The 271929-nt window shown below is 40.3% G+C and overlaps 1 protein-coding gene across 14 annotated transcripts; it reads left to right on the top strand.

Moving 5' to 3' along the window:
* Window positions 1-2747: 2747 nt before the first annotated feature.
* LCLAT1 (lysocardiolipin acyltransferase 1) lies at window positions 2748-194159 on the top strand. Of its 14 annotated transcripts, none has more exons than XM_068564821.1 (8): window positions 43896-44015; window positions 63373-63541; window positions 80209-80407; window positions 106319-106465; window positions 111109-111225; window positions 141878-141993; window positions 146085-146201; window positions 190135-190222. In XM_068564821.1, exons 1-7 carry the CDS (start codon window positions 43972-43974, stop codon window positions 146172-146174), a joined length of 882 nt encoding a protein of 293 aa, XP_068420922.1. In that variant the 5' UTR covers window positions 43896-43971; the 3' UTR covers window positions 146175-146201; window positions 190135-190222. The 14 variants fall into 14 exon arrangements, 13 of the variants coding, with proteins under 13 accessions (XP_068420919.1, XP_068420916.1, XP_068420915.1 ...); XM_068564820.1 differs by lacking the exon at window positions 190135-190222 and adding an exon at window positions 151264-151881; XM_068564819.1 differs by lacking the exon at window positions 190135-190222 and adding an exon at window positions 150520-151219.
* The last annotated feature ends 77770 nt before the right edge of the window (window positions 194160-271929 follow it).

Below are 271929 nucleotides of genomic sequence, written 5' to 3' on the forward strand. Positions count from 1 at the left end.
GTCAGTGATTTAATCAATCATGCCTAGGTAATGAAATCTCCATAAAAAACACTGACAACAGGGTTCTGAGAGTTTCCTGGTTGGTGTAATCAGCGAGATGCTGGGAGGGTGACACACCCAGAAGGGGAATGAAAGCTCTGAGTACCCTCTCCGCAACCCATACCTTGCCCTACGTACGTATCTCTTCCATTTGACTGTTCCTGAGTTGTTTCCTTTATAATAAACCAGTAAATGTAAGTAAAGCGTTCTCCTGAGTTCTGTGATCTGTTCTAGCAAATTGGACCCTGAGCAGGGCATTGTGGGATGCCCCGATTTACAGCCAGTTTGTCAGAAGTACCCAAGGCCCAGACTTTCTCTCTTTTTTTTCTTTTTTTGGCCACACCGCGCAGCATGTGGGATCTTGCTTCCCCGACCAGGGATCGAACCCGCGCACCCTGCGGTGGAAGTGTGGAGTCTTAACCACTGGACCACCAGGGAAGTCCTGAGACCCAGACTTTCTATTGGTGTCTGAAGTGGGGAGCAGTTTTGTGGAACTAAGCCCTTAACCTGTGGGGTCTGCATTAATTCCAAGCAGTTAGTGTCAAAACTGAATTACATTGCAGGACACCTAGTTGGTGTCCACAGAGAACTGGAAAACTGCTTGGTGTGGAGAAGCCACACATGTGGTGGGTGTCAGAAGTAGTTTGGGTAAAAAAGAGCTAATACCTTCAGACTCCATAGTTTTGACCCTTTCCTTCAGGTTCTACCATACCACTCCACCCTCCAAAAAAGCCTAAGGCTAGGAAAGTGAAACAGAGAAGAAACCAGGATGATTCATCAAGTCAGTTAAACTTTATTCAACATCTGCTGTGTTCAAATGTGTCGTGTTCTCTTCCTCAGTTGGCACTGTTTGTTTTAGGAGTTGCAGAGATGCAAAGATAAACTATTATATAATCCCTTCTTTCAAAACCCGTCTCCAATGCCTTCAGGGTTTTCCCACTGGCCTCTGACATCAAGAAAGTTAAAAACTTGTAGGGGTTGGGGGGGGGGAAGAAAAGAATTTAGAGAACTTTTATATTAGTGATCTTACTTTACAGATAAAAAACGAGGCCTAAGGTCACAGGGGTAATTGACAGAGTTGGCTTTTGTATTGGTGTTTCCTTCTGTTGTTTATCTTCATTTTCTAACACAATTTCAGCATATCTTAAAATATTTCAATATTTCTGAACAAAATTGGGGAGTCTGTGAAGCTGATTTAGAAAAAGAACAAGGGAACTTTTGATTCACAGAGAGCTCTGGAGTATATATATATATATATATATGTATATATATATATGTGTGTATATATATATATGTATATATGTGTGTGTATATATATATATATATATATTTTTTTTTTTTTTTTTTTTTTTTGGCTGCGACGCATGGCTTTCAGGACCTTCGTTCCCTGACCAGGGATTGAACCCAGGCCCAGGCAGTGAGTGTGCCAAGTCCTAAACACTGGACCACCAGGGAATGCCCATGGAATATAATTTAGCTCTACTGAAGCTATGCATCCCAAACCTAGATGTTCATTATTGTTACACTACAAATATATGAGGACAGAAATCTTGTACTTTGAAAAAAAATTCATCCCCTTCTGTGCCTTGCTGAATAAATGAATAAAACACATAAACATACGTAAAGTGGCTAAGTGTGTGATGGGTGGCTATGTTTATTCTTTTTAGGATTTTAATTCAGTGAATCTTTGTTGAAGACTCGCAGGAGGAAGGCATCGTGCAGGAAATGAAAAAAGGTTTAATCACAGCCCCACCATTATGGAGCTTTAGAGTTTAGTAGGTTAGGGGACAGACGTCCCACAGTAGAAAGTGCTGAACGCCTTTTATGAAAAGGGTTATCATGAAAGTACTGCGGATGCTCAGAGGAGGGAAAGTTTCCCTAGGACTGGGGAAGCTGCATGCTAGGGAGAGCTTGGGGCTGCGCGTCCGGAACCTGAGTTCTAGAACTGGTTCTACTACTGATTTGCCCCTGTAGGTTAGGCTTTGTGGACAAAGAATATCACCAGCCATTTCAATAAACACAGGATGTTGTGGCCATCAAGCCATCAGCCAACACAGTTGCCGCCCCTCCCCCGCACTGTGCACCCTGAGGGAGTTCAGGATGGAAAAAAAACAGGATACTGGCCCTAGACAGTTAAGGTGCATTTCAAAGGAATGATTTTGATGAGCCCAGACTCTTGCATCTTCCCATAGGTAGAAAAGTGCTAACTTCATTAACTTGAGATGTCTGGTTTTTAATGAACAGTAACCTTTTAAAGTTCCGACTACCTGGTTTTTGTTGCAAAAGCTCCTAAATATCCTGGCTCCTTCCTTACCTCTTCAGCATAGTCCCTCAGAGCGATCTGAGAGGCTGCCTTTTAGGCTTAAGTCCTCAGTATGTTCGTCCAGTAAAACATAATTCTCAATTTTTAGGTTGTGCATTTCTTGTCAGTCCACAGTTTGTAAATCAAACTCCCCAGATTTCTATTGTCACTTTGAAACTCCAGGGGTTAGAGGGACCATTAGGTTCCCTGGGACAATGCTCTCCGGCATTCCCCATTTCTTATTGCTACTCGCCCCGACACCCCCTCGCTCTGTGGGTCCCTCCTCTCCTGGAGGCGGGCCAGAAATGAGCGTGGTCACTTTAAGGGAAACCTCAGTGTCGCGCACCCGGGGAGCCCCAGGCGGGGGAGCAGGGGCGGGGCTCCGGGGACCCAGGCTTCTCACGCAGCCGGGGACGCCGCTGCCTCAAGGCGCTCGCAGCCAATCAGGATGGAGCCTGCCGGGACGCATTACAAGGGCGACTGGCCCGAAGCCTCCCGCTTCGGGATGAATTAGCGGCGGGTTCTGCACGGAGGTTGTGACCCCCAGGGATTCCCCAGTTCGCCCACGCGCTCCCCACGGCGTCGCGCGTGGTCCTCTGCTGGTCACAGGTGAGAGGCTGGAACCGTCAGGTGGGGTTTACGGCACGGGGAAAATGGCGGCGGCGGCCGGGGGATCCTGGGTCGGCGGAGGGGGAGCAGCCCCATGGGCTCTTCCACCCGAGCCGCGGGCCTCCCTGGGCTGCGGCCCCCTGTAATGGTTACTTGACGGGGAATTGGGGTCACCACGCGGGTGGCGGCGCCGCCGGCTCAGGTGAGAGGAGGCGCGGGGAAGCTACTCCCGGAGGCTGGCGGAGGCGTCGGGGGCCGCGGGGCGGCTTGGGCCGGGGCGGCGTGGCCGCGGGAGGAGGAGGGCCAGGTATCTGATAGGTGTTTACAGAAGAGCACCAAGACCTTCCTGCTCCAGACCGGGGCGGGTCCGGGAGCTGCACCGCTGCGAACACAGTCCAGGCTCCTGCCACTGTTAAATCAGATGTGCCAAAGGTCCCAAGTGGCCGCCACGTGCGAGGCTTGGACATGAGCTGTGGAGGGAAAGGGCTGGATCTGGCTTATTTGTGTATCCTCCAGGCGCCTGCCTGTAGGTGCCAGAGTGGCAGTGCCACGAAAGGAAAGGTAGGCCCTAGCCAGGGGCTGATGTCAAGTCCGATCATCAAGGTGAATCTGAGCTCCTAGTTGTCCATTTGAAGAGAAGAAATAAAAAGTTCGGGCGCTTAGCTGTTGGAGAGACGTTTTGCTTCCTTGTATTTCCTTGGTTCCGGTGGGTTCCCCGGGAGCATTGCCTCTGCCTTCGAGGTTCATTAACTCTATTCCATGTGCACTTGGCTGCATGTTAAGACCGAGGATTGACATTCAGTTGAAGCCCAGGAATGTAATGAAGATAAGTATAGGTGAAGGTGTTAACAGTAATGAAATTTTGTCCATTCATGTAGGTCCCTTATTTGAGCAAAGACCTGTCATGAAATATAACTAGTTGGGTTAGTTTTCAAAAAACTGTCTTGATGAAAGCCCTTTTTGCAAAACTGTTACGTTTTTGAGAGTAAAAGAAAAAGATTCATTTAAATTTTTTTTTCCTTTTTTTTTTTTTAAGTTCCTATTGCTACATTGTACTTTGATGTGACAGATAGGTGAATTAAGTGACTTTTGTTTTTGGTAGCAATCTTAATTTTGTGGAGTGCCTTGTTCTGTTATTGAGAAAGCACAGTGGCACTTTTGTTTGTTATCAGTAGTTGTCTTTGGACTGCCTGCTATGCATCAGGCACTGTGAAAATGAGGCTTCTCTTACCTTTTAATTTGAGCAAGTGGTGGTCCATTTCTTCCCACCAGGTGCTTAGTCTGGCTGTTGCTGACAACCAAGGGTAAACAATGGGGAAAACCCAAAAGAATCTTTCTTCCACACTGCATCTGTGGAGATTTAGTCAGTTTAGTCTGGGGCTGGGGTTAGGTGTAGTTTCTAGTTCTTGCTCTGCCACTTAAAATATCTTAGGGAAATCATATGATCTCTCTTATCAGTACTTTATCTCTGAAATGGACAAAGTGATTTCTCCAAGCAATCTCACTGTGCTGTTGTGAAAAAAAAAAAAGTATATGTAAAAGGGCTTAAAAAAGTTAAAAGCACTGTGTTGACAGTTGACATTTATTACTATGCATTTACTCCTCAGGCACTGTTCCAAGAGCCTTATAAGGGCTCACTCACCCAGCAACATTGTTTATCATCTTTGTTTTACACTTGAGGAAGCTGAGGCACATTGAAGTTTTAAGTTATTTTCCCCAAATTGCAAGACTAGCATTATGATGCCAGACTATGTTCTTAACCACCATGCATACCATTTTCCTGTATCATGCAGATGTGTTATGTGTAAAGGTGATATATATGAACAGACTTTCAATGAAGTTATTTTGTTTGTGGTCTTTTAGTTGTATAAATAATAACTGTGATTCATTCCCTTGGCATCCAGTAGTGATTTATATGGTGATGACTACAGTTACTTTGGTTAAGTGGTATATTCATCCCACCTTTGACGCCCATTATTTTTAAAGTATTTTTTTAAAATTAATTTATTTAATTAATTTATTTTTGGCTGCGTTGGGTCTGTTGCTGTGCGTGGGCTTTCTCTAGTTGTGGTGAGGGGGGGCTACTCTACGTTGCAGTGTGTGGGCTTCTCATTGTGGTGGCTTCTCTTGTTGCGGAGCACAGGCTCTAGGCGCACGGCCTTCAGTAGTTGTGGCATGCAGGCTCTAGAGTGCAGGCTCAGTAGTTGTGGCTCACGGGCTTAGTTGCTCCTCGGCGTGTGGGATCTTCCCGGACCAGGGAGCGAACCCATGTCCCCTGCATTGGCAGGCGGATTCTTAACCACTGTGCCACCAGGGAAGTCCCTAAAAGTATTTTAAAGCAAAGAGTCGTTACTAATTTCTAACAGGAAGCACAAATCTATAATTGAGGAAGGTTTTAGTTTTTTATTAAACTCTTTAAAAGAATACTTTGCTGGGTGACTTTTAAAAGACAACTTGTGTTAGGTTCATTGTTTTGACATATTTGTACTAATTTTTCTAGTGTCTATTTATAGAAAGAAGGTGACATGAATAAAAGTGTCTGGGACATTCATTCTTTCATTGAACCTTCATGGAATTGCCCTGCCAAGTCCTTGGGATGTAAAGATTAATTCCTGATCCTGAGTGAGAAAATCAAATAAGTGATTCACTAATGCAGGTGATAAGGACTCAAGTATAGTTGTGGTGGGTACAGAGAGCTGCAGGAACACATACTAGGGAACAGTTGCTTCTGCTGGGGTCGTCCTGTGCAAGAAAGGAAGGAGCTGATTGCAGGATAAAGGGAGAAGGGACTTCTAGCCAAAGGAGGAAGCAGTGCAAAATTAGGATGAGTAAGAGGGCATGGGTGCCCAGGTGTCAGGCCAGAATTTTGCAGGAGTTGCTAAGAAAGAAGCCAGGAAAGGTTAGGGCCAGATTGTGAATTCTCAACTAAGAGAGTGACTTTATCCTGTGGGCAGTGGGACCTATAGAAGGATCTTAATCAGATGAGTAACATGATCAACGTTGTGTTCTGGAGAGGGGACTTTGTTGGTGACAGGGTCAAAGACAAAATGTAAGGAAGAGACCAGTCAAGGGCAGTTCCATACTCCAGACCAGAGATGGTGAGGGAGTGAAGCAGGGCATTAACTGTGACAGCAAAGTTCAGAGTCCACCACACATTTGGAAGGCAGAATGGAAGATTGGCTGGGTGTGAAGAATAACTGGCTGGGGGAGGGGAGCACCTGCTGAGCTAGTAAAGAGAAGACTAAGCTGTTATATTTGTTCGTTTTGGTTTTTTGGTAACTATGGTTGGAGAAAGGAGATGCTGCTAATTAATTTAGGAAAAAGGATGGAGCAAGGAGTTCTTTGTTACTGGTTTTCTGGAGAATTGTAAACCCTCTGAGGTTGTTGGGTCAAATAAGGTGTAATAGAACCTGGCTTAACAGAAGCCTCTAGGCTTCTGATTTCTGAGACTACAGAACACTTAATTATATCATCAAAGTCTGTAGGGTCTAGTATAAAGTGGCCCATTGGAGGAAAGTCCCTCAAAGGGAGTGGGAAGAATCATCTAAGGTATGTTTGGGGTAAAATGTTAGAATAACAGGTGTTAGAGGGTTTTTCTCACTTTTTTAACATTATGTTTTTAATGTATTTGTATAGAAGTCATTATAATATGGAAGTAGTCACAGATGAATCCTCTAGTTGTAAAACTGATTTCTGCTCAAACATTCATAACACTAAAGTTGTCTATCACCAACAACATAACATGAATGCATTTCAAATCGACTGCAAGGTGAAATTGTAAACCTTACAAACATGCAGGAATTCATGAATTCAGAGCAAGGTCGAGAACCATTCAACCCATAAGCACAAATCAAAGAACTACTGAGTAGAGTAGGCACAGATTTCTTAAAAAAGACTTAAAGCAATGACTGTAACAATGATTGATAAATTTGACTTCGTTAAAATTGAGAATTTCTCTCCACCTAAAGACACCATGAAGAGAATGAAGGGCAAAATACAGACTGGAAGAAGAAATTCTCAATTCATCTCTCTGACCAAGGACTCACATCCAGAATGTATGTGTATTGTGTAAAATTAATAAGAAAAAGACAATTTAATTTAAAAATGCACAAAAGTTTTGAATTGGCACTTTCTAAAAGAGGATCTCTGTATGGCCAGTACGCATATAGAAAGGTGTTCAATGTTATTAGTCAATGGAGAGTCACAGGCTCTAGAGTGCAGGCTCAGTAGTTGTGGCGCACGGGCTTAGTTGCTCCGTGGCATGTGGGATCTTCCCAGGCCAGGGATCGAACCCATGTCCCCTGCATTGGCAGGCGGATTCTTAACCACTGCGCCACCAGGGAAGCCCTGTGGTAAGTTTTGAAAACAGGAAGTATGAGTCCTCCTACTTTGTTCTTCTTTTTCAAAATTGGGTTGTCTGTTCTGGGTCCCTTGTAAGTCTTTATGAATTTTAGAATCAGCTTGTCAGTTTCAAGAAAGAAGTCAGCTGTGGATCTGGTAGTCAGTGATTTTCAATACTATATTCATTGAGTTGTACAACCATTACCACAATTAATTTTAGAACATTTTTATCACCTCAAAAAGAAACCCTGTATCCATTAACAGTGACACCTCATGTCCCTTCATCCTCCCACCTTTGACTTAGGCAAGTACCAATCTACTTTCTGCCTGTTCTGGACATTTCCTTTAAGTAGAATCATATAATATGTGGTGTTTTGTGACTGGCTTCTTTCTTTCATTCATAGCATAATGTTTTAAATGTTTATCCCTGTTGTAGCATGTAACAGTACTTAATTCCTTTTTATGGCCGAATAATACTCCATTGTGTGGATGTGCCACATTTTATTTATCTACTCATCAGTTGATGGACATTCATGTACAAGTTTTTTGTGCAGATGTATGTTGTAATTTTTTTTTTTTTTTTTTTGGGTATATAACTAGGAGTTGAATTTCTGGGTAATATGGTATAATTTTTTGAGGAACCATCAGACTATTCCAGGCTGTACCATTTTACAATCTCATCGCAGCATATGGGGGTTCCCATATTTCTCCATCTTCCCCCAACACTTGTTATTATCTTTTTGATTATAGCCATTCTAGAGAAGTTATAATAAAACATTCTCCTGAGTGTAAGGTGATATTGTGGTTTTGATTTGCATTTCCCTGATGGCAGATGATGCATCTTTTCATGTGGTTATCAGGCATTAGTATATTTTCTTTGGAGAAATGTCTATTCAGATCCATTGTCCATTTTTTAATTGGGTTATTTACCTTTTTACTACTGAGTTATAGAAGTTCTGTATATATTCTTGTTATAAGCCCCTTATCATATATATGATTTGCAGAAGTTTTCTTCTATTGCGTAGGTTGTCTTTTCCATTGAAATGCAGTTTGCAGTTGCTTTTTTTCTTTGGTGTATTTATCTTGTATCTGCACCCTTACTGAACTCACATATTAGGAGGGTCTAGGAGGTTTCTGGATAGGTTTCTTGGGATTGTCTATGGAAACCATCATGTCATTTGCAAATAGGGACAGGTTTATTTCTTCTTTCTGTATGGCTTTTATTTCCTTTTCTTGCCTTCTTGCATTGACTAGAATTTTCAGTACTATGTTGTATAAGAGTGGTGAGAGCGGACATTGTTGTTCTCAATAATAGGGGCAATGCATTGTTCATTTTTTCTTTTAGCATTAGGTGTAATGATGTTAGCTGTATGTTTTTTTTACAGTTGCTTGTTATCTAATTGAGGAAGTTCCCCTGTATTCCCTTTTTTTTTTTCCTGAGAGTTTTACTCATGAACAGGATTGCTTTTTATCAGATAATTTTTTCTGTATAGATTGGTATGATCGTGTGAATATGTATTTTATCAGTTTGTTAATATTGTGGGTTACATTGATTCTTGAATATTCAACTAAGGATTTTTGTGCCTACATTCATCTATTGGTCTATAGTTTTTTTCTTTTGTACTGTCTTTTCCTGGTTTTTGCATCAGGGAAGTACTAGCTTCATAAAGTAAATTGGGAAATACTCCTTATTCTTGTGTTTTCCAGAAGAGATTGTGTTCATTTTTCTTTAAACATTTGGTAGAATTCTCTCATGAAACAATCTTAGCCAGGAGATTTCTTTTTCATGAGGTTTTAAATTACGAGTTTAATTTCCTTAATAGTCACAGGGCTATTCAAATTATCTGTTTCATTTTGGGTGAGTTGTGTGCTTTCGAGGAATTGGTCCATTGACACACGAAGCAGGGCTCCTCACTGCTGCTGGGCAGAGGTGGAAGTTTCAGCTCCTCTCTAGGCCTTCACTGATACTACTATGCCTTCTTGCTGTTCTCCACATGGCCTGTACTGACACCACTGGGAGGGGATGGCCTTCTTACCCCTGGAGGGCAGAGAAAGTCCTGACTCTCTACTAGGCGTTGTCTCATACCATCCTGGTGGAGATGAGAAGGGGAGCCTCGTTACTGTCATGGCAGTAGAAGTCCAGGCTCTCCAGGTGGTCTTCATAGACACTGAGGCAGGGCAAGGGGGAGTCCTACACCTACCTGGCAAGGGAAGAAAGTTCTGCCTTTGATATCATCCCTGCAGGAGTGAGGGTGGGGGGTAAGGGGAGGGAGTAAGGGGGGGTAACCTGTAATGTTGAGGCACAACAGGACAGCCTGGTGAGAGGGAAAGTTCAGGCTCCCTACTTGGCTTATCTTGTTGTGGGTGGGGATGAGCCACAGTTTTTTCTGTGGTTTTTGGCTGGAGTGCCAGTGGTTATTGTCTGCAAGTCTTCTGTTTTGCTCTGCTGCTCTTTTCTTGGTTTTCTGAAAGAGCAGGAACTTTTTTGTCAGCCCCCATTGGCATTTCTGGATTACTGGCTGCTTCAGCTCTGTGTCCACATGATATATATGAGGCAAAAGGAAAACCCAGAGAACTCACTACCATGTTGTTCGGCGGGTCCCAAGGTGCCTCCCTAGCTAGTGTGCCTTCTCTCCATGCTCAGAGTCTTTTTTTTTTTTTTAAATTATTTATTTGGCTGCTCGGGTCTTAGTTGTGGCACGCGGGATCTTTGATCTTCGTTGCGGCAGGCGGGTTTTTCAGTTGCGGCATGTGGGATCTTTAGTTGCGGCATGTGAACTCTTTGTTGTGGCATGCATGTGGGATCTAGTTCCCTGACCAGGAATCGAACCCAGGCCCCGTACATTGGGAGTGTGGAGCCTTAGCTGCTGGACCGCCGGGGAAGTCCCACCTTCAGAGTCTTTTGTTTGTTTCATATATGATGTCCAGGGTTTTTAGCTGCACTTAGCTGGAGCAGTAGGAGCAGTACATCTACTTGATTTTACTGGAATGGTAGTTGGACTGGGATTGATTTCTTTTATGGAAGAAAATATAGGGTGGAAATTAAGTTGCGTATATTGGCCAGTTAGACACTTAAGTTAATTTTGGGTCAGTTACTTGGAAGTGACAATTTAACTATGTCTTTTTTCCTCCAGAGAGTAATTCTCCTTGTCATTGTTCAGTAAAACCAAACCCTCGTTAGTTTTAGGTCTCTTAAGAAGCTTGACAACCCAATGAATTAATTTATTTCTGCATTTATATATAAATGCATAATAATTCTAAATTTCTGGTTTAGTATGTGAAGAAAACAATTTATTGTAGTGAAAGATTAGTTTTATGGAGGGGACTAACTCAGTTTTTCTAATGGTCGTCAGAGATCTTGAAGCTGTGGATTTTTTTTCTAAAAGAAGAAGAAGGCAATGTGCATGGTGGTTAAGAACTATGTAAGGAAAATTTGTGAAAGTCTTGAAGTGTACAAAAAGGATCATGGGGTGTCTTCATTGGAAACTAGGTGGTCTAAAGCACGTTTCCTGGAGATCTAATCTATGGGATCTACAGCTTTTATTATTTTTTGATTTATTTTATAATGTTGTGAGTTGTGAATAACTCACAGCAGTGCAAATTACTCTTGTCCTTAGACATGCAAATGAATTTTGTTGGTTGGAGGTACTGTTGATTTCTTTTCCTCTTTTGTGGGGGAAGCAGGTTTTGGATCTATTCAGCAAATGCATTTCACCATTCCTGATTGCCTGTATGTTTGTGTTCTTTGGATTCACTTTTGAACCAGATGAAACATCTTATTTAGTCCATAATTAATTAATGAGTTACATAAAATCATAGACAGGTGTTCATTTTATATTTGTATGGGAGACACAGTGTTATCTTTTTGTTTGTTTGAATTATCCTTTTAACAGCTTGAACTGTGATGTGCTTGAATCCCACTGTAGCATTTACTGTCATTGTGATTTTCTGTAATACTTAACTACAGCTAGGTAGGTTCTGGTTTTCTCATCCTTGTTTTATAGATAAAGAAAAGGAAGCTTTTGAGAAGTCATATAACTTGCCAAGAGCTGGAGGTGTTAGAGAACCCAGTGCTTTCTGACTTTTAACCCTTTATGCTCAGCCGACTTCCTTCCTTGCTTTAGATGTTACTGTCTCCCCCAAATCTGGCAACTGTGGACTAAGGAGTACTTTTGCTAGAACATGCTTTTATCACATCATTTTGGAGCTTAAGAACGTTCAACTCTAGGTTATTGCAGGATAAAACGCACACTTCTTAGGCAGCCATTCAAGGCTCACCACAGTACGTCAAGCCCAAGCTAATAATAATACTGTCCCAATCTTTATATAGAAGCAAAGCAAACAAACACCTATTGTGTTTCTTGGATTGGCCACCACTCAATGTGTATCTCCAGTGAACTGCACTGGAGATGGAAGACATACCTTCCAGTTCCTTATAAACTATAATTGGGAAGTCAGAATATATTAAAAGACTGTTGGTATAAAAATAGCACATGCTGATCAATGAGCAGTATAGATATTGAAATGTTTTTGGAGTTCAAAAAAGCAGCAGCTTCATGGAGCAGATGTATTTGGAGCTTGGTCTTACCAAGATGGTAGGGTTTTGATAATTGTCACATCTGGGGAGAGGACCCTTGTAGTGAGGAAGCTCATGAGTGAAAGGAATGGAGGAGGTTGTTGGACATGTATGGAAAGGTGGTGTTGATGGCAGTGAATAGTTTATGTGGAGGGAACCTTTTCCGAAGGCCAGGGTCTATTCCCTGTCTCAAAACATGTCTTCAAAAGCTGCAGCATAATGTTTTAACTAACTGCATTGGTGATAGGTCTCTGTTCTTTGAAACTAGAGTTGTTTGAAATGACCCCAAAACTATTTTAGGACCTACCTAGGTGATAAGGTTGGGTGATCATGTTGGTTAACATTACTTTTAGTAATGCAACATCAGAATAAATATAGTATTTCAAGTAATCAGTCTGAAGGAGATAGCATTCTTTATATTGGGCAAGTTTTGGTAAATATGTATTTTTAAAGGTCTTCTTTTGTACCTGAACTCACTATGTCATTTTATACTCAGTCTCCTGTATTCTGTAGGGTTTGAATCATTCCTGACTCGCTAAAGTATAACAGTTTTTTGGTCATCTGGGCTCCCATTTAAAAACAAAACAAGGGACTTTCCTGGTGGTCCAATGGTTAAGACTCTGTGCTCCCAATGCAGGGGGCCTGGGTTCGATCTCTGGTCAGGGAACTAGATCCTGCGTGCCTCAACTAAGAGCCCGCATGCCGCAACGAAGATCCGGAGTGCCGCAACTAAGACCTGGCACAGCCAAATAAGTAAATAAATATTAAAAAAAAAAAAAAAAAGAACATTACATCAATGAATTAAAAAAAATAAAAACGAAACAAAACTTTAATTTTTATTGTGATTTTGTAAATAACATGCATTTTGGAAAATAAAAAATGTATAAAGAACAGATCAAAATCACGTTACTCAGGTAATCAGTGACCCTTGTTTATTAATATTGCACTGCTTTTGTTTATATAGTTGCATATACAATTTTGTAGTTCTACTCTTTTCAGTTAATTTTATAAGGATTTTCCCACGTCATAAGATTTTTTGGAAAATATAGCTTCTATTAATATGTAAACCTATTACAATATATATGTTTGTTATTTTTTTTCCCTTTAGTAAAAACAGAATAATTTACTTATTTTATTTTAAGTGCTTTTTTCACTTAATGCATCATGGCTAGCTTTCTAAATGACAGCTTATATTGTTGTATTTCATTTTTCACCGGCTACATTGAATTCCATTGTAGACATATACCATCATTTAGCTATTTCTCTATTGATGGGCATTTATACTATTTATAATTTTCACATACAAGTAGAACTTCAGTGAGCATGTAAATATTTATTTATTTAATTGAAATATCATTGGTTTACAGTATTAGTTTCAGATGTACAACATAGTGATTCAATACTTTTATAGATTATATGCCATTTAAAGTTGCTATAGGGACTTCCCTGGTGGTCCAGTAGTCAAGACTCTGCGCTTCCACTGCAGGGGGCACGGGTTCGATCCCTGGTCAGGGAACTAAGATCCTACATGCCGTGCAGCGTGGCCAAAAATAAATGAAGAAAGAAAGGAAGGGAGGGAAGGAAGTAGATAGGCGGGAGGGAGGGAGGAAGGAAGGAAGTTAGGAAGTTATTATAAAATATTGGCTCTATTCCCTGTGCTGTACAATATATCCTTGTAGCTTATTTATTTTATACACAATAATTTATATCTCTTAATCCCCTACCCCTATCTTGCCCCACCTCCCTTCCCTCTCCCCATTGGTAATCAGTGGTGTGTTCTCTACATCTGTAAGTTTGTTTTGTTATATTCATTCGTTTCACTTTTTAGATTCCACATGTAAGTGATAACATACAGTATTTATCTTTCTCTGACTTATTTCACTAAGCATAATACTCTCCAGGTCCATCCATGTTGTTGCAAATGGCAAAATTTCATTCTTTTTTAGGGCTGAGCAATACTCCATTATATATTATTTTATATATATATGTGTGTGTGTGTGTGTGTGTGTATATATATATATATATATATATATATAATACACACCACATCTTCCTTATCCATTCGTCTGTTGATGGACACTTAGATTGCTTCTATATCTTAGCTATTGTGTATAATACTGCAGTAAACATAGGGGTGCATATATCTATTCAAATTAGTGGTTTTGGTTTTTTTTTCTTGGGTAGATACCCAGGAGTGCAATTTCTGGATTATATTGTATTTCTACTTTTCGTTTTTTGAGGAACCTCCATACTGTTTCCTATAGTGGCTGCACTAGTTTGCATTCCCACTAGCAGTGTACTGTGCTTCTGTTTTCTCTGCATCCTTGCCAACATTTGTTATTTGTGTTCTTTTTGATGATAGTCATTCTGACAGGTGTGACGTGATAGCTCATTGTGGTTTTGACTTGCATTTCTCTGATGATTAACCATGTTGAGTACCTTTTCAGGTGCTTGTTGGCCATCTGTATGTCTTTGGAAAAATGTCTGTTTAGGTCTTCTGCCCATTTTTTAATCGGGTTGTTTGTTTTTTGATATTGAGTTTTATGAGCTGTTTATGTATTTGGATATTAACCCCTTATCAGTCTTATCACTTGCAAATGTTTTCTCCCATTCAGTAGGTTGTCTTTTTGTTTTGTTGGTGGTTTTCTTTGTGCAAAAGGTTTTAAGTTTAATTAGGTCCCTTTTGTTTATTTTTGCTTTTGTTTTCTTTGCCTGAGGAGACAGATCCAAAAAAATGTTGCTATGATTTAGGTCAGAGAGTGTTCTGCCTATGTTTTCTTCTAGGCATTTTATGGTTTCCAGTCTTAACGTTTAGTTTTTTAATCCATTTTGAGTTTATTTTTGTATATGGTGTGAGAAAATGTAATTTCATTCTTTTACATGTAGCTATCCAGTTTTCTGAGCATCACTTATTGAAGAGACTGTCTCTTCCCCATTGTATAGTCTTGCTTCCTTTGTTGTAGATTAATTGACTGTAATTTTTTGAGTTTATTTCTGGGCTTTCTATTCTGTTCCGTTGATCTATATTTCTGTTTTTGTGCCAGTACCATACTGTTTTGATTACTGTAGCTTTGTAGTATAGTCTGAAGTCAGGGCGCTTGATTCCTCCAGTTCTGTTTTTCTTTCTCAAGATTGCTTTGGCCAGTGGGCATTTTTTTTTTTTTTACTTTTTTTTTTGTTTGTTTGTTTGTTTATTTATTTATTTATGGCTGTGTTGGGTCTTCGTCTCTGTGCAAGGGCTTTCTCTAGTTGCGCCAAGCGGGGGCCACTCTTCATCGCGGTGCGCGGGCCTCTCATTATCGCGGCCTCTCTTGTTGTGGAGCACAGGCTCCAGACGCGCAGGCTCAGTAATTGTGGCTCACGGGCCTAGCCGCTCCGTGGCATGTGGGATCTTCCCAGACCAGGGCTCGAACCCGCGTGCCCTGCATTGGCAGGCAGATTCTCAACCACTGCGCCACCAGGGAAGCCCAAGGCCAGTGGGCATTTTTATACATAAATTTTTTTTGTCACTTTGATGAGTATTTTTGTAGGATAGATGATTAGAAGAAGAATTATTGGGTAAAAATCTATTTGCCTTTTAAATCTTGCCAGCTATGCTGAATTGCTTTTTAAAAGGTCTCTATCAGTTTATATTCTCAGTAATAGTATGTTTAAGAGTCCCTGTGTCCCCATACCCTCACTTTTGCTAGGTATTGGGGTGGCCAAAAACTTCGTTTGGGTTTTTCCATAAGATGTTACAGAATAACCCAAACGAACTTTTTGGCCAACCCAATATTATCCTTGTCAAATATGGAAGGGTAGTAGTTGGAAACATGACATTACATTGCTTTAATTTGATTTCTTTGTTTTTTTAGTGTTTCATATGTGACTGTTTTCTTTGCTCATTTTTTCTATTGCTATATTTTATTCTAATTCTTAATGCTTTCATATTTTACATATAACTCTTTAATTCATTTGGAGTTTTGATTTTATGGAATGAAAACTGCTTGATTCTGAAGGAGTTCAAGGGCTGGTGGGCCTTGAAATTATGTGTTGGAAAAATTTAGACAATAAAAGTAAATTTTGCTGCTTTTGGAAAGTAGTCCATTTCAAATTCATTTAAAAACTTAGTCTATTATTACCCAATTCTATAAAGTTTGTTGGGGAAATAAGAAAATCCTGCCAACAAAAAGACCCCTCTTTACCAATGTAGAAGGGAGAAAAAACTCGATATATTGGGTATGCATGTGAGATAACATGCATGTAGATAGTTCAGGAGAGACTACAAAATTTGAGTAGAATTTCATTCATCTTTACAGTAAAATAGAGATTTAATGTTTCTTTTATATTTTTGAGAGACAAATGGATGTCCCCTGTGATAGTCTCCTGTACATCTGGTGATAGATTCCTGAGTTAATTTCAGAGGTATGTGTTTATCGTTATGAGAGTCAGAAGACCTATGACTTTGCATTGTGAAATCTGGAGACTAAGATTACCTAATTCCTGACTAAAGGGTTTGGTGTATGTTTTTAAGGAGACACACTGTGGTAGGCTGAAAATAGCTTTCCAAAAGAGATCCAAGTCCTGATCTCTGGTAACCTAATATGGCCAAAAGGGTCTTTGCAGATGTGATTAAATTGGAGGTCTTGAGCTGGGGCAGTTACCCTGGATTATCTGGTTGTATCCTAAATGCAATCAAATATACCCTTTTAAGAGGGAGGCAGAGGAGATGGTACACACAGAGAAGAGGAGGAGGCAAGGTGACCCACCATGGAGGCAGAGATTAGAGTGATGTGGCCACAAGTCAAGGAATTCTGGCACCATCAGAAGCTGGAGGAGGCAAAGAATGGATTCTCCCCTAAAGCCTCTGAAGGGAGTGTGGCTTGACACCTTGATTTCAGTATTGGCCTACTAATACTGATTTCAGACTTTTTGCCTCTAGAACTGTGAAAGAATAAATTTATTACAGTGTTCTAGGCCACCAAGTAATCTGTTATAGCAGCCACAGGGGGGGAAATATGTCACCTAAGGAGAGGAGAGCATTAGCTGTCTCCCCTTTATTAAACTAAGAACATTTCATTTTATTTACCCTTATATTAATTATTGGTAATAACACATGGCTCTTGGCTTCTCTTTGTTAATGACCGTTATTTATTTGTTCCCATGATTGAGTAACAGAGGTTAAAGTTAAATAGGCTACAAAGTGACTGTAAAATAAAAAAGAAAATTTAACCTCAGTGGTATTTGTAAAGTTGATGGTGATGTATTTTGACTATGTTTTTTTTTAAACCTGAAAAGTAGAATAATTTAGAATCGTTTATATCATGAAGTTCTTTTCAGATTTGCTTTTGGATTGCAGAGAATAAAGTCTGTTTCTCTTACTAGTGAAGCTGTGTGATAGTTACTGGGTACTAATTAACCAGTTTGAATGTTTGATACAATTTTTTTTTTTCTGCACTGGAAAGAATTTCAAGTTCATAGCATTTTGTTAAAATTTTCCTCACTTTACAAGTTCTAATTTTTTTTCAACCAAGTAGCAGATTATAACTAATGCCATAATTGAACTTATGACTTTTTCATTGACAAGTAATTTCTTATATTTTTGATGAACTAACCATGTGTAGATTTAGTTATTAGAAAATCTATTTTTCTAGAGTTTTCTGAAAAATTTATTTTCCTTGTTTTATGTTTTTATGGTTTTTTTTTTTTTAAAGAAGATGATTAATCTCTTTTCCCAATTCTATGTTTGTCTCTTTGAGAATTTTTTGTTTTGTTAGAAGTTTCAGGACTCTAACCACACTCATTTTAAAGTTCTGCTTTTTTAGTTTCCTAATCATGTAGTTTTATTTTCATTCATATTTCTGTTTTCCTGTTTTCTTTAATAATACCTTTATTTTAAAATCTTAAATTGGCTGCTTAGTTTATGTTCTCTTAAGTATTATTATTTTAGACAGTGTATATGACTACAGCTTTGTATGAATTCCATATTTTTTTTTAAAATATTTCAGCTTCCTTTTTTTTTTTTTAAACTTTGGGTTTATTTATTTATTTATTTATGGCTGTGTTGGGTCTTCATTTCTGTGCGAGGTCTTTCTCTAGTTGTGGCAAGTGGGGGCCACTCTTCATCGCGGTGCGCGGGCCTCTCATTATCGCGGCCTCTCTTGTTGTGGAGCACAGGCTCCAGACGCGCAGGCTCAGTAATTGTGGCTCACGGGCCTAGTTGCTCCGCGGCATGTGGGATCTTCCCAGACCAGGGCTCGAACCCGTGTCCCCTGCATTGGCAGGCAGATTCTCAACCACTGCGCCACCAGGGAAGCCCCCATAGCTTTTGATATGCATGCAACATCTTTAAATTTTTTCCTTAATATTCTGTTACTGTTTTTAAACTTTGGTGGAGGGCTTATTAAAAGTATCAATGCTCTAACTCCACTCTTGACCTATTAAATGAGAATCTCTGGGTGTAGGGCTTAAGCTTCTGTATTTTAAACAAGCTCTCCACGTAATCTGAGTGCACACCAAATTTGAGAACTACAAGTCTTGTTTATCCTTTAATTTTTTTTTTTAAATTTTTTAAAATTAATTAGTTTATTTATTTTTGGCTGTCTTGGGTCTTCGTTTCTGTGTGCGGGCTTTCTCCAGTTGTGGCGAGCGGGGGCCCCTCTTCACCGCGGTGCGCTGGCCTCTCACTGTCGCGGCCTCTCCCGTTGCGGAGCACAGGCTCCAGACGCGCAGGCTCAGTAGTTGTGGCTCCCGGGCTTAGTTGCTCCACGGCATGTGGGATCTTCCCAGACCAGGGCTCGAACCCGTGTCCCCTGCATTGGCAGGCAGATTCTTAACCACTGCGCCACCAGGGAAGCCCTATCCTTTAATTTTTAAAAAATTAATGCAACATTATTTAAGAGTTTAAAAATTTACAGTATTAGGATTCTTTGTTTTGAATTCATTAATTATTGGTTTTGTTGTGTTATAATCAGAAAATATGCCCTGTAAATTAATTGAGATTGCCACTGTGGCTTAACAGACAACTGATTTTTGTAAATAATTTCCACTATGGATACTTGAAAAAGAGTTAGGCTATGACATTTGGTTTCTATCTATTTTTAAAAAATTGAGATGAAATTCACAAATCATAAAATTAACCATTTTAAAGTGAACAAATCAGTGGCATTTAGTACATTCACATTGTTGTGCCACTACTTCCTCTGTCTAGTTCCAAAACACTTCATCACCCCAAAAGGAAACCCTGTTACTACCTTTTTCTCCCCAGTCCCTGGCAACCACCAATCAGCTTTCTGTCTCTATGAGTTACCTTTTCTGGATATTTTATATAAATATGTATATAAATATATATATAAATATGTGACCTTTTGTGTCTTGCTTCTTTTACTTAGCATACTGTTATCAAGGTTCATCCATGTTGTAGCATGTATCAGTACGTCATTCCTTTTTTAAAAAAATTTATTTATTTATTTATTTATTTTTGGCTGTGTTGGGTCTTCGTTTCTGTGCGAGGGCTTTCTCTAGTTGCGGCAAGCGGGGGCTACTCTTCATCGCGGTATGCTGGCTTCTCATTGTCGTGGCTTCTCTTGTTGCAGAGCACCGGCTCTAGATGCGCAGGCTCAGTAGTTGTGGCTCACGGGCTCTAGACACGCAGGCCCAGTAGTTGTGGCTCACGGGCTTAGTTGGTCTGCGGCATGTGGAATCTTCCCGGACCAGGGCTCGAACCCGTGTCCCCTGCATTGGCAGGCAGATTCTTAACCACTGTGCCACCAGGGAAGCCCCCCCCCTTTTTTTTCTTCATTCCTTTTTAAGGCTGAGTAATATTCCCTTGTATGTAGGTATAATACTACACAGTTTGTTTACCCATTCATCCATTGAAGGGCATTTAGGTAGTTTCTACCTTTTGGCTATGGTAAATAGTGCTGTTATAAACATTAGTGAACAAGTATTTGAGTACCTAGCTCCAGTTCTTCTGGGTATATACCTAGGAGTGAAAATGCTGGATAGTAAAGTAAATCTATGTTTAACTCTTTGAGGAATTGCCAACCTGTTTTCCCACATCAGCTGCACCATATTACATTCTCATCAGCAGTGTATGAGGCGTCCAGATTTTCTGCATCTTCACCAATACTTGTTATTTTCCATTTTTAAAATTATAGCCATTCTTCTTGGGTATGTAGTGGTATCTCATTGTGGCATTGATTTGTGTTTCCCTAATGATAATGACATTGAGCATTTTTTCACGTGCTTATTGACTGTCTGTATATCTTCTTTGGAGAAATGTCTGTTTAAGTCCTTTGCTCACTTAAAAAAGTTGTCATTTTGTTGTTGAGTTGTAAGAGTTCTTTAATATTCTGGATAATAGACCCTTGATTTGCAAAAGTTTTCTCCCATTATGTGGGTTGTTTTTTCACTTTCTTGATAGTGTTCTTTGATGTACAGAAGTTTTAAATTTTGATCTAGTCCAACTCATTTTGTTTTTTGTCTTTTGTTGTGGTTTAGTGTCATATCTAAGAATCCATTGCCAAATCTAAGGTTGTGAAGATTTACCCATATGTTTTCTTCTAAGAGTTTTATAGTTTCAGCTCTTACATTTAGGTCATTGATCCTTTTTGAGTTAATTTTTGTCTGTGGTATAATACAGAGGTCAGTTCATTCTTTTGCATATGGATATCCAGCTGTTCTAGTACCATTTGTTTCAGACTGTTCTTTCCCCATTGAATGGTCTTGGCACCCTTGTCAAAAATCAGTTGGCCATAGATGTATGGGTATATTTCTGGACTCTCACTTTTATTCCATTGATCTGCATGTCTTTTCTTATGCCAGTACCATACTGTTTTGATTACTGTAAACTTTGTGGTAAGTTTTGAAGTTGGGAAGTGTGAGTCTTCCAACTTTGTTCTTTTTTATCACTGTTTGACTACTTGGGACTCCTTGCAATTCCATATGAATCTGAGAATCAGCTTTTCCATTTCTGCAAAACAGGCTATTGGAATTTCAAAAGAGATTGCATTAAATCTGTAGTTTATCTTAGGGGGACAACTTTCATTCTTTCACCATTGAGTATGATGTTAGCTGTAGGTTTTTTTTTAAATGCCCTTATTTTTCTTTTAAATCTTTAAAATTTTTCTAAATGGAGTTAAAATTGCTCAATTTTAAATAGGCTAATTTAAAATTTTTTGCCAGTTTATGGGAAGTTGTCTCAAAATTGAGAACAGAAGAAATTTTTGCACGGTAATAATTTGGTCCTTACGTGGTCAGGAATATACAGAAAGCATTTATGGAAAAGGGGAGAAAAGGACACAGGACCTTCAGAGCTTATTGAATACAGGGTTTTACTCCCTGAACTGTTGTAGTTGACAATTGCATCAACTTCTAAGGCTTCACTTTTTAATATTGGCTTGCAGGAAAACAAACTTTCCCCAGATTGAGCCTTTTAAAATTAAAAATGCTTTTTAATGTGTTAATTTCTTTCTTGGTTTGTAATAAATGTTTATAAATATCAGTAACTTTCTTTTTCTGAGGCCTTCTCTGAGGAGGAAAGAACCATGGACCAATGGCTGCATCAGAAGTTGCTCAGAAAAATGGAAACTCATTTTCTTAACAAAAATGGAAATGCCCCCAGAGTCAGAATGCACACTAATCTTGCATTTGGTAAACTGTCTTATTACTTGTCTTCCTTATAGTTATTTTAGTGGCAGATATGCAAAATATTTTTGATGGACCAGGTCTTAGAAATATATTGCAGACAGACAGGAGGTGATTACCTTTCCTACTCATTTAAGTTATTTTCAGTTTTCCTAAACATTTTTGGGAAAAATATCCAAGAGCCCTATTAGAATAATTTTGCTTCTTTGCTTCTTTGAGTCTTGCCAGCATTCCTCCCTCCCCCCAACCTTGCCCCCCATATTGTAACGGAATCTTTTGTGCCATGTTTAGCTAATGCATTGAGACTTTTAAGTCACAGTGGTAAGGAAAAGATTAGCTGTGGATCAGTGTGTTGCCTAAAACTTTTTGCATTAAACAAACCATAATTATGCCTTTCTCTCCATCCTCTCCGGAGTTTAAAAAATAGTGTAACGATTTGTTGTCTCTGAATATAGTTGAAATTTGTGTACAGTATATCTGTGGCCTCACCAGTCAATGGAGAGCAGATGTTTTCTCTTGGAAAATAGTTTTCCTGGAATAGATATTTCTGATTGCTAATTTGTTATATATATGTATACATATGTTTGTTTATTTCTGAGACAGTCCTGAACAAGGGCAGGATGTGTGTGTGTGTGTGTGTATGTGTGTATGAGTCAGCGTTCTCCAGAGAAAGAGAACCAGTAGGAGATAGAGATATTTATACATACCTCTACCTTAAATATTAAAAATTTAAGTTTATTTAAAATTTATATATGTTTCTTTTTAATACATTCATATATATATATGTATCTATATGTTTAATATATAACATATTTAGTATACATTACATAATATTCAGTTCAAATGCTAATCTTATCCTGAAACACCCTCACAGACACATCCAGAAATAATGTTTAATCTGGGTACTCCATGGCCAGTCAATTTGACATATAAAATTAGCCATCACAGTGTGCCTTTTAGTAGTAAAAGGAATTGAAGTCTATTATGATCCTTTTTATTTTAGTTAGTGTCTTTGGGATAAGGAGAGTGGGTAGATGGAGAAGAAGCTTAGAAGCTACCTAGTTCTCCTGATGTGGGTCTCTTGCATCTGGAACATCTTCTTTGACTCTGTTATCAGTATGTTTCTCATCCTTTACTTCTCCTTATAATTCTCCATGATTATACTCTTGATAATTTATGAAGCTGAACAAAGACTTCTGTATTGATTTCTTCTAAAATGAGATAAAAATATATACCTACTTTTATGGATGGGAGGTGAACATGGATACATGCAAAGGGATGGCAAAATTTGAGAACCTTTTATAGAACAGACTACCAAACTTATTTTTTCATCTTCTGCCATGAATTCTGCCATTGAATTGGCCATTATCCTTAGTTGTTTGGACTTCTTAAAGGGGGTCACTGAATGGATAGTGGAGATGAGTGGCAACAGCTTGTTGTGGCTGCTATTCCTTGGCTTCACCGTTATCCACAGTCTGAATATGGGCTTTGCGGTTCTGAAACCTGATTTTCTTGCTTCATCCGGTGCTCATGACTTCATTCATGCCAACACAATTCACCAGGATTGATTTTTCAGAAGCCAAAGTTCTGTTTATTAATATACATGGGGAGATGGACCTTTCCAGTCTGATTCATACTCACTGTTGGAGTGTCGTTTTGTGTTGATAATCTAAGTGCTGAACAACGTCTAAGTACTGAATGGTGTCTTATCAATGGTAAGAGAGTTGACTAGTGCATTAAACGATAATATAATGACTTACAGAAATATAAAAATAAATGTGTTAAGGATTTTATTTAATTCATAATCAATGAGAGAACCAGGCAAATGGTATATAACTGGTTCAAAGGAAAGTGAAAAAAAGTCCCACAAATTTGTATGGAGTAAAGGAATGTTGAAATGGATTGCAAACGGAGACAAAAGCGGTCTGTGGGGGAGGGGGAGCTGATGAGCAGTGAGCGAAGTCTGATGAACCCTCTTCCTGACACGATGACTCTGCATGTCTCTCAGTTACCTACAGTTTATAGATTTGTAAAATTTCACATAGCGGTGGAGTATGATGAGGTGGAAGGGTGTGCTATAAACAGTGCCTAGTTTTCCATGTTTTTTTCCTCTACGTGAGTGGGAGTTAGAGGATATTCCAGGACTGTTCTTCTGGATCCTCTTGGAGCCTGGTAAACCTTTACAGTGGTACCATCACTCTGTTAATTAATGTGGACATATTAAAATAATTTGGTTTTGTAGTGGGAAGCAGCTGCATAGCACAGGGAGATCAGCTCGGTGCTTTGTGACCACCTAGAGGGGTGAGATAGGGAGGACAGGAGGGGAGACGCAAGAGGGAGGAGATATGGGGATATATGTATACGTATAGCTGATTCACTTTGTTATACAGCAGAAACTAACACACCATTGTAAAGCAATTATACTCCAATAAAGATGTTAAAAAAATAATTTGGTTTTGGATCATTTAAATAATTAGTTATATACAGATCCAGGTTTGAACTTTTTTATAGAAGTTGCTAATTTTCTCTCAGGCACTGGGTCTTTTTCTGGAAAGCTGGAGGTAACTTGGAGTATGGCTGCAAGGAGCAATAATAAATCATGCTGGTTTTGTATGCTTCTCTCTTATAAACATATAAATATTGAAATTGCTTAAAAATTTTGGGAGCCCTTATTGTGGGGTTGGAAAGAGCCTAAGATTTATAATAATCTGAATTACTTACCATATATATATACAAGGATGTGTAAATTATGATTTTATAATTAACTTCCTTTTAATTCCTTCTGAACATTTTAAAGTATGTTTAAACAGAATAATTTTTAAATGAACATACATGTTTTATACAGTTGGGTGTAGTATTTCTCACTTAGCCGGAATAAATGTTGAGCGATTCTTTCCTTTTCATGACAGATGACTTTTCCTAATATTGTGATGCCCTCTAGTGAATTCAGTCTTTCAGATAAGAAGTTATGAGAGGCAGTAATCAGTACAATGAAATCTTCAGAGGGAACATTCTAGTAATTAGAACTGTTTTTATATGTCTTGTTGAGAAGGCAAGTTTCTGTTCTAGGAAGTGTTTAAGCAAAGATTTGATAATCTCCCACGAGTCTTATTGTTGAATTAAGTGAAATTGTTCCAGATGACTTCTAAAATCTCCTTCAGCGTCAAGGTTCTAGATTTCATGAGTTACTAGTTTTCAGTTACTGAATACTGAGCATCCACAGTGTTTAGCACTGTCCTGAGGGTTGTGAAGGTTTCAAAGGTAGTGTTAGGGCATGGATGTGACTTCAAGTAACTTTTGTCTGCATCAGTTTGGAGAAAACAATAGTAACTAACCTTTGTTGAACACTTACTCTGTTTCTGAAGCTGCTCAGAACAATTTACCTTATGTCTTTTAATCCTCACGATAATCATGAGGTAGGTACCATCTTTAGTTCTGTTTTACGAGTGTAGAGACTGAGACCCAGAGAGGTTAAATAATTTGTTCAAACTCATACAGTAAGTGGTGGAACCAGGACCAGCTTGTATAAAATAATAGTGAATAGGTGAAGGTAATTTTTAATTGTTTATAGGTCGACAGGTTGTCTATTGGTTGTCTATTTCAAGCTAGCTCAGATTACTTTTGGATACATTATGTTTTCATTGCTACACTTAAGTGTGTGGTTTCATATTCATTTCATTCAGAAAGTGGTAGTTTACTAATTTGGACCTAAATATTTCAGTCCATTAACAATTTTTGGTCCATAAGATACTTTCGCTTTGTTTCTTTAAAGATTTTTTTATTATTTATTTATTTATTTTTGGCTGTGTCAGGTCTTAGTTGTGGCACGAGGGATCTTGTTGCAGTGTGCGGGCTTCTCTCTAGTTGTGTGTGAGTTTTCTCCTTTCAAGTTGTGGCTCACAGGCTCCAGGATGTGTGGGCTCTGTAGTTGTGGCGCGTGGGTTCCAGAGCACGTGGGCTCTGTAGTTTGCAGCACGCGGGCTCTAGCTGAGGCACGAGCTCAGTAGCTGTGGCGCGTGGACTTAGTTGCCCCACGGCATGTGAAATCTTAGTTCCCTGACCAGGGATCGAACCCGCATCCCCTGCATTGGCAGGTGGATTCTTTACCACTGGACCACCAAGGAAGTCCCCGTAAGATACTTATTTCAGAGACTTATTTGACAGACAGAATGATGCAGTCTTACCTTCCTAGTTTACTTTCTGTAAAACATCTATTCTTTAAAGTTTAGAGAATCCGCTGCTCACTCCTATGCTTAAGAATTTATTTATGACTTTTGGCTTTCTTTTGGCTTTCAGAGTCATTTACCGTCTTCTTCATTGGATCTTAATGCTAGTGTAGCTCTGTCCATTTGGTTTTCATTATCTACCAAGTAGAAATTGATTTCTCCATTTGTTGGTAAATTAATTTCATCAGATTGGGAGTGTTGGCTTTTTGATACCCTGGATTTTACCTATTTGTGGTGTACTCAGGTCAGTGTTAGTCATACAGAGACAGTATAGGATTCATCTTTGATGTGATTGTTGGAAAGAGAAGGTGAGCCATAGAACATATTATGTTGAGATATATAAGGTAGATTTTTCATGTTTCTGGAAACTTGCCTGGTGTCCATTTATGAAACTCTTTCTTTGCTCCAAATCATTTGTTCCTAATTTGTATTTAATAAGTTACAGATTAATGGTGACCTTAATGGCCTGACTACTCTTTAGGCTCCACCTCTCCCTTACTTCGGTTCTGTGTTTACCTAAAGACTTGTTATCAATGTGTCTCTTTCTTTATTTTTCCATTTAGGGTTCTAAGTGAGAAATAAGAGAGAATGTGAGAAGGAACAAAATAGCAGCTTTCCTAATGGAATGGGAGATAAAGTACCCAGCCTAGGATTTTAAAAAGTCTAGAAGGATTGAGCTGGGCTCTAGAGAAGACTATTTCAATGAAAGTAGGAGCTTAGAAAAATCCCATGCGACTCTATGTGCCTTTTGGCACATCGTAAAAATAGAATAATTACTTTTTAGGGTTTCTTGAGATTTTGTGATTCTCCCCCACCCCGCCAATTTGTTTTTCCTGTTTCTCTTTGTCTTTCTCCTCCCAGAGTTTTTTCTAGCAGTGAAAATCTCAAAGAGTTATATCAGGGATGGGAATTATGGGATAAGTTGTGGTCTTGCATTCTGTGTGGCCCAGAATCTGGGAACATAAAGTGAAGCGTTTTGGTGAGAGATTAAAAAAATAGGTATAAGCTGGTCACATTTGGAAGACAGGGAGGTAGGAGACGGTCTCCTACAGTTTATAAGAGTTAATACAAGAGATTGGGGTATTAAAATACAGTTTTACAAATCATTGTTCCAAGTTAGGTGTTTATTCATAGTGGTTAAAGACTGTGTTGTTATTAGTGCTATTTTTCAGGCATGTATGAGTGAAGCTGGCTTTTTGTAGGCTGACCTGAAAACCTGATCACTTACGTATCATATAATTTCTGTGAGAAAATGCATTGTGAATTCCAGACAGCTGACTTACTGCAAGGTTTTGGCATGCTACCTGCTCATAATTTGGGACTCTTGTCTCTGTCCATATTTTGATAGAATTCCCACCTTGGGGCATTTCTAATCTGTGAACCAAAATTTTATTTGACTGTAAATTAGATAAACCTCTGTGGCATAGAGATATGTATGAAGATAGATTACTTTTACCCCAAACATCTTAATCTTATTGAATGCCATAAGTTAAGGAAAATTACATTCATTTAAAAAGTTTATAATGAAGTAACTTTGGTAATTAGAGACTACAATAATATTTGGCAATGCAAAGTGATGGAAAGTAGTAGATTTAGGATATATTTTGGAAGTAACAGTTGACAGGTCTCTTGCTAATTTTATTGGATTTGGGGGTTAGGGAAAGGAAAGAATGAAAGATGACTCCTAGGTTTCTTGGTAGAGAATCTTGGTGGTTGCTGATACCATTTACAGAGATGGAGAAAAACAAGGGCTGAGTGGCAAGTAGAGGAATGGGGAAGAATAATCATGACATTTATTCTGAATGTGTTCAGTTTGATAGAACTGTTAGACACCCAGTGTCAGGTAATCAGCTGAATCTGTGAATTGAGCTCAGAGGAGAGGATTGTGTTGGAGATATATTTTGGAAAGGTCAGCATGAGGATAATGTTGACGAAGTGGGGAGGAGGAAAAAGATAGAGAGAAGACAACCAATATCTGAGTGATAGGAAGCCCCAGCATTTAGAGGTCTAGTAGAGGAGGAGGAGCCACAAGGAGACCCTGAGACAGGGAGCAGTGAGGTCAGAAGAAAACCTGGAAAAGTGGTGTCACAAAAGCCAAGAGAGGCAAGCATTTCAAGGAGGAAGTGGCCATTCATGTGGAATGCTGCCAAGAGGTGGAGAAAAGTGAGGACAGAGGAGTGGCCATTGGATTTGGCAGTGTGAAAATGGACTTTTTTGCTGACGTGGTTTCAGTGGAGTGTTAGAGGCAACAAGCCAGACTGTAGTTGACTGAAGAGGGAGTGGGAAGTGAGGGACTGTGTGTCACTATGATGCATTTCTCTATCGGGCAGATGTTCACTTAATGTTCAAAACCCATTCAGTAAGCTTAGAGGTTTGCATTATCCATAAATGGCTGTAGGAAGTTAGCATTGGCCTTTGCCTCCCAGTAATTTTTCTTTGGTTAGCATTTGATTGTTAATTTAAAAGGTTCTGAATTTCATAGGTGGCTTCCATTTTAGAGTAAATTTGGATGTTCAATCTGTGTTAACTTCTAGAGTTAATATTATATTAAGTTAAAACTTAGAGTATTTACCTTTTCAGGAAAGTAATTATAAAGACTTGAAAATTATGCCAGGACTATTTCATCTTGAAACACTTAGAAATTCATTTTGGTTTTTTGTAATTACAGTGTTTCAGTAAGCAACATCTAAACAGGGATTGCATTTGGCAGTTATGTACATGTTCTTGTTCTAAACTAAGCACTGTTTCTGTGGTTTAGACTTTTCCTTTATAAATAGAATTTTAATCAGTGTAGCTTAAATTTTTTCCAGACATGTTATAATTAGCACTGGCTACAACTTAACCCTAAAATGTGCGTAATAAATTTAATAATATTTTATAAGTACTCCTGCTATTAAATGAAAGTAAACAGGAATTATTTGAATATTTAGAAAATTCTCTGGTTTATGTTTTTCTGTTACAGTGTGTAAAGCAAGTATGGCTACTTAAAAAGAAGTTGATACATTACCTGCTTGGTCTATATCACTGGGAATGATGTTACTTACATTTTGGAGTCAAATTATATTTTGGCGTCACATGGTCTTATATACCATGATAGCTCATTCATATATTCTTCTGAGTATACTATGTATTAATGCAGTTACTGGCAAAAAAAGTATTATTGTAGGACGTACTTTCCAAGTGTGATTGGTCTGCCAGTTCAGGCCCACTGCACTAACCAACACATGGACCTCTTAAAAATTCTAACGACAAGCAATTTGGTTTATAGGAAATTGTTTGGAGAGTCATTAAGAAGCACATCTGGGTCTCAGTTTTTTAATTTCCTAGGTTATCACAAACAAGTCTGAAAAAATGATACCGCTAAGAGGACTTAGGCGACATGATGACCTAAATGTAATATGGTATCCTGGAATAGAAGGACATTAGATAAACACTAAGGAAATTTAAATATAGACTGTAGTTACTAAAAATGTGTCAATATTTGGTTTATTAATTGTGACAAATGTACTATACCAATGTAAGATGTTAATACTAGGGGAAACTGGGTGTGGGGTATATGGGAATTCTATACTGTCAACACAATTTTTCTGCAAGTTTAAAACTTCTGAAATAAAAGTTTATTATGGAAAAAAAAAAGAACATGTGGGATAGGAGATACTTTTGTAGCCATCATTGGAAAATACAGTCTGCCACACTCTATGACTCTGGTTATGTAAGCTTTGTGGATCTGAGTTTCCTTATCTTTAAAATAGGGATATAATAGTGCCTCCCTCCATAGAGCTGTTCTGAGAAGTAAATGAGGTAATGCAAGTGCCTAGCATACTGTCTGACATTGTAAGTGTTCAATAAATGCTATTAAACAGTATAATGACAACTCATTAAAAAATTTTTTTTAAATGTCTGCATAAGAAAAAACGCATATTTGTACATTTTGATTGAGTTGTAAGAAGTGTGGCCTTGCCAAACTGGACCTAATTTAGGGCCTAACCTCTTTGAACCTGAACTACTATATCATCCATCCTAAGTTGATTTTTCTACAGTTTTCTGCAGTCCCTGCCTATAGCAGTTGGAACTGACATCTCTAAAAGTGTGTGTTTTAAAATCAAATTGCATATTCTTAGAGAATTTGGGGATTCTCAGTTGTCTTAACTTGAATTTAAAACTAAAACCCTTAATGAATTTTCTTTATTTTATGTTTTTTTAAAAATAACATTTATGAGTTAGAAGGGACTTTTACTGTAATCTTTTTAAATATTTATTTATTTATTTTTGGCTGCGTTGGGTCTTAGTTGCAGCACGCAGGATCTTTGTTGCAGCACGTAGGCTCGGTAATTGCGGCATGTGGGTTCCAGAGCATGCGGGCTCAGTAGTTGCGGTGCGTGGGCTTAGTCGCCCTGCAGTATGTGGGGACCGCCACTTAACCACTGGACCGCCAGGGAAGTCCCGTACATCTCATTTTTGACCTAATATATATTACTCTGCTTCTGCTTGATGATCCATCATATTCTCTATCGCAGGCCTGTGTGACTCCTTATTTGGTTTAAAAACTCAAATACCGTTTCCAGGTTTGCAGATTCATTAAGGCTAATCAATAGAACATGCTAAAGGTTCTGCAGAGATTTCCCAAAAAGGAATTCTAAAAATATTATAAGCACTGACAGCATGTTGGAGTAAGTAGTGTCGCTTCCCAAGCCAGTCTTTTTGAAGTGTACACATCTCATTTGGAAATAATGACTCTAGTATTTCTTTTTAACTTGAGTTACTTTATGGGACTTCCCATTTTAAATTTCTATAACTCTTAGCTTTCCCATTAACCAAAATTATTGTCATTTTAAGATAGTAGCGCTAGAGGAGTATTGTAGGCAAGAGCTGTGTTGTGCAGAATAAAATCCCTAGTGCAGATCTAGTGTCTGTTTCTTTGTCCATAGCTTAGGGGAAAGCTACAGCTTGTCCATACATGTAACAAATCATAGCCATCAAATTTTAATATGATTCACACTGATACGATCAATATGTATAAGTATGTGAATGTTTAAGTGTGTAACATGTAGTAACATATCTACCAGACATTTTTTAAAAAGTGATTTCATTTTAAAATAATTAAATTGAACAGTTTATCAAATACTGTTTCATTTTTCCAAATATATGGTAAATTGAGTTTCAGCGAGCTGAAACTCTTTTTATTTGTATAAATAACTTTTCAGATCTTTTATCATGGTAATGGTGTGTGTGTGTTACAGTTTTAAAAAACAGTAACTCTCAGTTAAGCAGAAAATTCTTTAGAACCTGACTAATTAAATTATCCAAACATTACCAGACTGCTATATGGTAAAAATAGTTTTTGATAATTCCACTTTAGGCAGATCTTTCACCAATGAATACTTGAACATTTTCCATGGAAAGCATTATGATGAGAGATACGTACTACTATTGGCAACTATTAACTTTAGAAATTATCAGCAGATGTTTTCCTTGCATGGTTGACTTGGTCACCCCTGAGCTGAATAATTCTAAACTGCCTGGAAAGATGCGTGGCTCACATTTACATGGTGTCTGGAACTTATTGAAACATACATCAGGTTTCCAATAAGCGGAATTTGCACCATTTTTACTTCTCTGACAGCTTTTTTCTCTCTGTTTTTAAGAAGGCATGCTGTGCTGTGTCATCATTTCAAGCCTTGCCATTAGTGGTATATAGGAGAAAAGGTAGAAAAAGTGATTTTTATAGAGCTTTGGTTCTTTTAGAGCCTTGGAATTAGCTTTCTGTCTTTGATAAGCACATATTTCCATTGGTTATAAGGAGTTCCTAAGTGTTCATTTTCTTTAGTGTTTAAATTTAACACTGCTTTATTCCAAATAAAATTCTTATTTTTTATCTCAGTGTTGAATGATGGACGTTTGAATTTCTCTAGTGAAAAGAGCATTTTACTTTTTATTGCTATTTTTAATGGTAACTAACATTTCCCACTCTAGCTCAACCCGTAGTAAATAATTAGAAAATTAGTATATTATGCCATTTTTAGATTAAAGGTAGTTATTTTAGGAGAGAAAGTTTTGGGTTAATGCTATAGCAGATTGTTTTTTAGTTTGCTAATTTACTGCTTTCTTAAACTCCCTTTTTGAGTTTAATATTTGTCTTATATGTTATATGTTTATATAAAAGTTTGAAATTCAGTCCAGAAGAGTCAACTATTTTGTTTCAATCTTTAGGGCATTGTATTTTCAGTATAGTTTATAAATGTAACACATTTTGCTCACTCTTAGGTAACTCTTGTTTTTAATATTTAAATCCTAATGACTAGAATAAATTGTTTTAATTTCCAAAGCAATACAGGTTTGTTAGAAAATATTAAATAATTAAAATTATATAATAAATTGGAAAGTGACAGTAAATCCCCATTGCCTACAGGACATAGACTGAATCTGTTATAGTCAGGAAAGGGCATTGTCTTAGAAAGAACTGTTGATAGCTTTAATTGCTATGTTGAAAATTAAACAATGTAATTTTAATTTTATGATATCACATTGTATGTAAGTCATAGGAAATTGAACTACAAGTATATAACAATAAAATTAATTTAGCATTATTACCAAGTTATCGACTTGTACTTATTTTTCTCACTTCATTGTAGACTGGTAGAAATTTTGATATATATTGGGATTGGTCTTTAGTTTACATTTGGGAACCATTGACCTAGCCAACCTCATCTTCTTTCACTGCTTTTCAGAATACAGCCAGACTTGTCCTCTTTCTTGGCGTACTGCTTAGTTATGACTTGCTTGTTTTTGTTCATGTGGTTCCTTCATTCTTGGTTACATTCCACTGATCCTTCAGGGTTCATTTCAAATCCTACATGTGGCAGAGACTACTAGCTGTGTACCAAAATTTGTTCTTCTCCTACCTGAGCCTGGAGCTAGCTCTTCTTTTTCATGTGACTACATTCTAGCCACTGAATGTGAGTAGAAATGATACGCTACAGCTCTCTGTGTTTTTTTCTCTTTTGCTGGCCAGACACATACCATAAGGTGGGACTAGGGGGATGCTGAGCCGCAATGGAAGCAACTTGGATCCCTGAGTAACTGTATGGAGGAGAGTTATCCACCAACCTGAACTTTCCCCTGTTACCCTGCTACTATTACATATGCAAGAAATAAACTATATGTTAAGCCATTACATGTTTGGTTCTGTTTGTTACCTCAGTTTCATCTATAATAACACTACTTCCTCTAGGAGGCAGTTTCTGACTATTCCAGTTCACTTAGATTACCATTTTTTTCTCCCCCAATTCTTTGGTACTTATTAGGTATTTGCTAATCTTTAAAATAAAGCATAGATATTGCATCTGCAATGGTGCTAAATTTAGTTAACTTCTTTTATTTTAGTTTTCTCTGGTTAGACTTTCATTCTAAAGGAGAAAAATATTATAAAAATCCTGTAATTTAATAAATTAGAACAAAGATCTCACAAGCTAGTGAAATTTGTAGTAGTGAAGTCACTTCCTTTTCTCTCTTCTCCCTCCCCCTTTCCCTTCTACAAACATGAAACATTTACAACAGTGTCCTGTTCTAGGCTCTGGGGGTACAGCAGTAAATAGATAAAAATTGTGCCCTCTTGGAGTTTACAGACAATCAACATGTAAAACATTTAGAATGCTAAATGTGATCAGTATCTGGGAAAAAAAAAAGTGTGTTTGTCGGGGGGGTGAGGGTGGGGGTGACAGGTGATATGATGTGCGAAGTGTGTGCTGCATGGGGTGGTGTAACAGGTGTAAATTGGGCGGTTAGGGAAGGCCTCTCTGCGAAAGTGACCTTTGGGCTATGACCTGAACCGGGTGAGTAGAAACCATGTGCCATAACTGGAAAAAGAGCTATTAAATAGAGAAGACCACAAGTGCTCTTCAGCCTGAGGTGAGCGTAATGAAAATGTTCTAAAATCAGTTGTGGTGCTTGTCACACTACTCTGTGAATATACTAAAAACCACTGAAAAGTACACTTTAAATGCGTGTATTTTATGGTATGTGAATTATATCTCAGTAAAGCTGTTGAAAACCATCAAGCTTTAGAGATTTTCAGCTTCACCCCAGGGAAATCCCTTACTTCTCTCTTTAGAAATGTTCAGGTTTGTAGTAGTTGTCATTGCTGTGAATCACATGAATTATGTTCCAGTTAGACCGGATACTGGGAAACACAGTAATCATTACGAATATTAGTGAATTCATATCAGGTTGCTTTGGCTGTAAATTTTTAAAAATTCCAACACTAAAATCCTGTCATGTATATGCAGTCTTCACAGCTTGCTGCTAAAGTAACAGTAGATTATTGTGCATTTATAACTTGGGAGAGAAAAGGTGATGCTGGCTTCATGCTCAGTAATGACTGATTTGGGATGGAGACTGCGCTGGCTTTGCAGCCACGTCCCTCAGCAACATGGCAGTTGCCTGAGAGCGTTGCCCTTAGATCATGCTTGCTTCTTGTTTCCTTTTAATGGTTGATATTCAAAACATCTTGGCTGTCTTAGGCTGCCTCCCTGGAACTTGCTTTTTCAGATTCTGGCTCTGAGATACTACGTTCCATATTTTTCTCTGGAAGTAATTTTTAGCACTCAATAAGTGTTTCCTTTGTACCACAAGTCCACCTAGATCCCACCTACCTAGGCAGCATGGATTTAGATCTGTCTTCCTAGATACTTAAAATTTTAGAGCTAGGTAGAATCTAGAGTTCAGAGTTATATAAGTAATCTCTGCAAAGCTTGTGTTAGATTCTCAATAATCCTGAATTCCATCATGTGTCTTTTTCCAGTACCATTACTATATTTCCGTAAGGAATAAATAATGCTCATAAAGGCAGCTTCCCATTGACTCTAAGGAGATTCTTTAGACTCTATTACAGTGTTTAAAGGTATTGACTCTAAATTTGTATTTTATTAAATATAGCATCAAATCATTTTGTCTCAATATGTAGTTACTCTTTGTCACAGGACCCGCTTTCTCTTGTACTGGAAGTTATCAAAGTTATCAAATGACTTCATTGTAGTTTGGAGTTGAACAGTTTACTTCCACTGTGATTCTAGGCCTGGCTCTGCCACTGACTCACTCTGTGACTTTGGCAAGTAGCTTAATCTGATTAAAGACAGATTTTGTATTTCAGAGGTAGGTTTTATAAGCAGGATTTTCCCCCTCCAAGAGAATGGATTTTATGCAGAGATTACAACTCAAAAGGTGTGAGTAAAAGAAAAGCCAATGTAATGTTACCTTTTTTACTTTCCTAGACCTCGTGGAAAGGAAAGGAAGGGGTTTCCACTCCACAAAGAAGTGGAGCTTCACAGCTTCTTACCACACAGGCAAGATGCAGTGGGGAACGAACCCAGCTCTGTGTCATGTGGTCAAGGAAGAAAGGGTGATTCTGCCTGCAGGTCTTTTGTAAGACGGGTCAGGGAGTGCACTGTGGCCTCGGCCTGGCCTGAAGAGAGCCAGTCAGGGCTCTGAGGGCTGCTTGTGTGCAAGAAACCCGCCGTTACTCTTAGAACATTAGAAAAAGTTGGTCACACTCTTAACTTTCAGATGAAGCATTTGTATCTTAATTCAAACAGGTGCAACTTAATCTAGCTACATCAGCCTGCTTAGTAAATAATAAATATTTACTAAGTATGTACTGTGCACCAATTGCAGCTCCAACCACTTTCCATGTATTAACTCATCAAATTTTCACAACAGCTCCTTTACCTGCTATTGACCTGACTTGGTACTGCTATTACCCCTATTTTTAAAATTGAGGAAGTTACAGGTCGGAAGTTCACAATTATTAAGTGGCAGAGCTGGGATTCAAACCCATAGCCTGTCTGAGCACAGGCTTCGGTTTGATTAGGGACAAGCCTGATGTTAAAAGGAGTAAGTTTCATTGTAGAGGTCTAGGACTCAAAAAGGAGACTTTCCTGGGTGCCCCTACAGATACCAGTGAATTACTTCTCTGAGTTTCTTTATCTGTAAAATAAAGAGTTTTAAGAAATTAGGCCTTTGAAGTGCTTCCTGTTGGAGAAATCTTAAGATTTTGAACACACAAATTATAATACCTAAATACTTCTTTTCAGTAAATTTAGTACAGCATGAAGATTTTGTTATAGATTTAATCTTACCTTGTAGTCATCAATATGTAGTATATACTAAACGCATGGCATTGGGCATTTGCCATGTGTCTAGTGTGAATTGAGATGTGCTGTAGTGTTAAAATACACAGCAGATATCACAAATTTATTATGAAAAAATGCATGTAAAGTATCTTATTAGTAATCTGTTTAAATTTGATTACATATTGAAATAGTATTTTATATAAGGTTAAATCTATTAAAATTAATTTTATCTATTTTTCTTTATTTTTTAATGTGGCTGCTAGAAGATTTCAAATTACATATGTGGCTCATATTATATTTCTATTGGACAGTACTGTTGTAGAGAGTCCTAAGTAAGAAAAAGATGGTATTTTTCCTATGGGTAGGAAACTAATTTAGTGAAGTAGGCAGGAAAACTATACATATCTGGTAAATCTAAGTGCATCAATGTTGTCCCCTACTTGGCCTTGGAGGAATAATATGTATTTGTTATAATAACTTGAATATGTTTGATAAATTAATTGAAAGAATAGATATATTTGCACCATGTATAAGTCAGCAGTATATTTATAGAGCACTTATCATATACCAGGCACTCATCTAAGCACTTTACATGTATTGTTAACTCTCTTAATACTAATAGTAACACTATTAGGCAGGTACTGAAGGGGGTGCAGTAAGGTTAAGCTAAGGCCACATAGTATAGTGAGTAATAGAGTTCAAGTGTATACAATTTGGTTTCAGAGCCTACACTCTTTTTTTTTTTTTTAATTTTTTATTTATTTATTTTTATATTTCTGGCTGTGTTGGGTCTTCGTTTCTGTGCGAGGGCTTTCTCCAGTTGCGGCAAGTGGGGGCCACTCTTCATCCCAGTGCGTGGGCCTCTCACTGTCGTGGCCTCTCTTGTTGCGGAGCACAGGCTCCAGACCCGCAGGCTCAGTAGTGGTGGCTCACGGGCCCAGTCGCTCCGCGGCATGTGGGATCCTCCCAGACCAGGGCTCGAACCCGTGTCTGCTGCATTGGCAGGCAGACTCTCAACCACTGCGCCACCAGGGAAGCCCTCTACACTCTTAACTATTCTTTTGTATTGTCTCTTAAAACTACATGGCCTTATGATTTGTTATATTTTTGAATTTTATGATTTAGTATGGTAGTATGTGCATGGCTATAACCCATGGGATTTTTTTTTTTTAAAGCTTGGCAGGTGTCCTTAGTGTTGGCTTGTATTTATATTTTATTTGTAGATTTATTTTTAATTTCCTAAGAGTGAATAATTTTTGTTTAGCTTCCACTTGAAAGGCTGGTTGTTAATGCCTTAATTTTAGCCTGTTAACTGCATTTGTGGTATTATTCCATAAATTTTGTATATTATAAAAGTTCTGCCTGGACTTTCAGTGAGAAATGTATATGACCAAATGATAACCAATAAACTTTATAATTTAAATGAGTGGTATCAAGAGGAAATATAGGAATTTGCCATTGGGTTTTCTCTGCTTAGAAGCTATCATTTAGGCATTTAGCCTTAGGAAAGATAACACATTTTTTTTTTTTTAAATTTTTTTGCAATTTTATTTACTTATTTTTTTAAACGTATTTATTTACTTATTTTTGGCTGCGTTGGGTCTCTGTTGCTGCGCACTGGCTTTCTCTAGATTCGGGGAGTGGGGGCTGCTCTTTGTTGCAGTGCACGGGCTTCTCACCGTGGCGGCCTCTCCTGTTGCGGAGCATGGACTCTAGGCGTGCGGGCTTCAGTAGTTGTGGCACTCGGGCTCAGTAGTTGTGGCTCACAGGCTCTAGAGCGCAGGCTCAGTAGTTGTGGCACACGGGCCTAGTTGCTCCGCAGCATGTGGGATCTTCCCGGACCTGGGCTCGAACCCATGTCCCCTGCATTGGCAGGCAGATTATTAACCACTGCGCCACCAGGGAAGTCCGATAACACATGTTTTAAATGTTTTTATTCTCAATGGGAAACTAATACTGTGTCTAGGTTGAGCATACATTAGATATTTATATCACATGTATCACATAAATATATTTAAGTACAATTCTAAAATTAAAAAAAATTTTTTTTCTTTTCTGGCTGCCAAATAGGTGTGAGATGCTGTAGATCAGTGGTCCCCAACCTTTTTGGCATCAGGGACCGGTTTCTTGGAAGACAGTCTTTCCATGGATGGGGGTGGGGTGGGGGGGATGGTTTCGGGTTGATTCAAGCGCATTACGTTTATTGTGCACTTTATTTCTATTATTATCACATTGTAATATATAAATTATACAACTCACCATAATGCAGAATCAGTGGGAGCCCTGAGCTTGTTTTCACTTGCCACTCACTGATAGGGGTTTTTTGTTGTTGTTGTTGTTATTTATCTATTTATTTATTTATTTTTGGCTGCGCGTGGGCTTTCTTTAGTTGCGGTGAGCAGGGGCTACTCTTCATTGCGGTGTGCAGGCTTCTCATTGTTTTTGTTTTTTGTTTTTTTTTTAATGTCTTTATTTATTTATTTATTGGCTGCCTTGGGTCTTCACTGCAGTGCGCAGGCCTCTCATTGCGGTGGCTTCTCTTGTTGCAGAGCATGGGCTCTAGGCACGCGGGCTTCAGTAGTTGTGGCACGCGGGCTCAGTAGTTGTGGCTCATGGGCTCTAGAGTGCAGGCTCAGTAGTTGTGGCGCATGGGCTCAGTTGCTCTGCGGCATGTGGGATCTTCCTAGACCAGGGCTCGAACCTGTGTCCCCTGCATTGGCAGGCAGATTCTTAACCACTGTGCCACCAGGGAAGTCCCACTGATAGGGTTTTGATATGAGTCTGCAAGCAGTTGATCTATTATGGTCTCTGTGCAGTCAAACCTCTCTGCTAATGATAATCTGTATTTGCAGCCGCTGCCCAGCGCTAGCATCACCGCCTCAGCTCCACCTCAGATCATCAGGCATTAGATTCTCCTAAGAAGTGTACAACCTAGATCCCTTGCATGTGCACTTCACAGTAGGGTTCGCGCTCCTGTGAGAATCTAATGCTGCTGCTGATCTGACAGGAGGTGGAGCTCAGGCGGTAATGCAAGTGATGGGGAGCAGCTGTAAATACAGATGAAGTTTCACTTGCTTGCCCACTGCTCACCTCCTGCTGTGTGGCCTGGTTTCTAACAGGCCACGGTACTGGTCCGTGGCCTGGGGGTTGGGGACCCCTGCTGTAGATGATACAAGAATAGATGTCACAGATCTCTGTCCTATAGAAATAAGACACACGTGAAAAAATGAAATAAATACCAGTTCAGTACAATAACACTGTGTACATCATGAATGGACAAATAAGTCTTATAGGAATTCTGAGAAAAGGAGGAAACTTTTCAACTAGTAGTTTGGGAAGGGTTATTGGGAGAGGAGAGAACTGAGCTGGTCTTACAGGATAGGTTGAATTTCTTTAAGTGGAGTGAAGAGGGTATGTGAACAAAAGCTTAGACATGAGGAGGGACACATTGAGCTTAGGGAACAGGAAGAATTCAGCCATGGCTAGAGTAGAGTGTTAGGAAGATGAAGATTTAGAGAAATTTTCAAAAATTAATTTGGACCAGACTGTAGAAGACCTTGAATTCCAGGAGTAGGAATTTGGATTTCTTAAGAAGTTTGGAGTTGAGGGGAGAAAAAATGCTTTGGGTATATGATACTTAATTCTTGAGTTACTGCTTATGTGATGGACATCACCTAATAAGTTATATTCTTGACTTAAAATGCTAGATATTTTTAGTTGTTGGGAACAAGAAATACCGAAGAGCTTGCTTTCTTTGTTGTTAGTCAAATCCAGTGCTTAAAATTAGCTTGTTAGCATCATCTCAGACTTCCTGGTTGGAAGAAGTTTATATCACATAGCAAATACTTGACAGTTGTCTATTTTTAGAGATGGCAAACCAGGATTTTGCACTGATGGTTAATTTTGTTTATAAATTTCCACCTACTGTAAATTTATGCCCTTATTTACAGGCACACTAAAACTCGCTCTTGTTTTAAAGCTCTGGCTTATCTTGGCCCCACTATCGCATTAGCCCAGCAGCTGTGGGCTGCATTGTTTTAACCTGCTGAACTCCATGCTCTTTCTTTATAAAATTGGAAAACTGTCTCTCTCCCAGGGGTGGGGAGGTTGTTCAGTGAGATAAGACAGTTTAAAGAGAATGCCGTAATGTTTGGCACACTATGGAACTATATATTGAGTAAATTTTCTCTCCCTCCTTTCTGACTTTGGAATAGTTGTGAATAGAGGCTTATTGTTTCTTAATTTAAATATAGACTCATGTAACAAAACTTATAAAGAAGTTTGGAAGGCAGTAACTTTTGTAAAGTCTGACTTCATTGTATAATAACTTGAATTTTTAAAAATGTTGATATGCTAAGAGAACTTACTGACAGTTTAAAAAAGATAAATTTGCAGTTGTTTAATTAGAATCTACATAAAAAATCAGAACTATTAAAGGACTAAAGTGTTTCTCCCAGGTTATTTCATGAGCTGAAAGCATACTCAGACTGTGGCACTGAAAGGGAATGAAGTCCAGGAGAAATATTCTGAATCAACGATTTTCTGCATCATGTTGTTAAGGAAATGCAGTTAAACTTTTTTCTAACTTGACTTTCTTTTTTCTTTCGTTGTTCATCTATGAGTGTTAATGTATGTATGGATTTGTGTAACTCCCACCACAATCAGGAAGCAGAATAGTTCCATCACCCCTCAAAACTCCTTTGTGCTATCTGTTTCTTTAGAGTCACATTCTCTCCCTAACCCCTGGCAACCACTGGTCTGTTTTCCATTTCTTCCCTTACGGATGTATTAGTGAACACTGTCAAATGATAAATATCTTATCAAATATGATAAAATAGGAGAAATATCATGTAAGAGTGTATACGAAAGTGCTTGGCATATAGAGGCACCAGGACTTAATAAAAATCAGTTTCACGTGTAGTATTAGGTCAATAGGTAAAGCTTAACTGGACTCTTCTTTTGAGTTAACTTTGCATAATATTTGATAGCTTTTTTTCTCCTTACTCAGAGGCTTTTAGGCTTATTTTTGAAAGGCTTTTTGTTCCACATGGTCTTGATTGCTGGAAGTCTCCGAGTTACTTTTTAACCTCATGTTCCTCATAAGAAACAGTGGAAAATGGTATCGACCTTGAAGGGTTGTTACAGTGATTAAATGTGATGATATATATAAACATACATCTATAAATATAAATACAGTTTTACACCACATGCACACGTGTGTGTGTGTGTGTGTGTGTGTGTGTACATATCTATGTATGTGACCTGACCCACAGTAGGCGTTCTACCAATTAAAAATATATTTTATAAATAATATCGTTTACAGAACTTCGGAATAGCTTGGCAAAGGAATATCATGTCTTCTTGTTATCAGGATTCTCACCCACCCCTCCATCCTCCCAAAAGCTTCTGGAATGGGAAGGTTGGTCCTCAAAATATCACCTTTTTGTCTTAATAATTTTTTATAAGTTTTTTTCAGAAATTTATCACCAATTTCTCTGTTTTGCATTGGAGGGGAGAATACTAAGTCTGTTTAACTTTATCTTAATATTTCAGGGTTCATATCACATTATAGCCGTTTCATAAAATGTGAGTTTTGAAATTGATGATTGGGGCATATGGGCTGAATCTTTGCTAACCCCAGGGCTTCCTTTTGAACATGTATTCCTAAGCTTCCACTATAGTAGTGTTTTTTTCTGGCCATTTTAATCTTTTTCTTAAAAGTAAAGTACACAGTATTCGATATATATAATAACATCCTAGGCAGCGGGATATAATTGCTTTCCTACAACTTTAATTATTTAATCAAGTACAGAAGCAGATTTAGGATTTTTTGTTCTTGTCCACAAATCATCACCTACACGCTATCAGTGTGTTTTGTCTCATTATTAGTGTTCAACATATTAATAGAATCAGTAAGTTATAAGACTAGAAAGAACCTTTAAAATCTTCTAGTCAGTTAGTTCTTAATTCTATCTAACCCGAAGCCCCTTTTCATAATAAATATTTTGCAATGCTCTCTTTAGCGTCCAGAAGTGAAATTCATAGTTAATGAAAAATTTTACCTACTTAATTAAAATAAACCATTTAAATTACCTAACTGTAATATAAAGGAAAAATAAAAGGAAAATCATTGAAAATATGAGATATGATTATGCTAGAAGACAAAACCGCCCAAAACAAAGAACAACCCAACAGATTTCTAAAATGCTCCTAGTGGGTGGGCTGCCCCATGGACAGCCATGAGTTTTCTCATTTCATAAGTAAAGAAAGTAAGGGGTGGGTGTAAAAGGGCAGAAGAGGGTGTGTTGGGTGGGACTTGGTATTACTTTCTCAGAATTACACAAGCGTTGTTAGTAGTAGAGCTTGGACAGGAATTCCAGGTTTTGTGATCTGCCCTGCTGCTCTTGTATTTAGTGCTTCTGAAGCTACCCTGGATTCTGAAGGAATCCAATTGGCAATGAGTCCAGGGATGCTACTTTAAGTAATCAGTAGGTACAAAACTTTGCTTCTTGATTTTTCTGAACACCTGCCTGTGGGATGTCACACATTTTGCCCTCTCCCCAGCTACTGTCTCCATCTGCCTAGTCCCCATCTCCTCCTCTTCTATCCCTCAGTAAGCACACAAACAAAAAATCAAAACAAAACTTTTCTAGTTTAGCCCCACTACTATTACTAGTCAAGGAGGTCTTCTAGGAGAGCATAGAGCCCTTGTTAGATGCTTCCAAAGCTTTTATTACAGTATCACTCTTATTTGAATTTTTGATTTCCTTGCTTGATTGTAGGTTCCATGAGAATTTTGTAGTGTACCCTATGTGCTTGTGTTGAAGGTGAAAGTATTATTTCCAAAATATAGTAATACTGACACTCAGTGAAGATGTGCTGTGTTTATCTTCCAGTCTCAACCCTCTCTGATATTCTGGTGTTTCCAGAGGTGCTTGGAGTAGAACCCAATATGAAGCACCGCCAGCACTAGTCCAAGTTCCTTTTTACTTTCATCCCATTAACTCACTTAATTTCTTGGAGGAAACATTGTCCCCTGTAACTTTTAGACTTTTGCTTCTGAATTTTACCAGTTATGCAGAATTCTTTCTTAGCTTAACTTTTGATACTTTTGACTTTAGCCTTATACATTGAATTCTTTTTTTAATAATGATTCCAGGTAATCAAGATCAAAGATCAATTAATGAAGAACTAATACTTTTGTGGTGTTTTGTTGTTTAACAACAAATGTCTGAAAGACATTTTACTCTTTTGTAAATAGTTTTGTTTTAGGTAGAGTGTAATTTTACTCTTTTGCGGTAGCTGTCTGACTTTGTACTTTTTTCCTCTTGTATTTTTGGACTTTGTGTTTTTGCTTAAGTACAATTCCATTTCTCATTGTTGACTTCCTGAATATGTGTTGGTGAAACTTTCTTTACATTCAGCAGCCACGCCTCATTAATTTAAACCTGGCTTTGCTTTGCTGGTCTCATGGTCACTTTGTTTCTTCTTTATCTTAATGTGTTGTCAGCCATACTTCTCACAACCCCATTTCAGTGCTGCTAACTTAGGGTGCTCATGTTGGAAATACCTATCACTTTGATACTATTTTGGAGACTCTCTGGGTGTTTTTCTTGGCCCCGTCCATGGATTCCTCTTTCTTTTGTAGTCTGGCATTCGTGCTATACAAATATAACATGGTTTAATTGGAAAGAGCACAGGCTTAGGAGTTAAATGGATGCAAGTTTAAATCCTAGCTCTGTGACCTGTCAACTATATAGTCTGGGAATATTTGAATGCTTCTGAGGTCACTTTCTTCAACTGTAAGATGGGTGTACTTTTACCCATTTTTCAGAGTTGTGAGATTAGGAATATTGTATGTGAAGTACTTTATACAGTCTTTCTTTCTCTCCCATGTCTCTTAACAGTCTCTGAAAAGAGAGGCAGAGTAAACTAGAGGGAGACAGACTGAGAGTGAGAAGTCCTGGCCAGCCCTGCCCTTCTATCTCAAAAATTATGTGTTTGTGACGGACTTTATGTGAAGATCACCCGAGGAGTAAACAAACCACCAGGCGATCTCAGTGAATCTGGGTCTTTATTGCCTCATCTGGAATATGAAGGGTTTCCCTGGGCCACTGGTTTCAAATGATGTCTTTAACATCCCTTTGGACAGAGAGGTCTAGGCAAAGGTGAGGAGCTGGGGCTGGGGCTGGGGCCAGTCTTTAAGTAGAGCTCTTCTCTGGTTCTGTTTTACATATGAGACTTCTTGGTGAGATTTTTTTTTTTTTTTTTTTAATGTTGAGTTTCTTTAGGAGTTTTTGTTTTTAAATTCCTCTACTTTTTTTTTAAATTTATTTATTTATTATTTATGGGTGTGTTGGGTCTTCGTTTCTATGCGAGGGCTTTCTCTAGTTGCGGCAAGCGGGGGCCGCTCTTCATCGCGGTGCGCGGGCCTCTCATTATCGCGGCCTCTCTTGTTGCGGAGCACAGGCTCCAGACGCGCAGGCTCAGTAATTGTGGCTCACGGGCCTAGTTGCTCCTCGGCATACGGGATCTTCCCAGACCGGGGCTCGAACCCGTGTGCCCTGCATTGGCAGGCAGATTCTCAACCACTGCGCCACCAGGGAAGCCCTTGGTGAGATTTTTGAATGAAGGATTCAAAAAGTTTGCAAACTGGTGGACTAAATTATCTCTAAAGCCCCTTTCAATTCTGACTTTCCATGATAGGTGACTTTATAGACAGTGTGGTTTTTAAATTGAACTTTCAGAGATGTCTTTCATAATATTTTATGCATTATACTGTAACTGTGCCCTTAGTGTAGAAAGCCAAACTCTTGATAGCGGTTGTTTGCAGCAAAGTAAGGGTTTATTGCAGGGTGCCAAGCAAAGGGAATGGGAGACAAGTCTCAGATCCACTCTCTTGTGGTCTTTGAGTTAGGGATGTTTTAACGGGGACGAACAAAGAAACTGGGATTAATCATCATCTTGTGACATTTCTGTGACATTTCTTAAGTGTGGTTTTGGGGGTCAGGATGTCTCTGATGTACGATTCTCTGGCCAGGTGGTCTCATCTGTAGAAACAACCTGAGTGTACATTAATGATGATACCTACGACAGCCATTTTAGTACATTAATGGTGTTATGGACAACAGCAGTCTTAGTCATCTAACTCTGGGTGATAAGTGTTCATTTAGCACAGGACTGAGGTCAGGGGGAACAAGAAAGGGATTGAGGTCAGGGGAGACAAGCAAGTGAATACAATTTTGGATAGAGAGATTAATCATAAACTTGTTAGGGAAACTTAGTTTTAGGGGGGCTTGGTTTCAGTACTATTCTGAAAACTACCTCCTCTTGTCTAGCAAATAGAGTAGTTACATTTGTAAGCTCTGTAAGTAACTTTTAAAGTCCTATAAATATCAGTTGCCATTCTTAAGTCTTCATGAGCTTTTGTAACCAAATGAAATATTTTTATTGGCATTCTTACTAATTTCTCCACCTATGTTTTTATTTACTAATGGTAAGAACATGCTACATGAAACACTTTAAAATACATGGAAAGAGTTCTAGGATTATTTTCCATCCGTTATTTATTTTGATTTTTGCAAGTTTAGGAGGAATAAAGGTCACAGAAGTAAAGTTTTAATAGCAAAGCAGATATTCCGGATATTAACGCTGTTATTATTTGCATAAAATACACTTTTACACATGAACCAAAACTCAGTCATTGTCTTTCAGAATAAGTCAGAAAAAAACATTTTGTACATTTGTAGCATTCACCCAGAATTCCATGACGTTTATGAATAAAAGCAGTTAATGGATTTCAGCCTGAAATACTTTGAATCAAAAATTATTTGATTTCATTCATATTGTGAGGTATTAAATAAAAACGACATTTCAGATATTTTTAAGACAAGGCCTACTACAAATAAATACAAATAAAATAATTATGGTCTGTAATATTTCTGCCTTTGCCTACAACACTGGGTTGGTTTTTTGACTTCTTGAAGTTTTTTTCTAGAATAGTGGCTATATATGATTTATCCTTGGTTCTATCTTCTTGTCTAGACACTTTTGTTTCATGAAAGAAAATTACGTAGTGTAGTTTCTTAAGAGTTAACGTCTCTAGGATTCCTTGTAACAGAAGACCATTTTAGGCTGTGGTTCAACTATTTCTCTAAAGCAGTAGTGTCTAACTTTCTTTGAGTTACAAACCCCTCTGATAAAAGTTAGGGATTCTCTCCACAGGGGAAAAATATGTATATATATTATATGTATATTATATATATACATATATTTATAAATAACGTAGCCTACAATTTTAGGGGGTTTATGAACCCTTGAATACATTCTCTGAACCTTCTGTGGGTAAACTGCCCTTTGCTGTGTGAAGAATAGATGGTAGATATTTTCTTCATTTGCTTTTATCTATTATAAGAAAAAATACTATGAATGGTAGTTGACTTTATGTTATTTGACAAAATGGTGGCATTTTTCACTCAGTTTGTATTAATCTGTAGCTTAGAAGTCTTTTATTAAAGGTAATGACATAAGTATAGATTTTAGAAATAACGTGATCAAGTTGTTTTGTTTTGTGGTATGAAACAGGGAGAAAAACATTGTATTCCTTGACCAGTCAAATCACTTGATAGATGTTCCCCTGTAACAGTGGTATTTTATGGCTTCCAGTGAATACCAGTAACTTATATTAGAAAAAAACCCCAAAACTATTGATTCAGAATATCAGCTCTTTCATATATGGAAAACATGGGGCCAGTGTCTTTAATATTGTATAATTCACATTTTATACTTCTCATTAGTGGTTAACTCTACCTTCAGTGTTTTGTTTGTGAGGCACCCTATCCAGTCCCTTAATATAAGAAGTTCTGGCTCTTGATTTTTCCCTTTGAAATAAATGTTGTTGAGATTTTTAAAAAATTATGTAAAAGTAATACTCTTTGTCCACAATTTGGAAAAAAATTAACCATAGTCTCACTATGCAGGGACAGTCATTGGTAACATTTTGATGTATTTCTGTCTGGTCTTTTTTCTGTTCTGAGATTTCATTCTGTCTGTGTTTTGGTCCCCTTTGTTCTCTGGCTTCACTTGTATATACTCTTGTTTCTAATTTCTGAGGTGGCAGTTATCCTCACAATTTCTCTTTTCCTTCAGCATTTCATGAGCTCCAGGGTAGAGTTGGTTAGAGTTATTCATGTCTTGGTAATGTCCCAGCTAATTAACCGTTTTATTTTGAGATATAATTCACATACCATACAATTCAGCCATTTAAAGTGTACAAGGCAGTGGCTTTTAGACTGTTCACAGTTGTGTAGCCATCACCACTGTCTAATGTTAGAATTTTTTTTTAACTCCAAAACGCACTTCATACTCATTAGCAGTCACCCCGTCCACCTGCCTTGAGCCCCAAAGAACCACTAATCTACTTTCTGTCTCTATAGATTTGCCTATTCTGGACACATAAATGAAATCATAGAATATGTGGACTTTTGTGACTGGCTTCTTTCACCTAGCATGAGTTTTCAAAGTCCATGTGTGTTGTAGCATGTATCCAGTACTTCATTCCTTTGTTTGTTGAATGATATTCACTGATGTTTATACCACTTTTGTTTATCCATTTATCAAATGAAGGAGATTTGGGTTGTTTCCACTTTTTGACTGTTATGAATTGTGCTTCTATGAACATTCCTGTATGTTTTTGTGTGGACACATATTTTTATTTCACTTAGGTATATATATATATCGAGGAGTGGAATTGCTGGGTTATATGGTACCCTATAGTTAACATTTTGAAGACTATAGTAAGTAATTTGAACAGGGAGGGTAGTCTCTTGAATAACAGGTAAGAGGTATAATAGAGTCACACTAACCTGTCTTTCTGAAATGATTTCATATAGTTATGTTCCTCTCAGTGTGGGTGTGTGTGGTTTTAACTTCTACATCTTACAAGGAAGCCTTGTGTAATAACAGGAAATTGTTGAAATATAGTGAGTGTGCTTGCCATATATGCAGAAAAGTATTGGTGACGTTTTCATTTTTTAAAAAATGCTTGCTGTTAATAATTCATATTGTTTGAAACAATTTCAAAGAAACAGAAATCCTGAGACTTTGGAAAAACTTCCTTATGCCTAACCGGTCCCTGTGCAGTGTGCATCATAAGGAATAATGTCAAGAAGTCGGCCTCTTTGTCTATCTTTTTTGTCCTAGCTTGACAGAGTACTATTCTTCCTCCAGGCCCAGGCCTTGTTTGCATCTTGATTCCTCCTGCATGTTTTAATTGATTGTCTTAGACCTCTAGGATCCCTTTCTAGTGGAGAGAACGCTGAGCTGGTAACTGGAGGTGGGAGGTCTTCACCTAGTTCCATCATCACTGGGTGTGCCACTGCGAGCACAGTCAGGTCCCTCAGCTTTTCTGCTTCTCACTGTCTTCACTGGTGTAATGAGACAGTCATCTGTGAAACCAAAAGTTGTTTAAAGCTTGGTGTTTTTTTTTTTAATTTACCATTTTATTTATTTTATTACAATTTTTGGCCACGTCATGCGGCTTGAGGGATCTTAGTTCCCTGACCAGGGATTGAACCTGCGCCATGGCAGTGAAAGCACTGAGTCCTAACCACTGTACTGCCAGGGAATTCCCAAAGCTCGGTGATCTTAATTCTAGCTCTAGATTTTTAAGGTTTTACAAACTCATTGTCACACTTACTGATTTTTCATGAATTTGGCATTTTAATATATACTCCCTTGTATTGCCTCCCTCCCTCCTTCCTTTTAAAATTCATTCTTCCCTCTCCATCTAGATGATCTGTCCTAGGAGGGCAAAGACTCTGTTAACAGTAACAAAGAATAGTCTTTGTAATACCTTGCCCGAAGATGGTTAGTGTTTGCTAGTGCAAATATTGTGAGTTTTCAGTGACTGCAGAATGACTCTAATTGGTCATATTCTCTGTTTAAATGAAATGATTGAAAAAATTTGGTAAATTTAGATAGATATTTTAACTTTTTTCTCTCTTTTAAAGAGTATGCTTTGACTAAAGTAGACATGGGTATAATCAGAAATGAAAATTCTGTTTTTGGTAACTTTAATAACTTTTCTGCTAGAACTTTATCCTTATGAGACTTACATATGTATATATATTTATGGGCTCATATTTTGTATATAAGAAGAGTGTCAGTAAACTTGCTTGCCTTCTGATAGTCTATGTACCTCCATCACTTAGTACTTTACTTATACATTTTACTGGCTAGCTGTGTGTCTCATGAAGGAAAAAAGCAAAACATGAGCTTAAACTTCAAGTTAACGGAGATAAGTGCTGTAAAGTAAATTGAATGGTGGTTTTGAGTGACCTTTGTTAGGCCAAGGATTCTTTTTTTTTTTTTTTTTTTTTCCTCTTCCAAACACATTTTATGAGGCCAGCATCACTCTGATACCAAAATCAGACAAGGATGACACAAAAAAAGGAAATCACAGGCCAACATCCCCGACGAACACAGATACAAAAATCATCAACCAATCACCAGCAAACAAAACTCAACAACACATCAAAAGGTTCACACACCACGAACAAGTGGGACTACCCCGGAGATACAAGGATGGTTCAACATCCAAAAACCAGTCAATGTTATACACCACATCAGCAAAACTAAAAAGCCAAGGATTCTTAAGGGTGCCAGTGTAGTTTTAGTTTATCTAGGGTGCTTTATCATTCCTATCTCAGTGTATGTTTTGAGTGGTTTTTAATTTGTCTGTAAAAATTTACTTTTAGTTTAAAGTATGACAAAAGAGTAATTTGGCTAAGAGGCATGGGTTATTTCTACCTCAGCATTTAATCATTTTAAAAAAATATATTTATTTATTTATTCGGCTGCGGTGGGTCTTAGTTGGCGGCACGCAGGATCTTTGTTGCCACGTGTGAGATCTTCATTGCGGCATATGGGATTTAGTTCCCTGACCAGGGATCGAACCCAGCCCCGAGTATTGGCAGTGCGGAGTCTTAACCACTGGACCACCAGAGAAGTCCCCATTTAATCATTTTTACTCTGGTTATTGGATCATGGAACAACTGGCATTATTAGTAAGCTGACTCTTTTGGCTGTGCCTAAGCTGCTGCTTTTTTCCTTTCTCTTTCCCTCCCTCCCATTGTTCCTTCCTGTTTTCCTTTTACTATGTACGTGGAAATGTTCTCTTTTTAAAACATTGTATCAATAGAAAGGTCTATTCCTTTTTGACCACCATCCTTAGTTGCAGCCTCTTCTGTCTTCACTTAAGCAACCATAATAACATTGGCATGTATCATTCTAGACAGATTTATGTGTATTTACATTTATTTATATAAGCCATATAGCATAGGGGTTTTTTGGGGGGAATGTGGTCCCCCCTTCCAAAAATGGTATCATATTCTTTTTCACTTAGCAATACCTCTTGGAGAGCTGTTCATTTTAAAAAATATAGCTGATTCTTTCCAGCTGGGTAGTATTTCATAATGCTGAAAGTACCACAGTTATTTAGCCCTTCCCTCATCAGTGGACATCCACATTTCCGATTTTTGTTGTTGTCATTACAGACGAGGCTACAATGAAACATCTTTTTACTTACAATTGAGTATTTCTCAGGGGTAGATACTGAGAAAGCATTCCTGATGGTAGGCATTCAAAATTATAATAGGTACTTATCTGTTTGCCCCCTAAAGTTTATACTCCCCTCCAGCTATGAAGACAAAGATACTACCAAATGATTTTTAGAATATCAAAGGCAAGACTTAGACGTTTTTGTCAGTCTGTGAGAAGAAATGGTGTTTTGTTGTTTCACTTTTGCATTTTCCAGAAAATAGTGAGGTTGAACTTTATTGACTTGACCATTTGTATTTTCTTCCTATAAACTGCATATTTTGAATTGGATTACTTATAAAGTATCCAGTTTAAATGATAACTTTGGGGGTAAATATTGTTGAAATATACATATAGAAAAGTGCATAAACCACAAGTATACAGCTCAGTGAATTTTCATAAAGTGAATACGCCATGTGTAACGAGCACCCAGATAAGAAACAGAGTGTTGCCAAAGCCCTCGAAGGCTCCTGGTGCCCCTTGCAGGTACTATTCCTGCTCTGCACCTCCCAGGATAACTATTATCCTTACTTCTAATATTATAAATCAGTTTCTATGCTTTTGAATGTTAGGTAAATAGAGTTATACAGTATATACTCTCTGCTTCTTTCTCAGTATTAACTTTTGAATACATTTTAAGTAAAAGAGTTGTATCAGTGTAGAGATCTGTGAATATTTATACAGATAATTTCTTCTCTCACTAAACTTCAATAGATAAGTAGCGTCATTTTATATAACCGCAAATGTCTGTATACAGTTCTAAGAACTCAGGGTAGACTCCCCCACCAGGGAGTTAACAGACTTGTTTACTGAATTCCAGTTGATAGTTGAAAGTTCTTGCTTCATTTTTGGGTAGAGCTAAGGTTTGACTCTATTCTGCTCTTTAGCTGTCCTGCTGTGTTTTGCCAGAATTTGTAAACTGGTTTTATTTCTTCTGAGTGCTCTGTAACTAGAATGCTGCTTAACCTTTTACTTTCTTTTTGTATCTGGGAAAGTATTATTCTCTCGTGCTGCTTCAGGAAGAATGAAACCATATAGTTTGTCCCTTTCCTGTTATTGTCTGTTGGTTTCCCAAACTGGTAAATGTGCCAGAGCACCTTTAAACATTATCCTTTTAGCTTCCCCTGGTTGCATTATAAGTGCTTAATTGATAAGCAGAGGTGTTTTAAGTTCTGTCTTTTTGGTTTATTTTTTTTTGGCGATTTGCTTATAAAGGAGTATACTTTTTTGTCTTCAGAATACCTAGAACATAAACCGTTAAATACAAATTTCTAGTGGTTTCCTGACACTATGCTTTAGTAGAGACCTAGTTTCTTTTGTATTTTTTTTAATTAGTAAAATGTGTAAACATAAATAAGGTCACTATAGGTGACAATGTTTAAATTTATTTATTTATTTGTTTATTTTTGGCTGCGTTGGGTCTTTATTGCTGCGCACAGGCTTTCTCTAATTGTGGCGAGCGGGGACTACTCTTCGTTGTGGTGCGCGGGCTTCTCATTGTGGTGGCTTCTCTTGTTGCAGAGCACGGGCTCTAGGCGCACGGGCTTCAGTAGTTGCAGCTCGTGGGCTCAGTAGTTGTGGCTCGCGGGCTCTAGAGCGCAGGCTCAGTAGTTGTGGCACACGGGCTTAGTTGCTCTGCGGCATGTGGGATCTTCCCAGACCAGGGCTCGAACCCATGTCCCCTGCATTGGCAGGTGGATTCTTAACCACTGGGCCACAGGGAAGTCCTAAATTTATTTTTAATTAATAGTCTGCTTCCTAAAAGAATTTAAAGTGATTTACAATGAAAGACATATGGCAATAATGCCAATAAGAATAAAAATATAAGATTGTAAGAGGAGAAAAAGATAATAATAACCATAATCTTTGCTTCTAAAATTGGATGTTAAATTTAGCTTTGAGCCTCTGTCTTTCGGGACTTGAAAGGAAAACAAATACAGTTGTCACTGGGGAATAAAGAAGCACACCATTTCATCAGTTGACAGATGTGTTTATGTTATTAAATTCCAAAAAATGAAGACATGTTCGTCAAAATCAGGTCATGCAAATTAACATGCATCCAGGGATTTAGAAATGTATTGGTGGATTTAAAAGAAATTAATCAGCTCATAAACATTTCACTTACGTTTGTGAAAAAACTAAATCAGTGCGATTGTATAAGTGAAGTATTCACCTAGGTTACAAAATTAGAGCGTAAAGAGCATTTGCTTAAACTATTTAAATAGTTAACAGTTAATTTTCAGTTTGTGGAATAATCTCAATAATCAGGCTATGATTGTTTTAGCTGACTGTTAAAACGTTTTCATTTTCATTGTGAAGCGATATTTTGCAATAACTATTATTACATATCGTATATATGCAGTGATTGACATTAGTGTTCACGCTCTCATCTGATGTATTTGATTTTGTCACTTGAATCAGGATCAACATGTTGTTTATTTATTTTGGAGCGGTCTTAGAAAAATTATAAACTTGTCCCATATATCTGTCTCCACTGATTCCCAAGGACTGCTTTTTCTGGCAGAGTATTTGATTACAGATTATAACAGAGAGAGATCATCCTAACCTGAATTAATGTGTTCTTAAAATTTTTATAATTAAAATATCTTTAATTGTAAATTATATGTTTATTCTTTATAAAATTAGGGTAATATAGAAATACATCAATTAACAAGTGAAAGCTGTGTTTTTTCCGTTTCCACCAAGGATGGTAATAACTAAAACCGTTTTTGTTGCTTTTGCTAATGTAGCATATAATTAGAAGAGTGTATGATATACGGTGTGTGTGCAGATTGGCAAAAATTGCCGCTGATAGAGTAAAAGTCATTGTTGGTGAACATATAAATAGCCACCATACTTAAGAAATAGAATATTACCAGTAACTTTAGAAGCCTCCTGTGTGCCCCACCACGACAGCTAGTATCCTTTTATGTTGATTGTTCTTTTACTTTAAAATTTTACCTATCTATGTATCCCTATACAATTTATTTATTTATTTATTGAGAACTTGAGAAGTCAGCGTAATCTATCAAACACTGCCATCAAACACTGCTGCCACCAGATAGATGAAGGCTTCTACAGGTACAGAGTCTCTGGGTGATAGTCAGACCTCAGCTTCCCAGAGGATTCACCAGATAGATCCTTTTTTAGGGGAAGGCAGTGGGCAGGTTCATGCATAAATAAGTCCTGGAAAACTACTGTGGAGGGCTCACCACAGTCAGGACTCTGCAGGTGTTGACTCTCCCGTAGGAATAATGCTTCTAAATTCACCATGCCCTCCCTCCACCTCTCAGGAGTAGGTCAGAGCAGAGTACTTAGGATAGATAAAATGAGTGTCATCAGCTGATCTGGCAGCTGTGGCTGGAAGAGAGAACAGGAATTTTACTAGCACATGTTCAAGAAGCCAAGTACAGATTAGAATCTGTGCCAGCTTTACCTGGGCATTCTGTTCTTGGCTCAAAAAAAGATGGTTTGTTTAGCAGCAAGGATTTTGGTGATACAGCTTTCAAAGAGTCTTTCTCTTGAGTCACCCTCCCCCAGTCCAGTCCAGTCCAGTCACCTGCCTTCTCTGTTTTATGCATGACTGTCACCCTGGGATCTCCCTTCATGATCATTTTGGAGGTTCTCACATGTGTTGGATCTCTTGTTTCCTGTATTTCAAGTCTCCCTCAGTCTTGTTTACTCTTTTGTTTTAGCAGCCCGTTTTCCAATAGCTTCTTGAAAAAAGATTGTATGGGAGGTAACTTTGAGACCTTGAGATAGTGTTTTTACTATCCTTACACTTGATTGAAAGAGTGACTGGATGGAATAATTTTCTTGAGAATTTTGTAGGCATTGTTCTGTTTTAATCTTGCTTCTGGTATTGCTGCTGAGTTCAAATCCAGTCTAATTTTTGATCCTTTACATGTGACCCATTTTCATCCCCTCCGGAGGTTTTGTAGAATGTCCATCATTTCCTCTATTCTGAAAGTTACAGCGATGTGCCCTGGTGAGCATTTGTTTTCATCCATTATCCTAGCTTTCAGTAGACTCTGTTAAAGTGGAGTGTCATGTCCTCCTGTTCTGGGGAGTTTCTTTGAATTATTTGTTGCTGATTTCCTCCCCTCCAGTTTCTCACTACTTTCTTTTTGAAGTTTATACGATTTGCCTATGAGACCTCTGTCTTGGTCCTCTAATATTCTTTCTACTTTCCATCTCTTTATCTTCTGCTTGACTTTTGGGGGGATTTCTTCAGCTTTATTTTCTAACTCTTCTGTTGAGTGTTTCATTTTTGCTAATGTTTTTACTAAACATTTGCTGTGTTTTAAACTACCAGTAGCTCTCATTCTCTGAATGTTTCCATTCTTCATTTTATTAAAAGTTTTTTTCCCCACAAGTACATATTATTCTTGTCTACCAGGTGCAGTATCTCTTGTTTTTCTGAAAATGTTAAAGATAGTTTTTTTTCTCCCTGAATAGTTTGTTTCTTTCAAGTATACTTTTTTCTGTTTGTTTTGGTATCTAATGTCATGTTAAAGTCTTTCCTCAGATGTCTCATAATCTACTCACAGTAAAAAATAGGGGACTTACAAAGAAGCTTGCATAGAGGTGAGGGTTATATGAACTTTGGGCTTCACTGCAGGGTGATTAGCTGGACTTTTTATTACAGCTAATAAAACGGGAGCCACCAGTACTCCTATATTTTCATCTTTCCTCATGGTCTGGTCAGACTCCTCAGAGAAGTGTGCTCCAGTAAGTCAGCATAGAGCTGTGCTATTCATATTCAATACAATGGCCACATGTGGCTACTTAAATTTAAATACCATTAAATTAATAATTCAGTTCCCCAGTTGAACTAGCCAAATTTCAAGGGCTCAGTGGCCACATGTAGTTAAATGGCTGCCACGTTGGACAGCACAGCTATTGAACATTTCCATCATTGCAGAAAGTTTTATTGGAGTACACTGGACCAGGACTAAAATCTTGTTGCAGTCATTTGAGAGCTCAGGGAGGGAAGACTCTGTGGGGTCTCAGCATTCGCGATTCAGTAGGTATATGGTTACTTAATCCCACTGTTCTTAGAGCAGTTACTGCCCTCAGCTGTGTGTCCCCCAGCCCAGAAACTCTGTTTTACTTTCTCCAGAGAAGACAAAGACTGAAACAATATGCTTAACTCTTCATATTACTTTTATTACTCAGTATTTACTTTTTGGCCTTTAAGTCTTACTGGTCCCAGTTCTGGATTCTCCACTGCATTTTCCAGGAATGCCCCTGGTAATAGGTTCTTTATCGCACCTCTCTCAGTATAAACAGTGTTAGGGACTTTTCATTAAGAGAACCAAGTCCCATAGTTCTTCACCTGTAAATACCACTGATATAATTAATATCTTATTTTTGAGGCTTTTGTTTAAATTGGAGGAGAATGTTTGGTAAAGTGACTATTTTAGGACACATTTGACATTATCAAGGTTTATAGCAAGGTCTTTTGATAATAAAACCTCCAGTTTATAAATCCACTATGGCTCATGTGCGGTAAGTAGAACAGACTAAAGGCCCATTGAGGTTAGGATACTCAATGGGCCTTTAAAAAAAACTATCTTTAACATTTTCAACTGGATAGTTGGCCAGATTATTACTACCTAAATGATTTGTTTTTTGACACTAGTTTTGCAATATTCAAATTTCAACATTGAGTTTCAGCAAAATTACAGATTACTTACATGTCATGAACCTTTGGGTTGTTCATGAATATGAATCTGTAGGTGTTAAGTATGTAAATATCGAGAGCCTTTTGTAAAGTGCCTGGCAAATATTAGGTGCTCAAAATTTGAGGGAATTTTTCCTAACTTCCTCACCTGTGAGCATCCTGGTTAAGTGGTGTGGTCATGATCATCAGGCTGTTGAGAGGTGGAACTGGATCAGGTGCTCCTGGTTCACAGACCTCTTTGATACCGGTATCTGTCAATGCTGGATTTTTGCTGACAGTCCCGTGCACTGTTTTAGAGGGCGGAGAAGCTCTTTGCTCTTAATCAGTATACAGGTTGGTTTTATTGAGTCCAGGCTTATCTACACCATGTCACTTTTGACATTTATTCTAAAACATGAGTCATACGCCTTAGGTTTTTTCCCACCCATGGTGACATGCTCAAGGTGGTATTCTTGTCTATCCTGCCCTGGGTGTGTGCACTTTGTCTTTAGGACCTAGGTCTTCTTAATTTCTTGCAGCTCCCCGATGTATACCCTATACCTCATTAATATGTAATGAGTTACAGTTCCTTGTTTAAGCCATGCTGTTTCAAATTTCTGTGACTCTACATGTTTTTTTGTTTGTTTTAAATTTATTTATTTATTTGTTTTTATTTTTGGCTGTGCTGGGCCTTCGTTGCTGTGCGCCGGTCTTCTGTAGTTGCAGCGAGCGGGGGCTACTCTTCGTTGTGGTGCGCGGGCTTCTCATTGTCATGGCTTCTCTTGTTGCAGAGCACGGGCTCTAGGCACGCGGGCTTCAGTAATTGTGGCTCACGGGCTCTAGAGCGCAGGCTCAGTAGTTGTGGCGCACTGGCTTAGTTGCTCTGCGGCATGTGGGATCTTCCCGAACCAGGGTTTGAGCCCGTGTCTCCTGGGTTGGCAGGCGGATTCTTAACCACTGCGCCACCAGGGAAGCCCTACATGTTTTGTTTTATTGTCTGTAGTCATCTCTCCCCTCCCCCAATTTCTCATCCTCTAAGTGTCTAACACCTTCTTTAATCCCTTTCAGCAGAGCGCATCTTGCCTTGCTTTGATCTATCCTTAACACCTGTTACATACCTCTATTATAGTATGTATCACACCAAATTGCAATCGTTTCTTAGCACACTTAGCTTCCCTCCTAGACTATGAGAGCAATGCTAGTTGATATTTGAATTGTTATGTGAATTTAAAAAACTAAGGAAATTTTATGAAGTAAAACGTCTTTCCTTCCTGAGCAAGGAACTGTAAGTATCCCTAATAGAGTCCCTTAATCCTTGTCAGGGAGTATCCTCCCACATTGTCATACTCTAGGAATAATATGTGCAACTGAATAAGAAGTCCAGGTGGGCTACGTTTTGGTTCCTGCCTTTGCTTGGCATTGTAGTCATTGGAACCACATGTGGTTAGACAAGGGCAAGCATCAGAATCAGAATCAGATTATGAGCTAGGAAGTTACTGGGTAAGAGATCTTAACTCATTGTGAAGGGGCAGTGGTCTTAAGGGGAAAAGTTCCTGGGTTACACAGAAGTAGGCATAGCTTTTCAAGAAGATCTACAGTTTAGTTCTATGTATCTGTACTCGGCAATAAAATGGATATGCCATTTTAAAACTATGATTATTTCTTTTCCAAATGGCTTTTATTTTTTGAGAACGCTATCAGTATTATACAGAGAATGCACAGAAATATTAAATTACGGTGTTTGTGATTACCTTTGCAGTGATGTGGCCCTTATTTTAAAGGATTTTAAAAGATTAGGTGGTTCATTTACCAGTTATTTAACCAGATTTTTTTCCAGCAGAAGCTGGCAACCCCCATCCTCAGCTCTCCCCAAGTTTTTGTATGCTATATGTTAAGTACTAGGGAGTGTTAAGGTAAGAAAGACGTTAGATTTCCTCACTAAGTTCCTATAAACTTCTCTAACATTCAGAATAATTTTTGCATGAGATATTAATAATTTGGTTTAGATTTATGACATCTTGATTTTGTATACTGTTTATTTTAAAGTGTGTGTGTTTAATTACAAAAGAAGTATGAGCTTGAAAAAGAACATAATGTTGAATTTTAGACTGAGCATGGACTCTGACACCACATTACCTGGATTCAAATCCCAGCTCTGCCATTTCCTAGCTGTATAATCTTGAGCATATTACTTAACCACTTTGTGCCTCAGTATCCTTATATATAAAGTGTGGGGTAATGAAAATATCTACACCATGGGATTATTGTGAGTATTAAACAGGTTCACACATTTAAAATATATGAAACAGTGCCTGGCGTATTCTAAAAGCTTGACATAGTTTAGATGTCATTATAGTTGAAATAATCCAGACGTGTAGAATTCCCCAGATCATAAGAGCTTAATGAATATTCTATCAGATTTTATCTCACATAGCATAATCTTTTTAATTTAGTTCTTAATCTGCATGCAGTAAAGATCAGTAAATATACGTTTTGTGAGCTTCAACAAATGCATAGTCTTGTAACCATCACTGCAGTTGGGAAATAGAACAGTTTCCTCAACCCCTAAAACTTCCCTTGTGCTACCCCTTCACAGTCAAACACTCCCCCTACCCCTAACCTTTGGACAACCACTGATCTGTTCCCTCCGTATAGTTTTGCCTTTTCCAGAATGTCATATAAATGAAAACATACAGTTAAAAAGAAATCATGCCTTTTGAGCCTGGCTTCCTTCACTCAGCATAATGCATTTGATGTTAACCCCAGATGTTGCATGTATCAGTCATATGTTTTTTCACTGCTGAGTAGTATTCTTTTCTATGGATGTATTAGAGTGTGTTTATCCCCTCACCTGTGACTGACATTTGGGTTGTTCCTAGTTTTTTGCAATTATGAATAATCCTGCTGAAAACAATTGTGTGCAGGTTTGTGTGTTAATGTAAGTTTTCAATTTGTCCTGGATATTCAGTAGTGGGATTGCTGGGTTATATCGTAAATGTACATTTAATATTTTAAGAAACTGTAAAGCTGTTTTCCAAAGTGGCCATACCATTTTGCATTCCCACCAGCAACGTGTGTGAGTTCTGGTTGCTCTGCATCCTTACCAGCACTTGGTTTAGCCAGTTTTTGGTTTTGTTTTTAATTTTATTTATTCTAAATAAGCGTGTAGCTAGCGTAATTCTTAACCAAGTTTTCTATCAAATCCTCGAGACTTGGAAGAAGAGAGAGAATAGGGCTAGATTAAATGCAGAGTTAGTAAGGAGGAGCTGGAGAGACTGTTAGATTTGTAAGAGCTTGGTATGTCTGTCATGTTCACTGTTGTATCCCCAAATGACTGGCACAGGGCCTGACACACAGTAGGAATCTCTTTGCATGTTTATTGAATCACTGTACACATGATTGAGAGGTTAGGGAAGAAACAGGAGTAGGATGGAAAAGTAATTTTAGATTAGACTTGGTTTGAGTAATCCCAGTATATTCATGTGACACATCTCTTAACTCTTCTGGTCCTTAGTTTCATCACTGTAAATTGAAAAGATTCTGTTAGATGATACCTAAGCTCCTTTAACTATAATTTTTTTCCTTTTAATGACATCAAATGAGAAGTAGTTTAGTAAGTGAGGAAGAAGCATGTCAGAGCCTTTGATGGGGAGGTAGTTGTTGTATATAGATGTAATGTGAAGTATAGCCCTTCAGGGAGTTGAGGGGTGAGTATCTAAACAGAGAGCTAGCTAATGGCAGAAACAAACAGTAGATTAAAAAAAAAGGTAGTTACAGAGGGGTTTTCAAATCGAGTAGTAGCATTGCAGGGATATTTTGGGGGCAGGGGTTTTGAAAGGAAATAGGGGTTGAGAATACTAAATTTAGCAGCTCTTTTTTAATTATTATTTTAGACTGGAGAGAAGTGGCCTATAGTGTCTTTTAATGCAAAGAGGAGGAGCTGAGCCTCAGAGAAAGCAAAGCCAAGGGTGTGTAGAACTACAGACCATCCTGGGCGCTGTGTGAGCAAATTGTTTGGCTACTGTTTTCCAGTGTTCTTTTTCTCCACCCTCACTCCCTCAACCCGCTTCTTAGAAGTTCAGATCTAGAGTTTAGCAGAAAGCCAGTTCTTAGCAGATATTTGTTCTATTTGTACTTTGAAGGATTTTGTATATAACACTGTCACGTATTGGTAGAGATTTAAAAATATACCAAATATGCAGAAAAACTTGATTCGGCGTAAGAGACTTGACCTGTTTTGTTTGTCTGACTGACATTTTTTAAAGCACCATGACATTTGAAATTTTATTTCTTTTTCCTGTTGTGAGTCTTTTCAAATATTCAGAGAGAGGTCTTAAAGACTCCGCACTCCCAATGCAGGGGGCCCGGGTTCGTTCCCTGGTCAGGGAACTAGATCCCACATTCATGCCGCAACTAAGAGTTTGCATGCCACAACTAAGGAGCCCACCGACTGCAACTAAGACCCGGCGCAACCAAATAAATAAATGAATAAACAAAATAAAGCAAATATTAAAAAAAATATTCAGAGGTCTTAATTGCTGAAATACCTTTTTTTTTTTTAAATTTATTTTATTTTTGGCTGCGCTGGGTCTTCATTGCTGCGTGCGGGCTTTCTCTAGTTGCGGCAAGCGGGGGCTCCTCTTTGTTGCGGTGCGCGGGCTTCTCATTGCGGTGGCTTCTCTTGTTGCGGAGCACGGGCTCTAGGTGCACGGGCTTCAGTAGTTGTGGCACGCAGGCTCAGTAGTAGTGGTGCATGGGCTTAGTTGCTTCGTGGCATGTGGGATCTTCCTGGACCAGGGCTTGAACCTGTGTCCCCCGCGTTGGCAGGTGGACTCCTAACCACTGTGCCACCAGGGAAGCCCTGAAATACCTTTTTTAATATATAAATTTTAAGGCCATTATTGTTTTCATGGTTTTAATGTTTCCAACGGTTTTATTATCCTGAAGCAAACCATGTTTTTGCTCTCATAGAGTTTAGGTTGTAAAATCAAATGTTTGATTATTCATTTTAGACTGTGCTTCCAACAGTTTATTTTTAAAACATCAATATTTTGTTCATCTGGTTATGAGGACCCTCAAAAGTAATCCATTGGCAAATAATTTAAGAAAGTGAGTGAGGAGTCTGACTTCTACTTAACCTTTCAGCTCATAAAAACCAATTGCCCGAAGATATTACTTTTAGGTTCTAATGTAAAGAATTAATATTTCTAGATTTAAAAAATTCTTTTTTAGTGCACTCTGTAAAATTGCCATCACTTTTAGGCACAGTCACCCTTAGGAAGCTGTTCCGCAGTTCTTAGTCCATTAAATCTACTTTTTATAGGAAGAGATTAAAAAAAAAAACAACTCTGGAATATTTTAAAATTTTGTGTTGGATAACGTCTTGGAAAAGAAAATATACAGTTTTATGTTAATACTAATAAGCAGAACAAAAAGCAAGGCTTTTTAAACAGCTTTTTTCTTTTTTGGGGGAGGTCAGTTGAGAGTATCTCTTTTTTTTCTTTATTTCAATTTAAAAAAAAAGAGAAAAGTTGATTTATAATGTGTTAGTTTCTGCTATACAGCAGAGTGATTCAGTTATACATATATATATGTATTCTTTTTCATATTCTTTTCCATTATGGTTTATTACAGAATATTGAATTTAATTCCCTGTGCTATACAGCAGGACATTGTTGTTTACCTTGTTGTTGTACTGCTAATCCAAAACTACTACCGCTTCCCTCCCCCACCCCCTTTCCCCTTTGGTAACCATAAGTTTGTTTTCTATGACTGAGTCTGTTTCTGTTTCATAAATAAGTTCATTTGTGTCATATTTTAGATTCCATGTATAAGTGATAGCATATGGTATTTGTCTTTCTCTTTCTGATTTACTTCACTTAGTATGATAATCTCTAGGTCCATCCATGTTGCTGTAAATGGCATTATTTCATTACTTTTTATGGCTGAGTAGTACTCCATTTTGTATATATAACTCATCTTCTTTGTCTATTCATCTGTCAGTGGACATTTAGGTTGCTTCCGTGTCTTGACTATTGTAAATAGTACTACTGTGAACACTGAGGTGCACATATCTTTTCGGATTTTGGTTTTCTCTGGATAAATGCCCAGGAGTGGGATTGCTGGATCATATGGTAGCTCTATTTTTAGTTTTTGAAGGAACCTCCATACTGTTTTCCATGGTGGCTGCACCAATTTACATTCCCACCAACAGTGTAGGATGGGTCTCTTTTCTCCACACCCTCTCCAGCATTTGTTATTTGTAAACTTTTCAGTGGCCATTCTGACCAGTGTGAGGTACCTCATTGTAGTTTTGATTTGTATTTCTCTAATAATTAGCGATGTTGAGCATCTTTTCATGTGCCTATTGAGCATCTGTATGTCTTCTTTGGAGAAATATTTATTTAGGTTTTCTGCCCATTTTTTGATTGGGTTGCTTTTTTGTTATTGAATTGTATGAGCTGTTTGTATATTTTGGTAGTTAAGGCCTTGTCAGTCAAATTGTTGGCAGATATTTTCTCCCATTCGTAGGTTGTCTTTTCGTTTTGTTTGTGGTTTCCTTTGCAATGTAAAAGCTTATAGGTTTGATTAGTTCTCATTTGTTTATTTTTGCTTTTAACTTCTGTTGCCTTGGGAGACTGACCTAAGGAAACATTGCTAAGTCAGGGAATGTTTTGCCTGTGTTCTCTTCTAGGAGTTTTATGGTGTCATGTCCTATATTTAAGCCATTTTGAGTTTATATTAGTGTATGGTGTGAGGGTATGTTCTAACTTCATTGATTAACATGTGGCTGTTCAGCTTTCCCAGCACCACTTGCTGAAGAGATCGTCTTTTCTCCATTGTATATTCTTGCTTGCATTGTCAAAGATTTTTTTTTTTTGGCTGCACCACCTGGCATGCAGAATCTTAGTTCCCCAGCCAGGGATCCAATCTGTGCCCCCTGCAGTGGAAGCGCAGAGTCCTAACCACTGGACCATCAGGGATTTCCTGTCGAAGATTAATTGACCATAGGTGTGTGGGTTTATTTCTGGGCTCTGTATTCTGTTCCACTGATAAATATATCTCTTTTGGGGGAGAGTATCCATTTCTAATGTTCTGACTTGTTAGACCTGTAGGTCATGTAAGAGGGCAGTCAAGCTCATATTCTTTATCAGGGCCCATTCTGTAGCCCTATAATTAAAGATTATTACATGTATCATTCTGAAATTGAATTTGGGCAGTTACAGTAACAAAATATATCGATTTTTTTTTGTGTCTTTCAGAATCATGGTGTCATGGAGAGGGATATACTTTATACTCACTCTGTTTTGGGGAAGCTTTTTTGGAAGCATTTTCATGCTGGGTCCCTTTTTACCTTTGATGTTTATAAACCCATCTTGGTATCGCTGGATCAACAACCGCCTTGTGGCAGCCTGGCTCACGCTACCTGTGGTAAGTTAAACAGCAGAGAAAGAGACCATACCAAAGTGGCCTAGCCTATTGATTTGTATTTTGTTAGAGTCAGATTTAGTCAAATATTAGAAGAAACATATTCGTGTTACATAAGAAGCACATTAGTTTTTGTATTTCCCCCTTTAAATGAAAAAGAGAAATGAAGTAATTCATGTTCTTGAAATAAAATATGTATTTAAGGGCTATATTCCAAAATTGAGTTTCTTCCATATTCCTAATGAATTTTATTTTTCTTCACTGGGGTATACTTTAGTAAAATGCAAAAAATCTAAAGATGCAGACTGAAGAATTTTTACATTGTTAATTTTATATTGCATTTCCGTTTATTTTATTTATTTATTTATTTATATTTATTTATATTTTATTTATTTTATTTTTGGCTGCATTGGGTCTTCGTTGCTGCGTGCGGGTTTTCTCTGGTTGCGGCGAGCGGGGGCTACTCTTCGTTGTGGTGTGTGGGCTTCTCATTGCAGTGGCTTCTCTTGTTGCGGAGTATGGGCTCTAGGTGCGTGGGCTTCAGTAGTTGTGGCTCATGGGCTCTAGAATGCAGGCTCAGTAGCTGTGGCGCATGGGCTTAGTCGCTCCACGGCATCTGGGATCTTCCCTGATCAGACCTCAAACCCGTGTCCCCTGCCTTGGCAGGTGGATTCTTTTTTTTTTTTTTTTTTCAGGTGGATTCTTAACCACTGCGCCACCAGGGACGCCCTGTTTTATTATATTTTGTATTTCTCTTGCTTCTTTTTTTTTTTTTTTTTGGGTCTTATTTATTTATTTATTTATTTAATATACATGTATCTATTCTTTTTCAAATTCTTTTCCCATTTAGGTTATTACAGAACATTGAGCAGAGTTCCCTTTGCTATACAGTAGGTCCTTGTTGGTTATCTATTTTAAATATAACGTGTGTATATGTCAATCCCAAACTCCCAATTTGTCCTCTCCCCCCCCGCCCCTTCCCCTTTGGTAACCATAAGCTTGTGAGTGTGTTTCTGGATAAGTGCATTTCTATCTTTTTTTTTTTTTTAAGATTCCGCATACAAGTAATATCATATGATATTTGTCTTTCTCTGTCTGACTTACTTCACTTAGTATGATAATCTCCAGGTCTATCCATGTTGTTGCAAATGGCATTATTTCATTCTTTTTAATGGCAGAGTAATATTCCATTGTATATACGTACCACAGCTTTATCCATTCATCGGTTGATGGACATTAGGTTGCTTCCATGTCTTGCCTATCATAAACAGTGCTGCAATGAACATTGGGGTGCATGTATGCTTTTGAACCATAGTTTTCTCCAGATATATGCCCAGGAGTGGGATTGCTGGATCATATGGTAGTTCTATTTTTAGTTTTTTAAGGACCCTCCATACTGTTTTCCATAGTGGCTCTACTAATTCACATTCCCACCAACAGTTGTAGGAGGCTTCCATTTTCTCCACACCCTCTCCATCATTTATTGTTTGTAGACTTTTTGATGATGGCCATTGTGATCGGTGTGACGTGATATCTCACTGTAGTTTTGATTTGCATTTCTCTAATAATTAGCAATGTTGAGCATCTTTTCATGTACCTCTTGGCCATCTGTATGTCTTTGGAGAAATATTTATTTAGGTCGTCTGCCCATTTTTTGATTGGGTTGTTTGTTTTATTGATATTGAGCTGCACGAGCTGTTTGTAAATTTTGGAGATTAATCCCTTGTCAGTTGCATTGTTTGCAAATATTTTCTCCCATTCTGTGGGGTGTCTTTTTGTTTTGTTTATGGTTTCCTCTGCTGTGAAAAAGCTTTTGAGTTTAAATAGGTCCCATTAGTTTATTTTTGTTTTTATTTTCATTACTCTAGCAGATGGATTGAAAAAGATCTTGCTGTGTTTTATGTCAAAGAGTGTCCTTCCTATGTTTTTCTCTAAGAGTTTTATAGTATCGGGTCTTTTTAGGTCTTTCATTCATTTTGAGTTTATTTTTGTGTCTGGTGTTTGAGAATGTTCTAGTATCATTCTTTTACAGGTAGCTGTACAGTTTTCCCAGCACCATTTATTGAAGAGACTGACTTTTCTTCATTGTACAGTCTTTCCTCCTTTGTCGTAGATTAGTTGACCATGGATGTGTGGGTTTATTTCTGGGCTTTCCATCCTGTTCCATTGATCTATATTTCTGTTTTTGTGCCAGTACCATACTGTTTTGATGACTGTAGCTTTGTAGTATAATATGAAGTCAGGGAGCCTGGTTCCTCCATTTCTGTTTTTCTTTCTCAGGATTGCTTTGGCTATTTGGGGTCTTTTGTGTCTCCATACAAATTAAAAAAAAATTTTGTTCTAGTTCTGTGGAAAATGCCATTGATAATTTGATAGGGATTGCATTGAATCTGTAGATTGCCTTGAGTAGTATAGTCATTTTGACACTATTGACTCATCCAACCCAAGAACATGGTATATCCTTCCATCTGTTTGTGTCTTTGATTTCTTTCATCAGTGTCTTACGGTTTTCAGAGTACAGGTCTTTTGTCTCCTTAGGTAGGTTTATTCCTAGGTATTTTATTCTTCTTGATGTGACAGTAAATGGGATTGTTTCTTCAACTTCTCTTTCTGATCTTTCATTGTTAGTTTATAGAAGTGTAACAGATTTCTGTGCATTAATTTTGTATCCTGCAACTTTACTGAATTCATTGATGAGGTCTAGTAGTTTTCTGGTAGCATCTTTAGGATTTTCTATGTATAGTATCATGTCGTCTACAAACAGTGACGGTTTTACTACTTCTTTTCCAACTTGGACTGCTTTTATTTCTTTTTTTTCTCTGATTGCCGTGGCTAGGACTTCCAAAACTATGTTGAATAAAAGTGGCGAGAATGGACATTGTTGTGTTCTTCCTGATCTTAGAGGAAATGCTTTCAGCTTTTCACCGTAGAGTATGATGTTAGCTGTACGTTTGTCATATGTGGCCTTTATTGTGTTGAGGTTAGTTCCTTCTATACTGACTTCCTGGAGAGTTTTTATCATTAATGGTGTTGAATTTTGTCAAGAGCTTTTTCTTCATCTATTGAGATGATCATATGGTTTTATTCTTCAATTTGTTGATATGGTGTATTACACTGATGGATTTGCAGATATTGAAAAATACTTGCATCCCCTGGGATAAGTCCCACTTGATCGTGGTGTATGATCCTCTTAATGTATTGTTGGATTTGGTTTGCTAGTGTTTTGTTGCACATTTTCGAATCTGTGTTCATCAGTGTTGTTGGCCTATAATTTTCTTTTTTTGTGGTATCTTTGGTTTTGGTGTCAGGGTGATGGTGGCCTCATAGAATGAGTTTGGGAGTGTTTGTTCCTCTGCATTTTTGGGGAATAGTTCAAGAAGGATAGGTGTTAACTCTTTTCTAAATGTTTGATAGAATTTTCCTATGAAGCCATCTAGTCCTGGACTTTTGTTTGTTCGAGTTTTTTAATCACAGTTTCAATTTCAGTACTTGTGACTGGTCAGTTCATAGTTTCTGATTCTTCCTGGTCAGTTCATAGTTTCTGATTCTTCCTGGTCAGTTCACAGTTTCTAATTCTTCCTGGCTCAGTCTTGAGAGATTGTACCTTTCTGAGAGTTTGTTCATTTCTTCCAAGGTTGCCCATTTTATTGGCATACAGTTGTTTGTAGTAGTCTCTTATGAAATTTTGTATTTCTGTGGTGTCTTTCGTAACTTCTTCTTTTTCATTTCTAATCTTACTGGTTTGAGCCCTCTCTTGTTCTCTTGATGAGACTGGCTAAAGGTGTATCAATTTTGTTTATCTTTTTAATGAACCAGCTTTTAGTTTCATTGATCTTTTTTATCATTTTCTTCATCTCTATTTCATTCATTTCTGCTCTGATCTTTATGATTTCTTTCCTTCTTCCAACTTGGGGTTTTGTTTGCTCTTCTTTCTCTAGTTGCTTTAGGTGTAAGGTTAGGGTGTTTATTTTGGATTTTTCTTGTTTCCTGGGGTAAGACTGTATTGCTATAAACTTCCCTCTTAGAACTGCTTTTGCTGTGTCCCACAGGTTTTGGATCATAATGCTTTCATTTTCATTTGTCTCTAGGTATTTTTTGATTTCCTCTTTGATATCTTCAGTGAGATCCATTGGTTGTTTAGTAGCATATCGTTTAGCCACCACATGTTTGTGCTTTTTAAAGTTTTTTTCTTGTAGTTAATTTCTAATATCATAGCGTTGTGGTCGGAGAAGATGCTTTATATGATTTCAGTTCTTTTAAATTTACCAAGGCTCACTTTGTGGCCCAGCATGTGATCAGTCCTGGAGAATGTTCCATGTGCAATTGAGAAGAATGTGTATTCTGCTGCTTTTGGAAGGAATGTTCGATAAATATCACTTACGTCCATCTCCTCTAGTGTGTCATTTAAGTCCTGTGTTTCCTTACTGATTTTCTGTCTGGATGATCTGTTCATTGATAAAAGTGGGGTGTTAGAGTCCCCCACTATTATTGTGTTACTGTCGATGTCTCCTTTTATGACTGTTAGCCTTTGCCTTATATATTGAGGTGCTTCTATGTTGGGTGCATATATACTTGTAATTGTTATATCTTCTCGGATTGATCCCTTCATCATTATGTAGTATCCTTCTTTGTCTCTTGTAACAGTCTTTATTTTAAAGTCTTTTTGTCTGATATGAGTATTGCTACTCCAGCTTTCTTCTGATTTCCATTGTTATGGAATACATTTTCTATCCCCTCACTTTCAGTCTGTATGTGTCCCTAGATCTGAAGTGGGTCTCTTATAGACAGCAAATATATGGGTCTTGTTTTTGTATCCATTCAGCCTTTGTCTTTTGGTTGGAGCATTTAATCCATTTACATTTAAGGTAGTTATCTATATGTTCCTATTACCATTTTCTTTATTGTTTTGGGTTTGTCTTTGTAGGTCTTTTTCTTCTCTTGTGTTTCTTGCCTAGAGATGTTCCTTTAGCATTTGTTGTAAAGCTGGTTTGGTGGTGCTTATTAATTCTCTTAGCTTTTGCTTGTCTGTAAAGCTTTTGATTTCTCTGTTGAATCTGAATGCGATCCTTGCTGGGTAGAGTAGTCTTGGTTGTAGGTTTTTCCCTTTCATCACTTTAAACATATCCTGCCACTCCCTTCTGGCCTGCATAGTTTCTGCTGAAAAATCACCTGATAACCTTATGGGGATTCCCATGTATGTTATTTGTTGCTTTTCCCTTGTTGCTTTTAATATTTTTTCTTTGTATTTAATTTTTGACAGTCTTTTGGTTGAGGTATTTAATCCATTTAAGTTTAAGGTAATTATCAATATGTGTGTTCTTACTGCAATTTTGTTATTTGTTTTTGTAGGTCTTTTTTCATCCCTTCCTCTTTGGTTCTCTTTTAGGATTTTATGACTAATTTTAGTGTTGTGTTTGGATTCCTTTTTCTTTTTTGTGTGCGTACCTATTGTAGATTTTTGGTTTGTGTTTACCACGAGGTTTTGAATAGCACTTTATATATAAAAAGGATTGTTTTAATTTGCTAGTCTTTCAATTTCAAATGCATTTTCAATAACCTGTATTTGTACTGTCATCTTCTCATGACTGCTGGGTTTGATATCATATTTGTGTGTGGATGACTTCCTACCTTTACTTCATGTTTGCCTTTACCGGTGAGGTTTTCCATTCGTAATCTTCTTGTTTCTAGTTGTAGCTTTTTCTTTTCCAGCTAGAGGTTCCTTTAGCATTTGTTGCGAAGGTGGGTCTGGTGTTGCTGAATTCTCTTAGCTTTTGTTTGTCTGTAAAGCTTTTGATTTCTCTGTTGAATCTGATTGAGAGCCTTGTTGGGTAGAGTATTCTTGGTTGTAGGGTCTTCCCTTTCATCACTTAAAATATTGTATATCATGTCACTCCCTTGTGACCTGAAGAGTTTCTGCTGAAAAATCAGCTGATAACCTTACAGGAGTTCCCTTGTATGTTATTTGTTGCTTTTCTCTTGTTGCTTTTTATATTTTATGTCTTTAATTTTTGTCAGTTTGATTACTATGTGTTCCTCCTTGGGCTTATCTTTGTGCTTCCTGGACTTGGGTGACTGTTTCCTTTCCCATGTTAGGGAAGTTTTCAGCTATTATCTATTCAAATATTTTCTCAGGCTCTTTCTCTCTCTCTTCTCCTTCTGGGATCCCTATAATGCGAATGTTGGTGCATTTAGTATTGTCCCAGAGGACTTTTAGACTGTCCTCATCTGTCCTCATTTCTTTTTATTCCTTTTTCTTTATTCTGTTCCACGGCAGTCATTTCCACCAATCTGTCTTCCAGCTCATTTATCTGTTATTCTGCCTCACTTATCCTGCTATGGATTCCTTGTAGTGTATTTTTTATTTCAGTTATTTTTCATCTCTGTTTGTTTATTCTTTATTTCTCCTAGGTCTTTGTTAAATATTTCTTGCATCGTCTAGATCTGTGCCTCCATTCTTTTTCTGAGATCTTGGATCATCTTTACTATCATTACTCTGAATTCTTTTCAGGTAGGTTGCCTATCTCCACTTCATTTTGTTTTTCTTCTGGGATTTTATCTTGTTCCTTCATCTGGGACATATTCCTCTCTCATCCCACTTTGTCTAACTTTCTGTGATTGCAGTTTTCATTCTGCAGGCTGCAGGGATGTAGTTTTCTTGCTTCTGCTGTCTGCCCCCTGGTGGATGATGCTGTCTGAGAGCCTTATGCAGGTTTCTGGGTGGGATTGACTGGTTCCTGCACACTGGTGGGTGGAGCTGTGTCTTGTCCTTCTGGTGGGCAGGTCTGTGTCAGGGGGTGTGTTTATCTGGCAGCTGTGTGCTCAGGAAGACTTTAAGTAGCCTGTCTCCTGATGGGTGGGGCTGTGTCCTCCCCCTGTTGTTTGTTTGGTTTAAGGCGTCCCATCACTGGAGCCTACAGGCTGTTGGGTAGGGCCAGGCCTTGGTCAGAAAATGGCAGCCTCCAGGAGGGCTCACGTCAATGAGTACTCCCCAGAACTATCACCACCAGTGTTTTGGTACCCCCGGTGAGTCACAGTGTCTCCCCTCCTTTGCAGGAGACCCTCCAATACCAGCAGGTAGGTCTGGCCCAGGCTCTTATGAGGTCACTGCTTTTTTCCCTGGGTCCTGGTGCACACGAGACCTTGTGTGAGCCCTCCAAGAGTGGAATTTCTGTTTCCCCCAACCCTGTGGAATCCCTCCTTTCAAACCCTGCTGGCCTTCAAAGCTGGATTCTCTGGGGGCTCCTTCTCCTGTTGCGAGACCCACAGGCTGGGAAGCCTGATGTGGGGCTCAGAATTTTCACTCCTGTGAGAGAACTTCTGTGGTATAATTATTTTCCAGTTTGTGGGTTGCCCACCCGGCATGTATGGGATTTGATTTTATCGTGTTTCCGCCCGTTCTACTGTCTCAGTGTCGCTTCTTTGTCTTTAGATGTAGGATATCTTTTTTGGTAGGTTCGAGTGTTTTTTTTTTTGGTCGATGATTGTTCAGCAGATAGTTGTGGTTTTGGTGTTTTTGTAAAGAGAAGTGCGCTCATGTCCTTGTACTTCGCCATCTTGTCTCCACCTCCATTTATTTTATAAAATGACAAAAATTAAGATTCAGATAACAGACTTTTTAAAACTTGTGACATTGATGTGATCAAGTCTCCCCAGTAACCACAGAATTTAGGAATGAAGTGATTTTCTGTCTGGGGGCTAGGTTGAAAACGTGTGAGGTAAGAGTGCATACAAAACGTATAGTAAATTCTTGGATCAGCCAGATATTTGCTACGAGGTTTGTGCATACTGCTCTGAGCACATGTCCCTCTGACCCTGAGAGCTGGTTACTCCTTATAGGTTTCCAGTCTATACTTCTCCCTTCTCTGGCACTGAACCGGTTTCAGCCCTTTGTTGTTGCTTAAGAGCAGTGCCTTCTCCAAAAATGAAGTGTTGTGCAAGCAGCCTCCTTTACCTTGAATGGGTCATATTTCCTGAGAGTGTTCTGTTCCTTCTTTTCCCTGAGCAACACCTGGAACTTAATTTTACTGGGTTTATTGACCTGTTTTGGTGGAGGTGGTGAGTATAATACCTGAAAAGGAGAAGAAGGAGGGAATTCTCTTCCTTCGCTTGTTGAAGGGTCTTCTCTACCTGTTTCTTTTGAATGAGTTGTCTTTTTCCCCTCAGGCAGACTGCCATTGTTGTGTTTGTAGAGAGGAAAGTATCAATGCTGATGCTATAGACCCCTCAGGTGGAGGTTGATAGGGAAAGATTTCCAGAAACAAACAGTGGTTGGTGGGGGAGTACCTACCTTGATAGAGTAGACATTTCTCAAAAGTTCCCTGTAAATTGAATTTTAATAAATTGTTTACAGTGCACTCTCCTTCTTCTCATGTTTTAAAAAGAAATCCTGTGATGAATAATTTTACAGATTATATTCCTCCCTTGTTACAAGGTTAATTAAAAATATTTTATTCAGGCGATCTGTTTTATGAAATGTGATATTGTTAAACTAAAAGTAGTCTCCTCCTTCTTCTCATTTTTTTTTCTCTATTTGTACTTAAAGCTGACTTTTCTACAGGCACAAACTAAAGGGATTGTAACCTACTGGTAGATAAATACCCGTGGAAAGGTATGGCATATTTAATTCAGATATAAGGAGAAGAATTAGGAGGTTTTGTTAAAAGGAAAAATCAAACTAAAAACCCAAGGGTAATGATGATCATAGCTATTGACCACTTATGTGGCAGATGTTATGCTAAGTGCTTTAATAAGACAGCCACATTTTAGGTGCCACCATCATCCCCATTTTACAGAAGAGGAAATGGAAGTTTTGAGAAAATAATTTGCCCAAGTTCACATGCATAAGCAAATTATTTAAACAGAGCTGAGATTAAACCCAGTTTGTCTGCTGCCATTAGCGCTTTAGGTGATAAGAAAACCTTCAAGGGTTGGTCAGAGTCACCTGGCACCTTAACCATTCCAGGTGGTAAGAAACTCATTGGCACCTCATGATTGTTTCTAAAGAAGAAGGTTTGGAGTTCTTTTCAAGCCAGGGAATACCTGACTTTGGGGGGTGGGGAGGAAATCTGAGAAACCAACAACTTGTAATAAAGTCGGTTTCATTAGTGAGATGATTCTGTTGCAGTGGAAGATGAAAATTGACAAGAAATAGTCATAGAAGCCTTTTCTTTTTCTAGAGAAACCAAAGACATAGGTTGCTGAAATACCTGGAACAAGGAGCATATTAGTAAATACTCGTTGGATGAGTGGACAAACATAAAGAAGTTTTCAGGGTCAAACTAGCTCAAACTTTAGTATCAAGAATTGTGCAGTATTCTCTCCTCTATTTGTTGAAAGAAAAATTTATATGTATATATATATGTGTGTGTTTATATTTTTATAAATGTTATAAAATCATGCCTTTAGGGATTACGTAGTGTGTCACAGTCCACCTAGAGTAATTTTACTACGTATAAAATGTAAGAGCCTTGTAACAGTGTGGTGCATTTGTTCTCACATTCTTTGTGCTGTTATTGTCATATTGCATCTACTTACACAGTGAACTCCATAGAACAGTGTTTTATCTAAATATCATCGATTTACAGTGTTTTGTGTTTTTTGGCTGCGCTGGGTCTTCATTGCTATGCGCAGGCTTTCTCTAGTTGTGGCGAGCCGGGGCTACCTTTCGTTGTGGTGCGTGGGCTTCTCACTGTGGTGGCTTCTCTTGTTGCGGAGTACAGGCTCTAGGTGCACAGGTTTCAGTAGTTGTGATGTGTGGGCCCAGTAGTTATGGAGCGCAGGCTCAGTAGTTGTGGCACACGGGCTTAGCTGCTCTGCAGCATGTGGGATCTTCCTGGAGCAGGGATCGAACCCGTGTCCCCTGCATTGGCAGGCGGATTCTTAACCACTGCGCCACCAGGGAAGTCCCACAGTGTTCTTTATTCTTCCTGTATGGTACAGTTTCTATCTAGTGACATTTCCCATCAGCCTGAAGAACTTCCTTAAGCTTTTCTTGTAGTGAGGGCTCCTGTAGATGGATTCTGTTTTTATTTAATTAAAAGTTAAGTTTACCTCCGTTTTTGAAGGCTAATGTTGCTGGCATTTCTGGGGTGACTCACCTTGCGGGGCCCCCCACCCCCCACTTTGAAGTTCCCCTGTCTTATGTTCCTCTTGAAGTTCTCCATTGTTTTTGATAAAAAGTTAGCTATCATACATGTTGTTGCTTCCCTTTATGTAATGTGTCATTTTCCTCTGGCTGCTTTAAAGATTTCTCTTTGTTTTTTTAGCAGTTTGATTATGATATGCCTAGGTATAGTTTTCTTTATTTTGCCATGTTCCATTGGACGGCTTAGATCTGCAGCTTTGTTTTTGTCCAGATTGGGAAATTTGGGGCCATTATTTCTTTACATATTTTTTTCTGCCCCGTTTACTCTCTTTTATCCTTTTGTGTCCACAATTATATGTATGTTAGATTGCTTAGATTGTTACACAGGTCACCAAGTTCACTGACCCTCTCTTTTGCCACCTCTAATCTGTGTTTTGTTTACACAGTGGATTTCGATTTAAAATACTGTAAAGTTCTAGAACTTACATTGGGTTCTTTTATTGGTTTCACTACTTTCTTGAGATTCCTCAAGTTGTAATTATAATGACTGTATTTTCCTGTAAGTCAACTGGGTAGTTAAGTGTGGTGCCATTTACTCTGTTAGGGCCCTCATCCTCTTTTTTTATTTTTCCTGTAGGAAGTACTTTGCATTGAATATTTGCATAATTCCTACATTATTAGTATGTATCCTCCTTATCTGTCAGGCAAAATTTCTTTCTCTTAATAGAAGGATGTTTTGTGTTGTAACTTGTGTTTATTGAAAAAGTAGCAGCAGGATCCCTGTACACTCATTTATTTATTATTAACTTATTAACTCTTAAGTGTCTGTCTACCATCCTAGCTTATGACCTCTGTCCTTGTGGAGATAATAGTTCTCTACCTAAACTGTCTTTCCTAGTTGTAGATTTACACAACTTGACTAGTTTCTTTTCTGGCTTTCATTTGATTGAAAGACTACTTCCTTTGTTAGAGGACAGAAGTTGACGTTCCAGGCCATGACTTTTTTTTTTTTCAGGCCATGACTTTTTAGAGTTAGATTTTTAAATCATCTTTAAAGATAAGAAGCCCAGTGCTTTGTTGCAGCTGTCAAACATATGATTTAATAGAAAATATTCATTTTGTGGTATTGTTTTAATCACCATTACTCGTTTATTTATAAAGCATTTCTCCATGAAATATTTATATTAAGTGAAATAAGCATATTGTTCAGTTACATAAAATTAACCATCACAAGTACCTATTTCTAATAAGTCATCTACAAACTGTTAAATAACTCTATTTATAGTTATTATAAAAATCAGAGACATTTTGTTTTGAAAGTTATAAATTTTCAAGTCATTTACATAACTTTAAGGTTTTTATTTCATCATCTGTACAATAAGGAAATTGGAGTAGATGATCTTTTGAGATCCATTCCAGAGTCAGCAATGTGTATCTGATTCTAAAGCAAACATTTAGAGGTAAATGATTTTTTTTTTAATAACAGTCATATGTTGCTGCTACACTTCATTTTCTTTAATGTGATAAATATTCCACAGTGTATGATTTTTTGATTATAAATTACATGTTTTTGGCTGAATCTCTCTACCAAAACCTTAAGAGTTTTGAGGATTTTCTTGAGTTACTACATTGGTAGAAATCATTGCAATTGTTATGCTTTCCAGGGTCTAATCAATCTAATTTCTTTGGAAACCCAATATAAGCAGACTGCTTATTCGTACAGGTATTAGACACAGACTTCTTTTGGTTTCACTGTTGGCCTTCCCACTTTCTAGTCATTTGAACTTGGCTAAACTACTTAGCCTCTCTAAACTTCTCTTCCTTCATCTGCTTAAAAATAAATAAATAAATAAAGGAGTTGTAATACCGCCTACCACAGAGAGTTATTGTGATGACTAGATGAGATAATGAATATAGCCTTTCCAAAGTAAGCAGTAAATGTTTGCTACTATAAAAGTTTTAGGGGGTAGGCTAAACTACATTATCAAAGAAAGTTCAAAACATAGTGGCTGGAAAAAGGCAGAACTTTATTCACCCTCAAGTCCAGGTTGACAGGTTAGCTTTGTTCCCTGATGTCACTCAAGGACTCCGATTCCTTTCACCCAGCCTGGCATAATATCCTCTTCTATATGGTCAAGACTGTTCACTACCCCTTCTTTGCCCCACTCAGCAGGAAGTGGGGAGGGAAGGAAGTCCAGAGCAAGTTCTTTCCCTTTAGACCAGTGAATTACAAGTGGTACATAATCTCTCTGGCTCACCCCATTGGTGAGAACAGCTAAAAGCTGTAACAGAATCTGGGAAGTGTAGTCTTTTTTCTGACAGCCATGTACACAATTAAAATCTATTACTCTGGAAGAAATGGACAAAGTCTGCCATAGCTGCTCCTACTGCTGTTACTACTAGTACCAATACTGTTACAGCAGAATTATGTATCTATTTACCTTCTACGGCTTCAATTACGTGTTCTAGGGTGGATATGGGGAGAGTGGAGAGATGAGACTGAATGTTTGAAATGTGAGTGGTCTGGTGGTGAATATGATTCTTGTGTTTGAAACAATCTGCAAACCAATAATTTCATCTGATGGTCAGTTGGAGAAATCTGGTCCAACATTCAGAAAAAACAGGCTGAGCTGGTCCTACTGATGTGTGCTGGTCTCTTGTAGGTACTTTCCTATGAAATATTCAAGGGTCATTTCAGCTATTCCTGACTTTTGCCTTATTGCCTGTCTTCAGAGCTTATCATATAGGCAAGATTCAACCACCATTGTAGTGTTAAATTGGTATATATTTGCAAACACTTCTGTTACTCAACTCTTTAACTCACTGCCTTGCTCACCAGTAGTGGCATATATCAAGCAGAGAGTCTTTCAGTTAGAAATTTATAGAAGTTGAATCCCTTGTAGCAAGGTTATAGAAGGTTGATGTTCTAGTTTTGAGAAAGTGAACACCTCTGTTAAAAGAAATGGAAGAAAAACTGTCAGGGTGTCTTTTATAATCTTTTATTTCATACCTTCATAAGGTGCTAATGGAGGTTTTATTTTGAAGAAAATAGTACAACAGATCATTTTTTATTCAGAAGGAATTTAGCTTTCTCTCCCCATAGGTGTACTTTATTTTAAGCAATCCCAACCAGTTAAAAATCATTTTTCACTAAAAATAAATTAGGGTAAATGCATTTAGACTAATTATTGCTTCACAGAAATGGTCACAAATGATCTTTTCTTTTGTAAGCTTCTCCTGTTCATTAAAATGATTTCATTGGCAAGATTTTTCTTATCTATTTTTAACTGGCACATTTTCTGTTAAATGAGGTACCACAATAAAATCATTTAGAATTTTAGAGTTAGATGAGACTTAGAGGTCACCTAGTCTAACTTACCTGTGTGTCTGAGAATCCTTTCCTGAAGTCTGCAAAGTACTTCTAGTCTGCAATTCAGTCTCCCTTGGAACATTTTTGTAATGATGAGTACATGTCCTTGTTCATTTAATTTTTGGATGGTTCTGTTCAGCATAATCAATACTGTCAGGTCAAACTTTGCTTGTGCCCAGAGCAGTTTTTGCTTCTGAAAATTCTGAGTCTTTCCAACAGTGTTTGTTAGCTAATTACTGAGATTATTAGAACTACTTGGAGTTCTGTCCTTTCACCATAAATCGTGTCGTAGGAATTCAGCGGTCATTTTCTAACTCCCCTAACTCCCCATCTAGGACACGTCTCTTCCACAGCTTGCTGATTCCATTCCTGTCCTAGAACACAACAGGTGTTCAACAAACATAGATTACTGAATATAATTTCTGTCTAGACTGCTGCTCTTAAGAAAGGGGGTCTCAGTCTTTGATGAATGATTTGGGATTGATGAATGACTTGGGATTGCGCGTCCTTAAATAGCTAAGGATTTGAGGAGCCGGGCCTAAGCTGAGTCTGAAAAGCCAAAGCAGGCTTGGAGATGAGGAACGTCATAGATCTTTCTTACATCAGACTAAGTAAAGATCCACTGGAGTAATAAATAGGAACATGGGGCATGATGGCAAAACTGAGTCTCTGTGATCATGACAGGACCCATTCATCTTTGTTTTCATACACACTTGGAGGTAGTAAATAGTGGTATATAAAAGATCCTCAGAAATTACTTCTGTATTTCTGATTCTAGGCGAGATCTGTGACCAGTTAAAAGTCATGAGAATTATCACTCTTGGTTCAGTTTAAGACATAAAACATTATAAAATTTTATAAGATTAGTTTCTTACTGCTAAAACTGTTATCTTCTGTACTAGAAACAGAACAAATATGAGAATAGTGTCTTTTTGTCTTTTAAACAGTTTTTGATCTGGATTATTTGAATTCTGGAGTTCTTTATAGGCATTACAACTTTATTTCTGTAGTGTATTTGTTATTCTGCTTTTGTAGGAGCTGTAAATAATGTTGACTAGGTATGTCTTATCTGGTATTAAAAATGATTAATGTGAACTAGAGATCTAGGCTGCCCAGAAGATTATATATAACTTTCAGTCACATTCTGATAGAGTGCTGGATGGCAGGGAGGAGAATACTTCATGATATGCTCCTCTACAGTCTAGGATTTTTTATTTTGATATTTACTATGACGAAAGGCTAACGATTATTTTGGGATTCATAGGAAACATGTATTAGAAATTACACATGTAAGGTTAGAGTTGGTGTTTGGGAATTATAGGCTTAAGATTTTTAACTGTTTTCTATAGTACAACATACAATTAGTAGTCAGCTGCCTCTTTCTACCAGTTAAAGGAAGGGTTTCTTGCATTTCAGTTCTTTGCAAAATCTGAAAAATATATCATATTTGGAATGCAGAGTGGGGCTGATCTAAACTAACCTTGGATGGTGACTTCAGACATGTCATCTGGGCCAAGACATATAATTCAGTGATTCACTTTGGTAGTTGACAGCCCTTTACACTTGTAAGTGGAAAAATGGTTATTTTTTGCTGTGGGTCCAAGTCTAGAGGGCTCCTCCCCGATCCTCTCCATTCTGAATTCTCTTCTACATTGGAACTTAACTTCCCAGACTTTGGAGTGGGGGTGGGGATTATAACTATTTGAGTGGTTATGGACGCTTTTGAAAATTTGACGAAAACCGCAGGCATTTTGTAGCTACTTTAGCCCAAATGATCATGTTTTACATCTTAACCCTCTGACTCTGAAATACTGTGGACATAATAACAAACATATCTTTTTTTTAAAGCTAATATTCCTTTTAACCTGTTTTTTTCTTGGTCCTATTTGAGGTCCTATTGTTCTTTTGTATCATACTTTTTTTTAAAAAAGGTCTTTTTGGAAATATACTGAAAAATTAATAAAACATAAAGGCACTTTAATAATTTTAAAGTGTAACTATCAGCCAAATCAAGAAGTAGGAAATTGTCAGCAAGCCACCTAGCTTCCCAGTCGCAACAGCCTCCTATTTAGTAGAAGTAGCTACTGTCCTAACTTGTAAGATAGTCATTTCCTTGCTTTTCTTTTTAATTTTACCGCTTGTATTTTTACCATCTGTATATTTATCTGTAGATATCTTAGTTACTGTCTGTTTCAGAAAGATTTATATATGGACACTTAATGTATATATTCTTGTTTGGTTTTTTTTCTCTCAACATTGTGCTTGTATGTTGTCCATGTTGCTGTGGATATCCATGGTTCATTTGTTTTCATTGTTGTATCATATTCCATTGCATAACTTTACCACAGTTTCTTTGCTATACTTTGATCAAAGTTTTCATAATATTGCCAGAGAACTTCCGATTTTCTTGTCTTTTATCTGCTGTGGACCAGTTTTCTCTCCATTAGTCAAATATTTATTAACTAGTAAATTTGTTACCTGTAAATTATTCAAAAATTTAAATGGGCATTGAAATCAGTAATCAGGGCTTCTTAATATGTTATTGTTCTTTCAAGAACTTCAGTCTGTAATTTATTTTCTTCTAAATATTTCATATATACTTTATGCCTGGCCATCAGAAAAGTTAATTAAGCAAATTTGGCAAATATTTGATCTTCTATGTGCCAAGTACTATTGTAGGTACTGGGGCTGCAGCACTTTAGTAAATATACATTCTTTATATATTTAAAAAATAAACAGATGATACGTGTATTTGTTTAAAAAAAAATCTTAGTACAGAGAGGTATAAAATGAAAAATTTGACTCTCTGTTCCCTCAGTCCTATGTTCAGTATTAAATTTCTTGACTCTTCTTTTTATTAAAAAATTTAAAAATCTTATATATCTTTCTTTAACCTGAAAAAATTACACAGTGGAAACTTTTTGTATGCCTTTTGTACTTTTTCTTTTTGTCTTAATAATCCATCTTGAAGATTTCAATGAAAGTTAGCATTTTTAAATTAGGGAACTGCCAGAAACTTAAATTAGTAGAACTGAAAATAGAAACAGTGCTGTCATGTTCTTCCAGATTAACTTCTTTTTCTTAATTTGTTATAGAAGCAAGAATAACATGCTTTTGACTTATTAGAAATCAGATTTATTTATAGGACATGATAAAATTTACCTATGGGAAATCATAACTTTAAATTGTTAAATATCTGTATTGTTTTTTCTGTAGGCATTGCTGGAGACCATGTTTGGTGTAAAAGTGATTATAACAGGTGATGCATTTGTTCCTGGAGAAAGAAGTGTCATTATCATGAATCATCGGACAAGAATGGACTGGATGTTCCTGTGGAATTGTCTGATGAGATATAGCTACCTCAGATTAGAGAAAATTTGCCTCAAAGCCACTCTCAAAAGTGTTCCAGGATTTGGTAGGTTATTCACAAATTATTATAAGTTGTTCATTTATTTTATATATGATGTACTCACTCTAAAACTACAGAATAACTTACTAAACTCCACTTAAGTATTAAAGCCATTTCCACTTTTTTCCCTCCCTAGCCAAAAACAATCACCAGTTTTTGGTTTTTTTTTCCTTAGGGGATAATAAATTATTTTAATCCTTTTTCGGAAACATCTTATGTTGAAAGAGAATAAACTATTCACAAGGAAGTAGATATGGTCCCAGAGGACCAAAAATTTGAAGAATATGAATTAATAGTTCAGTAACTTTTTATTACATGTCATACTTGTGGTAATTTAGACCAGAAAGTGGTCTGTGCTGATAAGGTACTTGAAAGGAACTGATTCATTCACATTTATCTAATAATTGAATAGTAATTGAATAACCATTGGTTCCAAGCGTTATACCAGGTGCTGGTGTTTTCTGAACTTACCTAATCCATCACTTTTTTTTTTTTTTTTTTTTTTTTTAAAGACTTTTCACTGTCCTTGTTGTATACTATAATATTAAAATTCCTAGAAATGTTTATTTTCCATAGTTAGGAAAGCAGCATGTTCACTGAGTGGTGGATAAGTAGGGATATTTCAACATTGCATGTTAAATCTTAATTGATCTCCACTCTGTAATGTGACGTAGGGGTGAGGAACAGACTAAAAATATATTCAAACCAGTTATTCACATATGAGTGGATGAAGCACCCACTATACTCCCTGACAGCCTCATCCATTAAACCTGTACTTCTTTGGTTTCCTATGTAATATTTCTTCTTATTTGAATTCTTTGCTCTCTAAACCATGTGCCTATCAGTGTACTGAAATTGTGTAGGATTTGTGAGGGCAAAGGGCAGGCATTGTCCTCAGGAGAGACTAGTAAGAAGTACTGCATGTTTGTGTTTTAGTTGCCTTCATGCTAATAGTTTTATCTTTCTCTTTGTCACTTGAACAGTATTGTGGTCTCAGGAGAGTCAGATTCCTTAAATGGCAACTGACTTTCCCTAGAGCAAACATCCCCATAGAACCAGCAGGAAGCTGCAAGGCATTTTATGACCTAGCCCCAGAATTCATATAGCATCACATCTACAGTACATTATTGGTGGAAGCCATCACTGTCCTCAAAGAGTCTAGGGGAGGGCGTGTGGACTTCACCTCTTGATGGCAGAAATGTCAAAGATATTTTAGTATTTTAAAAAACTGCCACATTCCTAAAAAGACTGATCAAGAATGATAATGTCTTGTTTATCATTCCTGATTCTACATAAAATAAAGTAACAGAATATTAAGAACATTATGTGAATGAGCTTGAAAATATATATGAAATCAACAAATTACATTCAGAAAAATACAACTGACAAAATCTGATAATAATGAAAACAAATGAAAAATAAATTAAAACAGCTTCATGTCTAATAAAGAGATTGAATCCATAATTAAGAGCCTTCTTACAATGGTTTTTGGAGGACAATGGCAGCTGCCTGATCTTCCTCATCTTTAAAAAAACAAAAAACAAAAATCATCCAATCAACAAGCAGAGGAAGTAAAACCACATCACTCATCTCTTCAGCATGACCAGTAGACAAAGAAGGCATTTAGAAGGTTCTGGTATTAAGTAGAGAAAGTCTAAAAGAGTTCTTTCTACCCTCCCATCATTGCAAACCTGTGGGTTCTGAGAGTGGTAAGAGACTTTACTCTTAAGAGTAAAGAGAGTAGAGAGGCATGGAAAACTTAGAGGAAGCACAAACAAAAGCATCCCCAGAAAAATTAAAGTCTAACGCTAAATGCCAAAATACTGAACACAGGTCTGGACATAGTAGTTCACAGCACACGATACAAGGAAGTGATTAGAAAGACAGTGGGACCTGAAGATGCCTCAGAGAAGTATTGCTTCTGAGGGAGAATCAGATATATAGAGAAGGGCTAGCTTCCCTTAGAAGTGTGGTAGTGAAGGAAAACAAGGAAATTAAAAATCCTGCAGGAATAAAAAGAGAAGCAAGAAATAACAGTCTTTGCTTACCCCACCCCCAAAATTATACAGCAAAACCCAATAACCATAAAAGCTTTTTAAATTCATAAAAGAAACTTAAGTGGAGGGCAGAACTGAAAAACCAAAAAGCCAAAAAATGTACACCATGACACAACACTCCAAACTGAATGAATTATCATTAACTAAGCAATTGGGGGATATTAAAAAAAAGATACTTTTGAGTGAGAAATACAATGAACAGTAATAGACAAGAAAACAAGGAGAAATATAAGTCAATTGAATTCAAAGAAAAAAAAGAACAAAAAGGCAAAATCATGTCAGAAATGAAGAGCGAATTATGAAATATCCAAGAGGAAACTAGAGTAAAATGAAAATAAAGAGCAATACAAGAAAACAGAAAATGACTCAGCAGTGAAAAGCTGAAAGCATTTCCTCTAAGATGAAGAACAGGACAAGAATGTCTACTCTCAGCCACTTTTTTTTGTTGGCCTTGCCATGCAGCTCGTGGGATCTTAGTTCCCCGGCCAGGGATTGAACCTTGGCCACAGCAGTGAAAGCACCAAGTCCTAACCCCTGGACCACCATGGAATTCCCACACTCTTGCCACTTTTATTCAACATAGTCTTGGAAGTCCTAGCCACAGCAATCAGAGAAGAAAAAGAAATAAAAGAAATCCAGATTGGAAAAGAAGTAGTAAAACTGTCGCTGTTTGCAGATGACATGGTACTATACGTAGAGAATCCTAAAGATGCTACCAGAATCAATAGTGTCAAAATGACTATTCTACCCAAGGCAATCTACAGATTCAGTGCAATCCCTAGTAAATTATCAATGGCATTTTCCACAGAACTAGAACAAAAAATTTTTTTTAATTTGTATGGAAATACAAAAGACCTCGAATAGCCAAAGCAATCCTGAGAAAGAAAAACAGAGATGGAGGAACCACACTCCCTGACCCTAGATTATACTACAAAGCTACAGTCATCAAAACAGTATGGTACTGGCACAAAAACAGATATATACATCAATGGAACAGGATGGAAAGCCCAGAAATAAACCCACACATCTATGGTCAATTAATCTATGACAAAGGAGGCAAGACTATACAATGAAGAAAAGTCAGTTTCTTCAATAAGTGGTGCTGGTAAAACTGGACAACTACATGTAAAAGAATGAAACTAGAACATTCTCTAATGCCAGACACAAAAATAAACTCAAAATGAATCAAAGACCTAAATATAAGATGCGATACTATAAAACTCTTAGAGGAAAACATAGGAAGGACACTCTTTGACATAAAACACAGCAAGATCTTTTTCAATCCATCTGCTAGGGTAATGGAAATAAAAACAAAAATAAACTAATGGGACCTAATTAAACTCAAAAGCTTTTTCACAGCAGAGGAAACCATAAACGAAACAAAAAGACACCCCACAGCATGGGAGAAAATATTTGCAAACAATGCGACCGACAAGGGATTAATCTCCAAAATTTACAGACAGCTCATGCAGCTCAATATCCATAAAACAAACAACCCAATCAAAAAATGGGAAGAAGACCTAAATAGATATTTCTCCAGAGAAGACATACACATGGCCAAGAGGCACATGAAAAGATGCCCAACATCACTAATTATTAGAGAAATGCAAATCAAAACTACAATGAGATATCACATCACACCAATCAGAATGGCCATCATCAAAAAGTCTACAAACAATAAATGATGGAGAGGCTGTGGAGAAAAGGGAATCCTCCTGCACTGTTGGTGGGAATGTAAATTGGTACATCCACTATGGAGAACAGTATGGAGGGTCCTTAAAACAGTAAAAATAGAACTACCATATGATCCAGCAATCCCACTCCTGGGCATATATCCAGAGAAAACCATATTCTGAAAAGATACAGGCACCTCAGTGTTCACAGTAGCCAAGACATGGAAGCAACCTAAACGTCCATTGACAGAGGAATGGATAAAGAAGATGTGGTACATATATACAATGGAATATTACTCAGCCATAAAAAAGAATGAAATAATGCCATTTGCAGCAACATGGATGGACCTAGAGAGTATCATTCTACGTGAAGTAAGTCAGACAGAGAAAGACAAATATCATATGATATCATTTACATGTAGAATCTTAAAAAATTATACAAATGAAGTTATTTACAAACCAGAAACAGACTTACAGATGTCGAAAACAAACTTAAGGTTAGCAAAGGGGAAATGTGGGGGATGGGGAAGGATAAATCAGGAGCTTGTGATTAACACACACAAACTACTATATGTAAGATAGATAACCAACAAGGACCTACTGTATAGCACAGAGAACTATACTCAATATTTTATAATAACCTATAAGGGAAAAGAATCTGAAAAAGAATGAACATATGTATATGTATAACTGAATCACTTTGCTGCACACTTGAATCTAGCACAACATTGCAAATCAAGTATACTCCAACACAATTTTTAAAAAACCAAAAGAAAATAGAGAATGAAAAGGAGAAAAAAAGAAAAAAAATTGTCAGAGAGAAAGTAATTGAAATGGAACCTAGTTAGAGGAGTTCTAACATCTGTTTAATTGGAGCCTCTAAAAAAGACAGTCAAAACAATGTAACTTAAATATCACAAGGGTGATATTTAAAAGTACAACCCAAGAAGAATCTTGGGCGTAAAAGATGACTGAGAATTCCCTGGATGGCGCAGTGGTTAAGAATCCGCCTGCCAATGCAGGGGACATGGGTTTGAGCCCTGGTCCGGGAAGATATCCCACATGCTGCAGAGCAACTAAGCCCTCGCACCACAACTACTGAGCCTGCACTCTAGAGCCCGTGAGCCACAACTACCGAATCTGCGCTCTAGAGCCCACGAGCCACAACTACTGAGCCTGTGCACCACAACTACTGAAGCCCACCCACCTAGAGCCCGTGCTTCGCAACAGCCCACCGCAACGAGAAGCCCACTTGCCGCAACTAGAGAAAGCCTGTGCGCAGCAGCGAAGACCCAACACAGCCAAAAGTAAATAAATAAAAATAAATTTATTTTAAAAATAAATAAATAAAAAAATACAAGACAACTGGAGGACTTCCCTGGGTGCACAGTGGTTAAGAATCTGCCTGCCACTGCAGGGGACACGAGTTCGATCCCTGGTCTGGGAAGATCCCACGTGCCGTGGAGCAACTAAGCCTATGAGCAACAGCTAGTGAGCCTCCGCTCTAGAGCCCGCAAGCCACAACTCCTGAAACTGCATGCTACAACTACTGAAGCCCACATGCCTAGAGCCCATGCTCCACAACAAGAGAAGCCACTGAAATGAGAAGCCCGTGCACTGCAACAGAGTAGCCCCCACTTGCCGCAACTAGAAAAAGCCTGCGTGCATCAACAAAGACCCAACACAGCCAAAAATAAATGAATAAATAAATTTATTTTTAAAAAAATAGTTCATAAAAAAAAAAAAGATGACTGGAAAGGCAGTTCCAACATGATAGTATGAGGAGCTCTGTAGACCCACTTCCCAGTAAAACTGGTGAAAATTCTGAAGTAGGAGTCGTTTAAAATCTCCAGAAATGGTCTGAAGGACATATAGCAAATGAAGAAACATTTATTCAAGAAAATTTATACCAAGACTCATCAAGAACAATGAGAATCTGTGGTACTTGAAACAAGACACACTTGTTTCCTCCCACCTCCCTGTTCAGCCAGACAGAAACTGCTCCAGACTAGTGCAGCCAGGAACACAGGGCGACCCACAATCAGGAGGAATCTGACAACTCTGAGCATCTCCCTCAGGAGTGGAGGTTTTGAATCCCACATCTAGCACCCCAGCTTCTCAGGAGTGGAGGTTTTGAACCCCACATCTAGCACCCCAACTTTTAACACCTGCACCTGAGAGATGAGCCTTCAAAACATCTAGCTTTGAAAGCCAGTGGAGACCCATAGGATACAGCAAACTGAGAAATAGTTTTTAAAGGGCCCTGCACACTTATGTGGCTATACTCCAGGACCCAGTGCAGAGGCAGCTGAATGGAAAGCCCCCAGTCTTTCTGTGAAAGACGGCTGCTTGCTTATGTTCCTTGCTGTGGCTGGAGGGGCAGGCTTCTAATTAAACACACATCTAAGGGTAGACTGTAATCTAGAGACCTTGGGGGTGGGGATATCACTCTCCCTCTGGCCCACCTTTGGTCACCAGTGTCTCCGAGAAAGGAGCTTGTATACTTGTCTGGCACTCTGACTTTTGTGGCTGTCACCCAGAAAACACATCCCTTGATAACCTGGCTCTTGTAGCCAGTGGGCTTGTGTTTGGGGGGAGGGGTGAGGTCAATGGGACAGTAGCAAATAAAGAAACAATTCTTAGAGCCAACCATTACTCTAGAGCTTATTTAGCATGGAGGGAGCGGACAGAAGAACCCATCTCCAAGTCTTCTCCTGAAAGAACTATATTTGCATACTTTAAAAGCTGCTGCCTGAGGGTTTGACTTCCATTTGGCCTGAATCAGGGTGCTGAGATCCTCCCCCCACATTGGCATATCCATCCTCAACTACTGGGAGCCACTAAAAATAAAGTAGGCTGCTTGGACAAACAAAATGTCTCTTAAATCACAAAGGTTTAAGAGACAACCAAGAACTAGAGCAGGGTTGAATGATAAGGTTCATCTCCTATAGGAGGACACTCCTACAAGCCTGGGAGAGGTGGGTATTATATCTAATGCATAGAAACCAACACAGAGAGTCAAGGGAAATTAAGAAACAGAGGAATATATTCCAAATTACAGAACAAGATAAAACTTTAGGAAAAGATGTTAATGAACTGGAGACGAGTAATTAACCTGGTGGTAAAGAGGTCAAAATTACAGTCCTAAAGATGCTCATTGGGCTCAGGAGAAGAATGCATGAGAAGTTTAACAAAGAGATAGAAAATATAAGAAAGAAGTCACAGAGCTGAAGAATACAATAACTGAACTGAAAACAGAGGGTTTAACAGTTTAAGCAGTAGAAAGGGTCAGTGAACTTGAAGACAGGGCAGTAGAACATAACCAATCAAAGCAGCAACATAAAAAATGGAAAACATTGACAATAACTTAAGGGAATTATGGGACTACATCAAGTGGTCCTGCATTTACATTATAGAGGTCCCAGAAGAAGAGAAAAGGGGGCAGAGAACTTATTTGAAGACACAATGGCCAAAAAGTACCTCAGCCTGGGGAAGGAAACAGATAGCCAGATCCAGGAAGCCCAGAGAATTCCAAATAAGATGAACTTAAAGAGCCTCACACCAAGACATATAATTAACTCATTATTGACGGGGTATTTTTGCAAAAATTAATGCCTGTGGCCAGTGATTTCTATTTTGTTCAGCCAAAAATTAATTGTTATTTCACTAACACTTTGTGGGTTATTACATTCAATAGTTACAACTGACACACCTGTAAAGTCTTATAATTTTCATGAAATGTTGTCTTCAATCCATTCTTCTATAGAAGCAAAGGAGAATTCTCTAGCACTGAGTTTCATTTTCACTTTCTGTATCAGAATCAATCACTAAGGTTTTTTGTCTTTTTGTTGGTCTAATATTCACATCGTCTGAATCAGAACTATATTCTGAAGAACTATCTTCTGAGACACTAGTATATATGTCACTCAGACAATCAGAGAAAGTATCTGCATAGAATTCACTGAAAAATTCTTCTTCACTCAGAATTTTGCGATACATCATTTTTGAAAATTTTACATTTATAATATACACAAGGTTGGAACAAAGACCTAACGGAGCAAAATGTGAATGATACTGACAATCACAAGTTGTATAATGAACCCTTGATCAATTTTAAGCTCTAACAACTTTGCACAGTGATGTTAATTGTATCACTCTCTAAAAACGTACTGATATGTCTCCTTTCAATAACATTCAGGTAACAAAAGATGTATTAATATGTCTCCAGTCAATAATGTGTTAAAGTGTCAAAATTTAAAGATATGAAGAGCATTTTCAAAGCAGCAAGAGGAAAACAACTTGTTACATACAAGGGAACTCCCATAAGATTATCAGCATATTTTTCAGAAGAACCTTTGCAGACCAGACGGGAGTAGCATGCTGTATTCAAAGTGCTGAAAGAAAAAAACTGCCAGTCAAGAAAACTGTATCTGGCAAAGTTGTCCTTCAGAATTGAAGGAGAGATAGAGAGGTCTGTGGACAAGCAAAAGCTCAAGGAGTCCATCTCCTCTAGAATGGCCTTACAAAGAAATGTTGAAGGGACTTCTTTAAGCTGAAAAGAAAAGGTGCTAATTAGAACTGGGAAACATGAATGTATAAATATCCTTGGTAAATATAAATATATAGTAAAATTCAGAATAATGTTGTAAAGGTTGTGGGTTAATCACTTCTAAAGCTAGAATAAAGTTTAAAAGACAAAAGTATTAATAATAACTATAGCTACAATAATTTTTAAGGGATACAGAAGATAAAAAGATGTAAATTGTGACCTCAAAAACATAACATGGTGGGGGAGTAGTAAAAATGTACAGCCTTAGAATGTGTCTCAACTTAAGTTGTTATCAACTTAAAACAACTGTTATACGTTATTTTATGTCTCATGGTAACCACAAAGGAAAAAACTGTAGCGGATGCACAAATGATAGAGAAAAAGGAATCTAAGCCCACCACTACAGAAAATCACAAAGGAAGAGAGCAAGAGAGGAAGAAAGAAACAAAGGAATTACAAAGCAGCCACAAAACAATTAGCCAAATGGCAGTGAGTACATAGCTATCAGTAATTTCTTTAAATGTAAATGGATTAAATTCTTCAATCAGAAGACAAAAGTGGCTGATGGATTAAAAAAAACCAAGACCTATCTTTATGGTGTCTATAAGAGACCTACCTCAGGTCTAAGGACACACACAGACTGAAAGTGAAGGGATGGAAAAAGATACTCCATGCAAATGGAAACCAAAAGAAAGCTGAGTTAGCTGTATTTCATATCAGACAAAATAGACTTTAAGACAAAGTCTGTGATAAAAGACAAAGAAGGTCATTATATAATGATGAAGGGGTCAATCAAACAAGAGTATATAACATATGTAAATATTTATGCACCTAACAAAGGAGCACCTCAATACATAAACAAATGTTAACAAACCTAAAGGGAGAATAGCAATTCAGTAATAGTAGAGGACTTTAATATCCCATTTTCATCAATGGATGATCATCCAGACAGAAAATCAATAAGGAAACATTGGCCTTAAGTCCAGTTGGTCTGACATATAGTTTAATAGACATATATAGAACATTGTATCCCAAAGCAACAAAATGCACATTTTTCTCAGGCTCACATGGAATATTCTCCAGGATAGATCATATGTTAGGCCTCAAAACAAGTTTTATTACATTTAAGAAGGTTGAAATCATGTCAAGGAATCTTTTCTGATCATAATGTTATGAAACTAGAAATCAGTTACAAGAAAAAAAAAAAAACCTGGAAAACTCAAGTATGTGGAGATTAAATAACATACTACTGAACAACCAGTGGGTCAAAGAAGAAATCAAAAGAGAAATCAAAAAATACCTTGAAACAAATGGAAATGGAAATACAACACACCAAAACTTATGGGATGCAGCGTAAGTAATTCTAAGAGGGGACTTCAATAAACAGCCTATCTTTATACCTCAAGGAACTAGAAAAAGAAGACTAAATAAGGCCCTAAGTTAGAAGGAAGGAAATAACAAAAGTTAGAAGGAAAGAAATAAATGAAAGAGAAACTAAAAAGACAATAGGAAAGATCAGTGACACTAAGTTGGTTTTTTGACAAGATAAAGGAAACTGACGAAGCTTTAGTTAGATTCACCAAGAAAAAAAGAGGACACAGATAAATAAAGCAGACGTAAAAGGGTAGATGTACAACTGATACCACAGAAATATGAAGAATCATGGGAGATTGCTATGAACAATTATATGCCAGTAAATTGGACAACCTGAAAGAAATGGATAAATTCCTAGAAACATATGACCTAGGAATCATGAAGAAATAGAAAGTCTGAACAGACCCATTACTAGTAAGGAGACTGAATCAGTAATCATAAAACCCCCAACAAACAAAAGTCCAGAACCAGATGGCTTCAGTGGTGAATTTTACCCAGCATTTAAAGAACTAATACTAATCCTTCTCAATCTCTTCCAAAAAATAGAAGATGGGACTTCCCTGGTAATCCAGTGGTTAAGACCCTGTGTTTCCAATGCAGGGGGCACAGGTTCGATCCCTGGTCGGGGAACTAAGATCCCACATGCCACGCGGTGCGGCCAAGAAAAGAAGAAGGAAACAAAAAATAGAAGAGGAGGGAACACTTCGAAAGTCATTTTATGAGGCCAGCATGACCCCGATACCAAAACCAAACAAAGATGCCACAAGAAAAGAAAATTAGAGGTCAGTATCCCTGATGAACATAGATGTAAAAATCCTCAACAAAATATTAGCAAACCAAATTCAGCAGTACACTAAAAAGATAATACACCATGATCAAGTGGGATTTATCCTAGGGATGCAAAAATTGTTCAACATCTGCAAGTCATTCAATGAGATATACTGCATTGACAAAAGGAAGGATAAAAATTGTCTGATCATCTCCATAGATGCAACAACAACACAGCATTTGACAAAACTTAACATCCATTGATATTAAAACTTCCAGCAAGGTGGGTATGAAGGGAATGTATTTCAATATATTAAAGGCCATATATGAGAGGCCCACAGCTAACATCAGACTTAATGGTGATGGAAAGCTGAAAGCTTCTTTTCTAAGTTCAGGAATAAGACAAGGATGCCCATGCGCTCCACTCTTATTCAACATTATATTGGAAGTTCTAGCCAGAGCAATTAGGCAAAATTAGATAGATTACATACATAGCATCCAAATTGGAAAAAAAGAAGTAAAACCATCACTATTTGCAAATGACGTGGTATTATATAGAAAACTATGAAGACTCCAGCAAAAAACTGTTAGAACTAATAAATGAATTCAGTGAGGTTGCACAATATAAAATTAATATACAGAAACCTGTTGTGTTGCTATATACTAATAACAAACTAATCAGAAAGAGGAATTAAGAAAACAATCCCATTTACAATGGCACCAGAGAATAAAATAGGAAGAAAGGAGGTGAAATACTTGTACCCTGAAAATTATACAGTACCAATGAAAGAAGCTGAAGTAGACAAATAAGATATTTGTGCTCATATCTGAAAGGAAAGATATTCTGTGCTCATGGATTGGAAGAATTAGTATTGTTTAAAAGTCCATACTGTCCAAAGCAATCTACAGATCCAGTGCTATCCCTATCAAAATTCCAATGGCATTTTTTGATAGAAATAGAACAAACAGTCCTAAAATTTGTATGAAACCACAAAGACTCAGAATAGCCAAAGCAGTCTGGAGAAGGAAGAACAAAGCTAGAGATATAATGCTCCCTGATTTCAGACTAGTTACAAAACTGTAGTAATCAGAACAGTATGGCATTGGCATAAAAACGGACACATAGATCAGTACAAAGGAATACAGAGCCCAGAAATAAACCCACACATATATGGTCAATTAATTTTTGACAAAAGAGCCAACAGTATACAATAAAGAAGGGATAGTCTTTTCAACAAATGGTGTTTGTTGTGAAAACTGGACTACTATATTGCACTGTACACAAAAATTAACTCAAAATGGATTAATGACCTGAACATAAGACCTGAAACCTTAAAAATCCTAGAAGAAAAAACAGGTGGCAATCTCCTTGACATTGGTCCTGGTGATGATTTTTTGGATTTGGTACCAAAAGCAAAGGAAACAAAAGCAAAGATAAGTGGTACTATATCAAACTGAAAATCTTCTGCACAACAGAGGAAACCGTCAACAAGATGAAAAGGCAACCTATGGAATGGGAGAAAATATTTGCAAATCATATATCTGACAAAGGGTTAATATCCAAAATATATGAAGAACTCAAACAACTCAACAGCAAAATAACAATCCAATTAAAAAATGGGCAGAGGAGATCAATGGACATTTTTCCAAAGGTGACATACAAATGGCCAACAGGTGCATGAAAAGGTGCTCAACAGCACTAATCATCAGGAAAATGCAAATCAAAACTATGAGATACAACATCACACCTGGTAGAATGGCTACTGTCAAAAAGCTGAGCAATAACAACTGTTGGTGAGGCTATAGAGAAAAGGGGACCCTTGTGCATTGTTGGTAGGAATGTACATTGGTGTAGCCGCTATGGAAAACAGTATGGAGGTTCCCCCAAAATTAAAAATAGAACTACCATATGATCTGGTAATTCTACTTCTGGGTATTTATTGGCGGAAAACAAAAGCACTAACTTGAAAGGATATGTGCACCCCCATGTTCATTGCAGCATTATTTACAATAACCAAGACATGGAAACAACTTGTGTCCATTGGTAGATGAATGGATAAAGAAAATGGTAAATATAGACAGTGGAATATTACTCAGCTATAAAAAAGGATATCCCATCATTTATATCACCTGGATGGACTTCGAGGGCATCATGCTAAGTGAGAAGTCAGATAGAGGAAAACAAATACCACATGCTTTCACTTATTTGTGGAGTCTCCCAAAATAAAAAAAACCAATAAAATAAGATAAAATAAAATTCCCCAAAAACCCAACTGAATAGATACAGAGAGGCCAGGATTTGGGGGTGGGCAAAATGGGTGAAGTTGCTCAGAAGGCACAAAATTCCAGTCATTAAATAAGTTATGCAGATGTAATGTACAGCATGGTGACTATAGTTAATACTCTATTGTATATTTGAAAGTTGCTGAGAGTAGATGTTAAAAGTTCTGATAAGAAGAATATTTGTAACTATGTGGTGATAGACATTAACTTAGACATACTGTGGTCATTTCGTGACATGTACATATATGGAATCATTTTGTTGTACACCTAAAACTAATGTAATGTTATGCATCAGTTACATCTCAATTTAAAAAAGAAGTAGTACAGTTTTATTGGGTGGTGTGAGGATTAAATTAAATGCCAGTAGAGTGTTATTTGCTGCTGCCTGTTACTTCTGTAGTTCCCTTTGGGACATCCACCCTCCCACCTTTTGCCTTACAGAGATCCATATTAGACCTCTGGTTTTTCTGGTGTCTCACAGACCCATGTTCTCTTTCCCTGACCACCTAATCTTTACTTCCTCCTACTCTGCAGTGGTATACTCATTTTTTTTTTTATAAATTTATGTATTTTTATTTATGTATTTTTGGCTGTGTTGGGTCTTTGTTGCTGCGCGCGGTCTTTCTCTAGTTGCAGTAAGCAGGGGCTACTCTTCGTTGCAGTGCACGGGCTTCTCACTGCAGTGGCTTCTCTTGTTGCGGAGCACAGGTGTTAGGCGCGCGGGCTTCAGTAGTTGTGGCTCGCGGGCTCTAGAGTGCAGGCTTAGTAGTTGTGGCGCACAGGCTTAGTTGCTCCACGGCATGTGGGATCTTCCCAGACCAGGGCTCGAACCCGTGTCCCCTGCATTGGCAGGCAGATTCTTATCCACTGCGCCACCAGGGAAGCCCCTATACTCTTTTTTTTTTTTTTTTAATTTATTTATTTATTTTTGGCTGTGTTGGGTCTTCGTTTCTGTGTGAGGGCTTTCTCTAGTTGCGGTGAGCGGGGGCCACTCTTCATCACGGTGCGCGGGCCTCTCACTGTCGCGGCCTCTCTTGTTGTGGAGCACAGGCTCCAGACGTGCAGGCTCAGTAGTTGTGGCTCACAGGCCCAGTTGCTCTGCGGCATGTGGGATCTTCCCAGACCAGGGCTCGAACCCGTGTCCCCTGCATTGGCAGGCAGATTCTCAACCACTGCGCCACCAGGGAAGCCCTATACTCATTTTTAACATTGTTAAACTGTCTTCTCTCTTGTTTGAGTTTCTGTGTAAGTATTTCATTCTTAGCTTTCCCATTTTCTTTTCCCAAAAGATATAAGCTCCTTACGGTGTCTCTCACCATTGTAGGCTCTTAAAGTATTTGTAGACTTGACAGGATTTCATAAAAATGCAAACCATTAATGAGAACAGATTTTGGATTGAAGAAAAAACCGATTTTAGAATCTTTAAAGTGAATAAGTGCAAAGTAAATTAAGCAAGGCAAAAGTGTAGGCAGGAAAAATAAAACAGAATGTGTTTGCAAATGGAATATTAATGTTGGAGTTTGCAGGGGAAAATGAAAGAAAGGGAAGAGAATGGATGTGTCCTATTGGTCAGCTCTATCCTGCTTCAGACTATGCTAGACTTAGTTTGTTGACACTTGCCATGACTTTAGGGTGTATTTAATGTTGCTATGTATAATTATTTCTAAATAAATGTTTGCTTACCAGATTTTGGAATATAATTACCTGGTTCCTTTAGTTCATTTACGAATGACCAAAGGGAAATAATATTTTATATCTGTATTGCCAGTTTGGAGAATGGATGAGAATTTAGAATTTGAAAGTTTTTTCTTAAAGTATGGAAGTAACAGACTTACCTAACAGGCTAGGGAAGAAACCATTAAGAGTGTTTAGATTCCAGTTCATGTTGTAAAGAGTTTGGTAAGCTAAGCTAACTAAACTGTTTAGAGTCTGCTAAGGTATGTGAAATTAGATGTTAAGGAAAAAATGTCTGATAGTCAGATTTCAACTATTTATAATGGTGGTTTAGACATAGATTTTTATTTTTAGTCAACTTCGTAACCACTTAGTAACAACGCAGGAAATATGAAACCCAGAGGTGTCATGAAAAGTCCATTTGCCTGGTGTTTTTGTACCAGGAAATTCGTGTGCCATCTGGCCCACCCAGCTCATGGCTCCTTGGTTTTTCTGGATCATTAATTAATCACATTTGAGTGGCAAAAGGGTTTGAGGCTTTTAGAAAGCACAAAAAGAGGAGTAAACAGTAAACGGGTAGTGATTTAAAAAGTTACCAAGTCATGGATTAAACTAAAACTCTCCCTGACATATTCCTCATGATTTCAAAGTAGATTGTCATATAATCCTACTGTTCTCAAACTGCAATAAGGTAGTGGTGAAAACTAGGAACAACCACAGATTGGGAAATATATCTAGATTGTTCAGAATGAGATCAGGGAGAAGAAAGAAGTAACAACATGGCCTCTGATGAATGCTTTTATCCACTCTCAGTTTGTTCAAGGCATGCAAAGTCTGAGTGTATCCTTAGAGGCTCCTGTGGTGGTCCTGTTTTAGCTGGATAATTGAAACTGGGTCAGAGGCTCTTCCTAAGTCCGGCCTCCCTGAGTATAACCTGTCTTCCAAAATATTAAAATTTTTTGGTCAAATCTGATTTATAGAAATAACTGGAATTTAAAAAATATGCCTTTGGCATTTTATAAGCATTCTTCTCTTTTTAAAGACCATGAATAAAAACTACTCGGTTAACATCTATTGTACACCTTGCCCAATACACTGGAGAAACAGTGGTTATAGCACATGCTGCTATTACACATGAACATGCTGCAAAACCGGCATCATACATCAGTTGGAAAGATAATCCATTTTATGTGGTCAAAATTTCAGTTTTAACTGTATATAATGTATAAGTGTTAGATGTAAATTCATTTAAAGATATTTCTCACACAGTTTTAAGAATCACTAAATTTACTGAAGTCACCTTAATTTTATTAACTATTATATAGTAAGTACAAAGAATGGATAATTTTCTATTTGAGATATTTACAGTTTATAATACCCAACTTTATCTCCAGTGAGAGGGAAAACTCTCCCTCTCCTACCCAGCTTCCTCCTACTTAAAATGGACATTCACTAAAACTAGAACCATCTTTAAGCCATGAATGTCTTTGACACCATTCAATTTGGTGGACCCTTTTAAAATTTAACAACACTTCATGCTGCTCTCCTATTTTACAACTTAGAGAATAAGATGAATACATTTCTATATTGAAGTAAGACTCTCCTCAAGAGTCGGTATCAGTAACACCCCACTCCTACCAGTTTCTTCGGTATATCCGAGGCATCAGTTTTATTACCTGCATCAGGTAAGTGAGGAATTACTAGTTACTAGTCACCCTAAGTAACAGCTGCTTGAGATTTCCTGGAAGGAATCTTTACAGCAGGGGTCCCCAACCCCCGGGCCGAGGACCGGTACCAGTGTGCGGTCTGTTAGTAACCGGACCGCACAGCAGGAGGTGAGCAGAGGGTGAGCGAGCCAAGCTTCATCTGCTGCTCCCTATCGCTCTCATTACCGCCTAAACCATCACCCCCCCACCCCCGTACATGGAAAAATTGTCTTGCACGAAACCGGTCCCTGGTGCCAAAAAGTTTGGGGACCGCTACTCTACAGCACATATATTTGACACTCCCTCTGTGACCTATCTTCAAAGGTGACTTTTAGTCAAGGATTCCTAGCTACTTAATTACTAAACTGTAGTTCTTACTCTTACAGCAAATTTTCTTGTCACCTGGCCACAAGAGACTGATTGTTTTATTGCTTCCTGCTGTATCTAAATCATGGAAGGTTTCACACCACCCTTCTTTCCTGTGTTGTTGCATTTGTTACTAAATACCTAAAGGCCAGAGAGGATGTTTTACTATTTTTAACAATGTATTTCTATGATACACACATCCCATGACAGAGAATGAAAATACCTCATATTGCCTTCCTCAGCCTCCTATCAGCCAGTCCCACCAAAGGGACCTAATAGGGAAACTCCTTGTTAGAAGGCTCTGGGAAAGATTTTCCTCCTTAATAAGAGAAAAGAGGTTCATGAAGGGACAATGCCTCTCCTTTTCTACTTTGGGACATTATTGTGAGAGTACATCATACTTGGAGCTCCTGCAACCATCTTGCATCCAAGAGGATGGCCAAATAGAATGTGAGAGCCTGGCTTCTGAACCAGCCTTGGGGCCAGACTTCATTTTATGTGAGACACATACACCCAGAATGTTTATATGACTTTCAGATTGGTATTCTGTTATTTATAGCCCAAAGCATCCTGATACATACAGCTTCTTTCCCACATTTCACCAATCTATAAAGAAAAGTATCCAACGATTGATTTAGTCATTCAGTAAATGTTATTATAATGGTTATCATGAATTAAGATTTTTATGAAAACTGTCAGAAGAAATATAGTAGACAGTATATTAAAATATTTTAGTTCTATGGCTAGATATCACATACAACTCTGTGTATTTTCAGATACGTAACAGATCATTTTCATCTTAGCTGTTCTACTGCTAGTTGAAAAATAAGTTTTTGTAGTTGATTTTGTAGTTTCAGTTGCCAGGGTTGCTTGGCTGAGATGAGTATTGATGCTTTTTTTTTTTTTTTTGCCAGGGAGGGAGGGAAACCCATTGGGAACAAAGGTTTAATTTAGTTAAGTCATATGCCAGGCAGTATACCAGGATTATACTTCTTTCTAGAATTACATTGAGAACTAAGTAATTTTTTGTGATTGCACTGAGATCTAAGTAACTTAAATGAAGCTTTTGTTTCGACTGTGTTAGCTGAGTTCTTAACAAAGCTCAAGTTCTGAGCTGTGTGGAAGTTGACAGATCCTTTGGTTGGGAGACATGGTTCTGGGCTTTAAGGTTATTCAGTCAGTTACTTACTGGAGTTATACTACGGTTGCTTACCTAAATTGGATAGCCTGTTGATGTGTACCATCTCTAATACCTCAGTCAGCTGTACTGCTTCAGGCTGCGAGGCATTCCAGATGTGAGCTGTGAAGCATGTTTTGACTCTAGGCCTTTCAGTACCCTCAGTTGTACTGAAAATTGAAGAATTTCTTTGCCTAAATTAATAAGTAGATTCTAAAAACTACCTAAAATGCATGTTTTTATAAAGGGCAATTTTAGGAGAAAGAAGTAAAAGAATTTGGGGGGAGCTTTAGGGTTTTCAGTCCACTTTGCATTTAGTAGAGAAGCACAAATAAAGTCAGTCTTACAATGATCAGTTTGAGCCAACTTTGAAAAGGGTGTTTTACAATAATAGTAAAAAGATAGGAGAGATGGACCCAATGTACTTCATAGTTTGTTTTTCAACCTTAATTTCAATAGATAACTTGATTCTAGTGCCTTCAGTTTTCCTTTCACTTGTGGCTAAGTAAGTACCTATAAATTGTAACGATATTTTTAAAGAGAAAGGCAGCATTGTAATACTGGGGAAAAATTGAATTAGCTGTTGTGTTTATTATATATGTCATTGTTAAGGGAGCTTACGAAACCCAGTGTGGCCTTTTTTCCCTTGTTTATTCTTGTCCTTAAATCTTATGGGAATTATTTTCCTTATGCTTGAAGTCAGATATTTCTGAGAGTCATACAGTTGTGTAATGAATACCAGGCAGGGACATATCATGTAGCCAAGATTTAACATGTCCTTCCACAATAAAAATAATGTCCCAACTATATCTTAGAAATGTGGTTACTGATAATCTTCAACTATTACGATCAAATAAACGGCATAGTAAGTGAATCCCAAGTGAGACAACTTAGGTCTTTGATTTTAGAATGCAAAATAGCTGTTATTCATGTATTTTTTAATTACAGTAGTTTGCATTAACATTAGATGTTCTTAAATACCTTTTTATATGGAATAATTTTAGGTTTATTGAATGTTTGCAAAGACAGTACAGAAAATTTTCCTATTTTCATCCATCTTCCCCTGATGTTAACCTCTTACGCAGCTGTGGAACATTTGTCAAAACAAAAGATTAACATGGGCACAATACTATTAACTAAACTACAGACTTTATTTAGATTTCACCAGTGTTTCCATTAATGTCCTTTTTCTGTTCTGGGATCCAGTTGAGGATCCCTTTTTTTTTTTTTTTTTTTTTAAGTCACCATGTCTCCATAGTCTTCCTCCATTCTGTGGCAGTCTGTCTTTATTTTAGTGCTTTTGAAGAGAACTGGTCAGATATTTTGTAGAATGTCCCTCATTTTGAGTTTGTTTCGCATTTGTTTTTCATGACATTTTCTCATGATTAGTTGGGGGTTTTGGGTTTTGGGAAAAAGCCCCACGGATATGAAGTGACTTTTCTCATCGCATCAGGAGGGTTCATGATATCAACCTGGCTTATCACGGGTGATGTTAATTGTAATCATTTGGTTAAGGTGGTGTCTGCCAGGGTTCTGCACCACAGAGTTAATGTTTTCTCCTCTCTCTCTGTATTTTATTCGGTAGGGCTGGTTGTGGGCAGGGGGAATTCAGCTTCACCTCCTTGGAGTGGGGAGCATGTACATATTTTATTTGCAATTCTGTGAAGGAGATTTGTCCCTTCTCAATCATTTAATTATGCCAGTATGAACTTATTTATTTTATTCTTTGGGTTATAATCCAGTACTATTGTTATTTATTTTGTTGCTGAAATTGTTCCAGCTTTGGCCATTGGGAGTTTTTGCAGGTTGGCTCTTACGTCCTTTTGGGTCCCCATATTTTTTTTTTTCTTTTAATCATTTTCTTATTTTCTGGTGGTACAAGATTCTTGTATTTTTCCCTGCCCCAGCCCTAGACTCAGCATTTTCCTAAGGAACCCTAGTTCCTTTGATTAAAGAAAGGTGTTAGAAACTAAGATCTGGGCACTGATTGTGCTCTGTATTAGTTTTCTATTACTGCTTGTACCATGAATGGAGTCACCTTAAACCACACATATTTATTATCTCACAGTTCTGGAGGTCAGAAGTCTGATGTGGGGCTCACTGGCCTAAAATCAAGGTATTTGCAGGACCAAATCCTTTCTGTAGGCTCTGTGTAGAGTCTGCTTCCTTGACATTTCCAGTTCCTATTGGTCACCCACATTCTTTGGCTTCTGGCTCCCTTCCTCCATCTTTAAGGCCAGCAAGAACCAGTTGAGTCCTCCTCACATTGCCTCACTCTGGCACTGAGTCTTTCCCTGCCTCCATCTTCCACTTTTAAGGACCTTTATGATTACGTTGGGCCCACCAGGCTAATCCAGGATAATCTCCCTATTTTAAATTCAGCAGATTAGCAACCGTAATTCTTCTTTGCCATGTAATGTATTCACACTTCTGGGAATTAGGATGTGGATATCTTTTGTGGGGGCATTACTCTGCCAACCACATGCTGGTGGCTACTGCCTCTCTCGGTGTATAGAGCTAGTAATATACGTAGCTTAGGAATCAGTTTTGCAACAGGAACAGATATCTCAGATGGCACTTCATCTATAATATTGATTAAATGGCAAATCTCACGTAGTATGAAAAACAGGTTTTTGGTTCCACCATAGGGTAAACCCCGAAACTGTAATCCTAACCAAGAAATCGCATCTTGCCAACCAAAAGCCATCAATAAATAGGTATTTCTTCAATGTCAAGCAAGACTTTCTACTCTCTGCAGGTAGATATAATCATCTCTTTGTGGAGTCTAGTGAAATTTGCAGTAAGGGTGGTTTTATCCATTTTGTGGTTTTTCAGATTTGAAATTATATTTAGAATTGAGTTTCCTTTAGGATATTATTTAATTGTCTGCTCATATTTTATACTTTGATTTCTGTCTTGTATTTTCAGCACAAGCACATTTGAAACCTGATGATATAGGCATGCTCTAAAAGGATTATTACAGGAAAAAGTCATAGAATTGATTATCTGCCTCCTCCCCATGTTTTTAAAAGCCAGAGCCTCATGTAAGTTAATCATCTTAGACGAAGGATGTAGAGAGCATTACCTAATTTCAAATGTGAGTTCAAAGAAGACAGAGCTTCCCTAACTTGGCGTAGCATTTTGCTAAATGCTGACATAGGTTGAAATTCTGAGAACAAGAACTTACTTGTTCTGTATTTATTTGTATAACCATTGTTATGCACAACCACACAGTCAGCAAACATAGTATTTGCTTATGATTGTTGTGATACGAGTTTATATAAAATTTGCATCTGTTCATATTATCACTCATTCTCATTTAATAGAGGCCTATGGGTAATATTCCCTTGGTTGCATCCACACCCTCTATTCAGAATTGAAAATATGTTGAAGAGAACAGTTTGTTTTATCTCTTGCACATTGCTTGTTGTTTCTGGTATTGCATTCATAGTCCCATAGTAAATACCGTAATGAATTAATAAGTACATGGACAACAATGATGAATCTGGTTTTGAAGTTCAGTTTTTAGTACAATAGGTGAGTAGTATAGATATTTTTATGATTCTCTTAACTACAGTTGACCCTTGAACAATACAGGTTTGAACTGCACGGGTCCATTTACCTGTGGTTTTTTTTTTCAATAAATACGTACTACAGTACCATACAATTTGTGGTTGGTTGAATCGTGGATGCGTAACCATGGATATGGAGGGGATGATTGTAAAGTTTTAAGTGGATTTTAGACTGTGCTTGGGGGTAGGCACCCCTAACCCCCATGTTGACCAGGGGTTAACTGTATATTCATCTACACTAAAATGAAAAAAGGATGAATGAATGGATAAAGAAGATGTGGCACATATATACAATGGAATATTACTCAGCCATAAAAAGGAAAGAAATTGGGTCATTTGTAGGGACGTGGATGGACCTAGAGACTGTCATACAGAGTGAAGTAAGGTCAGAAAGAGAAAAACATATGTTGTGTATTAGCACATATAAGTGGAATCTAGAAGAACGGTACAGATGAATTGGTTTGCAAGGCAGAAATAGAGACACAGATGTAGAGAACACAAACGTATGGACACGAAGGGGGGAAAGTGGTGGTGGGGTGATGGTGGGATGAATTGGGAGACTGGGATTGACATATATACACTAATATGTATAAAATGGATAACTAATAAGAACCTGCTGTATAAAAAATAAATAAAATAAAATTCAAAAAAAACGGAAAAAGAAAATGCTGAAAAGCGTTTACTTTTTATGGAGAAAGAATGCATAATGTTAAAAATACACTCAAGTAAATTGGTTTGTTTTTTTTTTTTTTTTCCTAGCCGACTCTAAAACTTGATAAAAGAAAATTTAAGCCAAGCAAAACCGGGTTCTAAAATTATGGAATACCTTTGGACAATAGAGTACGCTTAGAGATTACTCCTGTCTGCTTTGAGAATGCAGTGCTGGTAACGTAAATGGGATTTTTGAAAGAAGATGGTGGTAACAGAGCCATGCCAGCATCCACAGAATCTATTTTTATAAACCTGCCAGGCTCTCAGTACTTGTCTGAGAAATTCAGGTGATAGACGGAATATCCTCCAATGGAAAAAGTATAAAACAGGCAAGTTATATAGACTAATTTCAAATGACAGGATCAGTTGCACTGTCATTTATCAGCCCATAGACATGAAATAAATGTCATAAAACTGTATGAGGACCTCAAGAATGTTAAGAAAAATCTGGATATTGCTTTAAACGTGAATAACATGTGTATTGATGGCAATGAAATGAGAAGAAAAAGACTCACGAGGTCTTCCTTTGGTTTTTATGAGAGGGAGAAAACATTTAAGCTAAAGGGAGTAAAACAGATTCAAAAGCATTAGTGATGTGTAATGTATAAATGGAACATGAGAAGGCAAAGCACAAAGGGGAAGAATCATCACATCTTCAGAGGAGATGTCCAAGAGGCTGACTGATTTAGTCATTTTACTTCCCTTTCTGGGATTTCTGAAACATATACATAATGTTTGAAAAGTTTTATGACACAGCCCCATGGGTTTTCCTCCTGCTCCCTTCCCCCAAGGGAGCAACAGATAGTCTCACTTGGAATGGAGAAATACACTCAACCTGTCAGTATTGTTCAGTCTAGAACATCCTTTACAAATATGAGGACAATGCAGAATTAACATTTGAGAAAAATACACAGCTTTAAAGAAGGTCTAGGAATAAACTCTCTGAGGAATAGACATTTCTCTGAGGAGAATTTATACTGTGTTTAACTAATACCCTTAGAGAGATTCAAGTATATATTGCAAAGAGGCTGTTTAGTACAGTGGTTAAAAACATCAGCTTTGGAGCCAGACTGCCTGCATTTGAAACCTGATTTTACCACTTACTAGTTCTGTGAGTCTCAGTGTGCCTTAGTTACTTCATCCATAAGATAGGAATAATAATTTTACCTAATTCATAAAGTTGTCTTGATAATTAATTGAATTAATTAATGAAAAATGCTTAGAACAGTACTAGGCACATAGTAACCATTCAATAAACATTTTTAAAAAATTACTCCTCTTTGTACTTGTCATAGCTTATTATAGTGTTTGCTGTTTGTCCATAAAATTTGAAAATTAAAGAGTTGATTGCTGAAATAAACTCAATTAGTAGACTAGAAACAGCTGAAGATCAAATTAATGAGTTAGATGACCAAGCTAAAAGATTGTCCTTAAACACAGCATCAAATGAAGGGAGATAAAAAGTATGAGAGGACAAAACCAGAAGTTTTAACATCTATCTAAGAGAAGTTCCAAATAGAAAGTCTGAGAGAATGAAGAAGAGAAAAAATAGTGTCTTCTTAAATAATGGAAGGAATATTCCCAATGTTAAAGAGACTCATATTGGAAGAGTGTACCAACTGCTGAGCAGAATTAATAAAAAAGTTGCATACTGGTGAAGTTTCACAAAACCAAGGATAAAGAGAAAATAAAGCTTCCAGAGGGAAAAAAATTATCTACAGAAATCAGATTGATTGATCAGACTTCTATAAGAAGACTGTGGGAAAAACAGCTTTGAAATTCTGAGGGGAAAATGATTTAAAATCTCAAGTTCTGTTTTAAGCCAAGCTAGCCTCCAAAATTGAGAACGAAATAAAATACATTTCATAAATGCAAAAACTCAAACATTTTTTTGAAACAGGTTCCTTAAGGAGGACTAACAGAAGGACATAGGATATAAGAAACAATGATAAGAAGAGAAGCCAACAAACTTAACCCGAGTCAAGTCTAAATAATTAAAAACCGTTCTGTGAAGCATAAGGAATAGTAGTAGTAACAATAATAGCAATTTGGAGGAACTATTGGATGATTTCTACAAATCTTGGAAGAGGGACAAGAGGAAAGCATAATTTTTTGTTTGGGGGAAGATTATTTATTAACTCAAAGTTGATAGAATTATTTAAGTTTAAATGTTTGTAAAAATAGAAAGGTGAAAAAATTTTAAGCATGACCTTTAAAATAATAAAATAGAGTTTATAATTTCCAAAACACTAGCGTAGGGGTGGGCAATTGTGAATGGGAACTTTTTTGGTTACATTTTTATGTTCCTTGATGCAATATCCTTGGTATTATTGTAACTTCCTAATCATAATAATGACAATAATTATTACTTATTGAATACTTTGTGCTAAATAATCTTAATTTATTTCTTAAAACAACTCCTATCAGGTAAATACTGTTGCAGCATTATGCTTATTTTTATGTTTGGGGTCAATGAGGGACAAAGGCTTAAAGCTGAACAGCTGGTTTGTGGTAGAACTATGATTCTAACCCAGGCAATCTCATTCCAGAGTTATACCACCTACAAACTGCACTGTGGATGTAGGTGTCCTCAGGTAAAAGAGGAGACATGTAAGAGGGGGCAAGTGTGGGATCAATTCCAGTACAGGTGGATATGACTGACAATAAATACAGTGGGTGAGCAGCAACTGGACACATTATCAGCAAGACCTATACTAACATGTGGATTATTTGAGAATATGCTTATTTATATTTGTAGAATACAGTATTCTAGTTTGGACTTAATTCAAACCAAATAAAGTCCTACAGTTTTTTAAATCATGATTTAATGATAATTTTATATATTCTTAGGGTACTACTGTATTTACTAAATGATAATAACTATTATTTTAGTTGTGTTTTTAAGAAACTACCACTCATCCCCTCTAGCTGAACTAGTAAAAGTATATTGCAAAGATACACATGACAGTAAGGGAGATGGACTCTTGTGGGATATCCAAGAGGTGAACCCAAAGACTGGCCAGCCATTGTGGAAGACTATCTTTTGTTCTTGATCACAATCAGCTTTAGGTGCCTCAGCAGCAGTTGTTGTTTAGGTCTTCACTATAGTGTACTACCTTTATTTTGCCTCAGGTGCTACTGTCTCTATTATCTGCTTTTTTTGTCCATCCATTTGTCTTATATACCAACTTGTTTTCTCCATGGTCCCACGTAAAATTCCTGAGAGAGAACATTTGGCCAAGACAGTTACTGTGTATGTGTCAAGGGTTTCACGCTTCATGGACTATTGAATAGACTATTGATTGTCCGCCTTAAGTCAGATATTTACCACAGTAGTTCTAGTCATTTCTGGCCAGGGAGGGATGCCAGCTGGGAAAAACCTGGCTCGTCTAGAGCTGCCTCTTCAGTAGCAAGGTTGAATTCGCCTTAGAGAAAGGGAATGTGATCACAGCATATGCTCTAATTAACGTGTTTAGTAGCCATTGCATATTTTCTTTTTAAAATAACTCTGAAGAAGAGATTACACTGAAAACAGCAATTGGATTTAGAAATTGAGTAGTATAGAAAGGGAAATATTAAAGACAATGCTTGTATACATGGCTTGAGAACAATCCCTTGCTTACTGCTTTGTAAGCCTGATAACACACAGTCATACATCTCTTGTAGGTAACTTGGTTAAAATATCTGTTTAAGTTAGGATTGTTAACTTTGGATGAGGTACTGATAGATATTAAGGAAGTTTTTCTCCTTGGTATTTTAATAGCTAGGTTTTGCTTGAAAAGAGGTTTTTGAGAATTTTGCAAATTCCAGAATTTAGCAGACTCCTTTAAGAATATTCTCTGGTATATCTGTTATTTAATCCAAGATCAGTGCTGAATTTAAGGTATATCATGAGATGCTTATTATGAAAGTAACTAATTTATAGTAAAACTCTGAAGTATTATATTCAAAAATATGTGGATATTGGTATTAAAATTATACATAAATACTTGTTAAATTGCTTCTAGGTTGGGCCATGCAGGCTGCTGCCTACATCTTCATTCATAGGAAATGGAAGGATGACAAGAGCCATTTTGAAGACATGATTGATTATTTTTGTGATATCCATGAACCACTTCAACTCCTCATATTCCCAGAAGGGACTGATCTCACAGGTAAGGTAGCCTTGGTTTGGATCACAGAATTTTAAGACATGAAGGAACTCCAAAACTAGCTATCTAGTCTAAACTTCTCAGTCCTCAGATGAAGCAACTGAACACCAACAAGATTAATGGCCCATCCCTGGGGTCACTCAGTTAGTCAGCAGCACATCAGAACCCAGAACTCCTGGTTTCCAGCCCACAGAGTTTATGATGGGCAACTCCAAGAGGTATTATTTATACTTGCCATCTTAGAGCTTTATATTTTAAGTCTCGGTATATACTTTAAACATCAGCCTTTTACTTTATATAGTTTGTATATAACCACAAAAAACCCCAAGTAGCCAAAACAATCTTGAGAAAGAAGAACAAAGCCTAGTTTTAAAATATCTATTCTCTGTCCTCTTCCAAGATCCATATTTATCCATTAGACCCTTTTTTTTTCAACTTCTTTCTTATAAGAAAAGGATCTGGGCTTCCCTGGTGGTGCAGTGGTTAAGAATCCGCCTGCCAATGCAGGGGACACGGGTTCGAGCCCTGGTCCGGGAAGATCCCACATGCTGTGGAGCAACTAAGCCCGTGTGCCACAACTACTGAGCCTGTGCTCTAGAGACCACGAGCCACAACTACTGAGCCCACGTGCCACAACTACTGAAGCCTGCATGCCTAGAGCCCGTGCTCCACAACAAGAGAAGCCACTGCAATGAGAAGCCCGTGCACCACAATGAAGAGTAGCCCCCGCTCACCGCAACTAGAGAAAGCCTGTGCACAGCAACAAAGACCCAACACAGCCAAAAACAAATCAATTAATTAATTAATTAATTTTTTAAAAAAGGAAAGGATCTAATAGTAACCAATTTCACTTGTTGATTTAAGTTAGTATGTTGCCTTTTTCCTGGTATTTTTAAAGCCTTATCTCTAATATAAGCTGGAAAGGCCTTGTCCTTTTCGTAAAGAAAATTCAGCCATCGTTGAGTTGTAGAGGGGACACAGGAGAATATATCTAGGACTTTTCTATCTTCCCAGATATCAAATTACACAGGCCAAGAATGCCAGTGGATCTCAAGGAATTCTTTAAAAGATTAAAAACAAAATACAGTCTTTCATTCTTACTAAATCAGTGGGCTTCACATCTTTTTTGAACCACGGGTCATTTCTGCAGGTGAAGCCTTCTATTGCAGTCTAGGATTTAAGATGGAGAGAAGAACTGCTCTGGTTGATGAGTATTGGTGGGGGAGGAAGTAAGCTACAACAGGAAGTAGTTTTATAGAATCCTTCAACTTAAAAGAGCAAAATTCAAAAGCTTTAGTACCCTGGTTACTTTAAGAAAAATACAGCAGAATTTGAGAAGGACCCAGTGGATAAAGGTCTGCTGTACAAGGGAAGACAGACTGAAGCAGGATAGAACTGAAATCCAAAACTCACAAATAGTACGGAGAGATCCCTGTGAACTTGTCTTCTAAATCCTCAATACTAGATCAAGGCAACTAAGAGCGACCAAGAAGGGCAACCCTTAGAACCTGAGAGGAGAACATATAAATGAAAAGTCTAATTCACTCTGTGGACATAGTAATTTCTGGAACCCAGTACCCCAAAAAAGAGTGCAAGATGGAAAATACAAATTACACAACTACTTAAGTAAGTGAATGGGTGACTAAACTGTAATATGTTAATAGAGAAATTAAAGTATTTTTGGGAAGTATTTACCATTAATACCAAGGAAGAGATCTTTGACTAATGTATGACAGATTGGAACTGAGCTAAATGAAGCATGGCAATTTTTATATACTAGTATGATGTACTAAATTATACTTACTGTATAGTATGTTTGATTTTTATAGTTAAAATTCTAATAGTAGTTGGGTCACAGAGGGTAATACTGAGCGTAATATTGGCTGCCTATTGTTTAAGCTTGAAAATATATTGTTAGTTGTAAGTTGATTGATTCCCAGAGCTGAACTATCATTAGGAAATTTTAATGGACAGCCAGCCATATTTACATTTTTTAATCCTTAGAATGTATAATACTTAAATTTGAGTATTGAAATATCATCTGTATTAGAGTATAGAAAGTCATTTACTGAAATGATAGATTTTGTGAATGCCAAAATGTACACTAAAGAGTGGCAACTTTGGAAGTTATTTAGTAATTAAAAGCTAATGGGATAAAAGCTCATGGGTTGCTGTTACTTTGATACATCAGTATTAAAATGTTCATACATTAGACGTTCAGAGTTTATAAAGTAGACATTTAAAACTTTTCTGTCTGTATTTTCAAGTGTCTTTTTTAGGTGATGAACTTAACATCTAGTTGAATATTTTCAGGGTCCAGAGTACTCATTATTACATGATGTAGTTGCATATTTTTAAAGTTAAAACAGTATTTACATTTTAAGGCCAACTTGCAAAAGCCAGACTATTTGCGATAGAGGAAATAAATAGACTGATCTTGAAGTTAAAAAAAAAATTTTTTTTAAACAGTATTTTACAAATAGTTTTGAGTTGGGATATGATTTTTTTTTTTTAAGTAGGCTAGCAAAATACCTTTGGTTTGAAAATGTATCTGTTAACTCAAAGGTGTTTTTAGCTACCACAGTTAACTTTAAACTTGGGTTTTTAAGCCCAAAGAGAATGTTTCATAATCCTCTTTAAGTTGTGAATCCAGCTTGTTTGCACATTTTCAAATTAGTACGTTTAAATGTAACTTTAGATTTTATTTTCATATATTATTGTTGTTCATAACTTTTTTTTTTGCTTATGCAAGTAATACATGTTATTTTTGGGAAATTTATAAACATAGAAGGGAGCACAAATATTACTCTAATCCCACTGCCCATAAAGAAGCACTATTCTAATTTTGCTCCATTGTTTTTGGGTCATTTGGTCACACGTGCACATGCGCGCACACACACACGTATACATACACACATCCATAGGCATATATATGTGCACACATACACGTAATTTTAAAATTGGAAAACCAGAATTACACTTTTCTTTGTACTTAATATTGTAATCTCTCACATCATTAGTCAAGGTTGTCCAGAAAAACAGAGCCGTGTGTGTGTGTGTGCACGTGTGTGTGGAGAGAGAGAGAGAGAGGGAGAGAGGGAGAGGGAGGGAGAGAAAACGAGAGAAAGGGTGAGGGGGTGGCAAATTTATTTTAAGGAATTGGCTTACATGATTCTGGAGGGTGGCAAGTCAGAAATATACAGGGTATGTCAACAGGCTGCGACCCCAGGGAAGAGTTGCAGTTTGAGTCCAAAGGTCCAAAGTTTGAGTCTGCATCTCTGATCTGCGATTGTTTCTTTCTTCCCACATTGTGCCTGTGCCTTTTAGAACTACTTCCACCTGTATTCACATTCTACAACAGCGTTCAGTTTTATCTTCAGATCCCCCAAGTCTGTGACCAACTGGAAGAGCAAACTGAAGAGTAGTTAACTACTCTTCTTTGTGGTGTCTCTGGGATTCCTCATCCCATGTAAGGTCCTGCCAGTTGTCTATAAAATACTGTTCTGTAGTCCCGTGCCCAGAATATTCCCCTCAAATGAATGTCAGAGGAGCTTATTACTTTTCTTGTTTAGAGCTTTTACTTTTGACTTGCTGGAGATCTGTTTAATTTTTTGACTCAATTTATAGGAGTGTTCTTTGAATATTTTAGTGTCGTTGAATCCATCTATAGTTTTTTGAGATTTTTGAGGATTCTGTGGTCTTAAATTTACTCCTCGGAAAGTAGTATTTTTACATATAGGTTTTTTCCTGGTGACTTGGAATGGTCTGTAAATTTCAGGATGGCGCTGTGGATTGCAGGTTCTAACGTCTGCTGTCATCAGAAGGTATTTCATGATCTCCCCCAGCAGCTAAGGCCAAATTTCTGAACACTTTACTTTTTCCAAATATAATTGCTGAATAATGGGTTTGGTTCTTCTTGGAACTTATAAAGTTACCTCATGGAATGGAAAAAGAAGTTTTTGCCAACAGTTGGAACATATACTTGACTCAGTAACTATATTCAGCCAAACCATGTTCAGATGTTTGTACATGGTGTGCTAATCATGTGCCCATTCTGTCGTGGAGTGGTATTGGTTAGTAATATTAGTGTGCTCTGTGCCTGAGCAAGGCAGATATTTCACTTTGCACTGAAGCCCTAAATTATTGGGTTAAAAAAATGTTGATCTGATATATTTGGCAAATTGTTAGTTATGTCTTCTGGATGTCTAGATCCTTATGTTTTATTACTATTTTAGTTTTACTTTATTTCATCTTTATATTTTAGTATTTCAATTTTTATTATGTAATGACTATTTTATGAAAATTTTAGTTATTAGTATTTTATCTGTATTTCAGTTTTCATTGTATATTGACTATTTTATGAAATCTCTTAAAGAATTTTAAGGATTTGAATATTAATTTATAAACTGTCATAAAACATCTATTAATACCTTATTATAAAATTTCCGAAATTCCAATAAGTAGGTAACTCTAGGATCTTTGTTAGGGATTTACTAAAGTATTTCTATCTTATCATTTGATTCAGTATGTTATATTAATTACAGAAAAATTAACTGCCATTTTTATCAAAGAAATTCTGCACCATTTCCTTACCTCACTTATCTTCCTTTATTTTATGGCTTCTAATGGCCTATTGTTTTGTTTAGAAAATAGCACGGCTCGAAGTAATGAATTTGCTGAAAAGAATGGACTTCAGAAATATGAATATGTCTTACATCCAAGAACTACAGGCTTTACTTTTGTAGTAGACCGTCTAAGAGAAGGTAAGCACCCATCTCAAAGTGTACTTTTTTATATAAGTGGCAGAAATTGCTAAACTTCACATATAACTCTGTAGAATTTACAAAGCACTTTTTCATACTTTATCTCAAGAAATGAGATACTGTATTTTTATGCTAACTTGACCCCATGCACTAAAATGTTTTATTATGTATTCTTTAGAAATATAAAAGAATCTTTGTCAAAAACAAAACATTTTTTCTCCTTTTTTGGAATAGACAGAAAATAATACATAGTTAGACCATCATTCCATTTTTAAATGCTTCTCAAAGCAGCAAAACTGTCTTGAAAGTATCTTATCACTTATAATATAGTTATTTATAACTTAAAAAATATTTTTACATTCATTATTCCACTCACTGCAACGAGTGATTCCGGTTGGTAGGAAGGCAAGTACTGCTATCTCTATTTTGTTGTTAAATAGAAGTGGCATCCAAGGTCGTTCATAAATTTCCGTAGATCACGGATGGAACCTCGTTCTTCTGCTTCCTACTTTGTGGCTCACACTACCCCCTCCCCACCCCCACGTCCTCTAGAGCTGTGTCTGTTGAAGGGCATCTGGAGCCAAGGTGATTGCACTGACCATGTCACACCCATTTAAATGTTTACATTTTGATATTTTTATGAAAAAAAAAAAACCAGTTGGACATTTTGTTATAGCTGCATATGTAAATATTTATATATTCATACACACATGTATATACAAATGGATAACAGACATATAGATATATATGAAAAAGGAACTGTCCAGAAACATGCTGAAGTGTTATTAATTTTACAAGAACAAGTCAAAGCCCAGAGTCACCTAGCAGAAGAAAAATCTTGTTTGCATGTTTCTGCTCTCCACTCTGATTTCTAGCAAGCCATATTGTATAAAGGTGACATCTGTGACAAATTATCACCTTCATTTGATAATTGCTATGTTGTCATAAAACTGCTTGTGCCTAACATGAAGGCCTTGAAACATTATATAAGAAAAGGTATAAAGTTCTTACTTCTTAACCTAATTGGCATCACTATTGTTCCTTTAGGGTTTAATGTACTTTAAGATGTAAAGTAAAGTATAACCTCATTTAGTGAACCCTGCCAAGACAAAGCATCTTTACAACTAAGTACTCAAATGATATAAAAGAAATGCATAGTCAATCCAAAATCACATTGGTATAGTAAACTAAAAATATCGTCCCTGTTAGTTTGGCTTGCTTTTGGAATTCTGTGGTTATAACTAAATGAAATGGAAACGTGGGCTTTATGGTCATACTGTGTATGAATAGTGAGTGTCCATCTACCCATAGAAGCTCATGGAGAACACAGTTCTTTATGCCTATGGAATAGGACAGGGAGGTACCAAGACATTAAAACAGGGATGCTGCTGCTTTTTGTTTTTTTTTGTTTTTCTTCCCCAAAACGTGGTACCACTTACTGTGGCATTAAGTTGTACCACTTACTGGTTGTACTGTGTTGTACTGTGGCAGTAAGTGGTACCACTTACTGTGGCATGGAGTTTAGACTCTCCCTTCTCATTCAACAATATGTTTTTTATTTTCTAACAATCTGATATTTTATAGTACTTAATGATTACTTTAAAAGTATTTCTGACATCATGGAACATGCTGTTGGAACACATCTTTTGCTAATAAAGATCTTTTTAATTGCAGGCAGGATAGTTGAGAGATTATTTTGTAGTGGATGAGGATATAACTACAGAGCTCTCTGTTCTGAAATCTGGAAAATATTTTAGTAGCAAACTGATTTATAACTTTGGGGAACATGTGTTACTTAGTCATCACTCAGAGTACTAGTCAACAACCACAGTATGTCATTTTTCCTGCCAGAAGTGGCAACTGATTTTTTCCCCCTTCTCTGTATCAGTAAAGAAAGAAACACAGATGACTCCATTTGCTTCAGCTAAAAAAAGTTAGATGATTCCATTTACTTCAGTTAGAGAAGTAGAATGGGTCCTATACACTATGATAATAATAGAAACAAGAAATAATGATGGCGGTAATTATAATAGTAACAGCAGCTAACGTTTACTGGGTATTTACTAAGTACCAGGCATTATGCTAAGTGTTCTGTATGTGTAAGGTCAGTTAACCCTCACAACAACTGTCCTGGTAGTTACCAGTATTTAACCTGTAGAGCAAAACTGAAGCAGAAATTGAAGAATCAGCTCAAAGTTATTGGAATGTGGTTGGTCTGACTGAATAGCCTGTGTTCTTTCTACTGTAACATGATGCCTCGTATATTTATAGTGTGATTGTAGTTAAAGCACCTTTGTAATAATAGTGAGCTGGATGGTTTTTCTTCGAGGAAAATATTTTAAAAGAAAGAAGAGGCTAAATGGCCAGATCGTGGAGGGATGGGAGTCACAAGGGAAGTGGTTATGATGCTGCCTGAGACGACGGGGAGAGCAGGCACAGTCATCTAGTCAGAGTATCATTTTAGGAAAGAAATCTAAGACTCAGAAAGGGCCCAGCACAACTTCCTGATCTTTTCTGGGATCTGCTTTTGTTAATTTCAATTAAGTGAAAAAGAATCTTGCTCTTAAAACAAATGGCCATTATAAATAAATATTCCAATGGAAGCCTGGAGACCACATATTAAAACCAATTACCGAAGAAATATATGAGGACAAGATGGCAGAGCAGAAGGACTTGAGCTCACCTCCTCTCACTAAAACACCAAAATCATAACTGCTGAACAACCATCAATAAAAAAGACTCAGACCTACCAAAAAAGATATTCTACACCCAAAGACAACGAAGAAGCCACAACAAGATGGTAGGAGGGGTGCTTTCATGATATAATGAAATCCCATACCCGCCAGGTGGGTGACCCACAAACTGGAAAATAATTATATCACAGAGGTTCTCCCACAGGAGTGAGAGTTGGGAGCCCTATGTCAGGCTCCCCAGCCTGGGGTAGGGCATCAGGAGGAGGAGCCCCCAGAGCATTTGGCTTTGAAGGCCAGCGGGGCTTGAGTGCAGGAGCTCCACAGGACTGGGGGAAACAGAGACTCCACTCCTTGAGGGCACACACAAGGTTTCACGTGCACAGGGACCAGGGCAAAGCGGTGACTCCATAAGAGCCTGGGCCAGACCTACGTGTGGGTCTTCGAGTGTCTCCTGGGGAGACGGGGGGTTGTCTGTGGCTCACCGATGGTGGATGCCCCAGGGAATACTCATCAGCATGAGTTCTCCTGGAGGTTGTCATTTTGGCACTGAGACCTGGCCCCACCCAACAGCCTGCAAGCTCCAGTGATTGGATGCCACAGGCCAAACAACCAACAGGGTGAGCCCCACCCGTCAGGAGACAGGCTGCCTAAAGTTGTCCTGAGCCAACAGCCACCTGTAAACATACCCCTTGACACGGCCCTGCCCTCCAGAGGGACAAGACCCAGCTCTACCTACACACCAGGAAAGCATGCACCTGAACTAACCTCACTCACCAGGGGCAGAAACCAGAACCAAGAAGAATTACAGTCCTGCAGCCGGAGGAACGGAGACCACAAACACAGAAAAGTTAGACAAAATGAGGCGGCAGAGAAATATGTTCCAGACGAAGGACTAAGATAAAACCCCAGAAGAACAACCAAGTGAAGTGGAGATAGGCAATCTACCTGACAAAGAATTCAGTGTAATGAGAGTAAAGAGGATCTGAGATCTCAGAAAAAAGAATGGAGGCACAGCACACAGAGGATACAAAAATGTTTAATAAAGAGCTAGAAGCTTTAAAGAACAAACAGAGATGAACAATATAATAACTGAAATGAAAAATACACTAGGCAGAATCAATAGCAGAATAAATGAGGCAGAAGAATGAATGAGCTGGAGGACAGATTGGTGGAAACCACTGCTGCGGAACAGAATAAAGAAAAAAGAATGAAAAGAAATGAGGACAGTCTCAGAGACCTCTGGGACAACATTAAACACATCAACATTCACATTATAGGGATCCCAGAAGGGGAAGAGAGAGAGAAAGGGCCTGAGAAAATATTTGAAGAGATAATAGCTGAAAACTTCCCTAACCTGGGAAAGGAAACAGTCACCCAAGTCCAGGAAGTGCAGAGAGCCCATACAGGATAAACCCAAGGAGGAACATGCCAAGACTCATAGTAATCAAACTGACAAAAATTAAAGACAAAGAAAAAAAATATTAAAAGCAACAAGAGAAAAGCAATAAATAACATACAAGGGAATTGCCATAAGGTTATCAACTGATTTTTTAGCAGAAACTCTGCAGGCCAGAAGGGAGTGGTATGATATACAATATTTTAAGTGATGAAAGGGAAGAACCTACAACCAAGAATACGCTACTCAGCAAGGCGGTCATTCAGATTTGACAGAGAAATCAAAAGCTTTACAGACAAGTAAAAGCTAAGAGAATTCAGTACCACCAGACCTCCTTTGCAACAAATGTTAAAGGAACCTCTCTAGCCGGAAAAGAAAAGGCCACAACTACAAACAAAATTACAAATGAGAAAGCTCACCGGTAAAGGCAAACATACAGTAATGGTAGGAAATCATCCACACACAAATATGATATCAAAACTAGCAATTGTGAGAAGAGGAGAGTATAAGTGCAGGATATTGGAAATGCATTTGAAATTAAGAGACCAGTAACTTAAAATAATTGTGTGTGTGTGTGTGTGTGTATACACACACACATATACGTGTGTGCATATATATATATACACACGTGTGTGTGTGTGTGTCTATATATATACATATATATATATGTATATATATAGACTGCTATATCAAAACCTCATGGGAGCCGCAAACCAAAAATCTATAATAGATACACACACAAAAAAGAAAAAGCACCCAAAGACAACACTAAAGATAGTCATCAAATCACAAAAGAAGAAAACAAAAGAGGAAGGGAAGAAAAACCACCCCAAAAAAAGAGAAAACAAATCCAGAACAAATTAACAAGATGGCAATAAGAACATACATATCGATAATTACCTTAAATGTAAATGGATTAAATCCTCCAACTGAAAGACATAGTCTGGCTGAATGGATACAAAAACAAGACCCGTATCTATGCTGTCCACAAGAGACCCACTTTAGATCTAGGGACACATACAGATTGAAAGTCAGGGGATGGAAAAAGTTATTCCATGCAAATGGAAATCAAATGAAAGCTGGAGTAGCAATACTCATATCAGAGAAAATAGACTTTAAAATAAAGACTGTTACATGAGACAAGGAAGGACACTACATAATGATCAAGGGGTCAATCCGAGAAGAAGATATAACAATTATAAGTATATATACACCCAACATAGGAGTACCTCGTACGTAAGGCAAATACTAACAGCCATAAAAGGAGAAATCAACAGTAACACAATAATAGTGGGGGACTTTAACACCCCACTTACATCAGTGGACAGATCAGACAGAAAATCAGTAAGAAAATGGGTCTTAAATGATACATTAGACCAGATGGACTTAATTGATACAAATTAACTTATTTACAAAACAGAAGAAGACTCACAGACTTCAAAAACAAACTTATGGTTATCAAAGGGGAAAGGTGGGGGAGGGATAAATTAGGAGGTTGGGATTAACACATACACACAACTATATATGAAATAGATCATTAACAAGGACCTACTGTATAGCACAGGGAACTCTGCTCAATAATGTGTAACAACCTATATGGGAAAAGAACCTGAAAAAGAATGGATATATGTATATGTATAACTGAATCACTTTGCTCTACACTTGAAGCTAACACAACATTGTAAATCAACTAAACTCTAATATAAAACAAAAATTTAAAAAACCCAATTATCATTAGGTAACATCTTCACTGCTCACTCATGCGTGTAACTGAATTCACTATTTCTGATATTAATGGCACAAGTTCAGGCAGATGAGAAATTCAAGACATCAAGAAGTTAAGGATAAGAAGTCCTAACAGGAAGCACTGAATAAGAGAAAATGCAAAACAAAGAAAGTAGTTTCTGAGCATCTCTTTAGAATATATTTCACCGAGATTAAGAACATTTAGAAAACACACACTTAACCTGAAATATAACACCCATTATATGACATTATACAGATGTGTTGTTCTTGTAATAATAATGGTAAAAAGTTTTCCCTGAGTACCTTGATTTCCATCATTTTTGTACTTTTATACTTTTACTAGATCATAACCTTCTTAAGGATATGGATTGCCCTGCCCCTAATAGAGACTAAATCAGTATTAGTTGAGTTTAATATTTTCTTTTGTCTGCAAAGATAAGCACAGTGTCCTACCATCTTCCCAAAGCAATGTATATTACACTGATCAGTATCTCATGGAAGATTTATTTCATATGTACCTCTAATCACAGGACATTTCAATATGTGATTATATAACCCTTTTCAGTACTAAGATTAACCCAAACCCAAAAGGAAGGAAGTTGCTGACTTAGAGAAAAGAAGGTTTTACATGAGAAAGTGTTTTGGTTTTGATTTTTAGTTACACAGCTTTAAGAAATTTATCACACAATTTAAAATTTTTAACTTAATGCATCAAAATTTAGTTATAGTCATTATCATCTCTGCTGCTGTATTATTTTTAACAGTAGTAGCTTTATTCTTCTTTGATTTTAAACAAGTAATGATTTGGTCCAGCCATTATTTGGTTCTGTTACGTGCTTTGTAAGCCAGTTACTGAATTGTAACCATGCAATAATTACCTTCACCATTAGGCGGCACAAGTGTGCACATTTGAGATAACTTGAAATTAGGTTAAAGTAGTTGGGAGTGAGGGGTCAAATACCCCATGGAATATGACCTTGCCTTCAAGAAGTTTATCATCTTCCTGGATAGATAAGAATAGTACTCATGGAAATATCTAAAAAATAATATGACAGTATAATTGCGTGCCAAGTGTTGTGGTATACAGTATAAAATATTATGCTTAATTACATTACACAATCACAGGTGTGTTCAGTAAAGAGAGATCATGTAGTGTTGAAATACTCAGGTAAGGCTTCTTCAAGAAGCTGAATTTCCCTTGGACCTTAGAGACTATATGTAATTTGGATAGGCAGGAAAAATAAGTATGGCTGAGAACAGGAAAGGAAGAATACAAGAAAGGGCACAGTGTTTGGCCAGCTAGGCAAAACCAGTCTGATTGAGCTGAAGACCTGGCTGTAAAGTAACAGACAATACTTAAGAAGGTTGTGTGACGCCATTATTGCTGAAGAACTTAATTCCTACCCCGAAAGAGTCATGTTTTTATTTTTTCCATTTCTAGATCAAGTCACTCAAGCAAACAGCTCACTTGGGACAGATCTTACCATTGTGTTCAGTGAAGAAAGTCATGACAGCCTTAATGAAAAATGATAGAAGCCCTATATTCTGTCCATAAAAACAACCATCTAACATTTAGCAAGTACCTGCCTTGTGCCAGGCACTGAACTGTTCACATGTCGCTGCCCATGCAGTAAAATTACCCAGGGAGCTTTTAAAAACGCAGATACTCGCGTCCAGGCTCAGACCTGCTGAATCAAAGTCTGGTGGTGTCTCCTGGGCTCATAGCTACCCCACGAGCTACTTTCTTACAGATCACTTAGTTCTCATAACTGTGCTAGGTGGTGGTTTGCCGTGTGCTACACCCGAGGAGACTGGCTCAGTTAACAGCTTGCCCAGGGTCACACAGCTGCTGAGTGGAGGTACCGTGATCTAAACTCAGGTCTCTTTGATGCCAAAGCCCATGTTCTCCCTGCTATGTAAGAAGTTAGCAGTTTTTCTATTCCAGATGCTACAAAAATGCCATCTTTGTAGGGGTTTTTCTCTCTTACCTAGATCTCTCCCTGGTATCCTTTGGCTGTACTGTGTGTTTTGTTTAAATGGAAAAATAAATCAAGGATTTCCTTTTTGTAAGCATCTCTCTTTTTTTTTCCTGGTTCCTATATTTACCAGTTCTTCATTTATTTCTCTGATCCTTAAAACAAAACTCAAACCATCTGTCCTTTCAAATTGTGGTTCTATCTTTTCTTTCTTTTTGCCAACAACTCTCAAAATAGCCTGATGACTTGATTTTCTCAATATTAGCTCTCTTCCTATTAAAAAAAAAAAAAAGTTTTTCTTTATTTAAAAAAAAAAAAAGTTGGAAAATTAATTACAAAGAAGAAAATGGCACCCATAGTCTTGTCAGGCACTTCTCAAATATCCAGTGCCTTTTGAGTCTTGTGTTTTTCCATGTTTTATTTTAAAAATTGGGTCAAATTCTATTTTGTTTTGTAAAAATGTTTTTCCCAACTTACTATAATGCGCATTTTTTCACCATCCTTACATAATTTTTTATGATACGTTAATGTATGCATAGTGCTTCATCAGATAGAGGTGCCACTATTTATTTAATTAGGCCTCTATTATTAAAAATTAAAATGGTTTCCAGTTTTCCACTCTTATAAATAATGCCAAAGTATGTGTAAATCTCTATTTCCGTAGGATATATTTCCAAATCTAATTACTGAGTCAAGGGTATATTTTTTAAAGTTTTTAAAAAATGTTAGTCTTATGCCCTGCCCCATTTCATTTGGTCACCAATTTCTATGATATTGCCTTGGAAGCATCTCTTAGAGAAACTTCCTATATTTCCGCAATGGCCCCATTCGATGGGATCCCATTACCTCTCCTTTTCACGCTTCCTGGCTTTCTCACTGGAGTGCCTCTTGTTTCTTCTTTGCTAATCCATACTGCACACAGCTAACAGTCAGTCTTCATAAAGTACCACTCTAATGTAATTGTGTGTATGTTTATTTGTTCAGAAAATGCTTCTTGGGCACATACGTTATTTGACTTGCTGAGATATTGCCAGTACCAAGACATACCCAATTCCCTTCAGTATCATCAAGTTTAGGAAACATTAAAATGCATTATCATAAGAGATATGAATAGAAAGTAACTTAAGCACATAAAGAAAGGCTAGTCTTTTTTTACTTAAAGTGACACTGAAGAGGTGGCACATGAGCTGAGAATTAAAGAATAATTAGGCATTTTCCAGGGAGAAAAGACATTTAAATATGTGCATTACTTCCATATTCCTTGGTGAAGACTTTATAATATGGTTCCAATCTACTTTTTAAGTTTTACCACTAATGCAGAATGAGCCAACCTATTTGAATTAATGGACTGTTCCTGACTGTGCCTTATGCTTTCTGAATTTTGCCTCTGGTTACATCTGTCCAGGCTAAAACCTGCAAGGCTTTGCTCTTTTCTTTAATCTCCAAATGCTATTTTTCCTTTAATGATCTTCTTCTAAGAGTCCATTCTCATTTCCCCCAGCTGGCAGACATCTGGACTGAATATCTTTTTCTTCTCTAATAGGACTTAGCACAGATCTTATATTAATAGCCATTTTAATATATTTTATCTCTTACCTTCCTAAAAGGACAGCAACAGCCATGTCACCTAAACCATTAAGAACAAAGATTTTATTTCTAAATCTAATGAATACCTTTCCATTCTTATTTTCCTCTTAGCAACATTTGGCACTGTTGATTCTTCTTGAAATACGCTCTCCCTTTGGCTTGTCATTTTTTCTCCTACTTCTCTGGCCACTTCTCAAGACTTTTTTGCAGGTTCTTCAGTCCTCTCTATGTTCCTCATAAGACTCTCCCAGGCTCCTTTGTTCTCTCACTCCACGCATTCTCCCTGGGACATGTCATTCAGGTTGGTGGCTCAAATGATCATCCATGTGCTCATGACTCCTAATTCTAAACCCTTGGTCCAAAAGCCCTTTCTTACTTAAGAGCCGTATATGTGATTTTTGCCACTTGGAGGTTCTGCAGGCACTTCAATATGTTCAGAATTGAATTTGTCATTCCCCCTAAATTGCTTTTCCTCCTATATTCCTCACACCACAGAGTCATTATCATCATTGTCAATCAAGCCTTCTTCTAAGTGAATGTGACAGCACACTAAATTAGGCACTCAGGCCCTGGAGTCAAAAGACCTGGGTTAGAATCCTGGCTTCACTAGGACCAGGAGTGTGGCTGGTTAGATTCCTTTCCCTCATTAAACCTCATTTTCATCTTCTGTAAAATAGGAATAATAATAGTGCTTACTTTCTATGATTTTATAGGACTCTTCTGAGGGTTCAGTGTAGTCAGGCACAGAAAGCACTTAGCACAGGGCCTGGAAAATAGCAAGCACTCAATAAATGTTACAGTGCAAATCTGATTGTGTCAGCGCCCGGCAAACCCTTCTGGGTTTCACAGTGCTCCAAGGTTAAATCTACTTCTTTAACACGATTTGCCAGGCCCTCTGTGACCTGGTCCTTGCTTACCTCTCTGGCCTATCTGCCGTCTCCTTAGTTACACCATTTGTCCCAGACATACTGAACTGCTTTCCTTCCCCAGAGTGTACTGTACTCTGAGCCTTCCCCACTATAGCAGAACTTCTCCTACTCAGCCTGGAGGTCGCAGCTTAGATAATAGTTCATTTGGGAAGCCTTCCTAGCTATCTTAGACTTCTGTGTTCCCTATGTGAATGCTTTTCCTACTATATTTGCCCTATATAAATGTTTTTCCTATGGTATTATCACTTGTTTAATTATCCATTTTGTCCATAACTCTCAGGTTCCTGACCATAAGCATCAAGTCAGGTCCACTGACAGTTTTTATCCTAGCCTTCAGCAGAGACCTGGCATATAAAAGATGCTCTTTAGATTTTTTGAACCAATCAGCTGCTTGGTTGCTGTAATTTTATACCCTGCTATGTTCCAATAAAGATTTAAAGTGGCAAACGTAATCATGTATGTTACGATAACAGCAGCACCACGGCATAAGAAAAAAAAATTAAGGTAAAGGGACAATAAAGGGATGAATTTAATAGACAAGTTATATGTTACAAGGTTATTGTATACATAAGACATATGTTATAAGCTCTATATTCCTATAAAATATGGGTCTATAAATTGGCCCTGAGCTTTCTGGCACCTTCTATATAAGGGAACTGAATGATATCATTGACAAGGGCCGTAAGATTAAAGCAAACCACATGCTCGGAAAAAGCATGACCATTTCTGAAGGACTTGAGAGAAAGATCTTTGGTTCCTCACAGGGGACATTGTGCACTGTCGTGCCCAGCAGCCTCACAGCATCTTTAATGTTAAATGTTCCACATAGCAGCAGAGTGCTTGCCCACATGGGCTAATGGCAGGAGGAGAAAGAGTAGTTCAGTAAAAACAGCCTCATAAGAGCTCAAAACATTGTCTTAACTCTAAAGGTATGGAGAGACTGCGTGTCCTTCAAATCATTCTCCACAAATGGTATTTTACTCACTGAGCTTTGGATGAGAATTGGTTTGTACAGGTTTTGGTTACTCTTCATAAAGCATCTGTTGTGCAGATATTTTGTATCACGAGTTAAGTACAGGTCCAAGGGCTTTACTCGTAGGTGGAAATGGGTATAGGCTTCTCTTAGGGAAGCTGAGCCTGCTGAGATTTTACTCAGGAACTGAAGGTGACTTTACTTCTGAACTGAGGGCGGCCAGTGTGGCCTGCAGAAAACAATTGAGATTCATGTGTTTTTGCTTGCAGTACTTAACAGCATGGTCAACAGACCACTGCCCAAAGCTCAGTCCCTGTCTGTGTGGCCTTTCTCATCTTGTTTCTGGCTGTAACTCCATGTCCTCTCTTTGTTCTAGCCAGGTTGAACATGCTTTTCTCATGCTATTCCTTTTCCTGAACTGTTCCCAGTCATCTGGGTAGCTCCTGTTGGTCCTTCAAGACAGTTCAAATGCCTTTTACATTTCAGACAATCTCCTGACCAGGTTATTAGGGTTCTTTCTTCTTACTCTCGTCATACTCCAGGCGTTTGTCAATCACTTTTTTCATATTTTCTATAATCAATGATTTTTTTTTTTTTGTCCTTCTCTCACTTGGACTCTGAGCTCCTTTAGGGTAGATACTGTGTTTTGTCATTTTTATATCTGAGGTCCTAGTGTCATGAGTATCACAGGTACTCAGTACAGGTTTGTACAAATTTTGTAGCTGCTGTTTTCAGCATCTCACACACATGCACTTGTGATTAGTAATGCCCCCTACCACCTTCAGTATCCACTGTAGGATACATGTAAGGCTGATTTTTTTTTTTTCCCCCAGATTATCTATACTATTAGAAGGGACATATGGAAGCATATTATTTGCAACTTACATGAACAAGCTCTTGGCATTTGATCATGTAAAAATCAGTATGGAATTGTGGTTCTTAAATGTTTCCTGGTTTATTGGTATTTCTACTCAACGAGTTTCAGCTTCTGAGATAGTCCTGAGAAGACAGTCATTGCAGCCTTGTGCCTCTCTGTACCACTTGACTTCAGTAGGAGAAAAATCTTGTTCTGGGGGTATGTACTATTTCTCTAACACCGGCCAGCTATAATAAATGCCGACGAGTGTGAAAGGTAGGCCTCAGTGATGAGTTCATGTCTTATGGCACCATTAATAAAAATTCTCAAAATATATATTCTCCAATTGGTTAGATTACCATTTTTACAAATGAGTGAAAATTATATACAAGTTGTATTTTACTCATTCAGAATGCCTAAGTATTGATACTCTGTTATAATGTTTATATTAGTTTCTTAAGAGTAGTACACTGAAAAACGCTGATGACTGTGACACTTACAAAATATGTTTATTTTAAAATTTAGAATTGTGGAAGAAGCTTTGTAAGTAAAATTTGTGGAATTGTCTTTGAGTGATAACTTTCTGTAGGCTGTATACTGACTGTAAAGAATATTGTTACATACATTAAACTCATTCTTTCAGTTTTTCCCTCTGAAGGCATTAGTGAGACAGCTGAACCAACAGCAGAGAATGCTGGCAGCTCTGCCATCATGGTGTTATCTCCCCGAGCGGCAGCTAAGCACTAAATCTTCACGTCCTTATAATGTTGTTTTGAAGCAAAATAAGAGTTTCAGTGCATATGCACAACGTATGTAACAATATTATACTTCAGCTTCCTGTTCACATGAAAATCAAAGTTTATTCTCACCAAAGCTGAGATGTTGGCCTGAATCTAACTGCTGTGGACACTTCAATCCAGAAGTTCATCTGAACAGGAAATTATGCCTGCCTTTTTGTTTTATATAGTATATAATTTCACTATGGATGTATCATTTTTCTTTTCTGGGCTTGTCCAAAAAGCCTTAAAGCTTTAACTTGTTTCTCCTTTTTTCTGAGCATGTGTCCCATTTCCATATTTTTAAAGGTTATGCCCTTTCTCTTTTAGCTTTATAGTTTTTCGTATTCAAAATATTTTTTCTGTATTTTTTCCAGTTGCTAGGACCTTTTCTCGTTTTGTTTTTTTGTTTTTAAGTAGATTGATGTTTGTTTTGAGTATTGCAAAGGTATTGTTAAAACAATACTGACCTTGCTGGTGTGTGTAAGTGTGTGCTTATGCATGTGCACATGCAAACCAAGTTCATGTGCCCTCACTTTTTAAAAATAGATTCTTATCAGAAATCAGTGCCACAGGAACATGAAACTAAATACAGAAGTTATTTGCTTATTAATGTTGAAAATTATCTGAATAGCTTTCCAAATGAAAGAATTTTCTTCCGTTTTATTTTGCATAATTATATTTTATATAAAATAATTATATTTACATTTACTATTATATATTTTATAATATAGGCATCCCTGTATTTATCATTTGATGGCTAAGAGCGCCCGAATATACTTTGTCATAGAATCTGGACTGAGGAGAACAAGTCCTGGTGCAGTTATCCTAAGTTGGCCTTTTTATGCTACATGAAATGTAAGATGCTGAAAGTGTGTTAGTAACTTTCTAATTCACCTGCTTTCTCATAACAAAGTTATGTAGGCGAGGAAAGCACACGTGTTCTCAATAGCTTTCATTCTCTCTGCACCTAAGTACTGCATTTGACCACGTGGAGCAAATTCCAGGTATCCTCCTTCTTGTAAGAATACTGACTGGTCAGAGCATGCATGTACATACAGCATGCCTATTTTAGTGTGTTTATTTTGTGATAATTAGTAACTTAATACAAATAATTTTCATTGTGACTTAGTCATCTTTTTCATAAGGAATAATAATTGAAAGAGAAATTAAATATAACCACTAACGTACATTTATTTCTTAATCTCTGTTTTATCAAGTGCCTTTTCCAGGCATAGTCTCATTTGAATGTAAGAAACAGGAATCTACAATGTGTTGGATTGTCTTCATTCTAATATTTTACATGAACAAAAGCTGCCATCATAAATCTTTGAACAGCAAGTGTCCTGTTTGAGCTCTTCTCGTCTTTGTTGTTCTCTGTTGCTCACGTTACATGCCTGTTTGTGGTGACTAAGATACTCCTCACAAATACTTGAGTTAAGTAAACAGCTGTCTGTAATCCCTTGTTATTTATTATATAGAACGCACTTCAAAAGAATCTACAGTGCGTGGTTATTTGTAGACTTAAACAACAAGCCTTTGATACCGTGAGGGTGCTACACAATTTTTAGATGTTAAATATGAGAAATTTGTGTTGAGAGTTGTCTTATCTGTAGGTTAACAACTGTTTGCTTTGATAGATATTACCTCCCCAAACTCTGCATTCTTTGGCTTAATCTTGCATTGTATAAATGTAGTCTGAAAATAGTTTGGGGTTCCATGTGGAAATTTTGACAAAACTTTTGAGACTGCTGTACAAAAGTTCTAAAATCCTGCATTCATAGTTTATTTATGATTTACATCTTTCCCATTTCCTCATAGATTTGAAATGGCCTTTAGCAGAAGATAAAATAAGAAAAACATGGCTCACGGTGTCAAAGCCAGGTATTAAAGTATGTGTGTGCATAGGGCTTGAGGGGAAGGCGTATTATTATCCGAGCGAAGAAAAACTGCTTCAGTCAAACATAAACCTTAGCAGTGACCTTCTTAGAAGTCAAGGCATAAGGAGTCTTCCTAGATTTTACTCACTGCATTAAGCTCTTGGTGATTTACAATGCTGATGAGCTAGTTTATAGCAGAAAAGGAAGTATTAGTCAATGTCTTTTCTGGGCACAGTTATCACTGCTCTTGGGTGGGAGATCTGACTGAGTTCGGTTAACTAGCACTCCTCAAAGCTGGATGACAAACTATTCCTAGTCCTGTTGCAGACTGCTCTTAGTTGTTATTATAAAAGACCTGCCACTTGGCCCTGATATGCTTCCAGTCAGGAGAGGAACTTCGCACTGTTGGTGTGAGTACATGGAAATTACTTTGAACATTCTTTTCTGGGTCAGGGGACTTACTTGCTTTCATCCAGAACAGAATTTTAACAACCACAATACGTTCATAATAGTAATCCAAACAAAGTTTCCAAATAGTTTATGAATTAATCTTTGTTAAAGAAATTATTAATAACCTTTCTGATCAGTAAAAATATCATTAATATGTTGGTTCCAATATTAGTTTCCTTAATAATTCAAGTAGACTGTAGCTGCCTCTTATGTTACTAAATCAGTCATAAAGAAGGCTTATAGTTTAATACTTTAGGGATGGATATTGGTAAGAACTGACATTAGGAAGGATTTAATGGGAAATACTGACTTTTGTTTTGACTCGACAGATGAACAGAATTTGGGCAATGGGAAGCATGTTATAAAAAGTTTGTCCTGTATGCATTGTCATTAAAATTATGATGAAAGGTGTTTATATTTAGATATTCTAAAGAAAATATCTTTTTTTTGTAAATGCAAATAATCTGAATCTTAGGTAAAGCCTGTTTTTATAGTTAATACTATATGATCAAGGCATGCTGGTGACAGCATGAGAATAAAAACTTGTGATGAACATCTTCCTGTGTTCACATTTGGAAAGTTAGTGTGTGATCAAGTACCATGGAGACCGTATACCCGGCAGAAGAGAAGGGTGGAAGTGAAGTGGCAGAGCAAGGGGAGAGTTTAGGGAACCAGGGCTTGAATTAGATCCTGAGGAACAACAGGATTTGATCTGGTAAAGATACTGGGAGAGTACAGTCAGGGTTGGAGATCCAGTGCTGGAGACTGGCCTGACTGGAGCCCAAAGTTCACCCTTTTAAGTGGTAAGAGCTAAAGTTAGAGAGGTAGTCTTGGTTGTTTTGAAGTCTCACTTCTAACAAAGTGAAAAATAAAAGGAGGCAGAAATGGTGGGAGTTGTGCAGGTAGTATTTAGGACTATAACTATTCTGGGACTGGTGAGTAAATTGTTCCCTTCTTAGTATTCTAAGAGAGGTGATTATCTTCCTAAGCAGTTTACTACTTATTCTCAGATAAAATAAGATCTGTTGGCTTTCCATCACCATAGTCATCCCAAAACAGTCTTTTATTTTGAGATTTCTGTATTAATTATGTTCAATTTAAAGGAAGACTCAGTAAAAGTAATTGCATCTCATGTTTTTTTTTACATCTCTTTTGATCCATGAGTGAGGTATTTGCAGACTGTATGATGGCATATAGTAGGAAAAAAGTATGATTCATCCTAATTACAAAGCTGTTTCCTAAGAAAGAATCACTGGAGAAATATCTTATTTGTGTTTTTACAAATGGTTTTGACTTAAAAAAATCTTGCCTTTTCTGTATATGGCTGTAAATGGCCATAATTTTATACTGCAGTTTTTTTGTGTGGGGGACTATTTACTTAGTGCCTGTCACCCCTAGTGATCTACAGAGTTAGCCATAAAATCTAAGCCCCATCCCGTAATAACCTACCCCAAACTTTAATAGCTATGCCTTAAACCGTGTTTTTAAAGTTCAAAACCCAGATAGGGAGTCCCTTGATATGTATTGGCAAATATTGATTTCATCTAAATCGATCTTTTTCAGCAGTAGTTGGCCAATTTGCAAGGTTCAATACTCGTGGACTTTGATGGATTCATTTTCTAAAACATTAGCAACTTATCTGAAATTCTAGGTGCCGATAGAATCTTTGGATATAAAGCCTGAGAAGAATCCTCTGGGTACAGCACTAGGATGTATTTGTTGACCTTAGAGAGAGTAGTTTCACAGGAATGGGGGTGCCAGAAACCAGATGTGAGTGGAGTGCAGATTGATGTGAGTGAGTGGAGACAGCAAGTGTAGATACTTCCTACAGGGAATTTGCTGATAAAGGAGAAGAGAGAGCTGGAGCAGTCAACAGAAGGGGAAGCCACATCAAGGATACTAGGGGAGTTGAGTGTTTTTAAAGGCTGAGAAAACTTAATGGAGGAAAAGCTGGAAGAGAAATGGATTAACGATGGAGCAAATTTTCTGAGAAATCAGGAGGGGTTAGGAACAGAAACAAACTTATGGGGATTCCTCATTTTCTGAGGCAGGAAGCAAGGCTGAGCTTGAATATATATTTTGGTTTGGGGAGTAAAGGGTGAGAAAGTGAGGGGTGCTCTGATGAAAGGCTCTTCTGTCAGGTCAGAGGTTAGGTGGTAATGTGATGATTATGGTAGGGAGGGGAGGGGAGAGAGGTGAATAATGAGAGTTTGGAATAGTTGCTGTGGAAAATGAGAAAAGGAAGCTGATAAAAACAATAAGAAGCATTACTGAGCTCTCCGACCTCGTGCTACAGGCCCAATCTAACTTCCCACTGTAGCTTTAAGCTCCATCCAAAGTGGAGACTCACTTTGCCCTGCACTGACCTCACTCCTTCTCTTCACCTTCTGCAACCGTCTTATCTCTTCTGCCTTTCTTCAAACCTACCTGTTCTTTTATGCCCAGCTCAGGTAGATCATTTCTGGATCTCTTCAGCTGGCAGTGCTGTCTATCCCCCTCCAGTCTTCTACAACAGCTGAACCACTCTTAAGAATTGTGTAATTTGCAAATATATTTTATCTTCTTTCCTAGGTTGTAGGTTCCTTTGGGGCAAGAATCATGAGTTTGTCAGTGTCTCTGTTTCTCTTTCTCTCTCTGCCTAGGGCAGTGCTCCTGTGTTGTTCAGTAAAAGTGAATGAATAAATTAATGAATGAAGTAAATCCACCAAATTATATAAGAGTGGTGGATGGACCTCTCTATGAACCAGTTCATTTTATTTTGTACTTTAATTAGCTCCTTTGTGGGCGGGTATCACAAAGTACCCGCTTTGTGGTATTATTCATTTGAGGAGCTAAACCAGAAGTTTCTCAGATGCTTCTAATTGCCTCCTTTGCCATATGGATATAGAGGTACAAATAGCAATCACAATTCAAATTCCATTTTTATAAACTCCAAGATCATAGGCTTCATTGTTTCATTGAAGTGCAGTAAAAAGTAGTCTTCTGCATCACCACAGCAATAGCAGCATTCCCTACCTGATTGCCATTGCCCCTACCCAAGGCCCAGAGAGTACATACTTGAATTTTTTCCTTATTTCAGTGACACTGGTCCATCCATTTATATCCAGGTTTTCCCACCTCAACCCCAGCACAGTATCTCGCAAGATACTGCTAAAATGTCACACTCTCACCTTGGGGAAGAGTGGTCAGAACAGATAAAACCCTCAAATTCTAGGTCTGTCTGGGGACATTGTCCAGAGTAGGCCAGTGTATTATCAAGTGAAGTGAATATAATGCAGAGGAAAGAGGAAAGGAAATCTTGCCAAAAACTGCCATCATTTCTGTGCCAGTTTCTGCCTATAATGTTAAATTTCCACTCATTGGATTTTTCAGGCTCCTAGGTATTGGTGTACATATCATACCTGGTGTTTTCTTTGGATAATCACTCAGGATTTTAACTTTGTTTTTGTTTTGTTTTTTTCCCTGCTGAAATTATTACATAGAGATATTTGAAATGGGCAAGAAGATGAGAGAAGAAGGATCACTACTAGTTGTGGCCATCTCATCCATGAAGCTTCCTGATTCTATCAGCTAGAAATAGTCTCTCCCTTCCCTAACTTTCTGTAGCCATTTAACTGTACTTGTATTAAGACAACTCAGTTTTAGCCAGATATGGAAGCAACCTAAGTATCCATCAGCAGATGAATGGATAAAGATGTGGCGCGCGCGCACGCGCACACACACACACACACACACACTGGAATACTACTCAGCCATAAAAAAGAATGAAACTTTGCTATTTGTATATCTATAATTCAAAAAGATATGTGCACCCCTATGTTCATAGCAGTACTATTCACAGTAGCCAAGACATGGAAACAACCTGAATGTCTATCGACAGATGAATGGATAAAGAGGATGTGGTACATATACACCATGGAATACTACTCAGCCATAAGAAGAACGAAATAATGCCATTTGCAGCAACATGGATGCAACTAGAGATTATCATACTAAGTGAAGTGAAGTCGGAAAGAGAAAGATGACTACCATATGATATGACTTACATGTGGAATCTAAAACATGACACAAATGAACCTATCTATGAAACAGAAACAGAATCATGGACATAGAGGACAGACTTGTGGTTGCCAAGGGGGAGGGGGTTGGGGGAAGGATGGAGCGGGAGGTTGGGGTTAGCAGACGTAAGCTTTTATATACAGAATGGATAAACAACAAGGTCCTGCTGTATAGCACAGGAAACTATATTCAATATCCTATGATAAACCATAACGGAAAAGAATATATAAGGAATGCATATATATGTATAACCGAATCACTTTGCTGTACAGCGGTAATTAACACAACATTGTAAATCAACTATACTTCGATTTAAAAAGAAAGAAATTTTGCCATTTACAACAACATGGGTGGGTCTGGAGGATATTATGCTTAGTGAAATAAGTTAGACAAAGAAAGACAAATACTGTATGTTTTCACTTATATGTGGAATCTAAAAAATAAAACGAATGAATATAACAAAATACAAACAGACTCAGATGCAGGGAACAAACTAGTGGTTATCTGTGGGTAACTAGTGGTAGGGGTAGGGGAAGATAGGGGAAGGTGATTAAGAGGTGTAACTTAGGTGTAAAATAAATAAGATGTAAGAATATATTGTACAACACTGGGAATATAGCCAAAATTTTATAATAATTTTGAATGGAATAAGTCTATAAAGATATCAAATCACTATATTGTACACCTGAAACTAATGTAACACTGTGAATCAACTATACTTCAATTTAAAAAAAGATGCCCCAGTTTGTGTTGCAGTTGCATACATGAACCTCACTTTTCTATACTGTTAGCCTGTTGCCTACCCTGCTCTTGCTCCCCCTTTTTTCCAGCCCCTCAGTACATATAACCAAAAACAGCTTTGTTGTTTCAGTTGTTGTTTTTGTTGTTAATAATTATACTGGTTAGCTGATCCATATCTAGGATGGCTTTTTTTTAAGAGGGCTTCTTGGTGACTTTAATGAATCCATTCAAGATATCATATGTTTTGTAGGTGCAGATGCCACAGTCTTAAAGAAGGTTAAAGAAGATCACTGCTTTGCATAGTGTAGAGATTGATGGCATATGGCCACACTCTGACAGTATTCTAGAAGGTTCTCTGGATTTCTCCTTGTAATTGTCTAGTTAATTATTGGTCATAGTTGATGATGCAGCCTAAGGAAAAAAAAAAATCTTTCAGTGATGGCAATTAGTCTGACTTTTTTCTGCTTTAAGGTTACTAGACCTCTGTAATGATTAGAATCCATAAGAACTGGCTAAGCTATTCTAGAGCCTGATATTAAGGTCTTGTGTCTTCATTGATGTCCTTTGCTTCTCAAGCACACATCATGAAGTATCAGTGATCTTTCTTTCGAACAACGTTTTTTGATGCCCATGGGAAAGGAAGAACCAATCGCTGTCCTGATAAGGAACCAATATCACTGTATTTTAAAAACTGTAGGCTTCCTTAAATGACATAAATAAAGGTAAAGTGTTAGATATCAGAGTGACTTTGTAACACCCAAGTTACAATCTCTGTAAGAGAAATATGAGCTAAATAAGAAAAATTATCTCAATCATCAGTGGGGTGGGTACTTTCCTGTTGCCCTCTCAAGTGAAAGCAATTCACTGTCACATCTTACTACCTTATGATGTTCTTAATTCACCTCTGACTTAATGTCCCTTGGAGTTCAAAAAAATTTTTTGGGGATTCTTTTTTGAGCCTTTTGTGTCTAAATACAGCAACTTTTACTCCTCTCAGCTGTCAATCAAACCATCTCTCCATTCTCTGCCTCAGCCTTCATTTCAGTGGAGAGAGGAGCCTTAGCACCTGGCTTAGCTTTCCACTCCATCCCTGGTCAAGCCATCCTCGTAGGTAATTTCATGTATATGATGACACATTTAGCTCAGTTTCTTGATCTCCCCATTATCCATGCTGCTTTATACTTTGAATTTTGTCTTCTGGATTTGCTCTGCCTGTTACACATTAAATTTAAACATCTCATTCTCTGATGACAGTCTCATATTACAGCTGTTGGTAAGTTATTCCCCCTGTAGCTGTTCTTTACTCTCGTGAAGATCTCTCTTCCCTAAATGCCTTTATTCTTTTTCCCTATTCATAATCATTCACCTGCCTGCACTCTTTTCTCCAGTCCCAGTTATACTCTGTGGCCCATCCTTTAAACCATATTCTTGCCAGTATCCTCAGCACCTTAGCCCTAGTGCCCACTCCTGGTAGAGGTGCAACCCTGGGTCTCGCCAGCTGACTGCCTTTGCTGTACCTGCACTGGCTTTGAGCTCCGCTGGAGAAAATCCCCCAAACCATTCAGATTACTGCCAAAATAAATTCTTTGCAGTATTAGTTTTCTAGGGCTGCTGTAACAAATTACCACAAACTGGGTTGGCTTAAAACAATAGCAACTTATTCTCTTATGGTCTGGAAGTTAGAAGCCTGAAATCAATGTGTCAGCAGCCACGCTCCCTCTGAAGTCTCTAGGGAAGAATCCTTTCTTGACTCTTCTGGCTTCTAGTGGTTGCCAACAATCCTTGGCATTCCTTGGCTTGTGGCAACATAACTCCAATCTCTGCCTCTGTCTTCACGTGGCCTTCTTCCCTAGGTCTCTCTTCTTCTTACAAGGATCCACTCATTTTGGATTTAGCTCCCGGCCTAATCCAGTACAGCCTTATCACAGTTTAACTAATTACATTTGCAGAGACCCTATTTCCAAATAAGATTACATTCTGAGGTTCCAGTGGACATGGATTTGTGGGGTGGTGGGCGGCGGTGGGGATGGACACTCTCCAACCCAGTATAGTTGCGGGTCTCCAAAGAACCCTCAGTGCTGGCTGTTTTTCTGTATTTCCCTGGCCAGTTTTCCTGTTCTCTACAGTAGCAATTTTAAGCCTCCCCTGCCCATCCTCAACACTCCAGCGCCCATCCTCCTGCCCCCATTTCTTTCGCAAAGAAATCAGACACCATCAAACCAGAACTCCCTTCTCTTTCTGCCCTCAGACCTACAGATTAGCTGAGTCTATACTCATTGCTTCCTGTTGTAATGAAAGAGCTCATCCTCCTGTCTAAAATTCTGTTTCATTTTTTTCCATCTCCACAATGTATCCCTTACCCTTCTGCCCCCTCAGGAAACTTCAATTCAAACTCTGTCCTCTTTCTTTACCATAGCTTTAAACTTGAGCTTACTAATGGTTCCTGTCTTCAGCATTTAATGTCATTCAGATGTCTTCAGTCTTTAAAAAGAAAAAGGAAAAAACTGCACAATTGCACAACACTTTTCAATCCCCACCCCTAGTCCAGCTTTCCTGCTACCTCTTTCTTCCCTTCAGATGCAAGCTTCTTAGAAGAGCTGTGGACGCTGTCACTACAGCCTCACCCCTAATGGCTTCATGAGCTCCGCAGTCCGTCTCCCACCCCCGTGTCCCACTGAACCGGAACAGCCTCCCCTGTGTCGTAAAACCCAGATCTTGTCCCTTTTTGCCCCATCACCAACACTTGACCCTGATGGACATTTCCTTCTTCTAGAAACATCCCCTGCCTTGAGGGTAGTTTAGGGAGAATTGGGGGCCAGGATAAACTAGATAGAACTAGAAGACTTCTGAGATCTCCCTCAATTCTAAGAAGCTGATGATTTTCTGAGATTTCAGGAATCTTCAGTTCTTTATAAAACTTCTTGGCAATTTGTGGTTATTTAAACATGGTAGTGCTTTAAAAAAAATAACGTTGAGACTACAGAATGCAACATCTTTCTCATGCGGTTACTGAAATTTCAAAGAGATTATTTTTAGTAACTGTATTTGTTATTATAAAATTTCTCAGAAATAGAAAACCCATTAGGGAAACTTGAAATAGAAACTGGCTGTACTGAATTTAAAATTCTAAGATTCAAAGATACAGACTCTGATGCATTAAGTTATCTTTTGAAGTTCTGAAGCCTGAAATGTCCTCTTGTAAGAATATAAGGTTTTTATTTGTATAAAAATAGGCTTGTTATCTAATTTAATTTTTCAGAGAGTAGGATGACAAATAATATAAGAGAAAATGGAAACTAAATGGTGTGAGTTAAAACTTGAAGTTTATAATCTCCTCCCTTTCCTAACAATATCTATAGTATGAAGAACTCAGCTGTTTACGGCAAAGTTTTTTTTTTTGAACAGTTCTCCCTTTAGACAATAGTTTGACTCTTGATTTGAATTAAATCAAGTTGCTCCACTTGATTTTCATTCAAGAACAATGTTTAAAAGATAATTCCAGATGTCCCCAAGTCTTCCTGGCCTAAAGGTGCAGATGAGTTTGGGTTAATATCAGAAAGTCCCATCTTGGAGCCCCTCCAGCATGGCTGCTGCACCTCATCATCTCTCTCCAAGGGTCCACCAAAAATTTCCAAGTCTTGCTGTCTCATGGGCTCTGACCGTCTGGTAGAAGTTCTCCCTGCAGTCCACGGGCGTGAGACACTGTGTCGCTGCCTAGGGCATGGCCGCATGTCTCCCCAAGTTGCCAGCTCCCCAAGGGCCAGGCAGCCCTGTATTCTCTCATCCTGACAGAAGTCCCTCTAGGAAGGAGTTCCTTGAACTTTTAATCAGAATCTTCTCTTTCCCTGGGACTCAGTCCTTGGGGAAAAGCACCTTGCCCTCCTCTTCTGCCCTCCTTTTTACCAGTTTCTGCTCCTGTGTCTGGGCCCCAGACAACCTCCTAAGAGGGTCTCTTTACTCTGCCCTACCATTCACGCACATAGAGGTGGGGAGGGGGCAGGAAAGCAGATGCAAAGTCATACGGAGTTGCTGGTACAGCTGTTGGGAGCCAGAGCTCCGGGATTCGCAGGCTTCAGACTTTCCCCTTACCTTTCAGTCTCTGCCCCTTCCCCCTCAATTTTGTCCAGCTGTAGCAAATTAATAAAATACCCAATGAAAGCCAATCAGAACTGCAGAAGTCTTCAAAAGTTGTTAAAATGTTTTTTTCCTTTCCAATCTGAATTGCTACAAACTTGATAGTTAAACAAGATTTTGGTAAACAGTACATTTTGTAAATTCTGCAAATTGGTTGTTTGGCAAATTGGCCTGCTTTCCAGTTCATCAGATATTAAATCTCAGTTAGGTTCACTTGGAACTTCCTACTGCCATAGCCCTTTCATGACAGTGAGCTTCAGAACACTTAAAAAACATTATGTCTACAAATTCCACATTTAGTTTTATTGAGAACAAAATGTTGTCATCTCTCTGGGGTTTACAGTCGGTGTATGCAACACAATAACAAGAGGTCTTCTAGGATATCACGTTAGAGTTCTTTGCAACAGAGCTGGATGCTGACCTTGCTTTTATTTATTTTTAATTGAATGAATTGAGGAAGGGGTGGCACTGGAATGTGTGTTTATCCTAAGCCTGGAGAATCACTGTGAGGGGGGTGCCACGTTGAGGAGAAAAAAGTAGAGAAAGGGGATAGTGTATTGCCAGCTACTAAAGATTTAAATTAAGACATACAGCTGAATAAGATTATATTTTTCTCCTGTTCACCTAATTCCCAAATTATAAAACTATTGAAATTGGATGTCTGTTCTTTAAGCACTAGTATTATTAGAGTGAATTAAGTTTATGTATTACACTGTAGAAATGAAAGCAACAAAACAAACCACAGATTTGTATACCCGTAGATAGATAAACTATAAATAAAAGCTATTTTATCTTTGTTATTCAAAGCATGTCAGTGTATCCTACTGTAAAGGGATGAACTTCCACCCACTGGTTTTGTAGTTCCCTTTGGGTCTGCTGTTGATTGTACAAGCTTTTTGTCTTTGACGAATATTTAGCAACAGGCAAGGATGCTTTCTGGCTGTTTGTCCAGCATTTGAAAAGGATCCCTTGTAATAAATCCCAGCATCCAAGAGGTGATTCAGTCTAAGTTTTTCTGCCTTCTATATGGCATTTTCAGTTTTATTTTATTGAATTGTTTGTTTTGAAACAGGGATGATAATTGTTTCCTCATGGTGAGAGTTCAAGGACATCCGCCTTCAGCTCTGCCCTTCTGGTGTATTTGATTTCACTCATATAGTCATTCTATTCCTAGAGTATCTAGAGAAGATTCTTGGAACCTGATTTGTCTATAAGAATTCTGGATCCTTCTGCTTAGGAAGGGCCTTCATCCAAACTCCTAGTAATTCTAGAATATTTGTGGGTGAAGAAGATGTGGCTTAAAACATCACTTATAAGTTTTTGTCGGCTATGCACTTTAAGCTTCTACCACTGATCTTATAATACTCTAACTCGGGCTTTTGAGAGATTGCTTTTTAGATAGGAAAGAAGGTAGTTGCTTAGCTATCCGTTAGCTGAAACAGTTTTATAGGTGGCAAGGAAATCACTTGATTCCTAAAAAGAAGTGAAGAATGCATTAGAAAGAACAAGATTTGATTTGCCCTACCAAGAAGCAATAAATCTATTTATTAGCCACTCTTAATGTGATGGTGGGTCTCATATATATTCTGGGAGTGATGAGGCATGGCTCCTACACAGCAGAGGGAAATTAATAGGCAAATTACAAATTTGGAATGGAAACTTGACATTAAAACAGATCATTTTATGTTTCACTGCTTGAAACTCAGAGTTTTCGGGAACTAATTATCTAGCAGCAGGTAGTAACATGGGAATGTTAAATATACATAGAAAACTCAGATACTTGAGCATGCAAAAGGGCCAGGTCAATGTATTTTTACACAAATAAAACAAGTTCAAGGTTGCCAAATATATTAAAACAAGAAAAAACGGTAAGTGCCTATAAACCAGCAAGGATGTGCCTAACTAAGGCTAATTAATGTGCCAGCCATTACTTTTCCAGATATCACTAATGAAATACACTGTATGATTTGTAACATCAAAGCATGCTGTGATGATACAAGTTTAGTGTTCTAAAATGTTCTCTTCTTTTCAGTCCTTTAACTTAGAGGTAAATTTGGGTAGCTGATATGCAGTTTGCTTTGCATTTGTCAATCAGCAGATAAAAGGGTGCTACTTTCACAGATTAGGGCATTGTAAAAACAGTTTGTATAACTAAAATTGTGTGTATTACAACTGTAGAAGAAAAAAATGTTACTTTCCAAACTAGAGTGTGATGATCAACCTGCTAAACTATCCTCATCACATTTGTAAAATGAGGATACCCGCCTTTTAGGATTATTGTCAGCAACAAATGGCATAATCTGTGTAAAGAATTTAGCTCAGTACCTGGGCCACACTTACGTGTTCCATAAACACATCATAATTACTACTAATTAGCCGTTCAGGTACAGATTGCAGCACCTGAGCTTTGAGTTTAGCATTGAATTAAGAAGTAGACTATTTATGTTGCATCCTTTAAGGTCAAAACATGAAAGTCCTTTTGGAACTATTTTTATTGCATTAAGTAAAATAATATATTTATTTAACTTCTAAATTTAGGTTATCGATGTATACAGATGTGAAAAAACAAGTGTTTTATATTCATGTATTATATTTGGAATGTTATGTTAACAGAGGAAATAATCCTACAAAAGTTTTATTGAGCACTTCCTATAACCAGACCCTGAAACTACAATAGTTAATAAAAAACATAGACCTGTCTTCCCTAATAATCTAAAGCCCACAGGCCATTAAGGGAACAAACATGTGAAAAATTAATAACACACTACACCATTTCATCTTTATTTGTCTTTCTCTTTGTTTTAAATACCCCCATGTAGTCTAGGGGTGAATATCTATACACCTTGAAAATGGGGCTTGGCTGTTGCTCTTCTTAGAAATTTCCCCACCACACCCCTTCCACCATATTCATTCCTTCCTTTGAATGTCCCTGTATCTTGTACATTCTCAAATTGGTAGCACTGTAATTTGTTTATTTACATGCCTATCTCTCCTACCAGACTGTTAATGTCATGAGAGTTACGGCTCATCTTTGTGATCCCAGCTCTGAGCACAGGGCTTAGCACCTCCCAAGCCCTCCATAACAGTGGATGAATGGATACTTTGTACTCTTCCCTCTCCAATCCCTTTCTCATTTTCCAACATGCATTAAAAGAAAGGAATATTAAATAATCAACTTGATTGACAAGAAAACATACTTTCCTAGCTTAGTAGTTATATTCATGTATCGTGAAGCCCTGTTAATGTGACTTTCTCAATTCAGAATGAATTATATTGTTTATAGAGCAGGACTGAAATATATCATTATTTCATGTATAAGGAAGGGGGGTGGGTTGCCAAGCAGAGAACTGTGTGAATGAAACTGCTGGGGGATTGTTTAATCCATTTCATATATTTTAGTAGCATCCGTTTATATCCATTCAGTTACTGGATTGATTACAAATGATAACAAAAGTCACCTGTTTATTAAGGTATGTCCAATAGGAACTATTATTTGCCAACCTGTTACTAGCAGTTTCCTTTCACAAAATATACTTGAGGCAACAAAAATGCCATTCTTGAAGCAATCTGAACTGGAAAATAGATCTTCCCAGTTAACCCAAATTAAAGAGCTCTTGAATTCCCTACCCTCAATGTTGAATGGCTATAGAATAAGGCTTAGTTGAAGGACTTTAAAATCAAATCCAGTAGATAGTATATTCTGGCATATGATCATAAATTCCATATATCCCTTCAAAACTAATGTTCATTATTTATGACAAAGCATTCGCTGGTGGTTAATTTTATCAAGGATTTTAGTAGATGTATCTCAAAACTATTATTCAAAAATTGTTCTCAACACTTGAAAATCCACTTTCTGTGAGATGAAACTAAATAATGAGCCAAGTCTAAGACTCCATTAGGAAAAATAATTACATTTACTACTTATGCTGATTTTGACCATGGCCTTTCTGTGATTCTATACAGCAAAATTAAATATTTTAGGATAACGTTTTAAGTCTATAAGAAGTTTTTCTTGATCAACCATATTTGTTACTGGAAAACTAAGTCATGTTTTACATTTATCCTAAAGTGAAGTTTGTTTTATATGACAAAGTTGGACTTTGTATCTCCTGAACTTTCATTAGTGTTATTTAATTGCATATCAGTCTGCCTGCCTGCCCCTCATCTCTTCATTCACCTTTCTATCTTCTTTAACTCTTTCAGTTCGTGTAAGTTAACAGCCAAGAAATTCAGTGCTATTTCCAGTTATCTGAATTACTTAAGGCAAAATGCAATGAGTAAGTCTTAAAGTTAAAAACTATTAAGAGAATATTATACTGAAACTTCAGTAAAATATCAGATTGATTATATTTTGTCTTTCCAAAGAAAGTCATATTCAAGAAAATACTGTTCCTGTACTTGGCAAATTGTTCATTTTAATTACTGTCAGGATGATTTAATTAGAATTCACCGTCACCTTTAAAAAAGAGTATCCCTAGCCAGCTAATCAAGAATTTGAACATACTACTTAAATCTTGGTATGTGTGCAAACTCCACATGAAAAATTTTAAAAGTCTGGTAAAATGGCATATTGTCCGTATATTTTACCTGGGATTGATCCTAGCATCTATCTAGTTGGAGAATAACAGAAAGTTTTCCCTGAAACAAATTTCAAGGAAATATAATCCAGTCCTTTCATGTGATATTTCAGTCAGGTTGGGCTTTTAATCAATGGGTTGGAAAATGACATACATTTTCAGGTCTCAGTGATTAAATTGTTTTGGTTTCTTAGCTGAGCTTTCTCCTCTTTCTCTTGCCTAAGGTATAAGCAGCACCACTAAGAAACTGCTGCTATGTTGGGCTCCCTGTTTCACTGTGATGTCTTCACTCCCTCTCCTGTTACGCAGAAGAGATTTTTGTGACATTGTAGAAGACAGCTTCCTATGAGTTTCATCAGAACGTGTAAAATTCTAAAATTGTCATTCCATGACTCTGCAATTCGTTTTATTCCCCACACACATTCATTTTTTTAAAAAACTTACATAAGAAATGTAATATAGGTTTTATATTTTAATAAAGTTTTTGTAGTTTCACACTTATGTTTTTAGGACCTGGAAACTTAGGGATATGGTAGTGGCCTGCTACTTTTCATTATAAGCCTTATTGTGCTATTTGATTTTTTAATTTATGTGTATATGTTATTCTAATAAAAATTAAATTAAGGAAAAATAATCAAAAGTTTCAGAAACTTGTTCATGCCAGAATACGTTTTTCTCTGAATTCACATAGTCCTGCAGATCCACCTAGTTGGTTTTTATCCAACATTTCTTTATGAAAAATTTAAAACATAGAGTACAGTTCAAAGAAGTTAACAGTGAACACTCATATAGCCACCATCTAGACTCTACCCTAAACATTTTTACTCCATTTGATCGTGTATCTCTCAGATAATCTGTTAGATAATTGATTGTTAGATAATCCCTGACTAGAGCTCTTTTATGAATTCCTTTTTTGGCTTACTCGTTTTCAAGTAACGAGTTTGCATCGAGTTGTACTGCTGTTTCGTTTAGCCTCATTTACTAAGATTCCTTTCATAATATGTGGGGGGGCCTATCCACATATTTTCAAAACCAGAGTTCCCAGGTGTTTACACCAAAGTGGCCAGTTTGTTCTGTTGGATTAACCATCATGTGGGAAGGTCTCATTTCTTTGCACAGTGTATAAAATTGTGATCTCCCATCTTTCTACTCTTGTCTCAGGAATTCTATTTTAATTGAAATGAAACAGTACATAATACTTCTCTAGGAAAAAACGATGAAACAAATTATTGGACATTTTTAAAGGTATCTACAAAGTTTATGCTATACTGGAATCTTGTTATATAATCCTCAAATATTTTAATGAAGCATAAAATGAGCATTTTATACATATATACTCCCCCCATAAATCATGAACCTAAAGGCTATCCCGTTGATTAATGCTAGTCTTCAGAAATGATTGCCTATAGAGTTTATTGATTTGTCTTTGACCTTTTTTCCTTCTCTTTTAAGTTCTTTAGAGATCAGTTTTAATCATACCATTTTTGTGAATAAGAGGTTTATTATGTATCTTTTATTCCCTGAAACTTAACGAGAATCAGTTTTCATTTTGTTGTCTGTATACACCCATTTCTTAGTACTGAATTCCTCCCATCTTTTACCTATTTTCTTTTAGGTACTTTGCTGTAATATATTATTACTGGTGTACAGCAAGCTCTCCTGACCTTCTTCCTTCTTGTCTGGTTTCCCATTCCTTGTCTTTTTCTTAGGCCCACTCTCTTCCTGATTCTTATAGTAGACCCAGAAGTTTTCTTCTCTTAAGTTTTCATCATTCATTCCAATCACTATTGTATTGAGTACAGTTATGTGCCAGCTCTAACTCGAGCTACACTGATACCTCCACCTTATCTTCATTCTGCTAAACTTGAATTTTCAGTGCCTCCTGAACACATTGTGCTCATTCTCAACTGGAACATTTGCCCTTGTTTGCAATGCCGTTCTTACCCATCCATCAAGACTCAGCTACTCTCAGCTTTTGCCGACCTTAATAAGGTACATTTAAAAATAATATGTTAGAAAGGTTTATTTATATCAAGGTGATATTTATACCAATGGTTTCAAATAATAGGTCTGCATAGTTTTCCAGAAGAGAGCCTGAATTTTGGGATTCTAAGTTTGAATATGGTATGCTGTCACTTTCCAAATATTTTTACTAGATGCCAAGAACTGTTGTAGTATTTCTGGGCAATTTTTCAACACTAAAGTTCCTCTGTGAGTGAAGATAATTATTGAAGTGGTAAAACAACCAAAGCAGAACACTAACTTTTACTTCAGTATATTATTTCTTTTGGTTAAAGACCAATAAGACCAAGATTGTGGGTTTAATCCCGTGTGGGCCAGTTAACTTCCCACCAACAAATACTTTTCAGTATTCACATGAATATGACTAGTTTAGCACAAACCCATTTATCATGGTCAGTGCTGCAAGCTTCATATTCCAAGGTTAGCACATGGAGAAAATAATACATTTTAATGGAAGCATTTAAGTTATTTGGCAAGGTTTCTGTTTGTTTTTTTTTCCTTCAGTGCAGTGCCAGAGACATACCAACAAAGTGAAATAAATGTTGCATTTAAGTTCTTTATAAATAGTATAATTCAGTTGGTGTATCATATAAATAAAAATTCAAAAATGCAGAAGAAAAGAATAGCATAAATTTGGGAACAAGACAGACTTGGGGCCAACTCCAACATTGGGCTATTAGGGCGAATATAGTGATGGGGCAGATGGGGCAGCTCGTTAGGTCGGGGGACCGGTTGGTTGGTATCCACCCAGCTTCCTTCTCAAAAGGCTTTCCAGTGCTAGGCTGCAGTAGTTAGATTTAATCAAGTAGACAAATAGAAAACCCATAGGGTTTTTACCAGGAAATAATGGGCTGATAAGTGTGTATGAGAGAGATTATCCTTGCAGCTATGTTAACAGTACAGCAGAGTAGATTACTGAGCTTTTAAAACCACAAACACTTTCTGCTACCGTGGATCTTACTGGATCTTACCAGCAGCTTGGAAAATGCCCCTCAGAAGAGTGTATAGTTCATTCCTTCTGCACTAGACAACCAGGTCCAGTATTTGAACCCCAAGAGATAACTTCTCAAGGCTCTCTTTAATTCATGAAGCCAGCCTGTAGTAAAATGGTTAAAGAGGTGAGGCTTGTGTTAGAGGTCACCTCTACCCTTTCTGTACTCCTCATCCTGGACTCAGATCCTGCTCATCTTCGACCGTCTTAGGCTTCTACCTGGACACACAAGCATTAGGGGGTTGTTCTAAACTCTGGACTTGTCCAAAATCATTAGTTCTGTGTCTCATTTAAGAGCTTTTCACAAACTGTTAATCGAATCAGTTGTTTCTCCCAAATGCCTTTCTTTTTCTTCCTTTCTATGTATTATGCACATTCAGTAACAGAGAGCTTTTGTTTCAATGGTCTGAAATACAGGAGTGATTCTAGAAAGTTTAAGCACCATGGCCATCTACTTGGGAGGCTTTGTGGGCACATTGATCCTTGAATGGTGCTCTTTCAATCACATGAACTCAGCCCTTGTTTCCCATCACTTGTCTTTAGATAGATCACATTTAAATTTAGAGAAAGATGAGATCTCTAGAAATGGAGACTGTACAACTTTCCTTCCGAGACAGTAAAATATAATAACTTAGAACATTTCAATGAAGAAGGAATTGAGCTAGAATTGTAATTCCATGTCTTCCTAGCTTTGTGACCTTGGTGATTTATTTAACATTTTATTAGTAAATGAGGGTAATAAAGCTTTACCTAACACAGTGTGCTGCTTCCGTGAAATAAAATGTATATAAGGAGCTTAGTACTAACATATAATGCAAATTATATAAGAAACAAAATACGTAGGAAATAGTATCTGACACAGAGTAAACACGCAAAAAACTATTTCCTGAAAGTTGTAGTCTTTGGTACAGGGAGTAAATCATCAAAGAAATTATTCAAGAAGTGATCCCAGATTTTTCCAGAAAGATGAATGTCTAGATTTTGAGAGAGCCCAGTGAGTACGCAAGATAATGAAAGGAAAACACCTACCACAAATCATAATCATTATTAAATTTCATAATACCAGCAACAAAACAAAGATCCTAAAAGCTTCGAAAGAGGGGAAGTAACATTCAAAAGATCAAAAATTAGAATGGCATCACAATTGCCCAGAGGAACATTGGTAGAAAAAATAGAGAAAGTCCTTTAATTTTTTGGAGGAAAATGGTTTCCAACTAAGAATTCTGAATATAGCTGATTTCTCCATCAAGTGTGAGGACAGAATAGGCGTCGTCAAAAATTTAAGATCTCAAAGTTTACCTCTCATGCACCTTTCTTAGGGTGTTAAGGGAGGATGAATTCTAACAAAATAAAGAAGTAAACCAAAAAAAGATAAAGATAGAAGATTCAGGAAACAAGGAAAACAGCCTAGGAAGGGAATCTCCAGGATGATGGTGAAGGAAGATCCAGGATGGTAGCTGCACAACAGACCTTGAAGACTACAGTCCTGATCAGAGCAGAAGCATGGAGGGTTCCACGAAGAACGTCCCCAAGAGGATGAAACTGCTAGATTGTCTGGTGCGTGTGAATGTACTGGAAGGAGATTTGTACTTGTGGCTAAGTTTGGGGTTGAACTAGTGACAGGTCTCTAGAAAATTAAGCAAAGGGAAAAATAAGGCCGTTATTAACTCCAGGGAAAATGATTAGTAGCACAGGAAAAAAATGTAATAGTTACTATACAACTACATTGTGAATATCTGCCTTGTTTTTTAAAGTAAGCACTAAATATTGACCTTATCAATATTATGATCTAACTGTATTAGGGCCATGGAGGAAGGGAGGAAGGGAGGAATGGGGAGAAATGCTACAAGAAATGCTACAAAAATCCTCATTTTTCATAGTAGGAAGTTGATAGATAACAGGAAAAGTATAAAAAAACTTAGGAAATGTCAGTGTAGGCATTTTACATAGCTATATGGAGGTAAACATGAGAATAAACAGCTTAAAATGTTAGAAATGATTATCTCTGGGGAGTGGCATTACAGGTTAGGGAGGAACTGGGCAGGTGATTGCTTTTTATATTGACTAGAAGCCATGGTCATTACTAATGCTCATCAGTATGGTTCTTCTCTCACTCCATATGTGTCCAAGCACCCTTCCAACTAGTCAGGACCATAGGAACAGCTCTGGCCCAGACAGAGCTGAAGAGGTGTGTGCCGTTTCCGGGCTACAACCCTGCGACCCTTCAGATCCTCCTTCCCAGGCCTCAGCAACCCCACAAGGGACAAGGAGACAGGAATGCATTCAGTAGTCTGGAAATCTTTCCTCTGTTCTTTAGAACTGTGACTTCTTAGCTTAGAGAAGACTAAGAGAAGATTTGGCAAACTTTTCTGGAGAGGGCCAGATAGTAAACATCGTAGGCTGTGCAGGCCTACAATACAGTTTCTTTCGCAACTACTTATCTCTGCTGTTGTGGTGCAAGTGAATAAGCGTCTGTGTTCCACTAAAACTTTATTTACGGACACTGAAATTTGAATTTGATGACTTTCACGTGTCATAAAACATGTTCTTTCGATTTTTTTCCCCAGCCATTTAAAAACGGAAAATAAACGTTCTTAGCTCACAGGCTGCACAAACAGAAGTGGAATTGGCCCGTAGCTGGCCAACCCCTGCTCTACATGTTCAAAGAATTGTTACTCACAAAAGCTAATAGTGATCTCAGGTGGCCTTGGCCTGCAGCGGCTTGAAGCAGGGTTTCAGTTGCTGGCCAGAGACTGGAGTCAGGCCGGGGCAGTGCGAGCGCTGAATCCTAGCCGCTAGACCACCAGGGACCAGTGGCCAGTGACAAGGCCCTGGCCCTTCGGCTTTGCAGAAAAGAATTCCCACAAAGATGGAAAGTAGTGAAACATGTAAAGTGTTTCTTAGGAGGAAAAAGAGTACAGTATGTGTGGATAGACACATGGGCAGACTCTGAGAGAGAGTAGTGCCCTCGTGGTAGTTTCAATCACTTATACGGGGCATTTCTTCTGGGTTTCCTTTGGCCAGTCATTTTGATTTACCTGGTTCTGAGTCTGTATTTGGTATATTTCAGGATCCTCCCATGTGTGTCCATGCATCTCTCAGCCAAGATGGATTCCAGCGAAGAGGCCTATGGGTAGCCTTGACATCACTCCCCTTTTGACCTCCATGGAGCTTTCTAGTCGGCAAGGTCTCCTCGACTTTGAGAATGAGAAATATGTGGTCTCTTATGTGGGCAGGGCCCAGCCTCCTCTCTCAATTGTCCAGCTATTTTCATCTTGGAGTATTGGTCCACAGGGAATGAACTCCAGCTGTTCATCCTGGGGGGGCCTACCTATCTCCTGACTCAATAGTATCATACTGTTTGTTTTTAGGAGACAGAACTAAAACTGAGGAGTAGAAGTCCCCAGGGAATCAATTTCAGTCTCAAATTTCCTCACATAATGAGAGCATTTCTACAAATTAGAGCTGCCTACAATGAAAAAGGCTGCCCCAAGGGGTCCCTGTGCTTGAAAGGTTCACCCAGAGGTGGGAAGGCCCACTCGGTGTCCATGCACCCCTTTCATTCTTACATTTCATGGCCCTGTAAGACGATTAAGAGGAATCATTCTGATAAAGCTGTTTTAATGTTTTCCAAAGTACAGTCACTTCCCACTGGTTTTAGGACAGTGCTTAGAAAAAATTAGACTAGACCGTGTGTGTGAGGGGTGAGGGTGGGGGAGGCCATAAGTATTTTAAATTAAGCATTTGTGTGGTGCCAAGGTTTGCAACGACGACTTGCTAGCTTAAACATGTTTGCACACAGCAGTATTTTCTAATTTAAATTCAACCCATCTCCAAACAGCCCTAGCCTAGACTAGCTGAAGGTATAAACTTCATTTTCGTCTCATTAGGCCACCTGGAAGCTGCAATCAGTAAGTAGTCTTGAAGTCAATAGTCTGTCTGCTTCATTAAAATGTTAATTTCATGGCTTTAATTCTCTTTGTAAAATGTACCACTGCAGGACACTATATGCAGATTTATTCTAAAGCAGATCAATTTGCATGTCGCATTTTAGTATATTTATTTCTCCAGATTTCTCTGTGTATTGCTATTCTTAGGAATTGCTTTCATGTTTAAAAAAGTGTTTAAATATCTAAGATATTTAGATATTTAAGGCAATTTCAGCCTAGCAAAATTAATTTTTAAATAATTCTGAAACCTAGTTTCCTCATCAGTGACATAAATCCCACTTCTTGGAGTGAAATATACATGCCTTTTTTCCCCCTATGGCTCTGAATCTCCACCTTTAAAGAAAGATTCAGGAGCAGTTTTGGTGAACAGTCAGATTGAATCTAGATAGTGCCAGGTAGAAAAATGGATGAGCAAAATCTTTTGTCATATGCAGTCTTCTCAGTTATCTTTTATGTTTTGAAAGTGCCAATCTAAATACCAAGTTCACATTTTTACTCCTCAAAATCTTGAGTTCTGACTGATTTCCCACAAGGGAACGTTAATCAAGAGATAACCAAGAGGCTGCTGCTGCACTGACAAAAACTAAGGTCCCCCTCGCAGTCAGTGCCCCAAACCAGTAATCAGAATGACTGCACTACACAAATGCAGATGACACTGCTGTAGGGCCTAGACCCTTGTGGGTATCTTGGACTCTTCCTTACACACATGTGCCAGTACCTTTACATCTTGCTGATTTTCCTCATAACTATTTTCTCCTTTAGGTCTCCCTTGCAGGCTTCCTTTCCTTTTCTGATCTCCAATGGAAAGACCATTCCCCAAAGTTCTGCCCTCTGCTGTCAGCTCTTTTCTCATTATAGTCTCTCCCTTAGAATATACCTCCATGCTGTGACTACCACTATCATCTGTTTGCTAATGATTCTCAAATTTATGCTTCTGACTAACCTGTCTCCTGAGGTCTGACCTACCTGGATCTCCAGTAAGTAGAGACACTTTATCTAGATCTGTCTCTGTCACCCCAAATATAATATTTCTAATACCAAACGACTTACTTTCTTCTCAGCTTCTCCATTTCTGTTCATCACTGCCACCATTTTTATATATTCATCAAGCCAGAAGTATTCTGGGAGATGGCCCACAAGGATTTAATGTAGAAAATAAAAGAATAGTTCATCTCTTCCTTTTGATGAATGCCCAAAATTTATCTTGTACTAGGCCCATTGAATAGAGTTAAGTACTTCTTAGCCCAAGCATACCCGTAAGAGTCTCTTCCCATTAATAATGACCCAGTGAAATTATAGTTCTCCCTCAGTCATGTACCTTCAACTTCCACTATGGCCACCATGCAGAGATTTATGTTACTCATCTTTAGGCATGGAGGATGGGGGGTTGATTTGATCAAGAGTTTCCAAATCACTTGAAGTTTTTATTGAAATGAATGTAATTCCCAGACAGTCCTGAAATTACTCTGTTCTCAAGCTTCATAAGATAAAAGGTAGCTCTAAATAAAATAAAACTCAAAAAAAAAAAAAAAAGAAAAGAAAAGGTAGCACAAGTCATCACCCCAGGGCTATTGGCTGCTTATGGGCTATAAATAGACCTGCCTTAGTGACTTTTAAAAATAGTTTAGCAAGTGGCATTCCACTTTGTGTTTCTTGGATAAGTAGCTCATGCAACTCTTTTCTCGGCTACATGACTGAGGATCAGATACAACTGGGCTTATAATTCAGATCCAGTGAGAAAAGCAAGCACCCAATTTTCTGTCCAGTCTTGATACCATCATCACTAATTGTCCCAGGTGACTGAGATATATAAGTCATAAGTTTAAAGCCACATAAGTTTAAACTCACTGTTTTAAGGTATTATTTAAAATCTCTTATTGATACTTGAATGAAAATGATTGTTAACAAGGCTAAGACATTTTTATTAAGCCAGTTATGATAGTTATCACTCACTCAGCAGTTATTTATTGAATGTCTATAACGAGACAGCATCGAACTAAGTGCTATATGACATACAAAGACATTGTTAATACTCAGACATTACTCTTGAGGAACCTGTACAATCTAGTAAAATTTCTGACTGAGTTGGTGAGTTTAAAAAAAAAAAATTACAAGAACTACAAGATTAAAAGCTTTCTGCTTCCATATGATTCAGTGATGAATTCCTAAGGTCAGTTTTTGGAAGTCTCAAGAATTAATGCTTATGTAGGTATTCACAGGGGTCTAGAGCTGATTCTATGACTACATTTAAGCCATTCTAGACACTAGTAAGATCAAGAATGATTTTTCAGGGACCACCCCCGCACACCCCCCCCCACCCCCCCTCCCCAGAGCAGGAACAGCTTAGTTTGACATTGAAACCGACTTTGACCTTGGAACTTGGGGCAGGATACCACATACACACACAGAGTTAAGTGATCTCTAATTAGCTGCATCCACAGCAGTACATGAGAAAAACATACTAAGTCAGCCTTAGAATGACTGAGCTTTTTTTCTAGACTGAAAGATACCAGAATATAAGTTTAGCCTTTATTTTAAATGTGCAAGCTAGTGTCTCTGAGTGAGTCTTATTGAATGTATTTTGCTATCAAGTTGCCTTTCCTAACTTCCTCGGTGTGGGCAATATTTTTGTATATATACCTATGGTTAAGAAAGGTGGAGGCCAAATCTACAGAGAGATTTGAAGACAGTCAAGTCAGAGAGACCCAAAGTCATACTGTAACTCCAGGTGAGCCAGGTATAGAGTATTTCTGTTTCTTTAGAGAGAAAAGGAAATATTGCCCCAAGAGTCACTGATGGATTTTCATGAGAATGATGGGTAGTAGCAGCACCATAGAGATAAAACTATAGACAGAGATGAATGAAGCACAAGAGAATATTCATTTATATGGTCATCCTACTCACTTATAAACCTTTAGTTTTCTCTGCCAGGCTGGATGTAAGAGATACTTTACTAAAACGAGGTTTATTCATATTAAGTAGCAAATTTACTCCAAGCAATGTACATTCACTGGAATAAAAGATAACCTAGGGGCTTCCCTGGTGGCGCAGTGGTTAAGAATCCGCCTGCCAATGCAGGAGACACGGGTTCGAACCCTGGTCCTGGAAGATCCCACATGCCACGGAGCAGCTAAGCCCATGTGCCACAACTACTGAGCCTGCGCTCTAGAGCCGTGAGCCACAACTACTGAGCCCGCGTGCTGCAACTACTGAAGCCCGCATGCCTAGAGCCCGTGCTCCGCAGCAAGAGAAGCCACCGCAATGAGAAGCCCACGCACCACAACGAAGAGTAGTCCCCACTCGCAGCAACTAGAGAAAGCCCGCACACACCAACAAAGACCCAACGCAGCCAAAAATAAATAATTTTTTTAAAAAAACATTAAAAAGATAACCTAGTTTACCCTGGGAATGTGATAGACCATACCATTTCTCACTTTATTACAGGTCAATGAAGGAACCATTTTAAAGTTCACATATGAGCCCCTAATTCTTTCGAATAGAATTAGGTATTCATAATCATACCTAGAAGAGTAATGGAAAACTTTTCTATTTCAGAAACACAGGCAAGAAAATATACCATAGCCCAGTCCTTTTCCATCGGCCACTTTCTCAATTAGAACAGTGTGTTTTCTTCCGCTGTGGGTAAATGTTGATTAATTGATGTTTTGTTTGTAATGTGTTTCAGAAATGGAAAGAATTTCAGTTATATTTGCAGTGTAATACAATTAAGATATTTAAGTTGTCTAAAAGGCTTTTGCTGCCAACCAACTTTTTGAGAGACTTTTAAAAAGATAATGTAAAGACCAATTATATTCTTCTAGATCTTAACTTTTAAAAATGTGCTTATTGAGAATACCAAAGTACAATTTGGGGGCCTGCGCTCCATTCCTTTTATGAAATGGAAAGAACTAACTAAAGCTAGGAGGCAGGAAACCTAGCTTCTAAATTTAGTCCTTTTATTCAGCCAAACTCTAAGCTTAGTCCTTTTATTCAGCCAAACTCTAAGCCTCTTTGAAAAATTATTTAATCTCTCTGATCTTCAGTTTACCAAACTGAAAATGAGAAATCCTGAACTGCCTCCCTATATTAAATTCTTGACCCTAACCCCAGGGCTTTAGAATCAGATTGACCTAGGTTAAAACCATCACCTTGTCCATTACTGGCTTTGTAACCGTGTACAAATTACTTAACCTGGGTCTCAATACCCACTTCATGGGGTTATTGTGAGTATCAAATAAAGTAGTATGAGGAAGTACATAGCCTACTGTTTGCATTTAGTTTCTTTCCTTTTTTTCTTAGGTTTCATAATACAGAGGAATCATTTTTCGAACAGGTATCTGTATGAATAGTAGATCCAAAGCAATGTGGAGAATACAAAGAGAGAAAGACATGCAGCCTGCCCTTGAGTATATAATCTAATCCGAGAAATATGATTTTGACAAAAACAGTTTAAACTAGAAGAATGGTAAGTGCTGTAAGAGAAGTTCATAGAAAGAGCTGTGGAATTTAGAGAAGGCAGACAATGTATACATTATCATCAGATCCCAGAGTTCGGATGACCGGGAGAAAATAAAACATAAGCTTTGAATGTTATGAGATGTTATCATCCAGTGATGGTAACAAACCACGGTGATGTGTACATTGGAAGTGAATGTTGTCCATCCACGTTGCATCACTTTGTGTTAAAAAGACAATGGATGTTGATAGGCTTCACTGAGAAGGGACCATCATCGCTTCTGAAGTATTCATGCCAAAATGCATAACTTGGATTAAATCATGAGGAAACATCAGACAAACCAAATTGAGAGACCTGCCAGAAAATACTTGTCAACATTGGTTCCTGGATTGGATCCTGAACCAAAAAAAAGGGCAATAGTGAAAAAATTGGCAAAGTTTGGGTAAAATTTGATCAATAGATTAGCTAATAGTAAAGTATCAATGTTAATCTCCTGGTTTTATTTAATTGTACTATAGTTGTATAAGATACTAACATTCGGGGAGGGTGGGTGAAGTTTACTGGAAGTCATTTGAGTACTTTGCAACATTTTTTATAAACCTAAAATTACTCAAAGTAAAATTAAAAAAAAATAAAGAGAATAGATCCTCATATAAATCCTTTGCAGATGAAGATAGCTCAAGTAAAGATCTGTTTTAGATTCAGATGTGACAATTAAAGGGGAGCTGAGCTGAGCAGTCATAGCAAAGCTGTTTCTAAATTTTAAGATATTTTGACAGGTTTCAGTCGACTCACAAGCCAAAACGAAAATGTTGCACATAAAAACCAGAGATCTAAATAATCTCATCCTCAGAATTTGTAGTACTCCAGTTTAGAATAGGGTTTACCGGCCAAGACAAACCATCCCCTCCCCTCCGCCATCCCATGATGTGTATTAAAATTATAGTGTTCCATGGCAGTGGGGGTTGAGCTTCAAATCCTGCTTCAAAAATGCTGTTAGCTCTTCCCTTCTAAATGTGCTATTATCTGAGTAGATATGGTAGCTAATTTAGATTCTTTAATTGGGGGGTGTGTATTATTTTAAAGGGCCTAATTTGTGTTTTCTACTGTCCATTAATTACTTAAGAGCAGTTATTACTTAATGCAGACCTGGGGTTCAGAGGATTGAGTTAATCATGCTCCTTGGTTTATAGGACATTGTTGTTGGTCTTGAGCAAAGCTTCTCTTTTGTTTTTATTTATTCTACTTTTCCCTGTACCCTACTCCCATTCCTTCCTTCTTCCATAGGTATTCTGATACATTTAATGTGTATACTTTTGCTTCTATTGTTCCTATAAAATTTTTGGTGTGTTTTGTATTCCTGCATTTTTAAGTTTACACAAATTAGACTGTTTAATATCTTATTGTTTATTGCTTTTTCACTTAGCATTTTACTTTTAGAATACATTCATGTTTGTTAACCAAAATTTTAGAAAAGGGGACTTGATAGAAATAAGAAGGTGTTTATGCGGGGTTTATTAGGACTGCAGCCCAGGAGCTACAGATTCAAGAAGCATTTGAATTGTGTTCTGCCAGACTACAAAATGGGGGAGGTTTATAAAGGCAAAAACCACAAGGTTACAGTTACATGAGTTGTTTATCAAGAATTATAATTGGAGCTGGCAAGAAGTAAGGATGCTTGTTAAGTAAGGATTGGCTGGGATCCAAAATGGTTGCATAGTTACAGGGAGAGACCTTGAGACCATAGTGGTGCAGCTGGCAGGTGTTGTTCTGAATGTGATTGGTGGTATCCTTGGGTCTTGTACAGTTCAAAGAAAGTTCAAGTTCTCAGTGGTGCAGAGGCACGTCTGAGACCAGATCCTCAGTGGCTGCCTGATTCCATTTTTGTATGCCTGAATTGTGATTACTCCATTATAATTTCAGTTTGTCATCGTGCTGTTAAACGTGTATCTAATCCTTGGCTTCTGACTACTGTCTTCTCCATGGTGTGTCCCTTCCACATCTCAGTTATTGAGGCTCCCAAAGACAGACATCCAAGGTAGCCTCTGACTCACCATCACAAAAGCACTGCTGTTATGCTCTCTTTGGTACCCATGTGATACATGTCCAAGAGTATGAATTGCTGAGGCAGAGGATTAGGTAGCCTTAATTTGACTAGATCCACATTGCTTTCCAAAATGGTTACTCCCCTCTAAACTCACTCTGGCAATGCTTGAGGGTACCTGTACCCTCTCACTCCTACCAGCATTTGGTATTATCCAGCTTTCTACTTTCTGCCAGTCAGATATGTGTAAAGTAGTACCTTATTGGTGTTTTGTTTGCATTTGTCTGATTACAGAGGATTTTCATGTGCCAATTAGGTTTCTGCATTTCCTTTTCTATGTTTATATCTTGTTTTTCTATTGAGATTACTGTAGTGACTTATTGATTTGTACTAGTTCTTTTTGTGTTATAGATATTAATCCTTTGTTCAGTTTTAAATATTGCAAATATGTTCTTATTCTATTACATATTCACTGAACAGAAACACTTAATGTAATCAAAATCATTAAAAATTTTTTGCCTTATAATTTATGCTCTTGAAGTTTATTTTTAATAAAACCTTTCTTGCCACTTGATCAGAAAAAGTCTCCATTTTCTTATGTTAAATATATAACTACCTCTTACATTTAAGTTTTTGTCATCTCAAGTCCTCCTTTATTTATTTATTTATTTATTTATTTATTTATTTATTTATTTATTTATTTATTTATTTTTGGCTGTGTTGGGTCTTTGTTGCTGCGCGCGGGCTTTTCTCTAGTTGTGGCGAGCGGGGGCTACCCTTTGTTGTGGTGCGCGGGCTTCTCATTGCGGTGGCTTCTCTTGTTGCGGAGCATGGGCTCTAGGCGCGCGGGCTTCAGTAGTTGTGGCTTACGGGCTCTAGAGCACAGGCTCAGTAGTTGTGGTGCACGGGCTTAGTTGCTCCGTGGCATGTGGGATCTTCCTGGACCAGGGCTCGAACCTGTGTCCCCTGCATTGGCAGGCGGATTCTTAACCACTGCGCCACCAGGAAAGCTCTCAAGTCCTCCTTTAAATGTGTTGTTGTTGAGGACGCAGTTTTATTTTTCTCCAGCACTATGTATTAAGCAACCTGTCATTGCCTCGTTGATTTGTGATGTCATCTTTGTTGTACATTAAGTTCCCATATATCCATGAGAATGGCTTTGAACTCTATTCTCTATTGCATTAGTCTTTTTTCTTTTTTTTTTTTTTTGAGGCATCTGATGTTTGTTTTTCTGTAACTACTTGATTCTTCTAGAATGTATTTTCCATATTGAAAATGCTGTTTCTTCTAAATTTCAAGGAACTGGTTCATGCATATGTTAAACCGGAATATTCTTCTTGCTTTCAGAACTGTTTAGGCATTTCAGTCCACAGTGATCTTGTCCTTCTCTGAACTCATAGTACTCATTTTCCATTACACTCACTTCACTTCTCTTTAAAATTTTGTATTAACTTTTATTAATTTCCCTTGTTATTACTTTTCACATGATTATATCTTGTATTTCCATGTCTTTGAGTCTTCCATAGTAGCTGCAGCTAGCACAGGATCTGCAATCGTCATCATAGCCATGATTTACTGAGCACTTACTAGACTTTTCATCAGTACCTTTGATTTGATGGATGTATGTCTTAACTGAATTGTAAGCACATAAGGACAATGACTGACTTAAAGGATGTAGGACAGACATCCAGTTTCTAGATGTACTAATTGAACACAGTCATATCTTCTGCAGCAGGACCTCCCCCCCCCCCCCAATCATTAAACTTTTTGTTACATCCGAATCTCTCCATGTTTAAAAAAAAGTTTTAATTTACCTATTTTTTCTTTCCCTTTGTATTTTCAGTAATTGCATTTTACTGTTTTCCTTAATGAGCCAAGAGAAAAGCAGTTGTGGTAAATAAATCATGTGTAGGGGAAAGCAATATATTATAATTAGGATTCCATTATCATTTAATTAGCCATTCCATTATTGAATTGATGTTTCTGGCTTCCCCTGGTCTCTAATTCTGAAACAAATTCTTCTTTGTGGACAAATATTAGCCTGTAATAATTAGAGGATTCATCTATGCTAAGGCTTTTCATTAAATCTCTTTCTGATTAAGATAGCTCCCCAAGTACAGACTGATTTAATTTAATATGATTTATCCACTTGTATATCAAGGTCTGGTGGGAAGTGTTTTTAACACCAGAGCATTAGGAATATTAAGATCATCTTTATATTCACAGATCTCTCAGGTATTTAAGACCTTGATGTTTGAATAGTTCTGTAAACATAGGTCTGATGTCACTCTGCTAAATTCAGGAATGTCACAAGTGCTGTAACAGCCCGTCATTGAAAACAGGAGACTTAGTCTGTTTTAAATTAAAATACTGACCTTATATATTCTTAATGTTCCTTTGGTTTGGGAATCAGTTTTCATCCCAACTAGTTGGTTCACCACATTAAATGTGCCTTTTCTGTTTTACCAGAAGTTCAGTTTTAATAGAAACAAGCATTGTAGATAAATATTCTGAAATGAGGGCCTCCATGGACATGAGTGTAACTTGTCCTTTTTTTTTTTTTTTTTTTTTTTTTTAAACTCCTTGGACTTGACCACTGTTGCTTCCTCACCTTTTACCTTCTTTCTGCTTTTCCTCTATTTTTCATTGATGGACATTTAATAGATATTGAATTTAATTTTGCTTGGGGTCTTTTTTCTTCTTTCTTAATCACCTTTCCCCCAACATTCTTTCCTTACTTTATTCAAGTCTGGCCTCACCACTTGCTCTTATAACCTTGTCTAACCCTTTTGTCCAGCTTTTTATTTTTATTTTTTGTTCTTTCAGCCCTTCCTCTTCCCCACTATGTGTGTAGGAGAAAGTTTACATTGCTGTCTCCATGTGAATGTGACTAAAGCTATGTGAATTAACTATATCAAGCCAAAGCATACATTCTAATTTGCTGCAGCCAGAAAAAACCCTGAAAATACTGTTCCTTTTTTTGTGATATCAAGAAAGTCCATTATGAAGCAAACTAAATGATGTGTTCTGATCATAATTTAGCTCCAGTTTCTGGAAGTCCCAGGGAGGGGAGGGGTGGGTAAGTGTGTGTGTTTGTGTGCACACATGTTCTCAGTTGAGTAGGAGAGGGCGGGCGGACCATGAGGGTAGAAGGAAAGGCAGTCCAGCATCCTGTGACTTCTGAGCTCCCATTTCCTGCCGAGCCCTTTGCTTACCAGCTCCCTGAGAGTTGCTGACTCTTCCTTTTCTCTCCCCGTCACCCTCCTCTGCCCCGTGTGAACTATTGTGTTTGGAAACAGTGGTTTGGTAGGAAGCTGAGTCAGTAGGGCAAAAGCTGATAGAAGGTGCTCTGGAGTCAGGACCGGAAGTGGAGGGATCTCAGACCAAGTCAGGCTAAGATTCTTAACAGGTCTGGGCGTGGTGCGAGGGGCTCTAAGCGGCTTGTCTGCTCAGCGGGGGGAGGTGGCTGATGAACTGGTTAGCAGGCCACGTGAAATAATTGGATGAAATACTGTGGTCATTTGCAGAAGAGACCCCCCTGGGAAGAGGTCAAAGTAGAAACAGTGTGTCATGTAAGTAAGGCAGCAATTACTGAATTCAGAGTAATGTCTGCACTGATGGAAATGCCAGCTCCGTGAGATTTTTTTCAAGCAAGTGAGAACCCTATGTGTCTCATGGACAGAAAGAAAAATAGCACAGTAGAGAAATTACAAGGCTTTCTTTGAGGAGATTGGTGGTTCGCTTTAAAGACTTATTTTTAGAGTTGATGAGGAAACGAATGCTTCTACTGTAATACTTCAATTAAGGAAGAGGCAACATTCCAGCAGGCTTAATGAAGTATCTTTTGTTGATAGAGAGAAATGATACAGAAAGCACTCAGTATTGCATTACAGAATTTCAGGAAAGAATTTCAGTTTAAACATAGCATTATATACTTAGCATTGTCAAATATGCCATAAACTAGAAACTATTCATCTGGGGGTTTGAAAGGTAGTGGGAGAGGGGGAACATCAAAACTCACTCAGCTCTCTAAACCTTTAATGGGTACCTATGCACATTGACTAGACCCCTAGTTTCCTACGCTTGTGGCAGCCTGTAGATGTCCTAATGTTGGTCAGTTAGCTCCCTTGACCTACTCTTACTGCCCCACACGTGTGACCTTGATTCCCAGTATATCACCTGAAACCTTTTATCATCTCAGGTTGCCCAAAACCCGTGAAGAATACTGGTGCTTTAACAATAATATAGCAGTGTTTGCACAAATAGAGGTAGAGAATGGCAGAAGCGCAGAGTGTCTGAGGCTTAACAAAGAATGTCTGATGCTCACAGAAGAACAAAAGCATAAATCCCTGTCTTCCTTCTCTTCTCAGGTCTGGAGGATCATTAATCACAATTACTGTAGAGTTACAGCCTCCCAGTACCTCTTTCTCCTGCAGGCTGTTAGCAAAGCCTCTATTCTCAGGTACTCTTCCTGGCAGAAATATACCACAGAGGGAGGCTCAGCTCAGTTTCCCTTTTTCTGCTCATTCAATATATTCAGTAAACAGCTATTTACGGAGCACATTGAAGAAGCACTGGGGATATGCCAGTGAGTAAAAGCGACAAAATTACTACCCTGTGGTGCTTCCATTTTAGCAGGAGGAAAATGGGCGATAAACAAGTAAGTAAAACATATAGTATGTCCGATGATGAGGCCTATAGAGGAAAAATAAATCAGGGAAGAGGAAAGCCTGCTATCTTAAATAGGGTCCTTGGGGGCTCCCTGAAAAGGCGAATTTGGGGGAAGAACATCTCAGGTGGAGAAACAGCTCGGGTCCTGGGAGTGTGCATGGTGTGTTCAAAGGAGAACACAGAACTCAGTGTGGCGGGAGCAGCTAGTCTGGTGGGCAGTAGAAGAAAACGAGGGCTGAAGGGTAACAGGTTGTCAGGTGAGTGTAGAATTTTGGCGTTTTCTCTGCATGAGGTGGGGTGAGGAGACCAAGGTGGGTTATAATGTAGTGACTAACATTCTGAAAGGATTACTCTGGCTGCTGTGCTGAAACGAATCTGTAGGAGGGAGGGTGGTCAAACAGAGAAACCAGTTAGAAAGATATTTGCAGTAATCCGGGTGGGAGGTGGTAGCTTGAGGTAAAATTGGGGAGGTGGCGAGAACTGGCTAGACTCTGCATCTATTTTAAAGTAGAGCCAATAGAACCTTGTGATGGAATGCATGTGGAGTATATGAGAGAGAGAGAGGAAGCAAGGATGACTTCAGGGTTCTTGGTCTGAACTGGAGGAAGGACAATTTTGCCTTTAATTGAGACAGAGATGGTGGGAAGCATAGGTTTGGGGGGAGAGACCAAGAAGAAGTTCCATTGGGGCCATGTTAAACTTGAGATACTAATTAGACATCCAAGGGGAGATACCAAGTTAGTAGTCAGATATATGAGTCTGCAAGGGAAAGAGGCAGGCTGGAGGTACAGATTTGGGAGGCATCAGCACATATTTGGTACTTAAAGCTTTAAGACTGGAAGAGATCACCTCGGGAATGAGTGCAGATCAACTAATAAAATCCAAGACTTGAGAGTGATCAGTGAGTCAGGAAAAGCACCAAGAGAGTAATATGGGAAGGAAACAAGGTAAAATGGTTTTTCAAGGAGGGAGAGAGTCATTGGATTTGGGTTTTTTTTGAAGGTCACCGATGACTTCAATGAGAACAGTTGTGGTGGAGTGGTGAGGGCAAAGCTTAATGGGCATAGGTCCAAGAGAGAGATGAGAGAGGATTGAAGATGGTGAGTATAGACAACGCAAGATGTTTAGGTGTGTAGGTGAGCAGAGAAGTGAGCAGTAGCTAGGAGGACACGTGGCAAGAGGGGATGACGGGAGGAATTATACCCATGTTGATAGGCAAGACAGGAGTGATTGGTTATTGCTGGAGAAATATCATCATCAAATATCACTGGAGTAGACAGGATGATAGAGCACATAGGTGGAGGGAATTGGCACTAAATAGGAGTATGGACAGGTCATCCATATAAAGAAGAGTAGGCAAAGTATATGGACTTACATGCAAGTAGGTGGGTAGATGGGGTGGTAAGAGTTTGTAGAAGTTTCTTATGATTTATTTTCTCAGAGAAATAGGATGAGAATGAGGGATGATGAGGAACTGTAGTGGAGGTTTAAAAGAAAAACAAAGGCATGAAATACTCAAATCTGGGCAGTTGGGACACAGAATGGACTAAAGAAATAGGTATGATTGCCAAGAAGTAGAGGGCCAAGTTTTGGCTAATAATCACGAATTTACTAAGGACTCCCACTAGCCTCCATTCCCAGCCAAAAAATCAAATACTCCCCGTGAAACATGTACCCATCCAGTAGGCTCAAGTGAGTTTCTGGGTGAGGAGGAGGCAGCAAAAGGAAAAACCTCCAGTAGCCAGAGGGGTTATGTAGATGGGTGAAGTGAAAGGGAGTACAAAACCTTAGGAACTGAGCATTCAAATCCAGTTTCATTTATTGGCTCTGTGGAGCTATGGTGGAAAATTTTTACCAGGGAAAGGTAAATTATACATCAGGAGGACTAAATCAGATTTCTTTCTGGTTATGTCTTAAGACTGGTTGCATGGTTAAGACTTCTTGAAATCTACTCGTATCAAAGTATGGATCAGCTTGTTTAAAGTACTGAAATGAGACTCTTCCCTGTTCAGTAAAGGGGGAGAGAGCGCTAGATTACAGAGCAGGAGCCTCTGGACGTGCAGAGGGAGAGTAGTAACCACCTCCCCATCAGCCTTCTGTGCAATTCTGCCCAGGCCCGGCCTGGTCTACAGCCACTGTGTGTGAGTAACTCAAAGCGGTGCGAGGTAATCTCGACGCAAGTGTCCCACCTTCTGTGCCACCGAGAAAGTGCTGCTGTTGAGTTGCTGTGGCATGTGAGGGGATTGGTGCTCTGTTTTGGGTGGTGGTAAAGGGAGTACTTGGCGGGGGGGATGGTTACAATGGGTATGTTAAACCACTTCCCAAATGTTTTATAAGTTTCTGTGTCATGGTGTTGGTTAAAAGCAGAAATAAATCCTCCAAAATCTGAACTATTAAACAGATTAGATGCTGTACTGTTTTAAAATTGAAGGGCACAAGGGTGTGTATGTGTGTGCTTTGTTTGATAAACCTGAAGCCCTGCTCCCATTGTGGTGATCTAATAAATGAGAGAGCTCTGCTTCTAAAATATTGGTCTCAAGACACATTGTCTCCCACTTGTCTTGTCATCTTTATTCTTTTCTGTGTCAATCCTAATTGAATTATTTGTAACTGCTTCAGAATTATGTTGATTCAACCCTTTCCTTTCTAGATAGTAGCAAGAAAACATTTCAGATATTATTTGTGACCCTGAAAGAAATTAGGGTGGTAGACATTTTAAAATGTCAGGTTGCACTAAGCGTAATTTCTTAATTAGGGAATTATATTAGCCAAGAAAGGAAAAAATGGTGCAAAACAATAATGCAAAGCTTATTAATATGTCAGTGTTTATTTGAATGAATAGGAAAATGTTCTGTTTCCAATAACATGCTAATACCAAAAAAAATCATTAAAAATTAGTGCATGTGAATAAATTTTGGACTTGTTTCAAACTTTAAATACTATGTTTTCTAACATTTTGGTTTGATGAGAATCCAACCAGCGTAAATAAAGCTCTATTTGGACTATAGCAGATATTACAAATTTGTTGTATCACAAATATTTTAGAGTTCATATTTGAAAAGCTTTAAAAAACAACAACTTGTAGAGGTACAGTCTACTTGCCTTAAAGTGCAAGTGCATTTTAAGTGTACAATTAGATACGTTTTGATAAATGCATAGTCACATAACTACCACCATAATCAAAATACAGAAGAACATCCCATCACCCCTAAAAGTTCTGTGACCCCATTTGCAGTCAGACCTCTCCCCTGAACCCCCAGTCCCTAGAAGCTGCTCATCTGCTGTCCCTATAGTTTTGCCTTTTCTAGATTTTCATACAAATGGAATTAAATGGTATGGAGTTAACTGTATCTGGCTTCTTTCACTTAGCATAATGCTTTTAAGTTTCGTCCATATTGTTTTATGTATCAGTTTATTCCTTTTTATGGCTGAGTGGTATTCCACTGTATGGAATATACCACAATTTGTTTACCCATTCATGGATTGATAGATATTTGGGTTGCTTACAGTTTTAGAATATTATGTATAAAATTGCTACAAACATTTGCATAAAAGAATTTGCTTATGTTTTCTTGGGTAAATACCCAGGAGTGTGATTAGTGGGCCATTGCCAAACTCTTTTCCAAAGTGTCTGTACTAGCTTACGTTCCCATCAGCAGTGTGGGAGAGTTCCAGTTGTTTGGCATCCTCACCAAAACTTGATATTGTCAGTTTTTTTAATTTTAGCCATTCTGTTAAGTATGTAGTGGTATCTTACTGTGGTTTCAGTTTGTATTCCCTAATAACTAAAGATGTTAAGCAATCTTTTCCTGGATTTACCTGCTTTTCATATACCTTCTTTGGTGATGTCAATTCCAGTCTTTTACCTATTCTTAAAAATTGGGTTGTCTTCTTATTACTGAGTTGTAAGAGTTCTTAATATTTTGGTTGCAAGTCCTTTATCATATAAATTGGTTTGCAGTTATTTTCTCCCAATCTGTGGCTTGCCTTTTCATTTCCTTCCTATTGTCTTATGCAGAGTCAAGGTGTTTAATTTTGATGAAGTACAATTTCTCCATTGTTTCCTTTCTTGTTTTTGTTCTCTGTGACCTATCTAAGAAATTGTTGCCTAGCCCAGGTCACGAAGATTTTCCTTTATGTTTTCCTACAGAAATTATATAGTTTTTTAGTATTTAGATTTAGGCCCACAATTCATTTTGAGTTAATTTTTGTATATGGTATGAAGTAAGCATCAAATTTGTTTCTTTGCCTTTACATGTAGATATCCAATTGTCCCAGTACCATTCATTGAAAAGACCATCTTTTCTCCATTGAATCAGGCAACTTTGTTGAAAATGAATTGGCAGTATAAGTGTGAATCGTTCCTGGACTCTGTTCTGTTCCACTGAGCGATACGTCTAGCCCTCCTCCAGCACCACACTGTTTTGATTACTTGAACCTTTAGAAAGAGTCCTTAAGTTAGCTAGTGTAAGGCCCCCAACTTTGTTCTTCTTTTTCAAAATTGTTTTGTTATTCTAGTTCCTTTGCATATCTATATAAAATTTAGAATCAGTTAACTTATACACAGCATACTAGGAGCTTTGATTAAGATTGCTTTGAATCCATAGATCAGTTTGGAGGACAAATGTCCTCTTAACAATAGTGAATCTTCCAATCTATGAACATGGTACAGCCATAACTTGTTTTATTGTGCTTTGCTTTATTGCACTTCACAGGTACTGCATTTTTTTTTTTACAAGTTGAAGGTTTGTGGCACCCCTGTGTTGTCAGATAATGGTTGGCATTTTTTAGCAATAAAGTATTTTTTAATTAGGCATGTACATTTTTTTAGACATAATGCTATTGCACACTTAATAGACTACAGTATAGTGTAAACATAACTTTCATATGCACTTAGAAACCCCAAAATTTGTGACTCACTTTATTGTGATACTCCCTTCATTGTAGTAGTCTGGAACTGAACCTGCAGTATCTCCAAGGTATGCTTGTAATCTCTCCAATTATTTAGGTCTTTCAAATTTCTCTCAGTAATGTTTGTAGTTTGCAGTCTTGCACATATTTTGTTAAATTTACCCCCAAGTGTTTTATATTGTTGATGATAAAGTAAATGATATTCTTTAAAATTTGAATTTCTAACTGTTCATTGCTAGTAGACAGAAATAAGCTTATTTTTTATATTGAACTTGTATTCTGCAACCTTGCTAAATCCACTTATTATTCCAGTAGCTTTTTGATAGTCTATCAAATTGTCTGTGAATAAAAGACAGTTTTACTTTTTCCTTTTCAATCTGTATGCCTGTTATTTCTTTTTCTTGCCTGTTATAATGACTAGAACCTCTAATACCATGTGTCTGGTAATAAATGCTAACATATTAATGTAGTACAGTTATATGGCTACTTAGTGTTATTTTAGATATGTGGAACTGAAGGACCAGGAGTATTTTACCTAATAGTTTGGGTTAATTTTTCAAACACATCTTACCTAACCTCTTGTTAAGCATCGCTGTTCTAGTGAGCTGCTAAGAACAGGAAAAAAGATGAGAACAACTGGTTTTTATCATACGTTAACCTTATGTCTTTATATACTACTTTAAACACTTTATATACTACTTTAAAACGTTTAAAAAAAAAAAAACCTGCTATTAAGTGTAGCCTCAGCTGCGTGAATACTGGTGTTAAAAAGTAGTAATATGAAACTTACTATCCCACATGGCTCTAAGATTCAGGCCAGAGCTCTGTCTTTAGCCTTCAGGGTTCAGACCGCCAGACTTCCTGCTCCCCTGGCACCAGTCAGTAAACCACTGTCAGGTGTCTGCAGTCTTCCTCGCTCCTCCCTGCCTGCCAGTCCCACTGTGGAACTTTTCTACAAATACGAAGCTCTACTTAAGTATTCTAGTACTAATAAAAAGGGAACTTTACTCATGCACCTATTTCGTTTTTTTCTTTTTTCTTTCCTCTTCTTTTACTAGTATATAAAGAATTGAGGCTGACTGAGAAACTAGATTGAATTTGGAGGTCAAGAATGCCACTCTTTCCAATCCAGCCCAGGTATACAACTATGACACTGGCCATGCCAAATACACAAGAAATGATCTTAGTGGTAAACGTAGAAGCCACCAGGGTTTTCAGGCAAAACTGCACTGTTGGAAGAGTTGGGGTTTGCCTTCTTCCTTTTAAAATTTCTCTTGTTACTGCTAGCTATTTTGTTCCCTCTTGCTGTCTCATTTATCTGAAATCATACCCAGCAAGATCTCTCTCCAGTACCCCAAAGCAGGAAATAAACTCTTATCAATACCCTAATCAAAATCTCACACTATGTGAGCACAACTATGGCAGTTACTGTTCTAATTAAGTAAGTCACTATGTAATGTGAATTAGAGCAAATTGTTTTTACCTTAAGTAAATTGTAAAATAATTTTAATAGACAACATTCATCGACCACTTACTAGGATGATCTCATATAATCCTCCCAGAGGTGTACGTTTCCCAAGCCACACGTTAGCAAGGAGTGGAACTAGACGAAGAACCCACAGTCTTTTCTGAGTCTAAGAACCCAGCTCTTAAACACAACTCCTCACAGTCTCCTCTGCTTAGAACCATCCTTATAACCTAATGTTTTCCAAAGTGTGGCCCTCCAACCCTCTGCATCAGATCAGAATCTCCTGGAGTGCCTGTTAAAATGTAGATTCCTTGATCTCACCCATACATGCTAAATGAGAATCTCTGGGAATGAGGTGCAGGACTCTTCATTTTCATTTAGTTCCCCAGGTGATTCTTAGGCCACTGAAAGTTGAGAACCACTGTCACAGCCTCTCCTTCTCAACCAAGGAACAGATCTCAGCAGTTTGTAGGAACTGCCATAAAATGGTAGCTCTGCATTCTCCATAAGAACCTGTAGTCAACCTCTTCAGATAAATTTAGAAAATCAAACTCTTCGTTTTCCATACAGCTGTCTCTAACAGTTAGGTGCCCTTGCTCTTTATTCTCAAAATGCCACTTGATAACTCAAGAGTACAACAAATCTCTAGGAGAAATGTCCTTCCCCAAAATAATACCTCAAAAAAGAAGCAGTCCTTGACATTCGATACTTCTTAATGTATGTTGTGTTAGTTTCCTAGGCTGCCATTAAAAATCACCACAGACACACATTTCCCACCGGCTGAATATAGGGAGGCACAGGCGGGAGCCAGAGCCAGGGGTCTTGGATTGCGCTGCTGCGAGTGCGGAGCCCTCTCCAAGTCCTGCCCGGATACAGGAGAGAGGCTAGTCAAAAACAAGAGTTGGGACTGATGGTAAAACGGAGTGATGAAAGTACAATGGAAAATCTCAGTCTGGAGAGGTCCTAGAGAAGACAGGTTCTCGGAACTGTGTAGCAGGGAATAGGGGAAAGAACTGTAATAAGTTGGACTTTGTCTGTTTTTGTTGGGACGTGGAGTTAGAAAAGAAGCCGAATGATTTAGCCACGTGCCTGACAGGGTCTTGGTGCTCTGGCCGGGTGTCAGGCCTGAGCCTCTGAGGTGGGAGAGCCAAGTTCAGGACATTGGTCCACCAGAGACCTCCCCCAGCCCCATGTTATCAAATGGCCAAAGCTCTCCCAGACATCTCCATCCTAATGCTAAGACCCAGCTCCACTCAACGACCAGCAAGCTACAGAGCTGGACACCCTATGCCAAACAACTAGCAAGACAGGAACACAACCCCACCCATTAGCAGAGAGGCTGCCTAAAATCATAATAAGTTCACAGACACCCCAAAACACACCACTGGACACAATCCTGCCCACCAGAAAGACAAGATGCAACCTCATCCACCGGAAAACAGGGACCAGTGCCCTCCACCAGGAAGCCTACACAACCCACTGAACCAACCTTAGCCACTGGGGGCAGACACCAAAAACAACGGGAACTACGAACCTGCAGCCTGCGAAAAGGAGACCCCAAACATAGTAAGTTAAGCAAAATGAGAAGACAGAGAAATACGCAGCAGATGAAGGAGCAAAGTAAAAACCCACCAGACCAAACAAATGAAGAGGAAATAGGCGGTCTACCTGAAAAAGAATTCAGAGTAATGATAGTAAAGATGATCCAAAATCTTGGAAATAGAATGGAGAAAATACAAGAAACGTTTAACAAGGACCTAGAAGAACTAAAGAGCAAACAAACAATGATGAATAACACAAATGAAATTTTAAATTCTCTAGAAGGAATCAATAGCAGATAACTGAGGGAGAAGAACAGATAAGGGACCTGGAAGATAAAATAGTGGAAATGACTACCGCAGAGCAGAATAAAGAATGAAAAGAATTGAGGAGAGTCTCAGAGGCCTCTGGGACATTAAACATACCAACATTCAAATTATAGGGGTCCCAGAAGAAGAGAAAAATAAAGGGACTGAGAAAATATTTCAAGAGATTATAGTTGAAAACTTCCCTAATACAGGAAAGGAAAGAGTCAATCAAGTCCAGGAAGTGCAGAGAGTCCCATACAGGATAAATCCAAGGAGAAACACTCCAAGACACATACTAATCAAACTATCAAAAGTTAAATACAAAGAAAAAATATTAAAAGTACCAAGGGAAAAGCAACAAATATCATACAAGGGAATCCCCATAAGGTTAACAGCTGATCGTTCAGCAGAAACTCTGAAAAACCAGAAGGGAGTGGCAGGATATATTTAAAATGATGAAAGAGAAAAACCTACAACCAAGATTACTCTACCAGCAAGGATCTCATTCAGATTCGATGGAGAAATTAAAACCTTTACAGACAAGCAAAAGCTAAGAGAATTCAGCACCACCAAACCAGCTTTACATCAAAGCCAAAGGAACTTCTCTAGGCAGGAAACACAAGAGAAGGAAAAGACCTACAATGACAAACCCAAAACAATTAAGAAAATGGTAATAGGATCATACATATCGATAACTACCTTAAATGTAAATGGATTAAATACTCCAACCAAAAGACATAGACTGGCTGAAAGGATACAAAAAAAAGACCCATATATATGCTGTCTACAAGAGACCCACTTCAGACCTAGGGACACGTACAGATTGAAAGTGAGGGGATGGAAAAAGATACTCCATGCAAATGCAAATCAAAAGAAAGCTGGAGTAGCAATACTGATATCAGATAAAATAGACTTTAAAATAATGTTACAAGAGACAAGGAAGGAGGACACTACATAATGATCAAGGGATCAATCCAAGAAGAAGATATAACAATTATAAATATATATGCTGCCAACATAGGAGCACCTCAATACATAAGGCAAATGCTAACAGCCATAAAAGGGCAAATTGACAGTAACACAGTAATAGTAGGGGACTTTAACACCCCACTTTCACCAATGGACAGATCATCCAAAATGAAAATAAATAAGGAAACACAAGCTTTAAATGATGCATGAAGCAAGATGGACTTAATTGATATTTATAGGACATTCCATCCAAAAACAACAGAATACACTTTCTTCTCAAGTGCTCATCGAACATTCCCCAGGATAGATCACATCTTGGGTCACAAATCAAGCCTTGGTAAATTTAAGAAAATTGAAATGATATCAAGTACAGGAAAAAATCTGTAAAAAATAAAAACACATGGAGGCTAAACAATACACTACTAAACAACCAAGAGATCACTGAAGAAATCAAAGAGGAAATCAAAAAATACCTAGAAACAAATGACAATGAAAACACAACGACCCAAAACCTATGGAATGCAGCAAAAGCAGTTGTAAGAGGGAAGTTCATAGCAATACAATCCTACCTCAAGAAACATCTCAAATAAACAACCTAACCTTACACCTAAAGCAATTAGAGAAAGAAGAACAAAAAACCCTGAAGTTAGCAGGAGGAAAGAAATCATAAAGATCAGATCAGAAATAAATGAAAAAAGAAATGAAGGAAATGATAGCAAAGATCAATAAAGCTAAAAGCTGCTTCTTTGAGAAGATAAACAAAATTGATAAACCATTAGCCAGACTCATCAAGAAAAAAAGGGAGAAGACTCAACAGAATTAGAAATGGAAACGAAGAAGTAACAACTGACACTGCAGAAATACAAAGGTTCATAAGAGATTACTACAAGCAACTATATGCCAATGAAATGGACAACCAGGAAGAAATGGACAAATTCTTAGAAAAGCACAACCTTCCAAGACTGAACCAGGAAGAAATAGAAAATATAAACAGACCAATCACAAGCACTGAAACTGAAACTGTGATTTAAAACCTTCCAACAAACAAAAGCCTAGGACCAGATGGCTTCACAGGCGAATTCTATCAAACATTTAGAGAAGAGCTAACATCTATACTTCTCAAGCTCTTCCAAAATATAGCAGAGGGAGGAACACTCCCAAACTCATTCTGTGAGGCCACCATCAATCACCCTGATACCAAAACCAGACAAAGACGTCACAAAAAAAACTACAGGCCCGTATCACTGATGAACATAGATGCAAAAATCCTCAACAAAATACTAGCAAAGAGAATCCAACAGCACATGAAAAGGATCATACACCATGATCAAGTGGGGTTTATCCCAGGGATGCAAGGATTCTTCAATATACGCAAATCAACCAATGTGATACACCATATTAACAAATTGAAGGAGAAAAACTATACGATCATCTCAATAGATACAGAAAAAGCTTTTGACAAAATTCAACACCCATTTATGATAAAAACCCTCCAGAAAGTAGGCATAGAGGGAACTTACCTCAACATGATAAAGGCCGTATACGACAAACCCACAGGCAATATCGTTCTCAATGGTGAAAAACTGAAAGCATTTCCACTAAGATCAGGAACAACACAAGGTTGCCCACTCTCACCACTGTTATTCAACATATTTTTGCAAGTTTTCACTACAGCAATCAGAGAAGAAAAAGAAAGAAAAAAGAATCCCAATCGGAAAAGAAGAAGTAAAACTGTCACTGTTTGCAGATGACATGATACTATATGTAGAGAATCCTAAAGATGCTACCAGAAAACTACTAGAGCTAATCAATGAATTTGGTAAAGTAGGAGGATACAAAATTAATGCACAGAAATCTCTTGCATTCCTATACAGTAACGATGAAAAATCTGAAAGAGGAATTAAGGAAACACTCCCATTTACCATTGCACAAAAAGAATAAAATACCTAGGAATAAACCTACCTAAGGAGACAAAAGACCTGTATGCAGAAAACTATAAGACACAGATGAAAGAAATTAAAGATGATACAAACAGATGGAGAGATATCCCATGTTCTTGGATTGGAAGAATCAATGTTGTGAAAATGACTATACTACCCAAAGCAACCTACAGATTCAGTATAATCCCTATCAAACTATGAATGGCATTTTTCACAGAACTAGAACAAAAACTGTCACAATTTGTATGGAAACACAAAAGACCCCGAATAGCCAAAGCAATCTTGAGAAAGAAAAACGGAGCTGGAGCAATCAGGCTCCCTGACTTCAGACTTTACTACAAAGCTACAGTAATCAAGACAGTATGGTACTGGCACAAAAACAGAAATATAGATCAGTGGAATAGGATAGAAAGCCCAGAAATAAATCCACACACATATGGTAACCTTATCTTTGATAAAGGACTCAAGAATATACAATGGAGAAAAGACAGCCTCTTCAATAAGTGGTGCTGGGAAAACTGGACAGCTCCATGCAAAAGAATGAAATTAGAACACTCCCTAACACCATACACAAAAAGAAGCTCAAAATGGATTAAAGACCTAAATGTTTGGCCAGGCAGTATAAAACTCGTAGAGGAAAAACACAGGCAGAACACTCTATGACATAAATCACAGCAAGATCCTTTTTGACCCACCTCCTAGAGAAATGGAAATAAAAACAAAAATAAACAAATGGGACCTAATGAAACTTAAAAGCTTTTGCACAGCAAAGGAAACCATAAACAAGACAAAAAGGCAGCCCTCAGAATGGGAGAAAATATTTTCAAATGAAGCAACTGACAAAGGATTAATCTCCAAAATTTACAAGCAGCTCATGCAGCTCAATATCAAAAAAAACAAACAACCCAATCCAAAAATGGGCAGAAGACCTAAATAGACATTTCTCCAAAGAAGATACACAGATTGCCAACAAACACATGAAAAGATGCTCAACATCACTAATCATTAGAGAAATGCAAATCAAAACTACAATGAGCTATCACCTCACACCAGTCAGAATGGCCATCATCAAAAAATCTACAAATGATAAATGCTGGAGAGGATGTGGAGAAAAGGGAACCCTCTTGCACTGTTGGTGGGAATGTAAATTGACAGCCACTGTGGACAACAATATGGAGGTTCCTTAAAAAACTAAAAATAGAACTACTATACAACCTAGCAATCCCACTACTGGGCATATACCCTGAGAAAACCATAATTCAAAAAGAGTTATGCACCACAATGTTCATTGCAGCTCTATTTACAATAGCCAGGACATGGAAGCAACGTAAGTGTCCATCGACAGATGAACGGATAAAGAAGATATGGCACATATATACAGTGGAATATTACTCAGCCATAAAAAGAAATGAAATTGAGTTATTTGTAGTGAGGCGGATGGACCTAGAGACTGTCTTACAGAATTAAGTAAGTCAAAAAGAGAAAAACAAATACCGTATGCTAACATATATATATATGGAATCTGAAAAAATAATAAAAATAAAAAATAAAATGGTGCTGAAGAACCTAGGGGCAGGACAGGAATAAAGATGCAGACGTAGAGAATGGACTTGAGGACATGGGGAGACGGGAAGGGTAAGCTGGGACGAAGTGAGAGAGTGGCATGGACTTATATATACTATCAAATGTAAAACAGGTAGCTAGTGGGAAGCAGGCGTATAGCACAGGGAGATCAGCTTGGTGCTTTGTGTCCATCTAGAGGGGTGGGATAGGGAGGGTGGGAGGGAGATGCAAGATGGAGGAGATACGAGGATATATGTATATATATAGCTGATTCACTTTGTTATACAGCAGAAACTAACACACCATTGTAAAGCAACTATACTCCAATAAAGATGTTTAAAAAAAAATCACCACAAATTTGATGGCTTAAAAAGATTTATTATCTCATGGTTTTGGTGGCCAGAAGTCTGAAATCAAAGGTACTGGCAGGGCCACACCCTCTCCCAGAGTTCTAAGGGAGAATCCTTCCTTGCCTCTGCCAGCTAGTTAGCTCCTGGCATTCCTTAGCTTGAGGTTACATAACTCTTCCCTAGTATCTTTACATGATCCCCTTTTCTATCTTATAAGGACATTCCCGTTGGATTTAAGGCCCACATTAATCCACTATGATCTCTTCTCAATCCTTAACCTTAATTAGATCTTCAAGGACCCTTTCCAAGGATAAAGAAGATGTGACACATACATACAATGGAATATTACTCAGCCATAAAAAGAAACGAAATGGAGTTATTTGTAGTGAGGTGGATGGACCTAGAGTCTGTCATACGGAGTGAAGTAAGTCAGAAAGAGAAAAACAAATACCGTATGCTAACATATTTATGGAACCTAAAGAAAAAAACACAAAATCATCATGAAGAACCTAGGGGCAGGACGGGAATAAAGACGCAGACCTGCTAGAGAATGGACTTGAGGACACGGGGAGGCGGAAGGGTAAGCTGGGACAAAGAGAGAGAGTGGCATGGCCATATATACACTACCAAATGTAAAATCGATAGCTAGTGGGAAGCAGCCGCATGGCACAAGGAGATCAGCTTGGTGTTCTGTGACCACCTAGAGGGGTGGGATAGGGAGGGTGGGAGGGAGGGAGACGCAAGAAGGAATAGATATGGGGATATATATATATATATATATGTATGTGTATATATATATATATACATATATATATAGCTGATTCACTTTGTTATAAAGCAGAAACTAACACACCGTTGTAAAGTAATTATACTCCAATAAAGATGTTAAAAAAAAAACAAAGGACCCTTTCTGAATAAGGTCATATTCTGAAGTTTTGGTGGATGTAAATTTTGGGGGAGACACTATTCAACCCACTACATATACTTATTTACTTCCCTAATTAATTGTTATTCTGCCAGCTTAAATTTCATGTTAGGTAGCTGTTCATCCAGATGTTAACTCTGCTTATGTTTCTGAATTTAAACAGAAAGTCCAGTTATTACTCAAATGACTCTGTTTTTATGCCGAGTCATAGGACTTGATCCCTGGATGGAAGCACTTTTCTCTCTCTACTCCCTATCTCCTGATGACTAGCTGCAAAGAAATCATCTGCTCTTTAATACATTGTTTACTGCAGTGGTCCCATCCTGATTCCTCCTCTCTGCGGCTCAGATGTAGCAGTTGTTTACTAAACAGCTGGGCTAGATCATCAGCACTGACCTCTGCTTTGTGATGAAACTTGACAAAGTTTACTAGAAAATGAACTCACCTTAATATCTTCCTCCACCCCTACCCCCACCCCCCAGTCTCTATTGATGCTTTGGGGAGTGTTTTGAGAAGTTTGTCAGCACTGAAGAATTTCTGGTTGATATTTGGGAAATACTTAGAAGAATCTTTGATCCTGTCTAATCTAAGGAATAAAATACACAGAACAGTGTTACATAAAACATTCCCTCCCTTGCATCAGCAATTGATTCTAGACTCCTCAGGATGCAAGAAAATGAGTTTTTTGCCTGGAAGAACATACAGCAGGCCAGAACTTTTTAAATCCAGGAATTTAAAAAGTCTATAAATGACTATAAAAAGTAAGTCTATAAATGTAGGTGGCCACCTCTATGGTATTCTGATCATTTACAAAGGTTGATAGTACTTGGATTAGTTTCCAGTTTGGTATAATGTTAGTTTCTGTCTTTGAGCTTTATCCACAAATAGTAAAAATAAAAAGAGGAAAGAAGGAAGAGAGGGAGGGAGGAAGGGAAGGAAGGAAAAGAGAAAGAAAAGAGGGAGGGAGGGAAGGAGGGGAGGGAGGAAGGAAGGAAGGAAAAAGAAAAAAGAAAGTACAAAAAGGAAAAAGTACTAAAAGATAAAGCAGGAAAATGTAACCTCTTTCGGTCAGAAGTATCAAAATGGTACATGATGTTATCAGTATGCCTGCTCTGTTCTTTGAAACACATCTTTCTGAACTACATAAAGTCTGTTTTCTTTTTCTTATTTTATTTTAAACTTCAAAAGATACTCTAAATGCTGTAAGAATAGAGCCTACTGTTCCTTTTCCATCTTGGAAGAACCTGAGACTTTTGTCCTTCAGTTGAGCTCCACACAGTCTGATTCTTTATCCTTTCAGTGGAAAAGAAGTCACAGTCCCATTAAATTATCCCCTCTTCCCAGTAGTGGACCTTTCGCAGAGGCGAAGTGAAGACCTGCACTGAGAATTCACTGTTGGAAGTTTTGAATATTTCCTGTGCTGACCCATTTTCTTTACCAGCACCACCACTGCTGCACTTTGTACTTTACCTTACAGGACTCATTATAACAACGTAAGAAGATAAGGAAGAATGAATTACGACTATTTCTACTGAAGAGTACAGAAGCCATAAAGTATGTTCCCTGGTAGAATTAATTTGGTCATTTGGGGGAACAGAGTATGAGCAGATGGTGGTGGAGGGAAAAAGTAGAAACACAGCCTTCAGAACACACATAATCCTGCTCAGAAATATCTCCCCACATGCCTTCCATCGACCAGAGGGCCTTTTGGATTAAAAAGGCCCTACTGTACAAGGTGTGCAACCATGGTTGGCTCAGTCCTGGTTGATGAAGAAAACGTTGTTGTAGTAAGATCCTCAGTCCCGTCAGGCTGAGGTCAGTTTACTGAGTGGGAATTCTGATTTCTGAGTGACTGAAAGCAAGATAATTCTTGGGTCATCTAAGGAGAAAGCTACAGGAGGTGTGGCACAAGCCTAAGGCAGTTTGCCAGGCATCTTGAGACTGACTCATGTGGCTCCTAATGCAGAGCCCAGGGCCACGGGAAGGACAAAACTGTCATCTGCAGTCAGAGACCTTCACTTCTACTCTATCTTCTACTCTTGAAGACAGCAACTTGCCCTCCACCCATTAATAATACCCCATCCTCAACCAAATTAACTTTCCCTCTCAAAGGAGACAAGGATGAAATTGCAGAGAACTCTCTCTATGTTATACGCAGAATCACATACAAAATAAAGCTATAAAGTAGTAATGTTAGGCTTTGATTTGGGGGCATACTTTTTACTAGTTTAAGCTGTATTTTTATTACCATAAATTTTTTAGATTTACAAGATTGTAACATATTCCACTGTGGTTTAGATAGCTGCCACGTAGTGGACGGTAGGGCCTAGCTTGTGGTTTGGTGGATCAATCAATCAAGCTTTATCCCAGGAGTATATAACAGAAATTTATACAAGATTTAATCATTTATACTTTGTATAAAACTATAGCAAAACTCTGTTAATCAGAATATGTGCATGATATACTTAAAAGATGAAAATAAGACAGTGCAAGATTGAAAGAAACTTGAAAAACAACAAGATCTTTCATTTGCATAGAATTGATGCCATTACTAAGTACAGTAGACTGCCTTTACAGACTGGCTGACCTTTTGTTTCTTCTAGCCCTCCAGTGGAAGCATTATTCCCAGATTGCAGATGAGGAGCCTAAGGCCCAGGGAGGTTAAGTAACTTGTTCAAGGTCACGGGGCTAATAAGACTGTGGGTACAGACCGGGTCAGTCTGACTCTGCAGCTCCTGTTCTTAATGTGCAGCTCTTAGAAGGTAGAGCAGCACAGTGGAAAGGCTTTGGAGTCATTAGACACAAGTGGCTAACTGTGATCTTCAGCAAGTGTCAACTTCTTTGTGCCTCAGTTTCCACAACTGCAAAAGAGGGATACCACCACAAGGGTGGTTACATATCTAAAAGTGACTGTCCTGATAAACTCCACAAGGGAGGGATCTTCCTTTTGTCCGTCAGTGTACCCCAAATGCCTGCAGCTTTTGGTACTACAGCCAGTACCTGCTCCATAGAGAACTTGTTGAATTAATAATGCCTGGCACTTAGTAGGCATTCAATACATGGGAATGTCCAAGTGCATCATTAGTCATCTTCAATCCTAACCTCAAAGCATAGAGACTATAATAATGTGCTGTCTCCGATCTCATTTAATTCAAACACAAATTAGCAGAGTATGCATATGCTGACACTTCTAATCTTTTAATCCAGTATTGATTCATGTCCATGGGTTTTGGAATATCTAAACAAATTTGTTGAATCCAACAGTAACATAAATTATATTTTGTTATTGCTCTTGTTTCTTTTACATTGAATTTTGAATGTCTTCTCTAAACATCATTTTAGCACATCTTTTTCTTTTAAAGAGCAATGAAAACAAAGAGTATGAATTTTTGAAAGAACAGGCAAAATAAGTCTGTGTCATCAATGACACAATCTACAGATGCGCCATTGTAAGTGGCAGTTACGCTTAGTAGGTCCTGGGAATGAAAACAATTTGGAACTAGAACTCTTTCTCCCTTTCCCTTCATAGCACATTGTGTTATTTTATTCATTGCTGTCTATGTTTGCTTTGTAAATTCTGCAGTAAAATTCCGGGAGTTGAGGAGACAAGGTGCATGAGCTATGTTGGCCTGCCTATAAAATTAGCACCCATGCTCTTTGTCCTTATTACACAGCAATAATAGCTTGCATTTCTGTTGAAAATAGACTGAATAATGATATTTTATGATTTTTGACGTGAACACAAATTTTCACCAAGCAAATCTGAAGTATAATATATAGTGTATATACACATGGATCTTCTACTGTGGTTTGTGTATATCATCACGTGTAGATTCACGTTTCTGTAATTCTTTTAATCTCTTCCATATTTGTGATTTTGTTTCGTTTGCTGTGATCTTAAACATGTATGCTCTTTTTCCCTTAATCATCTTCATAGAGTTTAATATTTTATTCATCTCGTCAAATAACTAGCTTTTGCATTTGTTTATTCTTTCACTATTTCTTACTTTTGTTTCATTAATTATTGCTTTTTATCTTTAGTAATTTTCTCTTCCTGTTTCCCTTTGGATTCTTTTTCTTTTTTTTTTTTTTTTTCCAATTTCCAAGATAAGTAATTTCTCTTTATTTTTTCTCTTTAATAATGAAGCATTTATTATTGAGTACAGCCTTTACTGTATCCCACTGATTCTCTTTTTCATTCTTTTTTAAGTAGTTCATGATGTTTCTTTTGATTTCATCTTCCATCCCAGAGTTAACTCCCTCTAAAAGAACACTTTTAGTTATTATATTTTGTTGTTTATTTTTATTTTTATGGAATCTTGATGTGAGAATGTAACTTATAAAATGTCAGTTTTTAAAAAATCTGTTTTAATCCTCTTGCCACCAAGTAAATGATCAAACATCAAAGTGTTCCAGGGATCCTACCCCCTTTAAAATATTTTTGAGGGACATATGGGTTTGTATAAGTCTATTAAATCAAATTTATCAGTAGTTTCAGTTCCTTTATTTAATTAATTTTTATCTACTGGAGTTGTCCTATTATGAAAGATACTGAAGTCTACACTGTAATTTTATTATTTTTCAATTTCTCTTTGCATTTCTAATATTTTTCCTTTTAACATTTAGCTACTACTTTGGTTCATACAGATGTTTGACCAGTTATTTTCTTTTTAAAAAAATATAGATGCTGAAAAGAGATTTGATAAACTTAAGGCATTCCTAATAAAAATTAGAACAAAATAGAAGTTAACTATTTAAATATAATACTGTGTTACCAAAACTCAACAGTATCTCATGTGCTGAAACATTAAAACCCACATTTTGGTTAAAGTCAGAACTATGCTTTTTATTATTAAGCAAATGCTAGTGAAAGCACTAAGAAAAGACCATAAAGATGAGAAAATTCAACATAAAGCTGTGTTTTTGCTGCTGATAGAAAATCTAGAAAGTCAAAAAGAGTCTAGTAAAAAAATCAAGTAGACTTAAAATTTGTTAATATGGCTACATATGAGATAAATACACAACAAACAATTGATTTTCTCTATTCTAAGCAGTGATTGCCTAAAAGCGGAAGTAGAAACACATATTCCATTCACCATAATGAAAAAAATTATGAAATTATTTAGGAATAAATTTTAAAAGAAAGCCACAGAAGTTATGTGAAGAAAACTGAAGTCTTATTGGAAGAGAAAATAAGATTTGAGCACATGGAAACTCATACTTTTTTCTTGAAAAGACAATATAAAAGTGTCAGTTCTTTCAAAAGTATAATGTAAGTATCACACAAATGCAATTTCGGGATAAGTTGAGAGGGAGGTGTTTTTTTGTGTGTTAGAATTAAGTTAAATACTCTTAAATGTATATTGCAAAAATCGGTGCCAGCAGGAGCCCAATACAGTGTGAAAAAGAAAACAGCCAGACTTGCCTTATTAGATATTAAGTCACTAAGGAAAGCAGGAATAAACACAGATCAATGGAGCAGAAGAGAGAAGGGAGACTGGATATCTATATATTTGAGAATGTAATATATGACCAAGTTGGTATTTCAAAACAGTGGGAAAAAAAGGAGTTATTTAATAAAGGATGCCAGAAAAACGAATGTCTTGAAAGAAAGTAAAGCTAGATTATAAAAGTATATGAAAAATGTTTTTCATCTTGTAGAAAAATATAAAAAATACATACAATCTAGGGGCAGGGAAGACAAAAACAGGAATCCAAAAGCTATAACAGAAAAAGAAATGAACTTGTATAGACACATAGACACACACATGCACATGCACGCACACACAAGTATTGGATAGATGCCATAAATAAAGGCGATAGTGGATTTATAAAAATTTGCAACAAAGAATACAGAGTATTAATAATCCATGATAAAGAAGGAGCTTTGCAAGTTGACTAGAAAGAGACAAACAGCCCATAGGAACTAGATAAAGGATGTGGAACTGCATTCACAGAGCAGCAAATCCAACAAAATAAACTCATTAGTGGCCAGGGAAACACTAGTGGCCTGATGACCAAAATTAGTGTAAAAGATTTAAAGCATGTACAATATAAAGAGGCCTTACAAATCCGTAAGATGACAACTAACTGAATTTCCAAAACAGGTAGGAATAGTCCCAGTGTATATCCAGTGAACTTGTTTTATCTAATCAAAGACATGCAAATTAAAACAAAAATGACATACTTTGGCAACTTTCTAAAAATAGCAATCCCAAGCATTAGTAAAAGTGTGAAAAAGAAAGTACCACCATACATTTCTTGTGTGTGTTTATTAAACTGACCTTTGCAGGGGTCAGTTTCCCATATGTAGCAAAAGCCTATTAAAGTATTCATGTTCTTTCATCCAGCAATTTAACTTATTGGAATTTATCCTAGAAAATCCTTATCATTAATTACAAAGATATCTATTTAAATATTGATAGATATTTAAATATTGTTTATGTGAAAACTTAAATACCTGAAAACAAAGTAATTTTTTAATATATATATACAATCAAATATTATACATCTATAGTGATATATTAGAAAATCTTTAATGGCATGAATGGGAAATGCATGAACAAAGTTATAAAACAGTGTATACGGTATGATCTCATTTTTGAAAGTTTATATATCTTTTTTCAAGGAACATGTTTTATATACACGTGTGTATATGTGTGTATATGTGTGTATATATGTGTATCTGGCCTCACCAAGTGCTGTATTGTTATTCACATCTTGCCTTTGATGATCTACTAATGCACCAGTACTGTCAAATTATGGAAAATGTCAACAGGTTGCCACTCTACCTAGAAAATAAAACTTGTTTTGAGGATCCAGAGAACCAATGCCCATCAAAAGAGAGATTCGTAACTGAAAAGATTCATGCGTTTACACATGAAAACACAAAAGTTCAATAGATTTAGGATAGGAAAGTGAAAATATATGTCCCTAAAATTAATCTGTAAGACCTGAACTCAGGTTGGATAAGCAAGATTGTTCACAAGGATACCATTTTTAGTTTCACCTTTCAGCTGAAAGTTGCTTTTTAAGCGCAGGATGGTTCCTTCTTAGAAAAAGAGCAGGCACTCACTAACTTTGACTTATTAAAAAAACAACAACAATATGGGACAAGAGACCAATGATCCTAGAGCACAAATCATCAGTTTCTAATTCTGAATGCCCTCAGAGGATTTAATATCTATGCTGAGCTCAAAATGTCTAAGGAATGAGTTAGTAGGGATGGAGAAGAATATGTATCAGGAGATAAATTGAGACCTACCCTAGAGCCAAGGTCAGTCCCCTAAACAGCTTTGCTTCTATACCGTGGGAGAGGAGTGGACTGCATGTTAGACAGTAGAACTCAGTGTCACTACAACAGACTTGTCTGTCTCCCAAAGGAAGAGGAAATCTAGAGAAAGAAGGAAGGTAAAGGGTAACAGCCTAAACCGAACCTCTCAAGTGCTGTAGGTGATCCTCCCACCTGGAGGAATAACAATCACAATGAGAGTCTGAGCACACACCACCTTCCAGGCACTTCTCTAAGCATCCTGCAGTCCTGTTTCCAACTGATCTTCACAAAACCCTATGAGGGTCGCTACTGTTAACCATCTACATTTACAGATGAGGCCTCTAGGGAACTTGGCAAGTCATAGAGCTGATAAGAGGCAGGGCTGGAAGCCACCAGACTCCACCTTTTGTTCCATATGCACCCAACTTGTACAGAAGGAAAAATGAATAATGTCCCTAGTAGGAAACAGTAGTGTTTTCTCTAACAAAGAAAATGGTACTGTTTGAGCCTTAATACCAGTTGATTTTAGGTGATTCATGCATGCCCTATTATTTTGAAGCTGAAAGTGTCTTCTTTATTGGTATTTTTCGTCTAAATATATCCAAATCTGTCCACTCAAAGCTGTTCTTCAAAGTGTACTGACTAGTGCCAATTTGTCATGCTTATTATTAGCCATGTACTATTACATGTCAGTGTCAAAGTGGCACAGTGAATGACTATTTAGTTACTAACTCCAACTTTTATTCTATTGGGTTTTTTTAATCTGAAAAATAGTGCACAAAACCAGCGGCCTCAGCATTTTCTTTTAACACAAATACATCTTAGGTGACAAGCTGCTTTATCAAAAACTATCTAATACATGTAGTTAGATTTATGGATCTAGCTCTAATAGAAAATAAAGTTATTTGTAATTTTTTTTAAAGCAGGCATTAAAATGATATCCAAAATAAATTATATTTTTGTATATTCTGCATACATTTGATTATGGAATGGGGAAAGAAAAGACATTTCAGTTATCAGCTCCATTAAAGATCACTTTGGATTAAAAAGAAACAAAAAAGCTTACATTTCTATTATTCTGCCACTGAACTATACAATTGAATCTGGGCAAACTGGGATGTCTTCACTCCATTCTTTCATTTTAAACATACAAATGTGTAAAGACTTGGCCCTCCCCCATTCCTGTGAGTAGGGCTCTACTAATAATCATGCACCCAAGTTGATTTGCATACGGAAAAGTCTGTTGTTTTCATACCAGAAAATTTAAAGATAGTTTAACTCCTTTGTAATTGTAGGAACTTATCTTTTCTTAATCCATTATGCATTATTTTAGCTATTATAAATTGGTAAATGAAATAGAGGCACATCTCAACTTCTGAGTATCCATTTCATTATTGTCACTTAACGTATGAACCAAGATCTGCAAGCCTGCCAACCCCTGCCTGCTGCCTTCTGGGAGGAAGCTAACTTGTCTGGTAGTAAGGGTTCCCCTGGGCTAGAGGCCCCAGGGCCAAGAGGTCTTGATAAGATAGTGTGAAAAGTAAGCTCTTTTCTCAGCAGTGAAGAGTCGTATGTGGCTTTGTGTTGTCTGGAGACATTTACTAACTATAAAGTTTAAAAATTATCAAGACACTGCCAGGTATAAAAGCCTCTCTCCATTTCCGCCTCTCTTGCTCTGGCCCTAACGCCTTTCTGAGTCTGTGATGCTTGAAGACCCAGCTCCAGGAAAGGAGTGACAAGATATAAGCCGTCTTTTCTCCTCCTTCTTCCCAGTTCTCACTTTTTCACCTTGCTGTCTTCTTTAGTTTCTAACGTTACGATGTTGCTCTTGTTTATAATATAGATAGTGTTTTAATTATGTTGAAGTCCATTATTCCAGAGCTCTAAATTCCAAGCAAGCAACTTACTAGAAACTTTGGGAACGCTGCCTTTTTGTAAGGTAACACCCAACAGCCCCACCGAAGATGGTTGTAATTCTTTCAGAACCAAGGATTCATAGAACCAAGTTGAAAAAAATCCACTAGACTGACTGAGGTCAGTCTCATTAACTGAATATAGAAGTTGTAGCAGATGCTCACATTTAAGAACTTTTCCATGCGCCAGTCCTATGCAAAGAGCCTTGTGTACATTAGTTCACAAAATTGTTATAACAGCCTTTTGCAGAAGGCATTATAATTCCCTCCTCTATTTTTAGATGAGAAGATAGGTGGTCTATAGATATTGGTTAAATAAGCATTTCTGGAACCTCTTTAAGTGCAGGACATTATGTCAGGTACTAAGGTTCTAAAGAGGCAAAGACATGGTCCTGCCCTTAAGAGTCTTATGTTTCCCTGGGACACTGGGGGTTCCTGTGAGCTTCTAGTACTGTAGTGCAGGATGGCAGGTAAGTGGCCCAAAGAGTACATCAGCACATGTGCCTTAAGCACTCATAGAGGGCAGGACCACTCAGCCTGAATATATAAAGAAAACTCTGCTTAGAACCCTTAGAATTTGAGCTGGTCTTTGAAGAAAGTTGAGATAAAATATTTCGGGGAAAGAACCTGAAATATTTGAGGCAGAGCAATGTTCTTGGCCATTTTGTGAAATAATAGTTTGAACATTTGTCTTGAGTAGGAGACATGAGGTCCGTAATTGGCATCTTCAGGGCCCAAGAGAGGAGTGCCCTGGATGGTGGTATAAAGAAGATATTTGAATGCAGTATTTCCCCCACTAACCATGCTGGCATCTGTGGACTAATAGAAGCTAAGGTTAGAGCATAACATGCTAACATTATGATGAAGTAGCGCTTACTATGTATCAGATCTAGTTTTCTGTTCTTACATATATTATTTAATCCTTGCAACAGCCCTATGAGGCGGTTTATAGATACAGGAACTAAATAAGTCACAGAGAGATTCATTCATTCATTTACTAAGAGGCAGAGCTAGGATTTGAACCCAGGCAGTCTGCTTCCACAGCACTCATGCTCTGCACTGCAGGGAATCTAGAATTTTTTCACAAAACATTTCTGTCAGTGGTACCATCTCTGACTCAAAACTTGCCATTTCTATATTGAACAGACAACGTGTGCATGTACACATACACCGGTACCCTACAGGTTGTCAAGAAGAATGCAGAAAGGGGCAGTTTCGTTTCTTACTGGTATAGTATATACCACGTTGCTACCAGTTTGTAATGATACATGGCTGTATTTGCTTGATAAACATTAAGAACCACCTAGAGGAGAAAGGCTGGGACAGGTGAGCTGCAGGAAGTGGTGTAGAGTGACTGAGTAGCAAGACGGTGGGGGTTGCATGGGGAAGCAGAGAGTCCAAGGCTGTGGACCACTGAGGCTGATGACCCCGTAACGCTGACTGAGGAGAAGGGCTGGGCAGAAGGCGGAGGCAGAAGTGCTGACTGCAGAGGAGTTGTTGGGTTTTTTTGGGCTTTTTTATTATCACTATGGCTGATACTTTTTTTTTGAATTTTATTTATTTTTTTATACTGCAGGTTCTTATTAGTCATCCATTTTATACACATCAGTGTATACATGTCAATCCCAATCTCCCAACTCATCACACCACCACCCCCACTCCCCCGCGGCTTTCCCCCCTTGGTGTCCATACGTTTGTTCTCCACATCTGTGTCTCTATTTCTGCCCTGCAAACCGGTTCATCTGTACCATTTTTCTAGGTTCCACATATATGCATTAATATACAATATTTGTTTTTCTCTTTCTGACTTACTTCACTCTGTATGACAGTCTCTAGATCCATCCATGGCTGTACAAATGACCCAATTTCGTTCCTTTTTATGGCTGAGTAATATTCCATTGTATATATGTACCACATCTTCTTTATCCATTTGTCTGTCGATGGGCATTTAGGTTGCTTCCAAGACCTGGCTATTGTAAATAGTGCTGCAGTGAACATTGGGGTGCATGTGTCTTTTTGAATTACGGTTTTCTCTGGGTATATGCCCAGTAGTGGGATTGCTGGATCATATGGTAATTCTATTTTTGTTTTTTTAAGGAACTGTTTTTTTAATATGCAGCTGCATGAGCTGTTTATATATTTTGGAGATTAATCCTTTGTCCGTTGATTCGTTTGCAAATATTTTCTCCCATTCTGAGGGTTGTCTTTTTGCCTTGTTTGTAGTTTCCTTTGCTTTGAAAAAGTTTTTAAGTTTCATTAGGTCCCATTTGTTTATTTTTGTTTTTATTTCCATTACTCTAGGAGGTGAATCAAAAAAGATCTTGCTGCGATTTATGTCAAAGAGTGTTCTTCCTACGTTTTCCTGTAAGAGTTTTATAGTGTCCGGTCTCTAATCCATTTTGAGTTTATTTTTGTGTATGGTGTTAGGGAGTGTTCTAATTTCATTCTTTTACATGAAGCTGTCCAGTTTTCCCAGCACTACTTATTGAAGAGACTGTCTTTTCTCCATTGTATATCCTTGCCTCCTTTGTCATGGATTAGTTGACCATAGGTGCATGTGTTTATCTCTGGGCTTTCTATCCTTTTCCATTGATTTGTATTTCTGTTTTTGTGCCAGTACCATATTATCTTGATTACTGTAGCTTTGTAGTATAGTCTGAAGTCAGGGAGTCTGATTCCTCCAGTTCAAGACTGCTTTGGCTATTCAGGGTCTTTTGTGTCTCCATACAAATTTTAAGATTTTTTTTCTAGTTCTTTAAAAAAATGCCATTGGTAATTTGATAGGGATTGCACTGAATCTGTAGATTGCTTGGGGTAGTATAGACATTTTCACAATATTGATTCTTCCAATCCAGGAACATTATATATCTCTCCATCTGTTTGTGTCATCATTGATTTCTTTCATCAGTGTCTTTACCTCCTTAGGTAGGTTTATTCCTAGGTATTTTATTCTTTTTGTTGCAGTGGTGAATGGGATTGTTTCCTTAATTTCTCTGTCTGATCTTTCATTGTTAGTGAAGAGGAATGCAAGAGATTTCTGTGCATTAATTTTGTATCCTGCAACTTTACCAAATTCATTGATTAGCTCTAGTAGTTTTCTGGTGGCATCTTTAGGATTCTCTATGTAGAGTATCATGTCATCCGCAGACAGTGACAGTTTTACTTCTGTTTTCCAACTTGTATTCCCTTTATTTCTTTTTCTTCTCTGATTGCCATGGCTAGGACTTCCAAAACTATGTTGAATAGAGGCAAGGGTGGATATCCTTGTCTTGTTCCTGATCTTAGAGGAAATGCTTTCAGTTTTTCACCATTGAGAATGATGTTTGCTGTGGGTTTGTCATATATGGCCTTTATTATGTTGAGATAGGTTCCCTCTCTGCCCACTTTCTAGAGAGTTTTTATCATAAATGGGTGTTGAATTTTGTGAAAAGCTTTTTCTGCATCTATTGAGATGATCATATAGTTTTTATTCTTCAATTTGTTAATATGGTGTGTCACATTGATTGATTTGCGTATATTGAAGAATCCTTGCATCCCTGGGATAAATCTCACTTGACCATGGTGTATGATCCTTTTAATGTGTTGTTGGATTCTGTTTGCTAGTATTTTGTTGAGGATTTTTGCATCTATATTCATCAGTGATATTGGTCTGTAATTTTCTTTTTTTGTAGCATCTTTGTCTGGTTTTGGTATCAGGGTGATGGTGGCCTCATAGAATGAGTTAGGGAGTGTTCCTTCCTCTGCAGTTTTTTGCAAGAGTTTGAGAAGGATGGGTGTTAGCTCTTCTCTAAATGTTTGATAGAATTCACCTGTGAAGCCATCTGGTCCTGGACTTTTGTTCGTTGGGAGATTTTTAATCACAGTTTCAATTTCAGTGCTTGTGATTGGTCTGTTCATATTTTCTATTTCTTCCTGGTTCAGTCTTGGAAGGTTATACCTTTGTACGAATTTGTCCATTTCTTCCAGGTTGTCCATTTTATTGGCATAGAGTTGCTTGTAGTAGTCTCTTAGGATGCTTTGTATTTCTGCGGTGTCTGTTGTAACGTCTCCTTTTTCATTTCTAATTTTATTGAGTCCTCTCCCTCTTTTTCTTGATGAGTCTGGCTAAAGGTTTATCAATTTTGTTTATCTTCTCAAAGAACCAGCTTTTAGTTTTATTGATCTTTGCTATTGTCTCCTTTGTTTCTATTTCATTTATTTCTGCTCTGATCTTTATTATTTCTTTCCTTCTACTAACTTTGGGTTTTGTTTGTTCCTCTTTCTCTGGTTCCTTTAGGTGTAAGGTTGGATCGTTTAATTTGAGATGTTTCTTGTTTCTTGAGGTAGGATTGTATTGCTTTAAACTTCCCTCTTAGAACTGCTTTTGCTGTATCCCATAGGTTTTGGATCGTCGTGTTTTCATTGTCATTTGTCTCTAGGTATTTTTTGATTTCCTCCTTGATTTCTTCTGTAATCTCTTGGTTATTTAGTAATGTATTGTTTAGCCTCCATGTGTTTGTGTTTTTTATGATTTTTTTCCCTGTAATTGATTTCCAATCTCATAGCATTGTGGTCAGAAAAGATGCTTGATATGATTTTAATTTTCTTAAATTTACTGAGGCTTGATTTGTGACCCAAGATGTGATCTATCCTGGAGAATATTCCGTGTGCACTTGAGAAGAAAGTGTGATCTGTTGTTTTTAGATGGAATGTCCTATAAATATCAATTAAATCTGTCTGGTCTATTGTGTCATTTAAAGCTTGTGTTTCCTTATTAATTTTCTGTCTGGATGATCTGTCCATTGGTGTAAGTGAGGTGTTAAAGTCCCCCACTATTACTATGTTACTGTCGATTTCCTCTTTTATAGCTGTTAGCAGTTGCCTTACGTATTGAGGTGCTCCTATGTTGGGTGCATATATATTTATAATTGTTATATCTTCTTCTTGGATTGATCCCTTGATCGTTATGTAGTGTCCTTCCTTGTCTCTTGTAACATTCTTTATTTTAAAGTCTATTTTATCTGATATGAGTATTGCTACTCCAGCTTTCTTTTGTTTTCCATTTGCATGGAATATCTTTTTCCATCCCCTCACTTTCAGTCTGTTTGTGTCCCTAAGTCTGAAGTGGGTCTCTTGTAGACAGCATATATATGGGTCTTGTTTTTGTATCCATTCAGTGAGCCTGTGTGTTTTGGTTGGAGCATTTAATCCATTCACGTTTAAGGTAATTATCGATTTGTATGTTCCTATTACCATTTTCTTAATTGTTATGGGTTTGTTTTTGTAGGTCCTTTTCTTCTCTTGTGTTTCCCACTTAGAGAAGTTCCGTTAGCGTTTGTTGTAGAGCTGGTTTGGTGGTGCTGAATTCTCTTAGCTTTTGCTTGTCTGTAAAGCTTTTGATTTCTCCATCAAATATGAATGAGATCCTTGCCTGGTAGAGTAATCTTGGTTGTAGGTTATTCCCTTTTATCACTTTAAATGTATCATACTGCTCCCTTCTGGCTTGTAGAGTTTCTGCTGAGAAATCAGCTGTTAACCTTATGGGAGCTCCCTTGTATGTTATTTGTCATTTTTCCCTTGTTGCTTTCAATAATTGTTCTTTGTCTTTAACTTTTGTCAATTTGATTACTGTGTGTCTCGGCATGTTTCTCCTTGGGTTTATCCTGCCTGGGACTCTCTGTGCTTCCTGGACTTGGGTGGCTATTTCCTTTCCCACGTTAGGGAAGTTTTCAACTATAATCTCTTCAAATATTTTCTCGGGTCCTTTCTCTCTTTCCTCTCCTTCTGGGACCCCTTTAATGCAAATGTGGTTGCATTTAATGTTGTCCTAGAGGTCTCTTAGGCTGTCTTCATTTCTTTTCATTCTTTTTTCTTTATTCTGTTCTGTGGCAGTAAATTCCACCATTCTGTCTTCCAGCTCACTTATCCATTCTTCTGCCTCAGTTATTCTGCTATTGATTCCTTCTAGTGTAGTTTTCATTTCAGTTATTGTATTGTTTATCTCTGTTTGTTTGTTCTTTAATTCTTCTAGGTCTTTGTTAAACATTTCTTGCATCTTCTTGATCTTCGCCTCCATTCTTTTTCCGAGGTCCTGGATCATCGTCACTATCATTATTCTGAATTCTTTTTCTGGAAGGTTGCCTATGTCCACTTCATTTAGTTGTTTTTCTGGGGTTTTGTCTTGTTCCTTCATCTGGTACCAAGTGCTCTGCCTTTTCATTTTGTCTCTCTTTCTGTGAATGTGGTTTTCCTTCCACAGGCTGCAGAACTGTAGTTCTTCTTGCTTCTGCTGTCTGCCCTCTCGCAGAAGAGTTTTGAAAGTAAATGAAATGTGAACTCAGTTCTGAATCAGAAGCCAAGTGGCATGACATGTGACAAGAGGTGAAGACATGTCTTTTCCCTCATTGAGAGAGAAGGTGGGGAAAAAGGGTAGATGAAGTGGAGGTAAGACAGCTAGAACAAGGATTATGTTTCTGGTTGGTGGGCATAAAGAAACAGGCTCTGAGGTCTGCAGGCGGAGGGAGCACTAAAATATCAAACTCGCTTGTCAAGGAAAAGTTTGATCTGTGATGGGGCAGGGTAGTTGTGATTGATGCTAAATTGACAAAAGGCTGCTCAATTTTTAATGCAGGTGAGTTAACAGGTAAGACACATTATATTACCTTCTTAGTGGATATATCACGCTCAGTATACCAGAGAAAGAGTTGGTCTTTGGATGCTTGATCAGATGGCCCACATTCCAGCATGTAAATTCCCACTACAGCACACCAGGCGGTGGTCAACCAGTCTTTTCTCAAATGGTGAACACATCACCTCTTGACAGCTGAGAAAAAGCGTTTCCCTGGGGCTTCTAACCATAGGACCCAGTTCCCTCCTCTGGAGCCGAACGGCTTGGGCCTAGTCTCTCTTCTAGGACTTCAGACACAAGTGCAGTGGAGTTGCCTCTACCAGCCTTGCACTGCCTCCTCTACTGCCATGTCAACAGTGCACAGGGTCCCTAAAGGACTGTCCCTCCGGTTTTGAATCTAAACCTTGTTGATATAGGTATTCTCATTTTTTATGACATAGCTCTTATTAAGGGCTGAGTATTTTATAAGACACTTATGAAACCAGATTGAAACCTGGTCCTTTCCCTAAAGTAAGTCACAGAGTAGAGGAGACAGACAGTAAATACTTACAGAGGTTCAGTCATGGCTCAGTAGTAAGGGTAAACATGGTGAGCTACGGTGGGGAAGTTGCTTCATATCTTTACTGTTCTTAATATTGAGGTAAAATTCGAATGGAGTGAAATGCACAGATCTTAAATGTACCATTTGATGTAATCCACACCCTAATCAAGATATAGAATGTCCCTGCCCCCCTGAAAATTTCCTCATGCTCCCTTCCAGTCAGTTCCCTCCCCCACAGGCAACTACTGTTCTGATTTCCGCCACCACAGATTAATTTTGCATACCTCATACGGTTCTGTGATTGCAAATATCACATCAAAAGTCTCTCACTGCAGATAACTTGATATGGAAGAAAGCAACATTCAGAGACTATGTGTCAACATGCTGTGTGCCCTTGGGCAAAAAACTTCACCTCCCTGGGCCTCGTTACAGGGTTCCGTAGGTGATCCTCTTGATTCCTTAAAGATGGAACTCCACTCACATTTCTAATCTCAAAACTACCACCGCCCCACTGCAGTCTGTTCAAGAACCCGGAGCAGAAACAAACCTCGGGCTCATTCCACCCTCCAGTTGAGCACTGTCAGGTCAGTTCTTCCTTGTGATTTTTTTGGACATGTCACTTCCTTTAGTCCCTACCTCCTCTTCATCTCTTGCCTTGTAATGACCAATCAAATTACTTTTCCGACCTCTCTTGCCCCTGGTCCTCTCCAAACTATTCTTATTACTGCCCCCAAGCTAATCCCTGCTAAAATGAAACAAATTCTGGTTGCTTTTCTATTTAAAATCCTTAAGTGGTTCTCCACCATTTAAGGTGCTTCTCTGTCACCTACAGACTTGAGTTCCAATTCTCAAGTTTGACAATGAGGGCCTTAACCGAATGCCTCCAGCCTATGTTTAGTGCCCTCAGCCCCCCAGTGTTCTCTGCTGGGAGGTTCACCCTGCCGTCGCTCTCCTGCCTCACCAGCTCCCTCCCCCCTTCCAGAGGCCCCTGTTAGGGCACTGCACTTGCCCGGCTCCCTGATTCTGCTGTGAGCTCTGCAGTGGGGTTAGGAACCGTATTTTATCCACTTCTCTATCTCTAGCATCTGGCATATGACTTTGCCGAAAACACTTAACCCCATGGTAACTAAATCATGAGATTTCTAAGGATGGTGCTGTACTGGGTCAGGGTCTTTATTGACTTCACATTGATGTTTCTAGAAATAAAAAAAATCATATGGAAGTTTTCATGCATGGCTGACCACTTCATCAAGTCTGATTCTGAGTTTTTCTTTCCAGTAGCTTTCGTGATAAGATTGGGTTAAAGGTGAGCAAGTTTTTTATTTGGAGAGAGGGTGTATTTATTAGTGATAGGAGGTCTCAAAACAGTGAGTCCTGTTGGTGTAAAAGAGCTGTCTGTGCTCTAATTCCTATCTCAAATCTAACTTAACGTGCTTATTCGTTTAGTTCTAGAATGGCAGATCACCGTTTCCACAAATGAAGGTAGTTTCTTTCTAAAGGTCTTTGTGGTAATTAGCAAGCAGATAAAAAACTAAAAATGACTGGTAAATGTTGACCCAAGAGCATAGGAACACGAGTATTTACAGCCCTTGTTTGTTCACCTTGGTTCACTTGGTCCTGATTTTGTGAATCAGCATTGCTGTCTGAATTGATCTTTACTCCATCTGTATTTTTATCTTTTCCAAAACCTAGGTAAGAACCTGGATGCTGTCCATGACATCACGGTGGCATACCCTCACAACATTCCCCAGACAGAGCGGCACCTCCTCCTCGGAGACTTTCCGAAGGAGATCCACTTCCACGTCCACCGATACCCAGTGGACACCCTCCCCACATCCCAGGAGGACCTCCAGCTCTGGTGCCGCAAGCGGTGGGAAGAGAAAGAGGAGAGGCTGCACTCCTTCTATCAAGGGAAGAAGAATTTTTACTTTACGGGGCAGACTGTCATTCCACCTTGCAAGTCTGAGCTCAGGGTCCTTGTGGTCAAATTGCTGTCCATACTGTACTGGACCCTGTTCAGCCCTGCAATGTGCCTGCTCATCTATCTTTACAGTCTTGTTCGGTGGTATTTTATAATCATCATTGTCATCTTCGTGCTGCAGGAGAGAATATTTGGTGGACTGGAGATCATTGAACTTGCATGTTACCGTTTTTTACACAGACAGCCACATTTAAATGCAAAGAAAAAGGAGTAAGATTGTAAGATTCACAGTGTAAAAACCTAGGGGATATTTTGGAAATGTTCTAAGCTTTTGTAAACTGAGATGCGTTTTTGCATGACTATGTCAAATATTTCTTACTATCGTCATTATTTGTTAAAGATATTTTGCACTTAGTTTTGTGGGAAAATATTGCTACACACACGATTTTTTTTTTTTTTTTTAAATCTCTGAATGTAATTTCAACACTGTGTAGCAGGGAGCGATCGCTGTGAAATAACTTGGGCCAGAGTATTAGTAAACAATCATCAGGCTGTTAGCAGACAAGGTACACACAAGATCTTCTTAAAGGCCCAATCCTGCTTCCTAACCAACTCCCCAGACAGGAGGCAGACCTGGGGCTCCTGAGCACTGGCCCAGATCAAGTGCTGGCACTTGACCGTGGAGGTGAGGGCCCTTCCTCCTGGCTCCCTCTTGGCCCTGTCCCCGCACTCCTTTCTATGCCAGTCAAACCCTTGCATCCTTCCTGAAGACCAGAAAACAGAAATCCCTTGTCCTTAAGCTGAACAAACATTTTAATAGGAAGCCCTTCATTACTCATGAAATCTTGGCATTTAGCCGTGCACTGACCTAGACGTCAGAAGACCACCGGTGCCCTTTTCTCACGTGGAAAATAAGAGCTGGACAAGTCTCAGGGAGCAACCGCAGGCTCTCCACTCAGAAACCTTAGTTTGAATTTTTAAAGCTAGGAATTCATACAGTTCAGTTCTTCACTTCTGTGTAACCTTGCATGTTTTGTGCTGGTTTCTTTACACCTTGTTAGCAGGTGTAGCTTTTCTGCATTATAAACGGTATATACGTCAAGTCACTTACCTTTTTAAAGGAAAGCGTAGAAGAACGTTCTCTTATTGCCATCAGAAACTCTCTTTTGAAGTTGTGTCTTGGTTGAAATATTTCTTTAAAACCTGCCACAAAAAGGAAGGTTATTGTATTTTCTACATGTGCGTGGGTGTCTAACTTCTGCCACTAAATCAACAGCAGCACTTGCAGACAGGGCCGTAATGGTTTAACCTAAATTATTCAATCCCTGTAGCCTTGACAAGTTTTATTCTTAAAACCAAAATGGTCACACAAAAATGAATCCTTTTTTAATGATGGTGAGGGATCTCTCTCTCTCTCTCTTTCTTAGTCCCAGGTTTCCTCTTTCATTAGTAAAACCCACTTTTGACCAATTGTTCACCTAAATATTCCTGTCATTTGGAGTCAATGGAAAATTCAGCAAGTCAACAGCACCAATCTGCTTCTGAGGCAAAAAAGAAATGTGTGGCCGTTGTTTCCACTCCACTGGAGCCCTGCAGCTACTTTTCTTCTTTTTTCTGGTCCTAATGGGAATGCCGGTCAGAGCAGCAGAAAATATGGGGCATTTAAAAGTCTTTACTGTTAAAAAACCTGTCCGCTCATTCCTGCCTTGAACCAGCCTCAAACACTGTTTCTAGCTTTGCGTACTCCTGGCGCGAGTGCCTTCTCCTTAATTACATCTCCTTTGTGCTGGACGGTGACTTCTGCCGGCAGCGGACACCGGCATCGCCCATGACAGGCATGCACGCTGTGAGCTAGACTTACCCAGCAGACTCTTCCGCTTTCAGAAAGCCACCGCAGCACTCTGTTGGCATACCGTTTCCACTGGAAGAGAACTAACTAGTGCCTCTGCTGAAGAGCCCAGCCTGTATTTAACTACTCCCCCAAGGCTGTTTTTAATCCTGCTGGGGCTACTAATTAGTTACTAGGCACATCTGCTCCAGACCCGGCTTCCTTGGTTTCTAAGGTGGTTATTTTTTTAACCCTTTTTTTTCCCCTTAATAAAAGAGGTTTCTAATTTAGGTCTCTCTCAGGCTTCTGGTTATATTTGGAAATAAGAAATAGTTTAACAATCAGGATTGCTTTTGTCCTGGGTCAGAGAGAAACGCTGAGTTTTCTACTCCACAGGTGTTTGTAATGTAGCCCGGCTGCCCTTCCTCCAACTAACTGCTCAGGGCTCCTTGGTTCGGGGTCTGGCTTTAATGGCAAGTCCTCTTGAACCCTTTGAAACCTGTAAAAGGGGAACTCTTCCTTTTTAAAACATGTTTTCTTTTGATCGTAAAAAACATGTTTAAGATAAAACGCAAACTCTTTTTTAGTACCCCGAATTCATAAGCACTGAAACTGAGACATTGTACTTCTAAGAATTAGAAATAACTTCAAAAAGAAAAATGTTGCCTTTTTTGGTCTCTGGTGTGGTTTTTTTGATTTGTTTGTTTTGTTTTGTTTGCAATAGGCTTCTTTTAAAATTGTAATCATTTGTGTTTTCCTACACAACTTTTTCTTCTCTTATTTAAAGAAATACACTGTCCATGATTTGGACTCTAAAATTGATAGTGTCAGGTAGAGGTTAATGCAGCTCTGGTACTGCGCTTGGCCTCAGCTGTGACCCCTTCCCACCTCCCAGTCTCGCTCTGGACTCCGCAGCCGCCCGTCTGGCGGCATCTGGACTCTCACCAGTCCATCCATTGGAAACTCAGTGGAGTTTGAAATGTTTGCAGTGCTGTATGTCCATTTGTTACATCTTTACCATTCAGACAAGATTTAAATAAAGCAAGTGTGGTTTACATGGGACATGAACCAATTATACTTAAAATAGGAACCTGCAAGGAAGGGCACTGATTAGGTCACAAGTTTTCCCACCAGGCCTCTTTGATGAAACAAGCCAAAGTCATTGTAAAATTCAGTAGAAGAACATGGTAAAAGACTAAAAGAAAAATAAATGTCAGAGCCCATAATTTAAAGCTCTTAATAAAAATCCTTGTTTGTTAGGCTACTAAAACACAGACGGGGAGAAATCCCAGCTTCCACTTGAGTCACTTTGAAATTAGTTATGTCCATAGCCCCACGTCAGACGTCGTCCATCAGCAGCTGAGACTGAACTCGCCAGGAGGGGAGACGTTCCCATCTCACCCGGACTTCAAGCTCTGGCCTGACCACGCTGCCCTTGTGCACTTTTATAACAGAGACTAATGGAGGGAGCCTGTTGGTATTAAATTGTTTACATTTCTTTATATAAATAATGTGCTTTCAGTGCCTTAGTTACGGGTCCCTTTCTTGTTCCAAGAATTCTTCAATGTGTCTCTTAGGTAAAAGTCTCTTTTTGCTATTCACTGGGAGAAAAATGGTTTCTAAAACACTGGTCACTGTGGTCAATACTACTTTGTGATGACATCTGGGAAAGAGAGCTTTATGTGGAGGTAGCGGTTGCCTCAGGGCTATTGTTTATGTTGCAGAAATGCTCTTGTCACATGATGAGCTTCAGATTAGGCATGGCCCTAAAGTTGTCTTGTGCTGACCTTAAATTCTTATTTCAGAAGAGAATCTTGGGTCTGGTAATTCATTTTTTAAAAGATCATGTGCAAAAACACTACGTTTTAAAAATAACTCACAGAATGGCCTTAGTTTTTTATGTCCTGGTATGTTTGTGAGTTGTGTTCTCTGTAGTATACATCCCAGAATAAAGTGGAGTGAATTCAATAGTTTACACGTGTGTTGGGTTTCTGTTTTTGCAGGAATGACTGGAGGCTATATTGTTATTGTATTGTAACATGTGGTATTGAGGAAGAGCTGACCAGTTAGGACTCTCTTTCACAGATGTTTAAAACATAATGCCAGAGCAAAAAGGGAATATACCGCCTTCATCACTGAAAAAGTCCAGGGGCCGCAGCTGAATTCAGGGTTCAGTGAATGTCATCAGAACTTGATTTTCCTCCATCTCAGTTCAGCCTGAGGGCAGTGTGGTCATTCCACAAGGGAGGGGGTCTCATGGGAAATATCCGCACCACTAGCTGCAAGAGGTAAACAGGGCTCTATGCACGCCCTCCCCCATTGCCAGGGAATACAGAACTAGGAAAGCAATTCTTGGACCAAAGCTTGACAAATGCATGAAAACACATTTAGCAAACAGACACGTGCAAAAATCATGGGACTGAGGGGTAGCAGAATATGCCACCCCAAAATATGAGTATAGGAGTTCAGGACATGCCACCCCAAATATACCACTTTGGAATATTGATTATTTTCAGCTGTAGGCACTTGAGAAACAGCAAATGCAGGGAAGGGCTGTCTCTGAACTCTCCTCTCCTGCCTGAAGACAGATCCTCCAAAAGGAACTCAACTGCCATAAATCCCCTCCCTGGGAGTTTCATCAACCAGAGGGGATTGACACTTGTCACAGGAAAGGAGACTTCACACCCACACACTTTGTCACGAAAGGCCATACCCTCCCTCCCCCATCTATTCCAAGGGTCCATTCATCTTTCCTAAAAAAAAACATTCACTATCCCCTAAGAGGGCTACTTTCTTCCTCCCCTTTTTCCATTAAGATGGTATTTCAGCCTGGATTCTAAGCCACCTCGAAGAGTTACTCATTTTTCCCTGGGTATCTCCATGAATACATGAGGGATACATGCTAATGAATTTTTGATTGTTCTCCTCTTGTTAATCTGGCTGATATTACAGGAGTCTCAGCCAAGAACTCAGAAGGGTAGAGGGAAAATGATTTTCCTCCCCTACAGAACCTAAGCTCTGCAGTGCCCCATTCTGTCTTTGGGTTCTCCAACAAGCATTTGCTTGAAAGATCCACTCTGAGGGGAGCCCCCAGTGTCATTCTCTGGGAAGGGGGCATGAGGGACCAGAAGAGCGGGTTTCCAGGACTGGGCCATGGGGCTGGTGGGATTTCTATATTTCTGTTCAGGCAAAGGGGAGAGTAGAGCAGAGTCTTTCTAGTCACCCATGTGCTTCCACATCACTCATTTCACTGATAAATTATGTAAAGGGCTTCAGCAGCTCCCTGCGAAGGGTGGGTTTTCAATGAGGTACTTCAAATGCCAGCTAGTAAGCCCTAGGATGTAACAGAGTCTAACCTACACTCATACGATGCACTCTTCATGCCAAAATGTTTTTAAAGTAAATACCTAAAAGACAACTTGCGCTCTCCTGGCTGTGTTGACTTGATTCCCAGGATCCACATGGTGACTTGAGGCCTGCAGTCACTTCAGCCCTACATCCTCTCAGGTTCAAACCCGGTGGGAAAGAGCCAGAGAGACTGCTTCCCCAGTGGCTTAACACAAATCCTAAAGTGGGTTGCAATGCTCATTCCTGAACCACTTACTTGCCTGGAAATAACTAGGTGGCTTGAGTCCCTGGGTTACTCACCACCCCCTGGAGCCAGGGCTGGAGTTTGTTCCCCTGGACCACAGGGACCAAGTGCTGGGGAGGGATGAACTTTCAGAGGGCTGCTGTTGAGAACAGGATAAAATGACGCTGGGTGGCCAGATGTCCACCTCGACTATGAAACTTCCCAAACCTCCCAGTGGAGTCTGGAGCAAATCAGCACAGCTTGCAGAGAGAGTCCCTGACCCTGCGCAGTGAGAAACAAAGGAGCTTGGCTGCCTCCTCCCATCAACACCAGGGGATATTTGGGAATCTAAGGTTCTCCAGAGCTGTACACAGACAACCTCATCAACAACTGGTCCATCTGAATACTTTAATCATTAGCTCTACCCAGATCACCCGACTTAAGCTAGACAGTATGGACAGCATTTTTCTTCCTGTAGGAAATCTGTTGAAGTACAAATCCTGCAGCTCCCATGTCTCTCCCTGTTGGCTGATGCAGCCCTCTTTCTTCCAGCACTGCAGGCACAGAATCTCACAGTGTCACTCATCCCTCCCTCACCTGCCCTGACAGTCAAGCTGTCACCCCCACCTGTGCCTTCCTCCTCAGGGGCAGCTCCTCCTTCCCACTGCATTAGACCTGGCAAGTCGGCACTACCTACCAGTTCTCCCTGCTCCAGGAGGTTGACGCCGATCTCTATCCACGGGACCCAGTTGATCTCCCCACAACCCCAGTTTAATCATGGAACCCTGCTTCTCACCACCCCCAGTGGCTTCCTGCTGATGTCAGGCAGCCCAGACTTGACCTATCCCAGTTCTTCCCAATCCACCCTATCCTCGGGCCCAGGATTGTCCCCAGGTGTGGACCTTTTCACCCCAATGCAACTGGCTGCCTAAAACTCATGTGCCCCCTGCTCCTTCCCACCTTTGCTCATAAAGGTGCTTCCTTCAGAGCCCAAATTCTGTCAAATCCCACTTTTTCTCTGAACTGTTTCCTCATCAGTCTAGCTTGAAATGTCCTCCTGTCGTGGTGATATTTCTCTGCAACTCTCGCTTGACCGTATTACATACTATCTCACGTTATAGTTATTTTTCAGTCTTATCACCTCACCTGGAGTATAAGCTTCTGGAAAGCCAAGATAAGAATGCCTCATATTTCTCTTATCCCGAACAGTATTTAGCCCAGCATCTCACCAATTCCTTTTGCACAATAAATTCTAAACGGTGATTCCTTGGAAGTCATTCAGAAAGCATCCTGTACTAAACTCAAGCTGGGTGCAGAAATTTACAAATTTAACATAACAAAAACAAAAATTTGAAATGCAAACCCATCTACCTCTGGGAAATAGCTTTTTTTTTTTTTTTTTACAAGAATCAAATCATTTTTGATTGATGATATGATTTACCAAAATATATTAGCAACTGAACTGTTAAAAGTAGAAACTTGGCTCGAAATGTGCATCCTTAAGAAGCCTTGTTCAACTAATCTCACCTCCCCCAGCTACACCTGTGGAGGAGAATTTGCCAATACCTAACATAATTCTTATGCACTTACCTTTGGCCCACAATCCCACTTACAGAGATCTATCCCCCAAAATACACTGGCCAAAAAAAATTGTAAGATGCGTGCACAAAGCTCTTCATTGTAGTTCTGTTGGTAAGAATAAAATACTGGCAACAACCTAAATGTCCATGGTAGGGAATGACTGAATACTCTTTGGTATAATTATATGATTGAGTTCTGTGCAGCTGTACAGAGGCACGATGGACACCTCCAGACACTGATATAGGACATTTCTCCAATATATTAAGTGAAAAAAGAAAAAATGGAGAACAATGTGTATAGTTATGCTTTTATTGAAGAAGGTGAGGCCATACAGATACACACACATATGCTTAATTTAAAAGCTAATTCATTAAACATAATTTAAAAATATAAGTTATAAAAGTAAAATTGTAACATATGGGGGAGGGAGGGAACATGATGGATGAGACTAGGATAGGAACTAGACTTCTTTTATATATCTTATTTTATGCTATATGCTTGACTTTGGAACCAAGTTAATGTTTTACATAATTATAAAATTAAATGAGGGAATTCCCTGGCAGTCCAGTGATTAGGACTCAGCACTTTCACTGCGGTGGCCCAGGTTCAATCCCTGTTTGGGGAACTAAGATCCTGTAAGCCAAATGGCACGGCCAAAAAAAATTTAAAAATTAAAAAGTAAAAGAAATTTAAATGAAAAAGTAAAGGCAATTTCTAAAAATCAAAAGAAGAAAAGACAAAAATCAAAAGGAAAATGAAGCAAATGACCCTAACATATCAAATCTGGGGAATAATTACACAGAGAAATTTTTTCAGGTAATTATAATGTATATCCTTAACAGTATATATTCTCAAGGCAGAAGGAACTTCAAAAAAAATCTTAAATTGTTTTTGTCATCATATTGTTAGTAATGATACAAGTTTATTTTCTGAAATTATTGCATTTATTGTAAGATTAGGCATGTAAGTAATTATGATAATGTTGCTAGGACCAAGATCTTCAGTGTAAAAGATATATAAGTATAGAATTTTTAAAGTTAAAAAAAATCCCCATAATCCTAAATTTGAACTGAAAATAATCAGTATGAATTTATGATGTATTCTGTCTTAAAAAAAAAACAAAACAAGAGCTACTTGGTAGTCCTGTCCATTAAAAATGTTAGAAATAATGGCCAACCAATAGCAATGAACAGCCTAGTGCCCAGATAATGGAAAATCATTTTCCATTAAAAAGGAGCCAGAAGATCTTGGACAAATGGCCCAGGACAGGTAGAAGGTAAGCCTGGACATCTTGAAATACCAGAAAGCAAGGAAGCTTTCAAAGACCTCTGAGGTCAGCAATTAGGGCTTAATTTCCAAATATACAAACAGCTCATACAACTCAATAACAAAAAAACAAACAACCCAATCGAAAAATGGGCAGAAAACCTAAATAGACATTTCTCCAAAGAAGACAGACAGATGGCCAGTAGGCACATGAAAAGATGCTCAGCATCGCTAATTATTAGAGAAGTGCAAATCAAAACCACAGTGAGGTACCACCTCACACCAGTCAGAAGGGCCATCATCAAAAAGTCTACAAGTAACAAATGCTGGAGGGAATGTGGAGAAAAGGGAACCCTCCCACACTGTTGTCGGGAATGTATATTGGTGCAGCCACTATAGAAAACAGTATGGAGGTTTCTCAAAAAGCTAAAAATAGAGCTACCACATGATCCAGCAATTCCATTCCTGGGCATATATCTGGAGAAAACCATACTTTGAAAAGACACATGCACCCCAATGTTCATGGCAGCACTATTCACAATAGCCAAGACATGGAAACAACCTAAATGTCCATCGACAGAGGAATGGATAAAGAAGATGTGCCTCAGAATGGGAGAAAATATTTGCAAATGAAGCAACTGACAAAGGATTAATCTCCAAGATTTACAAGCAGCTCATGCAGCTCAATAGCAAAAAAACAAACAACCCAATCCAAAAATGGGCAGAAGACCTAAATAGACATTTCTCCAAAGAAGACATACAGATTGCAAACAAACACATGAAAGAATGCTCAACATCATTAATCATTAGAGAAATGCAAATCAAAACTACAATGAGATATCATCTCACACCGGTCAGAATGGCCATCATCAAAAAATCTAGAAACAATAAATGCTGGAGAGGGTGTGGAGAAAAGGGGACACTCTTGCACTGTTGGTGGGAATGTAAATTGATAGAGCCACTATGGAGAACAGTATGGAGGTTCCTTAAAAAACTAAAAATAGAACTACCATAGGACCCAGCAATCCTACTACTGGGCATATACCATGAGAAAACCATAATTCAAAAAGAGCCATGTACCAAAATGTTCATTGCAGCTCTATTTACAATAGCCAGGACATGGAAGCAACCTAAGTGTCCATCATCGGATGAATGGATAAAGAAGATGTGGCACATATATACAATGGAATATTACTCAGCCATAAAAAGAAACAAAATGGAGTTATTTGTAGTGAGGTGGATGGAGTTAGAGTCTGTCATACAGAGTGAAGTAAGTCAGAAAGAGAAAAACAAATACAGTATGCTAACACATATATATGGAATCTAAGGAAAAAAAAAAAAGGTCATGAAGAACCTAGTGGCAAGACGGGAATAAAGACACAGACCTACTAGAGAATGGACTTGAGGATATGGGGAGGGGGAAGGGTAAGATGTGACAAAGAGAGAGAGTGGCATGGACATATATACACTACCAAATGTAAAATAGATAGCTAGTGGGAAGCAACTGCATAGCACAGGGAGATCAGCTCGGTGATTTGTGACCACCTAGAGGTGTGGGATAGGGAGGGTGGGAGGGAGGGAGATGCAAGAGGGAAGAGATATGGGAACATATGTATATGTATAGCTGATTCACTTTGTTATAAAGCAGAAACTAACACACCATTGTAAAGCAATTATACTCCAATAAAGATGTTAAAAAAAAAAGAAGATGTGGTATATATATACAATGGAGTATTAGTCAGCCATAAAAAAGAATGAAATAATCCCATTTGCAGCAACATGGATAGACCTAGGGATTATCATACTAAGTGAAGTAAGTCAGAAAGAGAAAGACAAATACCATACGATATCACTTACATGTGGAATCTAAAATATGACACAAATGAACCTATCTACAAAACAGAAACAGACTCACAGATATAGAGAACAGACCTGTGGTTGCCAAGGGGTGGGGGAGGGATGGATTGGGAGCTCGGGATTAGCAGAGACAAACTATTATATGTGGGATGGATAAACAAGGTCCTACTATATAGCACAGGGAACTATATTCAACATCCTGTGATAAACTGTAATGGAAAAGAATATATATGTATAACTGAGTCACTTTTGCTGTACAGCAGAAATTAACACAACATTGTAAATCAACTATATGTCAATAAAATTAAAAACAACAGCAACAACAAAAACCAAAGACTTTTGAGGTCAGGACAGACAGACTCAGGAGCCAAGTTAAACAAGCTCCCACTGACCGAAGACGGGCAGCTTGAGCATTAGTAGGAACGATAACTGAAACAGGGAAAGACGTCAAGTGTGGTAAAAGCCCAGAGTTAATGATACTCAAAATAAATAAGTAAAAACACATATTGATACATTTGGAAGATGCTAGATAATCAATTCATTACTCTGAAAAGTGGTATCTAGATGAAAAGAATTTAGCATTTAACCTTCCTTTCCTATATGAACAGTACCTCAAGCTAAATAGTTGACGAAGGAAAGTTTCTCTCTATAGAAGTATTCCAGCTTATAAATGATGAAACTATAGACTAAAAATGACTTCAGAGTCACATTAATCAAATGCAATGGGTAAATCTTGTTCGGTTCTCCTTTGAGTAAATAAACCATAAAAATAAACTATGAGACAGCCAGTTACACTAAATGGATATTTAATGATATTAAGGAATTATTTTTTGGGTGTGAAATGGTACTGTGATTATGATTTTAAAGCGGTCTTATCCTTTAGAGAACCCGATGCAGTGGTGTGCCGTCTGGGGCTGGGGAGTGGGTGGAGAACGGCTGAGCAGAACCTGGAGCCGGTGGCCCTGTGTCTCCTGATAGATATGCGAGCCTGCCTCATCCTAGTCTCTCCAAAGTGTGTACCTGGAGTAATAAAACGTTAAAATAAATTGCTTCCTCAAGAGATTTTAGAATCCACACTTGTTTCAGCTCCCTTCCCGATGACAAGAAGGCACAGGCGTCTGGAGAAAGCTGGGCGCGGAGAGCAGGGGTCCCGTCCGGTCCCAGCTCCCTCGTGGCAGTGGGGCTCTGAGCTCAGCCCTTTCTCTCTAGGTCTGGGCTCAGGGCCGCCTCGGGCCGCACTGCTGCCCCTCGACCTGTCCGGGGCCTTCCGGCCAAAGTGCCTGTTCCTCGGCAGGGCCAGGTAGACACGAGATGCGTTGAGATGCCCAGCGCCCTCCCCCCGACTCCACTTCCCCCCACGAAGATGCCCCTCTGCAAACTCTCCCTTGGCGCCCTTTGCTGTGACTGCCCAGCACCTCTGCTCACGGAGAGCCAGCAGGGGCACGGACAGCGCCCTCTCTGGCCTGGTTCCTGGGGCGTAGGCTCTGCCTCCACCTCCCCCTGAGGCCAGGGCTCTCCAACCCGGTCACCTGGGATCACCTGCGGAGATTTCACACCTGCGCCCGGTCCCACCCAGGGATTCTGATTCAATTGGTAGGTGTGCAGGCTGAGCGGTAGGTGCCATCAAGCCTCCCAGGTGATTCTAACGAGGGGCCAGTGCGTCCACCCTTCTCAGGCCTCACACGGAGGGCGTCCCCTCCCTAGGCTCCCGCGTCCTCATTAGTAAAATGAGCCCTTGGTCTTAGATGTTCTGTATGATTTATGAGGTGATTTAGTTTAGTAAATATTTACTGCCTACTCACTGCCTGTGGGCCCTGGACTAAGGAGCAAAGATAAGGAAGCTTTATTCTTTGCCCCTTCTGCCCACACACGAGCTTTCCTTCTTTGCAAAACAAAAACAAGCTACTGTTTATGAGGTGCCACTTTCCAGGTGTGAAGCCAACCAGACAGAAATGAAGAGGGTCAATAAGAGAGGGCATCCTGTCCAAGACGCAGGTCTGTAACTGGTGCCCAAGTCTGGGCGCAGGCAGGGCTGGAGGGACCCCACACATGGTGGGTGAACAGGGGCACCAGCCCTGTGGCCACTCTGTCCACTGCATGGGGCTACGTCGGTGTTGCAGATGGTAGCTGGCACTGCAGCTTCAGAAACTGCTGTAAAATGACAAAGGACCGCAGCCCACAAGGGGAATTTTCCATCCCACGGCAGGCTGGAGGAAGGACCCGTGTTCTCTTCACCTCTTTATTCTACAAGATCTCAACTCCAACTGGAAGTCACCATTGGTGACCAGCACTTGCAGGGGAGACCAAGCAGCAGACTCAGTTTCCCGGTTGGTCCCCGTGTGGGCAGGGAGTGGGCGAGGAAGGGGACAGGCCGCCGGAGGGTGAGCGCACGCGACAGGGGGCGGAAGAGCCTGCAGCCAGAGGCCAGCCACACGGGGCTCTGAGGAGGCAGGAGGTCATTCTGAGGAGGAGAGAGGCCTGCAAGAAGCCGGCTCTTCCCCGCCTGCCCCTGCTGTGGAGACGCCTTCCCGTTTCCTGAGGATCCACAGGACTGGGGGCTGGCTGCCTTGAGGCCGGCCCGTGATTCTACTCAAGAGACATGGTAACTAAATTACAAAGGGGGGATCCCAGATTGGATCCTGGCAAACTTGAATATGCTCTATAAATCAGTTAATATTCCTGTATCAATGTTCATTTCTTGGGTTGGATGACTGTCCTCTGGCTGTGTGAGATGACGAGACCTGCGGGAGCTGGATGAAGTATGCTTATCAAGATTCTTCGCCCTGCGGTTCCTGCTGCTGAGATGCTCTTTCCCAGATAACACATGGTTTGCTCATTTGGTCCCTTCCTGTCTTTATTCAGACACCCTGAGGCCTGAGATGTCATCAGCTTTTCCACCACAGGAGACTGTCATTCAACCAAGCCACATGCTCCCCATTCACTTTTCAGGAAACATCCCCACAATCTTCCTGTTGAGACGGGAAGGCAAATATCAAGGGTGGGAGCAGCTGGGCCAGTGTGTCATCTTTCTTGGCTGGATGAAAAGAAGGTCAGGGGGTAGGAGCCGCGAGGGGAGCTGAGAATGTCCAAATGGGGGTGATGTCAGGCCGAACAAAGGGCAGCTTCTGCTCATCCCTCCTCCCACACAAGCCCGGGGCCAGAAGCAGGCTGGTCAGCGAGGAGGCCCATGTCACCCTTTCCCCAGTCATCAGTGGGGGTCAGAGGTACCTGGACACCACGTGATGCGCTCTGAGGGCAGGGCATGCAGGCCTGCTGCGCGCCCCTCATTAGTCCGTGCGGGGCACATGCCCACCGTAGGGATGGGAAGAGGCCAGACCCTGTCAAAGAATTCTGCGGAAAACTGCTGAAAACCCATTCCCCTTTTTACACGTACTTTGACTTGACTCTCACGGCCCTCCATGCTGGAAGGAAGCCGGGCCCCGGGCACTACCTCTGCTTCTCAGATGTGGAACCTAAGACTTGCTCCAAGTATTTTGCTTATGAACACACAGTGAGGACAGGATCCCAAGTCAGCTTTTTCTAGGGGCCCACTAAGTCTCTGCGCCATTGCATTTCTTCCCAAGACCAGTCATTGCTGTACGTGAGCAAGTGTTTGGGGTTATGTGGCATGATACTTGGAATATGGACGTGTGAGTCTGGATCCAGCCCAGCCATATAGGCGCTGAGTCATCTTGGGCATGGCCCTTGATCCTTGTGGGGTTTATGTTCTCATAAAGTATGAGAAAGTGCTTTGCAAACTGCCTGTTACTTATTAGTATGTGTGTGTGGATAGTGATAGGGCCAGTATTCTATGGCTTGCTGATTATAAATGGCCCCAGTACAAACAATCACTCCATTTACGGAGTGCCTGCTTCACACCAGGCACTGTGCTGTGCACCTTACATGAATTATCCTTCTGAATCCTCCCTCGAGCTCCGTGGGACTGTGCTTGGGTTTTCTACTGCTGTATAACAAACCTCCGAAGCCCTAGAGACTTACAATAACAACCATGTATTGTCTCTCACGATTCTGTGGGTTGCCCAGGCATCTCTTCTGCTTCACGTGGTACTGACCGGGGCTCTGGCCCCCTGGAAGGTCCACAGTGGCCTCAGTCACGTGGCTGGCAGGTGGCGCTGGCCGCTGGCTGGGAGCTCAGTGGGGCTCTTGGCCATGGCCTTGTTCTACTCCATGTGCCTCTCCACGTGCCTGCCTGGCCATCCTCAGCGTGGTGGTTGGGTTCTGTGATGTTCTAAGAGGACAAGCTCCGACAGGCAAGTGCTCATCAGACCCCCACTTGACTCACCCTTGCTAATGTTCCTTTGGCCACAGCTTGTCACAGAGCCACCCCCAGAGACAGGATGGAAGGGGACTTCACCAGGGTAGTAGCATGCTGCACTGGGGGCCTCCAAGTAGGAGTCTGCTGCAGAGAGGTACTGCTGCTCTCCCTATTTTACAGGTGAGGAAACAGGTTTAGAGGGGTTAAGTGACTTGGACAAGATCTCAGGGTTACTACTTGGCAGAGTCAGAGCTGAGATTGGAAAACTTGCCCCTGCTTCCCCTCGCTCCCGTGTGGACTGTAAAGGGTGACGCTACCTGCAGGCTTCTGTTAGGTCACTGCACCTCCTTTCCTCACCCTGGCACCCTCTCTTCTATTAACTGTGAAATGTTCCCTCTGGAAGCATCTTCCTCTCCCACCTCACAGTGAACTTAGATGCCCTCCCCTCTGTATCTTCCTCCTCAGCTTCAGCCCTGCTTCCCTCACCCCTAGATCAGTGAGGCCATCCCCCTCGGGGCTGACTCAAGATGTTCTCAGACCCCACCCCCCCGGAGGCAGCAGGGGTTCAGGTTCAGCCAAGAGCCAGTTGTGGAGTGACCAGGGCACACAGAGGCTGGACTGCACCCCATCTGGCCCGGCGGAGTCCAGAGCCCAGGCCCTGCAGCCCAGGAGGCAGCTGGTGCCAGGCCCCACTCTGCCGCACACTGGCCAAGTCAATTTCCCTCACCAGGGCTCCAACAATCACTGCATCAGGATGGAGTTTGGGCTGAACAAGTCCCTTTAAGAACTTCTTCTAGATGCTAGGAGGAGGGAGTGGGAATTTGGTCAAAGCTAGTCGGAGAAAAGTAGAAAATTGGGTTTCTCCAAGGTGAGGTCCCTTTGCTCAGAAGAAGGGGATTGGAAAAGATAGAGGGGCTTCTGCACAGCAAAAGCAACAATCAGCAAAATATAAAGGCAACCTACAGAACGGGAGAAAATAGTTGGAAACCATCTATCTGATGAGTTAATATCTAAAATATATAAGGAACTCATATAATAGCAAAAAATCAACCTGATTAAAAAATGGGTAAAGGACTTGAATAGTCAGTCATTTTTTTCAGAGAAGACATGCAAATGGTCAACAGGCACATGAAAAGATTCTCAACATCACTGATCGTTAAGGGGAAATGCAAATCAAAACCATGATGAGATATCACCTCACACCTGTTAGAATGTCTATCATCAAGAAATAAGGGACTTCCCTGGTGGTCCAGGGGTTAAGACACCGTGCTCCCAATGCAGGGGGCCCGGGTTCGATCCCTGGTCAGGGAACTAGATCCTGCGTGCCTCAACTAAGATCCCACATGCCGCAACTAAGACCTGGCGCAGCCAAACAAATAAATAAATAAATATTTTTAAAAAGAAGGTAAGTGTGGGCAATGATGTGGAGAAAAGTGAACCCTCTTGCACTGTCGGTGGGAATGTAAGTTGGTGCAGCCACTACGGAAAACAGTGTGGAGGTTGGTCAAAAAATTAAAAATACGACTACCATATGATCCAGCAATCCCACTCCTGGGTATTTATCTGAAGGAAATGAAAACACTATCTTAAATATCTGCATTTCCATGTTCATTGCAGCATGATTTACAATAGCTAAGACATGGAAACAACCTACATGTTCATCAGTGACTGAATGGATAAAGAAAATGTGATGTATACACACAACAGAATATTATTCAGCCATAAAAAAAGAAGGAAATCCTGCCATTTGCAACAACATGGACTGACCCCGAGGGCATTATGCTACAACACAAATACGGTATGTTCTCACTTACATGCAGAATCTAAAAGAGCTGAACTCGTAGAAATAGAGACTAGAATGGTGGTTGCCAGGGGCTGGGTGGAAATAGGGAGATGTTGGTTCAAAGGGTACAAACTCCCAGCTGTATACAAGTAAGATCTGGGGGTCGGGACTTCCCTGGTGGCGCAGTGGTTAAGAATCCGTCTGCCAATGCAGGGGACACGGGTTTGAGCCCTGGTCCGGGAAGATCCCACATGCCACAGAGCAACTAAGCCCGTGTGCCACAACTACTGAGCCTGCGCTCTAGAGCCCTCAAGCCACAACTACTGAGCCTGCACGCCACAACGACTGAAGCCAGTGTGCCTAGAGCCCATGCTCCTCAACAAGAGAAGCCACAGCCATGAGAAGCCCGCGCACTGCAAGGAAGAGTAGCCCCTGCTCGCTGCAACTAGAGAAAAGCCTGTGCGCAGCAATGAAGACCCAACACAGCCAAAAATAATTAATTAATTAATTAATTTTAAAAAAAAAGATCTGGGGGTCTAATGCACAGCATGGTGACTGTAATTAACAACCGTATCCTATATTTGAAAGTTAAGAGAGTAGATTTTAAATGCTATCACCACACACACACAATCATAATTATGTGAGTGGATGGAGGCATTAACTAACCTTTATTGTAGTAATAATTTTGCAGTGTATACATGTATCTAATCTCATGTTGTACACCTAAAACTTACATAAGTTGTATATCAATAATATCTCAATAAAGCTGGAAAAAAGAAAAGATTGAGGGGCAGACACGATCCGATCAGTGGCTCAGGTCTGCTTGCCCGCTCAGTCATCCAGCATTTACTGAGTCTACCGTGGGCTGGGGTGTGCATGGGGAGGATTTGTTCAGTTTCTACAGCAAAGAAACTGAGGTGCAGAGTGGTAGCGGGGGCGTGGAGGCTGGGCCTTGCGCTCCACAGCATAAGACGTACATTGCATATTGCATGTCTACTGGAGAGTTTTCACATGGTCTGAGCTACGTGGTGAATAAAGAGATCACACTTGTGCTGCTTGAAGGATGGGCTTTGGGGTTAAGAGTGGAACTGGAGTGATGAGCTTACCAAGTCCGGGCAGGCCACTGGGCGAAGGCATCTGTTTGCCATGTAAAAGGGAGCACCAGCATCTCACATTCCCCCATCTTCTGCCAAACCTGCTCTGGAATCTCTCCTAGGGTGTTCCGTGGCCTGGTGATTTCACCCACCCTCCTAGCCACCCAACCAACTTTCTGCTATGCATCAAATACTGCAAAGGTGTGTGCTCTCTGGCCCCAGATCCTGCCCTCACACCCACAGCTGGTCTCCACCCCTGTTGGTAGATATTTTGGGACACACGCTATGGCTAGTATCTCTGAAGTTCTGGGCAGCCTTGGAGAATTAAAGGGGAAAAAAATATACACATTTGCAAAATTTCCCATGATGGAGCAAAAACTTCATGGGGTACTGCAGATCCAGTTTCAGTGCTGGCTTCTTTCCCCTCTCCTTCCTCCAGCCACTAATGATAGAAGGTGAAGAGCCCTGTGCTTCCCTTGGAGCCCTAATACTGGTGTTCACAGATTAGCTGACACCATATGATGAGCTAAGCCTGGCTCTGCATCCCTGCCCTCATTTTCACCCTTGACATTCACCACAACTTGACCTCCGGTGACCAACAGCTCTCTTTCCTGCCCGGTCAGTAAAGCTCAAGCTTGAGTTGCCCGTCTTCAGCAGAGACTCAAGGTCATTTCAGTCTGAGGGTGGAACTTTGGACTTTTCTGAGGGCGGCCTGGTACTGTGGGGGGAGCACAGGCTCTGGGAAGAAGCCAATCTGGGTTCAACCTCACTGTCGTCATGGGCCCACTGCTTGAGCCTGGGCAGAGCTCAGGGCTGCTCAACCTTCCTGAGCCTCGGTTTCCTCAACTGGAAGTTAGGGATGAGAATGCCCAGCGCGGGGCCATCATGAGGATGATAAAATGATGGATGTCAAACACATGATACACGATAGGTGATGAAAAGATGTCACTTCCCGTCCCCACCTTGGTAATTAGCATGGGCTCTGGATCTTCCATCATGTATTTCAGATGTATCCCTACAATTAAAATTTGGAATGGATGCATTGTAGACGTTAGTTTGAATCACACATATGCAGTGGTCTCATTTTGACCGTGAGGTGGAATAATTGGCCCTTCTAGAGTGGCCTGCAGTTTCCCAAACTGCATGTCACCTGCATTCAGTGGCCCCCCGTGGGAGGACAGCATAGGAAGACCCTCTGACCCTCTGGTCCAGCCGCTTCATGCACAGATGGGAAGACAGAGCCCCACAGCAGATAAAGGACTTACCTACGTTTATAAATAGCGGCAGAGCTGCACTACAACTCAGGATTTCTGGTTCTTAGACGTCCTGGTCTCCGGGCAGCCTTCATCTGGGCTCGGAAGAGCTGAATTGATGGGTTCATGTGAAGGGGGACTGACCTCCCAACCCTGGTCTCTGGTTCTGAATGTCAGATGGCCCAGATGATGTCTAACAGACATTTTCTAGATTTATTCCGGCCTCAAGCTTCCCACAAGAGGTCCACACTGTTCCAGCTTGACCCCGAATTTCTGGGGCATGACTTATTTCCTGCCCCCTTTATGCCTCTCCAGAGAGTTTCAGTTCATTCATCCAACAAGCATGAATGGGCTTCTTCTATAATGAGGAACACAGCTAGCATGCACTGAGAATTTAGAACATGACAACTATGCATGTATTTCTCATTGAATCTTTGCAATAATCTGAGTTTGATAAGTATTATTTTCCCTGTTTTACTGACGAGGAACCCAGGCTCAGAGGAAAAGTAATTTGCTACAGGCCATAGTGCTGGATTGTGCTGTGTCGAATTGGTTAAGCTGGGAGCTACACTTCCCAGACTTCCCTTCCCTACCTGGCTCCAGGTTATAGGAGACTTGGAAGATGGAAGCGGAGCAGCGGCCATTATCCTCTGAAGGCTCTCATGGTTGCATGTGGTGTTGGACAGATGCAAAGGTATCTAGCAGGTCACAGCTTGTCCTAATTCTCCTCTGCTTCATGTCTAGCCTGTCACTCTGACTTCTGATCCTCCCAATCAAGAGAGGCCCCACGCTCTCAACCAGAAGGTTGACAGTGAGCCCGCAGAGGCGGCAGCTAGACCGAGGCAGCAGTTTTCACTGGACCTCGCTATGCATCCCCTGTCCATCCACCACTCTAGGGGCTGGGCACGTTTGGCATCGTGGATTTCGTGGCAAGTTCTGACTTGTCCACTTGAGGCAGACTGAGTAGTGACTCTGAACCTCTGACCCCCCTTCTAGACCTCCATCTCCTCAGACCTTCCCATATTTGTTTCAGGTCAAATTCTTGGAATAAATCTCTTAGGCCCACAATACTCTTAGTGGCTCTGTTGCCCTACCTGAACCCCGACTGATACAGCCACATAACCGGTAAGGGACAGAGCAGAGATCAACCCCAGGCCCCTTGAGCTCTTAACCACTGAGCTAGACCACTGCTCTAGGTACGGGGCACACAAGTATGACCAAGACGCCTGCCCTGGCTCCTGCCCTCAAGGAGCTTACGGTCTAGCAGGGCATACAGACAAGTTGTTTCAGTTATCCATTATTCATAACAAACCACCCAAAACTTAGTGGCCGCAAGTAATTATGTTATTATCTCTCATGATTGTGTTGGTTGCCTGGGCTCAGCACCGCAGTTCTTCCGCTCGACATGATGTCGGCTGGGGCTGCAGTCCTCTGGGGGTCCGGACATCCAAGGTGACTCACTCACATGGCGGCAGCAGAGAGTGGAGCAGGGCTGTCAACTGGAGGGACGACATGTGGCCTAGCTCTGCAGCTTGGGCTTCTCAAGGAGTGGTGGCTGGATTCCAAGGAGTGCCCGGAGAGAAGTGTCCCAAGAGGAAAGAAGCAGAATGTACCGGTCCTGGCACAGGCCATTTCCTCAAAGCAGCCACGGGCCCAGCCAAAACGCAAGGAGAGAAGACACAGGCCCTGATTCTTGATGGGGCGGAAGAAGGCATGTACAGGAAGAGGCAGAATTGTTTGGGGTTGTCTTTGGAGCTCCGCTACCACACACGTCCGTCAATCCATGGTAAGGGCCCTTGAAGAGGGTAGGCACGAGCCTGGTGGGATCACAGAGGGGCAGACACAGCTCATGCCTGCAGGGGTTCTAGAGGCAAAAGGAGATATGGCAACGGGTTCTAGCTGTGTCCTGAGAGGCGAGGAGGCACTTTCCAGGTGGAGACGTGGTGCAGAGGAGGTGGAGGAGAAAGGGTAGAGACAGGACTCAGGAAGAGGGAAGAGCAAGTTGGTGGAGACTTGCATATTATTTCAAAGGGTTGTCACGAGGCTCAGAGACAGTGGAGGAGTTGAAGTGCCTTATGAAGCACAGCCACAGGAGAGATGCAAGGGGGCAAGTTATGATCATTAGATTGTGAGATGGGATCATCTTTGCAAGAAACTTGGGTTTCATAAAGACCTAACTATAAAGAGATCCTGGCACCTTGGGAGACAAAGCCCCAGGGCCTTCAGCCCACACAGCCCCTGGGGTCTCCAGACCAGATGAGAAAGCCCCTCTGCTGAAGCCCAGACCTCTGGGCACCCATTTCGAAAGTCCCCCGACCAGCAGGGAAATGGATTTCCCTAAGCTGGGCCAGGACAGAGGCTGGAAGACAGAAGTCAGGCACACTGAGTGCTGACTGGGCTCAAATGGATTCCCAAAATCCAGAGCCTAGGACATATCCTGCTTCCCCAAGGTCAGACTGGCATGAACATGGAGCTCTGGGTTCCTCCATAACCCTCCAGGCAGGGACAAGGCTCAGAGCCAGAAGACAGCAGCCAATGTCTCCTTGGAGCTGGAGGACTTCCAGGATCCTAGGAAGAATCAGTTAGGTCTTGATGACAGGAAGGCATCAATTTCACCATGCCATAGAGGCAAGACCTAATTTAGGAGCTCAGCAGGCCCTGGTCGCTGCCAAGGTTGCCATGGGGAAGTGGTCAGCTATGTGCTGAGGCGGCAGGACAGGAAGACCGGTCTAGGCAGAATTTAAGACTTGAGCGAGCCAGTCGATCGCACTGAGCTCCGCGTCCTCACCTGCAAAATGGGGTGAATCTCATTTTCCCACTCTTCAGGGTGGATCAGTGAAAATGGTAAACGTGGGCATGGCTTGGAAGCCCTCTACAAATGGAAGGGCTGATCACAAGTCCTTCGTGGATAGAAGGGATGTGGAGAGATGCTCAGGAACCGGCCTGGGAATCAGGACCCTTGGTGTCCAGTCCGGGCCCTGCCTCTCGCCTTGAGGTGTGACCTTGAGGCTCTGACCATGGAGGGGGGTGAGGGTCGGCTCTGGAGGATCTCTGAGCTCTTACTGCTCTCCCAGGCTGGATTCCCACACCGTAAATCTCACAAATCCCTCTTCTAGCAGGAGTGGAGAGCTCTGAGACATGACCTCTCACACTTCTGGGGGTGGGAGGTGGGGATCCGTTATTGGGCTGAAAGAAGGACAAAGCGGGGTGGGGGGGACTTTCCCTCCCGATCAGCAAATACACAGAACTCAGGGAGCCCATTGGTACACTGCACCTATGGGACTCCTCCACCCCTGCATTACGGATGGGAGCCACTTCTTTCTCTCTCTCTTCATCACGTTCTTACACTTCAAGGTTGGTCCGCCCTCTACTTCCTCCTTTCCCCCAGGCCTCTAGCACTGTATCTTCTTTCTTACACACCGCTTAGTGTTCTCCTCCTCCTCCTCTTTGTCTTCTTCTTCATCCTCCCTCATCATTATTAGCAAAAGCCAGAGCTGATGCTGAAACTGGCACCCAGAGAGGGCAGGAGACTTGTCCAAGGGCACACAGCAGCAACGTTTATTGAGCTCCTATTGTGTGCCAGGCATCCTGCTCCTTGGAAATGTCACACCACCTCTTGCTGGGACATTGCCTGTTTCCACCCCAAACATCCTGCAGACAGAATTGTGTGGATGCGGGATGAAGGGAGATTTCCGAAGGCCACTAGGGATGCTGAGAGCATATACTCATAGAGAATTTCCAATTGCTACCTTCTAAACTAGAGAAGTTAAGGCCTTAGCGATAAGAAGATGAAAGACAAGGGGGAAGATGGTTGATGTGAAAAAAAGTCATGAGAGGTATGGTTGGATTGGGTGGGCATGAATTTGTCCACCAGCAGAACCTGAAAAGGAAAAGAGAGAAAATAAAAGGCTCTTTTTCATGATGGAGAATAAAATTGTGGAGCCCATTATGCTATACGGTCAACCAGGCTCAAACACTGAATGCTCACAGAAAGTGAGTATTGGCTGTCTGTGAAAAGAAAGGAGAAATGGTGCCTTTCACTTGAGGTCCTCAAGTTGTTTGACAATCATCCCTTGGTATCATTCCAGAAGAAGGTCCAGGCCAGGCTTGCAGTTTTCATTTGTAGCCTGGGTCCCATGGAATTGTAGTGCAGCCCCAGACCTGAAAAAGGGTACCTGGCAAAGAATATGTGAATGGAAGGAGGGTGGGGAGGGCTGGCCCATGACGTCCGTGGCTCCTTTGGCTCATGCAATGATCACGGCAGCGTGCTAACTCTCCCCGAATCTCAGTCACACAGCACTCTACGTGAGGAACAGACCCCAGCATCACTCGCTTCTCTGAGGGTACGGGGGGTTTGTTCTGAAAAGCACATGGTCTCCCTCTGATGTGAATGTCCCACAGGGTTAATCATTCCAACTGAGGTGTTGTGCAAAAGTATGTGGGTTGATCACCAAAGCAGCTAATCAAGATCTAGATCATTCTTAGCTTGAAATAAGAAATCTGTGTAGAAAACAGGCTTCCTCTAGCCTGACAGCTGTTGTGCTGGGTGAGTGAGCTCAGGACACATGCGGCTTCTCTTTGGGTAGAACTTTTATTAGCACAGCTGGGAGGCTTATTAAGTAGAAGAACACCGATGCTGTTTGAATCACGCAGCTTTTCCTCATTAGATGTGTGGCCCTGGGTCAAAGTCCAGCCTGATCTGCCAACCTGCCCAAGAACTCTGGCACAAGATGAGGGGTGGGGAACTCAAAATTTATGAATTTGCATAAACCTCCTAGGCTGTATGGGAACTCTTGGGAAGGAGTCTTTGAAGCAAAAATTAAACCCTCCAATGCCAGGATGAAGGATCCCCTCCCACCCCCAACAAAAGTCAGCCCTTTAACTTGTGGACAAGGAGTACTCCAGAGAAGACAGGATCTCATCGCGAGGGTGTGAGGGGTGAGGGGAAGACTTATGCCTCACCCTGTTCAAGGTAGTGATTCCCAACTATCAAGGAAGAACTGGGTAAGTTCTTGTGTAGCAAGAGCCTTGATCTTGAGTAGAAGAATATTAAAACCATCCAGGCAGATGGTTGGCTTGGCTCCATACCGAAATGGTGTGACTTTCTGTGGGGTTATGGAGGCTCTGTGGAGACCAGATGATTATTTGCTTGGAGGGAAAACCTTCCCCTTGGAGCAGAAGGAGCTGGCAATGTCAAGGCCAAAGTCAGGAAGGCGGAGCCTGGCAGCTGACCATCTCCTGAAGGAGGAAACTGCAGGGCCTTGCCTTGACCTTAGGGTCAGCACCCTGGTCCCAAGGGACTGGCAGTGTTGAAGTTCTCAAAGCAGATGCTGCGGATGGGATCTGAGTCCTTCAGTAGCCCATGTCTGGGTTGTGATTCCACGTCAGTAATGAAACAGGCTCTTGGCCCAAAGAAGGAGACCCCGTTTTCATCAGCCAACTCCTCTACTGACCACCAGCTCCTGTCTGTGGCTATTCAGGGAAGCCCACAAAGCAGGACTCCCACCACCTCCCAAAGACACAAAGCCGTCAGCTGGGTGTGCTTGGAGACACCTTCTCATGTGCTCAAACTCTGCCCCCGCTATCTTCCCCATCGCCACCCCCTGTCCCACTCTGCGCCCTGCTTGCCAATGCCCCTCCCCATATCTGCACACGAGGCTCAAACTCACCTGCTGTCCTCCTAGGAGCCCCACCCCCACCCCCAGCCAGCTCCTTTCTTATGGCTTGTAGCACGTGAAGCAATTTGTAGGTTTCCTCTCCCCTGATGGACTGCAATGCCTTTCTGAAAAGGACTCTTGGCCTGCACCTTGCCTCATGCAGAGCTGGGTACCATGCTCTGCCTACAGGAGGAGCTTAAGAGGAGCTTGTTGAATGAGAGATCTGAAAAGAGACTCGGAGTAAGAGCGCTCGCTAGCGGGGCTCGGCCCTTAGCAGGTGCTGACTCTCCCTTGGCCTATGGATACGACCACCAAGCATAAATAGCGTCCCCCTGTGTCCATCAAACCTTTCACCTGGTCCTCACAACAGCCCTTCTCATCTAAATGTGAACCAAACGCAGGGGTGCAAGGGGCCCCTGCCGGGGAGCTGACACGGTGGGGGAACGTGCGGGGCCCAGGGGCTGCACACGGGTGGGAGAGGCCACACGGTCAGGCCTGTAAGCAAAGAGGCAGACAAAGCCGCCTCTTCTCCAGGGCTCTCCGCTTCCCCACGGGGAGCTCCTAAATGCTCAGCTTCGAACTTTCGAGGCCTCTCAGACCCACATCTGGAGGCCATTTCACATCCAGCTCCCCCGTGCCGGCCAAGCAGCCCCCGTTTTACTGCGCTCCCCATCCTCCCCGGGCTGCTCTGGCCCACACTCTCCGCTCCTTGGGGTTCCCAATGAGAAATGGGCCTGGGGGCTGCATGAACTCCTGTGCTCTCCCACCTGCTCCCTCCCAAGCCACGAAGCCAGCCGTTTCCACAGCAAACAGTCGTAAACAGGCGGAAGGGGACCAAGACTTCAGGTGCCAGGGGAGGTGTGGGCTGTGGCCACACACGCTCTGCCAGGGCCCATTTTCATACAGATGTTTTTAGCCATAAACTAGGGGGGGAATGCAAAGCAAGAAGCGGGCCAGGTTACTAAGGACGAGGCCTGCAGAGCGCATTAGGCCGCCGCTCAGAGGGTGACTCACAGCTTCCTCAGGTGCTGCTGTCCATGCACAACCCGCTGGGCTGGGGCTGAGGGCCGGAGCCCAGGGAAGCGGGTGGCCAGCCCAGGAAGCTGTCTGAGGATGCAGCCCTGGTTTGACACACGGAATCACCCCCAGCTCCACAACCCACATGGGGTGGGTCCACTTCCTTCACTTCTAATTAGCACACGATTCCTGAAATATCTCTGGGGTGCCTACTATGTGCAGGTTCTGTGAATCAGACAGTGTCTGCATCTAAGGGTCTCCGATCGTGCAGGGACGATGGAGGTTCACACAACTGGTGACACAGGTCAGAATGTGTCTTGTACCAGGACAGAGGGACAACGTAGTAGGTGGGTGGGATTTGGAGGGGTGTCGAAAGGAAAGCACAGGGCAATGTGGGACCGGTGTCTGTGTGTGACAGGTGAGGTGTGTCCTGGGAATGGCAAATAGCTGAGTCTCAGAGCGTGGTACAGCTTTGGCCACAAGCAGGGCGAACAGCTGCTGTGGGAGAAGGTGCTGGATGCATAGGTGGGATCCAGGCCAAGGAAGATCTGCAATGCAGGAATAAGGAAATTGTTCAGTGTTCCAAATGTGGGTTAGTTACCAACTTTTTCATTCACTAATTAATTTATTTAGTTTTGGCTGCGTTGGGTCTTCGTTGCTGTGTGCAGGCTTTCTCTAGTTGCGGCGCGCGGGCTTCTCATTGCTGTGGCTTCTCTTGTTGCGGAGCACGGGCTCTAGGTGCGTGGGCTTCAGTAGTTGTGGTGTGCGGTCTTCAGTAGTTGTGGCACGCGGGCTCAGTAGTTGTGGCTCGCGGGCTCTAGAGCACAGGCTCAGTAGTTGTGGCGCACGGGCTTAGTTGCTCTGTGGCATGTGGGATCTTCCCGGACCAGGGCTCGAACCCGTGTCCCCTGCATTGGCAGGTGGATTCTTAACCACTGAGCCACCAGGGAAGCCCCAACTTTTATAAATTAAGAGGTTGCATAAGCCAATCAGGGTTCTCATGAAAGTCCGGAAGGTCTTGCATTTTGGCGCCTCAGGCTACACTTAGCTGTGGCTGGGTGGTGGCCGCCGCTGAGCGGGACAAGCGTTCTCCAATCTGCCTTCGTCCTCAGCCCTCCATTTTGTGGCCTTTTGTCAAGTCCCCCTCAGCCTGCTTCCCTCCTTTCTGTCACCTGCTTGCCCTCCACGGGCCTATGAGTGGCCTTTGCTGTAGACCCTGAGGACACGCCATTGGAGGGTGGGGAATTGCTACCCAGACGTGTTTAGGAATATATGTTGAGGGTGGTGACGAGAAGTCTGCAGCCCAGAGATAGCGAGGCCGGTGAGGGATGTCCCGAAAGAGTTCTTGTGGAGGAAAGGGCACAAAAGGAGGAAGAAGCAGGAGGACGGAAGGAAGGGGCAGACTGGGCTGGATTAGGTGCTGGGAGTGATGGAAAGGGAGGAGTTGAAGTGAACTCCAGGATTTCAAGACCAGGATTCAGGGCGAAGGTGGAGTAATTCAAGGAGGCAGATGTGAGAGGCAGAGTTGGGCTTCGGGAGAGGATGGGGAGCTCTGCTTGGGTGCTGGGGCAGGGCAGCCCTGTGCAAATGCGTGGATACGCCAGCCTGGGCTTGCACGCCACAGGATGAGAGACCCCAATTTGGGACTCCCTGCAGAAAGGCGTGCTCAGGCAGCGGCCCACAGAGGCAGGAGGTGGAATTGAGCCATGCTTCCTCACTTCTCCCCTGGCAAACTCAGCTTCTGCACTGGGAAATTAATCATGACTTATGCTCTGAGGACCCCTGCCAGGAGGGGACCGTCCCTCCGTCAGCACATGCCTGAAAAGATGTGTCACTCAGAGGCCAGAGCCTTGCCCACCTCCATTCTTCAGGCAGGAAGGGAGCAGTGGGCGTGAACAGGTCAGGCTGTCTCTCTCTGCCTGAGTCACATGGAATAATTTTGTCTCTCGTTCCTCTGAAGCACTCCTGGGGGACAGGGAAGGGCGGGCGCCGTGAGTCATGTGAGCCCCGGGCAGCAGATGGTGGAGGGCAGTGAGTCACAGCTCTGGGTCTTAATCGGAAGCATATTAGTGACTCAAAGAGAATGTGTCCGTGGCTAGGGCTGGGGTGCCCAGCTTGCTGGTGACTGTCCCTCCAACCTTGACAGACGGGGCTGTCACCTGCGGGACTTCTCGGTTCATTCACACCTATTTCCTCCCTGAATCTGTTTCTAAATGTACTTCATTTTTGTGGTTTTTTGGTGACTGTCTGCACCCACCACTGAACTCTGAGAGCAGGGACTAGGTCCTTAGCCTTGAGCCCGTTTAAAATGAGCGATTGAATGAACACATGAATGAGTGGCTCTGATTGCTGTTAAAATTTAGTATAATATTCAAGTGTGTCTGCATAGCCTATTATATATATATATATATGCTATTTTTTGTATAGAATATCTTTGGAAGAATACGAACTCACAAGACAGTAATAATAGAGCTTGCTTCCTGGACACAGAGGCTGGGGATAGGAGTCTGAGGGGATAGGAAATTTTATTTTCCTTTATATTTTTATTTCTTCTCTCTCTCTCTCTCTCTCCATTCTGCTCTTATAGTGAGCCCCCCAAAAAAGTTTACAAAGGGGCTCATACTAATCACATTGCTCCACACCTCTCTCTTCCACTGCGTGACAGGCGGAGGACATCTTTCGTGTGTGTCTGCATGGATTTTGCGCCCCTGTGGGGCTGTCATTCCACATCCTGGCCCTCTTGGAGCCTGCTCTCTGTTGGGTGGACTCCATACTTGGCTTTGGGGATGCTGGCGTGACCCCTTGCCTCTTGGGTGTTGTGGCAGGTTCTTGAGGAGACAAAGGCCTGCATGGTGGCTGGCTGGGATCTAGACCTTGGATGTGGAAGCATGGGGGAAGTAGTGGAAGCATGGGGGAAGTAGTGGAAGCATGGGGGAAGAAGTAGTGGAAGCATGGGGGAAGAAGTAGTGGAAGCATGGGGGAAGAAGTAGTGGAAGCATGGGGGAAGTAGTGGAAGCGTGGGGGAAGTAGTGGAAGCATGGGGGAAGTAGTGGAAGCGTGGGGGAAGTAGTGGAAGCATGGGGGAAGAAGTAGTGGAAGCATGGGGGAAGAAGTAGTGGAAGCATGGGGGAAGTAGTGGAAGTGTGGGGGAAGTAGTGGAAGCATGGGGGAAGTAGTGGAAGCATGGGGGAAGTAGTGGAAGCATGGGGGAAGTAGTGAAAGCATGGGGGAAGTAGTGGAAGCATGGGGGAAGAAGTAGTGGAAGCATGGGGGAAGTAGTGGAAGCATGGGGGAAGTAGTGGAAGCATGGGGGAAGTAGTGAAAGCATGGGGGAAGTAGTGGAAGCATGGGGGAAGAAGTAGTGGAAGCATGGGGGAAGAAGTAGTGGAAGCATGGGGGAAGTAGTGAAAGCATGGGGGAAGTAGTGGAAGCATGGGGGAAGTAGTGGAAGCATGGGGGAAGTAGTGAAAGCATGGGTGAAGTAGTGAAAGCATGGGGGAAGTAGCAGAAGCCAGTGTTATGCCTTACCGAGGACCCCAGGCAGGAGGAGGATGCAGTCAGGGCTGAGGGACAGGGGAGGTTTCACGCCTATTGCCACCAGTGGAAGGTCTTCTGCTTTCTCCCAATCTTTCTTGAAAGCACTTGGTGGAGGGTCATGGTAAAGAGCATGTGAGTGCTTCAAGACTTAGCAGTAGAAACTATCCAAAATTAAATAGGTGAAAATAAAGACTCTACTTTTCAACAGTGCTGGAACGACTGAATATCCATATGCAGAAAACAAACAAAATTCAATCCATACCTTGCACCATATCCACAAATTAACTCAAAACAGATCATAGACCTAAATGCAAAACCTAAAACTATAAAATTTCCAGAAGAAAACTTAGGAGAGAATCTTTGTAAATCTGGGTTAGGCAAAGATTGCTAAAAATACAACACTAAAACACAACCCTTGAAAAAAGAATTGATAAACTCGACTTTATCAAAATTAAAAATCTCTGCTCTTCAAAAGATTCTGTTAAGAGACTAGAGACAAACCATAGACTGGAAGAAAATACTTGCAAAACATAGATCTGATAAAGGACTTGTATACAGATTATACAAAGAGCTCTGAAAGCCAATAATAAGCAATCAAAAGACCTGATTTAAAAATAGGCCAAAGTCTTGAACAGACACTTCACCAAAGAAGATACATGGATGGCAAATAAGCACATGAAAATGCGTTCAGCATCATAAATCATTAGGTAAATGCAAATTAAAACAACTACACTGTGATACCACAATACATCTAATAGAATGGCTAAAATTAAAAAGACTGACAGTGTCAAGTTTTGGTGAAAATATGGAAAACATACATTACCGATGGGAATATAAGATAGTACAACCACTTTGGAAAACAGTTTGACAATTCCTTAAAATGTTAAGCATGCATCCACTATGTGATTCAACCATTTCACTCCTAGGTGTTTACCAAGAGAAGTGAAAATATACATCCATAATGAAGACTCGCACACAAATGTGCATAGCAGCTTTATTTGTAACAAATATCCATCAACAGGTAAATGGATAAACAAATGAAAGTATATCCATGCAATGGAATACTACTCAGCAACAAAAAAGAATAAACATGGATGAATCCCAAAATAATTATGTTGAATGAAGGAAACCAAACAAGGTAGAGTATATAATTTGTGATTATATTTACATAAAATTATAGAAAATGCAAACAAATCTATTGTGATAGAAAACAGAGAAGTGAGGATTAGGGAGGGTAAGAAGGAGTAATTGCCAAGTGAAATGAGGAAACTTTGAGGGGCAGTGATGGATATGTTCACTCTCCTGATTGTGGTGGTGGCCTCATGGGTGTAGACATATGTAAACCCTATCCACTCTCATGCCTTAAATCTGTGCAGTTAATTGTATGTCAATTACATATCAATAAAACTTCAAAAAACAAAATTAAGTTAAATTAAAAAGCAATATATATATATATGTATCTCTGATGGCAATTAATCTGAATTTATCAATCATGTTACTAAATTGAAATGGATTAAACTTGCTGGTTTAAATAGAAATTGTTGGATTGACTGAAAGAAACAAACAATATTCTGTTACATCCTGTTGACAAGAAATACGTAAAAACATGAGGGCTCCAAAGAAACATATTAAAAAAAATAAGTACTCCAAAGGATAAACGTGAGAGGATGGAAAAATATATACCAGTGAAACACTAGGAAAGAGAAATCTTACATTGCTATAGAACTACCAGAAAAAGTAGACTTAGCCGAAGAGCATGTAAAAGGGGAGTTGACAAATCTGTAGTCATAGTGAGTTATTTTAGCACATTTCTCTCATAACTGTTAGATCATAAAGATAAACAACCAGTAAGGATATAGAGGATTTGAATAGCACCAGTAATAAAACTGATTTAAATGGATATATGTAGAATTCTGCACTTAACAATTAGAGAATACATATTCTTCTCAGATACACTCAGAACAACTTACTGTCCTCAATTTATTCCTTCCTTCCATCTATCCACTCATTCATCCATCTCTCTACATAGAACATTTCCAAAAATTGATTATGTGTGAGCCAATCAAGTCTCAACTACTTTCAAAGGATCAGTATCATACTGACCATACTACCTGACCACAACATAATTTAGAAATCAGGTATGAAAAGATAACATAAAAATTCTCACGTTCCTGGAAATTAAAATACACACACACACACTTCACAATAAGTCATGGGTAAAAGAATCATAATGAAAATTAGAAAACTCTTACGACTGAACTATAGTAAAAGTACATCAAAAATTTGTGGAATGCAGCTAAGGTAGAAATTAGAGGGGAACCTAATATATATATATATATTAGAAAATTAGGAAGACTGAAAATTAATGAGCTAATATCCAGCTTAAGAAAAAGGACAATAGAATAGGTCCTCCAATAGAGAGGAGAGGGAAAGAAAGAATAGAATTAAGAGCAGAAATTAATACAATAGAGCACAAAAGTGCAGTAGAGAGAACTAATCAAGCCCATATCTGGTTCCTTGAACAGATGAATAAAAAATCTCTAAGCAAGATGTATCAAGGGAAAAAAAAAGAGGCAGGCACAAATAAACAAAATTTAAGAACACAAAAATACAAGTAAAAAACAATCAGTATTATGAATAATTTTATGTGAATTTAAAATTTTGTACAAAATAGAGGGGACTTCCTTGGTGGTCCAGCGGTTAAGACTCTGTGCTCCCAATGCAGGGGGCCTGGGTTTGATCCCTGGTCAGGGAACTAGATCCCACACGCGTGCCGCAACTAAGAGCCTGCATGCTGCAACTAAAAGATCCCGCATGCCTCAATAAAGATCCCGCATGCCGCAACTAAGACCCAGCACAGCCAAACAAATATTAACAACAACAACAAAATAGATAATCTCCTAGTGAAAATATAAATTAACTATTGTTTAATGAGAAATATAAAACCTGAGTATACATTCAAATAAACTAAATTGGTGACTAAATAATGATCTATAGGAAAGAAGAAACCCTCATCAGATGACTTAATAGGCAAGTCCTTCCCAACTTCACACACAGACAAAATCCCATGACTAGAATACCCCTCTTTATTTATTTATTTATTGGCTGCATTGGATCTTCCTTGCTGTGCGCAGGCTTTCTCTAGTTGCAGTGAGCCGGGGCTACTCTTCGTTGCAGTGAGGGGCTTCTCACTGCGGTGGCTTCTCTTTGTTGCGGAGTACAGGCCCTAGGTTTGTAGGCTGCAGTAGCTGTGGCATGCGGGCTCAGTAGTTGTGGCTCGCGGGCTCTAGATAGCAGGCTCAGTAGTTGTGGTGCACGGGCTTAGTTGTTCCGCGGCATGTGGGATCTTCCCAGACCAGGGCTCGAGCCTGTGTCCCCTGCATTGGCAGGCGGATTCTTAACCACTGCGCCACCAGGGAAGTCCCAATATACCCCTATTTAAAATACAAACTACACTAGAGTTGAGATGAGTTCCTTCACTCTTTAATGAAGCTGGTAAAACTTGCCATCAGGACAAGGAAAGAGGAAAATAGAATGGAAGATTATAGTTCAACATCACTTATGAATGAGTGTAAAAATCTTGAAAAAAATTAAAGAAATTTATGAATGTATAAAAGAAATTATACTTCATGACCAAGTTTAGACTAGAATTTAAAACATGAGTCAATATTAGATAATCAATGTAATTCACTACAGTAACATATGAAAGAGGGAAAGTATTTTATTATTTAAATAGATGCAGAAAATGTACTTGCTGTAATTCAACACCCATTCATAGTAAAAATTATTGGCTACCTTGGAGCAAAGGAAATTTCCTTAACTCAACAAACAGTATCTATCCCTAACCTGAAGCCAACTTCACACTTAATGGAGAAACATAAGAATGACTCTTGTTAGAATCACAGGTGAGATAAAAGTGCCAGGTCCTGCCCAGGGAAGTGAGATGAGAAAAAGAAATAAAAGTATAAAGAGTGGACAGGGAGAAACAAAGATGTCATTTTTACAGATAACATGACTCTGTACTGTATATAGAATCGGAGAACAGAAATTATTAGAAACTTCAGCATGGTTTCTTAATATGATACCAACATATAAATGGAACACAATATTACCTATGTTTACATTCATCAGCAACAGTGAGGAGAAAAGATTATATTAAAAAAGAGCTAAACCTTACCCAAATAGAGTATTACTGAGGGTAAAGCCAACTGCCCTAATGAACTTCAAATTGTCAGTGACATAACACAATAGAAGTTTCTGTCTTGTTCATGTATTAGTTCAAAGCGGTGGTAGGTGATTCAGAGACTTAGGCTCCTCTCCTTCTGCCTTGTGGGTCCACCCTCCCATAGCATCTCGAAGTCCCCTGCATCCAGCTGGCAGCCAGGGGAGGGGACAGTGGGAGGACACATTCACTTTTCTCATCACGTCCCACCGGGAACACCAGTCTCATGGCCACACTTCGATACCAGGAGGGCTGAGATATTGAGCCTCTGGCTGTGCAGCTGCCTCCAGCAAAAACTTCACATGAAGGAAGGGGGTTACAGACTTGTGCAGGACAACTATCCATTGTCTGTCACAGATTAAAAAATAAGGCACCTAGAAATAAATCTAACCAAAGTTGTTCAAGACTTTTATTTTTTAAAAATGTTATTGAAAGGCACCAAAGAGGATACAAGTGGAGAGAAACACCATGCTCATAGGTGCAAGAAGCCAATATCCTAACAGTGTTAATTATCTCTGAATCAATCTATGTTTTCAATACAATCATAATAAAAATCCACCCCCAATTTTTTTTGTGGAACCTGATAACCAACTGTAGACTCTAACTGAATGAACAAAAGACCCAACATCGCAAAGGTACTTGGAAGAGGAAGGAGTGAATTCTTCTGGCCAGATATCAAGACATAAAGTTATAGTAATTACAGCAGCGTGGTATTAGCACATGGGTAGATCCATAGTCAGGTGGGAACTTAAGATACTTCAGAAGTGCCATTACAAATACATGGCAAAAGGATGAAAACATTTGGTTATCTGGATGGAAAAAAATAATACTTTTTGCTACACCAGGTATTTCTGCCACACCAAAAGATAATTTCCAGATGGATTAAAGATCTGAATGTGAAAAGCAGAAATTAAAAAGAGGGTTGTAAATTTATATCAAATTAAACAAGACACAGCACAAACTTTAGAGAAAAGTTGAGAATTTTGACTACATTAAAATCAAACATTTCTGTTGCTCAAAAAACACCGAAACCAAAGCAAATATGTTACATATCGGAAGAGGATAACTACCACCCATAAAACTAAGAAAGAATTAATAACCAGAATATATAAAGAACGTCCACAAAGCAATAAGAAAAACATAACACCCCCCGCAGCGAGCAAAAGAGGAAACCCAAATTGCCATAAGCATATAAAAAATACACAGCCTCTATCTGTTTAGACAAAGGCAAATTAGAATCAGGAGACATTCTATTGCATCATCAGATTGGCAAAATTTTAAAATTCTGCCAATACCAAGCATGGGAGAGGATGTGAAAGAAAGACAACTCAAAAACACCAATGGTGGAGGTGTAAAACGATACCAACATTTTAGAGAGCAATTTGGCACTATTTTATAAAATTGAAGCAGCAAATATGTCCTGACCCAGCAACTCTGTTTCTGAGAGTAGATCCCAAAGAAACTTTGCATGTGGACACAGGAGACATGAACAAGAACATTCCCAGCAGCAGTACAGCAAAAACCTGGAAGCAGCCTAAATGCTCATCACCAGGAGAATGGATAAACTAACCATGATGGTTAGTTTACAGCAGTGAAAATGAATCACTAGGCCACTGTCTAACATGGATGAGTCTTAAAACCACAATGTTGAGTGAAAGAAGCAAATGACAGAGGATTAATATAGAATTTAAAGTACGAAAGTTTTACTTTTTTAATAGCTGCACCCCTCCCCAATTAAGTTACAAATAGGGTCGGCAAACTTTTTCTGCAAAAGGCAGATATAAATATTTTAAGTGGTGCAGACTACATACAGTCTCTCTCTCTTCCCCTCTCCCCTTCTCCCCCCAACCCTTTGTGGAAAGGTGGGGGGAGGAATAAATTGGGAGATTGGGATTGGCATATACACACTACTTTATACAAAATAGATAACTAATAAGGACCTGCTGTGTAGCGCAGGGAACTCTACTCAATACTCTGTAATGACCTATATGGGAAAAGAATCTAAGAAAGAGGGGATATACGTATATATATAACTGATTCACTTTGCTGTGCAGCAGAAACTAACACAACATTGTAAATCAACTATACCCCGATAAAAATTTTTTTAAAAAAGCAAATCAAAAGAAAAATCAAAACCATCCTTAGCCTGAGGGCTGTAGTTTGCCGACCCCTGGGCTATATCAACCCCCCTTTCCCGTTGGGTAGCTGGTGTCTCTCAGTGATAACTTGGCCAGATGTCATTTCTTTCTGGCATCTTGGATGACCGAGCAGTCTCATTTCAGTATTTTAGACTCAAATGGATTTATTTTAAAACTTCAAATCAGGCTTAACTCAGAACTCAACTCCCCGCCGCTGTGCAGGGGGACGGTGTCTGCAGCCTAGCTGGCTGGAAAAATAGGGAAGGGTCTGCTCCTCACACACTCTGCCTTTTGTTCTCTCTTTGAACTCCCTCTCCGCATCCCCTTCAGGCTCTACACCCCCCAAGACTTACTCTCTGGCCCTCCTGGATAGAGCTTCCTGGGAGGGCAAGGAGATTCTGGATACATGACTGGCCCATCCTCCTAGGTTGGGAGGGGTTGTCCATGGCTTCATTCGGGTTCTGGGTGCTTTTGGCCAATGCTCGTGGTGCTGATGAGGTGATGGTCTCTGCAGAGATGGTGCTCAAGGCTTTCTGGGGCTCCCGGTAGGCACCCACAGTCCCTTCTGTAGCTAGGTCCCAAAACCCTCCTGAGGGCAGTGGTGTCTACCTCCAGCCCTGCCAAGAGTGCACACCCACAAACCCGGCTCTGGCTCGGGCCTCCATCACTCCCAGCTGCCTCCATTGCTCCGGCTCTCTGCTAACCCCAGTGTTCTGGGGTCTGTGTAGATCCCGGGGACCTCCAGCTTGTCCTTCTGGACTCTCTGGGGGCAAGAGAATCAGTGTGGGGTAGGCCACCCCATCTTCCTCTCACACACCCTCAGCCTCTGTCGCCTGGAGCCCTCCTGGCAAGGCCTCTGCCTTTGGAAACCTCTAGAGCAGAGGTAGGCACTGCTCTCGGGGGTCAGAGGAACCTGTCAGGCACCCTCTTCTTCCCGTGGTGGGGGAGGACTGCATCAGACACTTGTTCCCAGGCTGCCCCCGAGGCTCCTCTTGCTGCGGCTCCAGCGGCAGCCCCAGGGCTGGCTTCGGGTCTGTGGCTCAGTGAACATCTGTCCAGCCTGGGACCAGGCCACCGGCCTCCCTTTGCTGCAGACACTCCAGTATCCCGGAGTCCCGGACGCTCCCCTCCTCCGGATGCAGGGGAGGAGCCTTTCGGCATGAGCTCCGACCTCCGTGCGCCCTGTCCTGCCTTCCCTCCCCCAGGCCTCCTGCCTTCCCTCCCCCAGGCCCCTGGCACCTTCTGGCACCGCCAGTGGGTAGGGTGGGCAGAAATCCAGGTGTTTGGTGGAAGGCAGTCTCTTCTTGAGTCCGCAGGGAGGGACTGGTCCCCCAGCAGGTGGATTTCTGAACCCAGAATATGGGATCCTCAGAACCCTGTAGCCCCAGCTTTGGTGCCTTGGCTGCAACTGAGGAAAAATCTTACTTGGCCTCTTGTTTCCATCTACTGGCGCTCACTCCAGTGTGCCTGACCCCGCCTTCTCCCCAGTGGTGATGGGGGGGTGGTGGTCAGCGTGTGCAGAGGGACGGGCACCCCAGGCCCCCAAGCCTGGCTCTGCCACGTATTAACTGACGGATAACAATACCCCCCTCAGAGATGCGGTTTGAGGATGAAATTAATCAATACTTGCGAAGAGTTTAAAATGATGCCCGGCTTCCCTGGTGGCGCAGTGGTTGAGAATCTGCCTGCCAATGCAGGGGACACGGCTTCGAGCCTTGGTCTGGGAAGATCCCACATGCCGCGGAGCAACTAGGCCCGTGAGCCACAACTACTGAGCCTGCGCGTCTGGAGCCTGTGCTCCGCAACAAGAGAGGCCGCGATAGTGAGAGGCCCGCGCACCGCGATGAAGAGTGGCCCCCACTTGCCGCAACTAGAGAAAGCCCTCGCACAGAAACGAAGACCCAACACAGCCAAAAAAATAATAATAATAAAATAAATAAATAATAATTAAAAAAAAAAAAAAACGATGCCCGACACAAAGTGATTGAATTCTAAAACTTTGCTGTTAATCTCATCACATTGAATAAGCCACCTCACCTCTCTGAGCCTCAGTTCCTGGCCTGTAGAATGAGGCTCTAACACGCCACGGTGGGATTCGAGGATTAGCTGAGAGCCAGCGCCCGAGCCCAGTAAACGCTAGTTCCCTTCTACCTGCCTCGGCTTCTGCTATTGTCAGTTTAGCAAGCCAGGCCTCAGAGCAATAGGGTTTGTCTGGATGAGCGGGAGCTGCCGTCCCTGGAAGGCACTGTGCTAGGCAGGCCAAAGCAACATACGGAGCAAAAGGACCAAGATCCATTTGCTTGACTGGAAGCAATAGGAGAAAAGCATTACGGCGCCTTAGTGCCTTCCGTCCACTGGGATGAATCCTGGGCAGGGAGGCACAAGGCTTGGGTTCCGTGAACTGTCGTACAATATTTGGCAGGAGCCTGAGGCCTCTCTTGGCTGCTCTGTGTATTGAGAGAGGCAGGTGATGTGCACCTCCATCTAATTCTGGCCAGTCACTCCCCCTCGACCCCATCCAGTGCCCATTCTCCCTCTCTCTCATTCTAATGCTCTCTCATCAACCTTCCATCTTGATGACAGATTTTTTGGGGTATTTTTGGTTTTTTTTTTTTGCTCATGGCACCAGATTTTGTTATTCTCCGGCCCAGCATGTTCTTTCCTCCCAGAGGCACTTCTCTGCTCTGCCTGGAGAATGATGATGAAGTGACATCTCCATGGAAACAGATGTTGATCCCACAGTTGCTTAGCGGATGTGCTGCAGGATGATGTAAGCCATGCTCTGGTTTCCAGGGGGGCTTGGTATCCTTTGATGTGTCTGCACTAATGGGGCTGGGGTTTCTTCCCTTGCTTCTACCCTTTTTATGTAAAAGTAAAAAGCAAAAAGAATGGGAAATGTACCTTCTTTGGGAGGAATGCTTTTGTAAGGAGAGCAAAGTGTTGGGAGTCAGAACTGGGTGTGAATCAGAGGTAAGATGATGAAGGTGACAGGTTTCTCTGGAGAAACAGGCTGGGGGAACCTTGGAAACTGTCCAGAAGGGGACGCTGCTGGCTAAGGAACACTCAACTTTTCCACTCCCCTGTGAGGTGCTATAGACCTTTCACCTGGGACAGCCACTGCTCCCACCAGAGCAGCCCTGCTATTTGCCTGGGGCAAGAGCACAAATAGAGGCCACACACCATGCTTCTAAATACTTAAAATTATAAACCAAGTCAACAGATTGTTAAATAAAATATATTCTACCCTCTGACGTTGGCAACTGTAGTAGCAGAATAATGCCCCCCACAAAGATGTCCATATCCTTGTCCCCAGAACCTGCAAATATGTAATGTGGCGTTAAGGTTGTAGACAGAATTAAAGTTTCCAATCACCTAACTTTATGATTATACATTATATCCTGGATTATCTGTGTGGGTCTAATGTAATCCCCAGGGTCCTTAAAAATGAAAGAGAGGGCAGAAGAGAAGGTCAGAGTGATGAGGTGTGAGACTACTCTACCAGCCGTTATTGGCTTTGGAGATGGAAGAGGCCACAGGCCAAGGAGTGCTGGTGGCCTCTAGAAGCTGGAAAAGGCAAGGAAACAGATTCTCCCTTAGAGCTTCCAGAAAAGAATGCAGTCCTGTTGACACTCAGTGAGACTTCTGACCGACACATGAACTCAGATAATAGATCTGTGTGGATTTAAACCACTAAGGTTGTGGTAACTTGCTATAGCAGCAATAGGAAACTAATATAGTAGTCGTGCCATGATGGCCGTTGGGAGGAGCACAGACAGAGGAGGGCCATAGGGGGTCCTGCTAACTGGTGTGGCCAGGAGAGGGGCCTTCTTGCCTGCATCTAAGGGCAGAACTGGTATTATCATAGGAGAAAAAAGAAAATCATGTCCTCCCGTTTCCCTTCTTCAGTAGCCCTTTCAAACCAAGACAAAACAAAGAAAAAGCCCAAACAAACCAAACTAGCCAAAACCTTCACCATAAAGCCAAAGCCAGCTCTCCAATTGGCAGGAGGGAGGAGAGCAGTTCCTCTGTGTTAGAAAAGATGGTGGGGCCTCAGGCCCTATTGGACGCCCTTGCTTATCTGACTTTACCATGAACTAGCCCCAACCTGGTTGTGCCTCAGGGTTTTCCCCTGTGAGATGGGACTCAGAGAGTATACCAAGTCAGGATGACTTCGCCTTTCTTTCCCCTCACCTCTCTTGCAGTTTAGTAAATTGTCTTGCTTAGCTCTGAGGGGTGTGTTCTGAGCAGTCAAGAATCACAAAGGAATTGGTGGTAAACGTTCTCTCCTCTCTCAGCGGATGTCCCATGTCCTGCAGGTCCAGGGTGCATCCCACCTCCTCCAGGAAGCTCTCCCTGACCTCTGCCATCCATGCTCATCTGCAGCACTTTCTGGCTGCAGCCCTTTCCCATCCTTGTTTTCTTCTCTGTGAATAGTGACACATTCTGCATAGTTAGTATAAACGCATCTGTTCGATGACTATTGCACGCCTCTAATCCCAAACAGGTGAAGCACGACGCTAGGCACATTGCAGACCTCGTCAAATCATTTTCAGTCAGTTGATTATCAGTTAAAGGATTCAAGGCCCAGAACACCTGGTTACAAATTCAAATAAAAGCCTGAAATAATCTGTAACGCGTAGGTTTACCTCCTCTGCTGAGAGCCATGGCTTGTTTGACTTCTTGCTTTTATAGCCTCCCGGACTCCTTCGCTGGGTCTACTTGAGTATCTCCACGTAGACTCATCCTTGCTGCAGTCTCTGGGCGGACGCTTTCCTAAGATGGAGAGAATTTAAAGTTCAGTGGCTCGGGGGATTTGTGCTGGAGCCAGCCTGGCTAGTCCTTCTCTGGCCTTGATCTCAGGTCTACTAACAGGCTTTATTCTGAAGGCCACGTCCTGCCTCCGGCTCCTGTTCTAGTTGCCTCTGGACACCCGAGGCCTCGACACCTGCCTGGCCCACATTCTGTTTCCTCTACGACTCACCCTGGATGGAGTCTGGGGTCCTGCTCCTGAGGCCCTGTGCCCCCTGTGTGACCATCACGTGTCTCCTGCTGTCGGAATACCTACTGACCTGCCTGCCAGGACACCCACCCGGCACCTCTAGCCAGCTGCCCTGTCATAGCCACCTGCCTGTCCCCTCTTCTCTGTATACACTGTGGCTTCCCAACAGGACTGACTACCCTCCTGCCTGCTCTAGGTCTGCCCCCTCAAACCTCACCTTACCTGGTGCCCGTATAGACTTCAGGTGCAGACTCTTCCTTGCTTGGCTCTGGCTTACATCTTTATTCATTTATTCATCCACGTAGCCACTCACTCATCCAGCAAATATGTGCTGAAAGCCCGTTCCGTGGCAGGCAGTGTGCTGGAGGTTGGGCTCTGTGCTCCAAAAACTCACCAGCCTCTGAGCCCAAGGCTTCACACAATGCCCCTCCCTGAGGCTCCACGTGGGGAAATTACCTTGAATGATGGGTCTGATTGTGACCACCTGTTGTGCTGTTTATAACAATTAAATTGATAACACAAGGCAGAACAAGAGAGATTAGATTACACTTCTAATCCTGATAGAATTCTTTGGTATAGTAAGAACTCATAGTAATAAACAAATTAAGCCATACGAGCTACAGTTAATTTTTTGTTATTTAATTTAACATGTGCCACAAGTCTTTCAAGAAGTGCTGGTTGAGACCTCTTTACATCCAGGAGTCCAAGAGGAATTGTCTTTAGTCAGTTATAGTTCAAGATAGCCTGGTGATCCGTGTGAGTGACAGTGAGACAGCTGGACCCATTTCATAGTGGACACAGTGCTAAGACATTATTGTTCCTCCACCATGAAGTCAAACTAGAAATCTGAGCATTAAACATTTTAATAATAAAAGTGTGGCACTAATTACACACTTAAAATTTTATATTTCTTTTTGCATCCTGAAGGGTATCTATAAGGGCAATATTGGGCTTCAGCTCAATGTTTAACACTTGGCCATTCTACCTCTGGCCAAGCTGAGTATTCACCACAGCTCTAAAAGGATTCCATTGAAGCTTTTATATTTCTTTCCTCCAGATATTTTATCCCAGTTAAAAATAGCATCTCACGCCAGAGCTCAAAACAGGTTTCTCCTCTCTTCCCTTCCTCACTCACTCTGGTTCTCAGCCTCCTCCTGAATCATGGTTGTGGAGCTAGTTCACTGAGATGTCCTGGAGATGCAAGGCAAGAAATCCCACATTTCCTCTGGGGAAACAGTGTCAGCCGGTGCCTGTCCCACTGGTGTCGAACCAGCCCATTGAAACCAGATGGTGTTGCCTCTTCCCCCCTCCCAGTCTTCTTCCAGCGAAGAGCAAGGACCCCAGCTTTTGTCCTGGTTGCAGGAAGCCTGTAGTTACTCTCCGGTCACTATTTAGCCATGCCTGTTAATACCCAGAGCAGATCCAGAGCCCTGCACCCCACTCCACGCTCTGGGTGGAGTCTGAATGGTCGTGGAACGGTCCATATCGTGTCTGAAAGGAGGCAGAGGAGCGGGCAGCAACAACACCCCACGCTGATGGCAAACACCTGCAGCTGGAAGAGCTCCGCATCCCCACAGAATCACAGTGAACAGGTGGTCCATATTTTCAAGTCAGCCTGGATTTCAAACTTCGTGTCACTTGCCTGATGAGTTCACGGCATCCCTGTGAGCCAGAGCCCTTTTTCATCTGGGGACCAGAAAAAGTCACAACAGCCAGCAGAGTCACCTTACTGGCTGAGTAAGGACACAGGTCCCTGAGCTAGGTGGAACTGTAACGCCATCAGTGACATTCTCTCCACCCTGGGAACCTCCTACACGAACTTGTACATTACCCCTCTGGCCACACGCGTATGCCCTGCCTTCACTATAACTTCCATCTTGTCCCATTTTTGAGAGCAGTTTGCTATGTTTGTCTGCCCAATGGGCTGTCTTGGTTATAGGTTATAAGCAGTTTCTTTCCAGAGTTTCAAAGCTTCCTTTTTCCTTTAGGATTACATTTTATATTTTCCATGCAGTTTGCCTTTCTGGGAGAATGTCCTTGAGGATGAGTAACTTTGGTTTGCCCAGATGGTCTTCCTTTCAACCACTTTCCATTTTTTAAGGATCCCTTATTCTTACATTTTTTTCAAAGTGGTGTGTTTGATTTGAGATTTTAGGCTGAGACACTGCTTTTTACTGCAAATTCCTGCCCGTATGCTATTGTTTCATCCCTTGAGGCGACTAGGTGAAATCTGCCGTTAGCTGAGATCATCAGGGCACCGTTCCTCAAAGTAAGATCTGTGTCCACCATCAGTGTGCTCCCTAAAAATGCAGACTGCTGGGTCTGGCTGCAAACACATTGACTAAAAATGTGGGTGGGGCAGGAGGAAGCCCTGGAATCTGCATTTTCCCACAATTGCAGCAGGTGATACTTGTACACTGTAGAGTGTGAGAACAACCATTCCAGCTGAAGGAGTGAGCTTCCTAGATGTCCTCGGAGACTGCTTTTCTCTGCACATCTCCTCAATCCACGGGACCCACGCTGTAAGAAGGACCCCTGTGTTGGGTTTTCTTGCCTGCCCTTGTGGCTTTCAGTAACCTTCATATTGTGCAGAATCCTGATGGCCATTCTGAAGGCAAGCTGCACTATCTTAGTTGGACTCGATGGAGATGAATCTGGCCACAGTGCCTAGGATGGGGCTGAGTGGGCAGAAGAAAGATTGGTGCTTCCCCACATTTCCCACATGGAAGCAACATAAAAAAATGATGACATTTGAATTGCACACTGAGATTAACAGACGAGACTTCCTGAGGCTGCAAGATGCTGGTCTAGAGGCTGCAGCCTCCACAAGCCTGGTCTGGCCGCCCCGAGGGCTGAGGAGATGGAACTCTCAGCACACCTGTTGCCCATTTGTCCGGAGCCCCGCATAGATGTCTGTTGCTCTCATCCAGATAAGAAATGGATGATGGCCGGTAGGAATAGAGAGGCGGGGATGAAGCAGCAGATGTTGAGGGTGGGAATTTTAGACTTAACAACCAATTAGGGACTTCCCTGGTGGCGCAGTGGTTAAGAATCCACCTGCCAATGCAGGGGACGCAGGCTCAATCCCTGTGGAAGATCCCACATGCCCCAGAGCAACTAAGCCCGTGCACCACAACTACTGAGCTTGCGCTCTAGAGCCCGCAAGCCACGACTACTGAGCCCTCGTGCCACAACTACTGAAGCCCATGTGCCTAGAGCCTGTACTCCTCAACAAGAGAAGCCACCGCAATGAGAAGCCCGCGCACTGCAAGGAAGAGTAGCCCCCGCTCGCCGCAACTAGAGAAAGCCCGTGCACAGCAACGAAGACCCAACGCAGCCAAAAACAAATAAATAAAATAAAATAAATTTTAAAAAGCCCAACCAATTAAATGGGGGGGGAAGATAGAAGGGAAGGCATCAGAGGGCTGTGAGTTCTGAGCCCAGAGGGAAGTGAGGACTTGGACAGAGTAAAGACAGAGCCTGGTCTTATTGCTGCGGGAGCTGTTCCTTTACTTCTCACCTCTCTCCTCCGAGTCCTGGCTGAAACCACATGCTTTCCCCTGGTCATCTGTTCCACGGGCTCCTAAGATCAACGGGAAGAGAGCGATGCTATAGGTGTTGGAGTAGATGGCTGCTTTCTCCTCCCCAGCCCCTTCTCTCCTACTAATGATGGGTGAGGGGAGTAGCTTGCATTTCCCATTTTATTTCTTGGTCGAGTAAGGCACACACAAGCTATGTACCTTGTTCCACGACTTGCCAGGGCTGAGGCAGGGAATTTATCTCTGGCCTTTTTCATTCCTAGATCAATGTTTTGTGTGTTTTTGCAATCACCGCTGACACCGCCATCTCAGCACATTGACTGATGACCCATTTGTTCTTTACATTCAGGCTCAGAGGCTCCTAGGCTGCACCCAAGGCTCCCGGTGTGAGCAGAGCATTCTGACTCTGTGAAGACCCAAGTCCCGGGGTCCTTTGTGCTCCAACACATCACCGAATTCTTCAGTTCACAGTGCAACACCCTCTGTGACTTGCACCCCCAAATCCGCTTGCTGGTCCTTAATGGCAATGATATGCGGGGTCAGTTTCCAGACAGGGCAGACCCAAGAGAAAGCTTGGCTTTAAACCCAGGGGTGGATTATGTTTTATGGAGCCCGAAGTCTATATAATTTTGGAGAGTGTCTTTAGGAAAAAAAAAAAGAAACGTATACTACTACTTATGCATAATTCACAGAAAACGCGGGACTGTGCAATTGAGGGGCCCTGAAGATTATGCTCCCTTAGCTCCCCAGTCACCCTTCTCTGCTCAGGGCTGCTGATGGCAGGCAAAACCTTGGGTCACTTCTCCCTTCTGTTCTCATCTTGCCTTGTGCAAGTGCAAAATCACAGTATCCTTGCATCTGAAAAAGGCAGTGTCATCCCAAGGCCCCAGAGGCCCCGTTATAAATGTCAAGCTAATTATTGGATGATGAGATAATAGCTACAGTGTGTGCCGTCTGGGTCAGCTGCTGCTGCTGCTACCAAAATACCCCGCGGATGCCAAGTGACATGTTTGCAAAGATGGGAAGGACTAAGCGCTTCAGGCCTGGACGGTGAAAACAAGCTCCCAGTTCGCCTCTGGCAGGGAGACACCTCCGAGGCAGAGGATCGGGAGGGGGGTGGCTGGAGGAGGCTGTGGCAGATGAAAATCTCTTCCCTGGGGAGAGGGTAGCAGCAGAATTTCCTGAGCCTGCGAAGCTCTTTACATGCATTATTTCTTTTCATCCCCCAACCAGCCTTTTAAGGTGGGAGCGATTATTATCGCTAACTGCTAATTAAAAGAAGAACTGAGGCCACACCACACAGCTAGGAGGGGGTGGAACCAGTATTTGAACCCAGAACTCATGGGGAAGAGCACCCTGGGCTACGATCCCCTCTCTCTCCGTTTTTTTTTGTTTTTTTTTTTCCCCACATACACGGGAGGCTTGTGTTTATAAATGACACAAGACCTGCCCACAGTCAGGACTTCCCATGGGCAGGACGGAATGAGCAGTTATGCGGCCAGCAAGGTGAGGCCGTAGCGCTGCTCCTCAGGTCCCCAGTGAGCGGTTACATTGGGTTGATGATTTGCAGATGCGCTCTGTGGAAACGTAGGCACTCCACGGAGGTTGCCAGGAAGCAGGGGGGCGGGGGGAGGGAAGGAGGACATCTGATGGGGAGTGGTGGGTGGAGCCATCAGGCAGCTGCAAGAAATGCCCACTTCCAAATCCAGCCAGAGAAGCGCCACCTTCATCTCATGGGCTGGGCTGGGCTTCCCGATAAACTTTGTGTTTGAGCGAAGGTATCTTCACCCCCAAAATGTTACAGGACCACATGAGTCCTCCCAGCCCTGCGCCCACCACACTGGCTGTTTGGGTGGGAAGATTACACCAGGTTCTGCAGGGAAAGCAGATCCCGACCGTCTCTGTTCAGGCAATCTAGTGAGGCTTATGAACCCTCCCCTAAGCAACATTTTCAAATGCATTAGAGAGAAAACATAAGATTACAAAGGAAACCAACTACACTGAAATACAGTTATCAAACTATTCTTTAAAACATCAAAGTTGCGATCTAGTACCGCATGTGCTTCTTTAACACATTCAGCAAGATCTAGTGACAGGCCTATCAACCACCATAATTCCCAAGCCGTGATGAGTGTAAACAATAATCTAAGATATCTGCAACCAGTACGCTGTGATAGGAAGATGGGATTTCTACTGGTGGCAAATCACAGACACAGCTACAACATCTGAGGTCCTCTGCCTACACTCGTAACAGCAGGAAATGCTAAATTTTGACCGAAGGTTAGCGAAAATAAAGGTGTAAAATTTTTTCCCATCCAAGTGTCCAGACCCTTTGAATTCTGTCCGTGGGCCCCGCAGCCCCTCATGGAAATCCATCAGCACAGCGCATGTCAGACACCTGAGTTCGTAGCCCTAATTATCAGTGTTGGTGCGCTTCTGTGAAGCAGCTGGCACAATGGCCTGGCTCGGTGGAGCTCTTTAGTGCTCGTTCTCTGCTCTAAGTCCTGGTGGCCACCAGGGCGGGGGGTGGGGGAGGAGAGGGGCGGCATTTCTCCACATCTCTTCTCACTGGATTGTGATGAGGTGCCTCTGGCCCTGAGACTGTCCTTTAACTGTCCCTCCGCCAAGGAAAGCTGCAAAAGGAGGCCCGCAGCGTTCCATCCTGGGTGCAAGGGCTTTATCCATTGCCCCATGACCAGAACACTCACTCCTGACCCAGCCCATCCTCATGTGCACACACTGCAAGCTCGCTCCCAAGAGGGAGACTCCAGGAGGATCCATCGGGTAGCTCGCTCTGCTGTGTCCAAATAACAGACCGTCTCGGCTGCAAAGACATGGGATTAGGCAGCCTTCAGAGAGCTATTTTGGGACGAGTGATTTCTTTTCTCTCCCTCTGATGCTTTGTTTTCAGGCTCATTCACAGAATGCCATGGAGGTCACGGGAGCCGAGGAGAGGTGGCGCTTTCTCCCCCACACCTATGGTGGAGCGGGGTGGGTGTAGGGCACAGGGCTCAGCATGCCTCCCCTACTTCTCGGGAAGGAACTGCTAGTTGTTTGCAACTTCTCAGAAACCCCAGAGCAGTGTCCACTCACCTGTCAGGTGGCCCCGTGTTTTGGGGGGGGGGGGCTCAGGCTGGAAGATGGAAAAGGGCAGGGCGGGGCCTGGATGAGCCTGGACTGAGCCAAGAATGTCAGAGCGGGAAGGGACCCCAGAGAGCATGCAGCCCACCCTCCTCATTGCCCAGATAAGGAACCTAAAGCCAGGTCCCAGGGGTCAGGGGCCGAGCCAACACTGGCAGCCCTCATCCCCTCTCCTCAGGCCTCAGCTGGCCTGAGCCTCAGGCGGATCTCGCCCGTGAGGGCTCGGTGAACCCCCTGGACTGTGCAGTAGCTCCTGCCACCAAGTGTCTACACAAGAGTACACAGATCTCCTGCCTGCAGGCTTTCCCTGTCTCATCTGCCCCTGCCGAGCTGGAGCGATGCATCTTCCTGCCTTGGTGCTGGAGGTGCGCCCCATCCCTGCCCCAGCACCACCCAGAGCTGGTGCCACTCCCAAGGGTGGCTTTGCCTGAACGGGGCTTGGGGATGAGGGTGGGACCACTTCTTGCTCTTTGAACCCCCAGTGCCGGCCACCAACCTGAGGGTCAAAGTACGTGTTCAGAAAATATTTACTGACCGACTTTATTAGGCACCAGCTATGTACCCTGCACTCTGCACCATCCAAAGCATAAATGCTCTTAGCCTTTGGCAACTTTATAAGCCAGGAGGAGAAACAAGATACCAACCCTGCCTGGCAGGAGAGGAGCTCACTGAATTGGACACACGAATAAGCAAGATTTGAGGAAACAGAAGGGCAACAAAATGCAAGTATAGTTTCTACTACCTCCAAAGTGAAGCATGCCCGCTGATTCATTTATTCGAATGCACAGTCACAATGTTGGTCTTCTATTTATATTTATTTTTAGCTTTTTACTTGGCTGTGTTTATATTTTTTGAAAGTTTTAATGTGCATAATGTATCTGTGCATTATTATACAAATAAATTAATTCATGCCATATAATTTAGAAATAACTACACATTTATTGGAGGGCGTGCTGAAAGATGTTTTACTGAAAGAGTATTGGATTTAAATGGTTTTAAACTGTGCTGGGTGAGAGCCTTCTGGCGAAGGGAGACTCAGGAGGGCTCCCTGGGGGTCTGCACCCCCTTCCCCTGACCCCGCTCAGTACTCTCACTTCTTCCCAGAAGATGAGGCCTGCCATCTGAGCTCTGGACTAGCCATCTGCTGCTCCAGCCCCTGTCGCCCGGAGCCATCACCCCCCAGGCCTGGGCAGTGAGCGGCGATGGGGCTCTCAGTCCGCCCTGCCCCCTCACCGAGGGGCCTCCGGGGAGAGGTGCTCCATTGCTGGAATGGGTCTCAGCCCCAGCCGACCTGGGAGAGCAGTTCCGACGTGGGGAATGTGGATGGAATAACTTTCTGTTCAGCTTTCCCAACAAAAGCCACTTGTAATGTATGTCCCTGCACATACCGTTCCACGTTTCTGCTCACATTCTTCCCGCTGCTGCCTAGAAGCCTTTAAATTTGCAAACAGCCCTGCTTCGGCATTTGAGAGGTCAGAGCCATCCATCACCCCCGTGTTTTATTTCCACAGGGATTCTTGAAGTCCCCACAGAGAGCCAGGCTTGGGGACAGATACCTGCGATTCTAGAGAAAGGCGACCGGAATGGGAAGAGGGCAGAGACCCTCTTTTTAGGACCTCATTTTAAACTTTGTGCCAGGTACCAAGCTGGGTACTTCGTAATGTAATTGGTCCTCCTGGCAGACTTGGGAGGTACAGATTATCATTTGTAAAATGAGGAAATTGAGGTGTGGTAGGCTAACATTCCCTGCCTCTGCCTGGGATGTCCATGCTCTAAACCACAAAACCTGTGACTAGGTTCCCATACATGGCAAAGGGGCTTTGCATATGTGATTAAGGATTTGGGGATGGGGAGACTGTCCTGGATTATCCAGAGGGACACAAGGTCATCACAAGTATCCTAATAAGAGGGAGGCAGGAGGGCCAGAGTCAGAAAGATGCAGTGATGGAAGCAGTGGTCCAAGTGATGCAGGGCTCAAGCCAAGGAATGCAGGAAGCCTCTAGACGCTGGAAAAGGCAAGGAACTGGATTCTCCCTCGGAGCCAGAAGGAGCACAGCCCTGCAGACACCTTGATTTTAACCCAGTGAGACTGATTTTGGCACCTTTCCTCAGAACTGTAAGGTGAAAAGTTTGTGTGGTTTAAGGAGCTAAGTTTGTGGTCATTTGTTTTGGCAGCAATAAGAAACGAATACACAAGGCATTACTTTTCCCAAGGCCACAGAGCTGGGGAGTGGCAAAGGTGGGATGTGAACCCAGGTCGGTCTGACTCCATGGGTCCAAAAGATGTTAAGAAACTTTTCAACGGAGCTCAGAGCTGATAAGCTGAAGGTGCTATTGCTTGGCCAGGTAAGAGAGGTGTCCCAGGCCTGTGGCAGAGTTGGAGGGACAGATGCACTGGACAGAGGGGTCCAGGCTGAGTCAGGAGGTGAGGGGAGTATTAGGTACCGAGAAGCTCACAACTGCAAAATGGCTCTATCCTTCCTCCTCGAGGACCCACGATGATCTGACAACCCTCTGTTCCCACAGGGCTTAGGACACAGGTTCTGCCCCTTCAGTGACCGCAGCTGGCCAAGGCTTCTGCCAACGGACAGGGCTGGGCTGATCTGGGGGCAGGGCAGCAGGGCTTCTACCCTCCTCTATGTGGAGGCAGGGTGGTCTCCCATGACACTCTCAGAAGAGGCCATGCCCAGCTCTGCCATGACCAACCATGGGACCCTGGATTAATCACTGAATCACTCCTGTCCTCAGTCTCCCCATCCGAAAAATAGGGTGACAGTACCTACCTCATAGGGCTGCTGGAAGGATTGATTGCACGTGGGTCTAAGGGGAGCTGAGTCTCAGCTGGCATGCAGAGCTGTGGTGGTGACCGTACCTCCCCTTTGTCAAGGGTTGGTAGGTGCCTCTGCTGTACTGGTGGCCAAATGATTTTAATGGCACCCTTGAGTCCAAGTCATGGGTCCTTAGCTCCAACTACCTGCTTCAGCCACCACTGCTGGTGAATATGAGCCCGTGGGGCTGCCCTCCCGTTCTGAGCTTTCACTCCCCTGTAACAGAGAGAAGTGATCTCTCAAGCTCTTCCCTGTGGGAGACATCTGGCGACCTAGCGCCTCTGGCCAGCAGCCCTTGAAGGGCACCGTTGCTCCTGCTACCCCTCCCCTTGTCCAGAATGCCGGGGGAGGCTGGGCACAGACCTCCCTCCTTGTTCTCCTTCCTGATCGTTGTGGGGAGCACCGGGGGAGGGGGACGGGGGACAGAGGAGCAGCAGGATGGAGCCAGCAGTGGCAGCTTCTTCAAGTGATTCTTCCTGGATTTGTTTTGAAAGTTTCATTCGGTGACACATCTACCCATGTCGCTATATTTATCTGTGAGAGAGGCAGGATATTTTTGAACGGATGTAATTTCTGGCTCTTTCCCTCCAAGAAAAAAAAAAGTTTCTCATTCCTATTCATGTCTTCCTGCCTCTGCTCCTGCCTCTTCCACACTTCTGTATAAACACACCCATGCACACACACACGCACACGGCAAGGCAGACCCTTGGTTCAACAACTGCTATTCTGAGACTCTGTGGCTGACTCAGGCCTAGGTAACGTGATGGATAAACAGACAGAAAGGCGGATAGACTGAGAGAATTGAGAGGAATTGAATAAATGACCAAACTCACAGTGAAGAAATTGTGGGTTTGGGTGCTTATTTTTTTTCTCTTCCAACTTCACTGAACACATGCTTAATAGGAGGAAAACTGACTGAGGGCAAGAGAGAAGGCCCCAAGGGGCACCAGCCAGGGCCGGGGGCTGGAATGAGCAGTTTGCTCTCTGACTTTGATGGAGTTGCCGAGAAGACAGACCAGGCTCACAGCTGACCCAAAGCTGAGTGCGGGCGTGAGAAACCCGAAGCCAAGTTCAGGATGGCAGGGCAAGCTTGAGAAGCAATAAGATGAACTATTACAGGATGAACACCTTCAGTTCTGCATTCACATGAAAATAACCAGCAACCTGCAAATGCCTCCAGGAAGTAAATCAGGGAGGTAGGAGATGGGGAAACAGGACTCAGGCCTCTGTAGTTGTGTCATGCACAGATTCCAGGTGTGGTTGCCAGGCAGCCAAAGTCATGGAGATTTCCTTCTATGTTCCTTCTAGAAGCTTTACAACTTTAGGTATTACATTTAGGTACATTTAGAGTCACCTTGAGGTAATTTTTGTATAGTGTGCTACGTATGGCTTAAGGTTTGCTTTTTACATTTTTTGCATATGGATATTCAATTGTTTTAGCATCATTTATTAAAAAGAGCATCCTTTCTCCATTGAATTGCCTTTGTACTTTTGTGAAAAATCAGTTGACTAAATATGTGGATCTTGGGACTTCCCTGGTGGTCCAGTGGTTAAGACTCCGCACTTCCACTGTCGATGGCATGGGTTCGATCCCTGGTCGGGGAAATAATATCCCACATGCTGCATGGCGTGGCCAAAAAAAATAAAAATAAAAATGTGGATCTATTTCTGGATTCTTTCTTCTCTACCACTGATATATATATATATATATATATATATATATATATATATATATATATATATATATATATATATATATATATATATATATATATATATAAAATACATATAAAATATATTTTATATTATATAAATATATATTACATAAGATATATTTTTTCCAGAAGTACACATACATATAAAATATATATCATATATTTATTTGTATATATTTTATATATGTATACTTATGTACATTAATATAAATACATTATTATTATACAGTAGTATTATTAATATTTATTTATTTATATTTTCCTCCAAAACCACACCAACCTCATTACCGTAGCTTCATAGAAAGTCTAGTAAGTCTTGAAATCAGATAAGTCAGTTCCTCCAACTTTCCTCTTCTTTTTTGAAATTGGTTTGGCTATTCAAGTTCCTTTGCCTTTCCATATAAATGTTGGCATTAGCCTGTCAATTTCTGTTAACAATTTTTGCAGGGAGTTTTATTGGATTGCAGCCCACAGATCATCTTGGAGTGAACTGACAATAACAAGCCCTCACTTTAGGGCTTCTCTTTGCACCTTTGTTCCCTCTTAGGGAACATTTCTCTTCCTGCTCCTGATCCCCCAGCAACGGACTGCTGTTAGCTGTTACTCAACATTTGTTAGCCTGTGGTCGGGATGGAGTAGGGGTCGGGAGACAGCCTCTGCTGTTCTGCTTCAGTTTCAGTCTTAGGCAGGTGCTGTGTCTTGGATGGGGGATAGTTCAGTGATTCTGTCCCTCCCCCATCAGTAGGGGACTTACTGGTCTGCGTGTAGTTTTGCCCCTCACCCCCAGGGTAGAGGATTTTACTCGTCTCCCATCTGCCATGGATCCTGTGCCCTAAGGACAACATGGTTTGCTGCCCTTTCCCCAATGGTTATATACTTTTTCCATAAGGGATACAGGAGAAGGATCTGGGTGGAACTTCATGCTTTTCCAGAAGCACTGTTCCCCCTCCCCGGACCTGAACCAAGAGAGAGGTCTTCCCAGGTCTCTTAACCTTCCCCCCTCTTTCTTGTGAGCATCCAGTGTGTTCCATGGAGAAGAGCCTGCCAGCGGGTGTGGATTTCCCTGAAGTCTGCAGCTCCCAAGGGGGCTATACATTCACAGAGGCCCCACATGTGGCCTTTAGCAGTTCATTAAAAAGTTTGGTTGGATTCTTCTTTCCTTCTTGTATGGCATCCAACATCTATAACAGGTAAGCAAGGACCTGTGTCCCATCTCTCCTTGGAGGTGTCTGTTATTCCTTAGATTTCAGCTTAGTTTTTTGCCTTCCATCTCAGTTCTCTGATGAGTTCAAGAAAAGGGGTCCTTTTGTAAATGATTTGGCATTTTTTTGGGTAAGGGTGAGAGCAATGCTTTTTGCAGCCTTCTACACCCTAAGTGGGAGCCAAAACTCCAACAGCCTTTTGCATTTAAAAGTCTAAAACCTGGGACTTCCCTGGTGGCGCAGTGGTTAAGAATCCGCCTGCCGATGCAGGGGACACAGGTTCGAGCCCTGGTCCGGGAAGATCCCACATGCCACGGAGCAACTAAGCCCACGCGCCACAACTACCGAGCCTGTGCTCTAGAGCCTGTGAGCCACAACTACTGAGCCTGCGCACCACAACTACTGAGGCCCGCGCGCCTACAGCCCATGTTCCACAACAGGAGAAGCCACCGCAATGAGAAGCCCGCGCACCGCAGCAAAGAGTAGCCCCCGCTCGCAGCAACTAGAGAAAGCCTGTGCACAGCAACAAAGACCCAACGCAGCCAAAAAAATAATAATAATAATAAATAAATAAATAAATTTTAGAAAGTCTAGAGGCTTACTTTATTGAGCAATGTTAGAAAATCTTTAAAAATAGAATTTTTATCTTGACTTTGGATTCTTTGAGAGTACAAATCACTCTATGCATAGTTAAGGCAGGAGACTAATAAAGGTCTTCATTTTTGTCTCATGTGACTGGTTTTCTTTTTGTTCATACATATATATTTTTAAATTTGAGTGTTGGATAGGATATACTATCACATGGTTCAAAACTGAAAAGGCTATACATAAAAATCTCCCTCCTATTCCTATTCCCCCACCACCTAGTTCTCTCTACACGAAGCTGGTGTTACAGGTTTCTTGTTATCCTCTCAGAACTATTTTATGCAACTATAAGAAAATACCTCTATTCTTTCCCCACTGATTTTTATACAGATGGTAGCATACTTTACACACTGTTCTATTGCTTTGTTATTTCACCTAGCAATGTATGTTTTGGAGAGCTTTTTCTGCTCTTTTCTCATTTTAGTGGCTACGGAGGACCCCACTGTATGGGCTACCATTTCTTTAGCCATTCCCCATTGATGGACATTTAGTTATTTACTGCCTTTTACATTGTTTACAAACAATGTTGTAAGGTCATTTACCTTCTTTGCAGAGATTAGCTGTAGCATAAATTCCTGCTCATGGAATTTCTGGGTCTCAGGATATGTGTATTTCTATTATAGATATTGCCAAATCTATATCACATTAAGCTTCTTATCTGCAATGCATAAGAGTGGCTGTTTCTTACACTTTTGCCAAAACAGAGAGCCTTCCCATCCTTTTGGATCTTTGCCAATGTGATCCAGCAAAAATAGTATCTTAGTGCAGTTTCATTTTTATTTTTTAATTAAGTTTTAAATTTTTACTTATTTTTTTATACAGCAGGTTCTTATTAGTTATCTATTTTATACGTATTAGTGTATACAAGTCAATCCCAATCTCCCACTTCACGCCACCACCACCACCACCACCACCACCACCACTTCCCCACTTGGTGTCCATATGTTTGTTCTTTACACCTGTGTCTCTATTCTGCCCTGAAAACCAGTTCATCTGTACCATTTTTCTAGGTTCCACATATATTCGTTAATATATGATACTTGTTTTTCTCTTTCTGACTTACTTCACTCTGTATGACAGTCTCTAGATCCATCCACGGCTCTACAAATGTCCCAGTTTCATTCCCTTTTATGGCTGAGTAATATTCCATTGTATATATGTACCACATCTTCTTTGTCCATTTGTCTGTCGATGGGCATTTAGGTTGCTTCCATGACCTGGCTACTGTAAACAGTGCTGCAATGAACATTGGGGTGCATGTGTCTTTTTGAATTATGGTTTTCTCTGGGTATATGTCGAGTAATGGGATTGCTGGGTCATATGGTAATTCTATTTTTAGTTTTTTAAGGAACCTCCATACTGTTCTCCATAGTGGCTGTATCAATTTACATTCCCACCAACAGTGCAAGAGGGTTCCCTTTCTCCACATCCTCTCCAGCATTTGTTGTTTGTAAATTTTCTGATGCTGCCCATTCTAACTGGTGTGAGGTGATACCTCATTGTAGTTTTCATTTGCATTTCTCTAATAATTAGTGTTGTTGAGCAGCTTTTCATGTGCTTCTTGGCCACCTGTATGTCTTCTTTGGAGAAATGTCTATTTAGGTCTTCTGCCCATTTTTTGATTGGATTGTTTGTTTTTATAATATTGAGCTGCATGAGCTGTTTATACATTTTGGAGATTAATCCTCTGTCTGTTGATTCAATTGCAAATATTTTCTCCCATTCTGAGGACTGTCTTTTCATCTTGTTTGTGGCTTCCTTTGCTTTGCAAAAGTTTTAAGTTTCATTAGGTCTCATTTGTTTATTTTTGTTTTTATTTCCATTACTCTAGGAGGTGGATCAAAAAAGATCTTGCTGTGATTTATGTCAAAGAGTGTTCTTCCTATGTTTTCCTCTAAGAGTTTTATAGTGTCCAGTCTTACATTTAGGTCTCTAATCCATTTAGAGTTTATTTTTGTGTGTGGTGTTAGGGAGTGTTCTAATTTCATTCTTTTACATGAAGCTGTCCAGTTTTCCCAGCACAACTTATTGATGAGACCGTCTTTTCTCCATTGTATATCCTTGCCCCCTTTGTCATAGATTAGTTGACCATAGGTACGTGGGTTTATCTCTGGGCTTTCTATCCTGTTCCATTGATCTATATTTCTGTTTTTGTACTAGTACCATACTGTCTTGATTACTGTAGCTTTGTAGTATAGCCTGAAGTCAGGGAGTCTGATTCCTCCAGCTCCGTTTTTTTCTCTCAAGACTGCTTTGGCTATTCACGGTCTTTTGTGTCTCCATACAAATTTTAAGATTTTTTGTTCTAGTTCTGAAAAAATGTCACTGGTAAGTTGATAGGGATTGCATTGCATCTGTAGATTGCTTTGGGTAGTATAGGCATTTTCACAATCCAAGAACATGGTATATCTCTCCATCTGTTTGTGTCATGTTTGATTTCTTTCATCAGTAGGTAGGTTTATTCCTAGGTATTTTATTCTTTCTGTTGCAATGGTGAATGGGATTGTTTCCTTAATTTCTCTTTCTGATCTTTCATTGTTAGTGTATAGGAATGTAAGAGATTTCTGTGCATTAATTTTGTATCCTGCAACTTTACCAAATTTATTGATTAGATCTAGTAGTTTTCTGGTGGCATCTTTAGGATTCTCTATGTATACTATCATGTCATTGGCAAACAGTGACAGTTTTACTTCTTCTTTTCCAATTTGTATTCCTTTTATCTCTTTTTCTTCTCTGATTGCCGTGGCTAGGACTTCCAAAGCTATGTTGAATAACAGTGGCGAGAGTGGATATCCTTGTCTTGTTCCTGATCTTAGAGGAAATGCTTTCAGTTTTTCACCATTGAGAATGATGTTTGCTGTGGGTTTGTCATATATGGCCTTTATTATGTTGAGGTAGGTTCCCTCTTTGCCTGCTTTCTGGAGAGTTTTTATCATCAATGGGTGTTGAATTTTGTCAAAAGCTTTTTCTGCATCTATTGAGAAGATCATATGGTTTTTATTCTTCAATTTGTTAATATGGTGTGTCACATTGATTGATTTGCGTATATTGAAGAATCCTTGCATCCCTGGGATAAATCCCACTTGACCATGGTGTATGATCCTTTTAATGTGTTGTTGGATTCTGTTTGCTAGTATTTTGTTGAGGATTTTTGCATCTATATTCATCAGTGATATTGGTCTGTAATTTTCTTTTTTTGTAGTATCTTTGTCTGGTTTTGGTAACAGGGTGATGGTGGCCTCATAGAATGAGTTTGGGAGTGTTCCTTCCTCTGCAGATTTTTGGAAGAGTTTGAGAAGGATGGGTGTTAGCTCTTCTCTAAATGTTTGACAGAATTCATCTCTGAAGCCATCTGGTCCTGGACTTTTGTTTGTTGAAAGATTTTAAATCACAGTTTCAATTTCATTACTTGTGATTGGTCTATTCATATTTTCTGTTTCTTCCTGGTTCAGTCTTGGAAGGTTATACCTTTCTAAGAATTTGTCCATTTCTTCCAGGTCATCCATTTTATTGGCATAGAGTTGCTTGTAGTAGTCTCTTAGGATGCTTTGTATTTCTGCGGTGTCTGTTGTAACTTCTCTTTTTTCGTTTCTAATTTCATTGATTTGAGTCCTCTCCCTCTTTTTCTTGAAGACTCTGGCTAAAGGTTTATCAATGTTATCGTCTCAAAGAACCAGCTTTTAGCTTTATTGATCTTTGCTATTGTTTTCTTTGTTTCTATTTTATTTATTTCTGCTCTGATCTTTATTATTTCTTTCCTTCTACTAACTTGGGTTTTATTAGTTCTTTCTCTAGTTCCTTTAGGTGTAAGGTTAGATCGTTTATTTGAGATTTTTCTTGTTTCTTGAGGTAGGCTTGTATAGCTCTAAACTTCCCTCTTAGAACTGCTTTTGCTGCATCCCATAGGTTTTGGTTCATCGTGTTTTTGTTGTCATTTGTCTCTAGGTATTTTTTGATTTCCTCTTTGATTTCTTCAGTGATTTCTTGGTTATTTAGTAATGTATTGTTTGGCCTCCATGTGTTTGTGTTTTTAACGGTTTTTTCCTTGTAACTGATTTCTAATCTCATAGCATTTTGGTCGGAAAAGATGCTCGATATGATTTCAATTTTCTTAAATTTACCAAGGCTTGATTTGTTACCCAAGGTGTAATCTATCCTGAGGAATGTTCTGTGTGCACTTTAGAAGAAAGTGTGATCTGCTGTTTTGGGATGGAATGTCCTATAAATATCAATTAAATCTATCTGGTCTATTGTGCCATTTAAAGCTTGTGTTTCCTGATTAATTTTCTGTTTGGATGATCTGTCCGTTGGTGTAAGTGAGGTGTTAACGTCCCCCACTATTATTGTGTTACTGTCGATTTCCTCTTTTATAGCTGTTAGCAGTTGCCTTACGTATTGAGGTGCTCCTATGTTGGGTGCATATATATTTATAATTGTTATATCTTCTTCTTGGATTGATCCCTTGATCATTATGTAGTGTCCTTCCTTGTCTCTTGTAACATTCTTTATTTTAAAGTCTATTTTATCCGATATGAGTATTGCTACTCCAGCTTTCTTTTGATTTCCATTTGCATGGAATATCTTTTTCCATCCCCTCACTTTCAGTCTGTATGTGTCCCTATGTCTGAAGTGGTCTCTTATAGACAGCATATATATGGGTCTTTTTTTTGTATCCATTCAGCAAGCCTGTGTCTTTTGGTTGGAGCATTTAATCCATTCACGTTTAAGGTAATTATCGATATGTATGTTCCTATGACCATTTTCTTAATTGTTTTGGGTTTGTTTTTGTAGGTCCTTTTCTTCTCTTGTGTTTCCCACTTAGAGAAGTTCCTTTAGCATTTCTTGTAGAGCTGGTTTGGTGGTGCTGAATTCTCTTAGCTTTTGCTTGTCTGTAAAGCTTTTGATTTCTCCATCGAATCTGAATGAGATCCTTGCTGGGTAGAGTAATCTTGGTTGTAGGCGCTTCCCTTTCATCACTTTAAATATATCGTGCTACTCTCTTCTGGCTTGTAGAGTTTGTGTTGAGAAATCAGCTGTTAACCTTATGGGAGTTCCCTTGTATGTTGTCATTTTTTCCTTCTTGCTTTCAATAATTGTTCTGTGTCTTTAATTTTTGTCAATTTGATTACTATGCGTCTCGGCGTGTTTCTCCTTGGGTTTATCCTGCCTGGGACTCTCTGTGCTTCCTGGACTTGGGTGGCTATTTCGTTTCCCACGTTAGGGAAGTTTTCGTCTATAATCTCTTCAAATATTTTCTCGGGTCCTTTCTCTCTTTCTTCTCCTTCTGGGACCCCTCTAATGCGAATGTGGTTGTGTTTAATGTTGTCCTAGAGGTCTCTTAGGCTGTCTTCATTTCTTTTCATTCTTTTTTCTTTATTCTGTTCTGTGGCAGTGAATTCCACCATTCTGTCTTCCAGGTCACTTATCCATTCTTCTGCCTCAGTTATTCTGCTATTGATTCCTTCTAGTGTAGTTTTCATTTCAGTTATTGTATTGTCCATCTCTGTTTGTTTGTTGTTTAATTCTTCTAGGTCTTTGTTAAACATTTCTTGCATCGTCTCAATCTTTGCCTCCATTCTTATTCCGAGGTCCTGGATCATCTTCACTATCATTATTCTGAATTCTTTTTCTGGAAGGTTGCCTATCTCCACTTTATTTAGTTGTTTTTCTGGGGTTTTGTCTTGTTCCTTCATCTGGTACCAAGTCCTCTACCTTTTCATTTTGTCCATCTTTCTGTGAATGTGGTTTTCCTTCCACATGCTGCAGAATTGTAGTTCTTCTTGCTTCTGCTGTCTGCCCTCTTTCTGAAGACAAAATCAATTATGTCATCTGCCTTCCAGTGGAACGAGTACTTTGTGATGTACCGGTGTTGCCTATGTGCAAAGTGCCTGGGATGAGACCATATCAGAGCTTTTGGACACGCTTACTGTATCACTTCTTTCTGCGTGGTACTGGCTGACTAGCAGTCTCAGAGCTTAGGTGTGGCTCCTGAAGAGAAGTTAGGGTTCAGAGAAGGTCTGGAGCAGCTGTCTGATATGATAGGTCATACTCTCAGTGCAGTTTTAATTTGCATCTGTCTTAGTAGGAGTTAAACTGGATGACCTTACACTGGTGACAGAGACATTTTAATTTCCCTTTCTGTCTTCCTGTGAGGGTGGGGGGAGGGGTGGGATTGAGCCCTCATGCCTCCTCCAGATTCAGCCAAGCCGTCTGTCTTCACTATTTTACATGTACTGGGGTCCTGCATGGGGTTTGATTATGAGCAAAATGTTTCTGTTACATTAAAAAAGTTTGAAAAGTATTGATTGAATGCCATGTATTTTAATCGTAGGAATAAAGACCCTGTATTTTATTCCTTGCCTCCTTATATGCCAGGCTCCTTGGAGGAGCTCCAGTGAACGGAGGGGTGAGGGCTTCTAGGCTGAGAGAGGAGCGAGATTTCAGACACCTTCAGTAAGACACACTCCTTGGAACACAAGCCACGGCCTCTGTGTCTAACCCACAGGCTGCCAGCACGTGGCGGCTCCGGCTCCAGCCTCTGGGCCACAGTGGAAGCCAGCACCGCAAAAGTAGCTGGACTAGGGTGGGCAGGGGTCTCCCCGGCAGGAGGCAGCTCCCTTCTGGCCAAGGGCGAGCTTCTGTGCTTTGGGTTAAACAGGCAGGACCCCAGGAAAGGTCTGGAGCCCTCTATCCTGAAGAGTGTGAGGGAGTTTAGTTTTTACTTTTGTTTTTCAGTATTGCATGGACAGAGGGAAAGGCAACAGGAATCCATAAAGAGGCCCACACCTGGGGGGAGATAAGGGCACAGCTGTGAGCCCAGAGTGGAGGTGGAAAGTGCAGAGGTGGGGGGTCAGGACGGGGGCTCACATCTCCAGGAGGGAGCTGAACCCCCACAAGGGAGTTTGAGCCAATCCTTCTTAGGGGCAGGGCCCCCTGCTGACTTGTGGGTTATAAAAATACTGTGCCTCAAAGATGCAGTCGTTTATCCCGGCTCATGGAGCTGCCCCCTGTAGCACCTCTGTGTAAACTCTGCCTGCCTGGGCAGCGCCTGGGACCACCCTGTCTGTCCAGCTGGGCTGGTCCATCCCTGCCAGGGATGCGGGGCTGCCCCACCCCAGCCTGCCTGCCTCCCTGGCCCTGCGCTCCTTCATCTCTCAAGAGCTTGAGCCCCGCACCTGACCGTGGCCACACTGGGCATCTCTCCTGCATTGGGTACACCTTCTCAGAGCTGCAGGTCGTCCTCGGCCTCACCCCAGCACCAGAACCGCAGCCCTACCGGCAGCCCCCAGACCCTGCACAGCCCACAGTGGCTCTCCCGCCTTTGCACCATGCAGCCTGTGTGAGGGGCTGCTGTGCAGGGGTCCGCGCCTCCGGAGGTGGGAGGGAGAGGAGGGCTGAGGTCGTCACCGAGGGGTGGGGATGGCAGGCAGACACTCCAGGTTAACCACAGCTACCAGCTCTGATGGCTCGTTAGGTTCCAGCCTCCGCCTTAGGCTCGTTAAATATGTTACCTTTGTAAAGCCTCATAAGCATCCTGAAAGACTATTCTTATCCCCATTTTTGAGAGGAAGAAACTGAGGCCCTAACTTCAAACAAGAGCATCCCTCTGGGAATCATGCGGTGCAGAGGGTGGCGGCCCCAGCTCCTCGGCTGTCGGCCAGCTGCCCTGTCCAGGCACCGCCAGGCACAGACCCAGGCTTCTCCCCGACCTGCTGCCAGTGAGACTCGCAGGAGGGAGAAAAGGACGCTGACTCCGAGGGACAAGCTGGAGGTCCCCGGTGTGCCCGACTCAGACCCACTGGGCACCAGGCCCCAGCACGACACAGGTCTGCACATGTGCTTTCCCAGGAATATTTGGGGCCGGAGGGATTAGGGGCCACCAGCCGCAAATGCAATCACTAAAGGGTTCAGCCAAAGGAGGATTAGCCAGGGATTTGGAGGAAGTTTTCCACAAATCACCGTGGCTCCCGGAGGTGAAGATTACTTGGGGATCGGAAGAGGTCTTGTTGGATGAGCAGGATCAGACAGGAGGACATCGTGTGCTTGCTTTCCTGGGGTTCCCAGCACCCCCCAGAGAGCCCCAGACTGAGCCTCATGGCAGTGGGGACCTTGGCCGATGGGATCCTCCCTGGAGACTGGGCCCTGCAGGCAAGCATACCTGCTTGGGGTCAGGGCCCTGGCTTCCGGTCCCTTCTCCCCTCCTTGGGCCCCACTGTCCTCATCCACCACGTGAGGCTCCTGCAACCCACCAGCCTGCCAAGTGCAGCGGGCAGGTGCCCGGGCTGCGTGCAGGGGGGCTTTTGATTATAGGCTCTGCTCCATTATGGGTCCTCCTGCCTGGGCCCGTCATTCCTCCCCTGCACGAGGCAGGTGACTGAACCTCCCCCCATATGAACTTACAAGGGTTAAAGGAAGGTGTTTATGAGGTGCCCTCATGCACCCAGCATGGTAAGAGCTCAATAAACAGTCTGTGGTTACTGTCACTCAAGAGTCCCTGACAGCACTCACATTACGAGAGGGCTCTGGTCCATGGCCCCATGCTGCCACCTGGCAGTCACAGGGAGGAAAATGAAACTGACTGAAGAGGGTGAGGGAAATAGGATGTGGAGTTCTTACCAAGGCACTGTCCTAATGCCTTACGTGGATGCTCTCACGTGAGGACAAGATACCTAATAGCTCATATTAAATAAAGTGGTACTGCTATTTATGTGACCAGAAACATTACCTGTGTCATTTTGCTTAATCTTACAACACCCGTTCGGGTAGAAATTTACTTCCTCCACTAAATAGATAGAGGACAACAAGGTTCAGAGATGTTAAGTAACTCCCCAAGGTCACACAGCAAGTAAACGTTGGAGCTAGAATTGGAACCCTGTTTAGAGCCGATCTCATGCTTGTTTGAGCATCATGTGCTTCCCCCAGAGAAGCTCTAGATCCTCTCATAGGGGAGGGGGATTGACAGGGAGGACAGGTGTGACCATGGAGGGGGACTCAAAGAGAATCAAGCTCTTTGGTCAGGAAGCAACCACTTTTATCCTGGATCAGATACTGAGAGCAAAGTCACAGCCGTGCAATCTTTGAAGTTATCTAAGCACTTTGCAAACAAGTGTTCCGTTCCCACAAAGGTGGGCACAGAAATGGGGATTCAAAACGCAGAGCCTGGAAGGAAATGCACATCTCTGGGAACCATGATTAAGGAGACTTTTTCATTTTCATCTTTACACTTTGTGTGTGTTTTATATCTCTCCCAGTGCATTTGAACTACACTGAATAAAACATAATATCACAACAGGAAGGACCTTAGAGATTGTCATGCTCATAGTGGGCACTCAGTAGTGTATTCAGTGAAAGAAGGAAGGAAAGAATCCAGGCTGGGGAAACTGAGGCACAGAGAGGAGGAGAGGTGTTCCCAAGGTCACACAGCTACCACACAGTTGGGTCTAAAATTTGGGTCTCTGGACACCCACCTGTTCTCTTTTCTATTCCACTGAATGGTACCCAGAGTGTCCGTAGAGCAGAGGAAGTGGAGGGAAGGCCTGTGTGTCAGGTGAGGGTACTGGGGAGCAAGTACGGGCTTCAGAGCAGGGGAATGGCCCGCCAGATTTATGCTTTTTCCAAATAGCCAGTCCCTTCTGGTTCCTTCTGTTGGCTATGAGGTTTATCTGGAGAGAGGGAGAGAGGGAGGGACTGAACTTACAAATCCTAGACCTGGGCCTGTTATCATATCCAGCCCTGGGCCATATTTGCTGCCCTGTCTTCTGATTTATTAACACTTGGCTCAGTCTGGTCCTTAATTCTTACACCTGTCCCCACGCCCCCAGAGGGCTCCCTGAGGGGGACGAGGTGGCAGAGATGAGCACTGCTCTTCTTCCACTGTCAGGGTCCTCCTGGGTCTACACTGAGCTTACGGGGTGATATCTCCCCTCATTCAGCTGCCAGGGACCCTGATGCCTGCCAAACCCTGGGCTAGGCCCTTTTATAACTTACTTAACAATCTCACAACCACATTAAGAGGCAGTAATTTGGGGGACTTCCCTGTGGTCCAGTGGCTAAGACTCCGTGCTTCCAAAGCAGGGGCCTCGGTTCCAAGGTCAGGGAAATAGATCCCACATGCCGTAACTAGAGATCCCACATGCCGCAACTAAAGATCCCGCGTGCCGCAATGAAGACCCGGGGCAGCCAAATAAATAAATAAATAAATAAATAAATAAATAAATAAATAAAAGAGGCAGTAGTTTTTTTTCTCTTTTAAATAGACTAATTTGTAGAGCAATTCTAGGTCCACAGAAAGACTGAGGGGAAAGTATAGGGAGTTCCCATATACCCCATGCCCACCCCCCCCTACCCCCTGCCCCCTGGTGGGAGGCATCCCCCCACCAGAGTGGTACATATGCTACGATCAAAGAACCTACACTGACATGCCGTTATCACCCAGAGCCCACAGTTTATGTTAGGGCTCATTCTTGGTGCTATAGTTCTATGGGTTTATGTCACTGAGCAGGACCCCGTGAGGCCTTCCTGGGACGGACCCCTCACCAGGACAGACCCCTCGCCTATATCCTCTGCTTTGGCCCCTCTCTGAAGGACCTAGATAATAGCATCTCACATGCGCTTCCTGAGTTGGTTTATAGATGCTAAAACCCTCACCAAAGGGAAGACGTTAACTACTTGACGATCGTGAGCACGTGGCCCCCAGGCCTCCTGGAGCCTGGCCCTCCCCCGGCAGGGGCTCTGAACCAGGAGCTGCTCCCCCTCCCAAGGCCATGAGCACAGCTTTGGAGTAAGACCCACACGTGCCTGAATTTCAGCTCCGCCCCTGTATCTGTGTGGCCTTGGGCAGACCCCCAGCTTCCTGCCTCCTCATCGTGGTGTTAACCCTTGCAGGCGGGTTTAAGGATTGGAGCATAGTTCCTGGCACATGGTAGGTGCTCAAAAGCTGGTGGCTCTTATTCCTGCGCCAGATGGGATTGCCTGGCAAGCTCTAGCTCGGAAATACCTCCTGTCCAGAAAATATGCCTAAAGGACTGCCAGGCCAGGGGGCCAGGGGGCCTGAAGCCCATCTTCCAATTTTCCAGCTGACAAATAGGAATCAATTCAGCCTCTGTGAGAGCCATTACAACTTCATCACCCATGAAGCAGGTCCATGTGTCCTATTTGATTTTCATTTCAGAAGCCAGGTATCAGTATTGACCTTTCCGCGGAGCGCTGGGGCTGAGAGGACCTTGTTAGCGTGAAGTCCCCTTCCCCCCAGCAAAGGCCAGGCAGCTTCTCGCTTGCCGCTTCCAGCCCAGGGGAGAGGTTGGTGTTCCTTTCTTGGAGCATCGGGATTTCCGGGGAGTTTGTTCAATGCAGATTTCAGCTACCCCTGCCAATCTATTAAATTGGTACCTACAGAGGAGGCCCAGGAGCCTCTATTTTCACCAAGCTCTTCCAGTGACTCTGGTTTGGGAATCACTGCCTTAGAGCACCCCCAGGGCATCTGCCTCACTGTCGGTCTCTCTCAGGAGGAGAGCCCAAGAAGCAATGCTGGGAAGGTTTACGTGAGTTCATGCAGGAGGAGGGTTGAAGGGAGGAGAGCAGGATCTCACTGCCCTTCACCCTTTACAGAGAGAGGCACCGTTACCTTGCGGTAGGAGACTGGACGCTAGACTCACACACACAGCAGTCAAAACACCAGCCCAGCCACGTATATTAGCTGTATGTCCTTCTCAGGTTACTTCTAGCTTTCAGTACCCTCTTAACATTAACATGGGAATTCTGTTATCTATTTCAAGGAATTATGCTTGAGATTACACTAGATTCTTGATGGAAATGCAAGCACAGGGCCTGCCATGGAATAGGTGTTCCTGTTATCAATTTGTTGCTTTTAACTCCAAATTCACCCTTCCTTGCCCTGCTTTGTAATACTGCAGTTGGACCTTGTCAACACTTGTCCTTTACCAGATAGACAGTAGAGGGTGCTAGGGGGACACCGCAAGGCACACAGAGGAAGAGCTCCCCTTCCTGGCTCCAGTGTGCCTTTTTTCTTCCTGCAATGTGACTGCCAGCGGCATCTAGGCTCTCTCACCCAGTGGTGAGAGGAGTTTTTTCACCTCTCAGTGGTGAGAGGAGAAAAACTCAGGGAGTTTTTCTGGCTCCCAGCAGGGGTGCCTCCTGTGCTTCAGCTCCAGTTGGCTGGAGCCGCAGTGAACTTCTCCACCATCCAGTGGGCTGCAGCCACACTCTCTCCAAAGTGGTCTGAATCTCATCCAAGTTCTTCCTTCCATCATTGGGTAATCTCCCTTATCCTTAGAGGTAGCAGCTCCTTCCTGCATTTCCTATTCCTGTATTCCTTAGAGTCCTCTATTGCCCCTTTTAGTAGGTAAGTACCCTTCACTAGTTAATCATTCTTTATATTAAATTTTCCCTATTCAAACAGCTGGTATGATTTTTGTCTCCTGACTGGACCCCGATTAATACAGAGTAGGTGTTTTAAAATGATAGCTCATGTGCTCTCCATCTCCAAAAAAGTGTTTTTACATACGCTCTTTAATAGCCAAGGAAAAATTGTCACATACCACCAGAAGCTGTGGCAACTCTAGAAATTGCATCCCCAACCTGAATGAATGACTTCCCTCTTCAAGGGGTTCCTGGGTGTTACCACTGTACACTTCTTGGGGACAGTCTAGGGAAGCCATAGGGAGTGATGGTGACATGAACACAGCCATATTGGAAAGCACCTCGGTCTTCTGCGGACATCATGCAGCACTCAGAGATTACACTTGGAGAAAGACTAGTAAATACAGACCGGAAACTAGTGATAAGGGACATGGCTCAAGAGGCAGGAAGCCCAGTTCTTCTAGGGTAAGAATAATGTGATACTCAGGAAAGACCCAAAAAGCTCAGCCTCTGTGTCTTCAGCCATCCAAAATATCATGAGTGCCTGGGGGGAGGTTCAGAAGCTTCAGCACACAACCCTCTTTCTCCTCTTTGCAGCTTGCGGGGGTATCAGTATAGGGAGGAAAGTGTATTAAAAAGAACCCATCTAGGGCTTCCCTGGTGGCGCAGTGGTTGAGAATCTGCCTGCCAATGCAGGCGACACGGGTTCGAGCCCTGGTCTGGGAAGATCCCACATGCCGCGGAGCAACTAGGCCCGTGAGCCACAACTACTGAGCTTGCGCGTCTGGAGCCTGTGCTCCACAATAAGAGAGGCCGCGATAGTGAGAGGCCCGTGCATTGCGATGAAGAGTGGCCCCCACTTGCCGCAACTAGAGAAAGCCCTCGCACAGAAACAAAGACCCAACACAGCCAAAAATAAAATAAAATCAATTAATTAAAAAAAAAAAGAACCCATCTACATTGTTTCTGGGGATACGTGAACCCTATGGGTCCCACCAATAGGGCAAGATTCTGGTACCCAAAGTGGGCAAGAGCAGGTGAAGTCCTCCCCACACCCAATAGAAAGCTGGCTCAACGAGGTTTCCTTCTGGCTGGTTCTGTTACTTTTTCCCACCTCAGCAGCTGGCAGCCGGGATGGAGTCAGGCCTTGGATGGAACATCTGTGGTCAATGGTCTGGCTGTCTCAAGGAGGTGGGTGTGTGGCAGGACTGTGCATGATCACGTGGGTGGGACCCCAGGGTCCTAGTGGTGAACTCGGGGCCATGCCTTCCCAGTAGGGACATCCTGCACACTGCATGGACCTAGGATCCCTGACTATACACCGTAAGTCATGGAAGTCCAGAGAACAAGGCAGTTGGAAGGGAAAGACTTAAGGACCAAACTCCCGTTTGAAGAAACTGAGGACGGTCAGACAGAGAGGCAGTGGCAAGACTGAGATTACAACCCAGGGCCCTGCATCACTCCCACTCACTGAGGGTTAATGCTGCCCCAGGAAGGATGGAGCTTTCGCAAGTGCCGAGAAGCAGGGCTGGGCTGTGGTTAGTGGAGATGGCCACGAGGTGTCACTGTCTCACCACCATCCGTGGCTGCACTGAATTCCACCTTTCCAGGGCAGTGTCAAAGGTAATGACCAACTCTGGGTGAGTGAAGGGCACTGTTTTTTCATTCCATGTATACAGTTTTTAAAAAAATGTTTTAATTGAAATATGGTTGATATCCAATATTATGTTAATTTTCAGGTAAACTACAAAATGATTTGACATTTGCATACATTATGCAGTGATCACCACATTAAGTCTAGCAACCATCTGTCCCTACACAAAGTTATTACAATATTATTGACCATATTCCTTATGCTGTAATATACAGCGAAGGGGCTTTTGAAATTTCCATCGCTGAAAAATCATAAAAGGAGTAGCACCTCCCACGCTGAGGGGAAAGACCACTGCTTATTTCCCTAGAGAGTGGGTCCCAGTAAGGGCTGTTGCTCCTGCATTGTTAGGGGCTCTTTTTTCCTGCCTAATTGCTGTCTCTTCATGATGATCGTGGCTTAGAATCCTTAGGCTCTGGCTCCCCAAGTGTGTGCCGTGGAAGGGACCTCAGAGACCTCCAGGTTCAGCCTCTTCATTTTAAGGGAAGCCCAGAAAGAGAAGCCCATTCCCAAAGCACACATAGCTGGATGGAGGCAGAACCAGGACTTGAACGTGAGACTCCAGAGGCCTTGCCCAGCGCTCTGTCCACTCCACCATGCTCCCTGTCTCTATACTACACATATTCAGCCATTCATTCTCTTAACACTATTGAGCACTTACTCTCAACTATTTTTCTTTTCTTTGTGCCTGAACAGAATTGGAAACTCTTCAAGACATAAGATGACATGGCATGTCAGTGATCCCATCAGAATGGCACAGCTGGGGGTCAGTTTCCTTCCCTTGTTCAAGAGTATTTACCAACTCAGAATTCTTCTCCATACCAGGAGTACTCCTATTTGAGTGAGCTTTACATGAGTAAGATCAAATTCTACCTGGAAGTTGGGGGGTGGGGGGGAGGGGAGAGAGAGAGAGAGATGCAGTTTCTAAATGATAACATAGAGTCTAGTAAGTCCTGACATAGCTAATAGAGTAAAATAAGTGAAACCTGATTTAGTGACGGAAACAGCACACCGTGGATATGGGTCTATTAGATTCATGACTACATGCTTAATTTTTATGTCTTCTCTCCTAAATCAAGGCCTTATATATTAACTGCCACGTTCTCCTATCTAGCTTCCTTGAATCAACTCTCTTGCTTCTTATCTATCCCACACATTTTACTAGATTAATCTACCATAAACTCTGCTTTCATCATATCACCCTCTTGTTCAAACAATAAATTGTTATCCTCTAATATAACAAAACAAAACAAAAAAGAGTATTTACCAATGCTATCCATTCTTTATGCCAAAGAAGGGCAGAATTGAGATGAGAATTCAAAGTCAGACAGAGGATGGGGCAATTCTGCAGAGCTGGCAGCTCAGATGGCCTGGCTGGAGGCTCCTTGCTGAGCCCACACTGGTACTTGAGTGGGAAGGAACCTTTGGAAGGTGGATGCTTCGAAGCTGCATCAACTGTGACCATCAGGGGGCAGTGTTTTACCACATCCTGCTCGGTTCCAAGAGACTATTTTCTGAGCACTGAAGAAAGTAAATCTTTTAAGGGAACAGAGGGGTGTTTAAAACAAGAGTCTAAGTGTGGAAAAAAAGAAAGATGTATCAGTCTGGACTTGAAATTGATCTCTGAATGCAGTCATTCTATTGTTTTGCCCGTGTCTTCTCTTACTCGGCAGTTAAACAGTTGCCACAGCTATGAAGTTGGAGAATTATGTCTCCGTGTCGAGCCCCTTTCACATGGCCCTTCTCCCATGGTCCAGAGCTGTTCATAACCTTCGAAACCCTCTGGGGGCATTCGGTAGTCTCAGAAAGAATGGTCTAGAATCTGGCTAGGGATGCCGCAGCCTGTGCAGCCTCAAGCCCATCCATCTTCCTCTCCACTGTCCTCCACCTGGCTGCGAAGTTGGCCCGCCTGCCCTTTCTGCATCTAACTGCTGAGATTCAGGCATCACCTGCTCTGCTGCAGCCCAGTGTCACCGCTCTACTCATTACTGACCACTCGCTGGGATATTAAGCACTTTTGGCTTGGCTGGGGGATGGTTAGTCAACAACGTTGCCAGAGTGATGGATTCTTCCAGGATTACTGCTTAATTAGCTTGTTTAGAGGTAAAAATCAACTAGGACATCAGTTCTCTGGGAGCTGGAAGGAGGGGAGCAGTGAGCTGGGAGGTGGTAGGGAGGGATCTCAGCCATCCAGGGCAGCAAGCGTGGGGCTGAGGGGGTGGGGGAGGGGTGGCGGGAGGCCTCTGACCAGAGCAGACCTTAAGCTTGAATTCATCAGGCATTTCATAGCCATCCTGGTTGCTGCAGCCCAGAGCATTTCCACCATTCAGCGGAGCTGCAAAAGCAGTGAGTCCTGAAAAGTCACCTGAGGACCACAGGTATCACTTGAGAGCTTTAAAAGAAAAAAGCAGATTCCCAGGTCTAGCATCAGACTTTCCGGATCAGAATTTCTGAAGTTTTTTAGAAAAGTTATTCCTAATTTTTATGCACAATGAAGTTTGAGAGCTACAACTCTGATTGGTGTCGGGCAAGTCAGCATTTCCACTGGCAACAGATTTCAGATGATTGGGGCTATGGCCACCAGCCCCAACAACGTCCATAGACCCCAGTCTTCCTCCTTCTGTTTTTTTTTTTTTTTAACTTTTTATTTTATATTGGAGTAGAGTTGATTAACAATGTTGTGTTAGTTTCAGGTGTACAGCAAAGTGATTCAGTTATACATATACATGTACCAATTCTTTTTTTTCTAAATAAATTTATTTTTTTATTTTTGGCTGCATTGGGTCTTTGTTACTGTGTGTGGGCTTTCTCTAGTTGTGGCGAGCGGGGGCTACTCTTCGTTGCGGTGCGCGGGCTTCTCATTGCAGTGGTTTCTCTTGTTGCCAAGCATGGGCTCTAGGCACGCGGGCTTCAGTAGTTGTGGCACATGGGCTCAGTAGTTGTGGCTCGTGGGCTCTAGAGCGCAGACTCAGTAGTTGTGGCTCACGGGTTTAGTTGCTCTGCGGCATGTGGGGTCTTCCCGGACCAGGGATCAAACCCGTGTTCCCTGTGTTGGCAGGCGGATTCTTAACCACTGCGCCACCAGGGAAGCCCATATATGTACCTATTCTTTTTCAAATTCTCTTCCCATTTAGGTTGTTACATAATCTCCTGATTGCTGTCTTGCCCTCAGTCTCTCCTATCTTATTTGTCTGTATTGCTCCCTGCCACACCTCATTTGTTTGCCCCGTCTGTCTGAATCATGCTCCCCGCCAGTTCTCCATCTCAATCTGCTTGTCGTTCCCTCTCCCCCCATTCTTCTCTTTCCCCTGTGCTGACTATTGTCTGTTGGCACCTGACACTCTTTATACCCCCTTTCTATACCCTCTCCCATTTGGCAGGGGCTGGAAGCCTGAGAACTACCTTTAGAAGAGTCCCAGATATATTTTAAGTCCCACCAGTGAGATGCACTTATGATTTGAAAGGCAGCAGAGAGGCAGAGCCTTATTATTCTGCCTCTGGCAGGGTGGGCAGACATGTGGGCTTCAGCAGATGTGAGGTTTTGTCCTGCAAGTCACCTGCTTAGGCCTGCAGGCAACTGTGACCGTTTCTGGCCGCTCCCTGTTGTATCTGGAGAGGGTGGCGGCGGTGGCAGCAGCTTCTTGGTTCTCTGAAAGCTAGTGGTGAACCTGGGAGTTGGTGGTGATTGTGTCTGGCCTGTGCTCCTCCAGCCAATCCAACAACTTTGTGAGCAACTCACTCCCTGTGTTAAATACGTCCTTTTTGATATACCTTGAGTGGTTCCTATTTTCTTGCCTGATGCTGCCTGATATACTCTGTTCTTCCCTTCCACTTAACCTTTTCTTCTATTCCACATTCTCTGCCCTTTCCCTATTCCCAGCCCTTCCTCCTAACTGGCTATTATATGAAACTGAAAGTTTTAAATGCTTAGATTTGGATAAGTTATATTATCTCCATTCTTAATTTAAAACATAGGTGAGTTGAACATTTTTTGAGGTTGGAAAACCCCTCGTTGAACTGAGTTGGCTATATCTGAGGTCCTCCTGGATTCTGTCCTAGTGGGTCAGGGCCCTTGATGGAGCACAGGGGACGGGGGAGGGAAGAGAGAAAGCACAGGCATGACATGTGCTGCACTGTTCCGCTGTAATCCTGCCTCTGTCCCCACTGGGCCTGGAGGTGGCAAGAACCAAGGAACCTATTTCTGTTCTAAGGAGAAGCAAGACTGATGTCACCACAAACCACTGGGTTTGCATGTAGAGCTGCTCTCTGGGCCTGGGTTTCCCTGGTGTGTGTGTTTGTGTACACATGTGCACTTTCAGATGCCCACTCTCACCAGGGTAACCTCCAGCTCTGGGGAAGCAGGCCTGTCCTTTGTGTTCCTCCACTTGGGGGCTCCCTAGGCCCAGCTGCTGCAGAGGGCACAGTCACTGAGTCAGGGGACTTGGGTTTCAATGCATGTGGCTGGAGCAGCAAAGTGTGCAGGGGTGTTGGACTTTCTACCTGGAGGTACAGGTGAAGGTCATCTCTGAGTCCTGCCAAAGAAGCCCATTCATTTTTTTGAGCTGTCCATTTTTTAAAGCAGAGTCTGTGTTGACCAGTCGGGACCAGTGTTTTGCATGCAGAAAATCTTACGTAAGAGGGCAGTCTGATAGCCCAGGACTTGGGGTCTTCAGGCATTAGCTCTGTCTACCTCTGAAGTCCATGCTGAAAACCATGGCCATCTATCCTGGTTAGCCAAGCACAGGGCCAGGAGGCCCGATGACGTGGCCCAAGCTATGCTGTGTGTCTGACCCTGCTATGCTACTGAAATGATTGCAAACACTTTGCAGCAGTTCCTGTGAGAGGCAGGTTAGTTGGCCGTGTGTTTGTTCCGTGTACCAGGATGCATCCATCTCCAAATGCTAACTTAGGACCTGAGTATGGGCGTTTGCATGATGGCGCACCCCTGCCCATGCCATCAACCTTCTGATGTTTTCTTCTCAGAAAGGTCACACTCTGGCAGTTTCTTGCCCTCCTATTCTCTTGACACACGCGTTTGCTAGGATTCCCTCACTGGAGAAATGCTTCTAGGAATGAGTTCTCAAATGTCAGTCTCCTAAGCGGGGTCTGGCCTGGTCACTCTCTGGACCCTCTTCTGTACTCTGGTGGGGCGTGATCTTTTAGAGCTCTCTGATGACCATTTTATGGATTAGGAACGAGGGAGGCGTCCACCTTGCTGGCTGGATTTCCCCTTCCCCAAAGGTCTTTTTCATCCAGAACTAAGATCCTATTTGTCACAGAGTTGAAGACCTTTATTTTGCCACCTGGCTGTGAAACAGGATTCAGATATCGGAGAATATGATTAATTCTGCAAACACCCAACGGACCGTTCCCATGTCACGCACAGCACCCTGTGGGTGGGCAGACTGAGAAATGATTGGGTTGATGGGAGGGGAACCGAGAGGCAGCTTCTCCCCTGCTTTCCCATGAGGGATCATCTTCTGCTTCATTCTCCTGGGATTCCAGGCTGGGGTTCTGAAGTATTCAGATGACCTGTTCTATGACCTTGGGCTAACCAGAGCTTGACCCAGCTGAGGACCTGGCCCAGGATCCTTGAAGGCGGCTTTGACTATGTTCCAAGCAGGGCAGGCTTTGATGTATCACACCTACGGGGGCAGCACAGCCCAATGGAACAAGAGCCAGACTCTTGAGTGATCACTGGGAATTTGTCCTAGAGAAAGACACAGATGCTCAAATGCAAAAGGTCCAGGGTGAGTAAAGAAGCTTTTCCTTCGAGTGACTACAGAGGCCAGGCCCCATTCCCACAGATGCTGTTCAGGTCCACCAGACAACAGAGGGAGCACTTGTACCACCTACTGGCAAGGCTGGACCAGCTCCATCACACCCATGGCTCCAATGGATGGCAATGTCCCGACTTTATTCTTCAAAATTCCCCAGAGGCACCCTACCCACCTACTCTGCCCTGTCTGAGCACAAACCATAGTCCATTTAGCACCTGAGTGCCTGCAGCAAAGTGGAGGGGAAGTCAGTTCCTCTGACCCCTTGGACAGGATGGAAGGGCTGAGAAGAGGGGCAGCTAGAATAACTACAACTCTGTCCTCTGGTCCAGCTGAGCTCTGGTCTGCTGGCTGTGGACCCCTGGGGAAGAGTGGCTTTTCTCAAGGGCTTGTCTCTTGGATTCAAGTGATATTCCTGCATAGACATTTTTTTTTTTCAACTATAATCAAACATCTTTCCTGCCTACCTGGTAAAGAAGCCACCTCAACTCTTCTTCTCTGTCTCCCTCCTCTTCTCTTGAGTCTTAAACTCTTGTCTCTCAGATTATTTGCTAGTTTGCTTATTTACTTTTCATAAAGGTCCCGCCCAAGGTACATAATTAAAAAATTTAAGACATTCATACAAAGCATGAAGAAAAAACAGCAGTCCCCTGCCCCATTCCTATCCAAAATTCCTCTCTCCAAACTCTTTCTTCTGAACTCTTTACTTCTAAATAATATTTTATATGGTTACCCCTTGACTTACCAATTTTAAATGGCTACTGACTCCTCATGATGGAAGATGGGGCTGGGGTGCTCCTAACCCCACTTTCATGCCTGTATCTTCTCTCCCTCCATTCTTTAATATATTATGTCACATTTTTTTGTTAAATCAATACTCAATTTTTATTTTATTCTGCTGAGTGAAGAAAAACTCTAGGTTCATATTTCCTTTCTTCTAGGAAGTCTTTGTTCTTCCAGGAGTTAACAATTACACCTCATTTAAAAAATCTGCTTGGTCTATGTCATTATCCTAATAATTCTTCCAACCCTCCAGCAGAAATTCAAAATCCTTCTGAACACCATTTTTCCCATGATTAAGTGATTAGATAAAACTACTGGTTCCTTTTATTCCATAGGTCACTTGTCCTGCTCCCTGCTGGGCTTCTGGCTCTCTTGTTCAGCTCTGCAGCTCTGGCCTTTGGACGTCTGTAGTGAGTGAAGGATATAGTGCTGGACCTCCTGTTTCCTGGGTTCCAACTCTTTCTCCATCTTCGTTTAGGTCCTTGGAGTTTTCATGTTATTGTCCTAGTTGGATACACTTCTCTTTAAAAGCTAGCTCCGGAAAGCTGCACACCCTAGGTGTGAAAGGTGCCTGGTAATCACCAGGTGTATGTTTGCCTAAGGAGGTAGAGAGTTTTCCTAACACCAGAGGCAAATCCAGACTCTCAGCTCTCAGAAAGAATTTCTTTGGTCTGAAGGCTGGAGAGACGGATTTATTAGGATAGAAGCAGACCCACTCTTGTGAAAACTGCTGTTGGTAAATCAGCAGGATCAGGGCCACCGCTGCCCGTATTTCACCCTCATGCAGAGTAGGAAGAGGTGGCTCATTCCTCCAGACACTTTATTTATGCATAGTGGGAAATTGTTCTAAACACTAACTTTGTTAGAATAAGGCACTTTACTGCCATATTGACAGTAGATCAACGTGAATGTAGATGACATCAGCTAGACAAACTCTCAGCAGGGTGTGACTTGCAGTGTACAAAACCTCTAGACTCTGAAATCAGTTAAGATCAACATAGCCTCAAATGTCCAAGGACCACACACCAAAGCACGGAGTATTAGCATTAGTTAAAGTACGAATTCAGTATTTTTAAACAATTTTAACGTAAACATTGCCCCCAGTGTGACAATCGAAGTGTGTGCTTTGTTCAAAAGAAACAGATATGATGAGAGGGGAGGAAGAGGAGTTGTCTGGTTGGTTTTAAGATCATAGTTTACTAAGTCAGAGGAGAGCAGATGGGATGAAGATGAGAGAGAGGAACAGAAATGTTCTCACAATGGGAGTACACCCCAGCTTTCCTGGTGAGTCCAACGGCAGGTAGAAGCTTCTTGTACACAGTTTGTAGGAAGCAGCCCAGCAGGGGTAGACTGGAGAGAGGCTTCAGCAACCCCAAGTCTCTGGGGAGAAGCTCACATAGCTCATCTGACAAGGCCTTCACTAGTTCCCGTGACTGCTTCCTGGCACGGAGGACCAAATGAGCGAGGCGAGGGAATCCGCCTCTGGATTGAGTGTTGGCCAACAGTGAACCTGGGAGTGATGGGAATCCTGGAAGAAAGTAACTTTGACTTTGTAATAGCAGAGTAAGGGAATGTTGGCCAGAGTTGAAATGTTTCTGGGACTTAGGAAAGCTGATTTCAAAAGAGTGAGGGGATCAATGGGTCAGACAATAGCCTTTATAAAAGAATATAGGTCATGATGTATTGGAGATTATAACAAGATAATGTTAACTATCTGCTCTCCAGTAATCCCAATGGGGAAGAAAACAGAAATAGCTGAAATAGCAGGAAGATGTGGGTTTAAGACAATATTGACAATATTTACAATTTTAACAATATTTACATCCCATTTACAAAAGTTGGGAGGAGAACAAAACAAAGGAAGACACAAACCTGAAAGGACAATTTCTTTCAGTCATTTTGGAAATCGTTACTGAGTGGTTTCTCCACATGCTAAGGAGATAGCAACAAATAAGACATACCTAGGCTTACAGTGTAGCAGGGAATACAGACATCAAGAAAGTAATTAAAAGTGTGCTGACTTAGCAAACTACAAATACAGGGGAACTTCCTCAACTTGACAAATGGTATCTACAAAAACCCCAGAGCGGGACTTCCCTGGCGGTCCAGTGGTTAAGACTCTGCACTTCCACTGCAGGAGGTGCAGGTTCCATCCCTGGTCAGGGAACTAAGATCCCACATGCTGTGTGGTGCGGCCAAAACAAACAAACAAACAAAAAACAAAACCCACAGCTAACATCATACTTATTGGTGAAAGACTTGGGAGTTTTCTCCCAAGATCAGGAACACAAGAATGTCTGCTTTCTCCACCTCTACTCAGCATTGTATCAGAAGTTCTAGCCAGGACAGTTAGACAGGAAAAGTAAATAAAAGTCATCCAGATTGGAATGGAGAGAATAAAACTATCTCCATTTGCAGATGACATGATTTTATATATATAAAACCTAAGGAATCTCCTAAAAAACTATTAGAACTAAGAAATAAGTTCAGAAAGGTGGCAGAACATACAAAAATCAATTTTACTTCTATACATTAGCAATGAACAAGCTAACAGTGAAATTATGTATAATGGCACCAAATTGAATAAAATGCTTAGGAGTAAATTTAACAAAGGAAGTGCAGGACTTCTACACAGAAAACCACAAAATATTGTTGAAAGAAATTAAATAAGATCTAAAAATAATGGAGAGACATCTCATGTTCATGGATCAGAAAATGTTATATTGTGAAGATGGCAATACTTCCCAAATTGATCTACAGATTTATCTGATTGCCATAAAAATCACAGCTGCCTTTATTTTCTGCAGAGTTTGTCAAGCTGACCCTAAAATTCATATGTAAATGCAAGGAACTCAGTCACCAAAACAATCTTGAGAAAGAAAACCAAGTTGGAAGACTCACACTTCCTGATTTCAAAACATACTACAAAACTATAGTAATCAACAGAGTGTGGTACTGTCAAAAGGACAGACATTAAGATAATGGGATAGAATTTAAAGTTCAGGAATAAATCCTTACATTATGATAAACTGGTTTTTGGAAAGTGTGCCAAAACAACAAAATGGGGCAAATAATAGTCTCTTTAATAAATGGTGCTGGGACAACTGGATATACAGGAAAAGAATGAAGTTGGACCCCTTACATCACACCATATACAAAAATTACCTCAGAATGGATCAAAGACCTAAATGTAAGAGCTAAACTATAAAACTCTTAGGAGAAAAACATAGGAGTAAATATTCATGATCTTGGGTTAGACAATGATTTCTTAGATACAATACCAAAAGTGTAAGTGACAAAAGAAAAAATAGATAAGTTGGACTTTATCAAAATTAAAAACTCTGAAAATGGTATCATCAAGAAACTTAAAAGACAACCTGCAGAATGGGAGAAAATTTTTGCAAATCACATATATGATAAGGGACTGGTAACTAGAATATATATATAAAGAACTCTTACAACTCAGAAACAAAATGATAAATAACCCAATTTTAAAAACAGACAAAGGATTTGAACAGACATTTCTCCAAAGAAGATATACAAATGGCCAATAAACAACAAAAAGGTACGCAACATCATGAGCTATCAGGGAACTGCAAATCAAAACCAAAATGAGATATAACGTCATACCCTCTAGGACGGCTATAATAAAAAAGACAATGAAAAGTGTTGGCGAGATGAAGGAAATTGAAGATGATTTAAAGAAATGGAAAGATATCCCATGCTCTTGTATTAGGAGAATTAATATTATTTAAATGACCATACTACCCAAAGCAATCTACAGATTTAATGCAATCCCTATCAAACTACCCAGAACATTTTTCACAGAAGTAGAACAAATCCTAAAATTTATATGAAACCACAGAAGACCCCAAATTGCTAAAGCAATCCTGAGAAAAAAGAATAAAGCTGTAGGTATAATGCTTCCAGACTTTAGACAATACTACAAAGCTACAATAATCAAAACAGCATGGTATTGGCACAAAAACAGACACATAGATCAATGGAACGGAAGAGAGAGCCCAGAAATAAACCCACATACCTATGGTCAATTAACCTATGACAAAGGAGGCAAGAATAGACAATGGAGCAAAGACAGGCTCTTCAACAACTAGCACTGGGAAAACTGGACAGCCACATGTAAAACAATGAGATTAGAACATTCGCTCACATAAAACTCCGAGAAGAGAACATAGCCGGAATACTCTTTGACATAAATCGTACGAATATTTTCTTGGATCAGTCTCCTAAGGTAAAAGAAATAAAAGCAAAACTAAATGCTTTTGCACAGCAAAGGAAACGAAAAGATAACCTATGGAATGGAAAAAATATTTGCAAATGATGTGACTGACAAGCGGTTAATATCCAAAATATACAAACAGCTCATACAACTCAATATAAAAAATAGGCAGAAGACTTCAATAGACATTTTTCTAAACAAGACATACAGATGGCAAATAGGCATATGAAAAGACGCTCAACATTGCTAATTATTAGAGAAATGCAAATCAAAACCACAACGAGGTATCACCTCACACCTGTCATAATGGCTATCATCAAAAAGTCTACAAATAACAAATGTTGGAGAGGATGTGGAGAAAAGGGAACCCTTATACACTGTTGGTGGGAATGTAAATTGGTACAGCCACTATGGAGAACAGTATGGAGGTTCCTCAAAAAACTGAAGATAGAACTATCATATGCTCTAGCAATTCCACTCCTGGGTATTTATCTGGAAAAAATGAAAACTCTAACTCAAAAAGATTCATGCACCACAATGTTCACAGCAGCACTATTTACAATAGCTGAGACATGGAAGCAATCTAAGTGCCCATCAACAGACGACTGGCTTAAGAAGGTGTGGTATAGATACAATGGAATATTACTCAGCCATAAAAAAAGAAGGAAATTCTGCCATTTGCAGCCATGTGGATGGACCTAGAGAATATTATGCTTAGCGAAATAAGTCAGACAAAGACAAATACTATATGATATTGCTTATATGTGAAATCTAAAAAATAATATAAATGTATGTATATGCAAAACAGAAACAGACTCACAGACATAGAGTCTGTGGTTACAAATTTGTGGTTACCAAAGGGCAGTGGGAAGTGGGAAGTGGGGGGGGACAAATTAGGGGTCTGGGATTAACAGATAAAAACTACTATATACAAAATAGATAAGCAACAAGGATACACTGTATAGTACAAGGAATTATACCCATTATCTTGTAATAACCTATAATGGAATATAATCTGCAAAAATACTGAATCACTATACTGTACACCTGAAACTAACACAGTATTGTAAATCAACTATACTTCAATAAAAAAAAGCGTTGGCGATAACGTGGAGAAATTGGAACTCTCATTTACTGCTGGTAGGAATGTAAAGTGGTGTAGCTGCTTTGGAAAACAGTTTGGCAGTTGCTCAAAATGTTATACATCAAGTTACCATACGATCCAGCAATTCCATTTCTAAGTATACAAATGAAGTGAAAACATACATCCATGCAAAAACTTGTACACAAACATTCATAGCAGGATTATCTACGATAGTCAAAAAGTAGAATCTACCTAAGTGCCCATCAACTGATGAATGGATGAATAAAATATGGTATACCTACAAAATGAAATATTATTTGGCACTAAAAAGGAATGAAGTACTAATACATGCTACCACCTGGATGAACCTTGAAAATATTATGTTAAGTGAAATAAGTCAGTCACAAAAGACCACATATTGCATGATTCAAATGATATAAAATGTCCAGAATAGGCAAATCTATAGATTCAGAAGTAGATTAGTGGTCACCTAGAACCTAAGGGATGAGGCAAAAATAGGACTTGACTGCTAATGGGCATGGAGTTTCTTTTTGTGGTGATGAAAAATGTTCTAAACTTACATTGTAGTGATGGTTGCCAAGCTCTGTGACTGTACTGAAAACCACTGAGCTGTGTACCTTAAATGGGCAAACTGTATGCTACGTGAATTATATTTCAATAAGGCTCTACGAAAAAAAAGGAAGGAGTGAGCAACAGCAACAAAACAGTGTTTTGAATGTTATGATTGGGGAGGTGGTTTACATGAATAAATACTATGGAAACCCAATGGGGCCAAGACATGAAGGATCAAGAATGAGGTAACTAACCCAGGGCTGGGCAGACAGTAAAGGCAAAGGGCAAGGTTGGGAAAAGAATGAAACACTGAAGGAAATAAAAATATCTGATAAGGGGTTAATATCCAAAATATATAAAGAACTCATATGACTCAATAGAAAAAAAACCCAATCTGATTTAAAAATGGGCAGAGGATCTGAATAGACATTTTTCCAAAGAAGACATACAGATGGCCAACAGGTACATGAAAAGGTGCTCAACATCACTAATCATCAGGGAAATGCAAATCAAAACCACAATGAGGTATCACCTCACACCTGGTAGAATGAGTATCATCAAAAAGACAAGTGTTGGTGAGGAGGTGGAGAAAGGGAACCTTTGTGCACTGTTGGTGGGAATGTAAATTGGTACAGCCACTATGGCAAACTGTATGGAGTTTCCTTAAAAAATCTGTAATAGGCTCTGGGTGTCCGCTCTCCAGAGGACACCAAACCAACTCCTAGGACCATCGGACACACCCACCACTGGAGTGGGCACAGCATGCCACCTTTTACTTGTGTCAAGGAAGACTGTGAGCTGTGGGTCTTGTCCTCAGAGGAGGGCCTCCCATGACCATCTGCCTGCACACTGTCCGCTGACTGCCCAGCTGGTGATGTCCTTCTGCCTTGAAGTCTCGCTCAGTCCATCCAAAGTACTCCATGTGAACGGTGACCTCATCAAGAGCCCACAACATTCGATAACAACTCCTAATCATTCTGGACTTAGCTCCTAGGCTGTCTCCTAGAGAGACATCACAACTTCCAGGCCAACTTAGTTGTACCATCATCTTTGCGTGAACTTCTGTGTTAGCCTTCACTACAGAGTATTGCAATTGATCTATTATATTCCGTATTTACATTTCTGTCTCTTTCACTCCATAGCAAGACCCTCCAGGGCAATGACCGAGTTTGATTTCCCTAAAGACCTGTATGTTCAGCTGTCTATGGGAGATCTCCATATGGGTGTTCCACAAGCACATCACCATATCCAAAGCTGAACTCATCTGAAGAACCCCCCTTAGTGTCCATACAGCACCCAAGCCTCTTTCATTGCATCTTGTATAGTAGAGTGTAGTTTCCTGTTATAAGACTATCTCTCCCACTAGACAGTGAGGAACTGAGGGCAGAAACCATGTGAATTTTATTTATCTCTGTATCCCTGGAGCCCAGCACAGTGCCTCTCATATAGGTGTTATTCAATAAATGGTCACTTAATTGAAAAAAAATTAATAATAGAACTATCATATGATCCAACAATTCTACTTCTGGGTATTTATCCAAAGAAAATAAAAACACTAACTCGGAAAGACACAGACACTTTCCTGTTCATTGCCACATTATTTACAGTAGCCAAGACATAGAAACAACCTACTGATACATGTCCATCAATAGACGAATGGATAAAGAAAATGTGGTATACATATATACATACAGAATATTATTCAGCCATAAAAAAGAAGAAAGTCCTGCCATTAGTGACAACATGGATGAACCTTGAGGGTATTATGCTAAGTGAAATAAGTCAGAGAGAGACAAATACTGCATGATTTCACTTACACGTGGAATCTAATACCAAAACTGAATTCATAGATACAGAGAACAAAGTGGTTGCCACTGGTGGGAGGTAAGGGGGTTGGTCAAAATGGGTGAAGGGGTCCAAAGGTGCAAACT

Source organism: Eschrichtius robustus, chromosome 15 (genome assembly GCF_028021215.1).
Source record: "Eschrichtius robustus isolate mEscRob2 chromosome 15, mEscRob2.pri, whole genome shotgun sequence".
Lineage (NCBI taxonomy): Eukaryota > Metazoa > Chordata > Mammalia > Artiodactyla > Eschrichtiidae > Eschrichtius > Eschrichtius robustus.

What these genes read in the sequence shown, in the direction of transcription:
- LCLAT1 (XM_068564814.1), top strand. Translation starts at nt 43,972, where the DNA reads ATGATGTCTTTAACATCCCTTTGGACAGAGAGGTCTAGGCAAAG. An exon ending in ACAGAGAGGTCTAGGCAAAG is followed by an intron (nt 44,016 to 63,372) that starts GTGAGGAGCTGG and finishes TGTGTCTTTCAG; the next exon opens with AATCATGGTGTCATGGAGAG. An exon ending in CAAAAGTGTTCCAGGATTTG is followed by an intron (nt 80,408 to 106,318) that starts GTAGGTTATTCA and finishes AATTGCTTCTAG; the next exon opens with GTTGGGCCATGCAGGCTGCT.